The 288,358-nt window shown below is 41.3% G+C and overlaps 1 pseudogene; it reads right to left on the reverse strand.

Moving 5' to 3' along the window:
- Positions 1–193,666: 193,666 nt before the first annotated feature.
- Positions 193,667–193,784, reverse strand: LOC126482578 (5S ribosomal RNA; annotated as a pseudogene).
- Positions 193,785–288,358: the final 94,574 nt, after the last annotated feature.

Consider the following 288,358-nt stretch of genomic DNA (forward strand, 5'->3'; position numbering starts at 1 on the left):
CAGAAATGACTTCCTGACACTTAAATCTATACTCGATGTTAAAAATTTTCTCTTATTCAGAAACGCTTTCCTTGCCATTGCCAGTTTACATTTTAAATCCTCTCTGCTTCGACCATCATCAGTTATTTTGCTCCCCAAATAGCAAAACTCCTTGACTACTTTAAGTGTCTCATTTCCTAATCTAATTTCCTCAGCATCACCCGACTTAATTCGACTACATTCCATTATCCTCGTTTTGCTTTTGTTGATGTTCATCTTAAACCCTCCTTTCAAGACACGGTCCATTCCGTTCAACTGCTCTTCCAAGTCCTTTGCTGTCTCTGACAGAATTACAATGTCATCGGCGAAACTCAAAGTTTTTATTTCTTCTCCATGGATTTTAATACCTACTCCGAACTTTTCTTTGTTTCCTTTACTGCTTGCTCAATATACAGATTGAATAACAACGGGGACGGGCTACAACCCTGTCTCACTCCCTTCCCAACCGCTGCTTCCCTTTTATGCCCCTCGACTCTTATAACTGCCATCTGGTTTCTGTACAAATTGCAAATAGCCTTTCGCTCCCTATATTTTACCCCTGCCACCTTTAGAATTTGAAAGAGAGTATTCCAGTCAACATTGTCAAAATCTTTCTCTAAGCCTACAAATGCTAGAAGTGTAGGTTTGCCTTTCCTTAATCTATTTACGTATGTTTTACGTATGAAACTATAAACCTGAGACTTTTCCGCAATGTATCATCCACACATGGACAGGCGTCGGCAGCTGTGCAGCACGCGCCTTGTTGTTGTGTCAAGTTAATATAATGAGGCACCATTTAAATTATTTTTGTGTTTTATTAACTATTGTAAAGTGTTATAGTAAAATTTTGCTTATGTAAAATTCAATCAAAGTTTAGCCAAGTTACTAGAATCTGTTTAATGTCTATACAGAGTTAGTTCAAAGAATAATAGCTTTTGAATGTAAATTCCAGAAATAAACAGCTTTTCTTGAAGTGAAATGTTCAGTATAAAAAGTGTGTGCTTTATTATATAAGTATTTCAGCATTTGAGTTTGTTAATTATGGAAAGTGCTTTTCTATAGGCTCCTCCTGTCCAAAGTTTTTTAGCTTCCTTGAAGTTATCTACTGGGCTTTTTCTCTTTTAAAAACGCAATGTATAAGGGTGTAGTCCAATATTGTTTAAGTGGAGTAATAATTATTTGAAGAACCAGATTAAACAGTAGCAAGAAAATAGTCTAAAATCATACTTCTGCTTTTCCAGTACTTCACTGTTTCATTGCCTGCATAGGCTGGCAACCGTTAGTACATATTTTGAAACACTAAATGAGCTTCGAACTGAGTTGTCCTACCTTCAATGTAATACTTATCATACTGTTTTTCTTTATAACTGCTGGGTAAGATGTTAGGAAAAGAATTGAATAGTCTGTTTTACTTTTCCATTAGACACAGCACACTGTCAAATCCTGTAAAAAGGGTAACTCTATTGATTAGCTTTTCCCATTAACAGGACTATCCTCCCATAGGGTACTTTATTTGGAAACTAAAACTAAATTTTATTGAGAAGGTTATAGTGGCTTTTCCCGTGATGACTATTGGTTCTGTTGGGGTATAGTATACGGGGCAACAAAGAGACAGGGTTTTATATTATTTAGGTACAAGCATACTAAATTACAATAGTAGTGGTAGGGTTATACGTGCCGCCTGGTGGCGGGATCTTTTACAGCAGTTAAGAATCCATAAGTAGTTAAGCACAGTTATACATTTTACAGATAGGTAGGATTCTTTTGGAAAAAGTATAAACGTATAAGGTGCACGAACTTGTAAAGCAGTATAAATTGTTATATATGTAGTTTAAGCAATTATTAAAAATAGGTACAGATAAGTATATGCACTATAGAGAACTAAAGCAGGAGGATAAGGGTGATGACACATCTGTAAACAGTGATCAGGAGCAGGACAAAGAGTAATCGATTTTATTGATGGAAAAGCAGGTAGAAAATATTGATTTGGGGAATGAGATTTCTATGCTGTTAAGCCCATCTCAGATTAAGAAAGAAGTGATTCAGAGGAGGAAGACAAGGGGTTAGACAATATTCAACAATGTGAACAACAACGGATTGATTTTTATGTATTAGTACAAAATATGCATACACAGCTGATAGCACAAAACAAGGACACTTCAATTCTAAGCAAATAAATGCTACAACAAAACAAGAACTTGCAGGCTCAAAATGAAAAACTTGAAAGTCAGAATAAAATTAGTGAGGAACAGGCTAAGGTTACTAAAAGTGTATCTGAAAAAATGGAAACACAGTCTAAAAACACTGTCAGTATAAACGAAAAACTTAAGAAACAGAGTGAACAGATGGAAAGGAATAACCAAAAGACAGAAAAAGTTAATAATAAAATAGATTTTCTGACTGAGGAACTTATTAACATCGTGGTCCTCTGGTTTGGAGCCGAGTGGAAGGCTTAAACCAGAGGCTCAGACGATTCTGCGGAGATCTGGGGTGCAAATTTCTCGACCTCCGCTATCGGGTGGAGAAATGTAGGGCCCCCCTGAATAGGTCAGGCGTGCACTACACGCAGGGAGCAGCTACAAGGGTAGCGTAGTACGTGTGGAGTGCACATGTGGGTTTTTTAGGTTAGAGAATTCCGTCCCTAGGCCCGACAAGACGCCTCCTGAGACGCGACAAGGTAGAAGTAGGCAAAATGCAACAGGGAATAACAATATGAATCTGCTAATAGTAAACTGCAGGAGCGTCTTTAGAAAGGTCCCAGAACTGCTCTCATTAATAAACGGTCACAACGCCCATATACGTAGTACTAGGGACTGAAAGTTGGCTGAAACCAGACGTAAACAGTAACGAAATCCTAAACTCAGATTGGAATGTATACCGCAGAGACAGGCTGGACAGTGAAGGGGGAGGCGTGTTTATAGCGATAAGAAGTGCAATAGTATCGAAGGAAATTGACGGAGATCCGAAATGTGAAATAATTTGGGTGAAGGTCACGGTTAAAGCAGGCTCAGACATGGTAATTGGATGTCTCTATAGGCCCCCTGGCTCAGCAGCTGTTGTGGCTGAACACCTGAAGGATAATTTGGAAAATATTTCGAGTAGATTTCCCCACCATGTTATAGTTCTGGGAGGAGATTTTAATTTGCCGGATATAGACTGGGAGACTCAAACATTCATAACGGGTGGCAGGGACAAAGAATCCAGTGAAATTTTTTTAAGTGCTTTATCTGAAAACTACCTTGAGCAGTTAAACAGAGAACCGACTCGTGGCGATAACATATTAGACCTTCTGGTGACAAACAGACTCGAACTATTTGAAACAGTTAACGCAGAACAGGGAATCAGCGATCATAAAGCGGTTACTGCATCGATGATTTAAGCCGTAAGTTGAAATATTAAAAAAAGTAGGAAGATTTTTCTGTTTAGCAAAAGTGACAAAAAGCAGATTTCAGAGTACCTGATGACTCAACACAAAAGTTTTGTCTCAAGTACAGATACTGTTGAGGATCAGTGGACAAAGTTCAAAACCATCGGACAATATGTGTTGGATGAGTATGTGCCAAGCAAGATCGTAAGAAGTGGAAAAGAGCCACCGTGGTACAACAACCGAGTTAGAAAACTGCTGCGGAAGCAAAGGGAACTTCACAGCAAACATAAACATAGCCAAAGCCTTGCAGACAACCAAAAATTACGCGAAGCGAAATGTAGTGTGAGAAGGGCTATGCGAGAGGCGTTCAATGAATTCGAAAGTAAAGTTCTATGTACTGACTTGGCAGAAAATCCTAAGAAATTTTGGTCTTATGTCAAAGCGGTAGGTGGATCAAAACAAAATGTCCAGACACTCTGTGACCAAAATGGTACTGAAACAGAGGATGACAGACTGAAGGCCGAAATACTAAATGCCATTTTCCAAAGCTGTTTCACGGAGGAAGACTGCACTGTAGTTCCTTCTCTAGATTGTCGTACAGATGACAAAATGGTAGATATCGAAATAGACGACAGAGGGATAGAGAAACAATCAAAATCGCTCAAAAGAGGAAAGGCTGCTGGACCTGATGGAATACCAGTTCGATTTTACACAGAGTACGCGAAGAAACTTGCCCCCCTTCTTGCAGCGGTGTACCGTAGGTCACTAGAAGAGCGTAGCGTTCCAAAGGATTGGAAAAGGGCACAGGTCATCCCCGTTTTCAAGAAGGGACGTCGAACGGATGTGCAGAATATCTAATGTCTATCAGTTGTTGAATCTGGAACACGTATAATGTTCGAGTATAATGACTTTTCTGGAGACTAGAAATCTACTCAGTAGGAATCAGCATGGGTTTCGAAAAAGACGATCGTATGAAACCCAGCTTTCGCTATTCGTCCACGAGACTCAGAGGGCCATAGACACGGGTTCGCAGGTAGATGCCATGGTTCTTGACTTCCGCAAGGCGTTCGATACAGTTCCCCAGAGTCGTTTAACGAGCAAAGTAAGAGCATGTAGGCTATCAGACCAATTGTGTGATTGGATTGAAGAGTTCCTAGATAACAGAAGGCATCATGTCATTCTCAATGGAGAGAAGTCTTCCGAAGTAAGAGTGATTTCAGGTGTGCCGCAGGGGAGTGTCGTAGGACCGTTGCTATTCACAACATACATAAATGACCTTGTGGATGACATCGGAAGTTCACTGAGGCTTTTTGCGGATGATGCTGTGGCATATCAAGAGGTTGTAACAATGGAAAATTGTACTGAAATGCAGGAGCATCTGCAGCGAATTGACGCATGGTGCAGGGAATGGCAATTGAATCTCAATGTAGACAAGTGTAATGTGCTGCGAATACTTAGAAAGAAAGATCCCGTATCATTTAGCTACAATATAGCAGATCAGCAACTGGAAGTAGTTAATTCCATAAATTATCTGGGAGTACGCATTAGGAGTGATTTAAAATGGAATGATCATATAAAGTTGATCGTCGATAAAGCAGATGCCAGACTGAGATTCATTGGAAGAATCCTAAGGAAATGCAATCCGAAAACAAAGGAAGTAGGTTACAGTACGCTTGTTCGCCCACTGCTTGAATACTGCTCAGCAGTGTGGGATCCGTACCAGATAGGGTTTATAGATGAGATAGAGAAGATTCAACGGAGAGCAGCGCGCTTCGTTACAAGATCATTTAGTAATCGCGAAAGCGTTACGGAGATGATAGATAAAACTCCAGTGGAAGACTCTGCAGGAGAGACGCTCAGTAGCTCGAAACGGGCTTTTGTTGAAGTTTCGAGAACATACCTTCACCGAAGAGTCAAGCAGTATATTGATCCCTCCTACGTATATCTCGTGAAGAGACCATGAGAATAAAATCAGAGCGATTAGAGCCCACACAGAGGCATACCGACAATCCTTATTTCCACGAACAATACTAGACTGGAATAGAAGGGAGAACCGATAGAGGTACTCAATGTACCCTCCGCCACACACCGACAGGTGGCTTGCGGAGTATGTATGCAGATGTAGATGTAGAAGGAAAATGTGAAAGATTTAGGTGAAACTACTAGTAATATACAGGCAGAAATTGTGGACATTAATGACAGGTTTGAAACCAAAGTAGAGAAAATACAGGAACAGGTAGAACCTATGGTGGAGTCAAAGGTTGAGGAAAAGTGTACCGATGTTAAGAGAGCAACAACGAAAGCGAGCAAAGAACAGGTTTCTCAACTGAGAATGACTGTTCAAAATACTGAGAAACACCTAGAAAGGAAAGTAGAGCATTGCGAAGAAAAGTGTTGCAATAACACTTCCAGTATACAAGAAAAAGTTAGTAACCTAGAAAGAAAGATTATGTGTAATGGCCCTTATGTGGTAAACAGAACACCAATTTATATGGTAATAGAGGGCGAAGAAAAATTCGACCCTTACTGAAAACACAGTGGATTATCTCCTGTGGATCTTGTTAAGAATTGCGAAAGGCTATTTCCTGAAAATATCAAAGATCAGGAAAAAACAAATATCGTAATTAGTGGTTTAGCAGGAGATGCTATACGATGGGGAATTAACTTATGTACTGAAGCAATGACATTCAGTGAATTTAGACCGAAATTCTTGGACGAGTATTGGTCCGAGCAGATACAAAATAGCCTCTGGCGTGAGTTTATAATAGTGAGAATACCTGAACGTAAAGGCTGAATGAACATGAAAGAATTTTGTGAGTCATGGTATAGGAGATTGGCTCACTTAAGGAATCAAAGGAGTGATTCCGTGATCATATGGGAACTCTGGAAGAAATTACCAGAAGATTCCAAAAGATATGTAGGCAGTAACCATCGTACTTTTTTTTTTGCGTATTTAGAAAAAGTGATTGAAGAAGACCACTGGCGAGAAAACAACTTCCGTCAGAATAATAACCACCAGAAAGGAGGAAACGATAGGAATAACTGCATTGATAAGCAGAACGATAACCAGTTTCATGTTAATACTGTTCAGAGAGGAAGATCACGGAAGAGGACATAGGCCGTGAAATAACTCCCATAGAGAGGAGTTAAACTAAGTAAAGCGAACGTTGAGGGTTGGAGGACACGGGAATAAGATCCAGGAGGCCCAAACGCAAGAAATATTCTCGACATAGACAGAGAAGTTTCGATACGCTGCAGTATGTTGCAGATGAGAGGCCGGGCACTATAGCCTGCTGCGACAGATGGTACTGCAGGTCAATCACAGTTGGCTAGCAACGAACGCATTTCGTGCGCTAACTAACCACTTCTGCGGACCATCGTAGCGAGAATTAATTCTATAGCAGTGCAGACGGAGAGTGACGTCACAGTGCAATCAGCTGAAGCTGTGAGTAAGCCAGTAGGGGCATCGCCCGCTGTAACCAATTCAGAGGCTACGGATAGACAATGTGCAATAACTGAGATGGAGGAGAGTTGGAATTGATAGTTGACTTATACAGATGAGTAATCTGTGATGGTATAAAGCAGTGTAACGAAAAGGAAGATAGCGTTACTACGACAGGAAAAGAGGTAAAGGAGAAAGGTTTATTATCTGGAGCTGCACAGAGTACGTGAGCTGTCAATACAATTAAATCAAAAAGCTCCGAGCACAGGACGCGTGTCACTAATGTTAGGGAAAATGAAGCGGTCGTTAAGTAGACGCGAAGTAGGAGATGCAGATTTACACTTTGCGGAAGAATCATTCCGTGACAACGAATCTGCGGATAATGTTTCTGTCATATATAAGCCTGATCTGAAGCAAACGAATTTGCGCGATTGACAGAAATCCACAAAGATTGTAATGTTTATGAAGTGCAAGCTGATGATGTCAAGGAAGATAAGGAAGGCGGTTCTGATGAAGACGAATTACCAACTGAGGAAAACAATCTGCCTGCTACAAAAGACACACAAGAGGAACTCGTTACTATAGAACAAATCCAGAAATGCATGAATTACGAGACTAGTGACGATCTAGAGTTCTCATAGAAATTGAGAAGGATGTTCGTGTTGGAAGATGATAGTGATAGCGAAGATGCCAACTTAAATGAAAATGAAGAAATATCCTGGAGGAGCACTTTGGAGACCGCATTCTGGTTCTGGGGTTGCCAGAGGCCATTGGCATGGACCTCTAGTGGTTCAGAATCCGTGGAGACAATGCATACTGAAAAACTCTGTCTGATAGAAATGAGAATACCAGAGAATGAGGATATTTCGTGTGAAAAGTTGCCGAAACTGGACAGTAAACAGGAAAAATAAGTTAGTCAAGAGGAAAAAAATCTGTAGGTGACGAGACTTGTGAAGAAGCAGTAATGTCACAACAGGATCAGGAAGATAAACGAATCCTAAGGAAAAGGAACCACCACACGAAATGATTGGTAAACAGCAACAACGAAGGATCGTGAAGGATTTTGCGATCGAAAAGAAGAAAGAACCACCTGACTTAGAATGTAAAGAGACGAATGCCATTTCATGGGAAGACGTAACGGTAGACAAAGACTTATTGCGGGAGAAACAAAACAATGAGGATGGAACTTTTAAAATATTATACTGGTAGTAAAAGAATAGCCAATATATGTAAAAATATTAGAAGATTCCAAAACGAAGATAAGTGTGGAAATCAGTGAAGGTCAAATTTGACAGTAATAATTGTCCTCAGATACCAAAATTTTACAAATTATTTAAAGGGAATTGTTTATTAGAAAAGGGAAAAACAGTTAAGGATGGCAAGTCTGTTGGCCATCACAGTTTGAAATAGAATTAATTGATTACTTTCATTTGGCGTATGGACATTGTGGGGCAGAAAAGTGCCTTGAGAAAATTGCAAGTGTTGTCAAAATTGGAAGTAATGCTTTAAAAGAGGCTACAGAACGTTTAAAGTCATGTGATGTTTGTCAAAGGGCTAAAGTGGCCAACAGTACTAATAGAGATGCTATGCAGAGTCTCAGACCATTAGATAACTTAGAGTTACTGGTGTTTGATTAATCCGTGTATGCTGTTTTACAGAAGTGTCAAGTTAATATAAAGAGGCACCATTTAAATTGTTTTTGTGTTTTCTTAACTATTGCAAAGTATTGTAGTAAAAATTTGCTTACGTAAAATTCAATCAGAGTGTAGTCAAGTTACTAAAATCTGTTAAATGTCTATACATAGTTAGCTCAAAGAATAATAGCTTTTGAAAGTAAATTCCAGTAAGAAAGAGGTTTTCTCGAAGTGAAATGTTCAGTATAAAAAGTGTGTGCTCCAGTACATAAGTATTTTAGTATTTAAGTTTGAAGTTTGTTGATTATGGAAAGTGCTTTTCTAAAGATTCCCTCCTCCTCCCCCCCGTCCAATTTTATTAGCTTCCTTGATTCCCGGCGGGGTCAGGGATTTTCTCTGCCTCGTGATGGCTGGGTGTTGTGTGCTGTCCTTAGGTTAGTTAGGTTTAAGTAGTTCTAAGTTCTAGGGGACTGATGACCATAGATGTTAAGTCCCATAGTGCTCAGAGCCATTTGAACCATTTAGCTTCCTTGAAGTTATGTACTGGGCTTTTTCTCTTTTAAAAACCTACTGTATAAGGGTGCAGTCGAATATTGTTTAAGCGGAGTAATATTTACTTGAAGAACCAAATTAAACAGTAACAAGAAAATAGGCGATATTCCCACCTCTGCTTTTCCAAAACTTCATTGTTTCATTGCCTGGATACGCTGACAAACGTTAGTACATATTTTAAACCACTAAATGAACTTCGAACTGAGTTGTCCTAGCTTCAGTATAATACTATTCAAGCTGCGTTTCTTTCTAACCGCTGGGTAAGATATTGGGAAAAGAATTGAATAGCCTGATTTACTTTTCCATTAGAAACAACACACAGTCAAATCCTTTAAAAAGGGTAACGCTGTTGATTAGATTTTCCTATTAACAGAACTATCCTCCCATGGGGTACTTTATTTGGAAACTGAACTAAATTTTAGTGAGAGGGTTATACGTGGCTTTTCCCTTGACAGGACTATTTGTTCTGTTGGGGTATAGTATCCCAGGCAACATAGAGACAGGGTTTTCTGTTATTTAGGTAAAAGCATACTAAATTACAATAGTAGAGGTAGCGTTATAAGGAGAGTGTTTGATGTCCTGGAGGAGCACTTTGGGGACCGCATTCTGGTTCTGGGGTTGCCAGAGGCCATTGGCATGGACCTCTATTGGCCGCCAAACTTTCCGGTTCAAAAAAATGGTTCAAATGGCTCTGAGCACTATGGGACTCAACTGCTGAGGTCATTAGTCCCCTAGAACTTATAACTAGTTAAACCTAACTAACCTAAGGACATCACACACATCCATGCCCGAGGCAGGATTCGAACCTGCGACCGTAGCGGTCTCGCGGCTCCAGACTGCAGCGCCAGAACCGCGCGGCCACTTCGGCCGGCAAACTTTCCGGATCCGAACAGATGCGACTCCTTTTCTGTGGGTCTTCATTAAGGAAAGGGTGTACAGCAATAACCCCAAAACTATTCCTGAGCTGAAAACAGCCATTCAGAGGTTATCGACAGCATCAGTGTTCCGACACTTCAGCAGGTCATGCAGAATTTCGCCATTCGTCTGTGCCGCATCATCGCCAATGATGGCAGGAATATCAAACGTGTCATAACCTAAATCCGAATATCTGTAGTGACGTATACATGTTGAATAAAATGTATGCAAGCCGTAGTTTGTAACTAATTTACGTTTTTTCGTATAGTTCAATAATTGACACCCTGTATGTATTACTTTTGGCGACAAGACGATCACTAAAAGTGGAGTATCTGGACAGTATAGTACATCTTTCCAACTACTGTCATTACGTGAGTGGGCAACATGGAATGTGAGCATCAAGGACAGAGCTGGACGATGTGATTTCTGTAGGTGGAGGGTGTAAACGCTGCAGAAATTTGCAGGTAATTGGTGGCGGTTAGTGAAGAGAGTGTACCGTCACGAAAAGTGCTCCTGCAGCAAAAAGGTAGTCCCCTTAAAAGTCGGGAAAGCAAGGTTGACACCTTGGAAATAAGGTTGTTGATACTGCCACACCCATCTTATTCTCCTGGTCCTTTTAACTTGTGTAGACCGTCCGCGAACCGCTTTTCTGAGCCCAGCTTAACTTCCCTACCCGAAGGAAAGATCACTAGGTTCACACGAAAGCATGAGGCACTGCGAAAAATTTTGGATCTAACCCAGGATATTGATGCAATGCCTGGTAATCAGGAACTTAATTCCACTCTTTCTGGCCAAATATTGACGGTGAATTTTTTTCCACCTGCAGCACTTTCTTCCTTAATGCTCTTGCCTCACCAGTTTCTCCTTCGTTGCTATAATCATAAACAAACGAAATGGAAGCTTTCCTCTAAAAAGTACATTTCATAAATTAGTATATTTCTTGACTTGTGATTTACTCCTTTGGCAAACAAAATTTTCTTCTAAAATAGATATATCAGAAGATTAGGTATTCTAGCTGAACTTTACCTTAATCAAAAATGGGCGTGTAACGTGCTCTAAAAACAGATTTTCATTAGTTAAAATTTTCTCAAAGTAATAATTTAAGTAAAAAAATACAGCAAAAATATAACCTATTTAAGCGTTAATTTTTTGTGTTCAAAATTAAAATTCTTCTTTTAAGCTTTTCTTTTCCCTACCTCGTTTCAGTCCTCCTACAAGTTATCCTATCCCAAGTTCTTCAAATTTTATTCCCAACATGTTTCCGAATATTTGTTTTAATGTATCGAACATTTTTATTTTCCATCGTCTCAATTCCAAGTAGCTAATGAAATTGGTAGCGTTATCATTCCCTCTAATATTAATTATACTACAGTGCCATTTTTAGTGGTAGGCTACAGTTTGGTGTCGGGCGTAAATAGGATTTCTGTGGTGTAGTTTGTTTCGGACCTCCTCGTCAGCAGTGCAAGGAACGGTGAAGTAGGGCATCAATTAATCCAAATGACGGCTTTTATCACTGTTACTAAGTACTGTCCTGTGAAGCTTTTCGTTTGTTGGAATTGTATTCTTAACGACCCTGTACGGCGCTGATGTAGCGTCAGACACGTACAGTATGTTAAGGATTATGTTTGTCCTCAGTCTCCCAGACGGCGGTCTGTTGCTCGCGTTCTATATTGTTGGCTTTTTCCGTGCTCCGTAGGACCGCTTTAGCTCTTTGAGAGGCAAGTAAATGTCAAAGACTTACCCTAGAGGGACGTGAACAATAATTTACAAAAAAATGGTTCAAATGGCTCTGAGCACTATGGGACTTAACTTCTGAGGTCATCAGTCCCCTAGAACTTAGAACTACTTAAACCTAAGTAACCTAAGGACATCACACACATCCATGCCCGAGGCAGGATTCGAACCTGCGACCGTAGCGGTCGCGCGGTTCCAGACTGTAGCGCCTAGAACCGCTCGGCCACGCCGGCCGGCAATAATTTACATATTTCAAATTTGATCCACTTGTAAGACTGCAGTTTTATTATTTGTTTTCTACAGTAGGTTTTTAAAAATCCACCTTAACAACAACAAAATATTAACACTAAATACGGTCACCACAGCTAACCATCAACCAATTACAATACTCAAGTTCAATAGTTGGTGGTTCAACTTTGGTATAGCCTTCTTTTAATTTTCTTGCTATCTCTTGAAACAGTTCTTGCCTACTCTCAGTCACAAACGTACTTTGCACGTTGAACACATCCAACGGTTTGGACCGGAGCTTTCCTTCAACTGTAAATTGCACATCTAGATGATGAGTGAATGGGCTTATGTTAACTGCTTTCGTGGCGAATACTTTCATCTACGCATGGTTTGTGTGCCTTGATCTGAGATGATAAATTATTTTTGTATACAGAGGATGAAGCAACAGCCACTGAAACTATTTTTGGAGCCAACGAACTTTTATACACCTCTCCACGAAAGCCTCCACTGGGTAGTTGCTCCATTTCAATCTCCTTGTGCATAATGAATGCATTGTTACACAGCAGTTTACAGAGTGAAAGAAGAATCTCATCCACCATTTCTTGCCTCTTCTGTCTGTAGCATACTCTGACTTCAGTCGATCAAAATCATCCACGTAGTTAATGCTGGAATTGTAATCTTTCAGCACAAGAGGGCAAGTGGTATTGATTCCGTCTTCCTTCCTTCGACTTACCATGCACACATCTGGTGGTGCATGACCTGTAAAAGTCATCTTGACTGCCTTATTATCCTCTATGAAGGTGACTATTCAGTCATTGCTTATTCTATAACCGAATATCCCTCTCTCAAGTTCCTTTTCTTCCTTGAGTTCGGGCATGTTTTTCCTTCCGGAATTTATTGTTCCAAAAGCTTACAGACTGTTGGACTTTATACTTATATGGATATGGTATCTGTTCTTTCGGACAAGTCCGAAAGAACTGACACCATATTCACATAAGTATATAGTTCTGGCAATACCGCCCATGACCTTTTACTTCTGTGCGGATGCACACATATTACCCGAACTCTTACGGGACTTGGTAAGAATGTCTTCCACGAGTAATGAGTGTGTTGGGTAGGGACACTACGAATGTAGTGTGTGGAAATAGGAGGAGAGAATATGGGTCTCGCGGGAGGCGTGCGCGAGATAGTCTCTGCAGTCGCACTATCCTCTATGGTCTATGCCCTCGGTAGCTGAGATGGACAGAGCGTCTTCCATGTAATCAGGAGATCCCGGGTTCGAGTCCCGATCGGGCCACACATTTTCACTCGTCCCCGTTGATATATATCAACGCTCGTCAGCAGCTGAAGGTATTCATATATAATTCTAATTTTGTTGGACTTTAGGTCCGTGAACATATCATATGACGTAAAACAATTGCCCATAAAAATAATGACTCTTTCTATGGAGGTCATTGGTTAAATTTAGAACCACTTTCGTTCCTAACGCTACTACTTCAGACTGTGAAACTTTTCCTGTATAAATATCAACTTTCGAGCTGTATGACGATACATCACATAACATCCACACTTTGTACCCTTCCTTTATAGGTTTATCTCTCAAGTACTGTTTGAGAGATGATCTGGCCTCGAATTTAACGATTGTTACATCAACAGCGAGATTCTGATGTGATGTATAGCAGTCTTAGAATTTCCTGATCAAACGATCTAGCAATGCACATAGTCTGTAAAGTTTGTTATAATTCTGGCTGTTTCTGTCAGGTGCCACAGAATTATAGTGGTGCAAGTTACTCAGTAACCAACTGAATTTTCTTATTGGCATTAGCATCGATATATAACTTTCACTAAGGTCTGAATCAGTGCTCCAGTAATCTCTGTAGTTAGGTTTTTTAATGATTCTTATGCAAATATTTACTCCGATAAAAGTTTTTATTTCATGTTCGTTGGTGGGGACAAACGATTTTCCTGTCTGTGTCGCATACAAATTGATTTGAAACACTAGGTGGCTTGTAAGTGTTTCAACAAAAAACCTCGCAAAATAAGTCAACTAGCTTTAGGTTCAATTTGTTCTTTATTTCTGCATCCACATCACTTTGTATAACAAATAATGGCACTTGGCGAATACTTGTTTCTTGGCTTCAGTTTATCGTGACGTGTTGATGGAACAACGAGCGGCACCGTATTGTTTTCACTTGTCTCATCACTTTCACTGTTTTCCTCAACATCACTACTGCTCGACACACGACGGTAGACTAGAACTTGCACACTCTGTAGTGAATATCGGGTCATTGTCATCACTTTCAACAGTGTTGTCACTAGAAGGAATTTCATCAAATAATATTCCGAAACATTCTTCCTCTATTATCCTGTTTTGGTGAGACATATCGGATGGAGAAGAAAATATAGTGGACGGAAGAGAAGGGCGCCGGTTAGCGCCACTAACCACACAGAAATCCGTCTGTGAAATACGGAAAATTCTATTCGAATAAAAAGTAATATTATTTGTGGATTTATGGATGGTCAATACGTAAACAGTTATTTAAAAAGTAGCCATATAAAAAAGAGCAAAGCACGACAATTCCAATGCATGAAATATCAGCTTCTGTTATAAATACGTGGCAAAAGGACTGCACTGTGATTCTCCTGCAGTCTAGTGAAATTTTAGTCAATAGTTGGTTGGTAGTTCTCACAAAACTACCGCCCCTGAGCGGTAAACTGAGAAATATATGTGGTCAGCCTCAGTGACCAGCGCCCTGTCAAAGCGTCTATATTTGTGGTAGTTTACAATGATGCCCGCCCTTCAGAGAGTTGAGGCCCAAACGATACAAAACCCCCACCTAGTGCGCCAAGCTTGGAGCGGCACCAGAGGTGGACAGTTGCAAGATTTGTAAATATTGCGTATCACAATGACACGGAGGAAAAGGCACGAGGGAAAAGGGGGGAGGATGGGTGCGCACCAAATGCTAAATCGCCTGTATGGAAAAATGTTCTCGAACCGTCCCTGACCTTATGCCAATAACACTGAAAATCTCTTGTTGTGGAGTGATGCCTCCAAAGAGGCTAGTGTCTCTGTAACTGGATCTGGAGACAGATTACTCTAATATGTTTTAACTTCTAGTCATTTGCGTCCTCAGAAACTGTCGCAAGAGGAGGCAAGATTCTAAAATTGCCACTTTCGGTACAGCTGTTTCGCTTATTTTGAAAACGTGTCGTCCCTCAAGAACTATATTTGAGAAGAATTGCATAAAACTTATTATACGAGGGGCGTTCAATAAATAATGGAACACATTTTTTTCCTGAAAGCAGGATGGTTTTATTCAGTATTCCAATATACCATTATTCCTCACTGTTTAGCCACAAAACCCTATTTTGCAATATAATCTCCGTTCAATCGGACGGCCTTACACCACCTTACTGAGAGAGTCTGTATGCCCGCAAGGTACCACCCTACTGGTGGGCGTCGGAGCCAAAGTGTTGCTGCATCAAAAATTGTCAAGATCAGCCTCGTAACGTGAAGCCAGCTCCACACAGATGGTACTTTATTGCTCTTTATAGTCTTTTGTTAGATGGCTGGGGACGCAGCGGACACATCTCTGAGTATCCCTACTGCTGGGCGAGTCTGTCAGCACTACCAACAGAGACGTCCAGTTTCGCGCCGAGGTGTTTGATTGTGATCCGTCGATTTCCTCAAATGAGTGTCCGCACATTACAACACCGCATGAGTCACAGCTGTGTGCAGCCGGCCGTCACGCGGGAGATCGGACAGACCTTGTTGCGATGATGTCAGACGCTTCGCCCAATGACTCACCGTGCTTTTGTTCACTGCCAAATCTCCGCAGAGATCCTGCAAGCGCCTAAGAACATCTACGACGCTCTGGTTTTCCGCCAAGAGAAACTACATGACAGCTCCCCGTTACGGACGGTATTCTGAGGGCTACGTATAGCGCCACCACCTATTAGAACTTCTTGAAACTACAGGAGATGAACCGGGAATATTCCCCGATGTCCCACGACGAATTTCGCATGTTTCAACCGAAATGGGCCGAAAAAAATATGTTGCGTTACTTACTGGACGCCCCTCGTATCTCAAGCGACTGATAGATATCTCTTAGTATCGTCTGTTAAGAATTTTCGCGTCAAGCTGCTGGACCGGTCTTTGTGCGAGAGAGTGACTGAGGACGCTATTTCTCTGGACGGATCTGCAAAAGTTCGCAACCATTTTGTCTACAGAAGAGAGCCGAAATCGCCGTCATACCGAGGAATCGGCAGAACGCCCGGGCGAAAAGACTGAGGACGCTATTTCTCTGGACGGATCTGCAAAAGTTCGCAACCATTTTGACTACAGAAGAGAGCCAAAATCGTCGTCATATCGAGTAATCGCGGAGTACCCCGTGGTCAGCCGGCCGGTGTGGCCGTGCGGTTCTAGGCGCTTCTGTTTGGAACCGCGTGACCGCTACGGTCGCAGGTTCGAATCCTGCCTCGGGCATGGATGTGTGTGATGTCCTTTGTTTAGTTACGTTTAAGTAGTTCTAAGTTCTAGGGGACTAATGACCACAGACGTTAAGTCCCATAGTGCTCAGAGGCATTTGAACCATTTTTGAACCCCGTGGTCAACGTGACAGCAAAACGCCCAAGACACACAGTGTGTTTCCGTAGGAGCGTTCAAAAAATTAGCAGGACATAGAGGATGCTCCACTGAACAACTTGAGTTAGGAAACCTGGGGTCGGAGAAGCTAGCTTAAGGTGATAATAGGAATAAAGTCACATTACTGTGTACTTTTTTATTTACATTAGCTAACTGCAAATACCATCACTGACACGATCAACTTATCATTTGTACTGCAATTCACACAATGTGCTGAAAGTGACAGCCATCAACCTCAATGCAAGCATGACATCGGCCAACAAGATTCTGTGGTGTGTTTCGAATCACATCACAGGCAGCTACAATTCTGGCAATTTAATTCCATCTCCGTATCCACTGGGGTCTCATACTTAAGTGGCTTTAGATAACCCCATAGGTAATAATAAAGGGGATTCCGGTCAGGTGACCTCGCAGGCCATGGAATAGGACCTCCCCTTCCAGTCCAGCGACCAGGAAATACTGTACCGGTACTGCTCCATCGTATTGTACTGTACGTCTCTGAATATCACTGACAAGGGGAGGCCACAACGCTGGGATTACAGATGTACTTCAAATTTTGTACACCTTAAGTAGGCAATTAAAACAACATAATGTGCAAGTAGTAAGGTGCACTACTAGGGCAATTCCGAGAAAATTGCAAGAGAAGTTTTAAGCGTATATTGTGTAACGGACGTATCGGTGCGTAGGTGCCTTATGTAACAAGTTCATGATCGTCAAGTGGTTAGCGTTCGGGCTAGGTAGGATTAACGTGTATTGGGCGACGTTTCGACCTCAGCTCAAAGTTTACTTTTGATCTATACTGTTTTCATCGCTTGTCTTATTATTTAATTTATATGGCATTTGAGAGGTAATATAATTAAAGAAAACCATGTGTATTTACACGAAGTTTTAGTGATTTTCATGTTATTTGAATACTTACTATTTTTAATTAAATTTAATTATTAGCACAAACATACTTACAACTATCGACAAGTAAATGAAAGCACGCATAGAATTTTCCTGAAAATGTATGCCTGTCGTGAGTTGTGAAATCCCTTACACAAGCGAACTAGTAAGGTACCCGGAACTACTTTCAACCTCGACGTTTCGAGCTGTAGACACAGAGGCAGGCCCCATTTGGCAGCCAACCTGCGTAGCGGTGAGACGTAGCTAACGTAGCAAGAACGAACAGTATAGATGCAATTTTTTTGAATGTCACTGAGTATACACTTGTACCGGGTGATCAAAAAGTCAGTACAAATTTGAAAACTTAATAAACCACGAAATAATGTAGATAGAGAGGTAAAAATTGACACACGTGCTTGGAATGACATGGGGTTTTATTAGAACAAAAAAAACAACAAATATTGTTAGACGCGTAAAAGATCTCTTGTGCGTGTCGTTTGGTGATGATCGTGTGCTCAGCCGCCACTTTCGACATGCTTGGCCTCCCAGGTCCCCAGACCTCAGTCCGTGCGATTATTGGCTTTGGGGTTACCTGAAGTCGCAAGTGTATCGTGATCGACCGACACCTCTAGGGATGCTGAAAGACAACATCCGACGCCAATGCCTCACCATAACTCCGGACATGCTTTACAGTGCTGTTCACAACATTATTCCTCGACTACAGCTATTGTTGAGAAATGATGGTGGACATATTGAGCATCTCCTGTAAAGAACATCATCTTTGCTTTGTCTTACTTTGTTATGCTAATTATTGCTATTCTGATCAGATGAAGCGCCATCTGTCGGATATTTTTTGAACATTCGTATTTTTTTGGTTCTAATAAAACCCCATGTCATTCCAAGCATGTGTGACAATTTGTACCTCTCTATCTACATTATTCCGTGATTTATTCAGTTTTCAAATTTATACTGACTTTTTGATCACCCGGTACTACAAAAATGACGGTTGGAGCGTCATATACCCTTGTCTCACGAAGCTCAAATGCTAACCCCTTTTTTTATCTCATTTTGTTCATTATTGTTCGTTTTATTTGTTCGGGGCGGACGTCAAGTTCATCGTTGATCCATTAAATCAGCTTCTTTAAAAAAAAAAAAAAAAAAAAAACAGAGGGCAGCTAACTCTCTAACCCACCACACTGTGCTACCGTGCAGACGCCACTTGACCTTCCGTTACTCTAACGTCCAGCAGCTACGCACAGATATAGCCGTTACGTAATAGACGCGTAAAACTTCTCTTGCGATTTTCTCGGAATTGCCCAATTAGTCCAGCGTACTACTTTCACAATATGTTGTTTTAATGGGCTACTAAAGGTGTACAAAATTTGAAGTAAATCCATTATCCCAACGTCTTGGTTTCACCTTATAAGTAATGAATGAGTCTGTCGTTGATTCACTGCACGTTTTGTCATGGGACAATGTAAATACGATACAACAGAGCCATCTTATGGACACGTAAAGCAAACAAAACCTGCATGATGACTTCCTGGTAATCACGCTCGTCCTCCTTGTTTTCTTGCAGGAAATAAAGAACGTACATGTAAGTAAACAGCACAGAACATGTAAACTTGTACGCACGTTAGTCGTAAATAAGCTGGAAACAGTAATGCTACACAACGCGGTAGACAAGTTTACTTCCATATCTCCTAAAGCTGGCTTTTTCGACCCCAGATTCCTTACCTCAAACTGTTCAGTGGGGTGTTCTCTATGTCCTGTTACATTTTTGCACTCTCTTACGGAAACACGCTGCATAGCGATTGCTAAAACCACTGATTTCCGTCGTTATCGGCAGTGTTAAATCTGTAGTTCAGTATAGTCCCAGACAATCATTCTTATAAACTGATGAGCACCCTGTAATGAACCCAAAACCTGTGGCCAGATTCCAGAAGCGGACAAGTGACAAGTGATTGCAGTTAATTTTTCTTACATCCGTCGGCGGTTGCATAATTGCTGGGGTGCACGGTTAGGAAAAGCTTCGTCGTGCTACTATGTGGATTTCCATTCAGCAGTGTTATTGTCCTCTCGTGGAACAATGCCGTTGGTTTTCTGTTGACGCGAACAAGTTCGAGCCCACCAGAATCCTTCGATTTCGCTAGCGTATCATGTGAAAGCTTGAATACGCTTGTAACGTTACCCTTCCTAATCAGCCTGCTGGAGTGCGATATAATTGACCGCGTATGCTAATGAAAGTTCACAGTGAGTAAGGCTATCGTTACCGAAGGAAAATAATACCGGAAAGTGGGAGGAAAGTGTACATCACACCCCTCTGAAGGAAGAGTCTATTCTAAACCTAATCTAAATACTGATAATAATTTTGAAATGGGCGGAATGCGATGCAATCACTCACGAACTACTCAGGGAGAAAAAGGGTACCACGTAATATTTAATACAAAAAATACTGAGCAAAAAAGAATAACTAAACTTTCGCCAGCACAGTACGGCAATGAATATCCAAAATCCTAAGAAAGGTAATGGCAAAGAAAAATTAGCAAATAACCACTGGCGTGGCAACACAAGGTTGTCACACTTTCCCACAACACAACACAACAGTTCACGAGAAAATAAATTAACCAGAAAGCACTCAGTTTGCAGTCACTTAATCTGAAATACTAAATTTTGGGAGTAAAGTTAAATGAAGTTGCTGCTTAAATAAATGACTGACTGTAACTCAAAACTTTGTTACGTAAAAAACCACTTTCAGTAACCTAAGCATAACGAAAAAATGGCTCTGAGCACTATGGGACTCAACATCTGAGGTCATCAGTCCCCTAGACTTAGAACTACTTAAACCTAACTAACCTAAAGACAGCACAGATATCCATGCCCGAGGCAGGATTCGAACCTGCGACCGTAGCAGCAGCGCGGTTCCGGACTGAAGCGCCTAGAACCGCTCGGCCACATGGTCGGCAAGCATAACGAAATGCAAAATTTGGAAAAAGGCAAGCACTTCATTACTAATTATCGAAAGATTGACTTGAATTTACTTTAAGCAAACGAGCAACTGATTTACTTTTAACATAAGAACAATAAAACACAGACCAAGTCAGAAGAAGTCGCTCGCTAAGGTAAATACAGAATAAATGAAATTGCACACTCTTAATTTGTACTGTATCTTTAGTTATAAGTTTTGTTAGTGCAATTTTACGTTACCTTAAGTGAATTAAGTTAATACTCAAAACTGCAAATCCGTTACACCTCTGTTATGCAACACAAGAATGAACAGTTCCTGACGCAGCAAAATTTAGACTGAAACTGGTCATTAGCAAACATATCAATTTTCATACGTCCGCCCCCGGGAGCTGAGTGATTGCCGGCACGGTAGCTCAGCGTGTTCGGTCAGAAAGCCGGTTGACCTCTGTAATAAAAAACTGAGTGGAAGGATCAACCAACGAACTTGAATGGATGTTTTGTGACGTCCGCAACGACCAAACTCAACGATTTAAAAAAAAAAAAAAAAAAGTGGTTAGCGCAACAGAATGTCAATCCTAAGGGCCCGGGTTCGATTCCCGTCTGGGGCGGAGATTTTCTCCGTTCAGGGACTGGGTGTTGTGTTGTCCTAATCATCATCATTTCATCCCCATCGACGCGCAAGTCGCCGAAGTGGCGTCAAATCGAAAGACTTGCACCCGGCGAACGGCCTACCCGACGGGAGGCCCTAGTCACTCGACACTTATTTCTTTAATTTTCATATTTTTACGACACTCGCTGATTGCTTGGAAAGAAAAGGCGCTCTACTTGGTAATAATGTATGAGGACAATGACAACACGAATCCCTTACAAGTTTCAATTATTGCAGATCATTATTCAAGAAAGTTTTGTCAAAGTTCGTGAAAGAGATGCCACTGGATAATGCCTGTACAATATTAGTTATACTCTTGTCGTTAACAGTCTTACTATGTTGTAGCTGTGCGGATGACGAAGAATGTAGCCGATGACAATACTGATCAGCTGCCGTTTTGCTGCTGGTTGAGAACCACGAGTCGTCTCCAGAGCCACTGATAATTATGCAACAGGCAATAGTTATAATTGCAGCTTCCTCCGCCTGTTCACTCTCAATACTAGCGGGTTAACGAAGTAGATGCGCCCCCACTGGCTCGATTATAGCTGAGCACCGCGCCTGCAGGAGCGCCCAAGCAACACTTCCACACTCTTTCATGACTCCGGCTGCTCTGCTTCTTCTCTGCTCGCAGCGCGACAGAGAATCTCCATGCACAAAGATAAACAATGGCACAGCTACTGCCATTTCGTCGTTGCTATCGATACATTTAAATAAAGTTCCCTTGGCTATTGTCCAGCAATTTACAATATTTACATTATAATTACAATGAATTATATACATTCAGAAATAAATACACTATTACATCCATTACATATTAAATATAGTTTCAGTAATAAAGCTTATAGATTCAGAATTAGCAATACAGTACAAGTTATCAAAGGATATTAAACGGCGAAATTACATGCTTCCCTTCCAGATGTGTCTGCTAATTACCTACGTTATTCTGTTGCCTCGTATTTTTGGAACTGGAAACAATTCAAATTTTTTCACTTTGGTTGACGGAGCGCTAGTTATTTTCCACAACTGTCCCTTCCATTTTGTTTGTTACTGATTCCCAGTTTTTTACTGTCATCTTTAGGCAGACATCTGTCTAGAATGATGCCTAGCGTTTTGTGATTGTCGACATCTCATGCCTACGGTACATCTAGGTTGTCGAATCCTCTGATCTTTCGGATTTTACTGTCTCCGTCACTGAGCTGCGACACCGACATAGCACTATATTTGTCAGTGTTTTCGTTTCATGGGTACTATCTCGTCTTCGCGTCTTATTAGAAAAGCGATTGTATCAGCATTTGCTCTTACAACTAGCGGTTGATTAAACGTTGCAATACCTTATTGTGCTTCGTTAAAATACGGCAGCAACAACTCCAGCGACAGCAGATAGAGAAGATTAGAGATCGGACTATCCTGTGGCATACCAGGCTGGATTTGGAAGGATTTCATTAACTGTTCATCCACTTCTATCATAGCGGAAATGCCAGTGATCATATGCCGAACGACTTTCATTACGCTCTCTTCCTCCATTATTCTCATTATGTAGTGATGGCTGAAATGATCGAATTCTTCATGGGAATCAGCCAAATAAAAGGGAGTATTTTATGTTGGTCACAGCAGATATTGAAATGACGTCTCTAATTTCAGAAGCAGCTGACATAATAGTCCTTCCGAGGATACAAATCTGATTGTTTTGACTATCTTTTCAAGCAACGGAGTCATCCTGCTCGAGTTGCTTTTTAAGGGTAGTTATAACGAAAAAAAATGTTTTCGTACTTTTAATCTCATTATAAAATTTGTAATTTTCCGAATAAAAAGATTTTATATACAGGGTGATTCAAAAAGAATGCCACAACTTTAGGAATTTAAAACTCTGCAACGACAAAAGGAAGAGCTAAGCACTATCTGTCGGCGAATTAAGGGAGCTATAAAGTTTCATTTAGTTGTACATTTGTTCGCCATTTCAGGCAATAAAGTTTTTGGCACCTTTTTCTTCGAAGGTGCTACTGTAACTGGACTACAGTATCTGGAGATGTTAGAGAATTGGCTGTTCCCTCAGCTCGAACAAGAAGCTCAACAATTCTTATTTCAGCAGGATGGAGCGCCACCACATTGGCACTTATCTGTCCGTAACTACCTGAACGTCAACTACCCGAGGCGATGGATCGGCCACCAGGCAGCCCGTGACAGAGCACTTCATCACTGGCCTCCAAGAAGCCCTGATCTTGCCCCCTGCGATTTTTTCTTATGGGGTTATGTTAAGGATATGGTGTTTCGGCCACCTCTCCCAGCCACCATTGATGATTTGAAACGAGAAATAACAGCAGCTATCCAAACTGTTACGCCTGACATGCTACAGAGAGTGTGGAACGAGTTGGAGTATCGGGTTGATATTGCTCGTGTGTCTGGAGGGGGCCATATTGAACATCTCTGAACTTGTTTTTGAGTGAAAAAAAACCTTTTTAAATACTCTTCGTAATGATGTATAACAGAAGGTTATATTATGTTTCTTTCATTAAATACACATTTTTAAAGTTGTGGTATTCTTTTTGAATCACCCTGTATATATATATATATATATATATATATATATATATATATATATATATATATATATATATATATATATATATATAATTCACATGGGAAGTATTTTATTTTATTTCTTTAAATATAATCTACACCAGTTGAAAATGTTAAAATGTTTACGTACAATACTTCAAGATCTAATGAAATCGGTAATTTTTTGTATAGAAAACTGTGGATTCCTCTGTTATAAAGGTCATGTCCAGAAGAGGATGGGCGCCAGGTTGAGGAAGTTGAAACAAAGTTTGAGAGACAAGAAACTTTCTGATAGTAAAACCATAAGAGGCAGGCTGACAGACAAAATGATTGATGAACTACAGCAGTATTATGGGATGGCCATTAGAAATAATACTGGAGATTTGTTGAAAACGAAGCAGGCAGTATGGGGTACCTCCTTCCACAGACTGTCAACTGACGAAAAACCAGTAAACCACCTTCGTCCTCCTGGACCCGATTCTTGGTGCAATAATGCAATGCCCAGTACTCAACAGTTCACACAGCCATAAACATTCCATCCCAGCAGCAGTCATGGATATCATAAAACCTATTTACAGAGACCTGACAAATCCTGAATTACCGAAGAAGTGTCTGCATGTTCAGTCTTAAAATCCTTAAAATCCCAATGAGTCGTTCAATAATCTTATATCGACTCGCTTACCAAAAAATGTTTTTGTTGGAATGATGACACTAAAGTGGGGGGTCAGTGATGCTGTTATTGTTTTTAATGATGGAAACATTGGTAGGTTGAAAGTGCTACAGCATATGGGAATTAATCCTGGTGCAAACTGCATCAGAGAACTCGAACGGATGGACAAGGTTCGCATTGATAAACCAGAGTATGCAGCACAGTTAGCTACTAAGGAGTCCAGAAAGAAGAAAAGAAGAAAAAACTGGGAAAAAGAGGAAGAGGATGATACACAGCATGGTGCAGGGTGTTTCTTAGTGACTAAAAATTTAAAAAAATTTAGCATTTATTGAGTGAGTTACAGTCTCTTGAAACTTTAGAAGCCGTTCCTAAAAATTTACATTTTCTGTTGCATTTCCCCCTAAATCTCAGAAACCACTTCGAGTAGAGTATTCAAATTTTCAGGGAATAATAACATACATATCCTAAGTCTACTGAACTAAAAGAAGAACATAATGTTATGTATAATTAAAATTATTTAGGATAACGTACAAAAAAGTACACAAAATTTTAACCGTGTAATTAAAAAAATGTATTTCCGAAAGCAGTGGCTGAAATACAATTATTGTAGTTCAGTAGACTCAGAACATACAGTTTAATTTCCTGTAAAAGTTTCGTGTCAATGGCTACAGTGGCTCCTGAAACACAGGGAAGCCAAGTCACTAATTTAACATTGTCGGAATACGGCGTTCCACCTCCCCTTAAACAACTGTCAATTGTTCCCTTCTTGCATTCGTCGTCTCTTATTAGCTGTCACCGAGGCAATGATTATAGGGATCGAGTGTTCTACGTCGGATTTGCTTACTAAAGGCTGAAATTATTCGTTGTGTAATGCGAAAATTTTTTTCGCAATTCCGGATGAACTTGGCTGAATTTCGTCGGAAGCTTGATTTTCGGTTACGATCTCTGTTAAAGTTAATTTCTACCATTGCTGCGAAGCTTCTTTTAAAAAAATGAAAACCCGTTTATGGCAGTTTTGACAAAGGTGAGTGCTTTATTAAAGTATAAAGCGCGTAAAAACTTGGCCTCAGTATGAAACCTGCACCTTGTATCCTGTAACCATGATATGTGTAACTATGAGAACACAGGCTTTTATCTGCATTTCTACCGACTGCATGCCACTAAGATTTGCAACTTATATGGATTGGACCAGCGTTCATTTTTAATTCTTTTAACTTCACCAGACGTTGTTGATAGGTCGTATTTTCTTTAGATAGCAATTTTCTACTTCAGGCTGGAGGTTAAAGACAGAAACACCTATACAAGCAACGTTTGCGTGGGAAACGGAACTCCGTCCCGTGACGAAATTCAGTTCCACGTCCATGCTTCATTTGTAACCAGTTCAATAACATGGAATTCAGTAGTTTTATAAAAAACCTGTACTGTTTCATATCATAACAAGCTGTGCGAACATGGTCTGTCGTGATTCTACTACATCCACAATCCCATTACATACTTCCACTGAACTTGGTTGCGCAGCACAGCACGTGTAGACTTGTCGAGTTCAAATTACGGGATATTCTTCCTTTGAAACAGGACACAGTAGCCCAAAAGGTTACTAACTAGCTAGTGAACACCCAATAACACACAATGCAGACAGAACCAAGGGTGCCCATACCCATGGGCAAAGGGGGCAGCGCAAATCCCTCAAAAAAAAAAAAAAAAAAAAAAAAAAAAAAGGCTCTTAAGGAAAGACAAAAATAGTCAGGTTCCATTAAGTTTCGGGTGTGCAGCCGCAAGAAATCTCCTTCTTCTTCTTCTAATATTTCGGCTGTATAACGTTCAGCCATCTTCAGAGTGAGCCGCAAGACTGCCGCTCCAGTTTTTTTTTTTTTCTTTATTGATTTTCAATTCCCGCCGAAGGGGGCAGGCTGGCAGCAGCTTACTACGCTGCTCTACAGCCTACAGACTTTTTTTAAAAAAAGGGAAGAAGAAAGAAACAAGAAAAAACAGGTGATAAAATGGTGATTTAAAGTGGAAAATGGCGTAAAAATGTGGAAAGTTAAAACAGAAAGCAAAAGGGGACGGCAATGTTGATAAAAGACACAGGAATCAGACAAGTAACACAGTAGACACACAATTAAAAAACATGGCGACAGTCTGGTTTCTGTTCGCAAGTGATAAAAAGCACACCCAGCGACAGTATGATGGCTGTTCGCTACACGCTACACTTCCCAAAAGACACAACACGGAGCATGCACTGGGAAAACACACTGTAAAACACTGCACGAAAAAGGCGGCACAAAGATGGCACTCCCGACCCAAGGCAGATGGGGGGGGGGGGGGGGGGGACCTGGAGTAGGGGGAAAAACAAGGAGGGAGGAGAGGAAAAAACGAAAAGGGGGGGACCAAGGAGGGAGAGGACTAATAAAGGGGGAGAAGGGCAGACGCAAGACGGAATGAGAGGAGGCAGAGGAGGGAAATGTAAAAGGACTCGGGGGAGAGAAGGGGGCAAAGAGAGGGAAGGTGTGGAAGAACGAGGATGGAAGGGGGGGAGAGGGAGCCCGGGAAAAGGACAGAGGAAAGGAGGGGGAGTGAGGATCAGAGTTGATATGAGGGATAAATGGAGGGAGAGAGGGCATCATCCGGGAGGGGGAGCCGCTCCAGTGCTCACTTTGTCCCTTTATACTCGTGTATCATGCGCCTGCTCATGCGGCCACAGATGCAAATGCGCCAGAGACGTTGGTCGGCGGCAGAGACGTGCATAATGCGCGAGTTGTATCTATGACTCCGCAGTTGATCTGTGTTGGGATATCGATATATCATTATGAGCTGCACTGTGACGACGTCTTTGTGAGTTTATTACAGCAAGTGCCGGATTCCATGATTTATCAAGATTGAATCCACTGTCTCTATTAATTAAATTCGTTGTCAAGCGAATTTCAATCACCTCCTTCACTATCGAGTCCCAAAAGCATGATGTAGTTGCCAAAATTTCGACGTTGTCATACAACATACTGTGACCATTATCAATACAGTGCTCTGCCACTGCCGACTTATTAGGTTGTAAAAGTCGTGTGTACCTCCGGTGTTCTGTACATCTTTCTTGGACAGTACAAGTTGTTTGTCCGATGTAAGAAAGGCCACATTCGCATGGAATTTTGTAAACTCCAGATTTTCGGAGCAGCAAATCATCTTTCACAGAGCCCAAGAGTGCAGCTGTCTTGGGTGGAGGACGAAAAAATCACTTTTACTTTGTGTCTGCCAAGGATGCGTCCTATTTTTGATGAGAGGCTACCCACATACGGCAGGAAGGCCATCGATTTAAAGGTTTCTTCATCTTCTTCTGCTTTCTTTGTGGCCTCTTTCGGTTTCATTTTTAGTGCCCTCTGTATTTGTTGTGGAGAGTACCCATTGTCTTCAAACACTCTTTGTAAGTGGGAAAGTTCATCTTGCAGACTGCTTTCGTCAGAAATAAGATGAGCTCTGTCGGTCAAAGTTCGAAGAACACTCGTTGTCTAGGCAGGATGGTGGCAGCTATTTGCACGTAAATACAGATTGGTGTGCGTCGGCTTCCTATATACTTCATGTCCCAAAGTGCCATCCTCTCTGCGCTGAACCAAAACATCCAAGAATGGAAGGCATCCCTCCTTTTCAATTTCCATTGTGAACTTTATTTGATCGTGGATGGAGTTCAGATGTCTTAAGAAGTCTTGCAAGTTGTCTTCACCATGGGGTCAAACTACAACTCGCGCATTATGCACGTCTCTGACGCCGACCAACGTCTCTGGCGCATTTGCATCTGTGGCCGCATGCGCAGTCGCGCGGTACACGAGTATAAAGGGATGAAGCGAGCACTGGAGCGGTCCCCCCCCCCCCCCCCCCGAGTCCTTTTGTACTCCCCTCCTCTGCCTTCCCCACTCCCTGGCACGTCTGCTCAGCACCCCCCACCCCTCTTATGGATCCTCATCTTCCATTGGCTCCTTTCCCCCCCTCCCCCTTCACTTTTCCTCGCCTTCCCCCCTTTTTTTCCCGTCATCTGACCAGTTTCCCCCCACCCGCTCTCGGGTGTGGTATGTCATATTTGTGCCAACTTTTTAGTGCAGTGTTTAAGTGAGTGTTCAGTGTTGTGCGTCTTTCCACAGTGTTGCGAACAGAAATCATGCTGTCGCTGGGTGTGCATTTTATATCTCTTGCAAACAGAACCCGGACTGTCTCCGTGTTTTTTAATTGTCTGTCTATTATTTTTCTGCTTCCTTTGTATTTTATTAGCATCATCAACCCTGTGTTTTATGTTTTAAGCTCCAGAATTTTCTGCCATTTTACCTTTAAGTCACCGATTTTACCGCCAACTGTTATTATTTTTTTATTATCTTCATCTTTTTAAAACAAGTTCTGTAGGCTGAAGAACGGCGTTATAAGCTCCTGCCAGCCCGCCCCCTGTTTAGGGGGAATCGAAACTCAATAAAGGAAAAAAAAAAGGACTGGAGCGGCAGTCTTGTGGCTCGCTCTGAAGATGGGTGAACGTTATACAGCCGAAATATTAGAAGAAGAAGGAGATTTCTTGTGGCTGCACACCCGAAACTTAATGGAACAGTCTTTGGGCCGCCAAAACCTGAAGATGCACAAAAATAGTCAGGTGTTTTTCTTTCAAGAAAATGATTAAAAAGTGGGTATTAAGTAGGTATGTAACAGGGTCGCAAATGGAGCTTTTAATGGCTACTTAATAGCTGCCATTCATCTTCCAAAATATTAAAAATACGCCATATCCCATGTCTAGCTATCCTCCCCCCCCCCCCCCCCCCCCATAAACTGTCCTATTGGCGCTAATTGTAAGCTCATCTTACACACACAGGCGAACGTAAACACAGATAAAATATGAACCTCGCCGACAACGCTACAAACCCAGTGTACACAGCAAGTCCTCACACCAGCGCGTGCAGACAGTGCAGAGAGGTTTGAAACTTAATCCAGGACAATGGTGCAAAGCGTGGTAATCAGGAATTTAATGTCATTCTTGCTGGCCAAATTCTGGCAGTGAATTTTTTTTCCACCAACAGGATTCAAACCAGCTACCACTCCATCGAACAAAGTGTGTTAGTGACCTCGGCTACAGAGATGCACCGTAACATGCAATGTAAGTGCTGTGTTCAATAGAGCACAAATTAAATGACAAATTTTTCCTTGTGTGTCATTTCGGGCGTTGTGAACAGAAGAGTACATCTCCATTTATGACACTCTATTAGCACATTCCTCAAGACGTCAAAGTCGATTGTTCTCACACTCATACACTTACATTCTCGAATGTTTCATGACGCATGCTTTACGAGACATGTATCGAGAATTCTCGAGTTTCTCGAAACATGAGCTCTCATTTCCCATCTGTAATTAATGTTTAAATACGTATCTTGGCGAGGAAGTAATTCTAAATGGTATGGCATTACCATTGTTGTGCAAAGCAGATCTTTTGGTTCAAATGGCTCTGAGCACTATGGGACTTAACATCTGAGGTCATAATTCCCCTAGAACTTAGAACTACTTAAACCTAACTAACCTAAGCACATCACACGCATCCATGCCCAAGGCAGGATTCGAATCTGCAACCGTAGCAGTCGCGCGGTTCTGGACTGAAGTGCCTAGAGCCGCTTGGCCACCACGGCTGGCGCAGATCTTTTGCTTTGTGGTCTGCTATCTGTTCTTACAATCAAAGCATCCCCATCCACATGTTACTGGGAATGGCTGCACAACCGGTTGGCGACAGTTTCACTCGAACTAGAGTATCACGCTATATCGTTGACATCACAGTCTGTGGAAAATATCTGTGCCTGGAGCTACATATGCACTTGTGTCTGTCGAATTACTAAGAAGTCTGTGCCAAAGAGAACATTAGCTGTTATCCACAGCTATACTTGCATATCAGTAGTTTTGTTATGCTGTGTTATGGTGAGTAAGTAAGCTACTGTACGTGCAATAATGTCAGCTGCCCTCACGTGTCTGCCTAATCAGATAATCACAGCTCATGATGTGCACTGCTCCGCCCCCACCCCTCCTCCAATACTGTTGCCTTAACACGGATTGCTGCTGAGTGGTGCTTGCGGAGGGTGACTATGCATTATACGGCATGTACATAATGCAACAAAGCTAATGATTTTTTTACATGGTTTATGTTCGCTGATGCAAAAAAAAAGATATTCCATTCCCCACTTCAACCTCTTGGTGGTCGATTTCCGACCTTTAAAAAAAACTACAGCCTATGTTCCTCCTCATGGTACAAGCTATCTGCACACCAGATTTCATCGAAATCGGTTCAGCGGCTTTGTCGTGAAAACGTAACAGACAGAGTTATTTTCACATTTATAATATGAGGGGCGTTAAATGAGTAATGCAACACATCTTTTGTCTCAGCCAATTTCGGTTGAAAAAAATGTGGAAATTGTGGGACGTCATGGAAAATTCTCACTTTAGCCCCTACAGTTTCTTGAAGTTCCGATAGGTGGCAGCATTGTACATAGCCTCGAAAATGGCGTCAACAGAACCGCATTGGGAGCACAGAGCTATCATTGAGATTCTTTTGGCAGAAAACCAGAGTATTGCAAATATTCATAGGCCCTTGCAGAATGTCAATCGAGGTGTGTGTCATCATCACAACAAGGTTATGCAGAACTGTCCAGTCTCCCAGACGCTGGCAGGCCACAAACAGCTACGACTCCTCCAATGTTAGAATGTGCGGACACTCTCACCTCACCGCACAATTGGATGTTTCCGTTGACAGTGCTGACACACTCGTCCACTAGTTGGGGTACTCAAAGGTGTGTGCCCGATGGATTCTTCAGCTTCTGACTTCCATCTGCTTGGTCCAATGAAGGATGCACTCTGCAGGAAGCAATACATGGATGATGGATAGGTTATTGATGCAGCAAGGCATTGGCTCAAACGACGACCAGTAAAGTGGTACCATGCTAGCATAAAGGCCCTCCCAGTAACGTGGTTTAAGGACATCGCATTGAAAGGAGATTATATCGAAAACTAAGGTTTTGTGGCCAAAAGATTGGGGAATAATATGGTACACTGGAAGCCTGAATAAAACCAACATGCTTTCAGGAAAAAATGTGTTTGCTGCATTACTTACTGAACGTCTCTCGTATTAGTGTGGACTATGGATAATTGGATATATGTCCAAAAATGCTGGCTGTTAAAACTGCAGTTCAAGAAAGGATAGAAAACAAAGAAATTTTGCTTATTGCGAGAATGCACTGTAGTAGGAAGAATACACGAATAAGTTTGAAGGTGATATGGGCATATATTGGATGCAAAATATACTGCACTGAGCTGCCACCTGTGGCAGCAGCAACGACTAAGTAGGCTGGGCTTCGACTCGAACTGATCTTGGATAACAGATACAGATACGTCATTGTATGCTGGTTCAGCTCTGTGCCAGAGTTCATCAGGCATAGTGGGTGGCAAGTGGTGTCACGCCAGTCTTTCGGCAACTCATTACCATATTATGTCATTCAGTGGGATATGTCAAGAACGTACTGACCTTGGAAATTTTCGAACACCTTCTATATGGAGTTAAGTCAGAACAGCGCGGGCAACATGCATTCCTCACATTATCTTGTCAAAGGACAATGTCACAGAGAACTCGAAACAATGGCGCAGTCAGAAATGTAACAGCTGCTGACCACTTTACTCTCTAGTCGAGCCAGATGTGATTGTATTGTATAACGAAATGGTACCTCATACTATCACACTCGACGCTGCGCCCGTATGACGATAACGAGTGCAAACTTCGTTCTCCTTGGAATCGTCACACACAGATAGGTCCTTCGTGATGCTGTACGCACATCACGGACTTGTCTGAAAAGATGATGTGGTGCGACTGTGTTGTTGAGTAAGAAATGGTCGCCATGCTAACGGTCCATGGTGCTTGAACATCATCCCACAATCTGCGTGCATACTTATCTTGCCACTAACAAGACTATTTCCTGACTCAAAAAATGCAGCATGGCTGTCCGAGTCAGCACAGTTCAGAAAACAGTATGTCCATTCTCTTGGGCGGCAGTCACGTCAACCATAGAGAAATGCATCGTACTGAATATGGCCCTCTTGGGCGCATCGATTCCATATTCGCAAGGCAGTCGTGAGAACCCAACCAACGCAAGTAGCAATGTCACGGAACGGTGAACTGCAGTCTCGACAGGCCATGATTCTGCGGCTGTCTGTCGATTCACGACACGTGCTGGTGGCCGTTTCTTCTACTTGCAGGAGGCATTATACGTCATTCAATCACTGATATGCTTGTTGTGTTACCTGTCCTTATATGCAGAACTTAGAAAGCGCTACTCATGCCTACCTTGTGCGGTTAGGATGAAACGTTAATCATTTAAATCAGGGGCGTATTCACCACGAATCTACATCTACATGGATACTCTGCAAATCACATTTAAGTGCCTGGCAGAGGGTTCATCGAACCACCTTCACAATTCTCTATTATTCCAATCTCGTATAGCGCGCGGAAAGAATGAACACCTATTTATTCCCGTACGAGCTCTGATTTCCCTTATACGAGGGCTATCCACAAAGTACATTACGTTTTGGAATTAAAAATAAATAAAGTATTGGAAATTTTTTTTATTATGTACAGATGAAAGCCACACTTAAATACTACTTTTCTACATAGTTGCCACTTAAATTAAGGCACATATCGTAGCGATGGACGAGCTTGGAAATTCCTTCGTCGTAAAATTCGGCCGCCTGCGCCTTCAACCACGTGGTTACCTCTTCTTGAAGCTGTGCGTCGTCATCAAAACACTGCATAGCCAACCACTTCTACACTGCTGGGAGTAAGTGGAAGTCGCTCGGTGCCAGGTCGGAACTGTATGGCAGATGAGGAAACAACTCCCACTTAAAAGATTCGAGAACTTCACGAGTGGCATTTGCCGTGTGGGCCCGGGCGTTGTCGTGAATCAGCAAAATCTTTGAGCCCAACTTTCCCCTGCGCTTGTTTTGTATTGCTCTTCTGAGGTTGTGCAGAGTTTGGCAATACCTTTGAGAGTTTATTGTAGTACCTCTTTCCAGGAAATCCACAAAAATCACACCTTTTCTGTCCAAAAAGACAGTCGCCATCACCTTCCTTGATGACATTGTCTGTATGCATTTCTTGGGCTTTTGGGGGGAATTTGTGTGCCCCCACTGCATTGACTGCAATTTTGTCTCGCAGTTCACATGCTTAACCCATGTTTCGTCACCAGTAACGATGCAATCGAGTAATGAGTCGCCATCTTTCTCGTAAGCGTCCAAAAACGTTAACGCTGCAGCCATTCGCTGATTTTTGTGAATCTCTGTCAAGATTTTTGGTATCCATCTTGCACAAAACTCGTGGTAACCAAGCTTTTCGGTAATGATTTCGTGCAACAAACTTCGTGAAATTTGTGGAAAACTCATAGAGAGTTCCGTTATTGTGAAATTACGGTTTTCACAGACCGCGGCATCGACTTTTTCGACAAGTTCGGCAGTCACTATGCTGGGTCTTCCACTTCGCTCTTTGTTGTGAACGTTAGTTCGGCCATTTTTAAATTTTATGACCCATTGACGCACTCCACCTTCAGTGATTATGTTGTCCCCATACACTTCACAAAGCTGCCAATAGATTTCTATCGGTGTACAGTTTTTTGCAGTCAGAAACCTTATTACAGCACGCACTTCACACTTCGTGGCATTTTCAATTAATGCTGACATTTCAAACTGTCACAGTAACTCAACGGAGTACAGCACGAACCTCTCACTAGCACGGCAGGATGCCGACTGAGTGGAGGAATGCCATGACACCAAGATGGCCGCGCTAGCCCCGCCCCTAAGGGACACAATCGAAAACGTAATGTACTTTGTGGATAGCCCTCGTATTATCGTGGTGATCGTTCCTCCCTATGAAGGTCGGTGTCAACAAAATATTTTCGCATTCGGAGGAGAAAGATGGTGATTGGAATTTCGTGAGGAGATTCCGTCTCAACGAAAAACGCCTTTCTTTTAATGGTTTCCAGCCCAAATCCTGTATCATTTCTGTGACACTCTCTCCCATATTTCGCGATAATACAAAACGTGCTGTCTTTCTTTGAACTTTTTCGATTTACTCCATCAGTCCTATCTGGTAAGGATCCCACACTGCACAGCAGTATTCTAAAAGAGGACAGACAAGGGTAGTGTAGGCAGTCTCCTTAGTAGGTCTGTTACATTTTCTAAGTGTCGTGCCAATAAAATGCAGTCTTTGGTTAGCTTTCCCCACAACATTTTCTGTGTTCCTTCCAATTTAAGTTGCTCGTAATTGTAATACCTAGGTATTTAGCTGAATTTATGGCTTTTAGATTAGACTGATTCATCGTGTAGCCGAAGTTAACGAGTTCCTTTTAGCAGTCATGTGGGAGACCTCACACTTTCCGTTATTCAGGGTCAACTGCCACTTTTCGCACCTTTCAGATATTTTTTCTAAATCGTTTTGCAGTTTGTTTTGATCTTCTGATGACTTTATTAGTCGATAAACGACAGCGTCATCTGCAAACAACCAAAGATGGCTGCTCAGATTGTCTCCCAAATCGTTTATATAGATAAGGAACAGCAAAGGGCCTGTAATACTACACTCCTGGAAATGGAAAAAAGAACACATTGACACCGGTGTGTCAGACTCACCATACTTGCTCCGGACACTGCGAGAGGGCTGTACAAGCAATGATCACACGCACGGCACAGCGGACACACCAGGAACCGCGGTGTTGGCCGTCGAATGGCGCTAGCTGCGCAGCATTTGTGCACCGCCGCCGTCAGTGTCAGCCAGTTTGCCGTGGCATACGGAGCTCCATCGCAGTCTTTAACACTGGTAGCATGCCGCGACAGCGTCGACGTGAACCGTATGTGCAGTTGACGGACTTTGAGCGAGGTCGTATAGTGGGCATGCGGGAGGCTGGGTGGACGTACCGCCGAATTGCTCAACACGTGGGGCGTGAGGTCTCCACAGTACATCGATGTTGTCGCCAGTGGTCGGCGGAAGGTGCACGTGCCCGTCAACCTGGGACCGGACCGCAGCGACGCACGGATGCACGCCAAGACCGTAGGATCCTACGCAGTGCCGTAGGGGACCGCACTGCCACTTCCCAGCAAATTAGGGACACTGTTGCTCCTGGGGTATCGGCGAGGACCATTCGCAACCGTCTCCATGAAGCTGGGCTACGGTCCCGCACACCGTTAGGCCGTCTTCCGCTCACGCCCCAACATCGTGCAGCCCGCCTCCAGTGGTGTCGCGACAGGCGTGAATGGAGGGACGAATGGAGACGTGTCGTCTTCAGCGATGAGAGTCGCTTCTGCGCTGGTGCCAATGATGGTCGTATGCGTGTTTGGCGCCGTGCAGGTGAGCGCCACAATCAGGACTGCATACGACCGAGGCACACAGGGCCAACACCCGGCATCATGGTGTGGGGAGCGATCTCCTACACTGGCCGTACACCACTGGTGATCGTCGAGGGGACACTGAATAGTGCACGGTACATCCAAACCGTCATCGAACCCATCGTTCTACCATTCCTAGACCGGCAAGGGAACTTGCTGTTCCAACAGGACAATGCACGTCCGCATGTATCCCGTGCCACCCAACGTGCTCTAGAAGGTGTAAGTCAACTACCCTGGCCAGCAAGATCTCCGGATCTGTCCCCCATTGAGCATGTTTGGGACTGGATGAAGCGTCGTCTCACGCGGTCTGCGCGTCCAGCACGAACGCTGGTCCAACTGAGGCGCCAGGTGGAAATGGCATGGCAAGCCGTTCCACAGGACTACATCCAGCATCTCTACGATCGTCTCCATGGGAGAATAGCAGCCTGCATTGCTGCGAAAGGTGGATATACACTGTACTAGTGCCGACATTGTGCATGCTCTGTTGCCTGTGTCTATGTGCCTGTGGTTCTGTCAGTGTGATCATGTGATGTATCTGACCCCAGGAATGTGTCAATAAAGTTTCCCCTTCCTGGGACAATGAATTCACGGTGTTCTTATTTCAATTTCCAGGAGTGTATCTTGGGGAACGCCAGAAATCACTTCTGTTTTAGTCGATGACTTTCTGTCAATTACTACGAACTGTGACCTCTATGACAGGAAATCACAAATGCAGTCACATAACTGAGACGATATTCAATAAGCACGCAATTTCACTACGAGCCCCTTGTGTAGTACAGTGTCAAAAGCCTTCCGGAAATCCAGGAATATGGAATCGATCTGAAATCCCTTGTCAATAGCACTCAAAACTTCATGTGAATAAAGAGCTAGTTATGATTCACAGGAACGGTATTTTCTAAACCCATGTTGACTGTCTGTCAGTAGACCATTTTCTTCGAGGGAATTCATAATGTTCGACACAATACATGTTCTAAAATCCTGCTGCGTATCGACGTTAACGACATGGGCCTGTAATTTAGTGGATTACTCCTATTACCTTTCTTGAATATTGGTGTGACCTGGGCAACTTTCCAGTCTTTGGGTACGGATCTTTCGTTGAGCGAACGGTTGTATATGATTTTTAAGTATGGAGCTAATGCATCAGCATACTCCGAAAGGAACCTAATTGGTATACAGTCTGGACCAGAAGACTTGCTTTTATTAAGTGATTTAAGTTGCTTCACTACTCCGAGGATATTAACTTCTACGTTATTCATGTTGGCAGTTGTTCTCGATTCGAATTCTGGAATAATTACTTAGTCTTCTTTTGTGAAGGCATTTCGGAAGGCTGTGTTTAGTAACACTCCTTTAGCAACACTGTCTTCGATAGTATCTCCATTGCTACCGCCCAGAGAAGTCATTGATTGTTTCTTGCCGCTAACATACTTCACATATGGCCAAGAATCTCTTTGGATTTTCTGCCAGGTTTCGAGACAAAGTTTCGTTGTGGTAACTGTTTAGGCATCTCGCATTGAAGTCCGCGCTAAATTTCGAGCTTCTGTAAAAGATCGCCAATCTTGGGGATTTTGCGTCTGTTTAAATTTGGCATGTTCGTTTCGTTGTTTCTGCAACAGTGTTCTAACCCGTTTTGTGAACCGAGAAGGATCAGCTCCGTCGCTTGTTAATTTATTTGGTATAAATCTCTCAATTGCTGCCGATACTATTTCTTTGAATTTAAACAACATCTGGTCTACACTTATACTATTAATTTGGAATGAGTGGAGATTGGCTCTCAGGAAGGCGTCAAGTGAATTTTTATCTGCTTTTTTGAATAGGTATACTTTTCGCTTATTTTTTGACGATTTGGGGATTACAGTATTCAATGTCGCTACGACAACCCTGTGTTCACTAATCCCTGAATCGGTTTGATGCTCGTTATTAACTCAGGATTATTTGTTGCTAAAAGGTCAAGTGCGTTTTCACAATCGTTTACTATTCGCGTGGGCTTCTGAACTAACTGCTCGAAATAATTTTCAGAGAATGCGTTTAGCACGATTTCGGATGATATTTTATGCGTTCCTCCGAAATTAAACATGTATTTTCGCCAACATATAGAGGATAAATTAAAGTCACCACCAACTATTATCGTATGAGTCGGGTATGTGTTTGAAATCAAAGTCAAGTTTTCTTTGAACCTTTCAGCAACTGACTTCGGAGGTCGGTAACAGGATCCAATTATTATTTTATTCCGGTTGCCAACAATTACCTCTTCCCATACTAACTCACGGGAAGTATCGACTTTAATTTCGCGACAAGTTAAACTGCTTCTGACAGCAACAAACACGCCACCGCCAACCGCGTTCAGCCTATCCTTTCGGAACAGTTATGTTCTACGCAAAACTTTCGGCTGAGCTTACATCCGGCTTTAGCCAGCTTTCAGTGCCTATAACGATTTGAGCATCATTGCTTTCTACAAGCGCTTGTAGCTCTGGTAGTTTCCCAACACAGCTACGACAATTTACAACTGTTATACCTATGGTTCCTGTATCTATGTTCTTCCTGTGTTCAGCGTGCACCCTTTGTGACTGAAGCCCTTCTTTGGTTTTCCCGAGACCCTCTAACCCAAAAAACCGCCCAGTCCACTCCACACAGCCCCTGCTACCCATGTAGCCGCCTCCTGCGTATAGTTGACACCTGACCTACGCAGCCGAACCCGAAACCCAACCACCCTTTAGCGCAAGTCGAGGAATCTGCTGTCTACACGGTCGCAGAACCGTCTGAGCCTCTGATTCAGACCCACCACTCGGCTCTGTACCAGAGGTCCGCAATCGGTCCTGTCGACTATGCTGCCATTAGTCAGCTCTGTTTTCATCTTGCAAGCAAGACTGGCAGCCTTTACCACTTCTGTTAGCCGCTCGAAACCAGAGAGAATCTCTTCTGATCCAAAGTGACACACATCATTGGTACCGACGTGAGCAACCACCTGGAGTTGGCTGCACCCTGTGCTCTTCATGTCATCCGGGAGGACCCTTTCCACATCTGGAATGACTCCACCCGGTATGCACACGGAGTAAACATTGGTTTTCTTACCCTTCTTGTCAGCCAAGTCCCTAAGTGGCCCCATAACGCGCCTAACATTGGAGCTCCCAACTACCAATAATCCCACCCTCTGCGATTGCCTTGATCTTGCAGGCAGACTGGTTTCCTCTGAAACAGGACAGGTGACATCATCAGCCACAGACAGCACCTGGAACTTGTTTGTCAGACAAACCGGGGAGGCCTTACATGCAGCCGCCTGGGAAGGCTTTCGCCGCCTGCTTCGCTCCGGAGCGACCTCCCACTCGACCACAGGTGAGGGGTCAGCCTCAGTGCGAGCAGTAACTGGGTTGGCCACCAGTGAGGACCTATCGGAGGACTCTGACGTGCTGGACGTCCGTTGGATCCCCACGGCCGGCCTACAACAGTGGTGCCCATCCACTGCAGCCTCATGCTGTGTAACCGAAGCCATCACAGCCTTAAGCTGAGAGTAAAGTGTCACCAACTCGGCTTGCAACCGCACACAACAATTGCAGTCTCTGTCCATACTAAAGACCGCGGAGAACTAAACTATGCAGATAAACGGACTATCGACACGTGCTGCGCAACTCTACTGTAGACCCTGACAAAAACGCAGAAACTGTGTCTAGTATTACGCAGATATTCAAAAAGCTAACTACCAAAGCACTCAGGTGAAACTAAATAATTCGTACCTGATTTGGAACTTGTAAATGTCACAAAATGTGGGGCATGCAATTCATGCTCTATTAAGTATATGAGTCGTTAGGTCACAATATTCGTTATAAATCAATTAGCAATAATTATAATATAATACCTGCTTCACAGTCTGTATTTTCTTTCCTTTGATTCGATAGCTAGTTTCAGTGCTGCACAATAGATGGTCCGCCTGTATGGACGCTTCGTTGTAATAATTCTTGAAACGTGTATGCAAGGCGCTGTGGTAGTCTCGACTCCTGATTCACGTATGGGACGTCACGCCAAGCTCGCATGTGACATAGGTAGATGCACGCAATAGGAAAATTGCATTCAGCACGTTTCCTCTTCTGCTACCTTGAATTCAGCGAGCGTTAGTGAGCTTAGTGACGGACGAATGCATCGTGTTTAATGTGCCTGAATAATATTTTAGCCAGCAGTTTCACTAAATGAGTGATTGTAATAGTGGGAATGGTGTGGTTATAGAAAGTGTTTGTAATAAATCTGTCCACTCAAGCCCTAAGAGATACGATGCCTTTGAGAAAATATGGTACAAGACTGAAAGCGTATGTGATACTCCAAGGGAGAGAAGAAAAGAAAACTGCACAGAAACATCTGTAAAGTATGGCTACAGGAGGATGTATGATGAGATATTGGATAGGCTACACAGCTAAACGTCAGCTTTGATTCGCTGTCTAACTTAAAGCTTATTGAAACTTTGACTCAAACAAGTTCTCAAGCTTTGCAGACGTTTCCTGAGGAGGCACTTGAAAACTTAAGGGCATTATTTGGGATGAGTTTTTGGTATCGTTGGGTTAAAGTCTGAAGTGAGTGCTATGTTTATATCAGCACATCTTAAAGCCAAGCCTGTGAAAGAAATACAAAGTTTCCTGTATCAAAATGAACTTCACACTGGACATTCAAAACTCTATAAACTATGTGAACTGATTTTAACCTTGCCAGTGACATCGTCATCAGTAGAACAATCGTTTTCTGAGATGAAAATAACACAGACCTTTATGGAGAATGCACAGGAACAAAATCGTCTGCCCTCATTCTTCATCACGTCAATAGCAAAGCAGATGTGAGTTCGAAACACATCTTTCGCGGCGTTACTGAGATGTTTCTCAAGGAGTACGCCAGTGTGGAGTTTCATTAGAGATAAAATCATGCTAAGTAAGCAATGTCAGATAGACATACAACTGATAAACTGCATGTTGCATGTCTTACCAACAGCTCCAGGATACACTACTGATATGAACATCCAAGCATGCAATACATTCCATGCCAGTTTGAAGTTTGTTGCATGCCAGCTTCATGATGTTACAGTGTTAATGATCAACTGCGTATCAAGATTTCTCCCTGTCCCATTCAAGGATGAAGCATGATAAGAATGACTACTTTTACGCTTCTGTACAAGTTGTTACTACGATTACAGCTTCACAATCTGAGCAGGATCAATATGTGAGAAACTATGTAACATTCACAGTTTCTGCCCAGAAAGCCTGTTCTTGTAGTTTTCTAAGCATGACCTTATAAGGCATATGGCATCTGTAGAGTTTTGATAGGTATTGAGTCCCATAAACCAACTTCTTACAGCACAATAACGATTTATTCGGATAACGTTCACAGTACAAGAGTAAACACTCGACTCTTTCCAACTCTCTAGGCGAAGCAGACCCAAAGATCGTAAATATAGCAAAGACACATACATAGGTATGCACGGAAGTACAGGTTATTACTGTAAGATCGCTACACATCTTTCATCAACTGGCTGCCTATTATGATTTTTCAACATTTTGTGCTTCTCAAATAAGCATGTGTCCATTCACACTACCCTTCTTTGTCTACTATCCATACCCCTTATCGCTCTGACCACAATACACCCCATACACTCCATAGATGCACCTGTGTTCTAGGGCTAGTGTCTTTGATAACCAATCAAAAAGCTCTCGGTCCCAGGTTCGATACCTGTGACTGCTTAAATTTTGATTAATAATCAGCATTGGCAGCCGAAGATCTCCGGCATAAGAAGTCGCCTTAATTCTGTCGGTGGCCTTGTCAAAGAGGGTGGAAGAGCGGGCAGAGGTTCAGGACACTCTTGTCCTTGGAGTGGGGAACTGCCCCTAAAGGCGGAAGAATCAGCAATTATCAGTGGCATGAGGATGCAAAAGGCAATGGGAACTATTACATTAAAAGCACATGACATGTATCCACAGGCATGTGGCCTGTAATTGAAAAAGTGTCATGAAAATCTCTCCAATGGCAAAAGATTTGGATCTCGGGGAGGGGACTACCAAGGAGGAGGTGACCATGAGAAAAAGATAATGTTCTACAAGTTGGGGCATAAATGTCAGAAGCATGAATGTGGTAGGGAAGCTAGAAAATCTGAAAAGGGAAATGCAAAGGTTCAATCTAGACGTCGCAGGGGTCAGTGAAGAGAACTGGAAAGAAGGCAAGGATTTCTGGTCATATGAGTATAGGGTAATATCAACAGCTACAGAAAATGGTGTAACGAGAGTAGGGTTCATTATGAGTAGAAAGGTAGGGCAGATAGTGTGTTACTGGGAACAGTTCAGTGATAGGGTTATTCTTATCAGAATTGACAGCAAAACCAACACCAATAACTGCAGTCCAGGTATACAAGTCAATGTCGCAAGCTGAAGATGAAGAGACAGAGAAAGTACATGAGGATATTGAAAGGGTAATACAGCATGTAAAGGGAAATGAAAATCTAATAGTCTTGGGGGACTGGAATGCAGTTGTATGGGAATGAGTAGAAGAAAAGGTTACATGAGAATATGAGCTTGGGATAAGGAATGACAAGGGAAAGGCTAACTGAGTTCTGTAATATATTTCAGCTAGTACTACCAAATACTCTGTTCACTAATCGCAAGAGGAGGAAGTACAATTGGAAAAGACTGGGTGATATGGGAATTTTCAATTAGATTACATCATGGTCAGGCAGAGATTCTGGAATCAGATACTGTACTGTAGGGACAGTAGGGCATACCCAGGAGCAGATATCGACTTACATCACAATGCAGTGTGATGGAAAGTAGGTTGAAGTATGCAAAGAAGTGGGTTATGGAAGTACTAAGGAATGACGAGATACACTTTAATTTCTCTAAAGCTATAGATGCGGCAATAAGGAATAGCTTAGTAGGTAGTACAGTTGAAGAGAAATGGACATCTCTAGAAAGGGCAATCACAAAAGTGGGAAAGAAAAATGTAGGTACAAAGAAGGTAACTGCAAAGAAACCATGGGTAACAAAAGAAATACTTCAGTTGATCAATGAAAGAAGGAAGTACAAAAATGTTCAGGAAAACTCAGGAATACAGAAACACAAGTCACTGAGGTATGAAATAAATAGGAAGTGCATGAAACCTAAGACGAAATGGCTGCATGAAAAATGTCAAAAAATCAAAAGAGAAATGATTGTCAGAAGAACTGATTCAGCATGTAAGAAAATCAAAACAATCTTCAGTGAAATTAAAAGCAAGGGTGGTAACATGAAGAGTGCAACAGCAATTCCACTGCTAAATTCAGAGGAAAGAGGGAGAGAGAGAGAGAGAGAGAGAGAGAGAGAGAGAGAGAGAGTGAGGGCAGATAGGTGGAAGGAATACACTCAAGGCCTCTATGAGGGGGAAGACTCATTTGATGATGTGATAGAAGAAAAAACAGGAAAGGTAAAGGCACCAGAGAGGCAATTGTGATGTTGCAGTTGATAATGGAAGCCAAAACTAAAGAAAAATCAAGACACATTCATAGGATTTGTCAACCTGGAAAAAGCTTTACACAATGTAAAATGGTGCAACATGTTCGGAATTCTCAGAAAAGTAGGGATAAGCTACAAGAAAAGATGAGTTATATATGATACGTACAAGAAGCAAGAGAGAATAATAAGAGTGGGAGACAAATAATGAAGTGCTTAGATTAAAAAGGATGTAAGACAGGGATGTAGTCCTTCGCCCCCACTGTTCAATCTGTACATCAAAGATGCAAGGAAGGAAATAAAAGAAAGCTTCAGGAGTGGAATTAAAATTCAAGATGAAAAGATAAAATTATATGATACGCTGATGACATTGCTATACTGAGTGAAAGTGAAGAAGAATTACATGATCTGCTGAATGAGATGAACAATCTAATGAGTACAGAATTCGGTCTGAGAGCAAATTGAAGAAAGACGAAAGTAATGAGAAGTGACAGAAATGAGAACAGTGAGAAACTCAATGTGAGGGTTCGTGATCACAAAGTAGATGAAGTTAAGAGATTCTGCCGTCTAGGCAGCAAAATAACCTATGATGGACAGAACAAAGAGGACAACAAAAGCAGACCAGCACTGGAAAAATGGGCATTCCTGCCCAAGAGAAGTCTACTAGCATCAAAAGTAGACCTTAATTTGAGGAAGAAATTTCTGAGAGTGTACGTTTGGTAGTGAAACATGGACTGTGGGAAAGCTGGAACAGAAGAGAATCAAAGCATTTGATATGTGGTGCTACAGACGAACGTTGAAAATTAGGTGGACTGATAAGGTAAGGATTGAGGAAGTTCTGTGCAGAATCAGAGAGGAAAGGAATATGTGGAAAATGCTTACAAGGAGAAGGGACAGGATGATAGCATACCTGTTAAGACATCAGGGAATGATTTCCATGGTACTAGAGGGAGATGTAGAGAGCAAAAACTGTAGTTGAAGACAGAGAGTGGAATACATCCAGCAAATAATTGAGGACTTAAGACTTAGGTTGCAAGTACTATTCTGAGATGAAAAGGTTGGCACAGGAGAGAAATTCATGACGGACCACATCAAACCAGTCAGGAGACTGAGAAAAAAAACACTTTAGTAGGAGTCAAGTATTGGCATTACAAGTGTTAAGTCTGTAGTTTCTTTTTCAGATAAACTGTAATGTCCCAGAATCCTTCGTATGGACTTGTTTTACCTACAACTTCATACACAGTGTTAATACCACGTTGCTTTGTGAGAGGACTGTATCTTGACAAATTAAACTGTGTGCTGGTCCAAGACTTTCACTCAGGACATTTGCCTTTTGCAGTTAACTGCTCTACCACCTGAGTTAACCAAGCAGGACTCACAATTCATCCTCACATTTTCATCAAGTGTACAACTCTACATTTCTCTAAATTAAAAGCCAGTTGCCAATCTTCACACTAATTTGATATTTTTCCAGGACCTAACAGAATACAACCAAAAATTTTATTAAACGAAAATACTACAAGTATATGAGCAGAATGATCATATTACACTTCTCTGACATACACCATATATTAATTCCAAGTCTCCAGATCACTCTTTATTCAAGATAATGTGTATTACTATGCCTGTGAAGACAGGTCTGAGACCTACCTCAACATTACCTATGAATATATATCCTCTAAAAGGCATCAATGTGATACTGAAAATCTAGAAATGCCAAATCATCCTGCTTACTTCCATCCATGGCACTGATCATGCCTCTGACTATTAGGTTTTGTATGATCAGTGCTGTAAATAAATATGAGTAATGTAAAACAATAGTTACGGAACACTTCTCCTTTCTTTTTGTAAATGTGATCTACACCCTTAGACACTCACAGAGAACATTTCTCTGCTACTGTAACCTGCAGTGAGTTATGCTCAAAACTGTACCTACTCCACTTGAAAATTCTGCATAGACATTTAGAAGTTCTCCATTGGGCCCTCATAGAGTTTTGAGTTTTAGTGGTTCTTTTCCACAGCACTTGCACTTGTTAGTGTGTCACTCATCTTTGCAGATGGTACAGCTATTGAATGATGTCAACTGCATCGTAATCCTTCATGGAAGAACATTTGAAGAACGAACTCAGCATCCCGGTTTTTGATTTTGCTGTTTTCTCTTCCAATCCCTTCTTGTCCATAAGTCCATGGACAGTGGTTTTTGTGACATGGGAGCCTTAAATGTGACAAAAATTTCTTAGTATGTCAGGTCCTGCGATAATATTGGGTATGGTAGTTACTGAATGCTTCTCGCATATCCCTTCTGGTAGTTGTGCACTTTTCAGTCAACAACTCTTTATCTTTGGGTTTAAAAATGCATATCTTCAATTATTCTTATGTATTTATTTTTTTGATTACTAGATCTGCTTTCCATTTTAACTAGAGCTGCAGTTCCTTTGTGTGTTTACTATCTCAATCATACAATTCTACCACCCATTTGAAAAATGAAGTAACATCCTCCATCACTTGACAGTTGGTAAAAGATTTAATAATGAATCATGTCAAAATATTCTGTTGCTCAAGGTGGCAACAGCCACACCTCTCTAACACAGCAGTTACCACTAATTCAATCACTCATCAATAAAAATTGAAAGCTTTAGCTGGCTCATGACTACAACAGGGCCAACTAATATAGAAAATCCAGGGTATAGTACCTCTAATAACTAGTTAGAAGATCAGTTTGACTGTTGATTGAGGTGCAACATCAGGAATAAATAACTTATTTGGTTATTATTGCCAAATGACACAACACGAGTAATAAATATCTTATTTGGTTATTATTGCCAAATGACACAACACGAGTAATAAATATCTTATTTGGTCATTATTGCCAAATATCAACTATAAGATATTGTTGACAACAAACTAAGCTAATAATTGGGGAAAAATCTATGTAATGGGAACACAGTGACTGTCATTGAGAGTTTACAACAAGTACGAATGGGTCTGCCAAAATCTCACAATAGACAAGGAATATAAATCTGTTCTAATTACTTTCCATATTTGTGTAACTCCACATCTCAACACAGAACAAAACAGTCTACAACAAATGGATAAAAAGGAATGATTCACAATTAGGACAAAAAATAACTTGTAATTAATCGATAACTGTAGCTAGATTATTAACAGAACTGTAAAACACGTGGAGGAGTTGGAAAATAAGTTTCCCCTGTCGACTGTGGTCAGAGTTGTGTGTGAAAGAAAAATTTCCAAGTACATTGAGACATTTGTCATACCGCTTTATAAGCTTCAAAAAGCCTTCCAGGAAAAAATCAGGGTGTTGCATACGGAAGAAGCGTTGAACGGCTTGTTTGACGTCAGCATTGCTGCCAAAGAGCCTTCCGCCGAGAGTCTTCTTCAAAGCAGGAAACAATGGAAGTCACTTGGTGTGAGATCCAGATTGTAAGGAGGATGGTGTAGGCACTGCAAACCAAGAATTGCAATTTGGTTCTGTGTTGCTGTCGCCGTGTGTGGTCTTGCATTGTCATCCAACGGCAGAACGCCAGATCTGAGAAGGCCCGGCTGCTTTTTCCTGATCACCTCTTTCAATTTTGACAGAGTAGCACAGTACCGTACAGCATTGATGGCTGCATCCTCCAGAAAGTCCAGCAGCAGATCTCCTTTGGCATCCCAGAAAATGGTGAGTAGCACTTTACCTGCAGACCTTCTTTTGGACAGGTGATCACAGATGTTTCCACTCCATGGATGCGGCCTTCGATTTGGGCATGTAATGGTGGACCCACGTTTCATCCCCTATCACAATATGAAACAGAAGGTCATTGCCAGATTCATGGTAATGCACGAGCTGTTCCAGGCTGAATGCCATGCATTGTTCCATCTGTGCTGGGGTCAGTTGGTGGGGCAACCATTGTGCTGACATCTTCCAGTATCGAAGAATGTCGTGGATGATTTTGTGAGCTCACTCATGTCCAATTCCAAGTTCTGCTGCTACTCCATCGATGGTGATACGCCAGTCCGCTTTAATCATGTCATCCACCTTCCTAACATTTGCATCTGTAGTGGTCGTGTGCATCCATCCAGGACTCGGTATGTCCTGCACGTGCTGTCACCCATCACTGAATTGCTGGCACCATCTCCGCACCATTTGCCTCAACATCACACCTGACCCATACACCTTAACAAGGCAGTTATGAATTTCTGTGCCTGATACTCCACATGCCCATTCATAGCAGATAACAGCTCTCACTTCCGCCTTTGACTGTGACTCCAAAACGCACCTTCTCTCCATAGCTCCGGGAAAAGACTGAGCGGCTGGCCTCTGCTTTGCGCAGGCACTGTGACAGTGCCATCTGCTTGATTGCAGTCGATCTCTACCCAATGGTTTATCGGTGTCTTGCACGTGCGCATTCACCTGCTGTGTTGTCTTTCACCCATATCACACAGCTCTGCCCACAGTCGAGAGGGGAAACTTATTTTCCAATGCCCCCTCATACTAACGTCTGTCAAAGCAAGTAGTATACACTTTTCCAAAATAAATCAAATACACAGAGTGAATGAAAGGAACTTTAACGATAAAACAGAAGTTACCTTAAGCATTGTTCAACATCAAACCAATCTAAACGGTATCACATAACAGATTCACTTTTCTGACTCTAGTAGTCAGACAGGTAGAAACAAATTGAAATAATTGATTACTAAATGCAGTGGATTCTGGCTAGAAGTGTCAGTAAGCTAGGAACTTACCTAGGACATCTGCCACACATTTTCTCAAAACAAGTATCACTAGAGTAGCCCACATACGACGACACAGACACTGAAGAGACTATGGAACCTATTAGATCAGTAGAATGTCATTATTTCCACCAGAAAAGTGAATGTGTTAAAATAATAAAGGTGTTAATAATTTGATAGACTTGTATGTTAACTTTACAGTCCATTAATATTAAAACCTTATAAAATGCATGTTTGACAATCAGCTCCTTTTACTTTAAACCCAAATATCAACCAGTTTCATTCATGGACCATCTTCATGGATAATTGTAACGATGGTTTAAGCAACACATTTGTCATTACTTAAAGAATGTGTAGAGAATGTCATGACTATCAGTATATGACACAGGACTTTTAGAAGCTAACATATTAATACTAGGTGTACACAGAGCTAAGATCTCAAACTGGTTCATATTTGGGTTTAAAATAGAAACAGATAATGGCCAAACATGCATTTTATACATTACTTAATAGCTGTTGGTGGTCACCTTCCAAAAATGTTTGATTTGATAACCTTGTAGCGATGTTTTTAGTTATGCGTCACTTTATGAGGCTAATAAATTAGTGATGGTTTTATATTACAGTTCACATCTGATTTCAAATGAAACAACAAACGTATTGTTACCTGCAACTATTTATTTATCTTCACAATGTACTTTCGAGGTATGGTGATTATCTACCACAAAAATGTCATCTTTTAGTTTTACTGATAGACTCTTTGATTAGGAACTCTGATGTGTTTGTCTTTGTTTCTGGTTCTTCTCTCAAATGTTCACCCTTTGTGCACATGTGTTACAGTTATTTTATTAGTGTTATTCAATGTACATTGTGTTGGTGACTGTTATTCCTTTGCCATACAACTAAAGAAGAGAACTGCCACATTGGTGATCCCAGTCTTGTTTTCACCTTTTTGCCTGTTATTTCAGTGACTATGTGCTGTGTGCACACTACACACAATGAGCCATATGTCGTACAATGCAGTGAACCCTGTGATCTCTCATCTCATTTCACCTGTGGACTGCAGTACCCACCTCACATTACCATTAAATTTGAACAAGAACATTTCCTTCCTCATGCAACATGAGTGGGCCACCTAACCAATGGAAGTTCACAATAGCATCATCTGCAGTGTTTCCACAAGGTCACATCGAACTTGGTACACCATGATTCACAAACTACTGAATGCAGTTGTTTCAGAATGAATATTCTGGCCCACTGCATAGATAATATGCTGCATACAATGGTGTTGGCACCCAGCTCCGAGGCCTACCATGCATCTGCACCTCCACGTTGCATGATCTTGCCCTGCCCTTCTGGAGGCTTCGAACGATGCACCACATCATGCTCTCCATTGTACAAAAGTCCTCCACAGATGCATTTGATGACCACAGTTGTCCCTGTCACATTGACCAACTGTGCTCATGTGTCTACCACATCGTGAAACCCAAGAGGTCACCTTCTTGACCCCCCACAAAGGCATCAGGTGATTCTGGTCTTGGACACCACTCATCGCTCAGTCGAGATTTCTCTCTCAGTGCATCTCCCTCGAATCCTCAGAGTGCACCAATTCAGTATTCTCTGACACAAAATGTTCTCTGACACAAAATGTTCTCTGACACAAAATGTTCTCACCATCAGGTTCCCTAACCAACACACACCCCTCCCCACACTGAAAGACAGCCTTCAGACTTGGTTCACCCTGGTTGACAACCTTTTTGACCTGCACAGCATCACAGGTGAGAACCCATACATTATCTGCCCGGTGACCTATCTGTTACATGACAACACAGACCTTATCAGTGACCTCGTTCTCTACTCTCTGAAAATAGACAGCTGCCAAAGCATCAATAACTTTAGCATCAATCATGCCCTCTGGCCAAAGTTATTCACCACATTTTCAATGAAGAAAGGTAGGGTTTGTGGAATCCATCCCAACTCTGGCAATGGTTACTGGTACTGCTCAATGTGCAGTTCATGCTTAACATCATGTTATGGACCTTGAGGTTCGTGAAGTTATCATACAACCTGCAACTTCAGCTTCCTTCTCTTACTTCAGATTCTTTGGAGTAATTTATGCTTGCAGACCAGGCTTACAGCACCCTTCATCACAGTGTAATGGAACCTATTAAAGGCTTTACTTTACCGAAGTATGTGATACCCTCCAAATTCAACCAGTTTAACGAGTATTTATGATTATAGAAAAGTTATTGTGTATGTTAACAATGATTGCATAACATGTCTCCATAAACAGTCAACCCATTAAATTATACTGAATAACTGACCCACACAAAAGTTAATATCACTTGATCACTGATCTTAAATAATTAATATGAAGTACAAAAAATAGTGGCCAACTTACGTATTTTGGATCTCCTTAAATAAAAATCACCCAGTGAAACATATTTGTTCACTAGGAGCGTTTTCACTCAGTATTCACGTAATCAATCCTATTTTAGACGAAAACCAATGTAATTCTTAATAATTCATGTTACTTATTTACGTAAATTAGAGACGTCAATTGACAAACTTCTAAAAAACGGCCTTTTTGTAACAAAGAATTATTCTGTCAAGTCAACAAATCTGTCTGTCATTTTAATAACATGTTAAATTACGTCACTCAATGCAAATTAATAACTTATCTGCACAAATTATGATAACAGATGTACATGTGACTTATAAACTATATCTCTTTTTAGTAGTTCTTTGACAATGTTATAAATACAAGCAGCAAGAAGGGTCGGGGGCACAGTCAGAATGTCACTTTGGTAAAGTGTGTTTGTGTGTTATTGTCTGAGATGGATAAACAATGCAAAGAACATGTAAAGGAAGTACTTCTTTGTGTTGTGTCATGGTCTTTGGTGGACAGTGCAATTAAGATGGCCACCAGAGTAATAAATATTTGAAGTTTACATATTTGTTGGTTTCGCTCGTTCTTTATCATCAGAAGCACATAAAAAACATGGGACCTCATGTTTTTAACCCTAGACAACCAGATTTAGAGCCAGCATCAGCATCGAGACACAGCAGCGATCCAGCAAGCAGCAGCGATTACCACAATGCATTTTAATGGCGCCAACCTAACATCAAGTGCTAACAAGCTCCGTAAATGGGAGTGAAATAGTGCGATTATAGCAATTAGCAATATCTATGACAACGCGACCATTACAACAGGCACCTACTTGCCAGCTCCATAAGGCATGTTGAGGGCACAGTTGTTACTACTGACAACCTCCTCCGCACCCTCCATCCCGACCAGCTGTCAAAAAATGTGCAAGAGCAGGCATGGCACTTCAAGAGTGCACTAGCCACCTGACAAGAACATTCACACATTACCTGCACCTATCACCCAACAGTTCCCAAGCATGGCTAAGGTCTCTTCCAAGCACTCAGCTGACTCATCATGGAATCCAAAATATGTAATGCAGGCAGCACGTGGTATCCTCCACACCATCTATCCTCTGCTGGTGCCACATTACCTTCGGCAATGTGAACAGAATGGCTGACTTCCCTGTGCATTCCCAAACTCTGCTCACAGATTGGTTTAGCCACCCTGTTCCACACTCTCTCCACAGTGCACTTTATGAAACGACAATCAGTGAATGCTACCTCCCCTACTGGCAGCCATCTCTATGTGGTGGACCAATCATTGGGCATAAGATTTCTTAACAATACAGGTTAGGAGGCTACCATCATTCCTATCACACTAGCCCCCGCTTGCAAATCACCAACCAAGCTAACCTTACTGTTGTTGTGGTGGTGGTCTTCAGTCCAGCGACTGGTTTGATGCTACTCTACCCTGTGCAAGCCTCTTAATCTCCAAATAACTACTGCACCCTACATCCTTCTGAACTTAGTGCATTCATCTCTTGGTCTCCCTCTACAATTTTTACCCTCCATGCTTCCCTCTAATACTAAATTGGTGATCCCTTGATGCCTCAGAATGTGTGCTGACAACTGATCACTCCTTCTAGTCAAGCTGTGCCATGAACTCCTCTTCTCCCCAATTCTATTCAGTACCTCCTCATTAGTTACATGATCTACCCATCTAAACTTCAGCATTTTTCTGTAGCACCACATTTCAAAAGCTCCTATTCTCCTCTTTTTTAAACTAGTTATCATCCATATTTCACTTCCATACATGGCTACACTCCACACAAATACTTTCAGAAAAGACTTCCTGATACTTAGATCTATACTCGATGTTAACAAATTTCTCTTCTTCAGAAACGCTTTCCTTGCCATATCCAGTATACATTTTATATCCTCCCTGCTTCAACCATCATCAGTTATTTTGCTTCCCAAATAGCAAAACTCATTTACTACTTTAAGTGTCTCATTTCCTAATCTATTTCCCACAGAATCACCTGATTTAATTCAACTATATTCCATTATCCTTGTTTTGCTTTTGTTGATGTTTCAAGACACTGTCCATTCCATTCAGCTGCTTTTCCAAGTCCTTTGCTGTCTCTGACAGAATTACAATGTCATTGGTAAAACTCAAAGGTTTTATTTCTTCTCCATGCATTTTAATTCCTATTCCAAATTTTTCTTTTGTTTCCTTTACAGCTGGCTCAATATACAGATTGAATAACATTGGGGATAGGCTACAACCCTGTCTCACCCCTTCTCAACCAATTCTTGCCTTTCATCCCCCTCGACTCTTGTAAGTGCCATCTGGTTTCCATACAAATTGTAACTAGCCTTTTGCTCCCTGTATTTTACCCATGCCACCTTCAGAATTTGAAAGAGAGTATTCCAGTCATCACTGTGAAAAGCTTTCTCTAAGTCTACAAATTCTAGAAACATAGATTTGCCTTTCCTTAACCTATGTTCTAAGATAAGTCGTACAGTCAATATTGCCTCGCATGTTCCAGCATTTCTACAGAATCCAAACTGATCTTCCCCGAGGTTGGCTTCTACCAGCTTTTCCATTCATCTGCAAAGAACTCATGTTAGTATTTTGCAACCATGGCTTATTAAACTGATTTTCACACCTGTAAGCACCTGCTTCCTTTGGGATAGGAATTATTATATTCTTCTTGAAGTCTGAGGGTATTTCACCTGTCACATATATCTTGCTCATCAGATGGAAGAGTTGTGTCATGGCTGGCTCTCCCAAGGCCATCAGTAGTACTAATGGAATGTTGTCAACTCCTGGGGCCTCGTTTTGAGTTAGGTCATTCAGCACTCGGTCAAATTCTTCACACGGTATCATCTCTCCCATTTCATCTTCATCTATGTCCTCTTCCATTTCCAGAATATTGCCCTCAAGTACATTGCCCTTGTATAGACCCTCTATATACTCCTTCCACCTTCCTCCTTCCCCTTCTTTGCTTAGGACTGGTTTTCCATCTGAGCTCTTGATATTCATACAGTTGGTTCTCTTTTCTCCAAAGGTCTCTTTAATTTTCCTGTAGGCAGTATCTATCTTACCCCTAGTGATACATGCTTCTACATCCTTACATTTGTCCTCTAGCCATTCCTGTTCAGCCATTTTACATTCCTGTTGATCTCATTTTTGACAGGTTGTATTCCTTTTCACCGGCTTCTTTTACTGTATTATTAAATTTTCTCATTTCATCAATGAAATTCAATATCTCTTCTGTTACCCATGGATTTCTACTAGCCCTCGTCTTTTTACCTACTTAATCCTCTGCTGCCTTCACTATTTCATCTCTCAAAGTTACCCATTCTTCTTCTTTCCCCTGTATTTGTCAATCATTCCCTAATGCTCTCTCTGAAACTCTCTACAGCCTCTGGTTCTTTCAGTTTATCCAGGTCCCATGTCCTTAAATTCCCACCTTTTTGCATTTTCTTCAGTTTTAGTCTACAGTTCAAAACCAATAAATTGTGGTCAGAGTCCACAAATGCCCCTCTAAGTGTCTTACAATTTAAAATCTGGTTCCTAAAGCTCTGTCTTACCATTACATAATCTATCTTAAACCTTCCAGTGTCTCCAGGGTTCTTCCACATATACAACCTTCTTTCATGATTCTTAAACCAAGTTGTGGTGTCACAAGGCTTAGGCCTGTTCCATCCCTCATTAAATCGACCAAGACTTATACGAATAATTGTAAGAACAGTTATTATTATTATGTTCTTTATGTTTGTTTTTGGGTTTTCAGAAATACTGTGGGGAGAAAGTTTATTTATGTTGCAGATAACATGGAAGACGTTGCCCAATGATCACCATGAAAGTTCGATGCAATGGCAAGTGGGCAAGGAATAAAACGAATGCTGCAAACTACCGTGAGCCATGGACGAGCCTGGGTCACGAGGGCATTGAGCTTCCTAGGTCATTGTTGGACAACATCAAAGGAAGAGATATTCTGCTTTCTCTTTGTAAACAGGTCGATCGAGTCTTGAAAGGTTCATGTAAAATGTATAGGCGGGTGACACATTAGGTGGGACCCGATGCCTGTAATATTTCCACAGTTATTACAAAAAGTTGTTAAATGGCAAAACCAGTAGTTCATCATTTATATAGATAAAAAATAGTAAAGATATAGGAAAGGAAGAATTGCGGCATCAGAACGAAAAGTGATACATCGCTCAGCAACGAAGGACGTAAACAGTGGGTGTTATGTGGTGAAAACAAATCAACTGATAAAATAGTAAGTCTGTAATTAAGCATAAAGCCACGTAACACTGCAAAGTGTTAGCTATAATTAAGTTGTGCTCTGTGCAGAATTCTGCCAGGCGGCTTCCTCTTTCATTCCTTAACCCGGTCCAAATTCACATTTTCCTTCTCTTCCTTTTCCTACTATCGAATTCCAGTTCCCCATGACTATTAAATTTTCGTCTCCCTTAACTATGTGAATAATTTCTTTTATCACATTATACATTTCTTCATCATCTTAGGAGCTAGTTGGCATATAAACTTGCCCTACTGTGGTAGGCATTGGCTTAGTGTCTATCTTGGATGCAATAAAGCGATCACGACGCTGTTTGTAGTAGCTTATCCATGTTCTTATTTTTTTATTCGTTATTAAATGTACTCCTGCAGAAGCTAACCTTATGGGCAGATGATAACTCTAGTGTCACTGCCCTTGGCACTGCAGAGCTTCAGGTCCTAATCTCCATTTTCCATGGACTTCCCACATCACAAATGTGGATGAATCCACACTGGGTACAGACTTCCTTAAAGATTTTAGGATATCACCTAATATCCAGTCAACCTCATTGCTCCCTAGTCCTATGCATGTTTGGCACCACTCCCTTTATCCCCTCTAAGGATCCACTCCTTAGCTCTCTCTCCAAGTTTTCCAAGCTAATGGCTAAACTCACCACATCAATGGTCTAGCTTATGCTTGAACGCTCTACTTCTGATGCTCTACAAGTGCACAGTGCCTTACTCTGCCAGCTGATCGATGCAGCACCTGAACAACTGGTACATACTCATCAGACACTATGTCAGTTCTCCATCAAGCATTCATCACATCCCAACAACACTTCGGCAACCATGCCGACACTTACTCTGGCACCACCTCCTGCACAGGACTCCAAGGTCAGTGACACTTTGTTCCCCAGTGATTCCTCCCAGTGTGCCCTCCCAACTGGGCCTACGGTGATGTTAATCTCCTATTTCACATGATGCACATTGTAACGGAACCTATTAAATGCTTTACTTTACCGAAGTATGCGATACCCTCCAAATTCAACCAGTTTAACGAGTATTTATGATTATAGAAAAGTTATTGTGTATGTTAACAGTGATTGCATAACATGCCTCCATAAACAGTCAACCCATTAAATTATACTGAATAACTGGCCCACAAAAAAGTTAATATCACTTGATCACTGATGCAGCAAATGTCATCATGCAAAAACATGAAGTTCGTCTTAAATAATTATTATGAAGTACAAAAAATAAAGGCCAACTTACATATTTTGGATCTCCTTAAATAAAAATCACCCAGAGAAACCTATTTGTTCACTAGGACTGTTTTCACTCAGTATTCATGTAAACACTCCTATTCTAGACGAAAACCAATGTAATTCTTAATAATTCATGTTATTTGCTTATTTATGCAAATTAGAGAAGTCAATTGACAAACTTCTAAAAAACGGCTTTTGTAACAAAGAATTATTCTGTCAAGTCAACAAATCTGTCTGTCATTTTAATAACCTGTTACATTATGTCACTTGATATAAATTAATAACTTTTCTGCACAAATTACAATAACAGATGTACATGTGACTTATAAACTATATCTCTTTTTAGTAGTTCTTTGACAAAGTTCTAAATACAAGCAGCAAGAAGGGTCGGGAGCGCAGTTGGAATGTCACTTTGGTAAAGTGTGTATGTGTGTTATTGTTCGAGGTGGATAAACAATGCAAAGAACATGTAAAGGAAGTACTACTTTGTGTTGTGTCATTGTCTTTGGTGGTCAGTGGAATTAAGATGGCCACCAGAGTAACAAATATTTGAAGTTTAAATATTTGTTGGTTTCACTCATTATTTATCATCAATAGCACATCAAAAACACAGGGCCTCATCTTTTTACCCCTAGACAACCAGATTTAGAGCCAGCATCAACATCGAGACGCAGCAGCAATCCAGCAAGCAGCAGCGATTACCACAATGCATTTTAATGGTGCCAACCTAACATCAAGTGCTAACGATCTCCGTAAATGGGAGTGAAATAGTGCGATTATAGCAATATCTATGACTAAGCAACCATTACAACATGTAAGTGCAATTTCTAATGGTTTGTGTCACAGAATCAGTACTACAGAGGGACCCACCATACAACATAAGGTTCACCACCTCAATTCCACAAAACTGCACCATGTTAAATCAGCTACTGGTGAATAACTTGATGCAAGTGTCATATTTCCATCAGATAGCTACTTGTCTTCTCCCATGCACCTTGTCCAGAAGAAAAACAGTTTGTTTTGTCTGTTGGGGGACTATAGGGTTCTGAACTGTCACACAATTATAGATAATTATCCGAATCCATTCATTCAGGACTTTACCCAACTGCTCAATGGTGCGTGTGTGTTCAGTGTACTTGATTGCCACAATGCTTACCACCAAATCCCCATGCTAAAGGAAGACAGCCCCAAGATTGCTCTAATTATCTCTTTTGGACTATTGGGTTCTGTTTCACGCCTATGGTCTCAAAAATATGGCTCAGACTTGGCAGAAATTTATTGATACTTCACTGTTCAACCTCCCATTCACATATGCCTATTTAGGTGACATCTTGATTTTTTCCTCCAACCCTGAGGAACACAAACAGCATTTGTTACAAGTACAGGACACACACCTGAACAATGGTATTGAAATTAGCTGCAAGAAGTCTCAAATATCTTGTGAAAGTGCAACTTTTCTTTGCTATATGGTATTGCCAGAGGAAATCAGACCAACATCCAATTGCATCAAGTTTATCCATAACCTCCCTCTATGAATGGGCTACCCATGAATTGTGAAGATTCATAGGCACTATAAACTTTTACTGTCATTGCCTTCCTCATACTGCATCCATCAAGACTTCACTCTCCAACACACTGATCAGTAAAAACACTTCAACACTTCAGGTATGAAGAAATCACTGTGAACTGATGACACAATCGAAGTGTTTGAGTACCTCAAGTATGGCTTCACCCAAGCCATCACAGAAGCACACTCCAATACTTGATGCCCACATCTCTGTCACTGGCAACACAAGCAATCTGTCAGCCATCCACAATCTGAGTAAGAATGCATCCCCTGCCACACCCCCCCCCCCCCCTCCCCCCACTCCCCCCAGATGCCTGCTGCACACAGACCTAACCAACTTATATTCAGAAGACTTGTGCCACTTACACGGTTCTGGCATTTTGTCACTGATTATCTATTCTGAGTGAACATTACTATGCCCCCATTGACATGGATGAGTTGGCCAGCCTGCAAAGTGATGACATCAAGTTGGCAGGCATGCTAAAAGACACAAAACTCATACCGGCTCTTGAGCCATGCCAACTATATGGTTCAGCCACCGCCACCATGTGCGACTCTTTGATGGATAATTTTCGACCAGTGGTATCTTCCTCTCACTGACCAGTGATTTTCAACTCCCTGTACTCTCTCATTCAACCGCACACCAAGGCCACTACTAATCTGGTTACTGAAGGATTCATCTGGTTGGGATTAATAATGATTGTTGTGACTGGACACAGACTTATGTACCTTACCAGAGAATTAAAGTCGAATAAGATGCACAGCCCCCTCTAGGACATTCTAGTATCCCCGAACGACACTTACATTGTGTACACTCAGACATTATTGGCCCTTTATTCCTCCCAGGGCTTTTGATATATACTCTCAATCATCAACCAGGTCAAGAGATGGGTCAAAGCCATTCCTCTATCAGATCTTATTGCTGATTCAGATGTCCATGTCTTTGTTGACTCCTGGTTTTCTGATTTTGGTTGACCTTCATCTGTAACTGCCAATGAGGGCTACCAGTTCCACACCATCGCCTATCACCCACAGACCAACATTATTGTGGGCCTTGGTATTGCACCCTTAAGCTGCCACTCTAGTCATGGTGTTTCCTGGTCAGAATCACTAACATGAATTCTCTTGGCAAAACACTCCACCTGCAAAGAGGACTTACAAGCTTCACTTGTCAGCATCCTCCATCAAACACTCCCACCTCCTGAACAAGGACAAGCTTCCTGTTTGAGTACATGAACATATTTCATGCATCCATACTCCTCTGCTGAAACTCATTCCCTACCATGAGTTTTCATCCATAAAGAAATTGCATCCTGAAATCATGTTACACTTCACATCTCTCCAGCCCCTCTACTATGGCCCTCACAAACTTCTTGATGGGAGGCAGAACACACTGGACATTCGGCTAAACAGCAAACACCAAACAGTCCCTATAAACAGGGTAAAGCCAGCTGGGTGGTTAACAGATGAACTACAGCTCCCTGCTCCCATAGCTTCATTGGCTACAGTCGATAATACACCTCTCCATGTGACACAACACTCTTGAGTGTGCGATGACTTCCCCTCCCAATGTGTCACCACCCTCTCAACTTCACACCCTCTCAATACAGTGTTTACTGGCAATATCATTTATGTCAACCCAGACAACCTCTCCTTTGAGATTTGAGACTGCATTGTCTTCATTTTTGCCATCCTTCCACTGACGCAACGTGATGCCTCAACAACTCACTTACCACAACTGAAATCCTTTGAGCTCACACCAGATGCTGAACAGAGCCTCATAGGGGCCAAAATCTTGGATGATGAATCTTCCCTATTATCATGCCACTTTGCCTGCAACTCACAGACCTCTCTCTCCACTCAATGAACCTCCCTGCTTCCAGTGAGAAGACATCTTCACCCAACTACATGGTTTCAAGATTTTATTGTGGATGGCATTTCCATTCCTCCTCCTTGTTCTGCACTGTGCAGGGTGGTGCTCTGTGGTGACTATTGAGCACAAGAAACATTATCATCGAGTTTCACTTGAAGACTTTTTGAGGGAGGATCTTTGATATGTTTGTCTTTGCTTGGTTCTTCTCTTGAATGTTCATGCTTTGTGTATATGTGCAACAGCCAATGTGTTGGTGATTCTTATTCCTTCACCTTATGGCTAAAGGAGTAGAACTGCCACAGTTATTTAAACCCCTGTCATCAGGTGGAATTATGAGGATCAATATGGCATGCATGTGATGTGTTACAAATCTGGGGTAACTTGTGGCAAAGTTGTAACAAAACATACACATACCATATTAATCTATGTAAATCCACTTGATGATGAGAGTTTGAACATCAAAAACTCACTGTGGAAACAAATAAATAGTGACAGCTAATGGTAAACTTGTTGTTTCATTCGATATCAACAACACTTGCAGTAAAATCTAACAAAAAATTATCATATTTAGAGTTCATGTTTGAAATTAAGTAAAGTGAACAACACTTATAAATTATATGATGTTATCAGATGAGCATGTCATGTGAAATTTTCCATTAACTAAAGGGATTAGAAGTATTAGCTATGAACATATAAACAGAGTACATTACAATAAATTACTAGCATAAATATTCTGTTTTGGGCCACAATAAGTCAATTTCAGTTACCCTTTACAAAACAATTATAAAACAATTTTCCACTATTATTATTAAGATTAGGAAACACTAATGCATATGTTGTGTTACTGAAAATCTCTCAGTGTCACTTTTCTTTGACTTTACTTTTGCTTACTCTGTGGCAGTAGGACAGACATGCTTACGTGCATGTCATTACTAGGCAATTATCTGTCTCTTGGAGGAAAATTGTCACGCAATATTCATACTGTGCCTTGGAGAAGCATAGCTACTGCAAGAAATAGCAACCAAGTTTTGCAGTGGTGGTCAGATTGGGTGGAACAAGTGCCAGCCAGCTGTGATTCTTATTAGTGCTCCCCTCTTAGGCACACAACCAAAGTCTTGTGGAATCTCAGAAGACACTAAAGTGTCTCACATCAGGCATAGCAATTGATATATAACAGATCAGTTTAGGAAGAGCACTGTACTGGTCAGTACCATGTCTCTTAGTTCTTTAAGGGTAAGTGATCACCCAGATTCCAATTAATAAGATAATTGTAATGTCAGTAACAGTAATCTCTACCTTGTGAATTATATAAAATATAAATGACTGCAAAATATCAGACCTATAGGACTCAGTCAAATGGTAGAAACATCTGAAATTATCGCATTCTGTGCTAATTACCATATAATGCATTCATGTAATGCAGTGCTATTCATTTTTGTCTGTTAGCCAAAACACCTAAAACAGAGTTTGAAATGACATGTGAACTGCTATCATCCATCTGTATAACAACTCTATGTAACAAAAGATACTGATTTTCAAAGTAATAATGCAGTTAGTGGAATTATGCAACCAAAAACATGAGAACAGATCATCAAAAGATACTTGTGTAAAAGACAGAACTACTGCTAATGCTAATGAAATGTGCTATTCAAATACATACTGAAAACATAGGAAAACTGTGCTTAATTTTGTCTCCATATAGTTAAGAAAACTATAAAATTTATTGTTTGTGGTGTATGTTTAATGCAAACTTGTGTGATAACATTGTTTTTGGCTGAATTTTGTGTCTGAAACTGATAAGAATGTTTGAAACAATTCTGTCTGTATGTCAAATTCACTTGCTGTGACAATTCTTAATTGCAATATCTATAAATTGTACTGTTTACAGTTGGGCAATTGTTCAAAAGTCTATAAAAGGGTGGAAGTTGGCTCGCTACAGAGCACTATTGATCAGAGGTTTTCTGTTGGATTTCCTGTGTCACCTTGAGCAATAAAAATGCAATAACAAGTATAAAGACATATCTGTTACTCAATCTGTGTAGCACACTGAATGGACTTTAGATCTGAACCCTGTTCTTGGAAAGAACTCCAGGACAAAAAGAAGAAAACAAGATGAGTAGCTTAGTTGAATCACTCATATCAAGTTCACATATTGTCAAGTTTAAGACTGCAGCAAGAGAATATCATTTTTAATGTAAAGAATGAAAATACATTTAATTGAGAATAAGAAGAGGTCACATCGCAATGTGGTGGAATGAGTTGGGATGTGAGGTAATATGGATAAACTGCTCATGCTGCTTTAAGTTTCAAGTACATTGACCATACAAAATTGAGAAAATGTAATTAATATGGAAATCTATAAATATGGACCAAGATTGAAGAGAAAAATGCTGAAGCCAAATTAAGTGGACAGAAATCAAATTTTGGAACCAGAATTGGACCTGTGATGACCATCAGCATGGACATCATGACAGCCAGGGTAAGTACTGAAAAAATCATAGTCTATCATCTACTTTTGTGCATTTAGGTCATGTGAAGAACTTTTTGTGTAGGTTTCATTGTTACTAACTTATTTTTTTTAAAAAATGAGTGATCTTGGTAAACTTGTTGATCAGGAACAGGAGGTAGATGAGATTGTAGGTTCAGATCAGGACATTAATGACGGGCAATCTTTAGTGAACAATGACAATTCACATGATGAAAGCTGTGAAGAGGGAGCTGTAGGTGGAGACTTAAGTAGTGAACAGTCTCCTGCTCGTGGATTAGACCACAGGGAACCATTTGGCAGCAACTGCAACTTGTTGGACAAACAGGTCCAGGACATAACAGGAAATTTTGAAAAATAGAATAATATTCTTGGAGGGATAAGGAAGGATATAAATGAAGTATAAAACCAATTAACCAATACAATCAAGCAAGTTGATAAGTTGGAGGAGGAATTAAACAATTTTATGTTTTCTGTGGAATCCTAGCATTAGGTGATTGACACATGTATTAGCTTAGGGGAGAATAAAGTGAGTAAGGTAGCTAATGATTTATTAAATTACATGTAGATGAATGATAAAGGACTTAAAACAAAGCACAACACCATTAAAACTGAGAGGGAAATATTTGTGTAAGAATTAAATGAAAGCAAAGAATCCATTGATAGGAAGTTGGCAGATGTAGTCAATAGATCAGGAGGATAAATTAACAAAATTCACCACAAAGTCATAGATGTAAGCAATAATGTCGACACATGTAAAAGTGGTTTATCAGAGGTTTGTAATAAGTTATTTGAATTACAATTTTGTTACTAAGAGTTTTGGTGGCACTTGTGACAATATTTGTGGAAATGTAAAAATGAAGAATTTTCCAGGATACAATAAGTCACACCCAGCTGACTTCATCTGTCAATGTAAAGACATTTTTATATCTGGAATGTCTAAAGCTTTCAAAATTAAATTTGTAAGAAAGTTTTTGGATGGGGAAGCATTATCTTGGGCCAATCAAAATATTAGCACATGTGGCTTTCAGTGAGTTTAAAAAATGTTTCCAAAATGAGTTTTGGTCAGAGCTACAATAAAAAGTGTACTCCTAAATGGCCCTAATTTTAGGAAAGGTAGTAGTTGAATGAAAGAGTTCTGTGAGAAAGAGTTGAAAACAACTAGTACATTTAGATAAACCACTTGATGAACTCATTCAAATAGCTGCCTTAAAGAGGTTGTTACCAAACAAATCAAATGGTGACTGGTGTTTGGACCTGATGATTCTACTGAACAGTTTCTAACAAGGAACCCGTTGAGTGCAAGGTCATAAGGTCAGTCTTTAGTAAGACTCATCCAAACGTGTTGAGTTAACAATTATGACAGGAAAAATACTGGTTGCTAATGACTCACCATAAGCATCAGAAGGACAACAGAAAATGAGTGTCTGGAGGTGCAGAGATCAATCTTCTAGAGGATGTATGTATTACACTTCACAAAATGAGCATTGTCTGCAGTCAAGAAATATTCACTGCACTGTGAACACCGAATGAAAAATGGCATGCCAGTGATCACACATTCACACCATCGAGATCAAAGGTGAACTCCTTGGGAGCTACAAACCATGGCTCAACTAGGTATCTACTCTTAAACAATGCATTTAGAATCATATTGGTGTAACTATGTGGTGAGAATTGATGGACAGTGATGGCATGCAACCAAATGTGAAACAGTCTACCGTGGAGCTTATCATGAAACTTGCTATTCTTTAAGGCATAGCTGCATATAAAGTGATAATATGTTTTATAGGCACAGGAAAAACAAACATCCAGAGGCTGAATTTTTCCATTGGCTCCAGGTAGTATGAACTGCAATGTCACTCACTTTCCAGGAGTGATAGTTTGCTCTAAAGGAGTATAATTTTATATCCAACCCAGGAATCAAGCAAAAACATATTATTTTGATCAGCTATTGGCCAAAAGCAGTGCTCACACCATAGCTGTAGTTCTCTTGCCCCCATTTACACACTCTTGCTTGCTGTGATGTAAATATTCCTTACTGCCCTTGCAAGTTCACACACATGAGAAAGATTTGTACAGAGCAGGCAACTCAAACTTCTTGCAGCACAATAAATAACTTTCCAGCCAATTTACCATCCAGATTAACAGTCAGTATAGTTGTATACAAATGATTCTACATCAGCATGATAACCACCAAGTTATCAGTTATGATGAATGGGCATAGGCAGAGGGTGTATACTGGCAACACACAATATCCTGTTGCAGACCTTGCTCTACGACATGACAGTCATGACCTCGGCACCTGTTTGACCACACATGCCATCTGATTCTTCCCCCAGATGACAGTTTCTCAGATCTCTCCAAGAAGGAACTGGTGCTACAGCATGTCCTTGGTTCTCGCCACCCACTTGGCCATAATTTACATTAATTTCTTTTGTCTCAGTATTTCTTCACAGTAACTATTCCTTTCTTAAATCCCTTTTAGTTTTCTACATCTTTCATTTTCTGACCTGCATTTTCCACCATTACCTTCCCACCTCTATCACATTAAATTCACTCACATTTCCACTCTTATTAACTCATGCACAGTGTTTTAGCAGTAATCTCTGTCTTGCATACACCCTCTCTTCTACCTGTAAGCTAGACCTTGTTCGGATTACCGATTTGTTCATATTAGCTGGAATTATGGTGACAAGTTTCTAGAATGAAGTATACCAAGCAGATAAGTAGGTACACCATGGTAACAAATGGGAACAACGGCTCACTCTCACCCCTGCCCTTGTTCTTGTGCATTGTTGAGACCCTTGTAGTGTCTGAGGTCAATGCACTGCCAGTTGGCTCGCAAAGCGTTTGGTTATATGAGTTATCGATCGCTGGCACGTATAACAGTTGTACTGTATTCGTTCAGGTGAATTGGTGTACTTATTTTCGTCATGAGTAAACGAAAACATGCAACATTAAATCTCAAAGAAAAACTGAATGCTTTGAATTGGATAGACAATGATGAGAATGTATCTAAACTGGCAATGGAACTGGGTGTTGGTAAAGCAACCATTTGTGATTGGAAGAAGAACCAAGTGAAGCTTGAACAGTCCTGTGCAACGTCTTCAGGCAAAACACTCCAAATTCGGCAGACTTAGAAACAGTCCCAGTAAGATAAAGTGGATAAAGCTATTTTCCTTTGAGTAGAGCACTGGTTCAGGAGAAGGATGTTTACCAGAACAAGTTAATGAATGGTGATGAGTCTTTTAGTGCGAGTACGGGTTGGTTGGAAGGTTCAAAAAACGTCATGGAATCCATCAACTAACAATTACTGGAGAGAAGCTTTCTTCTTACCGTGATGCAGCAAAGGAATACTTGGGTGAGTTTGAAAAAATGATAAGAGAGGGAAAGTATTCTCCCCAACAAATTTATAATGCTGACAAGACTGGCCTTAATTTTAGGACATTGCCAACAAAAAGTCTGGCATCAAAAGCAGAAGACCATGGGACCTTTGCCTTTCGCGGGCAAGTGCTCTACCAATTGAGCTACCAAAGCACGACTCACGGCCGGTACTCACAGCTTTACTTCTGCCAGTACCTCGTCTCCTACCTTCCAAACTTTACAGAAGCTCTCCTGCGAACCTTGCAGGACTAGCACTCCTGAAAGAAAGGATACTGCAGAGACATGGCTTGGCCACAGCCTGGGGGAGGTTTCCAGAATGAGGCAAAGGTCCCGAGTTCGAGTCTCGGTTGGGCACACAGTTTTAATCTGCCAGGAAGTTTCATATCAGCGCACACTCCGCTGCAGAGTGAAAATCTCATTCTGGAAACCTCCCCCAGGCTGTGGCAAAGCCATGTCTCCACAGTATCCTTTCTTTCAGGATTGCTAGTCCTGCAAGGTTCACAGGAGAGCTTCTGTAAAGTTTGGAAGGTAGGAGACGAGGTACTGGCAGAAGTAAAGCTGTGAGTACCGGCCGTGAGTCGTGCTTCGGTAGCTCAGTTGGTAGAGCACTTGCCCGCGAAAGGCAAAGGTCCCGAGTTCGAGTCTCGGTCGGGCACACAGTTTTAATCTGCCAGGAAGTTTCAGAAATGTGGGAAGACCATACAAAGTGATGGAGTACCACAACTGACATTTTGGCTAATACATGAAGTGAACAAGAAGCTGAAGAAGACCTTACCGTACATAACTATAGTTGATACTGAAACTTTCATTTTATCTCTGTGTATTTCATTATGTGTTCTCTACTTGATGTTTCTCATTGTGTTGTCAATCATCCATAAAAAATATGTTGTTCTATGTAAGTGCTCTTGTTGACAGAGAAGAGTAATTTGATTTGCGTGTGATTTTTCCAGGACTAAATTACTCACAGTTTGGTAAAGGTGAAAAAAAGAAAAAAAGGCACAGTGTGAAGAAAATACTCTTGGCCTGTTACTGGTATGTAACAGACCACTTTATGGAGCACAGTATATTATACTGATCTATACCATAACTTTTAGTTCTTTATGGACAAGTGATTGCCCAAATTCTAATTAACAAGACAATTATAATGTTAGCAGCAGTATTCTCTACATTGTGGATTATATAAAATGTAAATGATTATGGAACATCAAACCTATAGAACTTGGTAAGTTAGTGGGAACATGTGAGATTATTGCATTCTGTTCTTATTTACATATACTGAAATCACATAGTGCAATGCTACTCATTTTTGTGTGTTAACCGAAATACTTAAAACACAATTTTAAATTATGTGTGAACTGCTACAATCCATCGGTACAGCAAATGTATGTATATAAAGTCACCAACTTTCAAAGTAATAAGACAATTTGCAGAATTACACAACTGAAAAAATGAGAACAGATCATCAAAGATACTTTCTGTGTGAAAGATGGAACTACTGTTAACTGTAACAAAAAGATCAATTTAAATATGCTGGGTGGCCCATCTGAAGTTTCAGATGAGATTCTCTCGAAAACTATACATTGGGTAAAAATCCCCTGCCCCCTTGGGTGGAGCGGGGGGCGGGGGGGAGGGGGGGGTTAACTTTTAAATCTTAATTGGAAACACCCATTTTTACTGCAGATTCGGATTCTCCATAAAAAAGTAATCAAGTTTTGTCTGAAACATTTTGTAAACCATTGACAGATGGCGCTCAAATCAAGAAAAAAGTAAATTTGGGGAAGAACTCAGATTTATTTAGAATTATCCAAGAAAGACGCATCAAATTGATAAAAAAATGTTCTTTTGTTACACCAAATTAAGCTATTTTTGTACAAAATGTACTGTATCCTACTTTTAGCCTTACCCAGGAACAACGACATGGATGTAGTAGAATGATGTTCCCATGGGATGCTTCATTAGTGTGAAGCCCCTTGCCTCTCACATGTTGGGGTGCTTCACTGACTTTTATACTGAGCCATAGTTCACAGTTTGGCCAATTTAGCGCCACATTCAGATGAGTAATGCGAAGAGTTCCCTAACGAAATTTTAATACCATTCTGCCTCCCTCCATCAAAAACTGTGGTGCGTAGGATACATTTTGTAAAAAAAAAGCTTAATTTGGCATAATGAAAGAATTGGTGCACATTTTGTATTGATTTGATTTGTCTTTCTCTGATCATTCTAAATAAATCAGAATTCTTCCCCAATCTTAATTTTTCTCGATTTCAGCGCCATCTGTCAATGGTTTAATAAAATGTTTCAGACAAAACTTGATTACCATTTTATGAAGAATCTGAATCTGCAATAAAAAATGTGAGTTTCCATTTAAGATTTAAAAGTTGCCCCCCGCCCCACCCAAGGGGGTGGGGGCTGGGGGTCACGTATAGTATCATTTGATATCACCCTTTGAGCTTACAAACTTGTCTTACCCACTATTTTTACCCGATGTATAGTTTTCAAGATAATCTCATCCGAAACTTCAGATGGCCCACCCTGTGTATCGAAAACATGGTAATAAAGCTGTGTATAACTTTATCTTCAAGTAGTTAAGGAAACCATAAAATTCTTAGTTTGTTCTGCATTTTTAATGTAAACTTGTGCAATAACTAGAGGCTGGATTACATGCATCATAAAAACCTTAAAATATGCTTGGATATAATAGAGGGAAACATTCCACGTGGGAAAAATATATCTAAAAACAAAGATGATGTGACTTACCAAACGAAAGCGCTGCATGTCGATAGACACACAAACATACACACAAAATTCAAGCTTTCGCAACCCACAGTTGCTTCGTCAGGAAAGAGGGAAGGAGAGGGAAAGATGAAAGGATGTGGGTTTTAAGGGAGAGGGTAAGGAGTCATTCCAATCCTGGGAGTGGAAAGACTTACCCTAGGGGGAAAAAAGGGCAGGTATACACTCGCGCACACATCCATATCCAACCGCACATACACAGACACAAGCAGACATTTGTAAAGGCAAAGAGTTTCGGCAGAGATGTCAGACAAGGCAGAAGTAAATTGGGAAAGATGTTGTTGAAAGACAGGTGAGGTATGAGCGGCAGCAACTTGAAATTAGCAGAGGTTGAGGCCTGGCGGATAACGAGAAGAGACTTCCTCAAATCCTCAAATCCTGCCCTGAAATGAGATCCATCCTTCATGAAATCCTCCCCACTCCACCAAGAGTGTCTTTCCTCCGTCCACCTAACCATCGTAACCTCTTAGTTCATCCCTATGAAATCCCCAAACCACCTTCCCTACCCTCTGGCTCCTACCCTTGTAACTGCCCCCGGTGTAAAACCTGTCCCATGCACCCTCCCACCACCACCTACTCCAGTCCTGTAACCCGGAAGGTGTACACGATCAAAGGCAGAGCCACGTGTGAAAGCACCCACGTGATTTACCAACTGACCTGCCTATACTGTGAAGCTTTCTGGGTGGCAATGACCAGCAACAAACTGTCCATTTGCATGAATGGACACAGGCAGACAGTGTTTGTTGGTAATGAGGATCACCCTGTGGCTAAACATGCCTTGGTGCACGGACAGCACATCTTGGCACAGTGTTACACCGTCCAGGTTATCTGGATACTTCCCACTAATACCAACCTGTCAGAACTCCAGAGATGGTAACTTGCCCTTCAGTATATCCTCTCTTCTCGTTATCCTCCAGGCCTCAACCTCCACTAATTTCAAGTTGCCGTCACTCATACCTCACCTGTCTTTCAACAACACCTCTGCCACTTTACTTCTGCCTCGACTCTTTGCCTTTACAAATGTCTGCTTGTGTCTGTGTATGTGCGGTTGGATATGGGTGTGTGTGCGAGTGTATACCTGTCCTTTTTTCCCCCTTAGGTAAGTCTTTCCACTCCCGGGATTGGAATGACTCCTTACCCTCTCCCTTAAAACCCACATCCTTTCATCTTTCCCTCTCCTTCCCTCTTTCCTGACGAAGCAACTGTGGGCTGCGAAAGCTTGAATTTTGTGTGTACGTTTGTGTTTGTTTGTGTGTCTATCGACCTGCCAGCGCTTTCGTTTGGTACGTCACATCATCTTTGTTTTTAGATATATTAAAATATGCTTGCAAATATGCATGAAAAATGCCTAAAAATGCATGAAAAGTGTTGAAATATGCAAAATCAGATAATAAAAAAACATGATAGTTACTGCATGCATTATATCTCAAAGTTGAAACTGTGCATATCCACTATGATGAAGAGTGCCGATCACGCGAAGCATCAGTACGTTTAGAATGCTGATATAATTTTCTGGTAGAGGTTAGGAGGGGGCCTTTCTGGGATTATTTTCTAAAAATTTGCAAAATGGGGATGCATACCATGTTTCAAGAATTCTTCCTTCTTTGCTATTGTTGTTGGTAAGAAGCAGATGTGGTGCGAGAGAGTCGCAGTGAAACAATCGATTTGTACAGGACCAACTTCAAGATATATCACACACAGAGAGGCACACTCAAAAACTCCATAATATTTTATTTAAAAATCAACATACAATCATGAATCTTTTTGAACAGCATTAACTTTTAATTAATACTATTGGACTAAAGCATCATTTACAATTTATTTTACATTTTTCTACTATTGTGAATATAAACAAACAAGTACTGTTCCAAATGTCCTGTACTAAGATTGTATCTTTGATCACTCAAAATATTTTTATAAGTAAAAAAAGATTATTCTTCATCAACTGAGGTAACTGGGCAGTATTTGAATTTGGGTGCTATGTTGGCACTTATTTTTTCTGGTAAAAGTTCACCCATCCCATTAGTAAAACTATCAATTTGGCACAAGGGTAAAGAGCGTGGGTTATTGTTTAAAATGTTTTCTTGGTAATACGTCTGACAACGAGGAATTCACTAGAATAATTTTATTCATTAATTTAATAGATTCATTCACCACTAGACCTGGAGTTTCAAGCTTTTTAATACTTGCAGGTATATGGGAAAAATGAGTGTTAATCACAGCAGTTCTTTTTTATTACCAGAATCAATAAAAGCTTCCTTGCACTGGAAAACTGCCAAGATCTCTGCACTATTGAAGTCATTTACTACCCCTCTAATGGCCTCGAAATGTTCACTGTAAAACAACCCAGCTTCGATCTACGCACCCCAATGAGTTACCACTGGTTCGGGAGGTAAAGGAACACTTCATAGCTTTTCGATGTAGTCATGATGTGAGCAGTAGCCTTTAGAAATGTTTTTTTGTGGATGAAATTAGTTTATTTACATTCACAAATGTGGAACATACTTCTTCAGCAAGGCAATGTACTCCATGCGCAAAGCAGTCTCATGAATCAAATTGGGATAAAATACTCAGGGGACTTTTCCTTCTTTGATCATAGAGGGAACAGCATCTGAAATAAACACAAACACCCTTTCATCTGCAGAAGATTCTGGAAACATTTTTCTAATACCCTCATTCACAGATCTGGCAATCATAGAATAATTTACTTTTTCAAGTTCTTTGCAGGCCACTAAATAGGAAGAAGAAGGTTCTTCTTTTAAAGCACCAACAATTAAATTTGCTATGTAACAGCTGCAAGTGCCTTTAGTTTTGTCAACTGAAATTCAGATAATGCTGTCCTTAAGCAATATTTGTGCAGGAACCCTTTGAGGATAGGGTTTGTAAGCTTGGGAACATGAATACTGCTTGCAATGAATGCTTCACAAAGATCCATGTTAAACTGACTTTTTGGGTTACTTTTGGACAAATCCTTACTTCTGTAACTTGCTGTTACCTGAAGTTGTTGATGAGGGCCTTTCTTCTGCATTCCTGCAATATGAAGATTTGTCTTGACATGCTGGTCTCCGTGAAATGACATTTCTTTTTTCGTGTGGCATGGCACACAACACATTACACACTACACGTCATAAACACATTCAACTGTGTACAAGTAAATAGAAAGATAAACTGAAACGCTGAACATGCAGCTAAAAGCTTGCATAGATTAATTTAATTGTTGCCAATGCATACAGTATGACAGCAGAGGGCATTAAACAGGTGTTCCTCTTCTGTAATGATTTCGATAGGCAGTGGCCTTTCGGTTAGCGATTGCATTCAGTTCTATGTCACGGTCAATCTGTGAGACATCAAAACTACATCAAGCTAGAGACTGCCCATCAAAATTTTTAAAATATTGTGAAGACAGAGCAAAAATATGCATTGTCACCACTAGTTTTCAGTTAAAATATGCAATAACCTGTGAAAAGGAGCCAAATATGGAAATGCATATGCAACATGGAAATGCATATAATCAGGTCTCTACTAATAACATTGTTTTTAGCTTAATTGTATGTCTGAAACTGATAAGAGTATTTGAAACAATTTGGTTCATATATCAAATTAACTTGATGTGGTAATTTCAACTGTACTATCTCCTATGAATCATCCAGTTGTCAATAAAATTTTTCTGGATTTGTGACTGCATTGTCAATATGTAAAACTGCCGACGTTTTGGTCACTGCTGCAAGTGACACTCTTCAGGGTGTTTTTTTACTGCTGAATGAGAAAACTTTGTTTCATGTATACCTGAAGATGTGGCTGTTATCTAATTCTGATAGGCTGTTAAGGATGAAAGGGAGGGATGTTAGAAGTTCTTTATTGGTGTTTCTATTATTTCTTTTCATTGCTGGAAACCTGATGTTTTCATTGGTGTTTGCATTACTGCTTGTGATTGGTGAAAATCAGTGAATGGAAAACCAGTCTGCAGTTGTGACGTGGCATTGTTTTGCTGCTTTCTAGTGCCAGCTGAGGTGTGCCAGTACTCTATGTACCTGCGACTGCACCTGAAAGTAAGAGGCTGTTTCACTAGTATGCGAGCTTCATCAAGATCAATCTGTTTGCCGCAGTCATCCTGGTGTCTTGCCACCGCTGACTTGGTGTGTTGTCATAGTCGGATATACCTTTCATGTTCAGATATCCATGTGCTGAAGGGTCATCCTGTCCAGCCTACAAACACTAATCACCATTCACACCTGATTTTGTATATTCCAGCAGCATGTAGCTTTTCAACTGCATCTTTTGCCGTGTGAAGAACAAATTTTATTTTGTTGCTGCTTCAGAAAATCAGCTTGATACCTGCTTGGTGGAGAAATTTGATCAGCTGTTCAGTGACACCGTGAACATATGGTAACAGAGTGATGTTTTGTGCTCCTATTATTTTCATCCGCTAACCATTGGCACCAAAAATGGACTTGATGTTTTGTAGTTCACCCTCTAGATGTTCCTTATCACAGATCCTGTGAGCCCTCTTGGTTAAAGTGTGCATGGCTGATTTCTTCTGTATAGGGTGATGATAAGGGGAGGCATGTAGATATCTGTCAGTACTGATTGGCTTCTTATATACTTTATCATCAAGCCAGAAGGTCCATTGCAATGGTGACCAAAACATCGGTAGTTTTACATATTGACATTGTGGTCACAAACCCAGAAAAATTTTACTGACTGTCACAATGGCCATGGAAGCATAGGTTTACAATCCAGCAATTGTTCAAAAGCCTGTATAAGAGTGCTCACTAGAGAGCACAGTTGATCAGAGACTTTGTGACGAACTACATGTGTCACTCTGAGCAATAAAAAAATGTAATAAAAAGTATAAAGGCATATCTGTTACTCGATCCACATAGCACATTGTAGGGACTTTACATCCAAATTCTGTTCCTGGGAATAATTCCAGAACAGTGAGCAAGTAACTGAGTTACAGCACCCATATGAAATGAACCACAGCATCTGAGCCATCATGGTAGCCAGTCTGCAGGGCAACATTTTCAATGTATTTGTAGCATCAATGTAAATGAAAAATCTGGGTGAAGTTTCATAACCTTTATTTGAAAACAGTTACAAAAAGTGCTCAAAATTATGCCCTCCTGCTTGAATGCATGCCGTGTAATGACACTGAAGTGACTCTCACACTCTTTCAAAGACTCCTCACAAAATGGGAATAGCATCAGAGACTACCATAACGTGCACTATCAGCTGTTCATCAGTCTCAATGGGTGTTTCACATACAACAGATATCAGGTGGCCCCAGAAGAAAAAAACCAATGGGTGTCAAGTCAGCAGAATGTGGAGGCCATGCCAATGGTCCACTGTGCCCTATCCAGTTCTCATCTAAGGTTTCATCCAAATGCAGTGCAGAGTGCACAGGTGCACCATTGTGTTGGTAACACATTTGCTGTCACACATTGAGTGGAATGCCTTCCAGCAACTCTCACATAGTTTCTCATAAAAAGATTAAGTATCTGTTTGCATTCAGTCACCGGTGGAACATGTATGGTCTGACCAGATTATCATCTACCAAACTGTTCCAAAAGTTGACAGTGAATCAATCTTGGTAAGCATGCAAAACGATGGCATACAAATTTTCCTGTCCCCACACATGTTGATTGTGACTGTTGAGTATACCCTCTCACATAAAGGATGCCTCATCCATAAAAAGTCCAGTTGAATGGCACATATTTTCAAAAACCACTGGGAGAATTCAGTTCAATGTGGAAAATCATCTTGGTTAAGGGAATGAACCTGCTGAAGGTGACAGAGCTGCAAATCATCTTCACGCCACAAATGCCAAATTGTGGAATTGCTTACACCCATTTCTCTGTGCAACACACTGTGAGCTTGTTGGTGGTGCGTTTTCCAGCAGTTCTGATCCCTCCTCTTTGAGTCATGGCATATGCACTGTGCATCGACTATCACATCTGCAAGGCCTTTGCACTTGTAACACAAAATGAAAACAACAGGTTTCAAAGTAGGTCTTAAATTCTCACGTGCCATTATGAGAATGTGCTACTGGAAAATGTACATCAAGGGACCTGTGGATGGCAGTAAATGTGGATGGATCTGGCACTCGACGATCCAGAAACTGCTGAACGTACGAGTACAAACATTGAGCAGCGTGAGCATGTCCATCCACCACTCTGTAAGCACAGTGCATGTCTGCCCTTTCCTCCCTAGAATAGTGCTCCATTTCCTGTCCACTCCACAAAATAACAAACATGAGAGTGTCCCGGTTTGATGACAAGCTGACGCAGGGTCAACTGCAGAGCACACAGGGTGCTGCCCTCTGGGCAACACCTATCAAACAGGCATCTTCACAGCCAAAGGCAATACATTCACATCCCAGTAAGAGGCAGAAAACCCACTGAATTGTCCCACCCGGAATATCTGCAACTATGTCGACTACAGCATTTGCAAATGGTAAAGGTCATAAAACTTCAACCCAAGTCTCTTTTACCATTATGTCACAACCACATTGTTGCCCTGCAGACCTGCTACCAAGATGGCTCAGATGGCTTGTTGGGTGCCTACCCTCTTGGTGGTGCACAATGCTGTTCAATGACACCTAGTGCCATATGCTAAGGGGTGTGGACATGGGTTGCCATGTGAAATACGCTTGTTATGACCTACTCTGCAAACCCTCTCATTTTGTACATTCATTTCAGATACGTCTAAAAAATATATATATATATATATATATATATATATATATATATATATATATATATATATATATATATATATATATATATATATATATATATATATATATATATATATATCACGGTTCACTCTCTCTTGGAAACAAATCAACTTCTATATGAATATGTACAACATATTCTATTTTCCTGGCATGTTCCACATCACCCATGGTCTTCTCGTTAAGGATCAATCAACAATAATATTCTGAAAGTAAATGACTCAGTTAACATACGCAGTTAAATATGCATCTTCGAAACAAAATTACTACCAGTAAACTATCACACACAGTTTAATGAGCAGTTGAATTAGAAACAGCTGCTGCACTGGAACGAATGAGTTCTACTGTTATCACAGTGAATGAAATAAATTGCTCAAAACTAGTTTCTCACTAATTGCATAGTAAAAGAGAGTGGAAATTGGGAAGAATTAGTCTTATAAAATTTAAAACATTAACTTTATTGTAAAACAATAACCAAAATAAAGACAGCCTGCTCGAAAGTGGACATCTGTAGAATCAAAATCTGCTGCTGGGTAACATTCAATACCATGTTGCTCCAGCCCTTTGCATGCTGACATTTTTGGTTCTACCTGCACTTGTGGCTGTCCCTTTCTTCTTCAATGGTGATTCTGAGGCCAACCAGTGTGTGAGGAGGGTTCCTGCACCACAGCTTTCAACTGGTCTGAAGAACGACCTATAGAGTTCATGTCAGCAAATACCACAGACCAGTCTACCTGATGACTCTTGCTATTGTGCTCTTGAGGTGGCCTTACTGCCTCAAAAGATGAACTCATCATCAAAATTTTGAGTGAAGGGCTGAATAATAAATTGCAGAAAATTATGACAATACTGCTCAGTCCTCAATTTATCCTCAATACCCGTAAAAAGTTACAGACTCAAAATGTGACTGATTCACCTTCCAAGTGAATCTATGGGATGCCATTCCTGAGGACTTATAATGGTACCTGGCCACTTTTCTGTGATGATTATCAGGCATTAGACAAATCCTGCACTTGTCAGTAAAGAGAAAACAGTGCCATTGATTCAGATTCCATTCTATATGTTCCCTTACACACAGTTTGCAGTGTTGTTCATAATGGATGCCTAGATGCCAAATTGATTATGTGGAGGCAGTTACGTACCTTCTCAGTGAGTACAGCCCTCCCTGTTTACAACTCTGTTGTATTCTCCTAGAGATGCCTGCAAGCTATAATTTGTAAGCAATGATCATCAGTTGGAGTTCTTGATCACAGGCAACCACTACAAGACAGATTTTCAATGTTATTTGTCTCACAATAGCAGCTGAATGTTTGAATGCTGTTGCTGTGATGTATGCCACTTCAGTGGGCAACAACCAATGTTGACAATCATTCTTTCCATGACATAACAATTTGTGCAATGTCTGAGAACAGTATGCCCTTGCAAGTCATTTTGACAGACTGAACAATGTACAGAAGCTGCGTTGCCTCATTCACAATTAGGTACACAGTGTGCTCCATTGAACTACACTGAGAGTGCAGGTTTATTTTTACCTACATTATACAGGTGACTATAAATAGCAATTTTCTGTGGTCAAAGGCATATTGAGGAAAATGTTATTGATCAATAAACCATAACCTATCCTAGTCATGAGGGTGGTGCAAAATTGTTTTGAACAGTTTATATGGGCTTCTCATATGGCTTGAATATTGCCAGACTTTGTACTGACTGTCGCTATGATGGGAAAATGCAGGATGGGGAATGCAAGTGCATTTTATTACGGCAAGGCCATGGGTGCTAACAGCAAGGGACACAGTATCTCCAAGGTCTTGTAGGCACTTGCTCTTACACCAACTATTGTGACAAGAGTGTAAATACAGGAAAGACCACTGCCATAAGAATCATATGCTGTGGGCAACAGTTCATTGATCAAAGGGATTATGTTTGACTATTGCTGATTGTAGGAATGGACAGAAAGACCACAGTGCAGAATTTTTTTTTTTTTTTTTTTTTTTTTTTTTACACACACACCTAGGGACCTTTTATAGCTACTGCTTTTATCCCTTAAGTTATTGTGATAATTTAGGGGTGCCAAAGCAGAACATTGTTTTAGCAACATTTAACCACAGCTACCTTTTATTTATACTCTGCTGTAACCTTCTTACATTTTTTCAGAGCATATCTACACTATTAAGCCTTGGGTTATTTAATTAATATAACTGACATCTCCTATGTTGTTCTATTGCCAAGTCTTACTACTCATCTAGACTGGTGTTTTAATGATGTAAATGCTCCTTTTAATTGTGTTTCTCCTTCTCTTTCTTATATTTCTGCATCATTCATTATCCTGACTGATTATTGTCACTATTTTAATGTTATTGCTATGTATCAGGGTCCCCCTGGTGAAGAGAAGCCTTCTAATGATTAATAGAATTCTTATAATTATGGATTACACTTTTAGATTCTGCTGTCCTGAAGTTTCATTGGTAAACCTAGTCATTATACTATCACATCTATTAGTTCATACCTGCAGACAGGCAACCCAATTACCAGATTCGCAAAGAGGGCTACATTTGCATCTTCCCAAACACATCACATCAGTGACTTGCACCCAAGAATTGATGCTTGTCACAAATATTGAGCACCTGTAGTGTGAGTTATAGACTTGGAGAGATGCTCTGTCAACAGATGTGTGTCTTTTCAATATGTATTTTAGTTTTTGCTCTGTCATCTTCTGAAACCCTGGAAGTAATTATGAATAATGCTGTATATCCAAGCTACAGTCCCCACAATCCTCTTGGAAAATGAAACGGTGGGAAATATTCTTTTCAAATTGCACCCATGGTCTAGTGTTAGCACATTTGATTACTAATCATAATGTCCTCGGTCCTGTATTTCAACCCCACCACTGCTTAAATTATGAATGAAAATCATCATCAATGGTGGCTGAAGAATTCTGGGATAAGAAGTTGCCCTCATTCTGCCAACACATTGCCAAGAGGGTGGAGTAGCAGACAGAGCTTCAGGGCACTCTCTTGATCTTGGGGAGGGAAACTGCCCGTAAAGATGGAGGACTCAGCGATAATCAACAGCATGAGGATGCAGAAGACAATGGAAACCATTGCATTAAAGATACATACTGTGTATCAACAGGCCATGAGGCCTCTAAAGAAAAAGTGTCATGATGAGCTCTCCATTGGCAAAAGATTGTGGAACAGTCCTTCATTTGGATCTCTGGGAGGGGCTACCAAGGGGGAGGTGACCATAAGAAAACGATCAAATAACCAATGAAATTGTAATGTTCTATGAGTCAGGACATGGAATGTCAGAAGTTTGAATGTAGGAGCAAAACTAGAAAATCTGAAAATGGAAACGCTAAGGCTCAATCTAGATATGGTGGGGGTCAATGAAGTGAAATGGAAAGAAGACAAGGATTTCTGGTGAGGTGAGTATAGGGTAATATCAACAGCAGCGGAAATGGTATAATGGGAGTAGTATTCGTTACAAATAGGAATATAGGGCAGAGAGTGAGCTATTGCGAACAGTTCAGTGATAGGGTTTCTCATCAGAATCAACAGCAAACCAACACTGACAATAATAGTTCAGCTATACATGCCAATGTCGCAAGTCAAAGATGAAGAGATAGACAAAATATATGAGAATATTGAACTGGTAATTCAGTGTGTACAGGGAGATGAAAACCTAATAGTCATGGGGAACTGGAATCTGATTGTAGGGAAAGGAATAGAAGAAAGGGTTATGGGAGAATATGGGCTTAGTGCTAGGAATAAAAGAGGAGAAATACTAATTGACTTCTAGTAATAGTGAATACTCTATTCAAGAATCACAAAAGGAGGAGGTATACATGGAAAAGGCCAGAAGGTACAGGAAGATTTCAGTTAAATTACATCATGATTAGGTAGAGATTCCAATACCCAGGAGCAGATATAGACTCATATCACAATTAAGTAGTGATGAACAGTAGGTTGAAGTTAATTAGATTAGTCAGGAAAAATTAATGCACAAATAAGTGGAATATGGATGTACTAAGGAATGAGGAGATACACTTCAAGTTCTCTGAGGCTATAGATACTGCAATATGGAATAGCTCAGTAAGCTGTTCAGTTGAAAAGGAATGGACATCTCCGTAAAGGGCAATCACAAAGTGGGAAAGAAAAAGTATATGTACAAAAAAGGTAACTGCAAAGAAACCATGGGTAACAGAAGAAATACTTCAGCTGATCAATGAAAAAAGGAAGTACAAACATGTTCAGGGAAATTCAGGAATACTGGAATACAAGTCATTGAGGAATGAAATAAATAGAAAGTGCAGGAAAGCTACGTTAAAATGGCTGCAGAAAAAATGTGACGAAATCGAAAATGATGTGATGGTCAGAAAGACTGACTCAGCATATAGAAGACTCAAAAGAACATTTGGTGAAATTAAAAGCAAGAGTGGTAACATTAAAAGTGCCATGGGAATTCCTCTGTTAAATTCAGAGGAGAAAGCAGATAGGTGGAAGGAGTACACTGAAGGCCTTTATGAGGGGGAAGACTTGTCTGATGACATGATAGGAGAAGAAACAGGGGTCAATATAGAAGAGATAGGAGGTCCAGTATTAGATTTTAAAAAAGCTTTGGAAGACTTAAAACTGAGTAAGGCAGACAGGATACACAACAGTCCTTCAGAATTTCTCAAATTATTGTGGCAAATGACAACAAAACAACTATTCGCTTCAGTGTGCAGAAAGTATGAGTCTGGATATATATTGACTGAAGTGTGAGAATTATCGCACAATCAGCTTAAAAGGTCTTGCATCCAAGTTGCTGACCAGAATAATGTACAGAAGAATGGAAAAGAAAACTGAGGATGTGTTACATGACGATCAGTTTGGCTTTAGGAAAGGTAAAGGCCCCAGAGAGGCAATTGTGATATTGTGGTTAATAATGGAAGCAAGACTAAAGAAAAATCAAGACACATTCATAGGATTTGTTGACTTGGAAAAAGCTTTCGATAATGTAAAATGGTGCAAGATGTTCAGAATTCTCAGAAAAGTAGGGGTTAGGCTATAGTGAAAGACGGATTATGTACAATATGTACAAGAAGCAAGATGGAATAATAACAGTGGGAGATAAATAATGAAGTGCTTGGTTTAAAAAGGATGTAAGACAGGGATCTTGTCTTTCACCCCCATTGTTCAATCTATACATCGAAAAAGCAATGACAGAAACAGAAGAATGTTTTATGAATGGAATTAAAATTCAAGCTGAAAGGATATTAATGAAAAAATTCACTGATGACATCATTCTCCTCAGTGGAAGTGAAGGAGACTTACAGGATCTGCCTAATGGAATGAACAGTCTAATGAGTACAGAAAATGGGTTGAGAGTAAGTCCAAGAAAGATGAAAGTAACGAGAAGTAGCAGAAATGAGAACAGTGAGAAACTTAAGGTGAGGGCTGGTGATCACAAAATAGATGAAGTTAATGGATTCTGCTACCTAGGTAGAAAAATAACCCATGATGATCGGAGGAAGGACATTAAAGGGAGACTATCGCTGGCAAAAAGAGCGTACCTGGCCAAGAGAAGTCTATTAGTATCAAATACAGGCCTTAATTTGAGATAGAAATTTCTGAGAAAAATTTTTGAGCACAGCATTGTATGGTAGTGAAACATGGACTGCACAAAAACCAGAAAAGAAGAGAACTGAAGAATTTATGATGCAGTGTTACAGAAGAATGTTGAAAATTAAGTGGACTGATAAGGTAAGGAATGATGAGGTTCTCCAGAGAATCGGTGAGGAAAGGAATATATGGATAACACAAAGAAGAAGAAGAAGAAGAAGAAGAAGAAGAAGAAGAAGAAGAAGAGACAGGATGGCTGGACATGTGTAAAGATAATTTCCCTGGTACTGGAGGAAACTGTAGAAGATAAAAACTGTAGAGAAAAACAGACACTGAAATACACCTTGTGAGAGACCCAGGTTTGATTCCTAGTACTGTCAGGAATTTTTCCTTGGCGAGAGGATTGTACTGGGGTACACTCAACCTTATGATGCCAACTGAGAAGCTACCTGATTGAGAAGTAGCAGCTCCAAGGTTGGAACACTGGAAATGGCTGGGAGTGCTGTGTGCTGACTCTGTGCCCCTCCATACCACATACAATGACAAACAGCTGAGGATAACACAGTGGTTGGTTGACTATCACATTGTCTTCAGGGATTGATTGTGGGGTTACCCTTTATAATTTATTTCGAGGAAACTGTGGAGCAAGTTAGAAATCATTAGGATTACAGTAATAGATTATGAGATTAATGGAAGGAACAGACCATAGTCCATTATGCAGACAACTACCTAGGACAGATAATTAACCACTTCCTTGTATTTACCTACTAGAAAATGCAGTTACAATAATGGAAAAATTAAACAGTGACAGTCTGTGCATCACCTGTAATGAATCCGTACACAGCCATCACACAAAACAAATAAGTGATATACATGCACAACAGACAAATTCAGCTCTGTTACAGAAAGACATAGTCCATCTCAGCATCAAACTGTAATACATTACCCAAACCCACAAAATAATGGACAGAAACAATTTCAAATCAACTGTGAAGGACTACTTGGTCAAGTGCTGCTTCTATACAGTACCTTCTGGAAATCCCTGACACACAATGATTTCTTAATCTGAGGACTGTGTGCCATTTCAGGGCAATACACCATGGTGAAGCAAAATCTGATAGTCCAAAGAAGCAGCATATGTGACTGTGTTGTATAGACTGATCTGGAGCATTGCTGTGGAGAAAAACAACCCCTTGGACAACTTCTTCTGGCACTTTAGATTTGGTAGTATTTTCCTGCAAAGATTTGTCTTTCATAAGCATGAAATGTTATCACCATGGCACTCCTATAAAACAGCCAGAATCATGTTGTCTGATGATGACTGGGTTTTCACTTTTTTTGACAGTCTCAAACCCACACGTTTCCACTGCTTGCTTGATTCATTATCTCTTGTTTATAGCAACACACCCATCAAGTCTGGCCTGACACTGATATAACATTTCTAGTGCACCTAGCTTTGAAGGCCTCTTTGAATGGGAATAAGCAGTCACAAGACCCATCAGACTACAACCTCTGTCATGTTCAAAATATTATGCAAGTTATCAAAAACTGTTACTTGATTGATTTTCACTTTTTCCACCATCACATCAAATGTGATATGCTAGGGGTCTTCGAGTGCCAGAGCCTTCACTGCTCTTGTAATTCCCCATTATTTACAGAGACATAACCTATCACTTCATTCTTCACAATTCAGAATTGTCTGAGAACACTGGTAACATCTGTCCCATCCAGCCACTGTGTCATAAGATGGTGCAAAGTTGTCAAACAGTTCCACCTTCTATGATGGATTTTTGCAGCATTGATCCCCTTAAAATGCAGAAAACAAATTACCAAACAATATTCCACTTTATCAGTGGGTTGCACCACTCTGGTTTGGCTCCTCTAGCAGTGTGCTATCATACTGTGATATGCGGATATCAGTGAGTACCAGGATTGCAGACATGTTCCTGCAGATAAAAAATAATTAATTATTTATTTTCTTTCAAGGTGATAATTAAAATATTATGACTTCCCCTCATATTTCAGCAGTGACATGAACACACTAGGATCAGCAACTAGTTAAAATAGTAAACAGTTCTGAGAACACAAAAAGACAAGTAACTGAAGCATTGGAACAGCATTGTGTACTTGAGCTTGAGATATTGCAATTAATAATTATTTGTGTCTACAGGGCATCGGATGAAAATATGACTCTCTTCAGAAGAAATTTGAGTATGTGAGTAAAGACAAAAAACGTGTTACATGTGGGGATATAAATCTGAATTTTTCAGCTGTCACATATGAATATTATGACCTGAGAAACCTACTGACTATGTTCCGCAAGAAAAACATAATAAATATTCAAATGTGTGTGAAGTCTTATGGGACCTAACTGCTAAGGTCAACAGTCCCTAAGCTTATACACTACTTAACCTAAATTATCCTAAGGGCAAACACACACACCCATGCCCGGGGGAGGACTCAAACCTCCGCCAGGACCATCCCATAATAAATGAGCAGGCAAGAGTCATTTCTACCTCCAGTAGCAGAACTGATGCAATACATGTTAATCTTTGCTCTACTCCAGTACATAATTTATAAAATGGATTATGAGACCATCGGTGGCTCATACTAAAACTACAACTGCCTCTAATCCACCACACAAAATCTCCATCAGAAATAACAGGTTGCAGCAGATGCATTAAAGATCAAAGCAGTCTTCATTCATTTAAACAATTAAGAGAAAATGGATCTGACATAATATTTACGAGATGGAGGAGACATGTTGCAAAACCAAAAATTTTGTAAAAACTCTGTGCCTCTACCTCAACATAACATTCCCTCTCATCCGGCAATGGATAAATCCCTAAGTAGCTCTCAGCATAAGGGTGGGATAACCAAGGGTATAATCACCTCCTGTGTAGCTGAGAAAAGCCTCTGTGTAGAAAGTAAGACAAATGTCAAACTTACTTTCCACAGATATCTCAAAATGTACAAAAAAGGTCTAAACAAAGTTGTTACCAGAGCTAAGAAACTTCCAGCAGTCAATATAGTCTAAATTCTGATAACTTAAGTAAAGCAGTCTAGAATGTGGTCAGAAATTTTACTGGAGCAACCCAAAACAAGGACCTCCAGAATATTTTCAACAAAATCAAATTAAAATATCAGAGCCTAAATAGATAAGCAAAGTGTTTAACAAACATTTCTTAAATGATGTCAGTGGAGACTTTTGAAACAGTGCCACCTAATTCCAGCAACAGAAAAGGAATTAATGAATTTTACCAGAAAAACCAAATCCTCACATACTTATGATTCTGAGTGTATGTCTGACAATCCAATCAAAAATATTGCTGAGGAGTAACCTTGGCATGGTCTTATTAAGAGTTCAATAAGAAAAGTGCACTTACTTAAAGCATTTAAAATTTCAAAGGTTATCCCAGTATATAAAAATGGAGGAACGTGTGATGTTAATAACTGCCACCCCATACCAATCCTCCCAGTTTTATTGTAGGTAAGTTCAGGTAGAATGTAAATACTTTATTCTTAAAGAAGACCACTCACCAAAAAGTAGAAGCACTGAGTTATAAGTTATATATATTCTCATTGCAAAAAAAAAATTATAAAAATCATTAACGATTTATCTCCATATACATCAATCAGAGCAGTTTTCAAAGAACTAAACATGATGCCAGTCCCCTGTATTTATATCAAGGAAATCATCTGCACCTCTTTGAAACATATAAGGAAATCCATAAACATGACACAAGAATAAATAGGAACACTCATGCACCATGTCAAAGACTGAGCAGATGCTTCACTGGAGGAAGAAACATGAGAAGCTTGATCTACAAAAACTTACCTTCTACCACAGGAATGCACAAACACACATTTAGGAAAAATGTCAAAGAATCAATTCCCAAAAATATTTTCTACTGTGTTGCTGTGTACGTGACGGGAAACGTATGCTAGTCAATGACACCTCTCTCATTGTAATAAGGACAAAAAGTGGCCAGAACGGGGTTGAGTGAGAGGATAAAAAGTTTGTATCCATGTGGTCCTCTTTGGGGGGGGGGGGGGGCACTGACTTTTTTGTAGCACTGACCATGTGGGTGGAGAGGCTTGCATGTTCGCATGAAGCTACGGGCTATGCTGGCTGTAGAGCAGCTGCTGGTAGGGCATGCCAGACAGGTCTCAGTGGATAAACCAGATATAGCATGTCCCACAACGCCCCTCTCTCTTCACATCCATTTCCATAGCCCTTCCCCCATTCCATGGATGCCCAGCCCCAGGAGTGATGTAATCTATGCTGAGGAGTGCATAGCACAAGGAAGATGTGTCATGAATGGAGCCTCAGGGATACTGAGCTCCTCTCTGAGCCAGTAGTATTATATGGCGATCTGTGGTGTCGACCTGATATATCCCCAAATCTCGTAGGACCAAAATGGAAAACACAGAAAATAAAACAAAAACAAGGGACTTGATGTGAAACTTCCTGGCAGATTAAAACTGTGTGCCCGACCGAGACTCGAACTCGGGACCTTTGCCTTTTGCGGGCAAACCTCAAATACCTAAACACTGGGGTTTGGACATATGGAAGCTGTTTCTGCAACTGGATCAGGTGACAGAGCAGTCCAAGAAGCAGAAATCAAGACCAGGTCAAGATCAAATCCTTGTCTGGCTATTAGGTGAGAAAACTTCTCAGAAAACAAAAAAAGGAAGACAAAGAATGGCTTCCTAAACATACATGGAGGGAATTAAAAGGCCTTAAAACTAGAACTTCCATAAAAAAAAACACTATCTCACAGTGAAATGGGTATAAAACCCCCTTCCACCACCAAGAAGAGAGGAAGGAAGGAGCCTAATGTTGTCATTCCTCAGGATAATGGCATCCACAAAAAATCATTTCTTTCTTTGAGAAGGTTTGGGGGGGGGGGGGGGGGGGGGACAAGTCCAGGCCCCAAAATCATGAGGGTCTATCTGGACATAGGTGCTTTAATCTTTTTCTGTAAGGGGATGGGAACAGTAGATTGGCTTAAGGGCATGGTGCCCAACATATCTCTGTGGGAGGAGGAAAAGCTGATCAAGCCAGCAGTTGAACTCTTCAAGATCACAAAGATATCAATTTGGGTACTGAAACTTCCTAAGGGTGCTCCTACAAAGATTTAGCCTGAAAAAGTGTTGGTGCAGAACCAGGTCTCAACAGAGGAATGGAGAGTAATCAACCAAAAGGTTGCATCTGATGACCAAACACTTGTGATGAAGGTTGGTGAAGAATCCCTGAGGACAATGCAAGAACTGGGCCTGAAAATGTATTCAGTTTCTCACAAGGTATAATCAGGATAATTAAAGACATAAGAAGTGACCATGATGGCAAGTTGGAGGCTATTCCATGAGGTTTCAGGATTGCAGCCAGATCATGATGGTTGACTACCACAACATTTTGGCTGGCAACTGCACAGCCATATTCAGGTGAGTGTCCACCCCTGGAGACTGCTAGTTCACAGTGTTGGCTTTATAGTAAAAGCTGAAACAAAGACACATGCACAAGCGGCCATTGCAGGAGTGTCATCTATCGAAATCTGTGGCCTCTGCAAATACTGTTCCATCTGTGGCCACAGGTGCATATGTAAAGGTGAAACTACATGTCCCCCTGTCAGAACATGTGCTCACAGGACAAAAATCAAATGTCAGATGTCACCAGACATGTCATTATGAATAAAATGTTTTCCCTCAAAAGAAATTACAGAGATCACTGGGTCCAAAGCCTTATCCAGTTGAAAACTGCCATCCCAATTTATAAGATCTTATGCTAGACATATTTTCATAGATTCTTTAGTTATTGATTCCCAAAAGTATCTTGCTGGGGCCAAGACATGGTTATCCATAGAGTGACCTACGATAATATGATGCGTGACTACAGCCAAATTGTTAGGCTGTAAAAGAGGAATGTGGTGCTCAGTTCAACACACCTTTCACATAATGTGTGAATTGTCTGGTCTATATAAGCTTTGCCACACTGGCAAGGAATTTTGTAAATTCCAGACTTCCACAGTCCCAGATCATTCTTTACCAAACTGAGAAGAGCACTAATCTTTTCTGGAGGCCACAAAATTACTTTAACTTGATGTTTCCTAAGAACCCTACCTACTTTAGATGAAAGGTTACCTACATGTAAAAGAAATGCCCTGGACTTGAACAGCTCCTTATCTTCTTGATGTTGTGGGTGGTCATGCTTCTTCCTCCTTAGTGTTGTACTAATCTGACATGGAGAGTAATCATTATCTTTGAACACTGACTATAAATGTTCTAGCGCATTTGGAAGGCTGCCTCCATTAGAAAGAATATGTGCTTGGGGCACCAACATTATAAGGATGCTGGCAATTTGTGAGAGGTGATGGCAGCTTAAACTTGCAGATAGAGGTTCGTATGTGTGGGCTTACGGTAAATGGAATCTACATTGATTGAGACAGCCAAGCAGCTCTGAGTCCCTATCAGGCTCTTCAACAAAATCAAAGATTATTGCAGAATGCCACGAAGCCCTTGTAGGGCTGGGGGAAACCAACAGGTAAACCTACTGAGGGTCCCTGGTCTCTCAGGAATTAGTGACAATGAACAAGTTGATAGGCTGGCCAGGACAGCTGCAACTACTCCATTCATTGTACCAAAATCTGTCCTTACCATTATTAGTGTGATGGTAAAATCCATACTACGTAGCTGGAACAGGAGACAGTACACAGGTTATTGGACTAAAATCCGAAACAAAAATATGGCATGCTAATGATGCCAAAGCCATGTTTCAAGAGAAGTTCTGTAATCCTGTGCTTGAACAGAAGACATATTAAACTCATTGTAGGACAAATGACTGTCCAAGAGAGCTTTAAGAAACATCTACTCACTAACGGTATAGAAGAAGTAGTCCTTAAATGTAGACCAGGATTTCCAAACTGAGTTCTGCAAAACACTGATGTTCTGTGGGAAGTAAATAAATGCTCATTGAAGAACTGTTCATAACATGGAAGTATTTTTTTTTAATTTTGACAATATTATTTTTTTAATCTTATTATGATTTCTGTGTTATTAGTTACAATTTCAAATTGAAGTAATTTTTTTTAATTTTAATAACCTTAAAAATAAACAAGGTGTTTCATCAAAGTATCAGGATCAGCAAAGTGTTCCACCAGAGGGAAAGTCTGAGAATCCCTGGGTAGACAGTGTGTTGAGGGGATGAAACCACACCACATTTAATCTTCAATCAGTCAATCAGATCCATGTACTCATATGAATACTACCTTATAATTTTGTTTTGGCCAGTGGACCTATATTACACAATAATATAATGTTTCCCTTTCCAACAATGGAAAGTCCAGGTTGGAATATCAATAATATTATGGAAAGGATAAACTACAACTCATCATAAAGATGACATGTTGAGTAGCAGACAGGCACAACAAAAACACTGTACATGTTGAACCTTCAGCCGAAGCCTCCTTCAGAAGGGAAACACACACACCCATTTGCACAAGCAACCACAGCTCATAAATGTATGACTGCTATCTCTGACCACTTTGACTGGAATGCAGCTGCATCAAATAGAAACAGCAATCCAAAGAGTGCAGGGAACGGGTGGGGGGATAGCAGGATACAGGTGGGGAGACATGAAGTGAGCACTGCCTGACAGAGCATGCAGGAACTACATGGTGGAAGACAAGGCTGCCAGGTACTGCATCAGGAGGCTGTGAGGGAGGAAAGGGGATGGTGGTGGTGGTGGGGGGGGGGGGGGGGGGAGAATTGGCAACTGAAAAGGAGCAAAGATGTGAAAGAGACTGATGGCTGCATTGGCAGAGAGCCGTGCACAGTGAATTGGGAGGAGGACATGAATTTGGGAGAGGTGATAGTACAGACGGAATGAAAACTGTTGGGTGGAAGGTATAGGGACAGTAGGTTACCCTAGGTTTATGCAGAGATGAATTCAGAAGTAAAGAATGTGGTGTAAGGAAAACTCCCACCTGTGCAGTTCAGAAAAGTTGGTAATGAAAAGGAGGATCAAAATGGCCCAAGCTGTGAAGCAGCCCTTGAGATCAAGCTTGTTATGTTCAGTTGCCAAACTGTGGCCAAGAGCAGTGTGAACCATCCTGTGGTACATTTAGTTGAACTTAACATACTTGATTTTGATGGCTGCTTCACAACCAAGGCCATAAGGATCCTCCCCTACACCACCAGCTTTTCTGTACTGCATATGGAAGTTACCCTTACAACACATTCTCCACTCCTGAAATCATCCCAGCCTCAACCTACAGTAACCTACTTTGCCCACAACCTCCAACCAGCAGTTTCTGTCTCCTCTGTCATGTCACTTCCTCCCAGTTCACGTCCTCTCACTCTCATTGTGTGCTGCTCTCAGCCATTGCACCTTCTGATGTTTTCCCTTTCTCTGCTCCTCTCCTTTTCCACTCCCCATTTCCCCTCTCCCTACCCAACAGCCTCCCAATGCTGCACCTGGCAGCCTTGTCTTGCCAACATATAGTCTCTGCACATTTCGCCAAGCAGTGCTAACTTCTCTCTCTCCACCCACACCTTGCTATTTCTCCCCCTTCAGCCCACTCCAGGTTGCTGCTTCTGTTAGATGCAGTTGCATTCTGGCTGGAGCAGCTGGAGGAATCAATCATGTGTGCTTGATTGTGTGAATGTGTTTGCATTTCCTTTCTGAAGAAGACTGGCTGAAAGCCCTATGTGTAACAGTCTTTTCATTGTGCCTGCCTCCAACTCAAAGTGTCATCTTTACAGTAGGTAGTTATTTGCCTTTTCATAATATTGTTGAAGTTTCCCACAAATAAACATCAAAGAACTTTAAGTGTAATGCCACTTAATAGTATTTTGCAGTTTTACAGCCAGAGACTTTTCTTTATTTGTGCTATTAAGACTTCAGTCATTTGACTAACTAATAAAAATCTCTTTCTTGATCTTAATGTGACTACAAATTATTTGAGAAAGACCAAAACATTTTATGTGTTTATTTTCTCTAAGGTATCCTGTATATGCGTTTACATGACATTGTACTGTATGTCCCATATTTTGTACATCAAAATACATGTGGGGCCAAACAACAATAAATAAATAAATGTCTTTGCATAACTTAAAGTTAACTAAAGTTAATATTAATTATGGATACCTGCATGATATAACTGAAATTCTGCTGAAAACAAATGAAATTATTTGTGTCCACATATATTTACTTTGTCTAGAAATTAAGTTTAAAAATTGTACCACCTAGCTTCTATAACTGCTGTATTGAACCATTATCACATATACCACTCACCCACACTTCACCACACTGACATATCTCATGTTATATGTACAAGCATTGTATGATCATGCAAGCTCTGCTTGCTTTGCATTATGCATAATTAGCAGTGTGTGTAGTAGAGAGTGTAGCAGAACTGTCTACTTTGTTACATCCATTCTGCTATCACCTATGTCCTAACCCTTGGGGGTCATAATAAGGCAAACATGAAAACCATCTTCACCTTACAAAAACGAGCTGTTAGAATAATTTCAAACAGTACAAAGCTAACAGCTATTTCAACACCTACATATTCTACCCTTACCATGCCTCTATATAAAAAAAAGTGTTGTTAATATAAAAATGCACATTGATAACTATAAAATCAACTCAGATCTTCATTCCTACAATACAAGAATGTGCAATGATATCCACATAAAAAGAGTAAACAAGGCTTTAACACAAAAACAAACCAACATTCAGGGTACTATTTTGTACAACAAATGTCCAACTCAGCTAAAAGAAATAAAAACATTATCTACATTCAAGGAAGCAATATTTAAATTCTTAATGACCAACTGCTATTACAGTATAAATGAATATATGCAGTAACCTTGTAGCAAGTAACTACATTCATTTACTATAAGTAATAGTACCATAAATCAAATGCTTGCCACAGCCTCAATGTTAATTTTTCTGAACAAAAGTGTTAAATCAATTATTTACTTGTAATGTATTTCATGTAAAAGATCCTTCTCATACTTTTATGTTATTACAGTAATCAAAGTTTTATTGCCAAAAAATATTGTGATGGGTACAATACACCATTGTATCATGTGGGAAACTGTACACCCTTGTCTTATTTTGGTTATACTACGCTCTTTAACGAAATCCATACAGTGTACATTGTTGCTGGATGAATAAACTACTATAATAGACAAATAGAATATGACAGAAGGAGTAATTGCCATGTATGTGCAAAATAAGTATGAACTTATCACCATAGGAACAGTTAGTTACTGCATAGAGAACACCCTGAAGCAGGTTCATGTGCAGTCAACCCACATAACAGCACACTTCTAATCCCCAGCAAGAAATTTTTGGTTTTTAGAAACTCTTGAAAAACTGTCAGAAGAAGAAGGCAAATAAAAAAATCTGTATTTCATTATTGATTTCTTTGAAGGAGCCTGATGAAAAAAAGATATAATGCTTAACACTTGTAACTTTAGTTGTTGGCTTTTCCAACAGAAGTCAACAAAAGTACATTAGTAGTTAAATTTTGATGTGAACAGTCAATTGTGTTAACATTTCAACATTTGCAAATATACTCTAAGGCCATCATCATGAATTAACCATAATACATAACATTACCACTCAAAGTAAAGTGTGAATCAGGCAAACAAAATAGTTAATTATATCACAGGAGACAGTATTAGGAGTAGTTTACAGAGTATCAGCTGAAAAGAGAGGTATATCAGGGAGGAAAGTGGATGTTAAATTTAGTTCCTTTATAAAAAAAAACTTACTCCACTTATAACACAAATTTCCCAGTTAAATTAAGAAATACAGCACAAATGATCTACGAAATTACCCTCACAAACAAAAGGCCTTTGAATACCATGTCACCGAGTGAGGTGGCACAGTGGTTAGACACTGGACTCGCATTCGGGAGGACGACGGTTCAATCCCGCGTCCAGCCATCCTGATTTAGGTTTTCCGTGATTTCCCTAAATCGCTCCAGGCAAATGCTGGGATGGTTGCTTTCAAAGGGCACGGCCGACTTCCTTCCCCATCATTCCCTAAACCAATGAGACCGATGACCTTGCTGTCTGGTCTCCTTACTCAAATCAACCAACCAATACCATGTCATAGGAAGAGCAATCTTTACAAAATGGTCAGGATAAGCAGAAATGTGCAATTTCTAATGAAACTTGCACAGCTTGCAAAATATATTAAGAATGAGTAATTCTGGAAATTAAATTATATAAATAAGGAACAGTTAGGGGCCTAACGCACTACCTGCAGTACACCTATTTTGATTTTCATTGCAACAGATTCTAATTTGATTTTATGATTACAATGAGCTTATGCGATTTACACAACGTGTGATCTATTATGCAAATATGATTGCAACGACTTGTTTTCAATTCCATTGCTTCCAACAATGTCAAAAGCTTTAGGAATATCTAAACTAACTCCTGCAACACCACTCTTTTTATCCAAGTTTCTAACTATTTCATTTGTGTAATCTGTTACCACTGTTTCTGTACTTCTACCTGTTTGAAAGTCAAGTTGATTATTATTCAGTAGACTGTGGACTCTGAAATACTCAGTACCAATACCTAAAGACTGGAAAGTTGTACAGCTCACACCCATACTCAAGAAAGGAAACAGGAACTATCAGTTACCTCAGAGAAAATGATTTATTGACACTGAGTTTGCATGGATTCAGAAAAGACTGTTCCTGTGAAACACAACTAGCTCTTTATTCATATGAAGTAATGAGTGCTGTTGACAAGGAATCTCAAATTGATACCATACTTCTAGATTTCCAAAAGGCTTTTGACACCATTCCTCACAAGTGACTTCTAATCAAACTGCATGCCTATGGAGAATCATCTCAGATTTGTGTCTGGATTCATGGTTTCCTATCAGAAGGTCACAGTATGCAGTAACTGATGGAAAGTCGTAAAGTAAAACAGGACTGATATCTGGCTTTCCCCGAGGACAGGTTATAGGCCCTCTGCTATTCCTAATCTATATAAATGAGTTAGAAAACAGTCTGAGCAGCTCCCTTACATTGTTTGCAGATAATATTGTCATTTACAGTCCAGTGAAGTCATCATAAGCTCAAAACCAATTGCAAAATGATTCAGACATAGTGTGGAAAGTGGTAAATTGACTCTAAACAATGAAAACTGTGAGGTTATCCACATAAGCACTAAAACATGTCTGTTACATTTCCATTAAATGGTAAATCACACATATCTAAAGGCTGTCAATGCAAATAAATAACTAGGATTTACAACTAGGAATAATTTAAATTGGAACGATCACATAAATAATATTGTGGGTAAGCTAAACAAAAGAGTGCATTTTATTGGCAAAACTCTTAGAAGATATAAGAGGTCTGATAAAGATTGGTGGACATCGAAAAAACTCAGAGAAGAGTAGCTCATTTTGTAATCATGTGAAATAGAGGAGAGAGTTCCAGGGATATGGTACATGAGTTGGGATGGCTGTCATTAAAACGAAGACATTTTTTCATTGTGATGATATCTTTTCTTGAAATATCGAATGTGAAAATATTTTGTTGACATCCACATACATAGGGAGAAATGACCAGTCTAATAAACTAATAGAAATCAGAGCTTGCACAGAAAGATTTAAGGGTTTGTTTTTCCCATGTGCTGCTCCAGAGTGAACGTTAGAGAAATAAAAGCATGATTATAATTAAAGTTAAACTTTCAAAATGCTGTAGAAATAACACCACTGGTCAGAATGATGTCAAACTGCAATGGAATATTATCGAAGGGGGAAAACATATGGCAGAATAAAAAAAATTGTGTGAAAATTAATCAATAGATGGTGCTCTGTGTGTCATGCACACAACCCACTGAAGATGGTATAAACATGCCAGGTACAAGGCTTTTCCTCCTTTTGCATTTGCAACATTCACCATGACAGTCTCAAAGCAGGATCACACTCTGCTTGTAAAGCTGTATTACAAGAATCATGACTGTGCACATGTTGCTCTGCAGAAGTTCTGGACACTGATGGGTTTGAAAAAAGGTGTTGGTCCGATGGTGCCGTGGGTCTGGGGAAAATGATTCAGAAATTTGAAAAGACGGTTCTTTTGGTGTGAAACTTGGTAGAGGGAGGAAATGAATTGATTCAATGTCAGTGGAAGCAGTGGCCACAGTAATGCAGGAGGAGATGAGTGGTGGTGTGCATACATGTAGTGCATGGAAAATTGTCCAAACATTGGACATACCCATGAGCACGGTCATAAAATCCTACGAAACATCCTTCTTTGCCATTCATTCTAATTTACCCATGAGCCCGAGTTGCTTCCTGTTGACCTGCCAGCAAGAGAGACATTTGCTTTAGAATTTCTTGCTCACATGGAAATGGACAATGATTTGCCATGGAAGATTTGTGGACAGACGAAGCCCACTTCCACCTGACAGGATATGTCAAGACATAGAGTTGCCAGATATGGGCAATGGAAAACCCACACACAAATCAACCAGTACCACTTCATTCTGAAGAGGTCACTGTGTAGTGCGGGTTTATGGCATCATTTACCATAGGGCCATATTTTTTCAAAGAGAAAGATGCTTCCGATCCTGTTACCTGTGCCGCCACTGGTAAGTGCTATGAGTGTCTTCTGCACAACCACATCATTCCAACTCTCCAACAGTGTGGATGTATGGATGGGATCATTTGTATGCAAGATGGCACACCTCTGCACATTGCAAATCCAGTTAAGCATTTCCCTATAGCCTAGCCATCCCGATCACCTAATCTTAATCTGCGTGACTTCTGGCTGTGGGGTTATCTGAAAGGTGTTGTGTTCAGTGTTCCAATTGCAAACATAGGTGCACTGAAGGCACGTATTGCGCAACACTTTGATCAGTTGTGGAACTTACTGTTTCTCGATTTCAACTTGTTGCAGAAAACGGTGGACAGCATATTGAACATGTTTTGCGCCAGATTTTGATTGATGCTTTTTATTCAGTTTTTGGCCTCAAGATAAATAAAAACTGATTTTTCCAATCTGATCTGATACGACCTTGCCGTGGTGGATGGGCTTACATAACTAACAGTAGCACACCTGTATACCCATGCACAATGAGTAGTAGCGTTTGTTTAATATCAAACGTACCCCTTAGGCAATGTTGTATGATTCATTTATCATTTGTAGTCAACCACTATTAAATTATGATGCTTATAGTGCCATCTATTGCTACATTTTGTAATTATTTATTTTTCTTCTGCCATACGTTTTCCCCTCCTCCAATAATATTCCATTGCGATTTGACGTCATTCTGACCAGTGGTGTTACTTCTACAGCAGTTTGAAAGTTTAACTTTAATTATAATCGCCCTGTAGTTTGAAAGTGGTTCAATGAAACCTCTGTCAGGCACCTGAGTGTGAATTGCAGAGTAGTTCTGTAGATGTAGATACAGATGAAGCTCCTACAAATTACTGTTCAGAGAAATACATAATTTGAAATGCATTTGTACAAACATTTGAGAATTACATCTCTCATGCAGCTGTTTTAAGAACCATAGAAGCAACAAATTCTCACTACTTCAACAATAATTTACATGACAAAAAAACTGAAGTGGACACTGGCAGTTACCAGTATTCATTTACCACCCTGACCGTGAATACAATTTGAATTGAATTGAATTGAATTGAATTTTATTTGATCCTGTAAGATTACATCATGTACAGTAAATGTACGTGTAATATAGGACATGTCAAAGTATTAAAATTCTTTATCAATTATTTTTCTACACCTTTAGCTTACATTTTTACATCACTGATAATGAGTAACAATATATACAAATTTAATGGCATAAGTATTCTGCAACACTGTAAAACTCTTTTTCAATGAGATAGTCTTTAAGTTTCTTTGTAAATTCATTGTGAAGTACACTATCTTGCAGGGTTTTGGGCAGACTTCTTAGTAGTCTGATACCAGAGTACTGGGGTCCTTTTTCTAGCATTGCCAGTCGGTGGGGTATGCTCCGTACTTCATTCTTCTTTCTTGTATTGTGGGTGTGTACACTAGCATTTGTAATCCAGTCCTCGCTACCTTTTGTGATGTACATTATTGTTTTGTATATATATAATGATGAAAAAGTTAAGATACCTAAATTCTTGAAACAGTTTCTGCATGTTTCAGAGGTCTTTCTTCTTAAAATGGTCCTAATTGCTTTTTTTTGTAATGTGAACACTCGTTTTGTCTCTTGTTTGTTTGAGTTTCCCCACACCGTCACTCCATACTGTAAGTATGGTTCGAAAAGTCCATGATACACTGTACACAGAAGGTTCTTGTCTGAATACTGTGATAGCTGCATCATTAAGAATATGACAGAGCTCAGTTTCTTACAGACATTATTAATATGTTTTTTCCATTTCAGTTCATTATCCACAAGAATACCTAAGAATCTAGCAGATTCTACTTCTTCCAGCCTTGTTCCGTCAACCTCTAAATCCATGTCTACAGCCTTTTCCTTGTTTTTAAACACTGCATACATAGTCTTTTTTAGATTTATAACCAGTTCATTTTCCAACAGCCATTGAGCTGTGACATTTGCAGATATGTATGCTCTTCTCTCAAGCTGTTCCATATTTTGGTCACTATTTAGTATTGTCATGTCATCAGCATACAATATTTTCTTTTCTTCCTCCTCAACACCTATATCATTAACAAATACATTAAATAACAATGGCCCCATTACTGAACCCTGCGGCACTCCATATTTGATGGATTTGGTTTCTGATTGGTATGAGTTTCCTAATGATACATACTGCTTGCGGTTGCACAAGTATGATTTTATCCATTCACCTGGTTGCCCCCGAATGCCATAGTTGCTTAATTTTTGTATCAGCATTTCATGGTCAATGGTGTCAAATGCCTTTGAAAGATCCAGAAACATTGCAGAGACAATCTAAGGACTGTAAAATGTATTCTGTTAGACTGACAATTGCTGATTCTGTAGATTTACCCTTTCTGAAACCATGTTGTGAGGTCATGAGAATGTTATGTTTGTCCAGATAGTTAACTAATCTGGTATACATAAGCATTTCTAGGATTTTTGAGAAACCTGATATCAGTGAAACTGGTCTGTAGTTGTTGGGATCATCCTTACACCCTTTCTTGTACACTGGCACTACCTTCGTTATCTTCAGTTTTTCTGGAAAAATTGCATCTCTGAAAGAACAGTTTGCTATGTTCAGCAGTGGTGTTATTATCTCCTCACATACCAGCTTTATTACATGACTTGTTATTTCATCATCACCAGCTGATTTCTTGGACTTCAGTTTCTGTATAGTTTTCCGCAATTCATCTTCCGTGACTGGTCTTAAGAACATAGTACTGCATGATCTTTTTGGTACCTTAATACCCTTCTGTTTTTGACTATTTCTTTCCAATTTTAGGTTTTCTACTACACTGATATAGTTATTATTCAGTATGCCTATGTGAGTGTGTAAATGGGAGAATTCTATTGCCTACATTTAGCAAAGTTACTGTTTCTGTTATTCATTTTTGTGGACATGTTTTCCCCTTCTGTCTTGGCTCACTCAGCTTTCTGCCATTTGATGGTTTTGCTCTGTGGGCTCATGAAGTGTTTGGAAGTTTTTGTATGCAGCCCATGTGGTAAACTTGTGGATGGGCACCTTTATTTGGCTAGAATATTCTCTGCTGTCCTTCAGGTCACAAGAGCATCCATTTGAGCTAGTAACTGAAAAATATCATGTGTCCAACTCAGCTTGTAATTCTATAGAATCCCTGCCAATTTAGAGACCCAAAATTTTGATTCTACTTTATTTTCTGAAAGTTGTCTGGAATATTTAGAAATGGACATGTGTAATATAAATTCGTTGTATGTATAGTAAGCCAAAGTGCTGCTGCTCAAATACTTTTGTTTAAGCTTTCCTTTTCTGGTGCTACTTTTTATTAAACTTTCTTTTTTTAGTGCTATAAGTCTATTTCAGCTCCCTGTCCATTATCAAGCTGTCTGCAAACATATGGAGTTGTTAGTGCATATATCTATGTCTATTTGTAACTAATAATAGTTCTGTCATAGTACCTACTTCCATAACACATTGTTAATGCTGTCGTTGTCTAATACCTTGTATAGCTGCTTATCATAATGTAGCACAGACAGAATTGTTCTTCAGTAGATATGTAATGTCTCGACAGTGGAATTTGTTGCTGAGCAATATTTGGTAGGACCTATTCAATGTTAGTCGGATGTTTGACAGCTCAATTGACAGCTTAGTCAATTATGTTATATCACTGCATTGTTGGCTTATTCATCTTTGGAGGTGTGTGTGAGAGAAGTAAATTCTTTGCTAATATTCACAGCTGTTGTCTTTGCCTGCAAATTTGTTTTATCCATTATCATGCTTTAAAATTTCAATAAATTTTTCAATATAATTTTTATGTTTAAGGTGGTTTTTCATTAATAATTTTGTCTGGATATTTGTGTGTGTGTGTGTGTGTGTGTGTGTGTGTGTGTGTGTGTGTGTGTGTGTGTGTGTTCATCATTTATGGTATGTTCTTGGTATCTGATTTTTGAAATGTAGGTAAACACACGCAAATGTGTATACAATATTCTCAACAAACAAACCAACTTAAAACAACTTATACAGACAACTTTATTGAAATTTCAGAATACAATAATGAATAAAACAAATTTACAGACAAAGACAAGAACTGTGAATATTAGCAAAGATTTGACTACCACCAGACAAAACTCCATAGATGAATAAGCCAAAAATGTAATGATATAACATCATTGACTTAGTTGTCAAGTGAGCTGTCAAATTTATGACTAACATTAAATAAGTTCAAGCAAAAATTGCTCAGCATATAATTCCACTGCTGAGACATTACATATCTAGAGAAGAAAAGTTTCATCTGTGCTACACCTGTGACACAGAGCTATACAAGGTATAAGACAGTGACAGTGTTAATGATGTGTTATGGAAATAGGTACTATGACAGACATACACAGAACTGTTATTAGTTACATACAGATATAGATACACACAAACAACTCCATATGTTTGTAGATAGTTTAATAATGGCCATGAAGACATACAAGCTTAAGACACTAGAAAAGAAAATCTTAATAAAAAGTCTTTGAACAGCAGTGTTTTGGCTTACCATATATATAATGTCCTTACAAGACATCTATAATGCTGCATGCCCAGAAGGATTAAAAAAATAATACAAATCCTTTTAGTAAAAAGTTGTTTGTGGGTGTTCATGACCCTCCATAACTCCCCCCTCCCCACTCCCACCACCCTACTGACCCCATCCCTTGGACCTGCACCTGACAAGAGTCTCTCGATCTTTGCTTAACTACTGTAGCCAACATAATTTGAAACAGCTTGTTATATTTCAGCCTTGGTCATCTTTCACATTTTTTACACCTGCACATTCCACCATTAATAAATCAACTATTCCATGACCTTAGGATGTGTCCTGTCAAGCAATCCCCTCTTTCAGTGCCATCAGCACTTTTCTTCTCAACTTTATTCTGTACCTCATAGGTGGTTACCTCATCGAATCATTTAATCTTTGGCATTCCTATGTAATGCCACATTTCAAAAACTTCTGCTCTCTTCTTGTTTGTAATGCTTACCGTCATCTCATTTCCATATTAAGCTACATTCCAGACAAATACTTTCAGAAAAGATTTCCTAACATTTAATTTTATATTTGATGTTAACATGTGACTCTTTGAGAGAAACGTTTCTTGCTAACATGAGTGCGTATTTTATATCTTCTTTACTTCTGTCATCTTCAGTTAATTTGCTTCCCAAACAGCAAAACATAATTATTAATTAAGCATCTCATTTCTTAGTCCAATTTCTTGGAATTGCCTGACTTATTCAGCTGCAGTCCATCACCCTTGATTATTTTAATGATGCACAAATTATAACATCTTTTAAAGACAACATCCAACCTGTTCAAATGATCTTCCAAGTTCTTTGCTGTCTGTGACAGAATATCACCCACAAGCCTTAAAGTTTTTATTATTTCTCTCTGAACTTTCTTCCTTTAAATTTCTTGTTAGTTTCCTTTAATGCTTGCTCTTTATATAAACTGAATAAAATAGAGGTAGGCTACAACCTTATACTCCTTTCTCAATGATTGGCTCTATTTCATGTCCTTTGACTTGTATAACTGCAGTCTTGTTTCTTCACAAATTACAGATATTGTTTCTTTTCCTGTATTTCATCCTCTGTAACTTCAAAATTACAAAGAATATATTTTGGTTAACAGTGTCAAGATCCTTTTTTATATCTATGAATGGCATAAATGTGGGCTTACCTCCTTTCCCCATACATTCTAAGCTAAGTTGTAAGATTAGTATTGCTTTGAGTGTTCCTAAATTTCTTCTGAAATGAAACTGTTCTTTCTACAGGATGGTTTCTACCACTCATTCTATTCTTTTGTCAATAACAAATAATGGATATTCCTGCAACAGGGAGGATTACATGCCTCAGTGTAATAGATAACTGAAACAAAAGTGCAACCACATTGGTATGGAATCTGTGCAGAAGCTAGACTAACATATGTTTCTTGAAGAGGGCCTACAACCTTTTCAATAGTTAGGCTAATAGTCTGCATATTTTACAGATCTGGCCTTGTAAAATTAGCTGGCATAGTTGTGCTGTGATGACCCTGCAACATGGCTGACATAAGGGGAAACCACAGCTATTTTATTTCTTGAGAAACTACAACATAATTTGATGATAATGACATCCTCTCGAATAAAATATTCCCGATCTAAAACAGTCCCCCATTTTCATTTCAAGTCAGGGACTAGTTAAAGGAATGTTGCCAGCAGAAAAAAAGAAAAAATCCAAACATTCTCAGGGGATCTATAGTTTGAGTATGGAATGTCATTAGATCTCTATATTGTCTTTGATAGATTAGAAAGCTATAAAAGAGGAATGGATTAGTTGAAGTTAGGTATAATAAGAGCTGATGAAGTACAATAGACAGAAGAACAGGATTTTGGTCAAATGAGTATGCTGTTACCAACACAAAGTCATACAGGAGTAATGCAGGAGTTGGTCTAACAATGAACAAGAAGACATGGATCCAGGTGAACTACTATTAACAACATAATCAATAGATTACCATAGGCAATATGGACACAAAGCTAAGACCCACAATAGTACAGGTATATGTGTGTACTAGCTCTGTAGAAGACATTATATAAATATGTGATGAGATAAAATAAATGATTCATCACATTAAAAGAGAAGACACTGGACTTGAATTCAGCAGGCTGATGGTTCAAACCCGCGTCCTGCTATCCAGATTTATGATTTCCTTAATTCACTCCAGGTAAATGCCAGGATGGTTCCTTTGAAAGCGCACAACTGATTTCCTTCTCCATGCTTGACACAGTCTGAGCTTGTGCTCTGTATCTAATGGCATAGATGTCGAGGGAACATTAAACCTAATCTTCCTTCATTTCTTTTTAAAAGAAACAAAGATTTAACTGATAGGGGACTGGAAACTGAAACTGGGAAAAGAAGAAGGAAAAATACTAAGAGAATACGGGCTGGAAGGAAAGAAATGAATGGGGAAGCTGCTTGGTAACATTCTGCACTGTGTTCAACTTAATGTTTATGAATGCTTCGTTTAAGACTCATGAAAATATGTTGTGTGTATGGACGAGACTTTGAGACACTGGCGGCTTTCAGATTGATATTATAATGATAAGCCAGAGGTTTAGGAACTAGGTTTTTAAACTGAAATACATTTACACATTTGCAGTATCACATGTGAACCTTGATGATCATTTCATAAATAATAAATTAAGAGAAAATCTGAAGCAGTTGTGAAAATATGGGAAATTAATGAGTTTGGAGCTGGATAAGTTGGCTCAACCAAAAACTGTTGAGATTTTAAAAGGGTATTAGGTAACAACCAACTTAAACAAGGGAAAAGAATCCATTAGCACATGCGTAGGTAACTTTGACAGATGAAATAGTGAAGTCAGCAGAGGAAAAACAAGGCAAAAAGATAAGCCCACGTTGAAAATAGTGAATAATAGATGGGATATTAAATTTGATTGCTAAATAGATAGTACTTTATGAAAGGTAAACTGAGAAATACTTAATAAATCAAAGTTAGAAAAAAATGTTTAATAGTAAAGCGATTTCTTGTTGCAGTTTTATTCCAGAATGGAAAGACTGAAATAGTTCAGTAATTGGAGGTGATTTCCTATCTCCATTTTTATATATGAGTGTTACCATTACACATACAATTATTCAGAAACCATTAATTGAGTCATTGACTGATTGCAAATGTAGCTTCATGGCTTTATTTAAGCTTCAGTATTCCACCTTCTGTTTCAACTATAATCATAAGGCATGTTCAGAAAGTGACACACATAAATGCATCTTTTTCATGAAACATACATTGCATATTATGCAGGGTTGTCATTTTCCATGTAACAGTCATTGTGTTCCAAACAGCACACATCCTTGCCATCAGTTTCACTGACCATTACATAGCATCCCTCATTCCTACACTGTTAAATATAATTTTCCACCCATGCACCCCTTCCTAGAAGGATGATGGTACTAGAATTGGACTACAGGCAGAATGTATCAACATATCCAATTGAAAACTTATAAGGAGTTCAAGCATTTTATGTGTCATGGGGGTTGGACCGTTATCAGGCAACAAACGCAACCCTATCAGCTATTGTCATCTCATTTTGTTTTTAATTACCTTACAAATCTTCTTTAGAGTTTCACAGTATCTGCTGGCATTTATGGACTGACCTGCACTCATCAAGTTGGCCAACACATTCTTTTCAACTTCCATATGCAATGGAACACCTATTTTTATTTTCTGTCATTTTAGAGCTGAGGGACTTACACCTTTCTACCAGAGACAAGTAGAAAAATCCTAAGCAGACTAAATGTGAGAACTTTTGGGCTCACTAGTTAATGTTTTCAGCATTTACTGAGTGCAGAATTTTCAGAAAATCAATTGGCTGATTATTGACTCATAAAACACAGACCTGCTAACTTCTACACACGTTTCATGTTGTTTGTATACAGCTGAATAGCAGTTTTCATGACTCAGCTGTTTGCATTGGTCCACAAACGCATTCATCACAATCAATATTCTTTTGGACTTCTTTTCTCCATGGATGTTTGTTCAACCCTCTTTAAACTCTGTACACTACTTTTTCCACTTGATCATGTGATATCAGTTCACCGAAGGTGTGATGGGTGGGACATTTGGGTGTCTATATGGATGGTTGTTAGACTATGTACTTATACTAGGGTGACTGGTCAGAAACTAGTCATCTTTCTGTGCTATTACATGTTTCTATGCAACATGTAGCAATCAGCTGCATATGGATGGTAGTCTTTCCTTATTTTGTTTACTTACTTACTTACTCCTTATTTTTTTATAATTAACATCTTGAATTTAAGTATAATTAATTACAGTCTGCTGTTTTAATTCCTAAAATAGATTAGCTACATATATTTTAAGTTTATTTAATACAGATATCAATAAACATTTTAACTGTCAGAGAATATGTTCATCATAAAAACTACTTTAATTGTATCTTCAGCATTAATGAATACTTGGAATTCTGCTCTAACCTGTATGCCTGCTCTATAACTCCCTAAACAAAAATTCATAATTAGCAAACCATTTCTACATAAAACTAAACTTCGTTTATCCATGTATGTATCTAATTATGCACCTAACTTTTGTGCCATGTGTTACTATGCCTATTTAACTAAAGTACTGGTATTTAATAGTTTTAGTAGAATCAACAAAGGTGTTTTGTTAGATTTTATTTTATATGTATGTATATAATTTTATAATCTAATTAAGCAGAATAATGTTTGTCCTATAAAGATTTGTTGATACGAATGAAAAGATTTTGTACATGATGCAGATATGTAACATTTTATACTGTTTTGTACTTTGACAAATCCATTATCATGATGTGGTAAAACAGGTGCTAAATAAATAAATATGTGTGTCCTTCATATGAGAACTACAATGACACAAACTTGGTATTGCATATAACAAACATTGTGAAAAGGAGAACACAGGGCTAAACAATGCACTCAGAATGTATACCCTAATGAGCGCACATAACATCTACAAAGGAAGTGCAAATTGCAATATGTAGAGAATGGTAGGTGTAAAAATCCTGCATTATTTCTTTGTTGAGGATACTCAAAGTGACTTTTGGTGAAAAAATAAGGATAGAAAGGAAGGAAGATTAAGCTTTAATATTGCATCAACACTGAGGTATAACTGAGCTAACCATTCCTTTTTTCATTTCACCCTGTGGCATTCTCAAGACAATGCACCACCCTGCTACACTTGATACCTTAGTACATCTTACAGCCTATTCATTGACCACTATGTTTATATCTACTTGGGAACTGTGATCACAGGTTCTAGCACTTTACAAAGTACAGCAACATGCAGGGCTATTATTGCTTTGTTGGTAGTCTGTTCTGTTATGCACAAAAAACCGCACCATCCACTTACTTAAGGGGGCTTGTATGTCATATGAATACTTTACAGAACTCATGTGAGGATTGTCAATGTTCACAATTTGATACCTGGTCAGTTCTAGAGTACTTTTTTCTAGAAATTATTTTGGCTTACACCTGACCCAATGCTTTGTTTATATGGCTAAAATAATCTGTGCCATTATTTGTATTTCATAGTAAACAGTGTGTCTTACTACAGGTGTTCACATGAGACAATATATGTGAGATTGGAGGAAAAAGCTGTATACCATATCTGACATAACCACACTTTGTAAGGCACATTTATGTTCAAGTCAGCTCCTTAAAAATGCATATTATTACACCTTCTACTGGAGTAATTGTCTGCAGTCAGTGGATAGGTATCTTGTTCCCACTCTTAATCAACTTTCCCAATAGCCTAAAAACAGCTAAAGTAACTCCACTGTTCAAAAAAGGGGACTCTGAATATGTAAATAATTATCATCCAGTATCCCAACTCAGTGTTTTCTCCAAAATATTTGAGAAAAATTTCTGCAATAGACTACTAAGCTACATTACAAAAAATTCATTACTCTCAGCAAATCAACATGGATTCAGTAAATCAAAGTCTACAACAACAGCAATGTATGAGTACATAGAAGCTGTGCTTAAAGCACTGGATGACAGAAAAGATTCTACTGGTATCTTTCTGGACATTTCAAAAGCTTTCAGCGTAATTGACCATGACTTCCTCATTCACAAATTAGATCAAAAAGGTGTCCGAGGAATCCCAAATCAGTGGATAAGATCTTACCTAGAAAACAGGCAGCAAGTGGTGGTTTTAAGGCATGATGACATTTGAGTACAAGGAAATATTATCACAACAACACATGTCTCCAGTAAATCAACAATAAAGTACGGAGTGCCACAAGGTTCTGTTTATTAAATTGGGAAAACTAATCTTATTGGCTGATGACACCAGCATATTAATAACAGCTGCTGACAAAATCTCATTGGAAGTAGCAATAGATACTGTAATGTCCCAAATTACTAGCTGGTTTCAAAAAAATAAAATAATGATAAATGAAAAAACTAAAGAAAAAACTGTGTTTATGAATTTCCACTCTTCTCCACATGTGCAAAACTTTGTTACAGTACCATACCTTGAAAATACGTTACTGAACTCGGTTACTGACACTAAGGTTCTAGGCCTATGGGTACAAGATAATTTAAAATGGGACTGCCATATAAAAGAACTTGAGAAAAAACTTTCAAAAGCTTGTTATGCTCTGCGTGTGTTAAATAAAAGTGCAAGCAAGTCAACAGTTATTCAGGCGTATTATGCATACTTCCATGCACTACTTTGATATGGGCAAATCTTCTGGGGAAATTCAGCCACGAGCATAAAGATCTTTAGGATGCAGAAAAGAGCAATCAGGACTATCTGCAACCTAAGAAAATTGGAAACATGTAGACCACATTTCATCCAGATGAAAATAATGAGCCTACCGAGCCTTTACATATATGAGCATATCCTGTTCGCAAATGAGTATCTTTTAAACCAAACTGGACATCTTCAACAAAATAAGCATATACACAGTCACAACACAAGAAACACAAATTATATCCACATGCCACAGTGTAGAACAGCACTGTACCAAAAAAGTGTAGCACAGATAACAGTTCAGCTATATAACAGCCTACCCAGTGATTTAAAATCGCAGCAACATAAAAAGTTTTTTAAACATAATCTTAAGTCATTTCTAGTGGAAAAATGTTTTTATTCTGTAAAAGAATTTTTAAATTAAATAGCCTTGTAAACAATGATTATGTAGTAATGGTTAAACTAAAATTTCTATATTTGTCACTTGTAATTTATGATTGTTATCTGGAACTAATTTTGTCATGCTCTCTCTCTCTCTCTCTCTCTCTCTCTCTCTCTCTCTCTCTCTCTCTGTGTGTGTGTGTGTGTGTGTGTGTGTGTGTGTGTGTGTGTGTTTCTGCTCCTTTCGCAATTTTGACTTGTCCTACATTCAATGTACTGTTTAAGTATGTAATGAATCAAATGGACCAATAAATGAATGAATGAATGAACATGCTAGATTAGCTGATAACTCCAGTCAATAACACACCATCAGATACAAAGTGAAAATTTACGACAAAATAGGATCCAGGATTCAGAGTGAAAGAATATCAGTGAGAGATCTGATGACATCGTAATCCTTGGTGAAAATGAGGATGAATTACAGGATATAAATGGTATTAACAGTCTACTGAGCACATCATATGGATTGAGAGTAAATCAAAGGTAAATGAACATAATGAGATTACTGATAATATCCACATAAAGATTGGAGACCACAAATTAGACGAAGTGGAGGAATTCTGCTACTTAGAAGCAAAATAATATATCATGGATGAAGCAAGGAGTACAGGCAAAGAAGGTATTCCTGGCCAAAATAAGTCTGTTGCAACAGTGGCATTAATTTGATGAGAAAATTTCTGAGAATGTACGTCTGGAGCACAGCACTGTATGGGAGCGAATCATGGAGAGACAAGGTTGAGGAGGAGTGGTGTATTGAAGAAGAAGAGAATCAAAGTGACTGAGATATGATGCTACAGCAGAATGCTGAAAATTGTGTGGACTACAGCATCAGAAGGTGACACTATAGGAGGGTGCACACTTTCCATGAGATCAAACACTGCAGTTACCTGGGAAGTTGAGTGAAAGGGATAGTAGCCTTGGACTCACCTCCAGGATCACCCATGAAATGTTAGATCACCTAGACATTTTGTCAATTTCCCTGTGCATATTGGTAGCCCAAAAATGAGAAAGAAACACCAAGAACAACAAAGTAGAGAAAGAAATTACAAGAATTTTGCAAGAGTCCTGATGAGTGATGGAGACATTATTGTGAAGTAACATTATTCATCGTTCCAGAAAAGAGAGTTAAAGGACCTTGAGCTATCGTAAGCTTCCGCATTTCAGTAGGAAGATCTGGTTTCTATCTCTGAATCATCTTATTGCTGTGCTCTTGATGAACTATTTGTGACCACTGTGCTCCCTAGATCTGAATCAACAGAAGTTGGAAGACATGAGGCTGCTTGTATTTTATGTTTGACCATTGCTACCCTTATAGAGTAACTGTAACAAAACTGTCAGTCACAATGATGTCACTAACATGCAGTGAATGTATTGTTTACTATCCATTCATTTGTTTTGAAATGTGTGATAAAGCAATTCTACGAATATCACAGGTGCTACCTTCTTCACAAAACCTTTAAACAGTCATTACATCCTTATGTTACTTTAATGCTGGACACACACATAAGACAATTGTGAAGCACCACCATTGTGTGAGAAAAACTTTTTTCCCCCACACACAAATCCTTTGCAAGCTGTTTTCGGGGTAGCATCTGGTTTCAACCACACTCCATACTCTCATCTGCTAGTGATCAAGAAATATTCGACAAATAGCATGGAGACCTTAACTGTGAGTCAAATATCTGGATTCCAATAACCACAATGCCCTTTGGAGAATTAACATTACAGAACAGTCTGAGACTAGTGTTGTTAGTGAATTTCAGCACAGTGAAATTGCTCTCTGGATCTGAGTGGTCAGATCAGTGAGATAAGCTATCATGCATTATTTCAAATAGTGACTGTATTTCTGAAGCCTTACGTAAATGATAAGTGCAAAAATGAATTACTATGGCACGCTTGGAAAGTTTTTGTTACGAGTAGCGAGTCTGGCACTAAACCACTGAAATATTATTTTTGTACTCACTATACCAATATTTGTTATGACATAGATGTTACGCTGGTGATGTGTACACTACTATAATGGTTACACTATGAAAAGTCTGCCATAGGAGGGGCGAGGAGTACCATGAGAGAGAAGTGAGTGTCCTGTGCACACGTGCAAACATCAGCTGTCTCATTCATGGTAGGTGTGCCAATGTTAGCGGATGTGGTCCCAAGATATGGCACTGTAGCAGGGAGAAAAGGGGGGCGCAGTCAATAACACTCACCCCCCTTCTGCATAATGTATTACTAAAAGAGTTCACATTTTTCCAAATTTCTCAATTAAAACCCAGAAAAACTGAGAGTCTGGACAACTTCAAGGAATTCTAGAACATTGTAAGATAGGTTTAACGCAGAATACTTTTCAGTTCCTAGTCTGAGGGCTATCCCACATGGATGTGCTTACATCCTGCAAAAGGCGGGCAGTCACAGATTAACTAACCTGCTGCCAACAACGAATCCGGCACACTTCATACACCCGCAGGTACTGTGTACACAAACCAAGTTGACATTCAGTGTGGTGGCTGATGGTAGCAACCATAAATGGGATATGCCTTTATGGTTTCTCTCACTGTGCTTAATATTGACCTGATTTGCACAGGCAGTGGAACCAGGAAAATACAGGAAGCAGAGTAAAACAAAACAGAATGGGAAAGAACGCCCAAAGTAAACAGAAAAACAGAAAGAGTTTCTCGAACAAACTGTAGTGGAATGCCTGAAAAAAGAGCATATCCCCACACCATTTTCTCATTAACAATCAGCAGTGTGTGCAGACCCATGATCACAATCGCGTTGCTAAGTGAAATGATGGTAGTGATAATGATGAGTTGATGCTTCAAGTTTATGTCGTATGAAATAATGATATTGCTGAAGTTGTCAGAGTTCATTTCTATTATAGATCTTAAAACAGTTGTATGACAGATGAACTTCTCAAATTTTCACAGGCGATTTTAAAATGACATATTTTTCTGATTAGTAATTTCTTGCGTATTACACCACAGCATTAATATTGTCATTATCTTTATTATTAGTACTATTGTCATTATTATTATTAGTGATAGCAGTATTAGTATTATCATCATCATTATCTTATAACACCCCTTCTCTTTCCAATTATCAACAAATTTAATCATGTTAACTGAAAGCTGTTGCGTCTGCCTGTGAAGAAATTTTTCTTGATCACCTTCTATGCTTGTACTGCAAAGTAACAACATGCACTACTATATGCGCAAACTGGCTGATGGGAGCAACTGCAAAGGCATTTCCCATTTGCAGCCCTCCTATCAGCCACCAAGCTGAGTGTCAACTTAGTTTGCACGAATATTACATACTTTATGGATTGTATCCAGTCCCACGACCAAGTTTGTTCCTGCTATGGGTAGACTTACATTTCTAGCATTTGTAGACTTAGAGAAAGCTTTCGACAATGTTGACTGGAATACTCTCTTTCAAATTCTAAAGATGGCTGGCGTAAAATACAGGGAGCGAGAGGCTATTTACCATTTGTACAGAAACCAGATGGCAGTTACAAGAGTCAAGGGTCATGAAAGGGAAGCAGTGGTTGGGAAGGGAGTGAGACAGGGTTGTAGCCTCTCCCCGATGTTGTGCAATCTGAATATAGAGCAAGCAGTAAAGGAAACAAAAGAAAAATTCACAGTAGGTATTAAAATCCATGGAGAAGAAATAAAAATGTTGAGGTTGCCAATGACATTGTAATTCTGTCAGAGACAGCAAAGGACTTGGAAGAGCAGTTGAACGGAATGGACAGTGTCTTGAAAGGAGGATATAAGATGAACATCAACAAAAGCAAAACGAGGATAATGGAATGTAGTCGAATTAAGTCAGGTGATGCTGAGGGAATTAGATTAGGAAATGAGACACTTAAAGTAGTAAAGGAGTTTTGCTATTTGGGGAGCAAAATAACTGATGATGGTCGAAGTAGAGAGGATATAAAATGTAGACTGGCAATGGCAAGGAAAGTGTTTCTGAAGAAGACAAATTTGTTAACATCGAGTATAGATTTACGTGTCAGGAAGTCGTTTCCGAAAGTATTTGTATGGAGTGTAGCCATGTATGCAAGTGAAACTTGGACGATAAATAGTTTGGACAAGAAGAGAATAGAAGCTTTCGAAATGTGGTGCTGAAGATTAAATGGGTAGATCACGTAACTAATGAGGAGGTATTGAATAGAATTGGGAAGAAGAGGAGTTTGTTTCACAACTTGACAAGAAGAAGGGATCGGTTGGTAGGACATGTTCTGAGGCATCAAGGGATCACAAATTTAGCATTGGAGGGCAGTGTGGACGGTAAAAATCGTAGAGGGAGACCGAGAGATGAATACACTAAGCAGTAAGTACTGGGAGATGAAGAAGCTTGCACAGGATAGAGTAGCATGGAGAGCTGCATCTAACCAGTCTCAGGACTGAAGACAACAACAACAACAACAACAACAACAACAACATGGGTAGACTGTCAAATAATACATACAATTCCTGAGAAAAAAAGGTGAAGCACACAGAAGATATGGTTGGATATCAACACAGCTCCATATCCGTATACTTTACCAGTGGGTTCGCAAATGAACAGAGCACAATTATCTGTAACAGATGGAACAGCCACCTGAGTGCATTATTGTTGTTCATGTTTAGGTTTGTTACCAGGCCTGGTATGGTATATAAAAGGCTTGAACAGAGCCAGACATTGCGTAATGATTGTGAAGGACTTGGAAACACCACTTACTCATATGAGAAAGTGTTATCAGCACCTGACAATGGTTTGGACAGGGGTCTCATTGTGGGTCTCCACTTGGCCAGCTGGCTGAATCATGCAACATTTGTGGGGCATTCAGATTATATGACAGTGGCTCGATGATTGACTGCAAGGGAAAGGGAGAACTGGCATATTTGTCATCAAAGTTATGACTGATCCCATCTGACCACCACAACAGAGAGTCGTATTATTTTGGACAAAACCCTTCACATTAGCATCTGTGTCTGAGAGCAAGTAACAGACAACCACAAGAGAGAGTCACAGTATTTTGGACAAAACACATTATAACCCCTTCACATTAGCACCTGTCATCCTAGAACAAGTAAAAGAGTCCCTGCTACAGTCTAGGTCATTCCATATCATCGCTCAGAGACTAAAAACAGCCAGATTAGGCAATTACTGTCCCACATGTAGGCTGCCTTTGACACCACAATGCAAACGGCTGCTTTTGGAGTAGGAAGAAGCATTGACTCCATGCGTCATGAAGTTGAAACTTTCAGCTATGACTTCATGACACTGCTGGTAGTGTTTGAGGGAATTCTGATGACACAAAGGAAAGTCACAGATATCCCACATCCTCAGGTGTTACTTCTCGTGCAGCAGCACCACACTGCCATTTTTCAACGGGACAGTCCTCATCCACACATGCCACCTGTTTCTACGAATTGTCTGTGTGATGTTGAACTACTAGCGTGGCCAGCAAGATCCACAGATTTGTTCTGGATAGAACATGTAACATGTGTGGAACTAGCTCAGACGTCAACTCTGTACTAATGCCAATGTCGAAGGAATCATGGACCATTTACAATAGTTGTGGGCCACCTTGCCTCAGGAAATGGCGCAGGAACTTTATCAGTGCATGAATCCAGGCTAGAGTGGGTGCAATGTCATACTGATAAATGGGTTCATACCGCCAAGTCCTTTGTAAATTTGACTCGATTTTTAATGAGAGGTAATGTCGCATATCATCTCAACCAGTTAAGTTCCATTTTGTTTCCTCTAACACTCTGGCAGTTTCGCTTCTTTTTTTTCGGGAAGTGCAGTTCACTGTTATTATTACCAAAACCCATGACATAAATACGTTAAAAGTAATGAGCACAGCAAAGTTCATTTCGGAGGGAGAAGGGTAGTAAGAAGTAAAGATGTTGTGAGTCCCCCAGTAGCCAATTATGGATCTGCATCTGAATGTTCGTGTTTCACGCTGTAGCTTCGGCGCCAACTGAGATGCCTACAAGCTACTGTCCACCATTGAACTGGGAGGCACTCTCACAGTCAACCAAAACTACAGGATTTGCTTTGGCTGCATTCTGGGATATCATCTGGATATTACCATTCACAATCCGATCGTGTTTTTAAGATTTTATTCTGTGAGAAGTTTTGAATACTTCGGCTATAATAAATGAAGCAATATTGGATTAGCTTCAAGAAATGAAGAGATGAACAGTCCCTCAGACAGCTCGAAGAATTTCACAAAAATGCGTATAAAGCGAGAGCATGCGAAGTTAGCCGTCCCCCGCGCCCAACCCTAGGACATAATTGCAAACAGATTCGCACACTGCCTCGTCGAAACGAGGCAGATATTTTAATTCAGTATGCTTTTTTCGTGAAACCTCATAACTAGCCTATTTCGTCATTCACGGCGAAACTACCCCCCTCCCCCCCCCCCCCCCCCCCCCACGCTTTCGTAAAAGGCATAACGTGACTCAGATCCTGCATACCCTCTTGTCCCACAATCAGTTAAATGCGTCTGTCTCTAAATCTAGTGTATTAGGCCATCACTGCTTAGTTTACCAACGGCTAAGTGCTTTGTTGCGTAAGCACGATACGTTTTGTCTTTGATATCTAAATTCTATATAGCACATGGAATCAGTAGTCTGCATCAAGCGACGCTGCATTACACTCTTTTCGGATAAGCTAATCTAAATTTTTTGTTGGATCTTCTCAGAACTAACAGCCGTTAAACATGCCCGGGTAAGAAAACATTTTACCAAACTGTACCGTAGCTTATTTTTGTTGTTTAGCTAATTTGAGCTCCATTAATTTCTCTGTATTCGAATCATGCTTTTCAGTAACTAGGTTCATTTATGTGTGACTAATATGAAGTGCAGTGACATTCTACCCTCTCTCTTCTCATGTTTTCGGTCAAAGGATCGGAAGACGTCCGCAACCGATCACAAGACATGAATATGTATGGTACTGAAATGTAGACAAGTTATTATCTACAATCATAATTCATAGAACTTGCTGTATTGTGGGCTAAAAATAATTTTTTGGGAAAAATATGCGAAATACGGGATAGCAGTTGGCAACGGTAATATTATACAACACGGCAGAACCAATTTTGCGTTATAGAGGTCACCATGGCGCTACCTCGGCGGCAAATTCGAAAATAACATCGTATACATCGAATTGTGTAAGTAAATTAAAAAAACTAGCCTACCCACCGCCTCGGAAGTTTCAACATATTCCAATAGAAGCAGCAAAAGTGTGTGATAATGATGATTGGAAATCATTGCTGCTCGTTTTCATTCGCGGCAAAAGTGTTTGAGAATCTTGATTTGCGAAAGTCATTGATGCTGGTTTACTCAACAGCGGTTTTAGCTGTGCTGCTAGGTGCCGACCTATCACCGCTCAAATCGCGACATAACCGGTACGCCATGCGTCAATTAAAGTCACACTGCAAATCACAGATTTTGCATTTTTTCCACAAAATAGTATCAACAGATGCTATCTAATATGTATATTTTGCGAAACAGGTGGCATATCTGTGACGATTCGAGACTAGTTCGCGCATTATCTCGAAGAGGCGCTTGTTTAAAGTTGCCACTTTTCGTAACGTTTGGACGATACGGACTAAAAGGTTCCACACGAGGGCGACTGTTGACTTAGGATATCGCCATCGATAACGCCTGCAAAAGTTCGCTCTCTTCGAGCCCGCCACGCACGAAGGATATACAAAGCAATTCCAACCAGCACTGCGAAAGCCACTGTGTCGAGAAGTTCTGGTATAGAAATTGAACTCCTATGTTTGGCAGCAGTGGCAGTTTATCTCCGTACGTCCATTAATACTTCAAAAAATCAATAAAGAAATAGGAATAGCAGTTTATTAAACTTTAGTTCACACGCTTTTCTTGGGAAGTGTAACCTAATTTACAGAATACACTAATTTTTCATTGAAGCAAAGATAGTTGTGTGACTCTTTCTAGAATGCTAATACAACTAGGTTTTCATTCATTAGTATTCAGTTCCTTGTCATTCATTGGTCTTATAGTTTCTCGTTTTGATTCATCAGTCTTATAGTTTCCCGATGTGTATACAAAATTGTTATCATTGACAACGCCACCTATTTCCGTCACTTATTGTACTGATTGCTTGAGGGAGAGTAAGACTATATGAAATAACAAGGGACTTCAATATAGCTTTATTAAGACTATATGAAATAACAGGGGACTTCAATATAGCTGTATAATGGGTTTGCACTAAACTCTTCAATTAAACTGATGACTTAATGTTAATGCTAGGTCATTCTGTTTAGAAGTTGAAAACTTTAATAATGTGTGTAGCTGCTTCATAAGTAACTCAAAATCACCAGATCGACCCAGTAGTAGGGATGGCGGTTATCGCTAAACAATCTGTATCGGATTTTTCCCAAGCCATTTTAATCTGATTCTTAAAACCCTTCAAAATAACAGGTTTCTGAAATAATCGATTTTCGGTTTCTTATTCGTATTGTTTCTTGTGATAAACGTAGAAATCGAACAAAGATTGAAAAATTTAGGCAGTTTCAAGATACATAGTCAAAATATTAAATTAAATAAGCAAATAAAAGAAAACTTAGTCCGTCAACCGTTCGCTACTGTTGTCGAAAAGTGTTAAGTAGCTAAATGTTACAAAAAATCACCAGTGTTTTTCTACTGAGTCTAATTTTTCGAACCTCTGCTCAAAAACCATGTTGTAATCGAGGATAACACTACTATTTGAGCATTACGACTAGTCAGTGCTGAAGGGTGAGAACAGAGGCTGAAGATCCTATTTTTCGTGTTAATTTGTCCGTTTTCAAAGGCTACAAACAGATAAGGGCACATTATGTAGTCACAGGCGGCAGATCAGCTATTTTCTATTTTTATTGTATACATGAATAACTTAAAAAGTTTTTAATTTGTTACTGTTGTCACAATTTCCTTCCTCTTCTCAACAGAAGGGCACAAACTGCAAACAAATCTTTAATATTTTAAAGCAAATAAAGCATTGTATTTCATATACATCTACATGACTACTCTGCAATTCACATTTGAGTGCTTGGCAAAGGGTTCATCGAACCACAATCATACTACTACAATCACTCTCCCATTCCACTCCCGAACAGCGCGCGGGAAAAGCGAACATCTAAAACTTTCTGTTCGAGCTCTGATTTCTCTTATTTTATTTTGATGATCATTCCTACCTATGTAGGTTGGGCTCAGCAAAATATTTTCGCATTCGGAAGAGAAAGTTGGTGACTGAATTTTCGTAAATAGATCTCGCCGCGACGAAAAACGTCTTTGCTGTAATGACTTCCATCCCAACTCGCGTATCATATCTGCCACACTCTCTCCCCTATTACGTGATAATACAAAACGAGCTGCCCTTTTTTGCACCCTTTCGATGTCCTCCGTCAATCCCACCTGGTAAGGATCCCACACCGCGCAGCAATATTCTAACAGCGGACGAACGAGTGTAGTGTAAGCTGTCTCTTCAGTGGACTTGTTGCATCTTCTAAGTGTCCTGCCAATGAAACGCAACCTTTGGCTCGCCTTCCCCACAATATTATCTATGTGGTCTTTCCAACTGAAGTTGTTCGTACTTTTAACACCCAGGTACTTAGTTGAATTGACAGCCTTGAGAAATGTACTGTTTATCGAGTAATCGAATTCCAACAGATTTCTTTTCGAACTCATGTGGATCACCTCACGCTTTTCGTTATTAGCGTCAACTGCCACCTGCCACACCATACAGCAATCTCTTCTAAATCGCTTTGCAACTGATACTGGTATTCGGATGACCTTACTAGACGGTAAATTACAGCATCATCTGCGAACAACCTAAGAGAACTGCTCAGATTGTCACCCAGGTCATTTATGTAGATCAGGAACAGTAGAGGTCCCAGGACGCTTCCCTGGGGAACACCTAATATCACTTCAGTTTTACTCGATGATTTGCCGTCTATTACTACGAACTGCGACCTTCCTGACAGGAAATCACGAATCCAGTCGCACAACTGAGACGATACCCCATAGGCCCGCAGCTTGACTAGAAGTAGTTTGTGAGGAACGGTGTCAAAAGCTTTCCGGAAATCTCGAAATACGGAATCAACCTGAGATCCCCTGTCGATAGCGGCCATTACTTCGTGCGAATGAAGAGCTGCGTTGCACAAGAACGATGTTTTCTGAAACCATGCTGACTCATTGCTTAGTTGCTTCGTAAAATATTTTCAGACTACAGTTGATGCCGTTCTGCAATACAACGACGTCCAACGACAGCCAGAAACTGCCGCATAGACCACGTGTCGGCTGGTCTTGCACCATGCACGCATATGCGTACCTTAAGCCACGACACGTGGCAACAGGAACATTACGTATTGTCTCAACAGTGCTGTACCAATTCAGTGTCATGTGTTTGTGGCTCGTTTCTGTCAGCATTATTATTAAAACAGCTTTTCCCATTTTCTATAATAACACAGTATTTCAAACTAATGCAGCTTTTATCGAATAAAAATTATTTAAAAACGAAAAATTTTAGTAGTGCCCCATGGCTAATTGATACTTAGGTTTTTTACTCTGTTATTAGTAAATAATAAAGAAACACCTGTTATCACAGAGCCCAAACAAATACCGAAAAATACCGGTTATTCAGAATTAAAATACCGGAATCGCAATCGCTTTTAACCTGTCGGTTTTTCCCATCCCTACTCGGTACCCGTGATTATTAGTGTGAACTTCCCATGAATTCTGCTTTACATCAGAAGCTTCAGCTTGCTGCTCATTGCAACTTTGACAGTGTCAATGATTTTTAATCCTTATATAAATGCCAAATCGGGTCTCAACTTCACTTCTCAGAGTGGTTCGTGGTCCCTGAACAATTATAAATTCTATTATGAAGTTCTTCATTGGTAATGCGAAACGAAACAAAACTTCATATGCACGTTTACTAACTAGACTAACGAATCACAGCCAGGTATCGATAGTGTCACACGTCGCATACGATTCTCAAGACTGCGCCGTGGAAAAAAAAAAAAAAAGGTCGTATGGCATTGATGGCCAGAAATCCTCATCCAGGTAAGTTCGCACGCCGAGGTACACATTTTCAACTTACGCCACATTGTTTTTGCAAGTCGATGATAATGAAATGATGACGACAACACAACTCCCAGTCACCGAGTGGAGAAAATCTCCGACCAGCCCGGGGATCGAACCCGGGTCCGTTGCATGGCAGTCAGACGCACTAACTTTTTTTATGATCTCATTTTTTTTGTTCGTTTTTGTTCGACGCATTTGTTCGGGGCGGACGTTCCATAAAGCCCGCCTAAGTTCATTGTTGATCCACTCACTCAGTTGTTTTTACCCAGGGCAGCTAACCCTCTGACCGAACACGATGCCGGCGATCATTCAGATAGAGGGCCGGATACACTATCTGCTAATTCCGAGCGACCAGCGACCGATCGCTGCGATGAATATGACTGTGATCTGCGAACAGATTGCTCGACCAGGCGACAGATCGTATGAAGGGCCCTTTATTATAGTTTAAGTCTGACAGTGAGTGGCAGTTTTATGAGAGGAATTACCTTATGCTTTACGGTCTGAAGTAAAATAGCAGAGCACTGCACTGCTTACTGAGAATCATTATAACTTAACAGTTTGGTTTTATGAATAGCTAGTCTCGGAATTTTCTAAGTAACTGAATAAAAATGTAACCTCCGACGCTCCTTTGTGGCTTAACTTAGATCTTTAATAGAATCGTCAACATCAAGGGTTGACTATGAACTGTATTTTCGTCAATATTCGTTTTGGATACTGCAAAGTTAGTTGGTAGTACAATTCTGCCTATACGTATAGCTGCAACGGTATTTTGAATATGTGCTTAACAATATGATTCCAATGCTTCTACTGCTGCTAATATCGTTTACTCTGTGGGGAAAAAATTGAATAACGAGCAAAACAGCCAACGACAGCGAGCGCGATCGTTGCTCTTAACATTTTGGCAAAATGATCTAAATTATTTGTGAACTGACCTCAGTTTTCAAACAAAATGCCGTCAAAATTCCACGACGAGGCTCTGCGCCAGACGGCAGCCTACAGGAGAGCTGACATAAGGGCGGAGTTTGGAGGTATGGTGCCCTGGTAAGCTGACCATCTCACATACAATGAAACTGTAATTCAAAGTTTTCTATATAGTTGTTGGCCGGTCACAAGTTATTCGCCGCAGAATGTACAAGAAAGCAATAAATGCCTATAGCATTTGATGGTCTGTTCACGTTAGAAATGTATTCCATGAGTGAATGAAGAGAACTGTTGGGGATTTATTGACGTCTATTGTAAAATTTCTATTTGGTTTATCACTAAAGCGAACGAACGATCACAAGTGAGTCGTGATGTGGCTAGCCATTGTGCGCCAAGTCTGTAGAGGACTCAGAAGTAAGGCCTGATATGTCATAATCACCCTAGCTATACGAACGCATTTTTCATAACGCGCCTTACCAAGCCGGGGGGAGGGGGGGGGGGGGTGCCAACCCTAAAAGAATTTAAAAAACAAAAAACCAGGTTAGTTAATTGTTATTGGCTTATATTAACAACATATTTGTAAAAGAGTTAGTGAAGTGTAAGCAGGCTCCAGAACTTGAAAATATCTTGTAGCACGCTCTGGGCAATATCAACGTGTTTTCAACAGTGTGTACTACCAAGCAGCGTGTAATTTATTACAAACAAAAATTTTTTTTAAAAAAATGCGGGTTTAGTCAACTGTTATTGAAAATTGTCTACAGCGTAATTTCTAAAGAGACAGTGATTTGTAAGTAAGGTCTTGAACCTGAAAATATGCGGAAAGTGTTACCTACTACTGAGACTTATATTTTTGGCTTGAAAAAAGCGTATTTGTGCCATCAGCTGTACAACTGTATATTTATTCTCTATAGGTTTCGATTATTACAGTCACCTTCAAAGGAGAAAAACCGTGTACATCGATCGATCAAATATACATTTTCGTCGTAGATGAGCCTCCAAATGTAGAACATATATAATTGTCGTAACAGACTCTTCAGACTGGGTGATCCAGCTGCACTACTGTAATGGTACCAAGGCACAGCACGTTTATATGGACTCTATGAAGGCAGATTATTATGACAGTGATAAGTGTTCTATATTCGGTTGGTTCATATATGACGAAATTGTATGTTTTGCTCCTGTGAAGATGACTGTTAATAATCGAAACCGGCAGAGACTAAACATACAGCTGTACAGCTGAAGGCACGAATATGCTTTTCTCAAACTACCTAACAACTGTAGACAGTCACCTTCGATAAACTCTATTACATTTCTGGGTTACGTTTCACTGAAAAATTGCAACATTTATAGAACCTGGTAGAAAAACTGATTAAAAACAATAAATATTTTTTTCAAAATTTTGTAAAACAAAGTAATTGTGCATACAGTACTTCCCTCTCCCCTCTGGTATTGCAAGGGTTAGTGGCGAAAACTGACACGGGTGAAAGTATATACCATTAGAGAAACAAAAACGTTCTAAAATGCAGGTCCGCAAATAGGATTGCCCGGACAAATATATGTAACTCCGGCCTGTCACGCATTTGTTGGGCTTTTTAGCGATGAAGTAATGCTCCGCAAAATGATTACTAAGAAAAATAGCTTTGTTGATAAAGTGGGTTCAGATCAGAAATATTTAATACTAGAGATTGTCGTTGCTTTCTAAGTCTAATTGATATCACGAAAGTTTTTGAATATCTCTACGTTTTCCGATCCAGAGAAATAGATAACCGTTTATTTTGTTTAACGAAGAATTTTTGGTTTGTTACGACGTAAGATCATTTTAGGAAGAAGACAGCAATTAAAAAGACTGAACATTTAGTTGCTGTGATACACAGGGTCATTTTTTCCACTGTGCACAATGTCTAGGGCCTGATCGAAGAGAGGATACGGAACAAAAAAGGTCTAATGAACTTATGTCCGGAAATGAATGGCTAAATGGTTCATATGGCTCTGAGCACTATGGGACTCAACATCTTAGGTCATAAGTCCCCTAGAACTTAGAACTACTTAAACCTAACTAACCTAAAGACATCACACACACCCATGCCCGAGGCAGGATTCGAACCTGCGACCGTAGCAGTCCCGCGGTTCCGGACTGCAGCGCCAGAACCGCTAGACCACCGCGGCCGGCGGAAATGCATGGATTCCGTGCTAGATACCATTTATTCAATCAGAGGCTGCGGTCTAATACGTGCCGTTCGGAGCAGCCACAGTTAACAGTATGCATGGTTTCCTCCTAGAGGGTGGTACTGTTCCTCATTCGACATGCCCTAGCGCCCTCTCCTGCCATAGTAATTGGTAATGTTGTCCGATTCACTTCTCTTGCTGACTCATCTTGTAGTGGATGCGATACAGCGTTGTACACAATGGTTCCGTATTCGAATCGAGAGCTTACCGACATGGTGTTTATTTACGGAAAGGCAAATGACAACGGGCAGCGCGCAGGAGACATATCCCCGCCGGTAACAAATGGTTCAAATGGCTCTGAGCACTATGGGACTCAACTGCTGTGTTCATTAGTCCCCTAGGACTTAGAACTACTTAAACCTAACTAACCTAAGGACATCACACACACCCATGCCCGAGGCAGGATTCGAACCTGCGACCGTAGCAGCAGCGCGGCTCCGGACTGGAGCGCCTAGAACCGCACGGCCACCGCGGCCGGCCCGCCGGTAACAACCACAGCGATCAATGTCTGCAACAGTGTTTCGCCATTTCTATGAGACAGTCGTTTCAGGAAGTAGGAAATCATGAAGGACGTACCCGAAATGTTCGAACACCAGGCTTGGAGAAAAATGTGATAAACACTGTGGAAGGTAACTACAGTGTCAGTACCAGGCAGTTGGCCTGCCAGTACAGGGTACGCCAAACGACCGTGTGGAAAATTCTCCATGGTAATTGTTACTACCCTTACCACTTACAGCTGTGCAGGGCTTACTAGCGAGAGGCTTTCCCCATCGGGAGCAGTTTTGTGACTACTTTCTTCACCAGTCAACCACGATTCCGGTATTTACGTCATCCATCCTATTCAGAGATGAGGCCACCATTACGCGGAGTGGTATCTTCAACTTTCATAACAGTTACCTGTGGGACAGAACCCCCATCATCAGCGTCGAAGCAGCCGGAATGTTTGGGCCGGTATAATTGGCGACCGTATTTTGTGTCCAGTCTTTCTTCAACGTCGTCTAACAGGCAGGAACTATCGGCGTTTCATGTCAGTGACTTTGCCTCCCATGCTGGAAGAAGTGCCATTGATGATTCGAAGGGTTATGTGGCTGCTACATGATGGTGCTCCATCCCACTTCAGCGTTGACGTCCGGACGCATCTCAATCGGGGTGTCCTTGGTCGGTGGATCGGACGAGGGGGTCCAGTTACATGGCCTGCTCGTTCACCAGACCTTAACCCGTGCGATTTCTGGTTATGGGGCCATCTCAGAAGTATTGTGTATGCAGAGCCCATTCCAGATGTGGACACACTGGAGCAGCGTATTCATGCTGCCTTTGACACTGTCCGGATACAGGCTGGAGGATGTGAACGTGTGAGGCAAATATGCTACGGCGCGTATCCGCATGCGTTGAGGCACATGGACACCATTTTCAACACATACTGTAACTGTGGCTGCATGGTATAGCACGCATTAGACCGCAGTCTCTGTAACAGTGTATGACTGAATAAATGGCCTAATGTTATCAAAAGGAAAGTTGCTATTCACCGTACAGCAGAGATGCTGAGTCGCACATAGGCACAACAAAAAGACTTCCACAAATAAGCTTTCGGCCAACGAGGCCACAGAGTGGCTTCGTTGCCAGAGACTGCAGTGCTGTGTGTGTGTGTGTGTGTGTGTGTGTGTGTGTATCTGTCATCTATTGCTGACGAAGGCCTCGCTGGCCGAAAGCTTATTTGTGACAGTCTTTTTGTTGTGCCTATCTGAGACTCAGCTATATGGTGAGTAGCAACTTTACTTTTCATAATATTGTTACATTCCATCCTGGATGGTCTAGCATGGAAACCAGGCTTTTCCGGGCATAAGTTCATTAACCTTTTTTGTTCCATACTCTCTCATAGCTAATCCCTCGACTTTAGACACGGTGGAAAAAAATCACCCAGAACATCTCAGTATAAGGTTGTTTACTTATTTATTTTAGCTTAAGCAGGTTTAAGGTTGATCTCGAAAAAAGTGACTAGGCCCTATAGATTATTAATAAACGATTATAAATACCCAACCGACTACCGACTATTTTTATTTAAAATGAGTCCGGAAATTTTGGGAATTTGTGACAAGTTCTATGGGACCAAACTGCTGAGGTCATTGGTCCCTAGGCTTACACACTAATTAACTTAAACTAACTTATGCTAAGGACAACACACACACCCATGCCCGAGGGAGGACTTGAACCTACATCAACACCTAGAACTACATGGATACTCTGCAAATCACATTCAAGTGCCTGGCATAGGGTTCATCGAACCACCTTCACAATTCTCTATTATTCCAATTTCGTATAGAGCGTGGAAAGAATGAACACCTATATCTTTCTGTACGAGCTCTGATTTCCCTTATTTTATCGTGGTGATCGTTCCTCCCTATGTACGTCGGTGGTCAACAAAATATTTTCGCATTCGGAGGAGAAAGATGGTGATTGGAATTTCGTGAGAAGATTCCGTCTAAACGAAAAACGTCTTTCTTTTAATGATTTCCAGCCCAAATCCTGTATCATTTCTGTGACACTCTCTCCCATATTTCGCGATAATACAAAACGTGCTGCCTTTCTTTGAACTTATTCGATGTACTCCATCAGTCCTACCTGGTAAGAATCCCACACTGCGCAACAGTATTCTAAAAGAGGACGGACAAGCGTAGTGTAGGCATTCTCCTTAGTAGGTGTGTTACATTTTCTAAGTGTCCTGCCAATAAAACGGTCTTTGGTTAGCCTTTCCCACAACATTTTCTATGTGTTCCTTCCAATTTAAGTTGTTCGTAATTGTAATACCTAGGTATTTAGTTGAATATACGGCTTTCAGATTAGACTGATTTATCGTGTAACCGAAATTTAACGAATTCCTTTTAGCACTCATGTGAATGATCTTACACTTTTCGTTATTTAGGGTCAATTGTCACTTTTAACACCATTCAGATATATTTTCTAAATCGTTTTGCAGTTTCTTTTGATCTCCTGATGATTTTATTAGTCGATAAACGACAGCGTCATCTGCAAACAACCCAAGACGGCTGCTCAGATTCTCTCCAAAATCGTTTATATAGATAAGGAACAGCAAAGGGCCTATAACAACATGTTGGGGAACGCGAGAAATCACTTCTGTTTTACTCGATGACTTTCCGTCAATTACTGTGACCTCTCTGACAGGAAATCACAAATCCAGTCACATAACTGAGACGATATTCCATAAGCACGCAATTTCACTACGAGCCGATTGTATGGTACAGTGTCAAAAGCCTTCCGGAAATCCAGAAATACGGGATCGATCTGGAATCCCTTGTCAATAGCACTCAACACTTCATGTTAATAAAGAGTCAGTTGTGTTTCACAGGAACGATGCTTTCTAAACCCATGTTGACTGTGTGTCAATAGACCGTTTTCTTCGAGGTAATTCATAATGTTCGAACACATATGTTCTAGAATCCTGCTGCATATCGACGTTAACGATATGGGCCTGTAATTTAGTGAATTTCTCCTACTACCTTTCTTGAATATTGGTGTGACCTGTGCAACTTTCCTGTCTTTGGGTACGGATATTTCGGCGAGCGAACGGTTGTATATGATTAAGTACGGGTCTACTCCATCAGCATACTCCGAAAGGAACCTAATTGGTATACAGTCTGGACCAGAAGACTTGCTTTTATTAAATGATTTAAGTTGCTTCACTACTCTGAGGATATTTACTTCTACGTCACTCATGTTGGCAGCTGTTCTCGATTCGAGTTCTGGAATACTTACTTCGTCTTCTTTTGTGAAGGCATTTCGGAAGGCTGTGTTTAGTAACTCTGCTTTGGCAGCACTGTCTTCGATAGTATCTCCATTGCTATCGCGCAGAGAGCCATTGATTGTTTCTTGCCGCTAACATACCGGATGATTCCCCATTAATCGGAACGCACGGCAAGGCCCTTTGCAACAATATTGAGATATTGAGTCATTCTTTTCTTTAATGTACAGAAAATACACCTTTACGTCTCGACCGCAATTCCATTATTTTTTTTTTTTTTTTTTTTTTTTTTTTTTTTTTTTTTCAGCCTATGTTGAAGATTCATATGAATTAGTGATGTATCCAAACTGCTGCGTCATATAATTGTTTCAGGAACCATTTTCTTCGGATACAGTTTTTATTTTTGTCGAAATACATTGCAAAAAAGATAATATGGGTCAACGTCGCACATTTCTTGGAACATAGTATGAAGCGGTCAATTACTCCGTAGTGTAGACTACACCTTTGATGCCATTATAAAACATAAATAGCTTCTATTTGTCTCTTGTGTCAGCATGTACTGGAATATTTTCATGCACGGTTGATGCCCGGATCACAATTTTCCCTTTTTTTAGTAACATAGAAAACTAGAGTACGACCTTACTTGAAGACAAAAAGTGAATTGTGGACCGATGCTTATTTTCCTTTCCTCACGGAAGAAAGATTTTTCTTCCTCACTCTTCCATGAAGCCAGTGCTGGTAAACCGGTAGTCTACTGTAACACATCGATCTGACTGATAAACAGTTTCACACAGTCACGGAACAATATACGAAGATTTGTTGCTTACGTGGTATAATCCTTCTTGGTTTTAATCCAGCCTATATTTCCAAGCCACGCACATAAAACACCTGGGAATCTACAGGAGCTGCTAAATTTGTTTGGTCTGCAGAGCAGCCACTGGCGATAACTACACCTTCCACGGAATCCTGCCAGTTGCTAATCTAATACAAATTTTCTCCGACAGCATATAACTTCTGACAGTTCCGTACAAATATACATATATTTCCCGTATCGCTGTTGTCTAATTGTCTCTTTTTGTCACTGATCACACGATCGAATCTAAGGCACGGTTCTCTCACGCTTGTACTTATTTGTAACTGAACTATAAGGGCAAAATTCACCTATGAGGCAATTCCAAAGGCGTTTTCGCTGCAGTTAACTTTCGAATCATATTGTTGGCGCAGAAACGTACTTTGTGATGGTGGAACTTTATTTCATTTTGTCTCGCTGTTCCTTCTGGTAAAGTAATAAACGTTCTAAATAAGTATTTCCTCGTCATCTTCATTGTCGCCCTCCTCTGTTTCTGAATCTTCCAGCCGAACTTTAACTTCGGCACACAATCTGTGTACACTTCGTCTTCAGAAACCTCTGGGCCTTCATTATTATCCTCTTCACGCAACTTGTGGACTACTTCAACTCTTTCTCGTCTTACCGTAGCCCGTCATAATCAAGTATGTCCCACTTAAAATTATACAATTTCTGCAAAAGAATGCAATCGGACGCGGTCTCCCCTTCTAGTCTGTTACGGCCGTTTGAATGTCGAGCGTAAACTGTAATTCTTGGATACGTTGTTCAGTGATCTGCCCGACTTCAATAAAATTAATGCCTTTTTTTACAGTTTCTTCAGCCCATTTAGCCCTCTCTGGTTTTCTTTTATCTTGTTTCCGCCATCTAGAATTAAATACAAGATGTTACTTAAATGTAAACAACTTTTTTATGAAGTTAAGAGCATGGAGAAAATCGACACCCTATCGGCATTGCCGCATATTCGCCTGTCGACGCCCCACTCAACCATTTTGGCGAATACCACACTACATTGACTTCGCTATGCTCGATAAGTTAAAAGACCAATGCTAAAAGACGCCCTACAAGACATTCTACCTACCTACATTGTAGTTATTACAGTTAAAAAAAGTACTGAAACTCTTGCCTTGGATAATCTTTGAGTTTCTCTCACGCTACTGTTTTATCGATTGCCTAACTAACATTTATTTATAAACTTCCCAAGTTTGAACATTTGGGGTATATATTATATTACATTTTCTCATATTTTATCTGCGTCCTTACTCCCGTTAACTCATTGAAATTTGCCTGTGAATATCGAGCATTAATACCGTACTATACTCAGTAACAAAGGCGCCCATAGGATAGTTTTTAGGGGTGGCCTAGACCTGGGGATATGGAGTATTTTTAATATTTTGGAAGACAAATGACGACTTGTAAGTAGCCATAAAAAAGTTCGTTCCTATCCTGTTAAGACTGCATAATGTTGACTTTCAGCCAGCCGAGGTGGCCGAGCGGTTCTAGGCGCTACAGTCTGGAACCGCGCGACCGCTACGGTCGCAGGTTCGAATCCTGCCTCGGACATTGATTTGAGCGGTGTCCTTAGGTTAGTTAGGTTTAAGTAGGTCAAAGTTCTAGGGGACTGATGACCTTAGAAATTAAGCCCCATAGTGCTCAGAGCCATTTGTTGACTTTTAAATATTTTTCTTGAAAGGAAAACACCTGACTACACTATTTTTTTCTTTCCCGCTCCGTAATCTTTCGTCTTGTGATAACTGATTTCTCAAGCAACTGTGATATGACTCACTCTGTGAAGGTCAGAATCAAATTCAACGTCGTCTCTTGTTACACCTCTTTCTACATAATGACTGCTGATGTCATTTTTCTAACTACGCCACAGTATAGACATAATAGTTACCATGTCGATAGCGACGATTGTCAACTACTGTAGCATAAAAATAATTTTACGTGCAGGCTTTACCTGAGGGTAGACTATATAGTTCATAACAGTTCATCTACTTCGGCTCGCAAGAGCTACTTAACGTTGACATTAAAAGAATATAACACAAAAAGCAAGATTGCTCTCAATTGTTTTATAATTACGATTTCTTTTATATAACCTTACTTGTTGTTTTGTTTTAAATACGGACACTATGTACAGAAGGTTAGGTTAGTGTGTTGTTTTAACGTCCCGTCGACAACGAGGTCATTAGAGACGGAGTGCAAGCTCGGTTTAGGGAAGGATGGGGAAGGAAATCGGCCGTGCCCTTTCAAAGGAACCATCCCGGCATTTGCCTGAAACGATTTAGGGAAATCACGGAAAACCTAAATCAGGATGGCTGGAGACGGGATTGAACCGTCGTCCTCCCGAATGCGAGTCCAGTGTGCTAACCACTGCGCCACCTCGCTCGGTGTACAGAAGGGTTGTGATCCTTAGGGTGTGGTAGATAATGCCTTAAGGATTTAAGAGTTAAGTGGAAATTTGTGGTACGGTCTTATGGGACCAAACTGCTGAGGTCATCGGTCCCTAAGCTTACACACTACTTAATCTAACTTACGCTAAGAACAACACACACACACACCAATGCCCGAGGGAGGACTCGAACCTCCGACGGGGGGAGGCGCGCGGACAGTGACAATGCGCCTCAAACCGTGCGGCTAAGAGTCAGGTGACTTCGTAGCTTATTGTCTTACTTTTCTTGTACAATGTCATTAAAAACAAGTATAATTTTTATCAATTTAATGCAAAAAATCAAATACCACTTACATCACTTAAACGGCTGTTTAATTTATGGATTTCAGAAATAAATACGAGGTTCATTTAATAAGTCGTGGCAAATATGGTATATCGCGCGAAGTTGTGGCATCACCGTAATCGCCGTAAATATGAGGTTCATTCAAATGAAACCTGGTCAGTGCGTCTCCTGGGGGGGGGGGGGGGGGGGTTGGGTTGTTTACGGAAGGAGACCAGACAGCGAGGTCATCGGTCTCATCGGATTACGGAAGGATGGGGAAGGAAGTCGGCCGTGCCCTTTCAAAGGAACCATCCCGGCATTTGCCTGGAGCGATTTAGGGAAATCACGGAAAACCTAAATCAGGCTGGCCGGACGCGGGATTGAACCGTCGTCCTCCCGAATACGAGTCCAGTGTCTAACCACTGCGCCACCTCGCTCGGTAGTGCGTCTGCCTTTGCCTTACACGTAAGGTGGCACCATGTAATTGCGGATATGGTGGCGCTATCTATTGGTAGAGAGACTGACGCGTGCGCACCATTTGATGTTGCATAGCGCCAGTGTCGTTTCACGCCGAAGAGAAGGTGGGCACACAACTTATCGTCCACTACCGAACATGCAGGCGAGTAAGCAAGAACGAGGAGTGATTCGATTTTTGGAGGCCGTGAAATGTATCGACGAATGAAGGCTGTGCACGGTGAGTACAGTCTGAATCGCTCAAGTGTTGCAGAACGGCGCTAACGATTCCTTGAGGGGCGCGAGTCACTGGACCCACTGGTTGCCGAGTTCCCGGAGCGGGGAACCACCATCAATGCCCAGCGTTATCAAGCTGCTTTGCAGAACCTTAGACGAGCCATCAAGTCGAAACGCTGAGGCGTATTGTCCAATGACGTTATCCTCTTGCACAATAATGCCCGCCCACACACGGAAAATGCGGTGAAGACGGCATTGCAGCAGTTTCGGTGGGAAACGGTGGAGCATCCACCGTACCGTACCGACATTTCATCTTGTGACTTTCATGTGTTTGGACCTTTAAAACAAGCTATTCGCTGACATCGCTTCGCAACTGGGTCCAGGCCTGGATCCAACAGAGCCTACAAGTTTCAAGGATGGAATCGACCGGCTAGTGCTCGCAATAGGATAAATGTGCCAACAGTTTTGGCGACTATTTTTGAATATGTGTACTGTGTATAACTACATTTTTGAGTTAATAAAATCATTACCGTTACTTTACACTAATGACCGGGATTCATTTGAATGCCCCTTATACATTCGAAAGGCCACGGAAAACATTACCGAGATCAGCTGACAGATAGAGAACGCATAGGAGGATAGTTTGGTACCAGGGCCTGGAACATTCAGTGTGAGGCTGGCCTTGCTACCAAATGAATCGCCCCCCCCCCCCCTCATGCCTACTGACCAGACTTCGATCTTTGCGGCTTCGACCTCATTCCACCACTGAGAAAACAATTGCCTGGGAGGTGCTTTGCAAAGAGGGCGAATGTCGTCACAGCATTTCGGCAACAGGTGGCCCCTTCGTTGGAAATGCTGTGTGTATGCACTAGGGACTATTTTTAAGCACAGTAGTTGATTTTGACTCATTTTTGTTCCGTTTGCACGTGTACACAATAAATTTACACAGAGTTGCAATGTGTGTGGCTCATTTCAATCTTTACAGTGACCTCATGGGCTAGAACCATAGTTTATGTAGGCATTGAGTTACACACTGCCGTACCGGTTCAGTGCACATCGTGGAAATCACGTTGCACGTTATCGCAAGATACACCATAGTTGCCGTGACTTACAGAATGACTCTCCTATTTATTTTCGATTTAAAATGTCAGAAAGAAGTGCCAAACTCCATACAAAGAGTTAATTAATCATTATTTCCTGGGAACAGCGTTCACCTGGTGTGAAAAGAAAACATTTCGTTATAAAATGACGTAGCATAATGTTCATCAGTTATTTCTAATTTACTTAAAATCTGATTCATACCATCTGACAATTCCTGCTTAGAGCTTCTGCCGAATGGCTCCTCATCATACGCCAGAGATGATCATTTTTTGGTTTGTTTTCATACTGTATACTCACAATTGTCAAATAGTTCAGAATAATATTTGCTTACACTTGTCAAGTAGTTCAGAGGAGGATCCACACCATACCTACTATGAAAGTCACGCTGAACAGTTATTACTGACGCGCTCTGCACAAAACATAGAACACAAAATGCCTGTGTTCTCCCAGCACCTGTTATACTAGAACTGAAGTGGGCACACACTGCTGCTACCTTGCGGGAACCATGTAAAACTCGAGAGTTTGCTCTTTCTAATAGTGCGTTGTTCACACACATATCTCAAATAACATAGTACTTATGATTTTAATTGGATGATTCTTTTTGATACACCCTGTATTTTGTGGGATTCTCAAAAGTTTTTGTATGCGGGTTTTCGGATAAAAATGCAATTTTTTACATTTTTAGAAATAAATATTTACATAATACAGATGGCTGGATCAGAGGAGATACTGCTTATAATTACATCAGTAGTATCTGATAATAGGACAGAAAGGATAGCATTCTGTGACTTTCCAAAATATAAAAAAAAAAAAAAAAAAAAAAAAAAAAAAAAATTTAAGTGGAAAAATTAACTTAAATTTGGTATTTTTGTCTTAAATTTGTAAGTTAATGGAAGGCCATAAGTGTGCGGGTGTCAACTAAATTTCAACACACTAAGACGGAGCTTTAATGCAAAACATCTGCCAGGTCTCCAGTACTTTTGTTTATTAGTTGTATATTTTTTGTTCTCTACTGTTTTAAGAGTTATTTACAAAATATACATTTTTCAAAGAGGTATGCAATTTACAAAAATTAAGATAAAATGAAAATACTTTATTTCTTAACACTTATGATACAGATGTTTAATATACACTCATCAAAGAAAGTTTTTCATCACCTCAGTTCCGAGAGTTCTGGAACCTGTATAGAAAAATGGAATAGAGAGCATTATAAATATCATTTCCGCCCTTTTTATTGCTCATGAAAACCAGTCATTGCATGTTGCACCACCATACAGTGAGACCTTCAGAGTCGGTGGTCCAGATTTCTGTACACACTGGTACCTCTAATACCGAGTAGCACATCCTCTTGCATTGATACATGCCTGTATTCGTCGTGGCATACTATCCACAAGTTCATCAAGACAGTGTTGGTCCAGATTGACCCACTCCTCAATGGTGATAAGGTGTAGATCCCTCAGAGTGGTTGGTGGGTCACATCATCCATAAACAGCCCTTTTCAGTATATCCCAGGCATGTTTGACAGGGTTCATGTCTGAAGAACATGCTGGCCTCTCTAGTCAAGCGATGTCGTTATCCTGAAGGAAGTCATTCACAAGATGTGTACGATGGGGGCACAAATTGTCATCTATGAAGACGAATGCCTCGCCAATATGCTGCAGATATTGTTGCTCAATCGGTCGGAGGATGGCATTCAGGTATCGTACAGGTGTTACGGCATCTTCCATGACCACCAGCAGCATACGTCGGCCCTACTTAATGCCACCCCAAAACAGCAGGGAACCTCCACCTAGCTGCACTCACAGGACAGTGTGTAGAAGTCGTTCAGCCTGACCGTGTTGCCTCCAAACACATCTCTGACGATTGTCTGATTGAAGGCATATGCGACACTCAATGGTGAAGAGAATGTGATGCCAGTCCTGAGTGGTCCATTTGGCATGTTTTTGGGCTCATCTGTACCATGCTCCATGGTGTCGTGGACCTCACAAGCGAAGTTTCACATCATGCAGCCTATTGCGCACAGTTTGAGTCATAACATGACGTCCTGTGGCTGCATGAAAAGCATTATTCAACGTGGTGGCTTTCCTGTCAGGGTTCCTCCGAGCCACAATGCATAGGTAGCGGTCATCCACTGCAATAGTAGCTTTTGGGTGGCCTGAGCGAGGCATGTCATCAACAGTTGCTGTCTCTCTCTATCTCTTCCATGTCCGAACAACACCCCTTTGGTTCACTCCAAGGCGCCTGGACACTTCCCTTGTTGAGAGCCCTGCCTGGCACATGCGATCTAACCATGGTATTGACCGTCTAGGCATGGTTGAACTACAGACAACATGAGCCGTGTACCTCCTTCCTGGTGGAATGACTGGAACTTATCAGCCATCGGACCCCCTCTATCTAACAGACACTGCTCATGCATGGTTGTTTACATCTTTGGACCGGTTTAGTGACATCTCTGAACAGTCAAAGGGACTGTGTCTGTGATACAATATCTACAGTCAACGTCTATCTTCAGGTGCTCTGGGAACTGGGGTTATACAAAACTTTTTTTATGTGTGTATATTTTTCAGAGAAATTCATGACCACAAGTTGACATGACCTGTATAATTTGAGACACCCAAGACTAATTGTTGAAGACTAGACACCATAATCCGCACATTATGTACTAACAAGGAAACCTCATCAACTTGACTTCATCCACAGTCCACTCACATTAACGTGCCCACTGTCTTATGTTCGACGACAGTGTGCAGTAATCTGCCTCAGAGTAGGTGGTGGCAGTAGCAGTGTAAGCTATGTAAGTGTGTTGGGGGGGAATTTCAGTGTAGATTTTATAAAGGATTCTGACAGGGAAAATGATCTGGAAACCTTATTTAAATCCTACAATTTGCTCTCAGTAGCTAACTTTCCAACATGGTGTATAAAGACAGCAGGTCCCTAATTAATAATTTTTTCTTTGATGAGGCACAAGGCAAGAAAATAACTCTTACCCAGTAACAAATGCTCTCTCTGATCATGATGCACAGTTAGGATAAATGACTTAGTGCCTTACAGCGTGGATACACCACAGTGAAAGTCAGTCAGAATCATTAATGACGACAGAGCAAATGTTTTTAAGAGTAGTTTACAAGAAAGAACGTGGGATGAAATTTATAAAGAATCAATTGCCAATATAAAAGTTAATCTATTCCATGATAAATTCATATCAGTATTTGAAAATAGCTTTCCTCATAATCTATTAAGAATGGACATTAAACAGCCATCTAAAAAACCATGGATCACTGAGAAGATTAAAGTATCTTTTGAAAGGAAAAGGGAAATGTATCCTTTGGAAAGAGCAAGTAGAGACCCTGCAGTAGTTGTGCACTACAAAAATTACTAAGTAAGGTTATTAAAAAATCAAGAAACATGCACATAATATCAGAAATCAGTACATCAAGTATGAATATTTCTGGTATCTCAACTGCAGATTTTTCAGTGCTCATTTAACTTTAGGAGTCTGTATCTCAGAACATCTGTATCTGTGAACATAAATGGACTTTAACCACTATTGAAATAAGCCCTTCAATTGATCCCAAGTGAAAATTTGAGCCATAATTCTGGCAGTACACAATTATGACCTTCTGAAGGTAGTCTACATCTTTTAAAACTTCACATGTACCAGATGTTTGTCATTTGTTCCACTCCATTGTCCAAGCACAAAACATTATACAATGGAATGAATAAAGAGTTTGTGAAATAACTGCTTTGAATTGGAAACATGATTCGTTCACTGCGTCAAAGTGCACTGTTTCTAACCCTGTAGCAAGTGCTATAGATCTCCTTGCTTTGAAAAATGTTATGTTGTGATTCACAAATGCAGTCTAAATGAATGAAATAAATTAGTGTTATTCATGTAGAACCATTTAATTATTAACATCACTGTTATGTATCATTTTATTTGAATTTTAAAGCTAGCACTGTTAAAGTGAAGTACATTTGTAAGAGATGCTCTATTCTTCAACATGGTTGCCATGATTAAATTGCAGATCAAAACTCATTAACTGCATTTAATATCAATTCTTCACTTGCTTAAGGTTTATTGATTTTCATTTTGAGACATCTATACAGCTGCAGGATATCATTACAAGAATGTTGTTAAAATAATAATGGGTGATGCTGACGAAGTACACACTCATATTACTTGCTATTGTTCACATAAAATAGCTTGTTCTTGAATAAGATTTCAAAACACGTTGGGCAGATGTGTCCACTACCTGCCTCATCTTCCCTCACCAACATTCATCGAATAGGAGAACTCTGCTTGTCGCTCCTCTGTACAGTGCTTTGCCCTCCAGCATAGGCAACAACATTGAGGCAGAGTCACCGACAAATAACTGGTGCACATGAAAGTTTAAAAGCTGTACTCTCAGGAGGCCATAACTGTGTACTATCAAAACTGTATTCCAAACATTCCCACAATATCGATTGCTGGAGTTAATATCTTTCAAGTGTGCTTTCTTCTCCTTAAAATATGGGGTCAAGTTGTTTCCTTCTAAGTTGAGAGGTCTATAAAAAAATTAATATTGGTTATCACATGCCACAAGGGCCACGCCAAGCTATTGAATGTCATCAAAATGCTCTTTCCTTCCATTCTGCTCTAAAAAGTAAGTTCGAAGGTCTATAATTAAATAAGTATCTATTGCCATCACATTCCACTAGGAGCATCTATATTTAAAGTTTCTCAACTGTTGTGGTCCTATTGTTACAGTAGATGTTATTTGTTCTGCAAGAAAGCACCAAATAAGAATATCAATGTAATAATGCTGTTAAAGTAATAATAGATGAGGCTGGCATGTTATGTACTCATATTACTTACTATTGATTTATGTAGAATAACATGTTTTTGAACAAGAGTTCAAAACATGTTGGGCAGTATAATAAGTAGGATTCAACTGCCTATATTAACTAATCAGCTCAATAACATGTGTTCACTATTTCACATGCAGCTGAATGGTATGTGAATGATTTTATTAGAACCTTTATTTGACCAAGATTGCAAAGCAGAAAACTGTAATCACTAGTTTCAAGTGCTTAAATGGTCATCTTCATCTCCAGAAATTTTTTTAAAAGGACATAAGTCAGAAATATTTCAGAATACAATAGCATTAACAGAATAATTGCACAAAACCTGTTAGGAGTACATACCAGGATACAGACATGCCATGTCTAAATCACTCCGTCATTGCAGTGTTAACAGCCTTAAGGAAATGTCAACTGTAGAGCAACAAAGAACAAAATAACACATGATCTAAAGCCAACGGCATGAAGCAAAGTACAACAAAATTCCTGAGAAAATGCACCTTACAGTTGTATTTAGATAAGTAAAACATATTGTACAAACATTGTTGCAGTAGTTTGGATATGACATAAGTCATCCTGTCCAGTCACAGTGTCAGTTAAAGTTATTACACAAATTATAATAATTTTATAGTTCTAACTATTGGTTATACTATATTTTTTTTAAATTACTGTTTCAGTATCCCCCATCAAATTACTGTATTACATTATATTCCACTCCATCACACTGTACTGCCACCTGATGGCATCTTCACTGACCTGTGACAGGCCATCTGTTTGCTATCTTGATCTAGTTAACTTTGACTGACACTATGACCGGACAGGATGACTTGTCATACTCAGATTACAACAATATCTGTATAAAATATTTTATGTAATTATATTGTAAATATGGCTGTAAGGTATATTTTCACTGGAATTTTATTGCACATAGCTGAGACCTATCCCCCCATCTTAGCTGACAAAGGCAACTGTGTAACAAGCATTTCAAAATTAAAGTGTTAAGCCTCCTACCAAAAGTATTAAGGAGAGGGTAGCAATGACTTCTGAAAGCATGGCTTTGCTTTCATGTATAGTTTTAGCCAGCTGTCCACAGAACAGGCAGTGTGGAATTAAGGTGTTTTACCAAATGACTGGAAGATTTTAATACATACAAACTATATATTTATGTGTCAGTATAGCCAGACATTTGAAGAATCATCACAGCAGTTTCACTTGCAGCAATAGACATTGATCAGTTTGTGAGAGATGTATGTTGTCACAGCAGTTTCACTTACAGGAATAGACATTGTTCAGTTTGTGAGAGATGTTTGTTGATAATCAGTAAGGTTGCTAATGGCCTTGCTGTTCAGCACCCTAAAACCATCTTCATTTCAGATCTCTTTGAGACTGGAAATTTTGCCCCAGGAACATTTATTCAAGTATGAAAGGTACAGCTGTGGCAGGGGAAGCATTTTTTCTGGCAAACTGCTAGAATACTGAAAAAGGTTTTACCAGCTGAATTAGTATTCTGCGTGATTTACTACTCTTTCCATGTATCTCTATATCATTAGATGCAAGGTAGTGATGTCAAACCTGTGAAGTGCTGTCAACATGTTTTTAGCAAAGAAGTTATTTTGCTGTGGAGATCATAGTGTAAATGAATTTCTGGATGTCTGATGACAGACTGGATTCATGCAGATGCACTCCATACCATCCAAGGGCCATTCACATCTGACCAAGTAATGTTATCTCAGTAATGCGTATTTTGTTTGATGCTAGTGTAAACAAACATGCCAGGTACAGTATCATTCAATTTGACAAAAAAACCTGAGAAAACTTGCAGTTTGTAATACATTTTTACTTGTAATTTTATGTAATACCTACAAAACAGTCCTATTGCTAAATTTTTCTCAACAAAAATTTCTAATATTGGAGTCAGAGTTGTCAGGTGGGACATCTCTGGTGTTTCTAAAGATACAATCAATTTTGTTTTTGCCTTCTGAAGACAGGGAAGATCGTGTTCTGTGATGTTAAGATGGGGGCAGTCCCAACTAGGGTGTTTCACCATTTTGTGTCAACTACACACATCAAAAAAAGTTTTGCATTACCCCGGTTCCAGAACTCCTGAAGATAGACGTTGATTGGATATTGTATCATAGACACAGTCCCTCTGACTGTTCAGAGATGTCACTAAACCCACACAAAGATGTAAACTACCACGCATAAGTAGCGCTTATTAGACGGAGAGGGGTCTGACAGCCGATCAGTTCATCATTCCATCACGAAGAAGGTACATGGCTCGTTTGTCTGTAGTTCAACCATGCCTAGACGGTCAATAATGCACTTCAATTACATCTGCATTGTTACTTTGTATGAGGAAGGGCTCTCAACAAGGAAAGTGTCCAAGTATCTCGGAGTGAACCAAAGGGATGTTGTTCGGGCATGGAGGGGATACAGAGAGAGACAGGAACTGTCAATGAGATGCCTCGCTCTGGCTGCCCAAGGGCTACTATTGCAGTGGATGACTGCTATCTATGGATTATGGCTCAAGAGGAACCCTGACAGCTATGCAATCATGTTGAATGATGCTTTTTGTGCAGCCACAGGACGTCATGTTACGACTCAAACTGTGCGCAATAGGCTGCATGATGCACAACTTCAATCCTGACGTCCATGGCAAGGTCCATCTTTGTAACCATGACACCATGCAGCGCAGTACAGATGGGCCCATCAATATGCCAAATGGACTGCTCAGGATTGGCATCATGTTCTCTTCACCAATGAGTGTCACATATGCCTTCAACCAGACAATCGTGAGAGACGTGTTTGGAGTCAGACTGAACGCCTTAGACACACTGTCCAGTAAGTGCAGCAAGGTGGAGATTCCCTGCCTGTTTTGGGCTGGCATTATGTGGGGTCAACATATGCAGCTGGTGATCATGGAAGACGCTGTAACACCTGTACGATACCTGAATGCCACCCTCAAACCAATAGTGCAACCGTATTGGCAGTGTATTGGCGAGGTATTCATCTTAATGGATGACAATTCATGCCCCTATCGTGCACATCTTGTGAATGACTTCCTTCAGAATAACTACATCACTCAACTAGAGTGACCAGCATGTTCTCCAAACGTGAACCATATCAAACATGCCTGGGACAGATTGAAAAGGGCTGTTTATGGACGACGTGACCCACCAACTACTCTGAGGGTTCTATGCCGAATCGCCAGCAGAATGATGTTTATGTTGATCCCTAGTCCAATTTTCTGTACAGGTTTCAGGACTCTTGGAACGGAGGTGATGCAAAACTTTTTGTTGTGTGTAGATAAATAATTTTCATTCTCTCTGTAAACAAATTGCTATTGACTTAGTAATTTCATGTACCCATTCAATAGAGTGGGCTACTAGCTGTTGTGTTATTTACTGATTTGATGATCATACATATTAGTGTTTCAAGCAGAGTATTGCTGTCAAGTAAATTCTGCACTGTATTCCTAGCCTCCTGCACACTAGTCTGATGGGGCTGTGAATACAACACATCATGGCTCAAGTCTAACTTTGAGTCAGCAGCTGCTGGGAACACTAACTATTTTTTATATCTTGTTACAAGTTAGTAAATACACTCCTGGAAATGGAAAAAAGAACACATTGACACCGGTGTGTCAGACCCACCATACTTGCTCCGGACACTGCGAGAGGGCTGTATAAGCAATGATCACACGCACGGCACAGCGGACACACCAGGAACCGCGGTGTTGGCCGTCGAATGGCGCTAGCTGCGCAGCATTTGTGCACCGCCGCCGTCAGTGTCAGCCAGTTTGCCGTGGCATATGGAGCTCCATCGCAGTCTTTAACACTGGTAGCATGCCGCGACAGCGTGGACGTGAACCGTATGTGCAGTTGACGGACTTTGAGCGAGGGCGTATAGTGGGCATGCAGGAGGCCGGGTGGACGTACCGCCGAATTGCTCAACACGTGGGGCGTGAGGTCTCAACAGTACATCGATGTTGTCGCCAGTGGTCGGCGGAAGGTGCACATGCCCGTCGACCTGGGACCGGACCGCAACGACGCACGGATGCATGCCAAGACCGTAGGATCCCACGCAATGCCGTAGGGGACCGCACCGCCACTTCCCAGCAAATTAGGGACACTGTTGCTCCTGGGGTATCGGCGAGGACCATTCGCAACCGTCTCCATGAAGCTGGGCTACGGTTCCGCACACCGTTAGGCCGTCTTCCGCTCACGCCCCAACATCGTGCAGCCCGCCTCCAGTGGTGTCGCGACAAGCGTGAATGGAGGGACGAATGGAGACGTGTCGTCTTCAGCGATGAGAGTCGCTTCTGCCTTGGTGCCAATGATGGTCGTATGCGTGTTTGGCGCCGTGCAGGTGAGCGCCACAATCAGGACTGCAGACGACCGAGGCACACAGGGCCAACACCCGGCATCATGGTGTGGGGAGCGATCTCCTACACTGGCCGTACACCACTGGTGATTGTCGAGGGGACACTGAATAGTGCACGGTACATCCAAACCGTCATCGAACCCATCGTTCTACCATTCCTAGACCGGCAAGGGAACTTCCTGTTCCAACAGGACAATGCACGTCCGCATGTATCCCGTGCCACCCAACGTGCTCTAGAAGGTGTAAGTCAACTACCCTGGCCAGCAAGATCTCCGGATCTGTCCCCCATTGAGCATGTTTGGGACTGGATGAAGCGTCGTCTCACGCGGTCTGCACGTCCAGCACGAACGCTGGTCCAACTGAGGTGCCAGGTGGAAATGGCATGGCAAGCCATTCCACAGGACTATATCCAGCATCTCTACGACCATCTCCATGGGAGAATAGCAGCCTGCATTGCTGCGAAAGGTGGATATACACTGTACTAGTGCCGACATTGTGCATGCTCTGTTGCCTGTGTCTATGTGCCTGTGGTTCTGTCAGTGTGATCATGTGATGTATCTGACCCCAGGAATGTGTCAATAAAGTTTCCCCTTCCTGGGACAATGAATTCACGGTGTTCTTATTTCAATTTCCAGGAGTGTATACAGGGTGTCCCACTCAAGCCTCCCTGATGTCAGAGACCCAGGAAAAAAAAGAAAGAAAACACAGTAGATATGACAATGAAAAATGCACCACATTGTAGAGCATCTCAGAGAATTTATTTATCATCAATACAGCTCTACATGTCAATCATTTGTAGCATGAAGAATATCGAGTCGATATTCAATTTCCTGCCAAGTTCTTTGTAACAGTTTCTTTATTATTGTTGCAATCACATTAGTGATACATTGTCACAACATTGGAATATCGTCCACTTTGGTTGCATATACGCGGTCCTTCACAAATCCCCACAAGGGGAAATCAAGTGGCGTAAAGTTGGGTTCACGTGGTGCCAGGCAATGGGTCCGATTCAACGACTGGAAAATTTCATACCCAGGAACTTGTGAACAGCCGTTGACCAATGAGGTGGAGCTCCATCTTGTTGAAAAATGATGTTGGGTTGCAAGACTTGTATCTGAAGGTACACAAACTGCTCCAACAGTCCAGATACACTGACCCATTCAATGTTTCTTCTGCAAAAGAAGAACAGTCCAACAATCCTGTCGTGCATTAGCCTGCACCAGTTGTTTAGTTTAGGGGTATCACGAACACGTTCAATGATAACCTGCGGATTTTGTGAACCCCAAATCCAAACATTATGCCTATTAACCCTTCCTGATAGATGAAAGGTTGCCTCATCTGAGAATAAACATCTTTCCAGGAAGCTGGCATCCATATCAATACGCTGCAGCATATCCACAGCAAATTGTTATCGGCATGGTTTGTCATTCGGCATCAGATGTTGCAGAATTTGCACTTTGTAAGCACACATACGAAGACGCTGGTGAACTACACGATGTAATGTTGATTGAGTTACATCAAGTTGCCTATGTGCTTGACAAATTGACTTACACGGGCTTCTGAGAAACGTTTGTCTGATGTCCTCCACTGTCTCAGTGGATCATACTCATACACATGATGATAATTTCTTTGCACAGTAATTAGCAATTTTGTTTCTGCAAACAACTCTACTGCTTGCGCGCACTGCTGTGGAGGCACCATTTTCACTTCATGCGACCAGGCCGCACTCTGGCAACGATACTTGGCACTTCTGACGTGGGAGTATAAATTCTTTGATATGCTCTACAGTGTGGTGCATTTTTCGTTGTCATATGTACTGTGGTTTTTCTCTCCTGTGTCCTTGAAACCAGGGAGTTTTGAGTGGGACACCACCCTGTACATCAGCTGAATATCACACAAGACTAATTGTAGATTGCTATATTAGTTCGACAAACAGCATTATAGTTTGAACAATGCTTTATTTTTAATCCTTCCCCTCTTTCCCTGTTCCTTCTTTTATCATTTGCAATTCCTCATTACTGCCAGCTTTCATGTGAGGGCATGTCTTTCAGGTGTTTGAATGGGGACTTGCTCCAGGTTCAAGCACAGCCTTACCTGTACTTCCCTTCTCTATTTCCTGCTCCTGCTTCTTCCCTTCCTTTTCCATTTGCAGCACACATGAAATAGCATGTATAGTGTTCTGTCTATCTCCCTACATGTTCTGTCTATGCTAACAAGGAGAGGTCCGCAGCAGTAGGATTACTTTTTGAAACTGTCTATATGGTGATGTAGGTTAAGGTCCTAAAAAAAATGGAATTTCAAATGGTGTTCCGCAATTATAAAAAAGGAGAATTATTCAAATTGGATTTGTATCGTAATGGTTAAGTACATCCCTTATACACAGGAGGTTGTGGGTTCAAATCTTATCAGTTGCTTTAAATTTTTAAAATTATTTTTCAGTCTTTATCAAAATGGTTTTGATAAATAATTTTATTCAGTTAATTGGCTTAAATGTATATTTTTATTTCTATTCCTTTGTCACATCATTTTATTGATCATATTAACTTTGCTATTACTCTGCTTTCTTCTTCCTGTAATTCTTTTTCCAGTTTGAATCTTTGTGGGTGTGATTTTAATTATTTTCATGTATTGATATTGATTTAATTTCTTCCATTTCACCATCCTATATTTTCATCCATGTTACTGCATTCATTATTTCTATTCATCATTTTGCTTAAATTTTGTTTTACTTGTAATCCCTCCTTTCTTGTAAAACTTCATAAGTGTTATTTTATCCACAGTGCAATAAAATTTGTTTTAAATGTTTAGATGGATGTTGCCATCCAATAAAATGTACATCTTGTAATGACAACTACATTTTTGATACAACTGCACAGTCAATAAAAACAGATTATTTCATCTTTTGTTTTTTAATTGAGAAATCAGCATTTTCAAAAGTTTAAGTATTATTACAGATAAATAAAAAATAATTGAACTCACATGCACTAAGATTCCATGTGGATAAGAGCTCTGGAAGGAAAAAATGAGAGCAGTTGAAGTCAATACAGTGTTTAAGATAATGTGATAAAGGAATATAAATAAACAATTACATTTTAACCAATTAACAATAAAAATCACGATCAAAATTATTTGATAAAGATTATAAAAACTAAAAAAGAATTTGAAGCATTCAGTGATTCCAACCCACAGTCTCTTGCATAGGAGGCTTGTATATAAGTATGCTACAAACCCAACTTACAATGTGCTTGCTAGGCAAAGCTGCAAAATTCAGAATTTTTTTATTGATTATTCACAAATAAGGGCTCACCAAGATAGTCTACAGGATGTGATACCTGTGGTGTCATGTCTGTGCTGCTACCTGTGCCTCCCACCCCTGGCATGTGTGTGGCAACTTTCCCCCTCCCCCACCCATGGATGACAACAACGACAACAACAAAACATTGGTGCCCATCCTCAGCCACTAACTTCTATATTATCTACTGTTACAGGTGCTGCCCCCCTTCCTGCGGACCTTGCTGCTCCCCATCCTGTGGACCATGTTGTGGACCATCCTGTGGGCCCTGCTGCAAACCAAGATGTGGGCCCTGCTGTGGTCCATGCAACCCATGCTGTATGCCATACTGCCGCCCCGCGTGCTCCCCCTGCTGTCATCCGTGCTGCCCACCAAAGCCCTGCTAGCTAGGTTTGTTTCTACATTGTCTGTTTTAAAGGATATTATTTATTAGATTACTATTTTACAAATGTCTTCTGCTTGGGAGTTGGGCTGTAGGGTGGGGTGATAAGTTCCTCTTGTTGCAGAGGAGGCTCAAAGGATTCTCTCAGACTTGGGCCCATGTGCTGGCCCAATTTTGTCTCTCTCCTGTAATTGACTTTAACTCTCAACATTGTCTGTCTTCCTAATATCTCTTCCTCATTTTCCCCTTTGTGCATTTAGATGGGTATTGTAGGACCATTGTTTTATGCACATCTCTCGCCAGCTGAGATCAGTAATGGGAAAAGGCAGGAGTTGAGCCTCCCATCACAGTGTTCCCTGAGGAGCTCCTGACCCCTACCTGATTTTGAACCTCTTTATACATTTTGTGGAATTGCTTTTAATTCTTATCATTATTATGAACATCCGTGCCCTTCTATCTTCCAACATTGGAAAATCATGGATGGTATAATGACTATATTGTGGAAAGGGTAGATTGCTACTCACCATACAGTGGAGATGTTGAGTCTCAGACAGGCACAACAAAGTGACAACTGAACACAGAAAGCCTTCTTCTGAACTAGACAATGTACACATACACTTTCACGTAAATGACTGTTGTCTCTGGCTGCCCAGGCCAGACTGCAAGCAGCTGCGCATGTTGGGAGAAGCAGTCTGAATGGTGTGGGTAAGGAGGAGGCAGGGATAGGGATGGGGGGAGAGAGCAGAATATGGGTGGGGACAGTAATGTGCTGTTTGTGGGAGCATGCAGTGCTGAGGTGGAGAGAGGGTAGAGTAGCTAGGTGCAGCTGGGAAGTTAGATGGAGGGCGGGAGAGCGAAGAAAGAGTGAAGTAAATAGACTGTGGATGCGCTTGTGGAATAGAAGGATGTGGAGTGGCAGCAGGGAAGGGGACAGGTGGGTGAAGGACTATGCTAATGAAGGTTGAGGCCAGGAGGTTTACGGGATTGTAGGATATATTGCAGAGAGAGTTTCCACTTGCGCAGTTCATGAAAGCTGGTATTGGTAGGAAGGATCCAGATGGCACAGGCCGTGAAGCAGTCATTTGCTGAGCACAATGTCCAACACAACATTCTTCATTTCACAGCCTATGCCATCTGGCTCCTTCCTACTGGCACCAGCTTTTCTGAATTGCACAGGAGTTAACTCTCCCAGAGCAATATATCCTACAATAAAAGTTAAAATAAAACAATTTATCTCTATCTCTTCTCCCACGACACATTTCAAGAGTTTATAGTCTCATCTTTAGCTGGAAAACCATGATATGTTGTTACATGTGTACTTGTTGGCTGCAGCTAGTTGTTTGTTTTGATTCCATTTTGCTACAAGAATGCTACAAGAAATATGACAGGCACTTGTTACCATCATATGGCACTAAGATTATACATTTTCAATGTTGATGGAGATACTTACAATCTGTTCCAGTGTACAGAACCTTGCATTTCGTTGTAAAAGAACATTTTTGACTTAAGTTTTTCACACAAAAACACAAACCACTAGTATAAATGCACCAAAGATTGTAGAAATGTAAAGATATCATACTTTGCCTTAGATATCATTTATAGATGGTTTACATTGTGGGCCAGATATACATATAGCAATTATAAAATTATTTCTTCCTTTACACCTTGTTAAAAGTATTGCATTGCAAAATATATGCCAGTAACATAAAATAATATAAATGAATACGTACATTTGCAGACTTACATGAACATTCCATTTCTCTACAGTACTCTTGGATTTAAAAAAAAAAAATTAAGTTGATTTATAACTGACTAAGGAAGCAGAAGGTAGAAAGTCATTCTGTGTCATCTTGTATACCTGCAAATCTGTTAAAGAAGTTCATTGCCAGTGTCTCAGCTTTTTCATTTAATGTGTTCTGTCCATGTTTTCTGTTGAGAACGAAAATTTCCAACTCTCCCATAAACATTGAGTTTGTGGTCTTTGTTCATCTTGTGGAGTATTAGTGTCCCCTGTGCTATTAAAGAAATGTACTGTGTCCTGAATGTGTGTAGCTGTGGTGGAGTTATTGTTTGTGTTGTATCTAAACATTAATATGTCCTTTGAATCTAGTTCAAAAGCTTTGTTGGGTCTGACCTATATATTGTACAGAGCATTGATTGCATTTTATCTTGTGTACATCTGAGTTGGAGATTTTACCTCTATTGGTTTTTGTATTGTGTGGCACTCTATTAACCAATTTTTTATTTGTGGAGAAAGCAACTCTTATATTGTATGGTCTTAATACATTAGCAATTCTTTTGTGAAACAGTACCAAAGTAGGGAAGACATAATGTCATCGTGTCTGTCTGTTTGTTGTTCTTATTTATGTTTCTGTCTATTCTTTCTTAACTTTCTTAGATATTTTCTCTATGAGTATAGATCAAAAATCATTTGCGGCTGCTACCTGTTTGATATCAATTTCATTTTGGAGCATTTTCTTGTTTAATGGCATTTTGTGTGCTCTTGTGCAACATGGACCCATAGGCTGCTACTAGTGTGTGTGTGTGTGTGTGTGTGTGTGTGTGTGTGTGTGTGTGTGTGTGTATTTCAGAAGAAGGCCTTCTGGCCAAGAGCTTATGTGTTTAGTACTCTTTTTGTTGTGCCTATATGTGGCTCAACATCTCTGCTATATGGTGAGTAGCAATATGTCCTTTCATAATTTTTTTCTACTATTTTCCATTTGAGATGTGAAAGCAGACAGGTTCCAGTGTTATTTAGTAATGCTATTCCCCATGGACTAATTTTACAAATGAGGTACTGATGATTTTTTGATTTTTCTAAGTTCCTCTTGTTGGCTTTTATTTTTTAATGGTTGAGACCCTATTCCCAGGCACATAGACATGAAACCAAATAATAAGGATTATTCAAAAGTTAATGCTAGAAGTGGAAAATTCCTTCTTTGTGATGTTCATTTAGGTCCTCACCCATACTGACCTATTCTTGTTAACCAAATGCAACCAAGTCTCAGTTTTTGAGCTGTCCATCCTACTCTACCATGATCTCCGGTATTGAGACAAATTAGAATGAGCAGGATAGTAGCATACTAAAGGTACCATCTATTAACCAACATTAATATGTGCTATGTCCATAGTCCACAAACCACTGTGAAGTGCTTTGCAGAGGGTACTTCCAAATGTACTTGTTATTATAGTTTGTACTGTACAACAGACATATGTAGCATGTGATTGTTAAAACAACTCTGTTCCTGCTGTAATTGGTCTGATCTTCTTGGCTATTCAGCCAGATGGCATTGTACAAAAGGTGTGATATTTCGGTAAGGTGACTTCTTGCCATCTTCAGGTGTTCCTGGAGTCTGATTGATCTCTTATGGATGTCGAGCCTATATAGTCTTCACCCCCTTCCTGCAGCCTCTGTCTTGGCACCTCCATGCGGTCTAATCTTGTTCTTGCAATTCCTACAGGAGTGATAGGAAGGGGGCTGCAGTACATGTCAAGGTTTGTCATTTAAAGCTGTTTCTTGAAACTTTGTAAGTAGGTTTTCTTGGATAGTTTACATCTGTCTTGAAGCATCTGTCAGTTTAGTTTCTTCTGCATCACTGTGACTCTCCCATGGATCAAACAAACTTGTGACCACTCTTGCTGCCCTTCTGATATACATTCAATATTCCCACTTAGTACTATATGGTATAGGACCCACATACTTGAGAAATATTCTAGGATAAGTTGCACAAGTGTTTTACAAGCAGTCACATTTGTTGACTGATTGCAGTTCCCTATTATTAGACCAATGAACCAAGGTTTGGCACTTAACTTTACCTATTACTGAGCCTTTGTGATCATTCCATTTCATATGCCTTCAAACATTCAAGTATTTGTGTGAATTGACTGGCTCCATATGTGACTCATTGATACTGTAGGCATAAGATGATACATTTTTCATTTTGTGAAGTGTACGATTTTACATTTCTGAATATTTAAAGCAGGTTGCCAATTTTGCTCAACTTTGATAGCTCTGTCAAATCCAACAATATTTGTGCCCTTTTTCTATCAGTACTTCATTATAAATCATAATGTAATATAAATAATTTATGAAACAGCAAAAAGTCTAAGATTACTATTAGTAGTGTCTGCAAGATCATTAATATATTACATGAGGCGCTAAAGTCCCCACATGTTTCCCCTGGGGCACACGGAAGTTACTTCTGTATTTGTCTATGACTCCATCCAAGATAACATACTGTGCCCTGCCAAGAAATTCTCTGTCCCGTCAGCAAATTTTTCTTGATACTGCAACAGACAATATTTTCAATAATACACGTTGGTCTGGTACTGAGCCAAAAGTGTTTCAGAAATCAAGGAATACTGCATCTTTATGACTGCCTTTGTCCATGGCTTCTAGAATGTCATTTGATAATGAGTTGCATTTCACATGGTAGATATTTTCAGAATCAATGCTGGTTGGTGTGCAGGAGATCATTCTGTTTGAGATACACTTGGCCCAGAATATGTTACAAGACTCTACGACAAAGTGATATCAAGCATATTGGACAGCGATGTTGTGGAGCACTTCTGCTACCATTCTTGTAGACGGATATGACCTTTCTTCTAACTACTGGGCACTGTTTTTTGTTTAATGTTCAGTATAGAATCTGATATGGATTCCATCAGGGCCTGGAGCTTTGTTCAATTTTAGCAATTTCAGCTGTTCTCAACGCTACTGATGCTAATGTCCATATCATTCATCTTTGCAGTGGTGCAAGAATTAAACTGGGGCAGTGCTTCTGAATTTTCCTTTGTATGTACAGATTATTTGAAAACTTAGTTCAGCATTTCTGCTTATGTTTTGCTAACCTCTGTATCACTTCCTGTCTTGTCCATGAAAGTCTGTACACCAAGGTTGACACCACTAACGGCCTTTACACATGTCCAGAATTTCTGTGGGTTTTGTGGGAGCTCTTTTGATATCATTGCAGACGAGTAGTCATTGAGTCTTCATGAATTGCCCTCTTGACAGCCAAAATATCCCTTTGACAGCCAAACCCACTTTATGGCCCCATGATTTGTTTTACAATGGCTATGCAGTAGTCTCTGTTTCTTTAGAAGTTTCTTTTCCGTGACTGTATATGATATAGGATACTTCCTATCATCAACTGTTTTACTATGCATGTATCAGTGAAGTGCATGGTCAGCTACTCCTTTGAACGTTGAGCCACAGTTCTTCGACATGCTCCTCTCCAGAGCTAAATGTTTCAAGTTCCTTATTGAGATATGATGCTATCTAGTTAGCTGAGCATATCAATCCTTTTATTTGTTTTAGTTGTCCTTTGCACTCTGGTAATCATTGTTGCTACAACTGCCCTACAGTCATTGATACCTGTTTCAGTATGGACATCCTCAAAGATGTCATATCTATATGTTGCAATTATATCCATTAAATTTCCATCATGAGTTCACTTCTGAATTATACATTCTAGTTAGTTTTTAGAGAACATACCTTCACTGAGGAGTCAAGCAGTATATTGCTCCCTCCTACATATACCTCGCGAAGAGACCAAGAGGATAAAATCAGAGAGATTAGAGCCCACACTGAGGCATACCAACAATCTTTCTTTCCACAAACAATACAAGACTGCAATAGAAGGGAGAACCAATAGAGGTACTCAAAGTACCCTCCGCCACACACCGTCAGATGGCTTGCGGAGTATGGATGTAGATGTAGATGTAGAGATGTTATTTTGCAATGTTTGGCAGGACATCCTGTGATGCCCATCACAAAGAAAGTTACCACTGTGCCCCATCATGAGCAATATGGGTGCAGCCACCTACCCGAAAGCTACTTTCCTTAAGAAGAAGTTAGTACCATATGTGGAAAAGTGTGTCCACCACATCTGCAATTTATCAAACTTCGTGAAACATATCAGAAACTTACATACCTCAGATGCAGACATCATGGTCAGTTTTGGCATGATGTCCCTGTTTGCAAGGGTACTACTCCAGGACACACTCAATTTGATTGGTGAGAGGTTTGGCGGAGCTTTGCTGGATCTCTTCAAGCATATTTTAATATTGACTTCCTTTTCAGAGACCAGTTCTGTGAGCAGACTGAAGGAGTGGTGATTCATAGTCCCTTGTCTCCAATAATGGCCAGTCTGTTAATGGAGAAGTTTGAGGATGAGGCCCTTATAACCAATGTGTACATCTTTCGATGTGTGTTTGACATGTTCATCACCTGGTCCCACAGCCAGGAAAAACTGGACTCATGACATCCCAACATAAAGTTCATCATGAAGAAAGAGAAAGGTGATCAGTTTATGTTCCTGGATGTCCTGGTGAAGAGGAAGGCAGATGGCACCTTTGGCCACAATCTGTATTGAAAACCAACACACACTGACTTATATCTACAGGCCAACAGCTATCATGCAGCACAGAAGACCAGGGCATGACAACAGAATCAGAGTGTTCATTGACCAGAGACATTGACAAAGTGTTATATCTTCCAGACAACCTGAACACCAGAAGAGAAACAAGAAGAGACTAATATGGTAGCTTTTATATTGTATGCAGGGACTATCTCTGCCAAGATCAGCAGAACCCTGAAGAACAGTGAAATCAAATATGTGCTCTACCTGCCCAGTGAAATCAGGGTTCATCTTGGAACGGTCAGGATATGAGGTTAAGAAAACTCAGTATTTACCACATACCTTGTGAATACGGTCTGTCTTATATCAGTTAAACTACCAGAACAGTTGAGACATAAGCTGTAAGGAATATCAAAGACATACATCATGATTGTAATTAAAATCAACCTTTCAAAACGCTGTAGAAATAACACCACTGGTCAAAATGACATCAAATTGCAACGAAATATTATTGGAGCAGGGGGCAAACGTATCCGAAAAGAAAAAAAATAGTGTGAAAATTGATCAATAGATGGCACTGCATGTGTAAGAATACATAAATGAAAACACTTGCCATGTGCACGACCCATTGAAGTTGGTATAAACACGCTGGGTACACGACTTTTCCTCCTTTCACATCTGCGACGTTCGCCAAGACTATCTCAATGCAGCATCACGCTCTGCTTGTAAAGCTGTATTACAAGAATGAATGCTGTGCACATGTCACTCTGCAGAAGTTCTGCACACTGAAGGGTTCGAAAAAAGGCATTGGTCCAATGACTGCCATGGGTCTGGAGAAAATTATTCGGAAATTTGAAAAGATGGTTCTTCTGCTGTGCAGCCTAGTAAAGGGAGGAAACAAACTGATTCAACATCAGTGGAGGCAGTGGCCACAGCAGTGCAGGAGGGGATGAGTGGTGGTGTCCAAATGTATAATGCACAGAGAATTGCCCGAACATTGGACATACCCATGAGCACAGTGCGTAAAATCCTACAAAACATCCTTCTTTGCTATTCATTCAAAATTATCCATGTGCACAAGTTGCTTCCTGTTGACCTGCCAGCAAGAGAGACCGTTGCTTTAGAATTTCTTGCTCACATGGGACTGGACAATGATTGACCGTAGAAGATTTGTGGGCAGATGACACCCACTTCCATCTGACAGGATATGTCAATACACAGAATTGTCAAATATGGGCAATGGAAAATCTACACGCAAATCCTGGAAAGGTCACTATGTGGTGCGGGTTTATCGCACCATTTATCATAGGGCCATATTTTTTCGAAGAGACAAGTGCTTCTGGTCCTGTTACCTGCACTGTCACTGGAAGCGCGGAGTGTCTTTTGCAGAACCATATTATTCCAGCTCTCCAACAGTGTGGATGTGTAAATGGGATCATTTTTTGCAAGATGGCACACCTCTGCACATATAAAATCCAGTTAAGCAGCTGCTGAAGCGCCATTTCGGGAACACTAGAATTATCAGCCACCATTTCCCTACAGCCTGGCTGTCCCGATCACCTGATCCTAATCCGTGTGACGCCTGGCTATGGGGCTATATGAAAGATGTTTTGTTGAGTGTTCCAACTGCGAAACTTAGCTGCATTGAAGGCATGCATTGGACAACACATTCTGAATGTGGTCCTGGAAACACTTCAATCAGTTGTGGAACATGCTGTTTCTCAATTTCAACTTTTGCAGAAAACAATGGACAGCATATTGAACATGTGCCAGTCACATGGAAATTAATAATCCATTTCGATTTTGATTGATACTTTTTATGAGGTTTCTTGCCTCAGGATAATTAAAAACCAATGTGATTGATGCTTTTTATGCAGTTTTTGGCCTCAGGACAATTAAAAACCATTTTTTCCCATCCAATATGATATGACCTTGCTGTGGTGAGTGGGCTTGCGTGACCAACAGTATCACACCTGTACACCCATGCACACTGAGTAGTACAGTTTGTTTATCGGCAAACGTACACCTTAGGCATTGCTGTATGATTCAATTGTTATTTGTAGTTGACCACTATGATGCTTACAGTACCATCTATTGCTACTATTTGTAACTATTTATTTTTCTTCTGCCATACATTTTCCCCCTTTCTCCAATAATATTCCATTGCAATTTGACGTAATTCTGACCAGTGGTTATTTCTACAGCAGTTTGAAAGTTTAACTTTAATTATAATCACCCTGTAGCAGGCTAGGGCAGATCACAAGATCAGCAATGGCACAAAACTGCCTGGAGCTTGAGTGCATGTGTATTGTGATAGCACCAGGATCCTGGCCCAGAGCCCCATATTCTGGGATAGTGTTATCAATGAATAAATTGAGTTCAAGATGGAGGAAAACCTAATCAACTGGGGAGCAGGAAGCCAACACAGCACTGCATGGTACCCGGCATCCAGTAATGAGCCTTGCACAACTGCAGGCTTAAATGATAGGATCAGGCCACGTTTGGAGAACCAGGTGGTGGCCACCATCACAGGAGGTAGCCATAGCAAATGTGGACAAGATATGAACAAACATCAACAACCTGAGACCTCAGAGATCGCACTTTATGGATGGAACCATCGAGGTGGCCCCCACCTCGATAGATGGCCACAGCGAGTGCAGACAAGATATGGACCAACATCAGCAACCCGAGACCTCAGAGATCACTCCTCATGGGAGCAGATCTAATATGGAACAGCGAGAGGTTGCCGCAGTGGACATGTATGTAATAGGGAATTGGAATTCCAGCAGCAGTGCGAGATTGCAGGGATCACATCTCACAGGTGTGGAATGAATATGGAACACCATGATGAGGTGACTGCCATAGGAGACTGCCACACTGGGCTTGGACACAATGGGAAACACCTCCAGCAATGCGGAAGCATACCATGCAGGGTAGACTGAAGATGGAACACCCAGTCTGGAATGGATGGCAGATAGAACTCAAGGTACCACTCAGGCACAAATGTGGGACGCGGTCAGCTAGGCAGCCAGTCTTGGGGGACACCTGATGAAGACATCAAGTTATGCTGTCGAAACATGATGGGAAGACGCTGACCACTGGTGTAACACAGGACTTCAATGAAATGACAATGAATCGTTGGGAAAGCCTATAAGACTACATCAAAAGATTACTCAGCGCCCCTATTCCTCCATTCTTGAAATCAATAGTGTTACCTATAGTTGTCCAATTCTCACTTGTTATGACCCACTTTATCAAATAGTACCTCTCCATACTGGTACTAGTAACAGGGAATGTCCAGCTGTTGCCATCTTCACTGGCACAAAGTACTAATTTTATCACTGTTTTTAAGTATCTAATTTTCCTTTTTTTTAAAATCTTATGTTATGGAGATGACAATTACTATAAATCGTAATCAACATCATTTATCAAACAGTGAATCAATGGTGCCCTCTTAAGTGAAGTATACGAAATTATATACTGAAAAGGGAAAGGTTTTTTAAAAATATAATTTATTAGAAGATTCTAACAATGCTGCTGTAATGGTCAAAGTTTGATAAGCATATATACACTGATGGGGAATAAATCACAATACCAAAAAATACTTAATGAAGAGTAATGAAATTTTGGGAATACATTTGTCAAGGTAGCATAATTGCTCAATTTGAGACAAAGTGATGGTCGAGCAGGCCAAGGCAACACATAGAGCACATTGGATTACAACAGCGGTATGTATGCGAGTGTTATCCTGTTGCCTAACACCCCCTGGTACACTGTTCATGAATGATAACATAACAGGTTGAATCACCAGACTGACATACAAGTTTGCAGTCAGGATGCTTGTGGTAACCACAAGAGGGCTCCTGCTGTCATATGAACTCACACCCTAGACCACAACTCCAGGTGTATGTCTGGTGTGTCTAGCACGCAGAGAGGTTGGTTGCAGGCCCCCATATGGCCTCCCCCTAACCAACATACAATCATCACTGGCACCAAGGCAGAACCAGCTTTCATCAGCAATCACAACAGTCATCCACCTTGCCCTCCAATGGGCTCTCTCTTGACACCAATGAAGTCGCAAATGCCAGTGGTTTGGGGCCAGTGGGACATACGCTACAGAGCATCTGGCTCAGAGCTATCCTCCAAGTAACCGTTTTGTAACAGTTTGTTGGGGCACTGTAGTGCCAACTGCTCCTCAGGTTGCTGCTGCAGATGCAGTACAATGCACCACTGAACCTGATAGTCTTCCCTCCTGGTAGTGCCTCATGGCCATCTAGAGCCCAGTCTCTTGTGATTGTATATTCTCATGATCAGTACTGCCAGCAATAATGTACAGTGGCTACAGTCTTTCTGCAATATTGCAGAAGGAAAAGCCACCTTCTTGTAGCTCTATAATGTGACCTCATTCATACTCATTGAGGTGCTGATAATGGCATGTCTGTTGCCTTAAAGGCATTCTTGGCTAACTTCAATTCACCACAACCAGTCTCAGAGATAACTGCCGTTCATGACCATTACAGCACATATTTAAAGCAAACCTGTTTTGCATCCTAGTAGTGGCGCTACTAGCATGACTCTTTATGTGATTGGTGCAAAATTTCAATAGACATAATATTTCAGATGCCTACCAATCTTTGTTCATGTAACACAAGTCCTTCTTGGTGTTGCAATTTTTTTCTGTCAGTGTATATTACTAAAACTAACTCCATCTGAACAGGCCTCAGAAGGTCCAATGGTACTGATCAACTGCCGTATCACCTTTCACCTATAGTCACGGGATGCAGATATGAAGGGGCACGTGGTCAGCACACTGCTCTCCTGGTTGTAGTCACTTTCATGATCACAGCTGCAACTTGTCAATCGAGTAGCTACTCAATTGGCCTCAGAAAGGCTGTGTGCACCCTGCTTGCCAACTGCACTAGGCAGACCCAGACGGTCACTCATTCAAGTGCTAGCCAGCCCAACAATGCACAACATCAATGATTTGATGGGAACTGGTATTACCACTGCAACAAGGCCATTGACTATATTACTAAAAATCAGTCTTAATGAAAGAGATAAATGTACGACAAATTTCTCTATATTTGGTATCATATATCTTATAATACTAAACCATCACATTCAACTAATACAATGTTTCTTTTCTTTGTTGATAGATTGCAGATTTCTGCTAAACATGATGGGAATGAAACGAAAAACTTTTTGCTGTAGCACCAAGAGATGGAAATAATACTAGAACTTACAGTTAAAGCTAAAATTCTTGATACTAGCTATTTGTTACAGTCTATCATGTGTGAATGAAATTTATCAGTGGTTCCTTCTCCCATAGTTTTTAATGCATTTATTATTAACAAGCTCTTCTGTGATACAAGTACCCAGAGGAACATGTCAAATGAGTGAACTAGTTTTGCAACAGGCATTAGCCTCCTGTTTTGAGAACTACGACTTAAGAGTCTATGCCACTGAGATTATTAGCATCTGTATAATTATTAACTACCTACTGAAAATTAGATGTCATAGCTTATGTAGTTTAAATATCGAATCCTGGAAAAGTACTTCTATTCTAATTCACTTACCTTTTCTAAAATAGTTAAGCATTCTCAAAGATACAACAGTGGAATAGTTATTCCTTTTTAATAGCTTGTCATATCAAAAACTAGATTACTAGTCATTTAAATAGTGTGTCTCTCCTAATTCATGCGCATTTTCTCTGGTGTTTCGAGAGATGTTTGCAATTTTGTTTTTTCAATCCTTAGCTGGAGTCAGCCCAAACAAATACTGATCATCATGCCTTTCATGTGTCGTCCAATGTGGACAGAAAGCGTCAGTTTGTTCCCCCTTAGGAACAATCTTATTTTCAAAGCAGAATTCGATAGAGCAGTTCCAAACTAGTCTACTGCGATATACTTGTTATCGATCTGTATTAACAGGGACACTAAAACATGGAAGAATAACCATTACTCCAGCAGCAACTGAGTATGCAGCATGGCAGCAGCACCGCAACTGCATGGTGGTAGCAGTCAACAAGGGTCAGAGTGGTTTTGTTGCTCTGGAGTACTGGTTATGCTTAATGGTTTACTGTCCCTCTTAACACATACTGATACACAAGTATCACACTAGGCTAATTTGGGACCACTCTATCAAATGGACACATAAAACTTCATTTTAAAAATAATTTTGTTTGTAACAGGAAACAAACTTGACACTTCTGACACCACTGGGAGTTGCATGACAGATGTGATTAGCAGTAATTATTTTGGATGCCCCTAGCTACAAATAACAAAAACAAAATTGCATATAACTGCTGAAACACCACAGAAAAAGTGCCTGACGACTCTTCAGAGAGATACCCTGTATAGTATTGTTTCACATGTTCTCTCGGTATCCTGAAAAATGTATGATTTCATTAATTACATCTTGAAAGAAATCTTGGCCATAATCTGAAAACTGGCATATGTGTGAATACACAGTATACTGGCACACTACTGACTGTGGGAAATTCCTCAAAATAGCATTTTTCACCTTTTTCAGGTAAATTTGGTGGCACCACAACGAATGTTCTCTACGGAGCAAGTAGTGGCTGTAGTATCTCGCAGCAGCACATACTGAAAAGCAAGATGCACCTGTAAATCAAAATAAACTGCTTACCCATTAATATCTGTTTCATTTTCCAATTTTAAAACCACCTGCAAATACCTTGTCTTAGTTGAAGAAATATCATTGTCAATAATAATTTAGTATTTTTCATATTCACTGTACGGGTGATCTGAGAAAACAATCTGAAAATGTAGTAGGAAAAGGCAACAAAAATTTTACTAATTCTCACAGAGTTACATTGTTAACATGAAAATCTGCAATTGTTTGCATATGTTATCACTGTACTGGGGTTGTCAGTAAGACACACACATGGGCAAAGTCTCTGCAGGTACCTTTAATAAAATAAGAAGAAAGGAAGGATTACATGCTTACATCTTATCTATAGTGGTGTCATTAGAGGAAGACTGAATTTTAATGCACTAGGTTAAAGTAATTAACCTGTCAATTTTGCTTTATTGCTGATTATAGCATACAGCACGCCCATCCTAGGTAGGCTATCCTTTTTCTATATACTGTATGGCTGGTACAGGACCTCGGGAGGAGATTTAAATCCACATCTGGTATCCAAATAATTAATTATCTTTATCATGTAAACTGAGCAGAAGGAGTAATTCCACACCAACAAACACAAATGATTCTTGTGCCCTAACTGTTAGCATCAATTGCTATAGCAGACATATCCTGCTGTTGAAGAAACTATAAAATGAAATCATAGAAGTGATCAAATTTCCTCTCGGTATCAGGAATGAAATTGTGTGAGTCTCTTACAGCGGACAGTAGGATCTCTGCGAATTAGCTACAATATATTAAGAACACACACCCTCATGTATGCCACCTACAATCAAGTTGTTCTGGGTACAACAATGTGCCACACTGCCTCACTGTCCTAAAGTAGAGCATTGCAAAACTGTAGAAATGTTGGCTGAATAATTCATTTTACAATATGATGTGGCACTGTAGACGGAAGCAATTTACTCTGCCATAAGTAATGTCCTTGGAGTAATATCTCAAGAAATTGATGGGATGTACACAGCATCACAATTTCCCTACATTTTTCATTAAGAGGATGCTCTTGAACTATATAGCCTGTTACAGAATTACCACCCACAAAATTCGATTTGTTGTAAACATAACATTCCACCACTCACTTTACACTGATACATCACAATATGCCAGCTGTTTAATACATATGTAATTTCATATTTGAAAGGTTTGATAAGTCCATAAACCGGCACAATACAAAAATAAATAAGAATAAATGGAATTCATTCAAGAATAGAGTTGTCAAGAGACCAAGCATGGTATGGAGGTAGCACCAGGAACAAACCAATAAAGACAAGATGGTTTATGGAAACATAGCATGTACTTCATGAATTGCTTTAAAGCCTTCAGCAGAGTTTCATAGCACAGACTAAAATACATTTACGGGACTGTCAGGAAATTTTTGAAAGATGCACAAAAAGGTGTTCATTTTTCTTTAAATTATATGGGAACATGGCAATAACTGGGCTCGAGGACTTGCGAGGGCCCATCCGCACTTTAACCTTGATGAGTGTCAGTAATGCCTGTCAAGTGCTCATAGAAGTTGATAATGTAACAGCAGATTTGTATAGCCAGTGACATGTATTCATTTTGATTGTAGAACAAATATTTAATTATTTAACACGTGCAGTGTCTGGCCTGCTTCTTATAAAGTATAGCCTGTTATACCTTGGAAACTGAATTAGAATCAGGATATAACTCAGTATACATGTTAACAAAATTCATTGAGAAAATAAGTGAGAGAATGCAGCTGAGAAAAATTGTTGAAGGATATGCAAATAATGTATTGTAATATAAATAAATAATAATGTAAATAAATAATGTAATACAAAAACAGCATTCACTCATCACTCTTGGTACCATTAAATTTGAGTCATGAAACCAAATAATAGCTATGGAACAAAAAAATTCCTTAATGTTTGGAAAAGAATTCTATGCAAAATGACAATGTAAAAGGCAGCACACACAATAAGGGCACACAAACTGAAGAATTAGCAGCAAAAGCCACAAAGTAAGAAAATTTTAAGGTCAACAGCAAAGAGCAGGCTGCGAACAGATGACAGTAAATATGCTATTAGTTAACTGTTGAACCAACAAATATCAGTCTAAGTCACTTTGCGTTGATCAAAAGAAGAAACTGAGTATGGAGCTATTGGGGTATGGTGGCTACAGCCGAGATGGCAGAAGAAGATCCCCTGATAGATTGCAGTGCTGTTGTCAGCTTTCAACTGTGAAGCACTAACAGCTGCAGGCGAAGAAAGTTGCTGCCTACTGAACTGTGACAACACTGATGCTTTGCTGTAGAGATGTTAGAAAATCACATTACAATACTGGTTGATGTAGGCCCATGAAGCTGCCACACCCACTTCAACAGTCAGGAATGAACTTAATGCTGATTCAACTGTAGCATGGATCATTAGCTAAAAATGGTATACTGATTTTGTTGTGAAATAAGATACAACTGCATAAAATCTTAAAATCTGTTTGTATGAAAAGTACAAGATAATAAAAAACTGTTGGTTGAAAACTTTTCAATTTGTGGTCGAATGAACCTGACAAAACACATTAAACTTTTGAACTGAGGCTTTCTGTGAGACAGCTCTGGGTGCTTATTCATTAAGTATTGATAGAAATATTAACCTGCCAATTTTCTTTTTTTTACTAAATCTGTTAGGTATATGGCAGTTATGAGGTTTGCGTCCTCAGCTGAGGGCTTCCCTCAGTATTTGTCAGGACTATTGTGGGCAATGGGCAGAAATACACAAACTACAAGTCATTAACGGTCATCACTTTATTTCTATAAGGACATTTTTAATAATGTGCCTGCTACACCGACCCATCATAACTGTCTGAAGTCCAAGCATGAACAAATAAGGATTTCTCAAGGCTCCAATGTGAGCTGAAAAAGACAAATTCCATGTCGAAACCACATGTAGGAAACAGTTCTGCCCGTGCAAGTGGCCTGCAGCATGACGTGACTACTGTATGCGCAGAGATGCTCTGCGGCATATACTAACACCGCAGTTCATCAGCATTCCATTATAATGCCAGCTTGCACTCGTACTCACATGTGGTGGCTGCGTCCAAGCCTGTGACCCTTACATCACACACAACCCCTGAAGAAGATGAGCTACCAAATGTGGCTGAAGACGACCACCTGAGCATCATGAATCTGTTTTGCCAGCTGTGGCATCAGAAGGCACTGCAACATTTACCTCATTTGCAGCAAGTGTAATGATTGGTACTGATGAGTGGGCTTTTAAAATCACAATTTGGTACATGACATATGCTGTAGACACAAGACAATAAAAGTAAGAACAACACAATACTGACAATTAAGTATGGATTAACATTACTTGTAGATTCAAAACACTTAATCCTATTTGCTGTTGGAATGAAATTTAACTCATTGTTATTAAGTCTTTAAATTTTCTTGGATATCCGTAACTAAACGATTATCCTTGGGAAAACTGGACAGGGACAGTTTGCGTATGTTAGTATGTATGATTTGTTATGAGGAACTGAAAACATTCTCTTTAATGGGAGCTTTCCAACTCCATGAAAAGTAGCTGGCAATACAAAAGGCATATCAAACAGACCACATGATAAATCACAGTGGGCAACATTTAAATTCAACCCACTAACAGTTAACTTGAGTGTGAAAGGTCGATCTGGTGTAGTAGAAGCTGTACATTTAAATGTAACATCGAAAGCTCAATTGAAAGAGTAAATTGTCTTCAGAACATAGTTTAAGAAATGGCTGATACAGATGCATTAACCACCTTGGGCAATTATCTCTCGAAGGATTATTCATAAACAATTCTTTCTTGCAGTTATCCACTCCACTATCTAATAATACTGCCAATTCTGGAAAAATCGATTTTTATGACTATGTTCACATGTATATATGCTCATTCAGAGATAGAAAATACCTTCAAATAATCCCTTAGCTGATACATGACATGATGGTGCTTGTTGCAACATGACAGGATACGCATAAATTTTAAACATTTCAAATTTATGCTTTGATGTAGCAATGGATATAAAAACTGACAGTTAAGTCATCTTTAATCATTAAATGGAGTGTCGTAGTTAACTTGTAGTAAGCATAAAAATTTTAAGAATTAAGAGGATAAATCATTGCAGATGTTACATCTAACTTATTTTCAATTAATAGCAACGTCTTTGAGAATTTGTCTGGATGCAATAGTAAACTGCTTAAGCAATCATTTTAACTGCTTTTTAGAGCTGGTGTTAAATTAAGAGCATCAATTCTAGAATTCAATAGACTGTTAGCAATTCTTAAAAGCAGAGTGTTTAAAGTCATGTGAGCACTCACAGTATTTAATCCTGCAAACAGCTCATGGTTGGTTTCATACATATCACCCCAAATGTTGAAAACAGCGAAAAATTGGTTTACCATTTGTTCAATGAAAACTGTGTGATTAGTAATGGTTCTCTGCATTTTCCTTAAACAATTATTTCATTAGATATGTTAACTGAATTCATACCACACTGTTGTTCAAGGGCCAAAATTTGGTCATTAATGTCCAACCAAATACAGCACGAAGCACACTTCCTCCAAATTCGAACCAGGCACGTTTACGCCTAATCCTGATTTTGTGTGGAAAAAGGTTTAACATACAATTTTTCATAATTAGCAAATGTGGACTTCCAGTTGTTATACCAAGACAGTCTCACTTCCAGAACTGTGTCGTTATCTTTGACTGAACGAATCAAATCGATTTGTTTTTTAACAGAATTGAACTGTTGTCGAATCTCGCTCAAATTGTATTTTAAGTACAAGTACCTATAGCATTATTTGTTGAAACTACCATGTCCGATCGTGGTTCAAACAAAACACCTGTTGTCTGTTGTTACCGGTAGTGGAACACATTGTCATAGTAAAAACTTAGAATTACATTAAACATGGTTAATTAGTTCTAAACACTAGAGTTAAACAATGAATATAATACAAATGCATCTCTTGTGATAACCCGTGGAATAAGATTTAGTTACACTTGCGCACTTCGTAATAGATCCAGTCTATTGCACAACACATTCATAAATGCACGTGGCTGAGAAATAAACACACTTTTTACACTCGCTGACAGTACACACGTCTACGAAGGGGACTGGATCGCACGGTGTTGGCGGCGTCTCGATCTTCAAGTCTGGACTGCAACCTCGCGCTACTCGTGTCCTGGATTTAGGAACAGCTAGTCGGCCCCTCGGTCTGTCCTCGTCGTTGTCTCGCGATGCTACCCTGAAATGGCTTTACACGATTGATATGAACGACAATCGAACGAAAAGGCAGTTGGAGGTCATGAGTGATTGGCGACAACACCTCCAAGATCGAATACAGTCCTTTCCAAAACTTTTTTATCTGACTCTTCTTTAACATTACGTTGTTCAGGAAGACAAGATCTACGACTCGATATTGTGGCGCAATTGCTTGGCGTTCGTGTTGTTTCGCTTGTTGCAGAAAAGATTGATGATTCCGCCGTTTCGCTCCCTTCCATGTCTCATTTAGTTTGCGCGCTAATTCCTTTTTGTTTTCATTGCTGATCCCAGTAGTCGATCGTGCAAAGTCCAAGGGTGAATGCATCCTTCTTCCGTATTCAATTTCATATGGATTTAGGTTAGTTGACGTGTGCATTGTTGCATTGTAAGCGCTCACTACATGTGGAAGACACTGAATTGTGCCGGAGTTGCTGCCTGCGAGTGTCCAAGTAAACGTTCTGGCATCACCTCAACCCAGTACAAGAGCAAAACTAGAAAAAAACAGATGCAATAAATTGCTAATAATTCATGGAGAGACGCAATAGATCTCAATCTAATCTGTCAGAAGATAACAGGTTCTTTCAGTTCTGAAAAAAGTCACCACTCGTGAACCTAATCGAACTGGTAAATAAGCTTCCCATCACTATAATATTAGTACGAGCCCAAGGATCTTTTTGAGTTAAGCTCATAAATAATTATAGAGATCATTAACACATCACAAACGAGTGTACTGTACAAATTACTATAAATGAAAATTATGCTTGACAACTGTACTCTATTAAGTACCACATAATGTTGACACCTCTTAACTCTTTCTTTACTGAGATAGTAACAACGCTGCGCTTGGAATTAAATTATTTCTGTTAATCCCAATTCTTAATTACAGCATTCTGCATTTAATTATTTTCATAAAGCAGTTGACATCTCAGGCCAAAGATGTATTTGTTACTATGGAAATCATGATGGAAATCAATAGTTATACTCTCTGATTAGTGATACCTCTGCTAATAAAATTTAAATACAGACTTTTGTACGAAATCAGAATTCTTTCGTAATTAAACATTTGCATATTGGTTTATAATTGTCAACTAAAATATTTTTTACTGTAACTTCAATATTACGTCCCCAGAAATTACGTAATAATAAACTTTGCGTCGTTAAACTTTGATAAAATCACTTCTCTGCCTTCTTCTTAAACATAGACCATATACAGCGAAGCGCCAAAGAAGCTGCTTTAGGCATGCATACTCGAATACGGAGATACGTAAACAGGCAGAATACGGCGCTGCGATCGGCAAAGCTTGTATAAGACAAGTGTCTGGCGCAGTTGTTAGATCGGTTACTGCTGCTACAATGGAAGGTTATCAAGATTTGAGTGAGTTCTAATGTCGTGTCATAGTCGATGCACGAGCGATGGAACACAGCATCTCCGAGGTAGCGATGAAGTGGGGATTTTCCGTACGACTATTTCACGAATGTACCGCGCATGTCAAGAATCCGGTAAAACATAAAATCACCGACATCGCTGCCGCAGGGAAACGATCCAGCAAGAACGGGACCAAAGACGACTGAAGAAAATCGTTCAGAGTGACAGAAGGGCAACCCTTCCTCAAATTGCCGTAGGTTTCAACACTGGGCCATCAACAAGTTTCAGCGTACAAACCATTCAAATAAACATTACCGCATCATCGATATGAGCTTTCGGAGACGATGGCTCACCCTTGTGCACGACACAAAGCTTTACACCTCGCCTGGGACCGTCAACACCGACATTGGACTGTTGACGACTGGAAACATATTGCCTGGTTGGACGAGTCTCGTTTCAAACTGTATCGAGCGGATTTGCATGTACAGGTACGGAGACAACCTCATGAATCCATGGACCCTGCATGTCTGCAGGAGACTGTTCAAGCTGATGGTTGCTCTGTAATGGTGCGCTGCGTGTGCAGTTGGAGTGATATGGGACCCCGGATACGTTGATGGACTCTGACGGGTGACACATACGTAAGCATCCTTTCTGATCACCTGCGCCATTCACGTCCATTGTGCATTCCGTCAGACTTGGGCAATTCCAGCAGGACAATGCGACACCCCACACGTCCAGAATTGTTACAAAAAAATGGTTCAAATGGCTCTAAGCACTATGGGACTTAACATCTGAGGTCATCAGTCCCCTAGACTTAGAACTACTTAAACCTAACTAACCTAAGGATATCACACACACCCATGCCCAAGGCAGGATTCGAACCTGCGACCGAAGCAGCAGCGTGGTTCCGGACTGAAACGCCTAGAACCGCTCGGCCACAATGCCCGGCAGAATTGCTACAGATGGCTTCAGGAACACCCTTCGGAGTTTAAACACCTCCGCTGGCCACCGAACTCCCCAGACATGAGCATTATTGAGCATATCTGGGATGCCTTACAACGTGCTGTTCAGAAGAGATCTCAACCCCGTGGAACTCTTACGGATTTATGGACAGCCCTGTGGGATTCATGTTGTCAACTCCCTTCAGCGGTCCATCCCACGTCGTGTTGTGGCACTTCTGCGTGCTCGTGGGGGCCCTACACGATAATAGGCAGGTGTACTAGTTTCTTTGGCTCTTCAGTGTATACATAGACCGGTCCATAGACCGCGCATGTCCCCGTCACACTTGTCGGAACGTCAGCGTCGCGTAACCGTCACGTTTTTGAACGTCGACGGTCAGAGGAATTCCTGAGCATTCACATTACACGACATGTCAACGTCGAAAGAACGTCATGACGTTACAGCTGGTTCATGAAATACTCACCAGAGGCGCTCTTTCTCAGTTCACGGTACATCGTCATAAAATACCGACATTTAATTTAGTTTGCAATGATTGCCGTTGCACTTGATGATGAGGAACAGAGAGCAAAAATAGTCTGGGTTAGAAAAATGTTAAAAAGTCGAGATTGAAGAAGAGTTCCACACTCTTTACAAGGAGTTGGAAGAGGATTATTCATCGTTCTATAAATATTTCAGAATGTCTAAACAACAGTTTTGTTTTTACCTGTTAAGCAAGATACAAATAAAAATTACGAAGAGAAATTCAAGATTTAGGCGTCCAGTATCATCTCGACAGTAGCAGACAGTTTGCCTATGGTATCTCTAGGTGGGTCGCTCTGTATATTTCAGCTATGTTTACATATGTTTCTGCTACCTGTTATTCGTAGTTAATTTATTACAAATCGTACTTTAAACTTTTGGATGCCGCATCAGCTTTTCCCTCAGTTTTTCTTTTCGCTATTCCACTGGAAGAATCGTGTGTAAAGCATGTTGGACACGTTATGTACCATTTATTTTGCAATGTGTTTCTTCAGTGTATAAAATAAAACACTCAGTATTGTCTTACAGAACATATTAAGCATTCGGTGGGGACTGCTTTCGGATTATTTCACACTGCGTTCTTAATGTAGCAGTTGCTCTCCAAGTAGACTACAATATGGCCCGTCGAAACATTCTTTCCGAGAAACCCTGACGCGACGCTGACGTGACGTGACGTGTCGATGACGTTCCGTTGACGGCGTGTGTGAATGCCACAATTTGAACTACAAAGGAGAATCTTTTCACGTGACGGTGGCGTTCCGTCAAATGTGAATCTGCCCTCGAGCGGGCGCGCTGTTGTAAAAATTACAGCAGCAGCGGTATTTATGCCTCATCGGTACCTAATCGATGAGGTATTGCGCCACCGCTTCCAAGTATTCCACTGCTGATGTTTTCTCGACGCGGCTCCTGTTTCTTTGATTAGCTTTCTCAGTTTGTTTTCTGAATTGTAAGCAACGAGTTGTCGAATGTTGTAAAAAGTACAAGGCGCGCATGCTGGTGTGACAGTTGCAGGCTTTGTTCAAATGGGTCAAATGGCTCTGAGCACTATGGGACTTAACTTCTGAGGTCATCAGTCCCCTAGAACTACTTAAACCTAGCTAACCTAAGGACATCACATACATCCATGCCCGAGGCAGGATTCGAACCTGCGACCGTAGCGGTCGCGCGGTTCCAGACTGTAGCGCCTAGAACCGCTCGGCCACCACGGACGGCTGCAAGCTTTGTTCCAGCAGTCAGTATGCAGAGGTAAGTGTAATAAATAATTTGGTTATACTGACATCTGAATTTATTTATTCATTTCATTTCTTTTGATGTTTTCAAACGAGAAAATTCGCAAACTACTTGAAGAAACTGATGATGAAGTCTAGCCAGACTTTTCACACCTGGAGGATAGAGAAGTTAATTTGAATGATGAAAACATTGAATATGAGGACTAAGGCAATGAATATGAACATGAAGATGGTAATGATATTGAAGAGACAGTTAATCTGCGGGTGGTCGTTGTTGCAAAAGACAAAGCTACGCGTTAATGTAAAAGCGGGTGTGCCGAATGTCAAAAACCAGGAGAAAAACATTGTGCAAATTCTACCACGTCAAAAGCGAAATGTGATGGATAAAGCTCATGAAGTTAGTACTTCCCTGAAAATAACTGTGCTTTCCTGAAAATAGCTGACCTTGACATTATTGATGAAATCGTAAACTATACGAAATCGTAAATAGACAGCGAGAAACACATCAATTCTCAAGCAAAAGAGGTAATAAAGTGACATCAAAACACAAAATAATGTCTGCATTTGAGATTCTTTTTTAGACTGGAACATGAAAAGTCCATCATCCCAATGTACTGGAACTCTGGCCGTCAATGGAACAGGAATGTAACAGCTACGAGGTGCAATGAATTACAAAATGTTTCTGTTTCTCCTACGCTGTAAGCGCTTTAATGACGTGGAAACTACGAACGACAGGAGGAAAACTGGGAAGTTGGCTGCAGTGCGTACAGTATTGCACGCTTTTGTTGCTAACTGTCAAAGCACTAACAGCCTGAATGAATTCACCAACAGATGAAATGATTCATCCTCTCAGAAGCCACTATGGCAGGATTCAGTACGTACCCAGCAAACCAGCTAAATATGAGATAACAATGTTTGCACTATGTGATGCAAAAACATTTTGCAGTAATCTGGAGGTTTACTGAAGCGTGCAACCGGAAGGGCAATATCGGGTATCTAATACTTCTGAGGATATAGTGAAGAGACATGTGGTGCTTATAGAAAACTCTATCAGGAACTTCATAAATGACAATTGTTACACAAGCTACCTCCTTTCTCAATACTTCTCAATACTTTCTGCAGAAAGAAATGACTTGCATTTGCACAATGAGGAAGAACAGACATGAAAATCCTTCAGAAATTTTCCCAAACAAGGCAAGAGAAACTGGATGTGCGGTGTTTGGATTTTAGCGTAGGAAGGCCATACGTTCCTCGTAAAATCCGTGCTGTCATACGTTGATCTAGTATGCATAACACAGCGACAGTTGAAGAAACATACAAACCTGAAATCATAGCTGACTACAATGTGAAAAAAGGTGGGCCTGACGTAGATAAAATGTATGCCTGTTACACAGTTTCAAGAATTAAAAGGTGATGGCCATTGGCAACATTTCTCTCTTTTTTTTTTTTTGGCATTGCTGGAATTAATTCACAAATATTGTTTTTCTTCACAAACCGGGAAATCACTTTGCGATGACTTATTTACCTCAAGAGATCTTACGAAAGAACAACTCTTAGAGCTCAGCTGAAATCATTGCCAGCCGATCTCACCGTATTTCTTATGCAGTTACGTGCAGAAGGAGCGACAACCGAAGGTCAGCACCCAGAGTCTCCAGCGAAAAAACGCTGGGCGTGTATCCTTTGTGGACGTCATCAATTAAGCATGATAGATTAACAACTTTGCTTGTAAGCAGCACACTAGGAAGCAAGTTGTCTGTGAAAGATGTTATGAAAGTGAACATACACTACTGGCCATTAAAATTGCTACGCCACGAAGATGACGTGCTACAGACGCGAAGTTTAACCGAAAGGAAGAAAATGCTGGGATATGCAAATGGTTACCTTTTAAGAGCATTCACAAAAGGTTGGCGCCGGTGACGACACCTACAACGTGCCGACATGAGGAAAGTTTCCAACCGATTTCTCATACGCAAACAGCAGTTGACCGGCGTTTCCTGGTGAAACGAGATTGTGATGCCTCGTGTAAGGAGGGGAAATGCGTACCATCACGTTTCCGACTTTGATAAAGGTCAGATTGCAGCCTATCGCGATTGCGGTTTATCGTAACGCGACATTGCTGCTCGCGTTGGTCGAGATCCAATGACTGTTAGCAGAATATGGAATCGGTGGGTTCAGGAGGGTAATACGGAACGCCGTGCTGGATCCCAACGGTTTCGTATCACTAGCAGTCGAGATGACAGGCATCTTATCCGCATGGCTGTAACGGATCGTGCAGCCACGTCTCGATCCCTGAGTCTGCAGATGGGGACGTTTGCAAGACAACAACCATCTGCACGAACAGTTCGACGACGTTTGCAACAGCATGGACTATCAGCTCGGAGACCACGGTTGCGGTTACCCTTGACGCTGCATCACAGACAGAAGTGCCTGCGATGGTGTACTCAACGACAAACCTGGGTGCACGAATGGCAAAACGTCATTTTTTCGGATGAATCCAGGTTCTGTTTACAGCATCATGATGGTCGCATCTGTGTTTGGCGACATGGCGGTGAACGCACATTGGAAGTGTGTATTCGTCATCGCCATACTGGCGTATCACCCGGCGTGATGGTATGGGGTGCCATTGGTTACACGTCTCGGTCACCTCTTGTTCGCATTCACGGTACTTTTAAAAGTGGACGTTACATTTCAGATGTGTTACGACTCGTGGCTCTACCCTTCATTCGATCCCTGCGAAACCGTACAATTCAGCAGGATAATGCACGACCGCATGTTGCAGGTCCTGTACGGGCCTTTCTGGATACAGAAAATGTTAAACTGCTGCCCTGGCAGCACATTCTCCAGATCTCTCACCAATTGAAAACGTCTGGTCAATGGTGGCCGAGCAACTGGCTCGTCACAATACATCAGTCACTACTCTTGATTAACTGTGGTATCGTGTTGTATCTGCATGGGCAGGTGTACCAGTACACGCCATCCAAGCTGTTTGACTCAATGCCCAGGCGTATCAAGGCCGTTATTACAGCCAGAGGTGGTTGTTCTGGGTACTGATTTTACAAGATCTATGCACCCAATTTGCGTGAAAATGTAATCACATGTCAGTTCTAGTATAATATATTTGTCCAATGAATACCCGTTTATCATCTGCATTTCTTCTTGGTGTAGCAATTTTAATGGCCAGTAGTGTATTATATTTTGTTAAGCACATGCTTGTTTTTATTGACAATTGTAGATGTAAATTTTACAACGTGCGTTTGCTCGTGTGACAAGAATAGGCGCGCCTGCCGGAAGATTTTTTTAAAACGGCCTGGCCACACAGCGGTGTGTCCGCGCGGCCTGTGACTTTGAGACGCGGCCGACGAGCCGTGTCGTTGAAATGCGTGTTGGTTAGGAGCGCGGTCTCGCTGCAGCGGCAAACGCAAAAAACAGATCGCCGCATAGGCTGTGAACGCCTACAGCCGCCATGTTTTTGCCATGTTCTCACACCGACGGGTACGGCTGAGCCAGCAACGTCGGCAGGCAGGCCTTTCGTATCGGTGAGCGTGCGGTGCGATCTGTGGAAATCACGCAAACTGGAAAACATATATAATAGGTGAGGAAGTACAACTTTACAATTTCTTGTACGGTACAGGCGAAGCAGATTATAAGAACATTTTGAAGAAGGCCGAAGCATGGAGGAATATAGCTGATAAAGAGATTCTAAATGGTAAATGTTTTTGCTAAAAGTTTAATTTTCATACATGGAGCAAGTTACATAAAATGAAGTACAGTGCAGTGTTAAGCACTGGAAAACATTTAGTGTATATTACACTACTGGCCATTAAAATTGCTACACCAAGAAGAAATGCAGATGATAAACGGGTATTCATTGGACAAATATATTATACTAGAACTGACATGTGATTACAATTCCACGCAGTTTGGGTGCATAGATCTTGAGAAATCAGTACCCAGAACAACAACCTCTGGCCGTAATAACGGCCTTGATACGCCTGGGCATTGAGTCAAACAGAGCTTGGATGGCGTGCACAGGTGCAGTTGCCCATGCAGATTCAACACGATACCACAGTTCATCAAAAGTAATGACTGGCGTATTGTGACGAGCCAGTTGCTCGGCCACCATTGACCAGACGTTTTCAGTTGGTGAGAGATCTGGAGAATGTGCTGGCCAGGGCAGCAGACGAACATTTTCTGTATCCAGATAGACCCGTACAGGACCTGCAACATACGATCGTGCATTATCCTGCTGAAATGTAGGGTTTCGCAGGGATCGAATGAAGGGTAGAGCCACGAGTCGTAACACATCTGAAATGTAACGTCCACTGTTCAAAGTGCCGTCAATACGAACAAGAGGCGACCGAGACGTGTAACTAATGGCACCCCATACCATCATGCCGGGTGATACGCCAGTATGGCGATGACGAATACACGCTTCCAATGTGCGTTCACCGCGATGTCGCCAAACACGGATGCGACTATCATGATTCTGCAAACACAAACTGGATTCATCCGAAAAAATGACGTTTTGCCATTCGTGCACCCAGGTTCGTCGTTGAGTACACCATCGCAGGCACTCCTGTCTGTGATGCAGCGTCAAGGGTAACCGCAGCCATGGTCTCCGAGATGATAGTCCATGCCGCTGCAAACGTCGTCGAACTGCTCGTGCAGATGGTTGTTGTCTTGAAAACGTCCACATCTGTTGACACATTTAAAAATTGTTCCGCTAACAAAAATTAACCAAACCCGTAAATCGGGAGCAGATAAAATTAGCAGTGAATTACGAAAATATGTTTCTTTTACAGCAATCCTGAGACTGACGGAATTTATTACTGGTTTCACATTTGTGCATTCATAGGCGGATAGTTAACATTGAAGTTTAACAATCTGTTGGTTCTTTCAATTTCTAAAGCAAATAACTTAAACGTATAGTGAAGTGTGTTTTATCAATGATAATTAAACGTTCAGGTCGGCTTGGCAATATTTAACCATTTTCTGCTAACAGAGACAGTATTGTGTTCCATAGCTAACGCCGGGAAAGAATTCAGTAAATATTTAAAAAAAACCACGGCATTTATAAAATGTGTGCCAAGGCCGAAATACGTAAAAAAATTTAATTTATACAATTTTCAAGTAAATGTTCTTAATCAGTTAATACGAATTTATCAGCATGAGAGGGTTGACTAAGTTCACGTAATTTTAAATGTGCTTAATTCTGTCTAAATGAATTTTTATTACCACACGTAAATAAGGGGTTCTACAACAAAATTCGTACTGAAAGAGCGAATAACAAAAACAATTCAAAGTAATATTTGCATCCCCCAACATAATCAAATCAATTCACATTTCATTTTATTTTTATATTTATTTTTTTATTAGTTTCATTAAATAGTCCATGCCGCTGCAAACGTCGTCGAACTGCTCGTGCAGATGGTTGTTGTCTTGCAAACGTCCACATCTTTTGACACAGGGATCGAGACGTGGCTGTACGATCCGTTACAGCAATGCGGATAAGATGCCTGTCATCTCGACTGCTAGTGATACGAGGCCGTTGGGATCCAGCACGGCGTTCCGTATTACCCTTCTGAACCCACCGATTCCATATTCTGCTAACAGTCATTCGATCTCGACCAACGCGAGCAGCAGTCTCGCTATACGATAAACCGCAATCGCGATAGGCTACAATCCGACCTTTGTCACAGTCGGAAACGTGATGGTACGCATTTCTCCTTCTTACACGAGGCATCACAACAACGTTTCACCAGGCAACGCCGGTCAACTGCTGTTTGTGTATGAGAAATCGGTTGGAAACTTTCCTCATGTCAGCACGTTGTAGGTGTCGCCACCGGCGCCAACCATGTGTGAATACTCTGAAAAGCTAATCATTTGCATATCCCAGCATCTTCTTCCTGTCGATTAAATTTCGCGTCTGTAGCACGTCATCTTTGTGGTGTAGTAATTTTAATGGCCAGTAGTGAACATCTTAAAGCATCTGAAAGATATCACAGCAAGTATGTAAGCAACCATGTGGTCAAAAAGGAAAGCAACATATAGAAAATCGAACTTCATTTGTCAAATTCAAACGAAAATTTACTGTCTGGCCTCACATGGTATATCTGATGTCAAAACGAATTATTTCCATGCTTGTTTCTAAAACTAACAACCGAATATTTTATTCCGTACACGTGTTTAATATTAAAATTTAAAGCATTGCCTCCTATCCTACGAGAAATTGTATGCTTAACATTTGCAATCATTAAAGAGTTATCTACTCGTTAAAACTGAACAAATCCCAGGGCTCGATGGAACCCCTATCAGATTTTCTATTGCGGCTGAGTTAACCCCAACTGTTAACTGTAATCTGTCGTTGATCCCTCTAATAAAAACCCGTGCTCAGTAATTGGAAGGAAGCATAGGTCACATCCATCTACAAGAAGGGTAGCGGAAGTTATCTACAAAATTACCGTCTAACATCCTTGACATAAATTTATAGTATCTCAGAACACATTCTGAGATCAAACATAAAGACGTATTTCGAAGAGAATGAACTTCTCCAAGTCCGCCTACTTAGCTGAGTGGTTCCGTGTTTGCCTTCCACGTAGTGGGCCCGGGTTCGATGCCCGAGCGGGTTGGAGATTTCCTCCGCTCATGGACGGGTTGTTGTGTTGTTCTCATCGTTATTTCATCCTCATCACCGGCACGTAATTCGCCCAATGTGGCGTCCACTGAAATAAGACTTGCACTCAGGTGCCGAACTTCCCCGGATAGGGCCTCTCGGCCAACAATGCCAAACGCTCATTGCCATTTTACCTTCTCCATGCCAACCAGCAGGGATTCCGAAAACATCGATCATGTGAAACCTAACTCACACTCTTCTCACACGACAAACTGAAAGCTAAATATATAGGTAGTCAGGTAGATGTAATATTTCTCGAGTCCCGAAAAGCATTGGTCTCAGTACCACAGCTATGCTTATTATCAACAGTATGATCATGTGGGGTATCAAGTTGAAATTTGTAACTGGATTAAGGAGCTTTTGTTAGCGAAGATGCAGCAAGCTGTCTTGGATGCAGAGTCATCAAATGATGACTAAATTCGTGTGTATCCCAGGAAATGTGTTGATACCCTTACTGTTCGTGTCTGTGTTTATTGCCTTACGAACAATATTAATATTAATCTCACATTTTTGCAGATGATGCAGTTATCTACAATGAAGTACTGTCTGAAAGAAGCTGCCTAAATATTCACTAAGGTGTTGCTAAAATTTCAATGTGGTGCACACATTGGTAACTTGCATTAATTGTTCAGAAACGTAAAATTGTGCCCTTCACAAAACGAAAAAAAACGAGTTATCTTATGACTACAATATCAACGAGTTACAGTTGGAATGAGCCAAATACCTGGTTGTAATACTTTGCAGGGATATGAAATGGGACGATCACATAGACCCAGTCACGAGTAGGGCAGGTCAGGTTTCAGACTTCGGTTTATTAGTAGAATACTGGAGAAATGCAGTCTACGAAGACGATTGCTTACAAACCACTCATCAGACTCATCCTAGAATGTTGTACAAGTGTGCAGAACCCATACCAAACAGGACTAACAGGAAATATCGAAGGTATACAGAGAAGGGCAGCACGAATGGTCACAGGTTTGTTTGACCTGCGGGGAGTATCACTGAGATGTGGAAAGAACTGAACTGGTGGATACTTGAGGATGCACGTAAACTAGCCCGAGAAAGCCTGCTTATTAAGTTTCAAAAACCGGCTTTAAATGACGATTTTAGGAATGCATTACAATCCTGTACACAAAGCTCCCATGTGGATCGTGTGGACAAGGTTAGACTAAGAACAGCAAGGGCAGAGGCATTTAAACAGTCATTTTTTCCGTGTTCCATACGTGAACAGAACCGCAAAAAGCCCTCACAATTGGTACAATAGGGCATATCCACTGCGATGCACTTCACAGCGGTTTGCAGAGGATAGATATAGATGCAGAAATTTCTCTGGATACACAAAAATAGAAATTAGATCTTGGATACAGTTTGGCACAGGTGTCGCTTGGTTCTCTTTCCTTTACAAGAATTCACTTAGTGAAATGTAGTACTGCAGTAGTCTACGAAAATTCAAAATGCGACATGCAATTAACTGCGTTGTGAGATGTGGCTACGACAGGCTTAGCTTGACGAGCGATGACTCAGTTCAAATAATCTGTTATGTAGTTGTGCAAAATGTGCCATATTTTTATTCAAACCTGCTTTACTGTCTTGAAAACGGTAGAATTTTATCCCTGAAGCGAAACTGCGTCTCTTCTATATTTGTTCGTATTTTCCAGGTATATGGAAGAACACGATTTACAACAGAACAAATGATTAATAAACTGCTGTAGTGTTCGAAGTATTTTGACTTCTCTCGTTTTAGTGTTACGCCTAATTTCGCGTCAAGTGTTATTGTACACAAATATCTATGTGATGAATTCTTCCCGAAAGCTTCGTTGACGAGATCTCGGAAATACTTAAACTGAGAAATATTTAACGTGAAGAACTCTCAGATTTTTGCCTTCGTTTAATAAATGACGATTGATAAGTGTCGTAAATGAAATTTTTATTAAGCCTCATCTTAGCAATCGGACATGTTTCAACGTTTCCATTATGCAACTGTTGGAATAGAATGTTTTCATCATCATTTACTTCCAATAGTAAGAACAATAATACACACACCAAAAAAAGTTTTTCATCACTTCGGTTTCGAGTGTTCCAGAACCTCTACAGAAAATTGTAATATAGATGAACATAAACATCATTTCCGCCATTTTTATTGCTCATGAAAACCACCTTACATGTTGTACCACCATACAGCGACACTTTCAGAGATTGTCACCGAAATTGCTGTACACACTGGTACCTCTAATACCCACTAGTACGTCCTCTTGCAATGATGCATGCCTGTATTCGTCGTGGCATATTGTCCACAAGTTCATCAAGGCACTGTTGGTCCAGATTGTCCCACTCCTCAACGGCGATTCGGCGTAGATCCCTCAGAGCGGTTGGTGGGTCACATCGTCCATAAACAGCCCTTTTCAATCTACACCCAGGAATGTTCGATATGGGTCATCTCTGGAGAACATGCTGGCCACTCTAGTCGAGCGATTTCGTTACCCTGAAGGAAGTCATTCACAAAATGTGCACGATGGGGGCGCGAGTTGTCCATGAAGACGAATGCCTCGCCAATATGCTGCCGATATGGCTGCACTATCGGTCAGAGTATGGCATTCACGTATCGTACAGCCGGTATGGCGCCTTCCATGACCACCAGCGGTGTACGTCGGCCCCACATAATGCCACCTCAAAACAGCAGGGAACCTCCACCTGGCTGCACTCGCTGGACTGTGTGCCTAAGACGTTCAGCCTGACCGGGTTGCCTCCAAACACGTCTCTCACGATTTTCTGCTTGAAGGCATATGTGACACTCGTCGGTGAAGAGAACGTGATGCCAATCCCGAGCGGTCCATTCGGCATGTTATTGGGCGTGTCTGTATTGCGCTGCATGGTGCAAAGATGGACCTCGCCATGGACATCAGGAGTGAAGTTGCGCACCATCCAGCCTACTACGCACAGTTTGAGTCGTAACACGACGCCCAGTGGCTGCACAAATAGCATTGTTCAGCATGGTGGCTTAGCTGTCTGGGTTCCTTGGAGCCATAGTCCGTAGGTAGCAGTCATGCATTGCAGTAGTAGCCGTCGGGCGATCTGAGCGAGGCGTGTCATCGACAGTTCCTGTGTCTCTGTATCTCCTCCATGTCCTAACAACATCGCTTTGGTTCACTCCGAGACGCCTGGATATTTCCCTTGTTGAGAGCCCTTCCTGGCACAAAGTAACAACGCGGAGGCGATCGAACCGCGGTATTTACCGTCTATTGTTCGCGTCATGTAAGAAGGCGGTCCAATTTTCAGCCGTTTTGCGCATCCCCCTAGCCACTGGCAAACAATAATACTCATTCTCTTTCCGAGCGGCTAGCAGAGAGTTACAGCTAGAGAGAGAGAAAGAGTCTCGCTCCTACATGCTCCACTGTTGCCGTCCTTCGCGACAAACGAATTATTCATTCAACTATCAATTTTTTTCCCTTTTTTTCTTTTGCAGCAGTATAGCTGTGAATGTGTATCTTGTAAATGTTTAAATACGATTAAAAAAAGTCAGGTGACGGCAATAAACGTGAAGTGCTTCACGAGCAGGCGAGGCGGATTATTTACCACATTTATAACTTTTTCAAAACTGAATTTAAAAGCAGGCCTCCTATTGTTGACATTGGAAAACTCAAGAACAGACTTCGGAACCACGAGGTGTCGGCAAGAAAACTGTAAAGAGAATTGCAAAGGAAAGTATCAGAGCTGCAGGAACCGTAGAAAAATGGCTCTGAGCATTGTGGGACATAACATCTCAGGTCATCAGTCTCCTAGAACCTAGAACTACACTACTGGCCATTAAAATTGCTACACCACGAAGATTACGTGCTACAGACGCGAAATTTAACCGACAGGAAGAAGATGTTGTGATATGCTCGCGTTGGTCGAGATCCAATGACTGTTAGCAGAATATGGAATCGGTGGGTTCAGGAGGGTAATACGGAACGCCGTGCTGCTCGCGTTGGTCGAGATCCAATGACTGTTAGCAGAATATGGAATCGGTGGGTTCAGGAGGGTAATACGGAATGCCGTGCTGGATCCCAACGGCCTCGTATGACTAGCAGTCGAGATGACAGGCATCTTATCCGCATGGCTGTAACGGATCGTGCAGCCACGTCTCGATCCCTGAGTCAACAGATGGGGACGTTTGCAAGACAACAACCAGCTGCACGAACAGTTCAACGATGTTTGAAGCAGCATGGACTATCAGCTCGAAGACCATGGTTGCGGTTACCCTAGACGCTGCATCACAGACAGGAGCGCCTGTTTGGTGTACTCAACGACGAACCTGGGTGCACGAATGGCAAAACGTCATTTTTCCGGATGAATCCAGATTCTGTTTACAGCATCATGATGGTCGCATCTGTGGTTGGCAACATCGCGGTGAACGCACATTGAAAGCGTGTATTCGTCATCGCCATACTGGCATATCACCCGGCGTGATGGTATGGGGTGCCATTGGTTACACGTCTCGGTCACCTCTTGTTCGCACTGACGGCACTTTGAACAGTGGACGTTACATTTCAGATGTGTTACGACCCGTGGCACTACCCTTCATTCGATCCCCGCGAAACCCTACATTTCAGCAGGATAATGCACGACCGTATATTGCAGGTCCTGTATGGCCCTTTCTGGATCCAGAAATCACAAGGAACCGGTAACACAAATGGATAGTTTTAACAACGATGTTTTAAAGTGCTCCATGTGAATGATGAATACCCGACACAAAACTACTTTATAGTTATGCAGGCTTCAATGGTAAGCGCTTCATTAAGGTAAAGAATTTTAAAAGACTTGGTTTCAGATATGTTAATAAGAGAGTTTTTAGTTCAAAGAAGTGACATAGGTGCAGCATGAACTACAGCCCATATAAGGATTCACGATACAAGACAAAGAGGTAGTTCAACAGTGTATTACCTTGCTTAAACATAGGTCAGTTACAATCATTCCAAGAAGATCTGGAAAATGAGTAATGGTACTGGCAGTTTTAAAGTTCTCATAGGGATATGCTCTCGGATAATTATTCTGCATGCTGACTCTTCTTCTGGTTTTATTTCTGAGAATAAACTTGTATTTACGTGCAAGAAAATAGCAGTGATTAGTATTCGGCAATGAACACTGTCTGTTTCATGAAGTGATTCACAATTCTTGTCATACCTTGCTTCGAAATCGGACATTGCCAGTTATAATTCAACCGTTATAGAGAAAACATCAAGTTCAAACACCAGAAAAGCTGATATTTTTCCCCAGCTTAAAAATAAAAATGTTGAGGACCCTATAAACCAGACTCGTGTCGATCTCTTGCAGATGACAGAACGTACAAACTTGACTTCCCTGCACATGAATGGGATAATAAAGTTTTGCGTTTACCCATGTGTCACTGTCATTGTAGCCCCATGGAATTAATTTGGGCGAAGGGTTTTGAGGCTATATGGGAGAAAAAAACAAATCATTCAAGATAACATACAGTGAATCGCTTGTGCATGAGGCAAGACAATGAGGCAACAGACAACATCCCACTTCTACCGTGGGCACAGTCTGTGTGTCATGCTGAAAAGCTTCAGAAAGAAGAATTTGACAGGGAAGTGATGATGGATATAAGCCTTGAACCTATTATCGTAAATTTAAAATCAAATTGTTCAGAAACAGATTCAAATAGTTGTGATGGTGGTACTGCGATGTAGACTTTGGAACAAAGTAATAATATTCTCAGTTTTAGAGATTCGTGGTTTAAAAAATGTGTTTGTCAACATAACAGTTGCATACATTATAATTGGAACTTCCTAGCCTTTTTGATTAAGACCTTGTATCCTTTTAATTATGCAGACTATAATGTTCAACATATTGCCCAAGGAGAAGTTAAGCTTCCCCCACCATGTTGCAAACCTCTGTCATTTTCGAGACACGAACTGGATAGGGCTCTAAAATGACAGTAACTGTTACTTGTGGAGATATCTGTGGTTTTCGATGTTATCAGTCAAATTCCCTCGAGTTAGTCGCAGATAACGGTTGTTTGTTTAATGGATTATAAAAGCGGTCTCTCACTGTAAAATCGAACGTGTTGGTTTACACTCATAATGCCCGTTAACAACGAAAAAGATGATAACTTACTGACCATTTTTATGATAGTCTTTTATATTAATCTTTGCTACCACTAATTGTTTTTTACACGGAGAGATTACAATTAACTATCGTCAAACACACACACAAGCACACACACCTTACACATTTTTAAAAATTCTATTGAGCAGAAGCAGTTGTCAAGCAAATATAATGATATCGGTTTGTGCTTGAAGTTAATTTTGTTGTGTATTAAATCGCAATAAATGGTCATTATTGCAAGCAATTTCAATGTCGTTTTGAGAAAATTGTACTTCACCTCTTCACAAAACTGTGTGAGCTGTTCTCACCTCCCAACGTCACGCAGAGTACATGTGTGGAGCAGTGGACGTGAATTAATATTTCTTTCACGACGACTGATCGAAACTGTTTTTAACATTTATTATTCCCCTCATAGATTTGAACGTATAATAAAATGTACCGTAGGCAACCGCAGCAATGCAGTTCAGCAACGTGGACTTCGCTTTCCCACTATCTGCTGCGCATGTGAAGTTCTCATCCCCGCCGCCGCCCTCCCCCCCCCCCCCCCCCCCCCCCGCTTCCTTTCCGCTATGTGCGGAAGCGCCGTCCTAGGTGACGCGGGCTATAGGCATGGTTGAACCAGACAACACGAACCGTGTACCGCCTTCCTGCCTTCCTGGTGGAATGATTGGAAGTCATCGGCTGTCGGACTCCCTCCTTCTAATAGGTGCTATTCATGCACGGTTTTTACTACTTTGGAACGGTTTAGTGACATCTCTGAATAGTCAAAGGTTGTTGTTGTGGTCTTCAGTCCTGAGACTGGTTTGATGCAGCTCTTCATGCTACTCTATCCTGTGCAAGCTTCTTCATCTCCCAGTACCTACTGCAGCCTACATCCGTCTGAATCTGCTTAGTGTATTCATCTCTTGGTCTCCCTCTACGATTTTTACCCTCCACGCTGCCCTCCAGTACTAAATTGGTGATCCCTTGATGTCTCAGAACACGTCCTACCAACCGATCCCTTCTTCTAGTCAAGTTGTGCCACAAACTCTTCTTCTCCCCAATTCTATTCAATAACTCCTCATTAGTTATGTGATCTACCCATCTAATTTTCAGCATTCTTCTGCAGCACCACATTTCGAAAGCTTCTATTCTCTTCTTGTCCAAACCATTTTCTTTCCCCCATTCCTGTCAATTGTTCCCTTATGCTCTCCCTGAAACTCTGTACAACCTCTGGTTCTTTCAGTTTATCCAGGTCCCATCTCCTTATATTCCCACCTTTTTGCAGTTTCTTCAGTTTTAATCTACAGTTCATAACCAATAAATTGTGGTCAGAGTCCACATCTGCCCCTGGAAATGTCTTACAATTTAAAACCTGGTTCCTAAATCTCTGTCTTATATAATCTATCTGATACCTTTTAGTATCTCCAGGGTTCTTCCATGTATACAATCTTCTTACATGATTCTTGAACCAAGTGTTAGCTATGATTAAGTTATGCTCTGCGCAAAATTCTACCAGGCGGCTTCCTCTTTCATTTCTTAGCCCCAATCCATATTCACCTACTATGTTTCCTTCTCTCCCTTTTCCTACTCTTTTATTCCAGTCACCCATGACTATTAACTTTTCGTCTCCCTTCACTACCTGGATAATTTCTTTTATCTCTTCATACATTTCATCAATTTCTTCGTCATCTGCAGAGCTAGTCGGCATATAGACTTGTACTGCTGTATTAGGCGTGGGCTTCGTGTCTATCTTGGCCACAATAATGTGTTCACTGTGCTGTTTGTAGTAGCTTACCCGTACTCCTATTTTTTATTCATTATTAAACCTACTCCTGCTTTACCCATATTTGATTTTGTATTTATAACCCTGTATTCACCTGACAAAAAGTCTTGTTTCTCCTGCCACCGAACTTCGCTAATTCCCACTATATCTAACTTTAACCTATCCATTTCCCTTTTTAAATTTTCTAACCTACCTGCCCGATCAAGGGATCTGATATTCCACGTTCCGATCCGTAGAACGCCAGTTTTCTTTCTCCTGATAATGACGTCCTCTTGAGTAGTCTCCACCCGGAGATCCGAATGGGGGACTATTTTACCTCCAGTATATTTTACCCAAGAGGACGCCATCATCATTTAACGATACAGTAAAGCTGCATGCCCTCGGGAAAAATTACGGCTATAGTTTCCCCTTGCTTTCAGCCGTTCGCAGTACCAGAACAGCAAGGCCATCTTGGTTAGTGTTACAAGGCCAGATCAGTCAATCATCCAGACCGTTGCCCCTGCAACTACTGAAAAGGCTGCTGCCCCTCTTCAGGAGCCACTCGTTTGTCTGGCCTCTCAACAGATACCCCTCCGTTGTGGTTGCACCTACTGTACGGCTATCTGTATCGTTGAGGCACGCAAGGCTCCCCACCAACGGCAAGGTCCATGGTTAATTGGGAAGGTATGTATGCGTACGCCGTAATTACCCTACCATGCAAACATTTGGGGTTATACTCGTTTGGTATGAGACGTTCCTGAGGGGGGGGGGGGGGGGGGGGGTCCACTTGGGACCGAACAGCACAGTAACCCTGAATTCGGTGTGGGGTGAGTGGACTGCTGTAGCCTGTTGTGGCGTTATATAGCTCTGAGGGCTATGGCGGGGACGAAGCCTCCACGTCGTTTCTAGGTCCACGGTTCAGTACACATAGACACTCTCACACACACACACACACACACACATACACACACACTACTGTTACACATTAGTAGTGCAGTGAACCTAGTTTTCCGAAATTCCTGATAATAAAGCAATGGTTATCGTTTTTACTTGCGGTTAAGTTGATTACTTTTTTTCACAATGAGTTCTTGTAGTTGACTGCTGCCACAGGACTGGAAGACAAAATAACAATTTCGCATTTATTTGTTTTCCAACGACTCCACAAGAATGTATGTGAAATGTTTTAGTATGCTTTTGTAAGAAAGAAAAATCATTTGTGTGCCTAGTGTCGGTTATTTACACACAAGAACATTTTTTTTTTTTGCTTTTCTTTCTTAAGTAAACATTTGCATACTGGTTTATACGAAAACAATATCAAGATAGGTAGCGTATTATGTCGTCTCCAGACCTTGGTCATTTATCAAGTTTTACATCCAAGAACCAACATCCATCCTAACTATGAACTCATGGAAACATTTTGAAATAGTTTCCTTTCACAATTGAGATTTTCATCGGTTTGTGAAGTGTATAGTCTCAAAAGAAGACTTATTTTGGCATGTATGAAGATCATTTATTATGCTGCTAATACAAAGCATAAAATTTGATCTGTAACAAAATTACATGGTTCATTGGAAACTCTCAGGAATGTGGAATTAGCCAAGATCTACAATAACCACAAGGAAATTGTACACAATCCGTATTATCATTAATGGACCTATCTCTATACTGCATAGTTATTTTCATACCTACAGCAGCTAATTAATTAAGGTAAAATGAAAGTTGCTACTTTGAAAAAAGCTGTTACATCCATTGTTATACTAAATACTTGCTGTTTACCTCCCACTGGTAACGTAATACTAACTTGATTACTTGAATTTTTCAAACAAAACAGTTACTCATATCTGCAAAAACTGAACATTGCTTGCAGTGGATTACTATTTAATATATAGCCTTATAGCACACATTTGTACCTGCCAAGTAACCAAAGGCACTTATAAATTAGTGAAACTAGATCTTCAAGAAGCAAAAAGAGTGGCTGATTTAAGTATAGTTTTCTTTTGAATTAGAAGAAATTCCCAATTTCTTGCTTTGTGTAAGATGGGAGCTTGCCAAATACCATACCTTTGCAGCAGAATCCATTACTCATCTCAGAACATTGAGCAAGAATGCACAATGCACATGAAAATGATTTTGATTGTCTTGTATGGTGTTAAGTACAACACAGTTCAGCTGAAACTTGTTTTTGTCGTCAGTAGGAAAAACCATGAAGGAGAACAGATATTGGGGAGTAAGAATTCCAAGAGCCTAAAAAGCATTCTGCACAATGTGTGGTTAGCTGCTTTACACAGTGATCTTGCTGCTCACTTCTGGTGAATAGACACTACCTACTAAAACCTATCATCATGGACAGCAAAGTACAGCCCAAACGCTTTATACAGTCTTTAATCAAGCTTAATACCACTGTGTTTCTCTATACATTATTGTATATTTCATACAGATGAATTGCTCTCTCAGAAGAGTAAGGTGAACAGCCTTTTTAACAGGAGCATTATCAGTTTCATAACTTCTTTAGGATCTGCCGTAGGCTGTATTATGTGTATTAATGCTGCAGCTTTTTCGGGTAAAATGTCAGGGGGAAGTACATTTTTGATGACAAAATTTTCAATTCCTGACCTTGTACCAGAAAGGTGAACAGCATTCTAAAAATCAGCAATTAACACAAAAAAGTGAAAGTACTGATGATAATAATATAAGTACTTAATTTATCACAGACAAATAGCACTTATTCAAAACTTATACCCTTATACTGTGGACATTTTGTATTATTAAACCACTAAGACAAATCTTTTAGAATCAACTTTATTTATTTCAATTCTTTGACACTCTGGAATACATCGTATGTGGGTGAAAATGGACAAATAATTAAGTCAGCTTAAAAATTGATTTATATCACACGAAAACACAAACTAAAGTTTAGGAGTCAAATTTCTGTCAATACTAGCACATACATCTAGTCTGAAAACACACAATCACTGGTTCTTAATATGACTATTATAGCGTAGAAACTCCTGGTCTGAGAATCATATATTCTCTCCCCACAGAGTCTTGCTTCATGGTGTAGTCTTATTTTAAAATACTCAGTCAGTACAGCTTTATTTAACTGGCGAATGTGATTGTCAAGGGGTGAACAATTAGTGACATGTTCATTCAACTGAGGGGAAACATCTTTCCTTAAGTCCTGCAAAGCTGCAGTGACCAATTTCTTCAAGGGGCTTTTCACATTTAAAATTGATGCTTGCTTTAATACCCTCTTGCCCATTTTACAGAGCTAAATAACATCATTCGATGCAAGAGACAAGCCACCTCTGTCCTTTCTGTTCATGACCCCTGAGCATGAAACATTGGAACGTAATGCCAACTGGCATATATTGCACCTAACTTTTTTGACGAGTTTGCTGGAGACAAATCCAGCAATGTATTCGACAACATCATTCATATATATAGTGAGGGAAGATGGATGCGGTGTTATGATTTATTAATGCCATCCCTGGAACAGGAGGCAAGTCATAGCATTCAACCTCCTCATTTTGATGATTAGTTGATGTTACAGTGGTAGCATCAGTGGCAGAACAATTTGCACCTCTTGGTGTTCCAATCTGTATGTGCACCAGAAGTCTCTTGAAAGCAGCTTCAAATTGCTGAGCTAGGGGATTATTATTCTGCCCCCACGACTCCCCACAGTACTGAAATATACTTCAAAGTGGTCTTGACTGCTTTTGTGAGCCAATAAAAATGTAATTCCTGGTGCAAATCTATTTGTAATATCCTCATGCACAATTGAGGATGAATACAGACTAATGACCATGCCTGTGGCATCAATTTTTCTTGAGGAGTGCGCCAGTGATGTTCCCTCAACAGCCGGCCGTTGTGGCCGAACGGTTCCACGCGCTTTAGTCTGGAACCGCGAGACCGCTACGGTGGCAGGTTCGAATCCTGCCTCGGGCATGGATATGTGTGATGTCCTTAAGTTAGTTAGGTTTAAATAGTTCTAAGTTCTAGGGGACTGACGACCTCACATGTTAAGTCCCATAGTGCTCAGAGCCATTTGGACCATTTGTTCCCCCAACAAATTATTTTAATGTAAACAGTCAACTTTTCGCTTCCATTACATATTTGCACACATCACTTTAAGTAGTAGGGGCAAGGGTCTTTTGAATCCTTTGCAAAATAGGTTCCCGCTGTTTAATATTCCTATTGTTCAATGTGTCAAATACATTATTTATGAACCTGACAAATCTATGTTTTACTTCACAGCCCTGAAGCTGGGACGGACCCAAATTTTAATCACAGTTTCTTTGTGCCAATTAATACGGCGTTTCGTCAGTTTTATCCCCAAACGCAATTCGTCTTGCGCCTGTAATTTTTGTAGTTTCAAAAAGAACTCCATTTAAGTACGCCATATTTATTGAAAATAGCCCTCTTTACGGCAAGACAATTTCTTACCAGTTTTATCATGTGGCAAGCATTTAACAAAATACATTCTTTTAAACCTGTTGATGGATTTATAAACCATGGTTTCATACCATCTGCACTAAGTTCAGCCCTGAGACAACGAGCCATCGCCATATCATCAGCTGCACCGTCAAATGTTAGAAGAGCACACTGATATCTACCTGATTCAGGAAATCAAGACAAGTCAGAACTAAATTGGCCCTTTCATTTCCACTCAAACCACCTGTCAGAAAATATCCCACTGGAATTTTCCAGTTATTCAGTACATCAACCATTAAGACCAAGTATCTTTTGCCTCAGGTAAATTATCACATGTAACTTCAGCACCAGCATATCCAACAAACCGCTGACCATGACATTGTATGCGTTTCTTGATGGACATTTCATCTACCTTGGCTGCCGTATGGCGTGATTTCAAGATCAGTGCAGTTTTTAGTTCTGCATTGAACCGTGGTTTCCCACTTATTCTTTGGTAACATTTTGGTAGAGTACTAGGGTGTGGTAAAGACTGTCAAAAATCTCTCTAACATAGTCACAGGTACAGCTTGAAAAAAAGTTGAGAGTAAGTGCGAATTTACGTAGCTCTTCAGGGCACTCCTTCTCATGTTCTCCTTTCAAGTTTCTCCATAGATGGATAATAACTGGTGGGAGAAGGTCCTACAAACATAAAAGGAAGAACTTTTACTAACAAATGAATAATATATTTACACAAAAATAGAAAAATGGACAACTTGATTTGTAGTAATATTTGCATTTACAGTAATTCTAATAAGAGTATGGTAGGTGTATATTACTGCCCTTAAGCTGAAAACTTGTGTTTGAAAGATTAAATGTACACCACACAAAACAGTTATCACTGTTGACACTACTATTTTAGTCTTTAGGCTTCTTAACTTTGCAGCACTATGTAGGTAATAAGACTAAGACTTTAGTCTTAGATTACCTCCAACACATCAGCTGTACTTTCAGTAATCATCCGCTTCTGTTTTAATTGTGTCAGCAGCGCTTCAGCAGTATCGATTTTGTTTGTTAAACGAAGGCATTTCCGTCTCTCTAAACATAACTTATCTTCGTCATTTTAATTCTACTTTTAGCTACTTCCACATAATTAGTTGCTTTACTGGGAGACAAAGTTACTGCCACCATGGTGTAATCCCCTGAGTATGATTTTAGGATTGTTCTTGCAAGGCTACAAGGTGAAAGAATTGTTTATCTACAGGGGTGACGTGGAAATATTTGGCTATATAACTGTAGGTGTTAGCAGTTAAATGTTAAATTTATGTTCAAATTCAGTACAGAAAATTTTGTCAATATGCTGCTTTTTTTTAGTCCTCTCACAGATAACCATCAATATTTAATAGATGGTCATCTGTGAGAGGACTAAAAAAAGCAGCATGTTGACAAAAATTTCTGTACCGGATTTCGAACATAAAGCCGACAGCGGCTCCGCCTCGCCAGTATTGTTGCGCCCGCCTGTGCGGCACGCTTAATCTCACTCGCCTGTGTAGCGGTATTTCCAGAACGTCCGTTTCACTGAATTCTTTCGGAAAAACTCACTCCCGAGTAATCTCAAGGAGTCCATTGACACTATCACAGCGGATAACTCAAAACTGTCCATCATCATACGCATGTACTAGCCTGAAACTTAAAACAGCGTCTAAGTTCATCGGCAATGACTAATAAATCACATATTCATGAAATCTTACAGCTAGTTACAAAATCATATTTACATTCATTAATCTACTGTGACTCAGCTGAAAACTTAAACTAGCAGCTTGGATTATTGATTAATAATCAGTTACTCTTAAATCATTTAGTCAAAATTAATTACTTATTAATTACAACTTCTTTAATGTCCTCTTGGTCAGGCAAAAGCATGACAATCTAGCAAATCGTTAAATATTACACTCTATATTTACATACTGTACAAATTACCCATTCTGTGGTATTAATCAATCCTAGGTTGGTACAATTTCAAGTCTACAATGTTCCGTATACCCAATAGTTTTCCAGAGCTTGGATACTCTAAGCAATAAGCATTTGTGTGAGGTACACCAATGACTTTATATGGTCCATTATAAACAAACTTAAATTCAGAGATTTCATTGTCTATCTCGCTCGATTTCTCATGAGCTTTTACAAGCACTAAGTCTCCAATTGCAAACTTAGCAAAACGCGCTTTAGCGTTATGACGACGTATCCGAGCATCGGCTTTTAGCCTCATTATTTCTCGCAAACGATCTTTTTTCACACCAATACTAATGTCAATCCGTGGAGGGAATCTGATTATCTCTTCCACTAAACTTTTACTTCTGTCATCTAACAGGATTTCCTCTGGAGAAAATCCCGTACACTCATGTCTCAAGGTGTTCATAAGTCTCTCAAATTCTGCTACATATTTGCCCCATGCCCTATAGTTGTGGTGGCAATAGGTACGGCAAGGTCGGCCTAGCTCGCGCATATACCTCTCAGCGGGATTTCCAGCCGGACAGTAAGCTGAAATATGGATCACTTCGACCCCATTACTTGCCATGCCTTCATTCCACAACTTAGAAGTAAATTGTCCCCATTGTCTGATAGAATCGCCTTGGGCTTACCAATATGAACAAAATAATCGTTCACAAGCTTGCTATAGACCGCTTTGTCTGTAGCTTTCCTAATCGGGTATAGTTTGATGAACTTGGAAAAAGCTTCTAGCACTACTAAAATGTAGGCAAAGTTTCCTGATGACTTGGGCAAAGGTCTGTACAAGTTCATGCACAGTAATTCAAAGGTGTCGTTAAGCTTTATACACTCCTGGAAATGGAAAAAAGAACACATTGACACCGGTGTGTCAGACCCACCATACTTGCTCCGGACACTGCGAGAGGGCTGTACAAGCAATGATCACACGCACGGCACAGCGGACACACCAGGAACCGCGGTGTTGGCCGTCGAATGGCGCTAGCTGCGCAGCATTTGTGCACCGCCGCCGTCAGTGTCAGCCAGTTTGCCGTGGCATACGGAGCTCCATCGCAGTCTTTAACACTGGTAGCATGCCGCGACAGCGTGGACGTGAACCGTATGTGCAGTGGACGGACTTTGAGCGAGGGCGTATAGTGGGCATGCGGGAGGCCGGGTGGACGTACCGCCGAATTGCTCAACACGTGGGGCGTGAGGTCTCCACAGTACATCGATGTTGTCGCCAGTGGTCGGCGGAAGGTGCACGTGCCCGTCGACCTGGGACCGGACCGCAGCGACGCACAGATGCACGCCAAGACCGTAGGATCCTACGCATTGCCGTAGGGGACCGCACCGCCACTTCCCAGCAAATTAGGGACACTGTTGCTCCTGGGGTATCGGCGAAGACCATTCGCAACCGTCTCCATGAAGCTGGGCTACGGTCCCGCACACCGTTAGGCCGTCTTCCGCTCACGCCCCAACATCGTGCAGCCCGCCTCCAGTGGTGTCGCGACAGGCGTGAATGGAGGGACGAATGGAGACGTGTCGTCTTCAGCGATGAGAGTCGCGTCTGCCTTGGTGCCAATGATGGTCGTATGCGTGTTTGGCGCCGTGCAGGTTAGCGCCACAATCAGGACTGCACACGACCGAGGCACACAGGGCCAACACCCGGCATCATGGTGTGGGGAGCGATCTCCTACACTGGCCGTACACCACTGGTGATCGTCGAGGGGACACTGAATAGTGCACGGTACATCCAAACCGTCATCGATCCCATCGTTCTACCATTCCTAGACCGGCAAGGGAACTTGCTGTTCCAACAGGACAATGCACGTCCGCATGTATCCCGTGCCACCCAACGTGCTCTAGAAGGTGTAAGTCAACTACCCTGGCCAGCAAGATCTCCGGATCTGTCCCCCATTGAGCATGTTTGGGACTGGATGAAGCGTCGTCTCACGCGGTCTGCACGTCCAGCACGAACGCTGGTCCAACTGAGGCGCCAGGTGGAAATGGCATGGCAAGCCGTTCCACAGGACTACATCCAGCATCTCTACGATCGTCTCCATGGGAGAATAGCAGCCTGCATTGCTGCGAAAGGTGGATATACTCTGTACTAGTGCCGACATTGTGCATGCTCTGTTGCCTGTGTCTATGTGCCTGTGGTTCTGTCAGTGTGATCATGTGATGTATCTGACCCCAGGAATGTGTCAATAAAGTTTCCCCTTCCTGGGACAATGAATTCACGGTGTTCTTATTTCAATTTCCAGGAGTGTACTTTGCATAGGACCACGACTCGTACAGTTGGTAACCTTCACCTTCTGACATAAATCGCAAGTTTTCACTCTGTCAGTAACTCGTTTTAACATGTTGTTAAAATGCACTACTGCACTCAGCTTTTCCGTACATTTCTTTGGTCCACAGTGACCATACGCCAAATGGTAGTAGTATATTATTTCCGTGACGTATTTGGTGGGCCAGCATACCCGTCAAATATTACTATCTTCGCCCTTACGTATGTACAAGATATGATCGTATATCTTGTAATACTTCCTTAATTTCTCTCCTTCTGGACTCCTTTCGTCATATCGGGTTTTCACCATATTTAAAAAACCGCCCTCGTTCTGATGACGACTTAGATTCTTACAGATGTTCACTATTAATTTAAGTCCCTCAACTTCTTTAAAATAGTATAATTTGGCCACTGCATCTGGCTCATCTTTCAATACATCTTGATTGGACTCGGGCAACCGCGACAGCGCATCCGCTACGCAATTGTCGGTCCCTTTTACGTAACAGATGTCATAGTTAAATTGCTGTAAATACAGCGACCACCTAGTCAGTCTTTCGTGAAGTAGTGTACAATCCTTTAGATAAGTGAGCGCCTTATGGTCCGTATGAACAATCACCTTACGATCCCATAGATAACCCTTGAACTTCTTGAATCCCCACACGATAGCAAGACACTCCTTCTCAGAAATCGTGTAGTTTCGCTCACTTTTTGATAAAGTTCGACTCGCGAACGCTATCGTCCGGTGTTCCTTATCCTGTCCTTTACCAACATCTTGGAACAGTTCTACCCCCACCCCGTAATTCGACGAATCCGTTCCCAGATGGAAGGGTAGCGATAAATCAGGATGAAATAGTATGTTAGATCTTAACAACTCGTCTTTTAATCTCTCGAAAGCGGCTTGACATCCGTCAGTCCACACAAACGGAACATTTTTTCGTTAGAGGTTATTCAAATTTTCATCATTAAACACCTGTCCTCTTACAAATTTACGGTAAAATCCTGTGAGCCCTAGAAAACTTCTTAACTGTTTCCTAGACTTGGGTGGAGGACAATTCCTTATTGCCTCTAGTTTCTCTGTGTCTTTCGTAATACCAGCAGTGGTAATTACATGTCCTCAAAACTTCAGTTCCTGCTTCACAAATTCGCATTTCTTTAGTTTTAGTCATTCCTCCACGGCGCAATGCTCTAAAAACTCCATCTAACAGGTCACAATGGTCATGCCAAGTGGCATTGGCCAACAATAGGCCGTCAACGTATACAGTTAATCTCGATCTCAAAGCCGGCCCTAGCACTTTATCTAGGGCCCTGATGAATACGGACACAGATATATTAAGTCCAAACGGCAGTACTCTATACTGATAACACCTGCCCGCAAACAAAAAGGCGGCGTATGGCCTAGATTCTTCTTCAAGTTCTGTTTGCCAGTAACTAGCCGTCAGATCGAGGCTAGTCATGAACTTAACGTCATGAAAACGTTGCAAAATCTCCTCCATACTCTCTGGTCTGTCCGTCTCGCGTTAAACGACCCTATTCAACGTGCGTGCGTCAATCACAATACGCACACTACCATCCCGTTTTGCTACAATGACCAAACCGTTATTGTATGGATTCGTACTTCTTTCAATCACTCCCCTTTCAATCATCTTATCTATCTCCCGTTGCACTGCTTCCTTTTTCGACAGCGGTATAGCATACGGTCTCACGAAGAATGGTTCATGCGGAATTACACGCAACTTGCATTTATATCCTTCCACAAGTCCCGGTTTGTCTGAAAACACACTATTATTCCTCATTATTACTTCATACAGGCCTCGTCTTTGTTCGTGTGTTACGTTTGACACACCGTCTACAATACTTTCCAATTCACTTTCTACGTTATTGTCAATGCCGAGATTCCTCACGTTACAGTAGTTCAAACTCATTCCTACGTCAATGGCATCCGGCCAGTTAACAATGTGTATAGGCTGGTGTTGCCTATGCACACCATCTCCTGCCTCGTCAAAACTGATTACTATTGTTTTATCTTGTGATGTACATGTCAAAGTTTTGCTTTCGCAATTAATCACTGCATGGTACTTTAATAGCCAATCTAACCCGATAGTTACTTCCATAGTTAAGTCTGGCACGGCGACAAACTCTTGTTCAAATCGTGCCCCACATATCTCGAAGTTGACAAAAATCTGTTTTGTGACCGGTTTACTGGCCTTCCCAGTAGCACCGATAATTTTCACCCCTGTTACTGGCATAACTACGATACCAGGTCTGTCTTTCAGTAACTGAAATATTTTCCCAGATACAGCACTCAATTCTGCACCGGTGTCAATCAACAAGTTTAGTTGTAGGTCGTGCATATTAACAGACACTACTATCTGTCTAGACTTGTCCTCAACTGTTTCTTTATTTTCCCACAATAAATCCTCGTCTATATCCAGGTCATTCCAGAAAAACCATCCGGCTTTGATCCTAAATCCGGCTTATCTGGCCTGTAGGTGTTACAGCTGCCACTTTATAATCGATTTCCGGGACACTACTTAAATTGTTCTCACTGACAGTGGATGTATTTTCTACTGCCGTGTCTACAGCTGATCTACTACTTGTGGGCGCAGTCCTTTCTCTTAACACTGGCACACTCTCCCGCCGTTGATTATTCCATACGGAATATTCATAAACGACGACACCTGGGTTCTCTCCTGTTATTGGGCCGCCAAAATTTCTCCACGCCCGGTCGGCCCCTCACCGGCGCGGCTAATGGTTTCCCTGTCCCGTCCCAGCAGATCTTCTCCCCGGATGCTGCTGAGGCGGCTTATCACACCCTCTGGCGTTATTACTATTCTGTGAAGCCCGTATCACGTTAGTACGATACTGGTTTCCGTCATTCCTGTTATTATTTGCATTGTACCGATTGTTATTACGGCCCGAACCATTATTATTATTACTGCCATGGTTGCAGTATGCATTATTCCCATGGTTATCGATGTTGTGGTTGTTGTGGTACCCGTTGTTGTTACCACGGCCTCTACCACTGTCGCGATCATTGCGCCAATTGCCCTCGTCCTCAACTCTTTCCAGGAAATCATTGATTGTCTTGTAATGGCTTCCTACGTAGCGTTTTGTATCATCTGGAAGCTTCTTGTAGAGTTCCCAGACTATTTCGGATTCCGTGCGGCGATCACGCAAATATTCTAACTTGCGGATCCAACCCTCACAAAACTCCTTCATGGAGCCACGCGAATTCCCATCGAAAGGCCTCAATACGACAAATTCGCGCCAGACACTTTGTTGTTTTCGCTCTGACCAGTATTCAGCCAGAAAGAAATTTTTAAACTCGTCGAAAGTCAGGTTCGTGGTGTTGAGGTTTACGCCCCAACGCTTGGCATTACCAGCCAACACGTCAATAACCGCATTCATTTTTCTCTCATTAGTCCATGATCTGGGTAAAACTCTTTCACAATTTTTAATGAAATCCGTCGCGTTTATACCGCCTTTTTTCAAGGGGTCGAACCGCTCCTCTTTCGTCAACAACATGGATTGTGATAACATTGCATTGATGGCTGTAACACATGAACTTCATGTAATGCTGCAAAACCTTCAACTGGTAGAGTTTCATAGCACAGAGTAAAATTGATTTATAGAACAGTTAGAATTTTTTTAAAGATACAACAAACAACAAGATGCATAAAAAGTTATGCAATAGGTAGAAGATATATTACAGTTCATTGCCTCTATAAATTGTTTGTGGAATATATAGTTGGTCTCCCAGGACTTAGAGGGTATGTGATAAAAAATGGGAGTATTTGAATTTCTTTGTTGTAAAATTATTCAACCCATTTATTTGTTGGTTTTATTTCTGTGAGGGGTCTATGTGGGATCTCAATTGCTCTCATTACGCATCACATTTACTTGCGACAGTAATATTTTCTTACCGCATGACTGATATTCCATAACCAGTGTATAGTATGACAATTGCCAAGACTACAGCAGGAGAACATACAAGTGAATGACTGGATGGAGAGTTCATGATTTTTTGAACAAAAACAAAAAGACACGAGGCAGATATGAACATGGATATCCTACTTTGCAGTCCAACATCATGACCACGGAGCCACAAGAGCAGTGGTGTTCCAGTACAGTCGATTTTACATATCTTGAACTTGGAACATGTTCTGTCTCTATTTTGCTTCTTTTTTTCACAATTCCATACACCTTCTTACTGTTTTCCTGCTTAATCCATGTTCAGTTTTTGATGGGCTGTTCACTGGGCCATTAATCTGCCCACTAAATCTGAGGGGATTGCAATGGGGAGCTACCTTTGTCAGTATCCACAGTAACAAAATTCAGTCCATGAGAAGAGGAATGAGTATTAGAACACAGTTGGGAAAAACTGTAGAAACAAATTTTCTTTAGAAATGATTATAAAAACAGTATTCGTTCATCATTACAGTACATCTAAGTAGGCTAAATTTGAGTCATGAAAGTAAATAAAAGCTATGGTACCAAAAATACCAGTTAAGTTGTGGAAAAGAAAATTTTAAGCAAAATGGGAAGATAGCACTTAGCACACACATGTAGGGCAAACAAATAGATGAATTATCAGTGAAACCATAAAGTAAAAATACAAGGTTAACTGAAAAATGCAGGCTGTGGCTAGTTGGCATTAAAAATGCTATTAATTATTTGTTGAACCAATGAATATTTCACTGTCTAATGTGATACAGAAGGATATAAACTGTGCAAACAGGAGTCCAGAATTCTTCAGTAGGTAATATCAATAAAATCAATTATGACCAGGTTGTCAACCATGACACAGATAGCTGAATTAGTCATAGCTTTTGGGCACATAGGAGCAACCTGAAGAAAAACTTTGGGTACAAGACTATTTAATGTAAGTAATTAACAACAGTATTATGAAAAGGATAGACTGCTGCTCACCAGAAAGATTACATGGTGAGCTGCAGATAGGCACGACGAAAAGACTGCTACGTATAAGATTTTGGCCAAAGTCTTCTTCAGAAAAGAGATAAGCACACACATTCAGACAGGGAAGCAAACCTCGCACACATATGACCGTCACCTCTGGCCACTCCAACCAGATCAGCTGCTGCAGGTGTTCCAATGATAACATTCACGCAGTGATTCTCGAATGGCTTGATTGATGACCACGGAGTGGAATTCTATCACTGAGGAACTGAACAGTTGGTAGAAGGTTGCAACTGTTGATTGTAGAAGCTTTGTACATGGCTGGATTTAGGGGAGGGCTACAGCCGTGGTGCCTTCACAAGAGAGGTCCACCACATCCCACAAGTTTTCTAACAATACCAAATAATGTGAAAAACTCTTATTTGGAAAAAATCTTAGTTGATTTGGTCTACACTACTAAATTAAAACTAAAGCTACTTTTTTTATTATTATATTACTATGAAATTCGTTTTAAGAACTTTTTCATTTTATAGTGTATAGATCAGGTGAAAACAAAACAATTTAACCACAGTTCTCTAACTACTCTCTTCTATAAACCTTTAGTATGCCATCAGCTCTGATAAGCAGGTCTCAGTTTCCACTGACATTTTCATAAGCCTGTGTGTTATGAATTGGGACAGTACTGAACTTCTGATTCAAAGGTAGTGTTGACAGCAATAAAAAATCTGTTTTGTATATGTAGTTAGGTACTCAAATAATTTTTGAAATAATTGAAGTGAAACAGTTATTCACATACATTCTTGCATAAAAGAAATGTGGTATAAATAAATAATTTCTTTAATAATCAGAGAATATCAGTTGATTGAATATTATTGTTTTGTGTTAAAAATTTAGTAGTGAGAAAAAAAATCACAACAGTGAATCTAACACTGAGGCCCGTCTGCCTGTCTATATCCATTTTTCCCTGTACGATCGGTCATGGCATTAACAGTTTTCTGCCTCATGTTGTACTTGGGGCAGGGAATTCCCAGAATCTGAGGTGTCCCCACAAGCATGAGTGTACAGTGATACATAAACATTCCATGTAACTGCAATGCCAGTTTATCATCCTAGTTACCCTTTGACTTGAGATTTCTAGATTATTCCGTCTTCTCAGCACCAACTAAAACTAAACTCCTCCCGAACTGGCCATGAAAGCCCAACAGTACCGACCGTAGTGACCGGCCGCCGTGTCATCCTCAGCCCACAGGTGTCACTGGATGCGGATATGGAGGGGCATGTGATCAGCACACCGGTCTCCCAGCCGTATGTCAGTTTCCGGGACCGGAGCCATTAATTCTGAATCAAGTAGCTCCTCAGTTTGCCTCACAAGGGCTGAGTGCACCCCGCTTGCCAACAGTGCTCGGCAGACCGGATGGTCACCCATCCAAGTGCTAGCCCAGTCCGACAGCACTTAACTTCGGTGATCTGATGGGAACCGGTGTTACCACTGTGGCAAGGCCGTTGGCCCCTTCTCAGCACCACGATTCTTACATTCTCATACTTCTGAGCTGCTGTGTATAGCTTGTATGTGGAAATAAATGTTTGGTTCTATCTGATGTCCAGATATTTGGTGACCCTGACTTGATTGCACCATAGCATGACTGTGCTGGTTTCAGCATTCCACGTCACATAGCATTATGGACGTTGGTCACTTCTGCACTAGCCGAGCCACACCCATTCTAATACGATAATTGGCACGAAACTTCCTAGCAGATTAAAACTGTGTGCCGAACCGAGATTCGAACTCGGTCTGGCACACAGTTTTAATCTGCCAGGAAGTTTCATAACAATGCACTCTCCGCTGCAGAGTGAAAATCTCATTCACGATAATTGGCAGTTCACCAGCCACCACAGAACAAGCTGCGAGCAGCCACCACCATTCTGGTAACACAACCCTGTGTTGTGGTTTGGGTAGCTTGAAAGCTAGTTCGTCCTTGCACAGACATCAGAGACAAGATGAGATATAGTTATGTGGTCGTAATGCTTAGAGAAGACTCAGTGGCAGAAGTACAGGATATTCTAGCTGCCGTGCTGGACAACAAATGGTATGCGTCAATCAGGAATGTGCTGGTGACGAGCATTCTGACAGTGAAGCGACTAGAGGAGCTTTTTCGAACTGAGGAGCTCGGCAATCGCACCCTGTCACAACTTTTACGTCATTTACGCACAGTGGCAAGCAACGCGGATGGCGATGACGTGCTGTGCAATATTTGACTTTCCTGATTACCCTCACACGCCCAAAAATTCTGACAGTAGGCGCAGGTGATGTAAACGTTCTAGTGCAGACAGCAGACATGCATCAACACTGACACCACGATAAGACGATGTGCCTGCAGTCCACTAGCCTCACTGAAGTGGAAATTAGCGGAACTTACCTCGCAGGTAACTGCATTACAAATGACACACACACATCGGTGACAGTACTGCCAATCGTAATGAAGTCGAAAATTCCAGTACTGCTGTGCCCAGTGATTCCACTCTATTGTTGCCAATCCCACGTAACCTATGCCGTGGCAGCCCAGTCTCCTCTTTCGCACGAGGTCCAGGCTAATAACGGAAACATTCGTACCCGTGTCCACCAAAAATCTCTGTTTCCTACCAGCCACTAAGCCCAGTAAGCAACATTATGTCTGTGCACTAACTTGTACCGTGTTACGGTCTGTCGAGGCTGCCTTCCGACGGTTGAAGCAATCCCATTTCCATTTAACGGCTGCGTCCCTTGCTGGTGCTTTCCACCCTTCCTACCTCTACACTCAAATGCCCGGTGACCCACAATGTCACATGCATAGCACTCTTGTTACTTACATTGCTTCCTTACATGCCCCTCCCGACCACATCTAAATCACTTGACTTCAGAAGCAAACACGCGATGGTCCATTCTCTGCTTTGTAGCCATGCCCACTTCCTCTATAAGTGCTGCTACCCTAAGAGCTGATTCTAAGTCATCTGGGTTTTCCATCCGTACCTTCCGTGACGTTTCATCGGGTATAGCACGCAAAAAACCATCCAGCACTCTATTTTCTGCCCTCTGCAACAGTACCCTACTCACTTCTGCGTTCTGGGTCTGTACATATGTCTTTCATTTAGCTTATGGATTCAGTCCGTGAACGCTTCCACAGATTCGTTACATTGCATCGATAACGTACTTAATTTCTCCCGAAAAAATCGCGCACTGTTCTGCTTTTGGTATCGCTGGCACAATCGCACGGCCCACTCCTGGAGCCGGCCAGAGTGGCCGAGCGGTTCTAGGCGCTACAGTCTGGAACCGCGCGACCGCTACTGTCGCAGGTTCGAATCCAGCCACGGACATGGATGTGTGTGATGTCTTTAGGTTAGTTAGGTTTAAGTAGTTCTAAGTTCTAGGGGACTGATGACCTCAGAAGTTAAGTCCCATAGTGCTCAGAGCCATTTGAACCATTTGAACACACTCCTGGAACATAGGTACTTACTCAATGTCTCGTGGTAGGCAACATATGCTTTGGCGCCCCTGCCAAACTCATATTAACAACATATACGGTCACTTCATCTGACCACCCAAGTGCTCCTGCAGCGTCCCTAACATCCTTAACGAAAATTGTCACGTCCTCCGTTGCCTTGCCCAAGAAGGGATTAATCAGTGCGACCACTGCCGGGTCATATGGCACAGAAGGTACTCTCAATCCAGACTTACTTTCCCGAGATCTATTGCGACTGATCATGCCTCTCCTTACGATCCTCTGTCTCACGTTTAAGTTCGAGATTTTTGTCCTTCATGCTCTCAAACTACTCTATTAACGCTTGCATTTTAAAGCAGCAACTGCAACTGAGGTAGTAGCACGTGTTTTCACCATTTTGTGTTCCCTACTTCCACCTTAATACAATAATTTTTTAAGTGAGACAAAACAGTAACTCCCATTCAACTCGTGCCCAAATTACGAAATGGACACCTCACATGGCACTAAATTATCAAATTATCCCCTGCACCATTACCTCTAAACAAAGATAACTCAACAGGTTCCTGTAGCTAAACATCTTGTACTCTAGATCACACCACTAACCAGGACAACAAGGGCAAACATCAAAAATGTCAACAAAACTTAGTCTCACTGCTCCATATTGTGCTGGGCTGGTACTTATGTCGAGTACCACTGCCTGATTCACCACTCACCAAAGCCAACTCTCTCACCAAAATGTAGTGCTGGACGTGGACGGAAACTTTCTGACGCAAAGTATTGTGTTGGAAAGCGGACACCAAATTGTTACAATCCTCCGAGCTCAGGGGTTGTAATACGTCAGACCGAGAGATATGGTTTGGTAGAGAGGGGTGACTCACGCTGAAGCGTGCAGAAAAACACAGGCAAGTGTGTCATTGACTTTATTACACCGAAGATAAACAGCAGGCCTTCTGCTGAACTCGGCGATGGCGCTGCACACCATGCCAATGCCGGAATCTACTGTGTTGGCACCCAGTTGCCCAGCCTTGCAGACATAGTGCTTCTAGTCACACCATGGTTAAGTGGCTGCCGCGTGCGTTAGCTGTGCACGATACCTCGGAACACCGCTGACTGCTCCCTCGAGTGTGACTCGTAGAGCGCCGAAGAGAAGCAGCCGTTCGCCGACATCATAGTGACCATTAACAGCTCCGGCCGTCCGTGCAGGGCAGCATGTTCAGATCCCGCACACAGCTCTGCACCCGGGAGGCTACGAGTTCGCGCCCTGGCCCCGCCCCTGTGGACAGCAGCTTGCAGTCTGCTGGACGATGCCACCCAGAAATCGGAGGCTAGCAGCCCTCTCGGCTCTCGCCTCACTGTAACTCCAAGGTGTGATGCGCCCCGCCACAGCAATGACGGATCCGTGCAGCAGAGGTCGGAGGTAGCTTCGGCAGGCTGGTCTGCCGCAAATATCTATCACAGAAAGGTTGGCGTTGTTGGCCTGCAATGTAAACAATCATCATTCTCACTGCTTCTAGATGCAGACAGAATGGCAACACGACTGCTCCCTTTGAGCAACATTCCGGTTAAATAAACTGAACATGGACATCTGTCCCAAAAACATGTTAATAACAATCCGAATAAAAAAAATAAAAAATATAAATATACACTGCTGGAAATTGAAATAAGAACACCGTGAATTCATTGTCCCAGGAAGGGCAAACTTTATTGACACATTCCTGGGGTCAAATACATCACATGATCACACTGACAGAACCACAGGCACATAGACACAGGCAACAGAGCATGCACAATGTCGGCACTAGTACAGTGTATATCCACCTTTCGCAGCAATGCAGGCTGCTATTCTCCCATGGAGACGATCGTAGAGATGCTGGATGTAGTCCTGTGGAACGGCTTACCATGCCATTTCCACCCGGCGCCTCAGTTGGACCAGCGTTCGTGCTGGACGTGCAGACCGCGTGAGACGACGCTTCATCCAGTCCCAAACATGCTCAATGGGGGACAGATCCGGAGATCTTGCTGGCCAGGGTAGTTGACTTACACCTTCTAGAGCACGTTGGGTGGCACGGGATACATGCGGACGTGCATTGTCCTGTTGGAACAGCAAGTTCCCTTGCCGGTCTAGGAATGATAGAACGATGGGTTCGATGACGGTTTGGATGTACCGTGCACTATTCAGTGTCCCCTCGACGATCACCAGTGGTGTACGGCCAGTGTAGGACATCGCTCCCCACACCATGATGCCGGGTGTTGGCCCTGTGTGCCTCGGTCGTTTGCAGTCCTGATTGTGGCGCTCACCTGCACGGCGCCAAACACGCATACGACCATCATTGGCACCAAGGCAGAAGCGACTCTCATCGCTGAAGACGACACGTCTCCATTCGTCCCTCCATTCACGCCTGTCGCGACACCACTGGAGGCGGGCTGCACGATGTTGGGGCGTGAGCGGAAGACGGCCTAACGGTGTGCGGGACCGTAGCCCAGCTTCATGGAGACGGTTGCGAATGGTCCTCGCCGATACCCCAGGAGCAACAGTGTCCCTAATTTGCTGGGAAGTGGCGGTGCGGTCCCCTACGGCACTGCGTAGGATCCTACGGTCTTGGCGTGCATCCGTGCGTCGCTGCGGTCCGGTCCCAGGTCGACGGGCACGTGCACCTCCCGCCGACCACTGGCGACAACATCGATGTACTATGGAGACCTCACGCACCACGTGTTGAGCAATTCGGCGGTACGTCCACCCGGCCTCCCGCATGCCCACTATACGCCCTCGCTCAAAGTCCGTCAACTGCACATACGGTTCACGTCCACGCTGTCGCGGCATGCTACCAGTGTTAAAGACTGCGATGGAGCTCCGTATGCCATGGCAAACTGACTGACACTGACGGCGGCGGTGCACAAATGCTGCGCAGCCAGCGCCATTCGGCGGCCAACACCGCGGTTCCTGGTGTGTCCGCTGTGCCGTGCGTGTGATCATTGCTTGTACAGCCCTCTCGCAGTGTCCGGAGCAAGTATGGTGGGTCTGACACACCGGTGTCAAAGTGTTCTTTTTTCCATTTCCAGGAGTGTATGTATCTGTAATAAAAATGGAAATGTACTGTTATCTGGACAGTTCAGTAATGATCTCATGGTCAAGATAATGTAGCAGATTCTGAAAGTTTTATATTGTCTCATGTTTATGTGACAGTGTAAAATTTTAAATTTTGTTATTCAGTCATGGTAATTTGAACTTATGTGCAAGTGTACCAGACCTCATTTCTTGAAAAGTTTCATTTGCATATAGATTGTCTGTTAAGTACTGTGGAAAACTACTGACAGCAATCAGAACAGTGAAACGTGTTTCGCAGGAACTAGTGGACGCGTGAAGAACTGTGATTTACATTGTGAATAATGATGAACAGTGATAAAAACTGTGATCACGTAACCTTATGAACGTTCTTGGAGTGTCAAAGTTAGCAGCAACGCTATGAACGTTGAGTACTGTTGACTGTATTAATAATTAATTTGAACTGATGACCTTTAGTAGTTTGATACGAAGCGTCTCCGCGTGCCAAATTTAATGTGACAGACTGTACAGTCAGCCGCGCGGCAAAACAATAATGCAACGTTGGCTACGCAGCGCGTCGCGAAAATATTTACATTCCGTTTAAGTAAACGAAGCACACTACGGACACTTGTATGATTAACGGTGCAGGGTTCAAAACGTGCATATTGTGATAAACTTACATGTGAATCACTACATTGTGTTGAACAGTGTCAAAATACAGAACATACTCCAAAACCGAGCGAGGTGCCGCAGTGGTTAGCACACTGGACTCGCATTCGGGAGGACGACGGTTCAATCCCGTCTCCAGCCATCCTGATTTAGGTTTTCCGTGATTTCCCTAAATCGTTTTAGGTAAATGCCGGGATGGTTCCTTTGAAAGGGCACGGCCGATTTCCTTCCCAATCCTTCCCTAACCCGAGCTTGCGCTCCGTCTCTAATGACCTCGTTGTCGACGGGACGTTAAACACTAACCACCACCACCATACTCCAAAAACAGTCTAATTCCATCCGTGTGAATGCAAGTGAAATGGACACTAATAAACTTTTCCACAGGATGAGAGTAGTAATTATCTTGTCACTGATGCTTATATTTTGACATTTCATGTACCATCTTAAACTGAGGGACGTGGGAAAGGAGAAACAAGGCCTGCTGCAGCGCGACTTCTAGCCAGCAGCAGATCCAAACCACGATGCAGCCGACGGCAACCGACGCCCCACCGACTCGGCCAGGGGCGGTCCAGCGGCAGCCACTACCTGTCTGCAGTCCCACGGCTCGACACCGGGCGGTCTTACGACGTCAGCGGCAAATTGTTATGAGACTCGATGAATGAGTGACTTTGGAAATTTTATGATATACCAGCATGAAAAAAAACATTCATTATCTCAAATGCTTACATCAGAGTCATAAATTTGCATTTTCCAGCATATTTTATTACAATCATGTCAAGCCTGACTGTTAAAAGTAGGTGTCTATATTTTCTTGAAGCCCCTTGGACGGTTTTATTCCCGGTTTTCCGAGTCCAGTGAACCCAAATGGGGGGGGGGGGGGGGGGATAAGTTTATCCGGGAAGTATCCGCAGCAATTTCCGAGATAATACAGTCACTAAAGTCATTTAAAGTACTCGATTCAACTATAATTTTATCATGTCTAAAACAACATTGAAACTAAACATTTGCATCTTGAGAGTAGCAAATCTACGTGGATTGCGTGGACTGATAAAAAAAATACAATAGATAAACTAATTTTTTTTCTCAGCCCAAGGGACGTTGTAACATCCACGAGATACAGCGCGACGAGAGGAAATTATGCCTGTAACAGTTATAAACATTATCTATTCGACGTATGAAAAAAACATTGAAAACTTATAAATATTAATTATTTATATAATATTCTATGACGTAATTGGACATATCGATGTGTATCATACAAAGACAATGATAATTGTAAATTCCTTTTATGATCTGCGTTTGTCTTCCTTTGTTTTTATCTTTTGTTGGATGGCTTTTGTAGGTTGCGGACGCATATCAAACTGAGGTTTGTTAAGAAATTGTAATTATTTGTTAATTATTACTTGAAAATAGAGTTCATTATTATTATAAATATGAGTGCATAATTATTTTAACTTTAATTCCTCTCTCAGTAAGCGTTATCTGTGTTAATTATTTCTTTCCGCTGCAAGCAGCGCAGCCATTGGTGATAGCGATTTTTATCGCGTTTTGTCTGTGTTTTCCTTAGAAACAAATCAAATGTTTGCTTGGTGAAGTCTAAATAGCGCACAATACGAAAGCAGTTTTTATAGAGTTTAATACGCATTTCAAATATTTACTTATTTGCTCTAACAATAGAAAGTCTCTATCAATTGTCTGCCACCATCTGAACAATTATCTCTGCGGCAAATTCAAATTACGCAACTCTGCAGACATAAATGCCGAACGTAATAAAAATGTGTAAAAATTAATGTGCTCCGGTGGTCCCGAACTCATTTTAATGAAAACGATTCGAATCAGATTGGTTCTTTAAAAACAGTGCTCATGGCACAATCCTCATAAGAAACTTTTCTAGCTGATGTATGGAGCCGAAATTAATTACGCACGAGTTGCGAAGAATATTGTTTCAGATAACATACGTCGGTGTTGTGCGCGGCTGATATTCGGTGGTTTTAATGATCATTTTGCTGAAGATAACTGCTTCCATCATAATCCATAGTTGTATAGAATCTGTTGTATGAACTGTGATTTAGTGACACTTACACAACTTACAGACAACACTTTAACACGACGTTAACTTGGAGTTCTTTAGCAACTTGACCAAATCTTTAGTCGGGACAAAAATTATTCAGTAATTACTCAATGTAATAAAATAATATTATCATTTTCATTTACAAATTAGTTAAATACGAAACCACTGAATAACACAGTGAACGCCAGATGGGGCAAACCTATTGTTCTCCTTTAATTGACAAGTACTTAACCTATTGTTCTCCTTTGATTGACAGGTCCTTGCCCTATTGTTCTGTTAAGTGGTTTTCCATGTTACCACACTTAACCTGTTTTTCCCCCACCCCCTCCCATTCCCCACACCCCACTAAGGGGTCACTGGATACAGTCGAGTACAGTGATATATTACGCCTCCCGATCAGTGCATTTGGGCTAGGTGTCGGCAGCTGTGCTACATTTACAAGCAATTTTAGAACATAGAACGAGAGGTTATGTCATGATCGCATGGAAAGATCTCACATAAAATCGATAGAACTGAGAAAAATGATGAGTCAATAGGTATAAATTGACCAAATATACACCTAAATGCAGGAAAATTGGGGAAGTACTTGCATGTCTTCTGGTTCGCACTGAACAATTAGTACATGGGAACAAGTGTGCAGCAACAAGAAGAATCTGAGAAAATGTCGAGATCGAAATGAAGGGAATCAGGGAAGCAGTCAATTTTTTTCCATTGGGGCAGCATTATATTGTATGTCTATTGAGGTACCAGTGATACAAGCAAGTTAACTACTGTATTTGATGCTTTTCAGGAGGACAGAGAACCATTCACCTCTAAACTTACTTACATCTGCGTTAAGGGATAACAGAGAGTGGACGGGGTGATCGATTGAGATGGAGCTGTAACGAGGTACAATTTAATGGTTGACTGATGCAGTCTAGAGAAGGAGAAGTTGCTGCAGGTCAATTTTTCCAGTGTTCTCTCTGGATGCATCAGTCGCATGACATAGCCTGCATTCTAGTCGTATAGAGCCACGTGTTCTGTATGTGGTTTAAAGTACTGTCACTTGCGATCGTTAATGGTAAACCTTTCGGTCATCAAAGGACTTCCGTCTCATGTGTGATGAAACTTGACACATTCCTCTAAATGAACTTTGATTTATGCGATGTACTCTATCCCCCCTGTCGCATCTTGGGTGTAAAATCGATACTTTAGTGTCATAACTAACATAAGGTTCTTGTGAGGTCCTGTGATCCCTGTGCACACATTTGCCCGACAGATGTGCTGTTTACAGAGTTAGTGACAGAATGACTTGTAATTTTCACAGGTCAGACGCTGCTGCTATGCGTTTATCTGTTTCCTTGTGGGACGTCTCTGCCACTACTAACGATCATTTTATATTGGCCTGATGCAGTCATTGTATAATTTCTGAATCGTGATCAGATGTGAACAGTGGACACTATACGTTTCTGGAAAGCTGTATTGTGTTTGTATCATGTAGAGCAAGTGTACATTATAGCCCTTTTTAAGTGCACAACATTGTAGCCTTAGGAGTGCATGTGTTTATGTTCTCTCGTGCCAATAACTTCCAGGTACCGATCCTAGACTCTAGAACAATACTCAAGACTTGATAGCTTGGTTGATTTACATAAAGATGCGTCGAACTCCTTTCATATGGATCTCCATCACGCATAAAAATCATTTGTTTCTTGTTCTTCTTAACTGTCTGCTATTACATCACGGCACTTTAAAATCTGTTACTATTCATCGATAAGGAGTGCTAAGCTACTCGACATGGGCGCATCTCGAGATGGGTGAGGACTGGGATGGACGTACTACTGCACAGTCATCTATCCATGTTCACAATGATACTCGCAGAGTGGAGAAGGGGTGGTTTAGCTATGATACTGAAATTGGGGAAACATGCTCTCACAACATTGGCCTCTGTTGAAGTTACTGTAAAATTGCTAAAACTGTTCGTGCTATCAACTGTGATGCTTATTATTAGAGTACATCTATAGTGTCTTTTCCATCCCATCTGTGCACTGGCACGTTGTTGGTTATCACATAATGATTGACTGATATCGCTTGTTTGAGTTGAGGAAAGAATTTTGCTGGATGGACAGCACCTTTTGGTGTGGATAGCACTGAAACACTGATCACGTACATGAGTGCAATATGAGAAATCAGTCGAAAGGGAATGCAAAGCCATCAGCTATTCCGTCAGTGTGAGAGACGAGTCTAAATGCTGAGCTCATGAATCACCTTTGGACTGTTGTTTGGAAACCTATACCAACACTGTAAAACTCTTCCGGTTTCCTTATGTTGTAACTACCTTTTATTTAATATCAGACAATGTGTGGCATGTTACGCTATCCGCCATAAGAACATGATTTACACCATGCAACGTCTAGTTTCCTGCAAAATGGTGCGTATCAGAACTTCTTAATGTCAGTTTAGAGCCAGGAACAGGCCTCAAAGTCGTGGCAGGAAAAGGAAATGTTTGGCATTGTAAAAGCATGTTAGAAAACAGTATTTCAAACAACTAAACAGGACCAGAGGGAGCATCTGATGCGGTTTAGTATAGTGTGTGGGATAAAATCATTCGCCTATAATTGATCAAACTTTAAAGAGTCTTTCGGTATTTGATGATATGTATTGCACTTTGTGAGGTTTAGTTGGCGGTGCAATATGGTGATCAGTGTAAAATAGTTTATTGCCGCTGAATGTCACATCTGCAGAAAGAAAGAAGAGGCTGACGGTGCTTCCCTAGGGCTGAGCAGCATCGTGACATATAGCTAGTGTGATTGTAGGCATACGATAATTTTTTTGGGTGCTGTACAGATATAAAAGATGTTGTGTAAAATGTGTACATGTTGCATTGTAAAGTTACTGTGCTTTATGTTCTGGCATGATTAGAGAGGATGACTGTGTGGCCTATCGTGAGGGATGTATAGATACAGCACATCAATAACCGTGAGAGATTTTCTACATGGAAAATTGTTTGCACTATAGATACTGAGATTCGCACCAGAAGCACAACCACCAAAATCAGGAATTATATGTACATCGATCGGTGTCAGACTGTTGTGGCAATCGTAATAATATTTAATTGTAGTTAGACTGGTAAATATGTTACTGGCTTCCAATATTCTTGTGAGTCTCGTACGTATTTGATGATGTGTAGACAATTTTGTGGGTTTAACTGTGAGTGCAATTCAGCGATCTCTGCAAAATAATTTTACTGCTGAAACTCCCATCTGCAGAAAGAAAGAAAAGGTAGATGGCGCTTTGATACCGGTGGCTTCAGTAATTCAGTGGGTAAATTCGATAAGAGCCAATCATAATGCTCGATTTATTCACATCCTAAGCGCTGGGATATAGGAGCCTCTATATAGCAGAGGGTCCGTTTGTGTGTGTTGAAAGCACGAAGGGTAATATGTGATGGAGTGGGTACCACGTTATGTCCACAAGGAAGACTGCATTCGATGCTATACTGCGTTAACTTCGTAAACAGGTTGTGTTAGGACAAGAATTTTCGTACATACAAGCTGAGACATCAAGAAAGTGAGCGTTAACTATTTCAGGGAACTATACAATTTCCTCGAGGTCGAGTCAGTTCTTATTTTTTACATAGTCATGTGACATGAGTATAAGATTGAGAACGTTTGCGAAGGTTTGTAGCTACTCTGTCATCAACGGTAATGACACATGCTGCCCGGAGGTGACTCGCATATGGGGTCTGCATGAGCGCGCATTGGAGTTCTGTGACGTCAGTATAACAGTGACTGTATACTCGAAAATAGAGGCAACTTTCACCTGCATCCGGCGGCGGCTCACAGCTGTGACGGTGCGTGCGTCTGGTCACGTCAGCACATATATTTCGCAAGGAATCCCTCAGGTGTCATGTGTGCGGGACCTTAACGGGTGTCTGTGTGTGGTCTGACAGCTGACGACCGCGTCACTTAGCGGGGGCTGCCATTAACCTCCTTTGTGCTCTAATGGACAGGGGGTGGCAGAGGCTGCTTGTGCACGTTGATGGCGTGTGTTGCATTATTTTGCGAGCATATCTTTAGGCTGTGCTACGCGTTATTTGGACAGTTTACGATTTTATGTCTGCACACCACTGTGCTGCATTATTTAGGAGGAGTTTGCCAGTCTGTACTGAAAATATATCGGTTTAGTAGTTTACATGTGTGTAGGCTTCAATTAGCAAGTGTGCCTGTTGCATTGTTTACGAGTAGTTTGCATGCCTGGAGACTGTGCATTGTGACCCCAAGCACATCAGGGTAAGTGTTTTGTGTCAGTGTGATCAATATACTACATCTCGAAATAAATTGTTCCAAAATAAATAAAGCTCACTCCCTCCTCTCTCCAATAGCGCAGCGCAGGCTGAGTTATTTTCCAACCTATCCTTAGGAATAGTTGTCAGTTGGGCGACTTAGGTTAGTGGAGCTGAACTTTGTTTCCCGCAATTTTCCTAGGTTGGTAAAGAATCCCCAGGTGGCCTTTCTTCATCACAAAAATTCAAACTTGGCGCCAGTTCCTAGGAAGAGGTGGCGGTCTGGTGACTTAGGTTATTAGTTATAACCGTGGTGTGATGCATTATCGTGTTGAAATTTGAACTTCCTGCCATTTTGGGGGGGGGGGGGGCGGGGGGTAGGGGAGGAGGGTTATGTTAGTGGATTAACCCAATTAACATACATTCTGCCAAAATTCAAACTTCCAGCCAGGAGGGTGTGGCACTTGCGTCATCAACTGACGTCACTGCCGCCATCTTGGATGACGTCATGTGCTGAGCACATTAGTGCACGTTACTAGACATTGGTACACGTTAGTGCATGTTAGTACACTTTAGTGCACATTAGTGTACATTAGCCTGACAACGTGGGTTGGTAAGGGGATGTGGCCATCAGTTGAGGATCGTGGGGTTGAGACTATTTCCTTCCAAGTCCAGGTGAGTGTGGCACTCACAAAATTTGTATTTCCTGCCTGGGAGGTGTGGCAGGGGGGTGTGGCACTTTCCCACCAGAGAGGTTAACTATTTAATTAAATAGTCAATCAAATTGGTAAGAGTGAGAGGGGGCCTATTACAATAACTGAAAGTGTACCTATAGCAGCGAGTGGGAGGGGGTTCGGGGAGGGGGTCGTGGGAACAATAAGTGATGTGCCTGTCAATCAAAAGGAAATGGGGATGACATGGAAAAGCACTTAACAGAACAATAGGTTAAGTACCAGTCAGTCAAAGGAGCATTATAGGTTTACCTCCTGAGTGCATACCTGTCCCTGATGTAGGAAACCTGCACTAACAAAATGGCCCATTACACCCTTTCTGAGGGGTGAGAGGAGTTGGAGGGGGTGGGGGAACAGTAGGTTAAGTGCGGTGACATGGAAAACCACTTAATGGAACAATAGTCTAAGAGCCTGTCAATCAAAGGAGAACAATAGGTTAAATACCTGTCAATCAAAGGAGAACAATATGTTTGCCACCGGCCAGGTTGGCTGATCGGTTCTAGGCCCTACAGTCCGGAACCGCGCGACCGCTACTGTCTCAGGTTCGAATCCTGCCTCGGCCATGGATGTGTGCAATGTCCTTAGGTTAGGTAGGTTTAAGTAGTTCTAAGTCTAGGGGACTGATGACCTCAGATGTTATGTCCCATAGTGCTTAGAGCCATTTCAACCAGTTGAACTATAAACTGTCACAAGTGCGCCGAGTTTCTGAAAATGCTTCTGGACTTTTGTGTCAGGTATTTTGGGTGTTCTACGAAAATGTGGCTCTACAACCTGAGCTTTTTATGAACTTGGCCATGATGCGAGTTTACCACAAAACAATACTCCGTTGCCTCGAACAGGGGTATTGTACCAAGCTGAAGGGTTTCAGGTATGAGATAAAGGGTTTCAGATATGCGATACACTCTGGAATTACTTCCGTGACACTGCAAACCAATGATTACAACCGGGAAAGGAACTAAAGCTCAAATAAAGGAATTAACTTATTGTTACTGCTGATAGTCGCTATTGTTGTGTTTGTTTGGCTTTTGAAAGAACGGAGGTATTGTTCTAGCTTCTGTGCGTAAAATTACTAGCCCACAGCAGGAAAAAATTAAATAAACATGTCTTTGCAAAAAGAGTTACCCTTTTTTCTCATTGCTTCTCCTATCTTCTTCCACTCCTTACCCTTTGCCACCACACTTGTGAACTCTTTATGCTTATGATCATACAAAATAAAGTATCTGCTCACATAATTCACTAACTGGTCGTCATCCTCAGCGTGAAAACGTTTCTTCGACATTGTGCCTCGTTGCTTACTACAGTTGTCACAGACCCAGCAGTCGCCACCCAGCTGCCGGAATGCTTCTGCAACGGCCGAGACGCGGCAGTCGCAATGACGTCACGACCATTGACTGCGGAGCATTTACAGCGGTATCTGGTCCATTGCTTTACCTAAGAATAGTAATCAGCTGCCCGTAGTCACTGCCGGCCGCTGCGGTAAAATAGTACCTTTAGCTAGAAAACAATAAATTGCACAGTAGCATTCTAGTAGGCATAGTGAATGCAGTATAGATTGCAAGAATGAAAAAAAAACACAGTATCTGTATAGCACCATCCCCATCACGCCGTGTAAGCTCAAACAAGGCGACCAATGAAAAGTCCCAAATGCCAGCACAAACGAAAAGCTCTATATTACACCTGCGTGCAGGTTTATATTCGTTTTCTTACAATTGTTTCTTTTAGGGCATCGAAGATTTATTACGAACACGTCATCTTCGGTAGGATTTCTTGTACTTAAATATCAGTTAATGGCGCATCGGCGGTAAAAGCCTTCAGGCGGTCATAAAATAAATAATACTACCATGTTGAAGTGGCCGTGTGGTCAAAGCGCCGGCACAGTAGCTCAGCGCGTCCGGTCAGAGCTGGCTGTCCTCTGTAATACATATCCAACGATGGACTTGACGGATGTCATGTGACATCCACCCAGACCAGATGCCCAGAACAATGACGAATAAAATGAAAATGAGATACAAAGTCGTTGCATAACGGAGTTGAAGGATACAGCTTTGCGTCCTGCTGTATGAAAGTATTTCTTTTTTTTTTCTTTTCACCTTTGTGTTTGTAACCGATTCTGAGACCAGCAGTGACATTTGTATTCTTACCTGACACAAATATTTGGCAGTTTTTCACGACTGTTTTGCGATTTTCCACAGGTATGGTTAGTCTAGGACCTAAGAGTACAGCTCAAATTGCTACCAGAGAAACGAGCATCATTGGCATTTAGAAACGAAAGTGCCCTAAAGCAGACCCCCATTTTCTTCTTGATTTAAAAAAAAAATAGTAGAAGTTATGTATTAAAAGCGTGTAATATTTACTAGATAATATTATGCGCCATATACATTTTACTCTTAGAAAATATAACGAGAAGACATTACAAAAATAAAATTATTTTCAGACGTTTTGCACTTTGAGTGTGTAAAAATAATCAAAATAACACTAAAATCAATCAGAAAAATGTATTAAATCAGTATATTGTAATTTGAGAGTAGGTATAATTATCATCTCTCGGAAGGTTATATAGTTTCTCCACGTTTTCTCTGCTGAACACAGGGCTCTGCTGTAGGATGTTACAGTAGGGTTTGTTCCTGACAGTTTGGTTTCGTGGCGTTTAGTACAAAGACTAAGCCACATCTTCCCAGAAATTCCGTCTCTGAATGGGTGTTCAGTATTATTTCCCACTGCCAGTTACACAGCGGTTCTCCACAAGTCATTGCTCGTAAGCATGAAGAAAGAGGCTTCCATAGCAAGACAAAATTATACGAGCACTTCTCCAAGATCTTTACCTAACATTGTAGTTCTGCCACCTTTTGTTTTTACTGTTTCCTCAGGCGCACCGTACGGTTCTTCTTGTTGGACACCCTCTTAACAGTTCTTTTTGGAACATTAAACTATTTACTGGCCTTCTTCCATCTCACTTTTATTTCCTGAATTGCATCAATATCTTTAGTCACTTTAAAGAGGCTCCACTTTCTTTGATCAATCTTCCATATTATCCTCTTGGAATCAGCAAGAGTATTACAGGAGAATAACAGTGTTTACTAATACAGGCAGCCATTAAACATGAAAAAGTGAAGGGTTTAGTTCTCTAGTTAAGCAAATTCATGTGACTAAAGCCTACATTTTGCTAACGGAACAAATTTTCAATCAAACATCTAAATGAAACAGTTTAATCATAAACGTTAAACTTAAATTCAGGAAATGCCAAGCCAACAGACCATGGGGTTCGCTTAAAGGAGGTGGGTGAACAGAGTGGGGGCACTTTCCTCACTTGGCAAAATATTTGCTGCTTATTTCCGAATAAGTTGCGATTTCCGAGGTTGCAGTTAGGCAGGAACCCAAGAGTACACTTTAAATTGCTACGAATTAATTGAGTAGCAATGACATTTACACTACTGGCCATTAAAATAGCTACACCAAGAAGAAATGCAGATGATAAACGGGTATTCATTGGACAAATATATTATACTAGAACTGACATGTGATTACATTTTCATGCAATTTGGGTGCATAGATCCTGAGAAATCAGTACCCAGAACAACCACCTCTGGCCGTAATAACGGCCTTGATACGCCTGGGCATTGAGTCAAACAGAGCTTGGATGGCGTGCACAGGTACAGCTGCCCATGCAGCTTCAACACGATACCACAGTTCCTCAAGGGTAGTGACTGGCGTATTGTGACGAGCCAGTTGCTCGGCCACCATTGACCAGACGTTTTCAATTGGTGAGAGATCTGAAGAATGTGCTGGCCAGGGCAGCAGTCGAACATTTTCTGTATCCAGAAAGGCCCATACAGGACCTACAACATGCGATCGTGCATTATCCTGCTGAAATGTAGGGTTTGCGGGGATCGAATGAAGGGCAGAACCGCGGGTCGTAACACATCTGAAGTGTAACGTCCACTGTTCAAAGTGCCGTCAGTGCGAACAAGAGGTGACCGAGACGTGTAACCAATGGCACCCCATACCATCACGCCGGGTGATACGCCAGTATGGCGATGACGAATACACGCTTCCAATGTGCGTTCACCGCGATGTCACCAAACACGGATGCGACCATCATGATGCCGTAAACAGAACCCGGATTCATCCGAAAAAATGACGTTTTGCCATTTGTGCACCCAGGATCGTCGCTGAGTACACCATCGCAGGCGTTCCTGTCTGTAATGCAGCAACAAGGGTAACAGCAGCCATGGTCTCCGAGCTGATAGTTCATGCTGCTGCAAACGTCGTCGAACTGTTCGTGCAGGTGGTTGTTGTTTTGCAAACGTCCCCATCTGTTGATTCAGGGATCGAGACGTGGCTGAACGATCTGTAACAGCCACACGGATAAGATGCCTGTCATCTCGACTGCTAGTGATACGAGGCCGTTGGGATCCAGCACGGCGTTCCGTATTACCCTCCTGAACCCATCGATTCCATATTGTGCTAACAGTCATTTGACCTCGACCAACGCGAGCAGCAATGTCGCGATACGATAAACTGCAATCGCGATAGGCTACAATCCGACCTTTATCAAAGTTGGAAACGTGATGGTACACATTTCTCCCCCTTATACGAGGCATCACAACAACGTTTCACCAGGCAACACCGGTGAACTGCTGTTTGTGTTTGAGAAATCGGTTGGAAACTTTCGTCATGTCAGCACGTTGTAGTGTCGCCACCGGTGCCAACCTTGTGTGAATGCTCTGAAAAGCTAATCATTTGCATATCACAGCATCTTCTTCCTGTCGGCTAAATTTCGCGTCTGTAGCACGTCATTTTCGTGGTGTAGCATTGTTAATGGCCAGTAGTTTATATTCTCAAGTGTCACAAATATTTACCTTTTTTCTGCGAATATGTTGCGATTTCCGTGGGTCCACTTAATCAGGCTGTTTCATTCTTTTGTTCGTTCACAGCGTTATCACTTAAACTAATCATACTGAATTTTCTGACTGCTGCAAAGACGAAAAAACAAAGCGAGAATACAAAGCACATGTAACTCTTTTTAAAATAGAAACCCATACGCGCTTTTCTATTGGCCTTCCACTTCTGACTTTTGATTAGTCGGTTGGTTGGAGCTCAGATGGCGTGGTGGGGTTATTGCTAGACCGCATGTTACTTCTATTCTGTAGATTCCAGCGTGATGCATGACCTACGAGGAGGCTGTGCTTGTTCCTCTAACCCCTGCTTCCCACACAGCAGCCAATGTGCGACCCCGTGCTTAAGCCCCAACATACCCCATGAAAGATATCTATATGTACTTTACATAAAGGTGAGAGTATAATGTGTGTAAGGGTGCGTTTACACCTGGGCAACATTCTGCGTCCGCTAGGTGCTTGCACCCATTGTACGAAGAGGCAAGGGGCGCATGCAGTTGTGCAAAGTCACACATGCCTCTGATGTGTGTAGAAGGAGCCACCATGCAAATGGAGGAGATCCTCCCATCCCAGTCGCACATTTGTCTACAGTATTGTTTGTTTGATTACTGTTAAAAGATTAAGTTTTCGCACTTATTCAAATTTGTCTTTAGCCAAGCGGTCTAAGGAGAAACACATAGAATTTGAAGAGCCCTTAAGTGCATTTCCTGCTGTAGGTCAGTTCATTGGATTACCAAGACCGCGCGAAACGAAATGACTGTTATAAAATCAAAAGGCATCTCAGGCCATCACTCCTGGTTGTCGGGCCATATGGTGGTCAACTGTCAGGTTGGTAAACCACTACTGTCAGAGGCGTCTCCAGACACATCTTTGCTGGTCGTGGGGCCCGGTTCAAAGCGGGACTCATCACTGAAGACAGTTCTGCTCCATTCAATGAGATTCCAGGCCGAAGACGTGCCTGGAGGTACCTTGGACAGCAGTGAGATTCCAACCTGACTGTCGCCTGCTTTACGGCCCGACATCCAGAAGTGATGGTCTGGGGTGCCACTTCATTTCATAACAGGACCCCTGTGATTGTCATCCACGGCAGCCTTATAGCACAGTGCGATGTCGACGATATTCTACGCCCCATTTTGTTGCCCTTCATGGCAAGTCATCCTGGGCTTACGTTTCAGCAAAATATTGCCTGACTGCACACAGTGAGAGATTCTACCGCATGTCTTCGTGCTTGACAAATATATTATACTAGAACTGACATGTGATTACATTTTCACGCAATTTGGATGCATAGATCCTGAGAAATCAGTACCCAGAACAACCACCTCTGGCCGTAATAACGGCCTTGATACGCCTGGGCATTGACTGAAACAGAGCTTGGATGGCGTGTACAGGTAGAGCTGCCCATGCAGCTTCAACACGATACCACAGTACATCAAGAGCAGTGACTGGCGTATTGTGATGAGCCAGTTGCTCGGCCACCATTGACCAGACGTTTTCAATTGGTGAGAGATCTGAAGAATGTGCTGGCCAGGGCAGTAGTCGAACATTTTCTGTATCCAGAAAGGCCCGTACAGGACCTGTAACATGCGGTCGTGCATTATCCTGCTGAAATGTAGGGTGTAGCAGGGATCAAATGAAGGGTAGAGCCACTGGTCGTAACACATCTGAAATGTAACGTCCACTGTTCAAAGTGTCGTCAATGCGAACAAGATGTGACCAAGTCGTGTAACCAATGGCACCCCATACCATCACGCCGGGTTATACGCCAGTATGGCGATGATGAATACACGCTTCCACTGTGCGTTCACCGCGAAGTCGCCAAACACGGATGCGACCATCATGATGCTGTAAACAGACCCTGGATTCATCCGAAAAAATGACGTTTTACCATTCGTGCACCCAGGTTCATCATTAAGTACACCTTGGCAGGCACTCCTGTCTGTGATGCAGCGTCAAGGGTAACCGCAGCCATGGTCTCCAAGCTGATAGTCCATGCTGCTGCAAACGTCGTTGAACTGTTCGTGCAGGTGGTTGTTGTTTTGCAAACGTCCCCATCTGTTGACTCAGGGATCGAGACGTGGCTGCACAATCCGTTACAGCCATGCGGATAAGATGCCTATCATCTCGACTGCTAGTGATACAAGGCTGTTGGGATCCAGCACGGCGTTCCATATTACCCTCCTGAACCCACCGATTCCATATTCTGCTAACAGTCATTGAATCTCGACCAACGCGAGCAGCAATGTCGCGATACGATAAACCGCAATCACGATAGGCTACAATCCGACCTTTATCAAAGTCGGAAACGTGATGGTACGCATTTCTCCTCCTTGCACGAGGCATCACAACAACATTTCACCAGGCAACGCCGCTCAACTGCTGTTTGTGTATGAGAAAACGGTTGGAAAATTTTCTCATGTCAGCACATTGTTGGTTTCGCCACCGGCGCCAACCTTGTGTGAATGATCTAAAAAGCTAATCATATGCATATCACAGCATCTTCTTCCTGTCGGTTAAATTTCGCGTCTGTAGCACGTCATCTTCGTGATGTAGCATTTTTAATGGCCAGTAGCAGTAGTGCCACATTGGGCGAACTGCGCACCGGATGGGGATGAAATTATGATGAAGACAGCACAACACCCAGTCGCTGAATGGAGAAAATCCCCGACCCAGCAGGGAATCGAACCTGGGAACGTAGGACGGCAGTCCGTCACGCTGACCACTCAGCTATCGGCGCAGATCTCTCCCCAAATGAGAATGCTGGAGCATTATGGACAAGGCCCTCCAACCAGCTGGTGATTCTGACTATCTAACGCTCCAATTGGACAGAATCTGTCCCAATATTCCTCACGAAGACATCCAACAACTCTATCAATCAATGCCAAGCCGAATAACTGCTTGCAAAAGGGCCAGATGTGGACCAACACGTTATTGAGTTACTCAGTTTGTAAAGCTCTTCAATAAATTGCCCAATTTTTTTGAAATTGTAGTCATTTGTTTGCCAATACATGCACATTACATGCACCGATTTCCGTTCCATTCGGATGACTTCTTCGTGGTGTGTTTTTTTAAGAGTGATGTGTGGAAGCAGCCACCATGCTGCGGGCCTGCAAAGCGAGTCGGCGGCAGTAGGCTGTGACGTGACCGGCCGCTGGACCAGCAGGTGGCACTGACGCATCCGACGGCCGTCACGTGAGGCGACCACTCGCATGCCGGTGGCGCGCGGTCCGGTGCGGGTCGGTAGTGGCTATATGAACTAATTCAGTTGGACTGGGGACCTCGTGGCGGCTGAACTGCGACCTCTAGAATGTGTACTAACTTTGTTGGGGAACAAGTGATGACGGTACTGTTTGAAATAAAGACTTTAGTCCTTTTCCCACGAATTCACAGGAGGTGACTTACGTTAGTAAACGTGCACTTTATTATTATTTGACGAGCTTAGGAGTGAAACAATAAGTGACAGCGAAAAATTCAAACTTCGTAGGATGAGGTGGACTTAGGTTAGTGCATATGGCCCAATTGGTTTCTTTTTTTACGTTGGTGTGACATATTATCGTGTTTGAATTTGATTTTGTGACAAATTTTTTGTTATGGATGTAAGGGAATTAGCTTTCTTTCCACAAAAATCGACCATCTTGAATAAATAATAAGAAATAATAATAAATGATAATAAATGCTAATAAATAATAGTAAATGATAATAATAATAAATAGAAGTACGGTTTTCCAGAGATTATGGCGTGTGAATTTGAACATGGCGGGATTTTCTATGTTAGTGGAGGTAGGCCATTAATAATAAATAATAATAAATGATAATAAATAATAATAAATAATAAGTGATAATAATTAATAATAAATGATGAATGCTAATGAATAATAATAAAGACAAGTATGGTTTTGCAGCCATTATCGTTTTGGGGTTTGAATTTGGAGGTAATTTTCTAGTGGAGGCAGGCCAATAAAAATAATAAATAATAAGAAATGATAATAAATGATAATGAATGGTAATGAATGTTAATAAATGATAATCAATAATAATGAATAATAATGATAATGAACATAAATAATAATAAATGATAATAAATAATAATGAGAAGCCCGCCATTATCCTGTTGGGAATTCAAACTTCCCACTTATTTTTTCTGGAGGCTTAGGTTAGTTGACGTAGCCCAATTGGTCTATTTTCCCACCAAAATTCAAAATTCCCGCCATTTTTTCTGGAGGCTTAGATTAGTGGACATAGCACAATTGTCCTATTTTCCCGCCAAAATCCGCCATCCTGGATGACGTCATGCACTGTTGCCAAGTCTAAATGGCGTCATCTTGAATGACGTCATCGCCGCCATCTTGAATAAATTTGGCAACAATGCAGAGTGAGCTGACACGAAGCTTGCCCTACTACTTCCAGCCCCCTCCCCTCTTCCATCCCTCTCCCTCCCCCTCTCCTCCCTCACGTATCCTACTGGCCAGGATTTCGAAGTTTGGTGGGAAATTCGAATTTTGTCGGGAATTTCGAAGTTTTGCGGGAATTCCTCTGCCACAGGGCTGTGCTGACAATCCACCCCACCAAGGAATTGGCGCGAAATTAAATTTGGCGACGCCTCTTCGGGACTCGAACCCTGGTCCTTCTGGAAGGAAAGCCCAAGTGCACACTCCTTTACACAATTATACCACCAAAGGCACTTGGAATTGATGGGAAATTAAAAATTTGTGTGCCCTTTCTGGGACTCGAAACCTGGTTCTACTGAATGGAAAGCCCAAGTCCATCCCCCCACCCCCACCCAACACATGGAAACTTAAGTCATCATCATCATCATCATTTAAGACTGATTATGCCTTTCAGCGTTCAGTCTGGAGCGTAGCCCCCCTTATACAGTTCCTCCATGATCCCCTATTCAGTGCTAACATTGGTGCCTCTTCTGATGTTAAACCTATTACTTCAAAATCATTCTTAACCGAATCCAGGTACCTTCTCCTCGGTCTGCCCCGACTCCTCCTACCCTCTACTGCTGAATCCATGAGTCTCTTGGGTAACCTTGCTTCTCTCATGCGTGTAACATGACCCCACCATCTAAGCCTGTTCGCCCTGACTGCTACATCTATAGAGTTCATTCCCAGTTTTTCTTTGATTTCCTCATTGTGGACACCCTCCTGCCATTGTTCCCATCTACTAGTACCTGCAATCATCCTAGCTACTTTCATATCCGTAACCTCAACCTTACTGATAAGGTAACCTGAATCCACACAGCTTTCGCTCCCATACAACAAAGTTGGTCAAAAGATTGAACGGTGCACAGATAACTTAATCTTGGTACTGACTTCCTTCTTGCAGAAGAGAGTAGATCGTAGCTGAGCGCTCACTGCATTAGCTTTGCTACACCTCGCTTCACTATGTTGCCATCCTGTGAGAATATGCATCCTAAGTACTTGAAACTGTCCACCTGTTCTTTGTTCCTCCTATTTGGCACTCAATCCGTTTATATTTCTTTCCCACTGACATTACTTTCGTTTTGGAGATGCTAATCTTCGTACCATAGTCCTTACATTTCTGATCTAGCTCTGAAATATTACTTTGCAAACTTTCAATCGAATCTGCCATCACAACTAAGTCATCCGCATATGCAAGACTGCTTATTTTGTGTTCACATATCTTAACTTAAGTTAGTGTACTTTATTTATTTCGGTCGGGAAAATGAAGCAAAGATAGTTCCTAATTACGTAATTAATCATAAAGATTGGGCCTAATTACACAACTATATGTATAGCATTACACAAGAACGGCCTAAAATATCGCAATACAGCTCAAAAACTGACGATAACATACAACTGGTGTTATCCTACCGGGAAAAAATTTCTCAATACCACTCGAAACTATTGACAAACACACACACACACACACACAGATATATATATATATATATATATATATATATATATATATATATATATATATATGCTGGAAATATGTTCACCTGACGAGATGCTGGTGTATTTTGTAAGCATACACCTGAGGACAGTATACATCGTTGTTTGACGTTAGAGTTCGCTACACACACCTGCTTAAAAACCACCCTGCAGCCGAGGTAACTGAAGCCAATACATGCTACCACAAATAATGGAAAAAAATGCGTCACAGTTCTAATTACACTTCAAAATTGTCATGAAAAAACCAAGACTCATAATGAACGGGCCATAATGCAACACATGTACTGGGGAAAATTGTCATTCCAGAAGACTGCAACGTACATTCTCCTCGAGAGGTGCCCACAAACTGCCGAAAATCGAGACCCTCTTACTTCCGCTCATCCTTGCCCTCCCTACCTCCCTCCATCCATCCACCTACGGTGAGGACACAGGCTTTTTCAAACGGCCCGCTGCTCCACCTTGCTTTGCACTCTACCGCCCTTCTGCCTTTGCAGTGAACATATTTCAAATGGTTCAAATGGCTCTAAGCGCTATGGGACTTAATATCTGAGGTCATCCGTCCCCTCTACTGAAGCGCCTAGAACCGCTCGGCCACAGCGGCCGGCGAACATATTTCTCGGAAAGACTAAACCCCTCTGGAACAACAACAAAATTCCAGTGAATGCCCCAGATCGCTTTTTCAAACGGCTAACTGCTCCACCAAGCGCTTTTTCTGCGGCCCACTGCCACGTGCCCTTAGCGCTAGGATTTCACCCGGAACAAGTCCCGCCCATTCACCCTCCACGCCTATCCATAGTGTAAGGCCCTCCCCTAAACAGCCGCCAGTTCGACAAACTGGAAGCTACATCAAAGTTGTTATCGCCACAGTCCAACACATGTTATACTGTGATGAGATTCAGTAATGATAAGAAATTTAACTTTTTCTGGACAGTAATATTATATGAATGTGCATTATTCAGGAAATAAAACTATCTATAGAGAATTGAAATCATCGCCAACAATAGAAAACAAAAAAATAACGTGATGTTATTTAAGGGCAATAAGGACAAATTTACATTAACTAATTCACTTATTATAACACGTTTATTTAAGGGAAACAGCAGAGCAAACATACAATGCGAAAACAATGGTCTTGAATCTGTCATGTCGGTAGTAAAGCCGCGGATTCAGTCGAACAACTCTGTTGTCTAAAATCAACGTTGTATAGAAATAAGTCAAAGTAGTTTTGTTTATGTAGGCCCTCACAGTAGCTCATGAAAATTGAAGAATATAATTATGCCATAAAGTATAAATGCCTAATGAAAGCAGTAAGATATCTGTTTATATAACATATTTCGTTAGTATTTGCATGGGTAATGGGTGAATTTTAACTTGTAAATTCTTCCAATGCCATACCTGCGCACTGCAAACGAGGTTATAAAGAATTGTAGCTGCGATTAGTGTCCTATATGCTGTTGCAAACGTCCCAGGAAAATAATCTGTCGTTATTCTTTGTCCTGTCTATTTTTAACCAAAAGATTTATTAATTTCGTAAATGTCATTCAAACCATTTTAAAAAAATGGTAATGATGTGTATGTTCGTCACAGAGCAGTTGTGGAGGAAATAAATGCTGCAGTGTTTCACGGCTGTATAGCATCCTTCATGCTGTGCTCCTCTTGTTCCACCCCTAAAACTCTTCAGCAAAACTATTCAGTGAATAACACGTAAAAACAGCTTGGCTCGATCTAGCAAGAACAACGTAATTTTGATGTCCTGTGGAAGTATAGAGAACATTGGTGCTTGTTTCACATAGACTGTCTGAGTTCTGAAACTTAAGTGTCAAGTATACTGTGGTTTCTCTTTCTCCAAGCAAATTATTCTTTGAGCGTAGGTTTTTCCTGTTGTAGCTGTGGGTGCTTTTTCTCACATAGAATTATGTTTCTTCATAAGCTATTCATCAGAGTACTGAGTTCTGGTATTTAAAGAATTCAGTACTAAATTGTTTTTCTCTTATGTTTGCTGTGGAAGTACCTGACACAGCTGAGGCCAATTGTGCGCGTTTTTTTTGTAACGTGTCTTTAAACTATCTGGCAAAATTTAAGACCTAGCAAGATATTAATTTCCAAGTGCAGCCGAACGCGGTAAACCACGTGGGTCAACTGAAACGACGCCCAGGCGCCGAACAAAGACCGGGAAAACTGGGAGTGAGTGGGCGGGACTTGTTCCGGGTGAAATCCTAGCGCTAAAGATTCCTCCCACTGCCACCCCTCTGCAGTCACTGGTCTCAGCAGGCGTTCCGCTATCCTCCGCGGTCGCTCGTGTCTTGAGGCGACGACCCTTTGACGACACAAAAGGGAAATTTAGCAGCACCGCCACGCTCCTCGTCGAAGCGCAGCTGTGTCTGGTGACCACCATCGGCACACTCACCCCCCCCCCCCCCCCCCCCCGGCCCCACGCGCCCGCCGTTCTGTGATGGAGAACAATTGTAGTTGACGTCAATGCACCTCCTATAATCAAGTATCTATTAAAAAGCAAAACACAATTGCGTCGCCAGTAAATGTCCTCTTTACACGAAAATAGGCGCAGTCCATTTTGTTTTAGTTTTATGGGTAAAATCGGTATAGCTTTTACATTCAACTACAGGATGCAATTCACATCTCATTATTTTGAGGCGACATCCGGCCAAGTGTACCGTCGCCGATTAAAGATGCGTAAAATCAGGAAAAAAACTTTGACTATTTTGCTGCAAAAACTACCGATCACCGCAGAACGTCTCCGTTATTTCGAAAGTGTCAGCGGAGTAAAGAAAAACCGAGAATTTAAACTCCGGAGAAAAAACATGTTTTAAGCAATTTCCTTAACCCATTAAGTCCCAAATTAATTTTTTTTAAATTGAATTTTTTATTCCTGAATTATAATGTACATAGTGTATGAACCACAATAAGTACAAAAATAGCCAAAGAATATTTGTACATTCTGACAGAATGGCCGTCCTCAAAATAGGGCACTGGGATCTAACAGTATCATATAGCATACTAAACTGTATTCAAGTCTTAACTACTTATTTCTGTAGAAATGTTACACAACACTTCACACACAGTGTTACACGGCATTTAACACAATATGTTTCTGGTTTCCCGTTGCATTTAGCTCTTACACATCATCTTTGCATGCTTCTTTTGTCAATCATATGGCCAAATCCGTCAAACCTGATATCTGGTATCACTCTCAACTGACTTGATGGGTATTCCATTGGACATACAATATTCGGTCTTCCAGTGTCCAATTTCAGGTATGTAACCGTAACAGTACGTCTGAAATCCAGTAAATCCAGTGCATTTTTCCCACGTACTAGTCTGTAAAAGAACCAGACATTACGAGGGACATTCTTCGATTTACTTCTGGAAACTTTGGATCTACTTGGCAGTGAAGTTTTACATACAGTTTCTTCGTTATTCTCTGATGCAACATAATGTAATTCAATAGCCCCTGGCACATCTGAGACTTCCACGGTTCCAGTAACATCGTCTGGACCTTCTTCTTCGTTGGTCATGTAGTCTACTTCAGGAGGACATACGGTGATATCAGTATGGTCCTGATCATCTGACACCACATTATAGAATGCATCACTGTTTATTATTTCTTCGTTAGTGAGGTATCTATTTCATCTGAAGGCCATTGTAATCTATCTAAAATGAAATGAAATAAATTGTGATAAAATAAAGTGAAATGAAAGAATAATACATTATCACAAACTACAGAAAAGGGAATGTGTAAATACCTCTGTCCATCTGGAACTGTATTATTTACTAATGGGTAACGTATTCATAAATATACTTACATAATACACTGTAAATTTCAAAGTAACTTCATATCCTGTAATATATATTTCTAAAAGAGGGGTCGTTACTTACCTCAGCAACAAAATCTGGTGAAATTACCACGTTCTAAAAAGAAAATACATCCGCAGTAGCAGAGTTTCATATTCGAACGTGCAGCAATACAAATAACTGAAATGATAACACCAAGTACCAGTGTCCTATTTCGAGTACACCAAATTTTATAACAATGGAAAACAATGAATATAACTCCAATTGAGCTAACAATGCAAGTAGTTTAAAAGACACATTGTTGACTATAAATAATCACAAAAAGATCTTTGCCACATATTTCAAATATTACTAAATTGTCGATAAAGTAAATACCTGTATTAACGAAAAGTGTGCCGTAGTATTCAATAATCAATTAATGGTAGGATTTATTGCTTTTAATTTCCTGTAAGCATACATTTGTTATAAAAAGCATCAACAAATGACGTAGAACAGTAATAGCTGCAAATTAATAATTTATTGTGTATTTATAAATAAATATGTGCTCCGTCCTCAAAATAGGACACTGGTACTTAATGGGTTAAGCTTGATGGACAAATTACATGACCTGAGAGCATCGCTCGCGTTCAGTATCTGTAAATAAATTGTCATGCACATGTGTATTACAAACATTTCAGAGACATGAAATAACATTGGAGAGTACACTCTTTCATGCCATTAGTTCACCTGTCGGAAAAAACACAGTCATTTTACGTTCGACAACAACAAGCTATAATTCAAGAGGACGTAGCTGTTTTGTACTCTATGGCAGACCCCCTTTTACCAATGTGATGCTATATCGTACTAGCGTTTACAGACCAAATCGTGAGAGCCTGTCGCAACCTGTGTAGGTGGGAGATTAAAATTTCGTTAAAAGATATCGCCGCAACGAAAAAAAAAAAAAAAAAAAACGCCTGTCAAGAATCATTCCGTGTGGCCCTAGCCATCTCTTCCACCCACCAGGTGGCATGTTATTGTTACCAGATTGATAGGCTAATTAATTAAATTGATCACGAGAGTCACTTTGGATAGCGAGTATTTTTTTTCAGCAGTCGGATTACACTCATCAGGTAGGTCAAATGGGAATCCGTGGAAGGAAGACGATGTTCATTTCGAGGAACACTATTGAGAAACATTTGAAGATGACCACAGAGGGATTCTACAGCACAGAACACACATTTCGTGTATGGACAGCGCTATTAAAAACATGATCATAATGACTACGTTACCGTCACCCTGTATAAGAAGCGGTCTTGAGTGTACAGGCACACACGGGTCACTAACAGCGTTACGATTTCTGGCAGAAATGCTGTCCACGATTTGGAATCATAAGTAAGTCCATAGATTGAACCACATACTTGCATTTTATCATGTAGAGACTTCTTTTAACGATTACAGCATGGGTGAATCATATTTGTGCCACTCTCGTATCTTGAAACGAGTCACCTTTTTCTGAACTTATGCGCTAAGGATCCCATACAGCAAACACTCCAGCGCTGTTATTTAGATAGTACTCTGCATCTTGTAACTGCTCCTTTGTCTCCGCCCCGACCTTGCTGCAGCTTCATCCATGTGATCATCCCAATTTAAGTCTGGCCTGAACGGAAGTCGGAGAGCGTTATATCTAAGACCTTCTGCATCCCATGGAGCAGCAGGATGAACTGAGTTAATGCGACAGGACCGCGTTTTGACCCCTTGGTGGAAATGGAAACACGTTGTCGTAGCTCCACCTATCATGTACAGTGCGTAAGGCAAGCACCAAACGAAATATTCCCCTCCAACATTAGTTAGCAGAAAAGATAGTACTACCAGTTACGATGGTGTTTCTTGTTGGGAAAATTAGGAAGACTCCACATGGAAGGATGGAAGAGGGACGAGGATTTTGCTACTGCATTGCGATACATCTCCAAACTACTTACAGGTACTACAGTCTGAAGGAGATCTGCGTCTATCAGGGTGCATTCATCTCTATCACCCAAACATTCTCTCCCATCTCAGTATTTTGTAACAACCAGCAGAGAATACCTACGAGCTATAAAAACTCCACTAACATCATCCATTAGAGAACCCGATGAGATATTACTGTGTCCCTGTCTCCTGGTATATCTGAAACAAGTGCAGTCTGCTTTTTGGCATTGACCTTATGTGGCAGTCCTATTAAACATACAGGTATTGGTTCAATGGAGCAGGTGGCTCGTGATCAAAGTCGCTTCCACAGACCGGTGTAAAGTTTTGTCACCTGTACTGTAGGAGGACCATATCCAACAGACTGTCAATCACACGAGAGAGTTCTGTATTGTTCCTTCATGAGCAGTTTAATACACTGTTTTTTTTTCGGTTGTAACACATCCAGTCAGTGTATACCACCATACACTTTCTTTTTTCTATCATGACTTAGGGGTCTATGTCAGTTTCTGCTAAACCGACGTTAACATGTTTTGATCCTCTGGCTCTCACAGAAAGCTGAACATTGCATGGCGTAAACTATACAACTACCATAACTTAGGTTGGTAGAAATAAAACACAGAGGCGATGTTTCTCGTTGACAAAAATGTGGAAGACAACGCAACATATGGAAACTGGAAGAGTTTGCGATGTTTTAGAGTGCTTCCAACAGCTATTCGAAGGTTTTCTTATCTTTCCCATCGACGGGGTAGCGGATGTCTCGGTGTTTCATTTCGAAAAGCATTGTCCCTTCATTTTGCAGTCATGTACATGATTACTGTTCTGGTGTTGACCATAGCCTGAAGGTGCTGTTTACGACACCCGAGAGGTAGTACAAATAAAAAGAGGTACTGTTATCTTATTGGTGAAAGAAAGCAAAAAAAAAAAAAAAAAATGTGAAGGGCATTGCAGCATTGACGAGTCAGCAGCATTGAGGAACGCTTCCAAACAACTGTATGAAGTAGATGACCTCTACATTTAATCCCATGCTCCACAGTGACAAGTAGCAGATATGCAGTATTGCGACAAGGCTCCCTCCATCTCAACCGAGTGGTGTCAGTCACCTGGGAAAGACACCTTTGATATGGGGCGACGTACAGTAATACACACCACAGTTGATAGCGAGATCAATTTTAGCAGTTTTACCTGTTGTTCTGTAATTTCCACACCAGCCAGTGACATGGTAGAACGCTTCTCAGTTTATGCATCATCGCTAAATCAGCCCTTCACCGCTTCGCACCCACTAGATTGCAAATGCAGCTAGATGACTGTGCAGTACATCCAGTCAACCATATACACCAAAGTATACTATACAGCGTCCAATACCGATGTAAACAGGTTATCTACATATTTCCAGCACATCAACCATAGTGCAGAATTTGTGATAACGACTGCCATCTTTCCCTGTGTGGATGGGCACCGCAGAGTATTGTCGCATTTGCAGGATAAATTCGGGGATTGACAGATTCCTTCCACGTTGTCCATGACCAACTCTTCCTGCAACACTAATCTCACCCACAGCACCTGTCCAAAAGCACAAGATCTCCCCAGATGCATGTCAAGGAGGGTCACACCTCTTGTCTGTGTGTAGTAGAGATGAAAGTGTTGCATTGCTATAACAGATGGTTAAGAGGAAACGTGTGATTTATACATGATGGACGTCCAGACGTATGGAGTTTGAAATATTTCACGTAAATGAACCGTGCAATCAAATCTGAAGCATTATTCCACTGTCCGGAGTCAGTACCAGCAAAGTAATGACTTGAGAGAAATGATCAAAGAGGATAAACGCACACTCCGATGATTACAAGTTTCTGCGCCTAAAAACGCTATACCAGTAAAGCCATACGGCTTCTGAAATATTAGTCGTGTGGAATGCAATGGTCCTAATACTCTAATGGAGGATATATTTGCTGAACATCAGACATACAACTACCCTGCACGTATGTTACCCTATTCACTACAGTGACAAATTTTAAAATGATAAAACTACTTCCTTCTACACTATTCCGGTATCATAGGAAAGCATTAACAGTGTGTATTCACAGCTTGAGCTGCTTCTAAACCAACCAGAACGAGGTCTGGAGACTGTTGTTCTGTCCCTTAGGAAATTAATGGGTTTTATATGGCTTCTTAAGTCAGCTAACACTTGGTTCAAGAATCATTCTGGGATCATAAAAGAAGGTTGTATACATGGAAGAATCCTGGAGGTACTAAAAGGTATCAGATAGATTATATAATGGTAAGACAGAGATTTAGGAACCAGGTTTTAAACTGTAAGACATTTCCAGGGGCAGATGTGGACTCTGGCCACAATCTATTGGTTATGAACTGTAGATTAAAACTGAAGAAACTGCAAATAGGTGGGAAATTAAGGAGATGGGACCTGGATAAACTGACAAAACCAGAGGTTGTACAGAGTTTCAGATAGAGCATAAGGGAACAATTCACAGGCATGGGGAAAGAAATACAGTAGAAGAAGAATGGGTACCTTTGAGGGATGAAGTAGTGAAGGCAGCAGAGGATCAAGTAGGTAAAAAGACGAGGACTAGTAGAAATCCTTGGGTAACAGAAAAAATATTGAATTTAATTGATGAAAAGAGAAAATATAAAAACGCAGTAAATGAAGCAGGCAAAAAGGAATACAAACGTCTCAAAAATGAGATCGACAGGAAGTGCAAAATGGCAAAGCAGGGATGGCTAAGAGGACAAATGTAAGGATGTAGAGGCATATCTCACTAGGGGTAAGATAGACACTGCCTACAGGAAAATTAAAGAGACCTTTGGAGAAAAGAGACCCACTTGTATGAATATCAAGAGCTCAGATGGAAAGCCAGTTCTAAGCAAAGAAGGGAAAGCAGAAAGGTGGAAGGAGTATGTAGAGTGTCTATACAAGGGCGATGTACTTGAGGACAATATTATGGAAATGGAAGAGGATGTAGATGAAGATGAAATGGAAGATACGATACTGCGTGAAGAGTTTGACAGAGCACTGAAAGACCTGAGTCGAAACAAGGCCCTGAGAGTAGACAACATTCCATTGAAACTACAGACGGCCTTGGGAGAGCCAGTCCTGGCAAAACTCTACCATCTGGTGAACAAGATGTATGAGACAGGCGAAATACTCTTAGACTTCAAGAACAATATAATTATTCCAATCCCAAAGAAAGCAGGTGTTGACAGATGTGAAAATTACCGAACTATCAGTTTAATAAGACACAGCTGCAAAACACTAACACGAATTCTTTACAGACGAATGGAAAAACTGGTAGAAGCGGACCTCGGGGAAGATCAGTTTGGATTCCGTAGAAATGTTGGAACACGTGAGGCAATACTGATCCTACGACTTATCTTAGAAGAAAGATTAAGGAAAGCAAACCTACATTTCTAGCATTTGTATACTTAGAGAAAGCTTTTGACAATATTGACTGGAATACTCTCTTTCAAATTCTGAAGGTGTCAGGGGTAAAATACAGGGAGCGAAAGGCTATTTACAATTTGTACAGAAACCAAATGGCAGTTATAAGAGTCGAGGGGCATGAAAGGGAAGCAGTGGTTGGGAAGGGAGTGAGACAGGGTTGTAGCCTCTCCCCGATGTTATTCAATCTGTATACTGAGCAAGCAGTAAAGGAAACAAAAGAAAAATTTGGAGTAGGCATTAAAATCCATGGAGAAGAAATAAAAACTTCGAGGTTCGCCGATGACATTGTAATTCTGTCAGAGACAGCAAAGGACTTGGAAGAGCAGTTGAACGGAATGGACAGTGTCTTGAAAGGAGGATATAAGATGAACATCAACGAAAGCAAAACGAGGACAATGGAATGTTGTCAAATTAAGTCGGGTGATGCTGAGGGGATTAGATTGGGAAATGAGACACTTAAAGTAGTAAAGGAGTTTTGCTATTTGGGGAGCAAAATAACTGACGATGGTCGAAGTAGAGAGGATATAAAATGTAGACTGCAATGGCAAGGAAAGCGTTTCTGAAAAAGAGAAATTTGTTAACACCGAGTATAGATTTAAGTGTCAGGGAGTCGTTTCTGAAAGTATTTGTATGGAGTGTAGCCATGTATGGAGTTGAAACATGGACGATAAATAGTTTGGACAAGAAGAGAATAGAAGCTTTCAAAATGTGGTGCTACAGAAGAATGCTGAAGATTAGATGGGTAGATCACATAACTAATGAGGAGGTATTGAATGGGATTGGGGAGAAGACGAGTTTGTGGCACAACTTGACAAGAAGAAGGGATCGGTTGGTAGGACATGTTCTGAGGCATCAAGTGATCACAAATTTGGCATTGGAGGGCAGCGTGGAGGGTAAAAATCGTAGAGGGAGACCAAGAGATGAACACACTAAGCAGATTCAGAAGGATGTAGGTTGCAGTAAGTACTGGGAGATGAAGAAGCTTGCACAGGATTGAGTAGCATGGAGAGCTGCATCAAGCCAGTCTCAGAACTGAAGACCACAACAACAACAACAACGTACGTATCCAATGACAATTCCCATGTCGTGCATATCTTAATAGTAGTATCAGTTTTGACAGATGCGGCTATGACTCACTAGGAAATAGAGCGACTTTAATAAACGGACTTGAATATTTTTGATAGTTGATACATTGAGGTACCAAACACACACTGCTGCAGGAAAATAACACATGAAGAAGCAGCAACTTCTTACGAGGGAGTAACCACCATGATCAGTAGACAAAGAAGATATAACAGTCTTATTGCTGTTTACAGTAGCATCACCACAGCTCTGATGGTATTCCTCTTGCACAAAGAAGTGCTGGTCTCATGTTAGATAGTTTTGATGTTGTGTAGGATAATGTAGCAATTTCATTCTGACACCACATCTCTCTAGTACATTTACGGGGGGAGGTTTAAAAATGAACGTAGCCAGAGCATAATTTTGAAGCTTGTCTCGGTCTTAAGTGACCAGGTACCCCTCAACTCTCCTCAATTCCCCGCATTTCGCGGTAGTTTTTCTCTAATTTCATGTATTCTGAGTCAGTTTAAGTAATTTTGCAAGTTTTTTCGCAATTTTCCGTATTTCGTCATATTTGCATCAATATTACGTATTTCCCATCGATTTTTCGTAATTGTACCTGGTTTTCGCCGATTTTTATGGATTTTATGTCTTTTTTATGCTTGTTTTTTTAAAGTATGTGACTTTTCATGCTTTCCCAACGGATCTGTTGCAAATACGCTACTCGAGTTTGCCGCCGGATCTTGTGTAACTCGCACAGTATTTCATCGATGCAACTGCTCGACATCATCGGGTGGTGGTAGCCGCTGCTGCACTGCTGCAAGGTGGGACTGATGACATCATCAGTTGCATTGATGAAATATTGTGCGAGTTACACAATACGATCAGGCGGGAAACCCGAGAAGCGTTTTTTCAGATATTTGCGTTGTGGATGGCTGCCATAAACCTCACCCAGTACTCCCGCTGGTGGCTGCACCTTCGGACCCTATCCGGGAGGTATTGCATTGCGGATCTCCCAGCGGGAGGACATGGTCGATTTTATTGGAGCCATCCGCAGCACATGCATAGACATAGGCATGCAGAAAAATAGAACAAATGCATTGCATCTGTAGAATATTTGATTGTGAGTGACTGGGCGCATTTGAGTACAGTATTATACCGTCCGACTAATGTGTCGTTCTGTACCGTACATAACAATAACACCCACGAGGGATTATCGCCCTCCATCCGATGGACATATAGCACACAAAATAGCGGAATGGGGATGATTATGTTCCATCATCATGGATCTTTAAGAGTGTAAAAGTAGGTGTGATAGGTGCAGTAGGATGCCATGGTTTGTTGTTATTACTGGCGAATCTCGACAATATTGTTACGATATATCGGTAATATGACATGTATCAAAGATGTTACGCTCTTAAGCAGAATGTTTAAAAGTGCTTAGCCCCTACCGAATCGCTTTGCGAAGAGTTTTTCTCTATTTGCAGGGGCTGTAGCACTGTCAAAAATAATGTACAAGCCGTTGAAATCGAGACGTCGCGATTGTTAATATACATGCATAGTCTCTATGTGTGTGTGTGTAGTGCTGTCAGCGATGGACGTTGTAGTTCGAATGCATAACTCGCTTATTATTATTATTAGCGTATATATACACTCCTGGAAATGGAAAAAAGAACACATTGACACCGGTGTGTCAGACCCACCATACTTGCTCCGGACACTGCGAGAGGGCTGTACAAGCAATGATCACACGCACGGCACAGCGGACACACCAGGAACCGCGGTGTTGGCCGTCGAATGGCGCTAGCTGCGCAGCATTTGTGCACCGCCGTCGTCAGTGTCAGCCAGTTTGCCGTGGCATACGGAGCTCCATCGCAGTCTTTAACACTGGTAGCATGCCGCGACAGTGTGAACGTGAACCGTATGTGCAGTTGACGGACTTTGAGCGAGGGCGTATAGTGGGCATGCGGGAGGCCGGGTGGACGTACCGCCGAATTGCTCAACACGTGGGGCGTGAGGTCTCCACAGTACATCGATGTTGTCGCCAGTGGTCGGCGGAAGGTGCACGTGCCCGTCGACCTGGGACCGGACCGCAGCGACGCACGGATGCACGCCAAGACCGTAGGATCCTACGCAGTGCCGTAGGGGACCGCACCGCCACTTCCCAGCAAATTAGGGACACTGTTGCTCCTGGGGTATCGGCGAGGACCATTCACAACCATCTCCATGAAGCTGGGCTACGGTCCCGCACACCGTTAGGCCGTCTTCCGCTCACGCCCCAACATCGTGCAGCCCGCCTCCAATGGTGTCGCGACAGGCGTGAATGGAGGGACGAATGGAGACGTATCGTCTTCAGCGATGAGAGTCGCTTCTGCCTTGGTGCCAATGATGGTCGTATGCGTGTTTGGCGCCGTGCAGGTGAGCGCCACAATCAGGACTGCATACGACCGAGGCACACAGGGCCAACACCCGGCATCATGGTGTGGGGAGCGATCTCCTACACTGGCCGTACGCCACTGGTGATCATCGAGGGGACACTGAATAGTGCACGGTACGTCCAAACCGTCATCGAACCCATCGTTCTACCATTCCTAGACCGGCAAGGGAACTTGCTGTTCCAACAGGACAATGCACGTCCGCATGTATCCCGTGCCACCCAACGTGCTCTAGAAGGTGTAAGTCAACTACCCTGGCCAGCAAGATCTCCGGATCTGTCCCCCATTGAGCATGTTTGGGACTGGATGAAGCGTCGTCTCACGTGGTCTGCATGTCCAGCACGAACGCTGGTCCAACTGAGGCGCCAGGTGGAAATGGCATGGCAAGCCGTTCCACAGGACTACATCCAGCATCTCTACGATCGTCTCCATGGGAGAATAGCAGCCTGCATTGCTGCGAAAGGTGGATATACACTGTACTAGTGCCGACATTGTGCATGCTCTGTTGCCTGTGTCTATGTGCCTGTGGTTCTGTCAGTGTGATCATGTGATGCATCTGACCCCAGGAATGTGTCAATAAAGTTTCCCCTTCCTGGGACAATGAATTCACGGAGTTCTTATTTCAATTTCCAGGAGTGTATATATATATATATATATATATATATATATATCTTTGTTTTGATAAATGTGTATTACTGTAATTGATGCATACGCTAATAATAATAATAAGCGAGTTATGCATTCGAACTACAACGTCCACCGCTGACAGCACTACACACACACACATAGAGACTATGCATGTATATTAACAATCGCGACGTCTCGATTTCAACGGCTTGTACATTATATATATATATATATATATATATATATATATATATATATATATATGTGTGTGTGTGTGTGTGTGAAATTATATACAGTACACAATTTTTAAAACGGCTCAGACCACACTCGGCTGTTGATGGACTCGATCCAGCGGAGTGCCTCGTGGGATGCTTGAAGGAGCTTCACAGTGCCACCAGGGAAGCGTCTGATTGGACATTTGGACATTCATTCACAATGTGGCTCATTGTTTGGGTGTCACCACAGTCACACACACTGTCACTTGAAAAGCCCCACTTGTGCATGTTGTATTTACATCTACCCTCTTCAGTCCGATATCTGTTTAACTGCACCCACAGCTCCCTTGGTTGGTGGAAGCCTGGAACTGGAACTGTTGGATAGTCTACAAGTTCGTGGTTTCGGGTTCTTGTAGCTTGCCAGTCACCTTTTCACTCTGCATCCTGGTCGAATCCTGTGGATAGCATATGGACTCCCATTTCATATACTGGTCTTCTAGATTTGAGGCGTTTCCTGGGCCGTGATAGCAAATCGTCATGAAGAGGGATCGAGTTGTTTTCAGAAACTTGCTGACGGAGGTTGTAAAGGGCAGCCTTTGGACAGATGTTTGAAACCACTAGTAGCCAGCAAGTAGGTGTATACCGGACTGTACCACTAATTACTCTCATAACTGAATTCAGTTGGACGTCTACTTTCACTACTTGGGCGCTTTGGCGCCAAACTGGTGCATAGTATTCTGCTGCAGAGTATACCAGTGGAAGGGATGCTCCTCGGAGGACTGATGTGGTTGCTCCCCATGTACTGCCTGCCAACTTTCTCACAAGGTTCACTCGTGTTTGTATCTTCTTGGCCAAGTTGGAAAGGTGTTTTTTGTATGTTGAAGTTCCGTCCAGAGTGACTCCCAGGTATTTTGGGCTTCCGTTGTATCTGACTGTGCCAAGAGGGCCGAACTGTGGACTGATCTTTGCTAATAAAAGGCGATTAGAGAGGTGGAACAGGCTTAACTCGGTTTTAGAAACATTTGGTCGCAGTCGCCATGTCTCAAAATACTCAAATAGTTCAAAAGGCTCTGAGCACTATGAGACTCAACATCTGAGATCATCAGTCCCCTAGAACTTAGAAGTACTTAAAACTAACTAACCTAAGGACATCACACACGTTCATGCCCGAGGCAGGATTCGAACCTGCGACCATAGAGGTCGCGCGGTTCCAAACTGAAGCGCCTAGAACCGCTCGGACACACCAGCTGGCTCAAAATACTCATAATGTTTAGGAAGGCTGTTCATTAGGTGTTCTTCACATTAAGAAAGGTCTTCACTCTGATATGAAATTTCCAGGTCATCTGCATATTGAAATTTTCGGCAGGTCAGCTGTGTAGAGGTTGAATAACACTGGAGCAAGAACAGAGCCCTGAGACAATCCGTCATTGAGTACATGCCATCTGCTTTTCTCTTCTCCTTGATGTACTTTAAACCGCCTATTGCTTAATATGTTACGTCAGAGGTTGCCTAGAGTTTTGCAAGGTATTGCTCTCAAAAATTTCAATAATAGGCCCTCGCACCACACTGTGTCATAAGCTACTGACAGGTCAATGAACACTACTCCAGTTTTAAGTTTCTTGTGGTATCCAGAGTCTATGTGAGTAGTCAAGGAGAGCACTTGTTCACAGCAGCTTCTATAAGGTCTGAATCCAGCTTGTTCAAGTGGTATCATAGCATTAATTTGATCTTGGATTCGATTTAGAATTATTCTTTCCAATTGCTTGTAAGCACAGCTAAGTAGAGATATTGGGCGGAAGTGTTCTGCACCTGTTCCCTCTTTCCCTGGCTTTTTGATAGCAACAATTTTTGCTCTTTTAAATTTTTGGATAATGTCGCTGTATGACGAATTTCGTTAAAAAGGCAAACTAGCCAATTTCGCGTTACCGGTCCACTGTGTACCAAAAATTCAGGCTAAAGCCCATCTGCACCTGCAGCTTTTCTACATTTCGTATGCTTAAGGGCTGCCTCCATTTCAGTGATTGTAAATGGAGAAGAGAATTCCGAGTTATGTTGCAGAGATTTCTTGACTTCCGTAAGCTCTCTCTTTACTTGCCGAAGATTGCTGTATCTATTGGGACCTCGGAAACTCTCATTAAGTGACTGGCGATTGAGTCGCATGAGACTGTTGAGATTTCTTTGTTGTGGGAAGGGTCTTCTCCAAGTTTATGAATCAGCGTCCATGCCTTTCTACTGGAGTGTGTGAAATAGAGGTCCCTTGTTTCTTTGTGCCATTTTTCTCTCCTTTGTTCTCCAATGTTCGTCTGCAAATTACGCTGCCAGGGGTGCGCACTCCGTAGGTACGGGGAAGTGAAACTCTCATGGTGCAGGGTGCTATGTGAAGTCAATACACTGTCGACTTCCGAATAAGTTATTACTAGGATAAAAAATACCTGACACCTACAGTCTGCAGATTTCCTGGCGTGGTTGTGGGGGCCTATCAGAGTTGGGCGATGTAAACAAAAATAGAGAACCTCATATGCTAAGTCATAAGAGCACATACTTATGGGGAAAAAGAATATCAGAGCAGCAACAGAAATCACTTCTGTACACATGTCAACTCCCTGTTACAGATCCCTACACGGTAGAGTCGAAGTCAGACGAACGTGTAGAACTGTGTCAGACTTTGACTTTCCATCAAGTGTGTGGCTACAGGAGTCTGCTGACAAGCTCTCTGATGTGCCGTAGCAGTACACGGATTTGTTTCCAGACAAGAGTTCCCTATCTGCACCGCTGGCTGAGTCTCATATAGATAAGAAAAGGGGGTCGCTACGCTTTCAGGTACCTAGTTTCAACTACTTTTCAAGGTCATCCAACCATCCACTTTCACATGTGAAATACATGCACATAGATCGTTATCCATAGGAAATGTCTTAGGATTTTTGTTAGATTAGCGAATAAGACAGGTAAATATTCTAGTAGAAAATATTTATCAACTTTTGCCTATACATTTACACACAGAAAACAAATCTTTCCTTATTTTTGTTTGGTGTAGTTTTAATAATGTCCAATTTCATTTTTAGCTTATAACTTAAATCCACACCTGAACGATCTATTTCTTTCTCCAACCAGTAATTTCACAAATACAGCCAAGATATATTCTCGAATTCTAATACATAGCCGGCCGGAGTGGCCGAGCATTTCTAGGGGCTACAGTCTGGAACCGCGCGACCGCTACGGTCGCAGGTTCGAATCCTGCCTCGGGTATGGATGTGTCTGATGTCCTTAGTTTAGTTAGGTTTAAGTAGTTCTAAGTTCTAGGGGACTGATGACCTCAGCAGTTAAGTCTCGTAGTGCTCAGAGCCATTTGAACCATTTCTAATACATATCTAATTTTCTTCCTGTAAAATATTTGTTTTATGGCTTTAACTATTAGCTCATTTCCTTCCTGCAGTTCTTGTAGGCGAGAGCATTCGAGGATTTTAATTTTTCCTAGTATCTCCTCCATGACGCTACTGTTAAAGTGTTCCACGTATTCCTGTGTGTATGTCCGCAACTCTTCTGCTCCACATTCTTGCAGGATTTTTGTGTAGAACTTTAAGTTTACAAGTTTTGCAGACGAGTGTCCGTTAAATTTAACTATTCCATCAGATTTAAACTCGGCAAATGGATATTCTGTTGCTAGGTGGACAATATCCAGCCTGCAACACTTAGATAGAATATAACCATCCTTTTTAAGCTGATCCAAATGAGAATAGAGCTTAATAAACACATTTTTGGTATATCCCTCAATATAGTAAACATTCTCGATTCCACTGATTTCGTCAGTAGTCCAACAAGTGACCAAATTTCAATTTTTGTATACTGTAAACGCTAATATTTTGTATTCCCCGCCGTAGTTAGATTTTTCCATACAGTATGCTTAAATCCGCATGTGAATCTGGCCTGCACATCGGCACACCTTCTTCCGTTTCCAATTGCAGCTTATATTCTTCTTTTATGGCAATTGTCTTCTACATATATTCCAGTTTCCTTTTCTTTACTACGAGGTCCTCCAGTTCCAGTTCTCTTTTCCGTACACTTAATACATTAACTGCCTTGCGGCAGTAATTTCTTTAATGGGGAATCGTTTACGTCTGTTTGTTAAATTGGTCTTTATCTTAGGACTTGGGGTATAAAATTATTTGTAGGAACCAGTCACAATTTGGCAATATCTGTATCGGACGGTATTGTGGAGAACAGTGTTCCAGACTGAGAAAAATGTTTTTCTTGTTTCAATGTAACACTTCTGCGTAATACTTATATTGTCTTTGTTGGAGTCATAGTTAAGGATCTCCTCGTAGTTTACACATAGATAATTAAAACTGTATGCAGATAGAGCATAACTTATAAGCTTTTCTCGGTCTTCAGAGATCTCGCAGACTTTCTTGCACACCAGTCAATTTTCGGGTATTCTTATTACCCTAGTAGACAAATTGCAGGACGTAATTTCTTAGACTTTCCCGGCGATTTGATGACATCTCGTGGAAATCGGCTTTTCTGCCGGATATCAGCGTCTTCCAAACACGATATTTCGGCGTCATTACTTGACGTCTTCATCAGGTGTTCCCTGAGACTGGCTACTTGCTGGACCGGGTCGCATATTTATGCCTGCCCGCTGCCTGGTGTTCTGTTTGCCGTTCCCTAGTCGGTCCGCGCCCGCGATTCGCGGTGTAGCAATTTTAGTGGCCAGTAGTGTACTATTGTACGTCACATAGCTCAAGAGATATGTCATAAACACCGAGCGAGGTGGCGCAGTGGTTAGCACACTGGACTCGCATTCGGGAGGACGACAGTTCAATCCCGTCTCCAGCCATCCTGATTTAGGTTTTCCGTGATTTCCCTAAATCGTTTCAGGCAAATGCCGGGATGGTTCCTTTCAAAGGGCACGGCCGATTTCCTTCCCCATCCTTCCCTAACCCGAGCTAGCGTTCCGTCTCTAATGACCTCGTTGTCGACGGGACGTTAAACAACACTAACCTAACCTAACCTATGTCATAAACACTGAGATACGTGAAAAATGCTACATCATGCATTAAGTTTTAATACATTTGTCTTTTATTACTAACAACACGCCTACAGGACAGTGGGTCTCGCATTCGGAAGGACGATGGTTCAAACATGCGTCCGGTCATCCAGATGTAGGATTTTCCGTGATTTACCTAAATCGCTCCAGGCAAATGCCTGGCCACCGGGCGGTTCTAGGCGCTTCAGTCCGGAACCCCGCGACTGCTACGGTCGCAGGTTCGAATCATGTCTCGGGCAAGGATGTGTGTGATGTCCTTAGGTTAGTTAGATTTAAGTAGTTCTAAGTTCTAGGGGACTGATGACCTCAGATGTTAAGTCCCATAGTGCTCAGAGCCGTTTGAACCATTTGAACCAAATGCCAGGATGGTTCCTCAAAAAGGGCACGTCCATGTTCCGTCCTCATCCCTTTCACAATCCGAGCTTGCTTTCCATCTCTAATGACCTCGATGTCGACGGGACGTTAAATTCAGTCTTCTTTCCCTCCTTTCCAACTCAGGGAAATCCTTGACACCTGGCTGCGCTTCCGACAGATTTCAACTGCGAAGCGGAAACGGCTGTACCTGAAAACGAAAACGATAGCCGTCTATGGAGCTACGGAATAGGTACAGGAAAAACCGACCAGTTAAAATAGATATCGGATTTTAGTTCTGATGGATGGGTATTTTTCGGAATTTTTTTGGGTTCGGTTATAGCAAGTGTTTTTTGTTTTCTGCTAATAATCGGTGAAAAGACACAAATACCGATTAGCTATAGTAGCAGTGGTTTTTTTTCTTTTTAACTAAACCTGTTTTTAAAAGAACTAGTAATTTTTATTCGCAATATTTCAATTGCTTTGAATATTGCATTAGTATAGAAAATGGAATAAGTAATCAGTACTATTTGAATAATAATGCCGACAGAAACGAGCAATACGATAAACATACGTGAGATGATGATGATGTTTGGTTTGTGGGACGCTCAAACGCGAGGTCATCAGCGCCCGTACAAAGTCCCAATATTTTTTACACAGTCCAACGCTTAACCCAGTCCAGTCTAGCAACTGTCACGAATGAAGATGATGAAATGACGAGGACACCACAACACCCAGTCCCCAGGCAGAGAAAATCTCCAACCCGGCCCCTAATCGAACCCGGTACTTCTGATCCAGAGGCAGCAACGCTAGCCACTAGACCACGAGCTGCGGACACATATGCGAGACTTGCCCTATCTGGTCTATACGGCTATTTCTCGCTGCTGTCGTCGGTCATTAGTTGTAATACTGAATGACCCCATCCCTAGTCCAGAAGTATTTTGCCAAGTGAGGTATGAATGAACTGCAATGCTCCATTTGCTTTTAAAGATGAATAACGGGAGCCACAACAAACTTTCGACATCGTATAGCTTACAATAAAAACAAAAATTAACTTATCTGTTTCCTACGTTTGCACAATAGGCCCTCACTGCTTGGAGCCCTTGAAAACGGACATATTGACACGAAAAATAGTCTTCTCCAACCTCAGTTTTCACCCTTTATCACTGACTATTCGTAATGCCCAAATAGTTGTATGCACCTCGATTACAACATGATTTTTCAGCAGAGGTTCAAACAAATAGAATCAAAAGGAGAATCCGGTGATTTCTTGTATTATCAGTTTTCGAGGAAAGCGGCGGACGGTGAAAAAAACTAAGGTTTTTTTTTTTTTAATTTGTCTGTTTAAATTAATGTTTTGGTACTGCACACCTTAAAACTGAGGGAGTCAAAATTTTCCAGTCTTTATTAGATTTCTACTTTTACTACGGGAAGTATAAATGAAAAGAGGACAGGCGAGTTAACCGTGTTCCAAAATGTGCTTAGTTGTATAACATGTCGAAAAAACAATAAGTCGTTGAAAACTGTTGAAGTTAGGGCATATGGAAAGGGATCAGTTACTCAGAGACACGTTTAGGCCTATCACGGAATCTCTCGAAAGTTAAAGAAGAGGGAGAAGAGGCAGATGCTATTGATAATTTCATCAAACATTACAGTAGTAAGCGAATAGATGGAACTTGCGGTGTAGCAAGGAAAAAATATGTATGCTGGGTACCCAACTAATAAGTTTAACCAAGAGTGCAGTACAGATCGGTGACAGAGAATTCGAAACACCGCCGACTCTACTGAATCTAATATTATTAGAAACTGCAAAACTAGACAGCTATTCACCGAAAGATATTGAAAATTATGGCCAGTTATTACGTATGACAGGCATACATAAGAAAGTCGATGGAGCAAAGGTGAAATGTATCAACAGCTCGAATTACAAAAACATTAATAAACATACTTTAGCAGACGTACCTGTCAGTGGCATTATCGACATTCAGAATAACAAATTTAACAACAGATCACCCCAGTATAACTATACGACAACTCCAACGAAGCAGTTGAGTGATTACGATTGTTCATAGCATCGTCTGCAGCTGAGAATAAAGCAGATTCGAACGAAACTATTTCTGTAGCTTCCGAGCTTAGAGAAAGACGTATCACTGAATCATAATCATGGAGACACGTGTTCAAGAACTCCATAAACCGGCACGAAGGACTTTCCCACATAGACAGGCTGTAATTCGAGGCTGGGATGACTTACGGTGGGCGGACCTCGTATATATGAGACAATATTCGCGAGAGAATAATGGCTTCAGATACATTTTAATTATCATTGATACTTACTCAAAATTTGCTTGGGCTCTACTTGTGAAGCAAAGATGGGGAAGGCTGTTGCACATCGCTTCTTAAGCTCAACTGATGAACCGCTGTGTGTTTGAAGAACTTTTACAGACAGTAGCCAACCGCAACCCACACAATCTACGAAACAATCACGGTGGTGAGTTCTATAATAGATATTTCAAGACTGTAGAATACATCACTGCCAACCACCTTTTCACAGTGGTAACACCGGTTCCTGTCAGATCCCCGAAGTTAAGCGCTGTCGGGCTGGGCTAGCACTGGGATGGGTGACCATCTGGTCTGCCCAGCGCTGTTGGCAAGCGGTGTGCACTCAGCCCTTGTGAGGCAAACTGAGGAGCTAGTTGATTGAGAAGTAGCGGCTCTGGTTCCGTAAACTGACATACAGCCGCGAGAGCGGTGTGCTGACCATATGCCCCTCCATATCCGCATCCAGTGACGCCTGTGGGATTAGGATGACACGGCTGCCGGTCGGTCCTGTTGGTCCTTCCAAGGCCTGTTCGGACGGAGTTCAGTTCAGAATACATCACTACTTGACATTCTTTCAGATGAAAGCTTGTATTGTGGAGCATTTGAACTGAACAATAAAAGAGAAAATGTGGATGCGTTTTAGCCTTCACGGTTCTTTCGAATAGACTGACACCCTCCCATAAATTATCAACATGTACAACCAGTCTGTCCAGAGGACAGTAAAAACTAAGCCCATTAACGTACGTGATGATGAGCTTCTAAATACCGTTTACATTCGTATTAAAATGGTAGATCCATACAAACAGAAATTTATTGTAGGTGATTTTGTACGTATTTCAAAACAAAAGACAGCATGTGAGAAATCATACCTCCGAAACTGGCCAACGGAGATATTTACAGTTTGCAAACCCTTAATCTACATCTTAAAAGATGGCAGCGGTTGTGACATTGCCGGTAGTTTTCACATAGAAGACGTTTTCCTCGTACAACATTTCATAAGGCGATAGTGGAAAAAGGCTGTTGTTAAGTGGTTAGTACTTCCTTCATTGCATAAAAGTTGGGTGGTTGACATTGATTTGCTACATAACAAGGGGCGCAAGCTCAAATAGCACAGTAGCTTAATATGTACGATAGGAAACATTTCATCAGAGGTAGCGGTGTCTTCGATAAGGTGCCAATTCAGCTTCAAATCCCTGCATATCACTTCTGTGGACCTGGAACTAAGCTTCATAAACGACTCGCGCATGGTGACAAGGGGATCAGTCATTTGGATGAGGCATCCAGACTTCATGACATAGCGCACCAAACAAATAAGCATCTCCCATGATAGAACATTAATTGAAATGTGAATTCCTAAGGAACCAAACTGCTGAGGTCATCGGTCCCTAGACTTACACGCTACTTAAACTAACTTACGCTAAGAGCAACACACACACCCATGCCCGAGGGAGTATTCGAACCTCCGGCGGGAGGATAATATTAATCGACCGAGCGAAGGAAATACGTTCAAGAAGCGATAGCGGTATTGGTCGGCTATCGACGCAAAAGTAGATAAAGCAATGCGCACAAAGCTTAAATTGGGTATGTGGTTAAATTTCAGTCGGATTTTGAACGCCGCTTGACGCCTGCTGGAGAAGAAGAAGAGGGCAGCCATGGTGTTTTGAAAAATGTATTCGGTTATCATTGGCTGCAATTAAAGGAGCGTCAAAAGGAAAGCTGATTAAAATGCCAGAGTCCTACCAGTGCCAGGTACACTAGGCGGAATACCTTACGTTCTTACAGGATATTAATTATTGTACTATATGAAAAAAAAAAAACATAAATGAGTCACAAACTACGGCGTGGACGCATTTTACTCAACATGTAAACGTCACTAAAGGCAGAAACTCGGATTTAGGTTAGGACATGTTCGACATGCCTGTCATCATTGGCGATGATGTGGCGCAGACGAATAGCTAAATTCTGCTTGACCCACTGAAGTGTCGAAACATCGATGCTGCTGTTGACCTCCTGAATGGCTGTTTCAAGCTCAGCAATGGTCTTGGATTTATTGCTGTACACGTCGTCTTTAATACAGCCACCACCCCCCCCCCGCCCCCTCCAAAAGGAGTCGCATGTATTCACTTCCGCAGAATATGGCGGCCAATCGAGACCCATGCCAGTGGCCTCTGGGTACCCCAGACCCATAATCCGGTCCCCAAAGTGCTCCTCCGGACATCAAACATTCTCCCGCTTCGATGGGGTCGAGTTTCGTCTTGCATGAACCACATCTTGTCGAAATCAGGGTCACGTTGGATAATGGGGATGAAATCATCTTCCAAAACCTTCACTTACCGATCCGTAGTCACCACGCCATCAAGGAATACCGCACCCATTATTCCGCGACTGGACATTGCACACCACACCGCCACTCGTTGAGGGTGAAGAGAGTTCTCGATCGCGAAATACGGATTCTCAGTCCCCCAAATGAGCCACTTATGCTTATTGACGAACCCATCCAAATGAAAGTGGTCTCCGTTTGCTAAACCAAACCATCGTGCCCCGCGCCCAACTGTGAATTTTGAAAGTCCTAACGCAAACCGTACAGAAGTTATGATGATGTTATTTCATATGACTGTCACCTTTAATTCTAGACTCGGCCGGGCTATCAGCGGATGGTTCCCTGGCTGGCGGTGCTACAGCTATCGCCATAGCAGTGACAAATTCGGAAAACGCCCAACAGCAACGTGACGAAGCCAAAACGCATAACAGATTTATGGAATCGGTGACTATTGGGAAAGGATTATATTTAAAACGCCACAGTAAAGGGTTAGGATTGTTCATTAGAAAAACTATTAACTATACTGCCCGTCAGATCGCTCGCAAATATCGATCTGCTTAAATTTGTCAGAAAGTTCTCTGTCCCAAGATTTCATGGAGTGTTTATGTGGAATAGACTACCAGAGTATATGTGTAAATCTAATGAATTTGGAATTCCAAATTTAGATGTTTGGGAGGATTTGGGAGTCATTGGGTTGCTTACGTTAGAATATGAACCCAAAATAGAGCTTATTACTTTGACTCATTTGGTGTTATCCAGACCCCAGAAGAATCTCGTCATTACTTTGCCGGTAACCGTATATTTTACAATTTTCAACGTTACCAGAAATTCAGTACATATCTGTGCGGACATCTGTGGCTCATCTTCATCCGGACAGCTACAGAGAAGATATAAGAACGGTAATCACAAACAGCATTTCATCAGTTGAGCTCAAGAGGCGATGTCGTATACTTTGATTTTAAATGGTCGATCGTCAGTTCTAAGCGCAAATCACACTACTGGCCATTAAAATTGCTACACCACGAAGATGACGTGCTTCAGACGCGAAATTTAACCGACAGGAAGAAGATGCTGTGATATGCAAATGATTAGCTTTTCAGAGCATTCACACGACGTTGGCGCCGGTGGCGACACCTACAACGTGCTGGCATGAGGAAAGTTTCCAACCGATTTCTCATACACAAACAGCAGTTGACCGGCGTTTCCTGGTGAAACGAGGTTGTGATGCCTCATGTAAGGAGGAGAAATGCGTACCATCACGTTTCCGACTTTGATAAACGTCCGATTGTAGCCTATCGCGATTGCGGTTTATCGTATCGCGACATTGCTGCTCGCGTTTGTCGAGGTCCAATCACTGTTAGCAGAATATGGAATCGGTGGATTCAGGAGGGTAATAAGGAACACCGTGTTGAATCCCACCGGCCTCGTATCACTAGCAGTCGAGATGACAGGCATCTTATTCGCATGGTTGTAACGGATCGTGCAGCCACGTCTCGATCCCTGAGTCAACAGATGGGGACGTTTGCAAGACAACAACCATCTGCACGAACAGTTCGACGACGTTTGCAGCAGCATAGACTATCAGCTCCGAGACCGGTTACCCTTGACGCTGCATCAGAGACAGGAGCGCCTGCGATAGTGTACTCAACGACGAACCTGGGTGGACGAATGGCATAACGTCATTTTTTCGGATGAATCCAGGTTCTGTTTACAGCATCATGATGGTCGCATCCCTGTTTGACGACATCGCCGTGAACGCACATTGAAAACGTGTATTCGTCTTCGCCATACTGGCGTATCACCCGGCGTGATGGTATGGGATGCCATTGGTTACACGTCTCGGTCACCTCTTGTTCGCACTGACGGCACTTTGAACAGTGGACGTTACATTTCAGATGTGTTACGACCCGTGGCACTACCCTTCATTCGATCCCCGCGAAACCCTACATTTCAGCAGGATAATGCACGACCGCATGTTGCAGGTCCTGTATGGGCCTTTCTGGATACAGAAAATGTTCGTCTGCTGCCCTGGCCAGCACATTCTCCAGATCTCTCACCAATTGAAAACGTCTGGTCAATGGTGGCCGAGCAACTGGCTCGTCACAATACGCCAGTCACTACCCTTGATGAACTGTGGTATCGTGTTGAAGCTGCATGGGCAGCTGTACCTGTGTACGCCATCCAAGCTCTGTTTGACTCAATGCCCAGGCGTATCAAGGCCGCTATTAGGGCCAGAGGTGGTTGTTCTGGGTATTAATTTCTCAGGAGCTATGCACCCAAACTGCGTGAAAATGTAATCACATGTCAGTTCTAGTATAATATATTTGTCCAATGAATACCCGTTTATCATCTGCATTTCTTCTTGGTGTAGCAATTTTGAATGGCCAGTAGTGTATCTCCAACCAATCGGAGTGGGCTAAGGAGGATGGAGTACTGTGCAGATAGGTTTATAAACTTACGACATAATTCTAACCATCAATGTATCAAATTGCGATCTACATCTGCGAAATGATAAAGTACCTCACAACACGTATGACACTGACGACTTACACACATATTTAAAACACGCAATACCAGGCTTAGAGACACGCGTGATCTGCATCATACTTAAAACTGAAATAAGAATGACTGAGCACATGATAGACTTTACAAAGGAAAATTCAATCGGATCATTACCAGGTTTGTCAAAGGATCAAATTATGGAAAAGCATCAGAAAAAATTTACGAGTTAGCTCATTCAGTAGGTATACTGTTGCTTAACACAATTCGAGTCGATATTGCAAGGAATTCCTTTCTCAACAAAAAACTGATTTACAGTATCTATGGGTTTTTCCCTACAGTACGTCTGGGTTATAAAATTGTGAAGTATACCAAGTAACGCTATTTACCTCCCATTAAATGTCCAGACATGAGACTATCTTGAGTTGAGGACTGTGGACTAGACTCGCATTCGGGAGGACGACGTTTCAATCCCGTCTCCGGCCATCCTGATTTAGGTTTTCCGTGATTTCCCTAAATCGCTTCAGGCAAATGCCGGGATGGTTCCTTTGAAAGGGCACGGCCGATTTCCTTCCCCGTCCTTCCCTCACCCGAGTTTGCGCTCTCTAATGACCTCGTTGTCGACGGGACGTTAAACACTAATCTCCTCCTCCTCCTCCTCCACTGTGGACTAGAGTGATCGCCTCCTCGATTTTCGCGGTGAAGAGATCGTAATACGTTTTCATTTGAAGTAGGATCGGGGTATGTTATAAAACAGATATACACAGCCAGCATCACTTCACCTTACAACCGAAACACAACGTATCAACACCGAAGAATTGTCAGTTTCGCAAATTGATGGGCTTGAAACCGTGCAAGAATAATGTGCTCATTCAGCATAACCGCTCCAGTCGAGTGTGATGAACGAATCATTCATCAAGAATACTTATCACGCAAAACTTTTGCATCAGCAACGTGTGAGAGCAATAATGACAGCAGCATCATGATACAATACCAGGATGCTTGGCTGTTCCAAGCAGGAATTTCCTGTGCTTGGAAGGTGAAAATGGATGGAACTCCTATGACAGCATCTCAGCTTACACTTAAAACATTTGCATTCCTTTTTCAGGAGATAAGATAGGACTTGAATTGTATAGAAACTAGCCGCAGTAGGAATGTAGGGATTGTATCTACCTTAAAAACATACATTTCAGCATCAAAATCGGACTTGAACGATTTGGAAGATGCGGGGAGATTTATGGATAAACCACCATCAGTAAATGGGTATAAGCGATTTAGCGCATGTATACCCCTCAAAATGCTTATGGGATAATTTCAGGATACAAAGAAGAGTCTAGTAAATATGAAACAGAATTATATTAGTAAGAAATGGAACAGACGGTAACGTATAAAGCAGTGTGCCAGTAGAGAAGAGACCAAGATTGTGCTCGAGAAATTAGTTTGGAAGGTGCTTCATGTCTCGATGAAGAACGCTTGACACTACAAAGATACTTTGATCTGGGATTCACCTGCCTTTAAATTTCAGATTGTGGGAGCTGCTTGAATATCCTAAACTTCCAAGTTCATCTCGACAGTCAAGCACCATTGAGACATCAATTCAGTTAGAAACACTTCGATTTATCATACCCTCATTTCAGACTGAGAGGAAAGCGAACCTCGAATGTGATTCAAGTGAGATTGACTACTTTAGTGTAACAAACACGCGAGTATACGTAAATGTTGAATTTTAACCCATATGACAACTTATAGCAAGGTTAATCTAATAATGTATACAGTCTGCATTTTGACATGTACTCTAGATTTTGTTCTGTATAGTATGAGAGTGAAGAGAATATTAGCTGTCTGCTCAGTCAGAAGGAGCTAAGGCGCTAGCTCCAGTTGTTGTTATAGAATGCTCCAAACAGAATGAATCAGTTATGGGCGGACCTCTTGAAGTTCATATTGAATTTAAAGCCTCTAAAAAGTTCCCAGAAAAAACAGCAGCATTGGAATTAATACTGCTCATTGGACCATCAACTACAACCCACTTACAGGAATTGTGCAAAGACTTGTACAAGTTAATGGGTGTAGCGTAACGACTGAACCATTTCACGATGCCATCTCAAATTCCAAACATTGTAATCAGTGCTCTAGGCTTTGTTGGATGATATAGACGTGTCGTATACAAAGATGTTGTATTTTCCGCTTTTACGGAGGAGGACCGAGTTACCACAACATTTTCAACAATTGTGACTCAAAGTAAAAATTTCAAAGATATCAGCTGCCACAAAACGCGTAAACGTGTGTCTAGGTTTAACCGATATTATGATGGCATCGACTGGGAACAAGATGGGATGGTTTTTGAAGATCGAGTGACGTTACTCCGAAATTTCGATCATATAGACTCAATTGTATAAGTGAAAAGTGGTGAGAAATCGTTATGGATACGTGCTGCTTTCAAAAACACCTCTGTTAGGGACGTAAAAAGCTATGGAAGTCCTCCACTGCATCGCCTTAGACTGGATAAGAAGAGGAACTGTTATATATGTGCAAGGGATAATGTATTACTACCCTTTTATGTGATTATAAAAAAAATTTAAGCTAACTCTCACGTTATTTCACAAACACAAGCCCTCTATGGGGCTGTGATGGCAAGCATCCAATTCTGGCTAAAGCTACAAACATACAAATCTGATTTTACCACCACCATCTCGCCCACAACCCTCACCACCAACAAGGACTATATAGCAGAGGTGGGCGCAAATCGGCTCAATGAGCAGCGCTCCAGCTCAGGCAGGAAGTTAATCTTGTAGCTACTTGCACATCTTGCCCGAACAACCGGAGATGTAACGCGTATCATTTTTGTGGTGTCTCATGTATCGTTCTATTCAGTACGTTAGAATATGGTGCTAAATATGTTTGATTGTATTCCTTTCATTAGATTATGCAAGGGGAACAAAAGTAACTACAATGGAATCTCGCATAGCGAGCATAATTACTTAAAGCATCTTACTTGTAGTGTGAAACACTCGTTAAGCGAAACAATTTGTTTCATATAAATTAAAGTAAAATATAATAACGCGTTCCATGCGGAAAAAGTACTTAAAGTTTTATCTTATTCATGCCATTTATTCAAAGAAAATTATACATACAGCATTATGTACTTTATAATTCACGATACATAACTAGTTCTTTTCTATTAGGAAGCTACCTATAGTCATTTGTTCCTGCCGGCGCTTCAACACTTGGCGAAAATTCGACACAGCATTATCGTCGCCGGCCGCTGTGACCGAGCGGTTCTACGCGCGTCAGTCCGGAACCGCGCTGCTCCTACGATCACAGGTTCGAATCCTGCCTCGGACATGGCTGTGTGTGATGTCCTTAGGTTAGTTAGGTTTAGGTAGTTCTAAGTGTAGGGGACTGATGACCTCAGATGTTAAGTCCCATAGTGCTTCGAGCCATTTGAACCATTATCGTCAAATAAATGTGTAGCGCATATAATCACAGCTTTATTGGGGTGATGATTTTCAATGTATGATGCAACCGATTCCCACACTTTCAGCATTTCTCTTGTTGCGCAAGAAGATTATTGCTTCGCTGTTACCGCCTACTCCTCCTCCTCCTCCTCTGAAGAATTCCTCTCCACAGCTTCCTGCTGTGAAACACACTGCAACTCCGTAAGCTCCTCGGTGATCATTTCTTGGCTGTTATCTTCCACAAGCTCATCAGTATCTTTATTATCCACTTCAAGCCTTTTAGAGAGGTGATACTGTGTATACTCTACTGTGCTTTGGCAAAAAGAAGTTAATTTTAACATGGAAACCAAAGAAATGTGTAAGTTTTACTCAAAGCTCGCCACTCGTGACGCTTCCCTGAAAGTTACAAATGGTTAACAAGCCAAGCGAAACTAAATCGCTGTATTTTCAGCGGAATTCTTTTTAGACAGTAATCAAAGCACGGTGACACATCTTTTTGAATGGTCACCATGCAAGTGTGGGCGTGGAGGAGCTCCGCTTAATGTTTACAAAAACGTGAGTGTAGGCTTCAGTTTAGAGTGGGACTTCCTCTCCAGCGTTCGGCATTTACCCTACAGCGCCTGCCGCTCTCACCACACGTGCCCTGCCCACTGCGAGTCTACGGGCCACGGCATTTTGCGCGAACTGTACTTTGACAACTGATAGTCATGAAAATACAGTAGGCCAACATACACACATCAAAAAAGTTTTGCATCACCCCAGTTCCCAGCACTCCTCAAGACAGACGTTGACTGTGCATATTGTACCACAGACACAGTCTCTTTAACTGTTCAGAGAAGTCACTAAACTCGCCCAAAGATGTAAACAACCACGTATGAGCAGCGCCTATTAGACAGAGGGGTCCGACAGCCAATCAGTTCCAGTCATTCCACCAGGAAGGAGGTACACGGCTCGTATCGAACGTGCCTGGGATATACCGAAAAGGGCTGTTTAAGGACGACGTGACCCACCAACCACTCTGAGGGATCTACGCTGAATCGCCGTTGAGATGTGGGACAATCTGGACCAACAGTGCCTTGATGAACTTGTGGATAGTATGCCACGACGAATACAGGTATGCATCAAGCAAGAGGTCGTGCTACTGGGTATTAGAGGTACTGGTGTGTACAGCAATCTGGACCACCACCTCTGAAGGTCTCGCTGTATGGTGGGATGCCTAGACAGTCAATACCGCAGTTCGATCGCGTCCGCATTGTTACTTTGTGCGAGGAAGGGCTCTCAACAAAGGAAGTGTCCAGGCGTCTCAGAGTGCAGCAAAGCGATGTTGTTCGGACATGGAGGAGATACAGAGAGGCAGGAACTGTCAACGACATGCCTCGCTGAGGCCGCTCCACTACTGCAATGGATGACCGCTACCAATGGATTATGGCTCGGAGGAACCCTAACAGCAACGCCACCATGTTGAATAATGCTTTTCGTGCAGCCACAGGACGTCGTGTTACGACTCAAACTGTGCGCAATGGGTTGCATGATGCGCAACTTCACTCCCGACGTCCATGGTGAGGTCCATCTTTTGAACCACGACATCATGTAGCGCGGCCCAGATGGGCCCAACAACATGCCGAAGGGGCCGCTCAGGATTGGTATCACGTATTCTTCACCGATGAGTGTCGCAAATGACTTCAATCAGACAATCGTCGGAGACGTGTTTGAAGGCAACCTGGCGAGCCTTGAACGCCTTAGACACACTGTCCAGCGAGTGCATGAAGGTGGAGGTTCCCTGCTGTTTTTGGGTGGCATTATGGTTCAAATGGCTCTGAGCACTATGGGAATTAACTTCTGAGGTCATCAGTCCCCTAGAACTTAGAACTACTTAAGCCTAACTAACCTAAGGTCATCAAACACATCCATGCCCGAGGCAGGACTCGAACCTGCGACCGTAGCGGTCGCGCGGTTCCAAACTGTAGCGCCTAGAACCGCTCGGCTACTCCGGCCGGCGGCATTGTGTTGGGCCGACGTACGCCGCTGATGGTCATGAAAGGCGTCGTAACGGCTGTACGATACGTGAATGCCATCCTTTGACCGACAGTGCACCCATATCGGCAGCATTCTGGCGAGGCACTCGTCTTCATGGACGGCATTTCGCGCCCCTATCGTGCACATCTTGTGAATGACTTTCTTCTGGATAACGCCGTCGCTCGACTAGAGTGGCCAGCATGGTCACTAGCCATGAACCCTATCGAACATGTTGGGATATATTGAAAAGGGCTGTTTAAGGACGACGTGACCCACCAACCACTCTGAGGGATCTACGCCGAAACGCCGTTGAGTAGTGGGACAATCTGGACCAACAGTTCCTTGATGAACTTGTGGATAGTATGCCACGACGAATACAGGTATGCACCAATGCAAGAGGACGTCTCACTGGGATTTAGAGGTACTGGTGCGTACAGTAATCTGGACCACCACCGCTGAAGGTCTCGCTGTATGGTGGTACAACATGCAATGTGTGGTTTCATGACCAATGAAAAGGGCGGAAATGATGTTTATGTCGATCTCTATTCCAATTTTCTGTACAGGTTCCTGTACTCTCGGAACCGAGGTGATGCAAAACTTTTTCTGATGTGTGTAAAAGCTTACTTAGAATACAGCATAACCAATGAGTGACAAGCTAACTCTAGGTTAAGCACAGAAATAAATAAATAAATAAATATATAATTCACCAGAAACAAGACATAGGCTTGTGTGTTCTTATATATCTGAAATGTCATTCAGCAGATGATGTGGACGTGTGTGTCTCTTTTCGCTGAAGAAGACAGGTTATATTTGGTGTGATCGATCTCGCTCTTGCAATTTGCAGAGCTGCAGTGAAAAGTGCGCCAGTAAGAATGACTCTTTGTGGACATTTATTTATCTTGATTAGAGAGAACAGTTTTTACACAGATATGTTGAGCCAAACATTGGTAGCAGGTTCGCAGCCATTTTGTGGAAATTTGGGAAATCTGTTTGCGAAAAATGTTCATAAAAATGCGACAGGCTTTTCGTGATCATATTTAGCCTTCAATTCACTATCACATCGAACTGTGAGCAACTCACACTATAGAAGTGATGCAACGTCATTAATTACTATAGTAGTTGAAGAGGGCGCAGCAAACACTTCCAGATCCATCGACAAATCGTTCAGATCTCTAAATCGGATGGAAAATTCCTTCACAAGACTCGCAAGAGCACCTGAGAATGTTTGAAATTGATCTTGAATTAAAATAAATGTCCACATTGACAATTTGGTAAAATGGGCTAACTCACCTTTCAACATCTACGCTGCCAAAGTTTCAACATTTGCTTTGAAGCAGTAATACTGTCTACAAAATGAGTAATGAGTATTTTGCTTCCCTACAACTTAAGATTAAGTTTATTCATGTGGGATGTGATGTCACTGAGAAATGCTAACTCATTAATCCACTTAGGATCAGTGAATTCATGAATGGGATGCCCCTTCATTTCCATGAATAAAACTATTTCTTTCAACAAATGAAAAAAGCGATTCAACTTATTGCCTCTACTGAGCCAACGAACTTAACAAGCGTATGCAATATCTCCAAATTCACACTCAGTATTCTTCAGCAGAGCTTTAAATTGTCTATGGTTCAGTCCATGACTCTTAATAAAATAACTGTTCCCACTACTGCAGTCATTAAATTTGCCATTGTGACGTTTTTTGCGCATGGGTCTTGTTGATGAATCAAACAGTGCACAGGTTTGAACCTCACTTCATGTCGCAGTAGTTTGTTTCTCAGACGACCTATAAGCCCTGCTCTACATCCGACAATGCAGGGTGGTCCATCAGTGGCATCTGAAACGAGTTTTTCCAACGGCAGACCGAACCTGATAAATTCATCTTCCACGCGCTGTAGTACATCAGCACCCGTCGTGGTGTCTTTCAGAGGACATAAATCAATGAGTTCCTCCCTCACTACTAATATCGTATCAACGTTGCAGCTGGGCTGTGTCCAATTGGTCGGTACTCTTATCTAATGCAATAGAAACCACCAATACGTTCGAAATGACATCCATTACTTGTTCCACAATATCACCTGACAACTGTTCGACACGACGAGTTATAGTGTACCGTGGTAGACTCAAACTTTCGAAAGAACATGATAATTGTGGACACAGCTCGTCTGCTAAGACTTCCAAACTCTGCTTCACGAATTCGCCGTCTATAATGGTCGCGAAGAACGGCCGATCAGCAAAGCTGTTCTTTAACTAACACGAACAGCTGCACTGGAAGAGGAGGTATCAAATTCCTGTGTAAGAAATTAACGGGTTTGTCATATCAAAGGAAAATTTTGTTTGTTAGGCTGCGTAATTAAGTTATATCGTATATGGGTACAACATTATAATACATACCTCTACTTTGGTTCCTTCCTCGTATAGATTATTAAGAAGATTACGCCGTGTTTCACCCCCCTACACTTCTATAATGGTTGAAGTGATGTGTTCTGTAGTGACTTTCTAAATTGTACTTTTTTATGCTTAGTATTTTACCGCATATAAAACATTGTGCTACTCCTTTGCTTTCGGTGAACAAGTAATCACACTCCCAACTAGAGTTGAACTGTAAAATAGAAGGTCGCTTTATCGATTACTTTGTCTAGCAACTACACTACGCACTGCACCACAACATCGTATACTCAGCCAGGCACATTCTGCGGCTATACTTGCAGCTTGACTGCGCATGTCGCTATCTAGTCTTAACAGCAAAAGCTACTAGATACAGGGTGTTTCAAAAATGACCGGTATATTTGAAACGGCAATAAAAACTAAACGAGCAGCGATAGAAATACACCGTTTGTTGCAATATGCTTGGGACAACAGTACATTTTCAGGCGGACAAACTTTCGAAATTACAGTAGTTACAATTTTCAACAACAGATGGCGCTGCAAGTGATGTGAAAGATATAGAAGACAACGCAGTCTGTGAGTGCGCCATTCTGTACGTCGTCTTTCTGCTGTAAGCGTGTGCTGTTCACAACGTGCAAGTGTGCTGTAGACAACATGGTTTATTCCTTAGAACAGAGGATTTTTCTGGTGTTGGAATTCCACCGTCTAGAACACAGTGTTGTTGCAACAAGACGAAGTTTTCAACGGAGGTTTAATGTAACCAAAGGACCGAAAAGCGATACAATAAAGGATCTGTTTGAAAAACTTCAACGGACTGGGAACGTGACGGATGAACGTGCTGGAAAGGTAGGGCAACCGCGTACGGCAACCACAGAGGGCAACGCGCAGCTAGTGCAGCAGGTGATCCAACAGCGGCCTCGGGTTTCCGTTCGCCGTGTTGCAGCTGTGGTCCAAATGACGCCAACGTCCACGTATCGTCTCATGCGCCAGAGTTTACACCTCTATCCATACAAAATTCAAACGCGGCAACCCCTCAGCGCCGCTACCATTGCTGCACGAGAGACATTCGCTAACGATATAGTGCACAGGATTGATGACGGCGATATGCATGTGGGCAGCATTTGGTTTACTGACGAAGCTTATTTTTACCTGGACGGCTTCGTCAATAAACAGAACTGGCGCATATGGGGAACCGAAAAGCCCCATGTTGCAGTCCCATCGTCCCTGCATCCTCAAAAAGTACTGGTCTGGGCCGCCATTTCTTCCAAAGGAATCATTGGCCCATTTTTCAGATCCGAAACGATTACTGCATCACGCTATCTGGACATTCTTCGTGAATTTGTGGCGGTAAAAACTGCCTTAGACGACACTGCGTAAACCTTGTGGTTTATGCAAGATGGTGCCCGGCCACATCGCACGGCCGACGTCTTTAATTTCCTGAATGAATATTTCGATGATCGTGTGATTGCTTTGGGCTATCCGAAACATACAGGAGGCGGCGTGGATTGGCCTCCCTATTCGCCAGACATGAACCCCTGTGACTTCTTTCTGTGGGGACACTTGAAAGACCAGGTGTACCGCCAGAATCCAGAAACAATTGAACAGCTGAAGCAGTACATCTCATCTGCATGTGAAGCCATTCCGCCAGACACGTTGTCAAAGGTTTCGGGTAATTTCATTCAGAGACTACGCCATATTATTGCTACGCATGGTGGATATGTGGAAAATATCGTACTATAGAGTTTCCCAGACCGCAGCGCCATCTGTTGTTGAAAATTGTAACTACTGTAATTTCGAAAGTTTGTCTTCCTGAAAATGTACTGTTGTCCCAAGCATATTGCAACAAACGGTGTATTTCTATCGCTGCTCGTTTAGTTTTTATTGCCGTTTCAAATATACCAGTCATTTTTGAAACACCCTGTAGATGTCAGCTGCTCTCGGCTCTGCCCACCCTCATGCAGGTGGCTCCGGGGGTGTGGTCTCTCATTGCCCACCTGTAGTATATAGGCTGGCTCTAGCGCCACGTCTCTCTCTCTCTCTCTCTCTCTCTCTCTCTCTCTCTCTCTCTCTCTAATAGCAGTAATGAAGAGATCACCCAGCAACAGCAGCATTGCCACCAGCAGCAAGCATCCTCGTTTTGAGGTGGTTTTCAGTGAGGAAGGAGTTCCACAAACCTCTTTGATGATAAGGCGTTTGCTGCTTTAGTGCACTGTGTTGAGGGAGATATGTTGAACACAGATATCATTTCTATATATGTGCATGTTTATGTCCGTCTGTCTGTATTTACAATACTTACAGCTTTTTATGTTGCTGTTTTAGGGCAGATGGATTACACCACTGACCCTGGATAACACCTTAACCCCCCCAGGCGGCTTGCAGCATTTGACAGTTGACAGGCTAACATTACCCTGTGACAATGTGTAGTTGATGATGTCTTTTTTTACTTGTGTGTATGTGTGTGTGTGTGTGTGTGTGTGTGTGTGTGTGTGTGTGTGTGTCTGTGTGTGTATGCGTGTCTGTGCTAATATTTTACTGAGCCAGTTCCTTCTTCCTGCTTCGGAATCAGTTAATATACTGAGCCCTAACACAATTTAGCGTTGTCAGCATCTGAAGGGTGGCAGTTGGACGTTACCCCACATGCTCAGTTGCTGGCCATGATTCCTCAGTAAGATTAGTGCCATACAGTGACACCGTGGTGATAATGATCATGATCATGATCATGATAATGATGATAAAAATGATGATGACAATGATGATAGTGACAATGACTATGATGATGATTGGCGCAAAATTTTTACATCTCGTTTATTTGTGTGTGTGTGTGTGTGTGTGTGTGTTTGTGTGTGTGTGTGTGTGTGTGTGTGTGTGTGTGGCGCGCGCGCGCGTCTGTCTACAACTGCCTTCTGATACTCATGGGTTGCTATATTGTTGCTTCACAGAGATGATCAATGCAGTTGAGGTGCCCCCGCTGGTATTGCCCCTTCCTGCAGCTCCACCAATGAGGCAACCCCCGGTTCCGAGAATGAATAATGATTAGCTCTTGAAGGAACTGAAGGATAGATTCAATCGGGAGCAAGCAGCCATGAGTTGGCTGGGCAAAGCAGAATTCCTAAATAAGTTTCTCTATGTCACTATAAAAAAAATTTCAGAATTTTATGTGTGTAGACTGAAGCAGCGACTGAAAATTTGTACCAAGGCCGGGAATCGAAACCAGGTCTCCTGCTCACTAGGCGGGTGCGTTAGCCACTAAATGACCTTGGTATAAATTTTCACTCGCTGCTTCAGTCTTTATATGTAAAATCATCTCTGTATGAGACCAGTAAAGTCTCTGAAATCGTGTCGTTTCATTTTTGCTTATAGAATTGCTTGACTGTGTAACAGGAATTTTTTTCCTGACACTTATGAACTGTTGTTCTGTGATGTTTCAGAATTGCTCAGTGACCTGGAATTGCCATCCTTGCCTTTGGGATGATGAACGCCTGCATCATCACTGCGCGAGCAGCAGCATTGTGAGCGGTCCCATCTGTGTCAGCGCCTGTACCACAACTGGTAGTGGCAGCCGCACCTCTAGTGGCGGTTGCACCTGCACGAACAGCTAGACCATCACAAGCGTCACCGACTCCTGGACCATTGGAATGACGTCTCTGTAATAATAATGGCGATCAGCTATCAGCAAGCAGCAGCCCCTCCACTCGTTCTGACAGTGAGTATGTGGATGTTCAAGAACGTCACATGGAGGCCAGCCCGGTTAGCCGTGTGGTCTCATGCACTGCTTTCCGGCCGGGGGATTAGTGTCGAGGTCCGGTGCGCCGGCCAGTCTGTGGATGGCTTTTAAGGCGGTTTTCCATCTGCCTCGGCGAATGCGGTCTAGTTCCCCCTATTCCGCCTCAGTTACACTATGTCGGCGACTGCTGTGCATACACTGTTCCGATGTACCCGTACACCATAATTACTCTACCACACAAACATTGGGGTTACACTCGTCTGGTGTGAGACATTCCCGGGGACACTGGGGTCCGAACCGCACAATAACCCTGGGTTCGGTGTGGGGTGTGCTGTACCCTGTTGTGGGGTTGTGTACTACTGCGGGCTACGGCGGGGACAAAGCCTCTCTGTCGTTTCTAGGTTCGCAGTTCAATACAATACAACATGGAGTAATTCTATGTGCTCTTGGAGATAGGATCTTGCTTACTTGGAACGGTAACATGATTGGCTGTCAAGACGCATTTTTTTTGTTTTTTCATGAAATGGTGTGTGCCTATCTGGAAAGGGAACTTTCTAAGATCTTAAACGATCCATAGTACCCCAACAGTAAGTCCTTCTCTATGATACGCTGCAAGTTCACTCTCCCATCTAAGGAGGGTGTGTAGAAGAATTCGAATATTATAAAAAAGTGTATGTAGAAGGATATCGTCACACATAAGTGAGGTAATAGTGGCGAGATAATGCAAGGCATCTCCATTGCTAAATAGTCTGATGATTGCACCCTGAAGCCTACACAGGTCCTGCTCTCTGATTTCCAACACAGAGATTCGGATAAAGTTCTGTATTTGGATATTCAAGTACATGTGTATGGTCAAGTACATGGAGGGTCTTCACATATCCGTCTTCCAAAGGATATTGTTGTTAAAAAGGACATTATTAATGTCGAAGATAAAGACCAGTACCACTTTCTGTGGCCACTTCTGGCTTGTAAAAGGAATCGTAAGAGAAATGCACCTCATCTAGAGCAATACCATGTGTATATTAGTGGATACTATAAACACGATGTATTAAATTTCCAATGAGGCCTCAGGAAATTGATAGATTTGATGGGCTGAATCCCCGTATACCTCCCAAATGTCGAAACATAATGGCAATCGACATTTTTGTCTTTTTAAACGAGTGAGAGCTGACAAAGTGTCTCATAGATTGCTTTGGCCAAGAACCCAGTACATGTTGTAATGCCTACCGAGGATGATAAAATCTCAAAATTTAAGAATTTATTCCAAAAGAAGCTAGCACCCTTTCCCCTATACTCCGACTTTGAATGTCTTCTCGCTCCTGTGGCAGTCTGTGATGGAGGTCCTACTGCATCACATACCACTCTCACAGAATGACACATGCCTTTTGCTGCTGCTTATCAAGTTGTACGATTGTACAGTTTAAGTCTTCATCATTTTTATTCATACAGTGGGGATAAATGTGTGGATTAGTCGCTCTCTGAGCTTGAAAACCTTGCAAGGACAGTTGATGGCATTTATTACAACAGGAAATGCAGGACGGTAAATTACTGCATGAGAATGCTGTTGACTGTTATATTTGTGGGCACCCATTAGATAAAGAAGTGGAATCCCTACACCGACATCATTGCCATCTAACTGGCAAATTCCGCTGTGCTGCACACAGTACATACAACTTGAATCACCAACTCCCAGGACCTATCCCCATTCTCATCCACAATTTAATCAAATATGAAGCTAACTTCCTAGTCGAGCCCTTGGCTGATTATGGAATGGGAAGAAATCGGGTTAGTGTCCTACCTGACATCACTGGGAGGTAAATTTCGTTTTAGAAGAAATCGCTAACAAAGTTGCTCTGAGGTTCCTTGACTCACTGAGATTCATGCAGCACTGCAATACAAATTTATTGAAACAATGCATTATGGGGACTTACAAAGTTTCAGCGAGTAAAAAATAAGAGGGTATCTGTATTCATGGGAGAAATTCAATGAAACCATACTGCCCGACGTAACTGCATTCCCCAGTACACTTGCACATACTGTCACATCGGACTTGGATTATTGGCATACAGTGAGTGTATGGCAGGATTTCGAATTCTTAATTTAAAGAAATATGCAAATCTCTATACTACAATGAGACAGGATTTTCATGGAACACTATGTTGAAAAGGACACATGTCAACATTGAACTCTTGACTGATGTTGACATGCTATTGTTTATTGAACGGGGGTTTCAGGGTGGACTATGCTAATGTGACAATAGGCATACCAAGGCAAACAACCCGCGAATGTGTGAACAGTACAATGTATCTGGTGATTTCAGCTACAACGTGTACTTGGATGTCAATAATTTATATGGGCAAGGCATGCAGCAGCCTCTACCTGTTGAAGGGTTTCTATGGTTGTCCAATAAGAAATGTCAGATTGGGTAATAAAGTCGAACATGTGTGGGTAGATTCTGAAACAGGATAAGTTTTAAAGATAGATGTAATGTACCCTATAAGTTTGTGTGAGAAGCATAATGCTTAACCTCTGTGTTCAGAGCACCTAATTCTGGAAAACCGTTCCCACCTCAAGCTGATGACAGCGCTGGTGGGGAAAACAAGATACATACTACAGATTCGTAATCTCCAGCAATGTCTCAAGTTGGGATTGCAACTAGACAGAGTCCAAGGTTGAAGGAACACTTCGATTTAAACATAAAAAGAGGGCTTTTGCGACATGTACATTTGGGAAAGATTTTTACAAACTTATGAAGTATGCAGTTTTCGGAAAAAGTGTGCGAAATGTTAGAGAACATCGGGAAATTCACTTAGTTACCCACTAGAACAGGCGTTATGGCGCAGCAGATTAAATCGTCAGGCTAAATTTTAAACAGGCTTCAATAAAGTTTTCGTTGGTCTCCACATTTACCAGTTCTATGATGAGTTTGCGAAAACTCACTTTGCAAATCTGAAGTTACTTTATGTGGATAAGGACGGCTTTATCAGTTGGGTGAAAGCATCATGATCCATATGAAGTAATAATGTGCCACTCTGATGCATTCGAGATGTCTCGATATGCAGTCGATAATCCTTATTACGTAACACCTGCCAAAAATAAGGTTATTGGTCCCCACCCCAATGGCCCAGGTGTCAGCGATGTTCATGACGCTCCAGTTATCGCCGTAGGTGGGACCACTGGCAGAGGTGCAGCTGCCACTACGAGTTGTGATCCGGCCACTGATTCAGACAGGACTGATCACAATACTCCAACCACCAGTGCTGCTGCTTATGGCAGTGAAGATGCAGGTGTTGATGGTGCCGGTGGCAGGTACAGAAATTCCAGGTCATCAAGCAATCCTGAAGCATCATAAACAACAGTCGTAATGTATGAGGAAAGAAAATTACACAATCACATAGCCAAGCAATTCTATAAGTGTTTGAAAAAAATTTATACAGAGACATACAGATACTTAGGAACTCTGCCTCGCCTGACCAACTCATGGCTGCATGAACCCCTCAAGATTCTTCACCAGTTCCCTCAAGTGCTCATCATTATTAGTATTCAGAACTGGAGGTTGCCTCATTGGTGGTGTTCCATCTAAGGGTTTCTGTGAAGTAACGATACAGCAATCCATGAACGTCAGAAGACAATTGTAGACACGCACACACATGCACACACACACGCGCACACACACGCACACACACACACACACACACACACACACACACACACACACACACACAGCTGAGAGATATTAAGGAAAAAATTCGGCATTCTCATCATCATAGACACTGTCACTGCCATCATCATCAGTGTCACTGTATGGCGCCAGCCTTACAGGGGGCTTATTAGAGGTCTGGCATTGCATGGCTAGCATCTGAATGTGTTTGTTTAATTTCATCCTCCACCCTCCAGATGCCAAAAATGAGCTAGGGCTCAGAACATTAACCGATTCAGAAACTGCAAGAAATACACTGGTTAAGTAAAATGCAAACACATACACACACACATGCACACACACACACATTAAAAAGACACTTTCGTAGAAGTTCAAGGTCATTATCAAAATCACCCTGTGACAGGGTAGTGTTAGCCTACCAATCTTCAAACACTGGAATCGGCTAGGGCTTGGGGCATTATCTAGGATTGCGCTTAAAGTGGTATTATTCATCAGCTCTAAAAAAACACCACAACAATCCCTAAGAATTGAAAATACAGGAAGACACACACATATGTGCACATATGTAGAAATGATATCTAATTTCAAGATTTTCATGTCGCTCAATAGAGTGCACTTGAAAGGTATATGCTAAGGTGTGGTCAGGGTAGATCCAGAAAATAAAGTCAATAGTTGCCAACTGCAAGGTTGAATGAGTATAATATCTTTGAATAGGAGTATCTTTGATGGTTAAGAGAGACGGGCACACACAGAAAAAAACTTAGTCGTCAGAGCTAGATGCCTGGAGGAAGAAGACATGTGGTGACAGCTTTAAGGTAGGATTTGTGCTATGCAGTTTTCAGGTTGTGCACTGAGCAAACTTTAGCACGTTAATGGTAGAAACCATAAAATGATTTCAAAGTGGTTTTCGTTAGATAATGTTCAGAGTTAGGATTTGTATGTCCAAGTTTTGATGCGGTAAGCATTTTGTAAAATTTTTTTGTAAGAGTGATTCATGCTACAAAAATGTTGAAAATGGTAGTTTTTGTATATGACATAAGTTTTTAACATTGTGTTTCCTGAGGTTTACTGAATGAAATTATATCTTGACTTGAATAATGCCAGTTGTGCAATGGCATAAATTAGTTATTTGAAATAACTTTGCTCTGATAACTGTAGTTATACCAAAACCGATTTCAAACCATGAACTGCACATATATATTGCATAGAGGCCTCATTTTCTTTACGTTCTTTCATTTGGTGTGTAAATTTACGTTAATACTCATTTTCATATTCAATGCAAGCAAAGGATGGTTGCCACCTCATTTGAAAGACAGGATTAGCACTTACATGGACGATATTCTCATTGCCGAACAAAGTTATTTCAAATAACTAATTTTATGCCGTTGCACAGCAGGCATTGTTCAAGTCAAGATATAGTTTCATTAAGTAAACATCAGGGCCAAAAGTTAATTTTTCAGTACCATCGTAATGCCATTGCACAAACGGCATTATTCTCTTCAACTTGATTGCTGAGTGAAATACATGTTTCATTACTGGCAAAATGGAGCACGAAACAAGTTTGCTGACACAGTCAGATGCAGGTTTGTTGAATAATTATTTTGGAACAATTTTATCTTTGACACTTTCACTAATTAAAAAGTAAACAATTTAGGTTAGATACTTTCACTTTTAAAGATAATTTTGGATATAATACTTTCACACTAAGACAGCAAACGCCTCATTATTGAAATGATTCAATGGGACACTATCTTCATCTAAAACCTCCTGAAAATGAGGAAGCTTGTTGCTGCCACTGGCCATGCTGCTGTTCCTGTATGACCTTTCCATTACTGCTATTAGTAAGACACACACACACTCACACACACACACACACACACACACACACACACACACACACACACACCATACTAGAAGTGCACTGAGTGGAAATTACAGCTGCTGAACCACCTTATATAGTCTCAGTTGGTGGAGAGGTGGTAGTGAGTGTGGGTGAGATCGTGGGGTACAATCAGATCAGTATGCTTGTTGCCTTCACCAGGAGTGGATGCATGCCATCACAGCTCCATAGAGGGATGATGTTTTTAAAACAAGAAAACATGGGTGCTAGTTTTAAAAAAATTTATTTATAATCCAATTAAATAATACTTTCACATTAACCAATGCACATATATAACAGTTACTCTTCTTTTTCAGTCTAAGGCGATGCAGTGGAGGACTTCCATAGCGTTGTAGATCTCTAACAGAGGCGTTCTTGAAAATATCACGTATCCATAAAGATTCATACAACTCCCATGCTCTGAAATTCGAAGGCAGTTGAGTCCCATATCCAAGTACTATTAAAAGCTTCAAGTTTTCTTCATCAGTTACAGAGACATGAGACACTTTCCAAGCTAATTTCTCGAGCACAATCTTGGTGTCTTCTCCATTGGCACCCTGGATATATACATTACCATCTGTTCCATTTCTTACTAATCCAAGTCTCTGCTTCACACTAACTAGAATCCTCTTCGTATCCTGAACGTATCCTACAACTATTATGAGGGGTATCCTTGCACTAAATCATTCATACCTAATTGCTGTTGGTGGTTTATCCATTAATCACTCTGCATTTTTTAAACTGTTCAAGTCCGATTTCGAGTCGGAAATGTCCTTTTTTAAACTTTTTGTGATACCTAATTCCTACTGTGGTTAGTTACTATGCCATTCAACTAGTATCTTGTCTCATGAAACAGATGTAAGACGAGATGCTGTCGTGGGAGTAGCATCCTTTTTCATAAATTCATTGTCCAAATACAGGAAACTCCTGCTTCCATTGGTCAAAGCATCCTGGTGTTGTATCACATAGTGGATCTCATCATCATCATCATCATCATCATCAGCCAATTCAATCATTAGATGATGTGGCCTCTTCGAGTCGTGGATTCAGGTAGGCTTTCAGAAGTCTTCTCCAAGTGGGACGGTCTTGGGCAGTTCTCTGCCAGGTGTTACCAGCGATCTTCTTGATGTCTTTGTCCCATCTGTCTGGTGGTCTTCCTCTAGGCCTCCGGTGCTCTCTCGGACTCCACTCCAGTACTAGCTTCGTCCATCTGTTGTCTTTTCTTCTTGCAACGTGGCCAGCCCACTGCCATTTCAAGGAACCTACTCTCTCTAAGATGTCATTAACCTTCGTCACAGACCGTATGTCATCTGCCCTTTTCCTGTCCTTTCTTGTATAGCCCAGCATCGATCTCTCCATGGCTCTCTGTGCTGTCCTAATTTTCCCTTTTGCGAATGAGATCAGTGTCCATGTCTCGCAGCCATACGTCATCACAGGAAGAATGCATTGATCAAATACTGCTTTCTTCAGATTTACTGGCATTCTTGATCTGAATACTTTTGAATTCTTCCCAAATGCTTGCCAGCCAAGCTTGATGCGTCGATAGATTTCTGGCCTTATGTCTCCCTTCATATTTATAATCTGGCCAAGGTAGACATATTCACTGTCCTCTTCTAGTAGACTGTCCTTGACTTTCACATCTCATCATGGCTCTAGAATTCTGATGATGCAAAAGATTTGTGTGAGATGTATTCTTGACGAATGATTCGTTCATCCTACTCGACTGAAGCGGTTATGTTGCTTGATCACATTGTTCTTGTGCGGTTTCAAGCCCAGCAGTTTAAGAAACTGACGCTTCTTCAGTGTTAGCATGTTGTATTTCGGTTGTAAAGTGAAGTGCTTGTGGCTGTGTACGTCTGTTTTACAAGATACTACCATGGTGCTTCAAATGAATGCTTATCACGATCTCTTTACTGCGAAAATCAGAGAGACGGTCTCTCTGCCCCATAATCCTCAATTCAAGACGGTCTAATGTATGAATAGTTACTGGGAGGTAAATCACATTACTTGGTGTCTCCACAATTTTATATCCCAGACCTACTGTAGTGAAAAACCTGTAGCTGCTATGAATCAGTTTGTCATTGAGAAAGGAATTCGTTTCAGTATCACACTCGACTCAAATTGCGCTAACCGGTAATATATCTACCGAATTAGCTAACTTGTAAAAAATTTTCGCGTGTTTTAGCAGAATTTGATTCTCTGAGAAATCTAGTAATGATCCGATTGAATTTTCCATTGTAAAGTCCTCGGTCGTTCTTATTACACTTTTACATAACACAGAGCCTGGTACTACCTGTTTTAGACATTCGATTAAGTCATTAATGTTGTATGCGCTGTGAGGTACGTACACAACTTCACCATTTCCCAGATGTAGTATGCAGTTCGATGCAGTGTCGCTTGGTATGGTGTTGTACGTTTGTAAACCTGTCAGCACTGTACTCCATCCTCTTTTGCCTAGTCCGATTGGTTGGAGGTAATTTGCGCTTAGTACTGCCGATCGACCATTTAAAATCAAAGTGGTTGACATCGCTTCTTAAGCTCAGCTGAAGAAATGCTGTGTGCGATTACCGTTTTTATATCTTGGCTGTAACTGTCAGGATGAACATGAGACATAGGTATCTGCAAAGATATGTACTGAACTTTTGGTAGCATCGAAAACTACAGAATATAAGAATACCAAATGATAACTGCGTATTTCTTCTGATGGCTGCAAATCACCAAGTTAGTCGAAGTAATAAGCACATTTTGGGTTCTCCTTCTAACATAAACTACCCAGTGAATTCCAGGTTCTCCCACAACATTGAAATTTAGAATTCCACATTCGTCAGATTTCCACACATTCTTCTTATTATTCCGCATAATAACTCCGTGAAATCTTGGGATAGAGAACTTTCTGACGAATTGAAACAAATCGATATTTGTGCAGTAAAGCTAATAGATTTTTAGTCAACAATCCTAACTCTTTTCTGTGAAGTTTTAAATATAGTGCTTTTTGATTAGCCACAGATTCCATAAATCTTTATGCCTTGTGGGTTTGTCGAGTTGATATTTTGTGTTTTCCGCATTTTTCAGTGTTACGGCGATAGCTGCCATACTGCCAGCCATGGAGCCAATTGCTGATAGACTGGCCAAGAGCGCAATTAAGTGAGTGGCCTGTCTTCTATTTTCTTGGTTTGTTTAGTTCTTTGTACTGGGAGTCAGATGTTCTCCTGGCTTATTCCTCCTTTCTCGTCGGTCTCTGTCTTGTACTTTTCGATTGAATGGTTTGTTTTGAATGCTGTGTTTGTGCCTTGTCATTGAAATTTCTTCTTTTGTTTTCATGTATTCTTTATGTTTTTCTGTCACTGTGTGTGCTTGGTTTTGTTGTGCTACTGTTTTTGGCTGTGTTTATGGACGTATTATTGTTTAATTTTTATTTATTTCTGTGACTAGATTTCTGTTGTACCCATTGTTCGCTGCTACATGTGTGATGATGTCTAGTTCCTTCTGGCAATTTTCTGTGCTGAGCGATACAATGCTGAGTCTACAAAGCAAGTGTCTGATGCTGATGTTGTATGTGAATGTGGGTGGTTTGAAGTCTGATGTACGATTGTGTCAGTTGTTGTAGGTTAACAGTATATTTCAAAGCTATGCTGATTGTTTTCTGTTTTAATGGTTTTATCTAAGAAGTTTATTTTGTTGTTATGTTTTTTCATTGTTGATCTTATCTTTTTGTGTATTGTGTTTATACCTGCATGCAACTGATCGATTTTTAACAACAAAGGACATCATTCATGTATGACCATGTTGTAATTCTTTTTGATAATTTTTGTAAACAATCATATTTTCTATATAGTTTATGGAAATGTTAGTTGGGTCACCTGACACTGGGGATAGCATTAGTAGTCCATTTTCATCTAAAAAGTATGCATTATAATTTTCATAAACCATGTAGAAAACCTGATTTTTAAAAACATGATCCCAAAGAAGTACAACATACTATATACATATACATAGATGATGTCATATGTTTAATTGAACAACGTCCTGTAAAAACTGACCTGGTGCACACATATAGAAACAAAATAACCAAAAAGATAAGATTCACTGTGGAATAAGAACATGGCAACCAAATAAACTTTTTAGACATAATCGCTAAAAAAGAAAACAATGAGCATAGCTTTGAAATTTGCTGTAAGCTTACAACAACTGATACAATCATATACAGGTGTCCACACTCAATCAGCGCTCAGGCACTTTCTTCGTAGACTCAACAGTGTACCATTCAGCACTGAAACTACCAGAAAAAAACTAGACATACCACACAAATAGCAGCTAACAATGGATATAATAGTAATCTAGTCACAAAACTAAACAAACATTAAACAGCAAAAACTGTCAATAAATACAATAAATAAACAGCCAAAACAGGGTCACAACAAAAACAAGCACACACAGTGACAGAACAACAACACAAAGAATAGTCGGAAACAAGGAAGACGGTTCAAGATGGTACATAATGACATACAAGTACAAACATGCATATAAAATAACGAACATTTTCAAAAGACAAGCCATAAAAATAGCATTAAAACAGACAATTCAACCCAAAAGTACTTTCCAAAAAATAACAAAAACTTAGACATCTAACGGAAAGTAGGAATCTGTCAATCACAACACAATACATGTGATGGGAAGTATGTAGGACAAACCAGCAAAACATTCGACACCTGATAGGAGGAACATATCAGAGAATGGAAATGTGGGACTTTTTGGAGAAAATTTATGAAGAAAATAATCACAAACCTACAGTACTACAAGAGCAAAAGATATAGGAATAGTTAAAATAAATAATGAAAGACATCTGTTAACCATTCAAGAAAAGTGTCACTTACATAAAACAAAGGCTGAAAAGAAGCTACTAAATGAACAAGGGTGTATGACTAACCACTCATTGTTTACACTGATTAATCATATAAAAGACGGAAATCCCAAGTAAGTGATCACAAATCTCATTTTTCTTTTAAGTGTATAAATGAAAACGGAAAGATAATATAAAAAAGAAAAGAATAGTAAAATAAACAATAAAATATAATGTGTACACAAACACACACACACACACACACACACACACACACACACAGACAGAACTTTTCATCAACACATGTATACAGACACAAAACACAATTGAAGGCTAAAACTGAGAAAGTTGGAAACACGAAATGAATCACACCCCAGACAATACACATAGAAAATGGCAGTTACAGTGCTATATTTGGAAAACAGTGACTACAAGGTAAACTAAACTTTCAACCAGTTTTCCACATGAGAGATAGCTGTCTGGCTCACAGATAATGAATTAGACGCTGATCTGTAAGTAGCTTTCCATTTTATTACAAAAAACTTGTATGAACTGTTTTAAATGCGCAAACGGTAACCTACATATGCAAACGAAAAAAAAAAGTTTTATATTTCAGTACACCCACTGAAGATTCATTGTGAATAAGGCAAAACGCGTCTGGGTACACAAGTTCAATAAAAAATGTAATGTGTAGCATGAAAAAGACGTTTTTCTTTTATACTACTGCAATTTATGTACAGCTGCCGCGAAAATGGCTACCTAAAGAAGCTTGTCATGTAGATTGCTTTCTTAATCACAGATTTCCTAGAGTTCAAATGTTCCTAACCTTTTATCTCACAAAACTTGTCTGTATTTTCTTATTTAGGCGATTTGAAGTCGTTAGATGTTGTTTCTGCTTGTACAATGTTTGTATCTGAATTGTATCTTTCTCGACATTTATCTGTTAATCAAGTTCAGAAAAATTGGCTCTAAATTTGTAAAACAGTGAACATGCGTCAGTTCTGGGGCACCCAAAACTGACAGTAGTTGGTGACACAAAGTCAGTTGATTCTGTTCATAAGACACAAGATTTGGAGAACTTTCCTCTGAATATAACACGTGTAAATTTTGAACAGTAGGTTCTTCTGGTAAATATAATCCTTTGATACCCTGAATTTTATAATGAGATTTGCTGCTTCTCTGTGGCTGTATATGTTGACGCACTTTGCATGTGGATTCTCCTTTAAGCTAATAGGGTCTAGTGTTAGGTTTTAGTCTGATCACATCTTCTTTCAGTGTAGTAGGAAAAAGACATTTATTGGTGATTCAATGTAATGCCAAGAAGGCCACTTGACATATCTGAGCATTCTATTTCTCTCAAACTGTATGGCTACAGCCTGAGTGCAGGGTGGCGGGGAGTGGACAGTATACTGGATGAAGTCAGAATGCGATCCAACATTGTGGTGACCCGTCAGCAGTGTGTAGTAGCGTTCTGCAGTACCATTACAACTAGAACGTTGCGTGCACTCCATTAGCTCTGCAGCCTTTCTCACACAATTTACAGAAACTGTTTGTTAAAGAAAAGTAGATTTTTACCTAGTGCATAGCTTTATATGTCAGATTCATGTTGAAGTGCCAATTATCTCGCTAATGGTCATATTTATCGTGATATTCGCATTTAAGTAAGGAGCTGCACGAAACTCGAAAACTTTTGCAAAGGAAAAATATGAATCACTATGATTTTCCGTTTGGTCTTATTATACCACATGTTGCAGTGAACTATAGTTAGCTAAATTATTTAAGTTTCCTTTAGACTTGGCAGGATGCGTCTTTGAGTCTCCAGCCTCGAGAAGATGGAATTTATGTGGCATGCTCACTTCCGACCGCACACGTGCGAGAATGAAATATTCATATCACACCTCATATCTCCTAAGCTGTACGAGATATTTAAACGACATTTTGGCAAATACTAGCACACAACGAGGAGAGTATTTTGCCACATGGTTAACATATTGAACTTTCTCATCTACGTCGATATGGCTAGAGCTACAGTTTATATATTTTTTTTTCAATCCAGTACTACAATTTTTAAAAATTCACTGATAGCTAGTGGAAAGATAATTTGCTAGCATGAAAATAAACGTGAAATATCTTCTCTCATGTTACAGCAAACTGGCACAATGAGGTTTAAGGTATTGACCTCTCTGGTGCCTTTTGCATGATTAACACGACAGTCCGTTTGAGGATTCTGCCACAATAGCTGTCGCAAAGTGAGTTTGTCAATTCATACTCAGTTTTAGCAAAAGAAGCACAAATAAATCAGTCAACAAGAGAAATGTAGCCATAACTCAAAATAAACTATGCTCCTTCAAATGAGAAATGGTTAACAATTCAGGCAAAAATAAATCGTCACCTCTGTTGCGGTTTGGTAGAACACTATAACCCATCGTATTTTTAATAGCGAATGACAGGAACGGAAACTTACCAAAGGAATTTCTCTCTGTTCTTCGTCTGAGCTACATGAAAATAATTCACAGCAAATAAAGTACCATAGTTTTCGTCCTATATCTGTTCAGAGTGAAGGGATGAACTTCTTCACCACATGTAATTACCTTTCAGTGTGTTAAAGGTAGATAATTATCTTTTAGTATGTTAAAGGTAGACTACATACATTTATAATATAACCTTAATAAGTAGTCTCAATTAGTTCATAAGGTAAGGACTATCATGTTGTCATAACGTGGTTATCCACACATATACAGGCATCAAATTTGTTTTTGCTAATAGAACAATGATGCAATTTGCTGCACATTAGAACTGACCCAAAAAAATTCCTTTGTGTGTCTGAAGCTGTGAACACATTGACGACTTGCCAACTAGTCGTCAACATCAATATCACTGACAAATTAAAAGATATTTGTAGTAAGAAGATGCACTCCCTCACTCTTGTAAAGGGACAGGGACAGAATGATGGTACGCTATTTCCTGTACTTTTTCACATATCAAATATAAATTAAGTGTAAATATAAAATCCTCTGGTAAGTTTTAGTCCCAGTTGTTCACTGTCAGTGATACACTGGGTTACAGGTTTTCCATGGAATTGTAACAGAATTGCCGATTTACTTTCATTTGACTTCTTAAACTATCTTTTTATCAGAACTATTATCAGTGACAACTTTTGAGTAACTCATGCGGTATACTCCTCACAATGATACATTAAATTTTACTTCTGTCACCAAACCAAAACAGAAATTGAAGAAAATTAATGAATATAAGTATTGAGACAACAGGGGTATGGCCCCAAAGTACCGTTATCCAAGATGGCAGCGACGACATCATCGAAGATGGTGGCGATGACGTCATCCAAGATGGCAAATTTTGGCGGGAAAATTGAATTTTGGCGGGAAAGTGCCACTGCCCCCTCCTCCAGAAAAAAGGAGGGAAGTTCAAATTCCAACATGATAATGCGACACACCTAGGAAAATGGCAGGAAAAATGGACTTTTCTTTATTATGTAACCAATTTCAAGCATGTGTGTTCGCCACTGGATCTGGACTCCAACTGACTTAGTTCATATCGTCGCACCAGAGAGTGCCACCGTGATGTCAGATCATGACGCAAGTACCGTTATTCAAGGTGGCTGCATCCAGTGTGTTCACCGCGAGCTCCATAGCCTAACTGACTTAATTCATATCGTGCCCACCAGAGGGCGCTACCATGAAGTCTTGTGATACCAAAAGGTCGTCTGCTCTCTCTTGTGCGCTCGCGCTACAACCGGACACGCGCTATGCCACTGATCCGTGGGCGTCCGACCGCTTACGTCACACACCTGCGGCTGCCACCTCCATAGAAGTGCCGGACATAGTCTTCTGTAAATATGCTAACTAAAGCAACACCCACGTCGTGCATCTAACTTATCAGTTATCTAAGTACTTAATCACATTTCAATTTTAATTACATTCAATAAGTCAATTTACAATTTCAATTTTCAATGATCAAATAAGAAGTTCCACATTTTCCCACTATCAGCGCGGTATTCATTCATGACCTAGAATCCCCCCCACCACCAGTAGAATGCTGCACTCCTATTGGCCACGTGATTCCACTTCATATGGGTATGAAAAAGTGTCCACTATACTTTCAACTACCTAGTGTCAACTATTTTTCAAGGTCCAGACCACCGCCTCTTTCTAGGAACCACTGCTGAGTTTGAATTCTGGCAGTAAAGAAAGGTCACTTGCGCTTTCACCACCCACCTAAGAAAATTGTTGCAAACGAAGCTCACTGAAACTAACCTAAGCCTCCAGGTTGCAACGCCTTAGTAGGGGTTGCTGGCAAAGGACTCAGCCCGCACTAGGCTGATGGAGAGAGGAAGGAACGTACTTTATTTATTTGGGAACAATTTATTTGGGGATGGAGTATACATATCACAGAACACATGCTCTGACATGCCCCACAGCATACCTGAAAGCTACTCCTACATGACTCATCTATAATGCTCTACACACACGCTTGCTAATTGTAAACCATCAAAAATAACTCATTGCACAACCTACAGACATGCGAACCACTCGTAAATACTGCAAAGCATTTACTTCCAGATAGCCAAACAACTCATAAATTGTCCAAATAATAATACATCTAAAAGACTCCACTTGCTAATCATCAACTGTCGAAATCATACACCAGCCTTTATTTAAAGAATTACAGGCAGCACTACCACCAAGTGTATTCGCCAATGAGTCCACAGCCCAACTGACTCAGTTCATATCTATGCCACTAGAGGACGCTGTAGTGACGTTAGGTAATGAGGCAAGTACCGTAATCTAAGATGGCGCCACCTAGCGGGTTCACCACGAGCTCCAGACCCCAACTGTCTTAGTACATATCGTCGCCGCCAGAGGACGCCTCTGTGACTCCAGCTGATGATGCAAGTACAATTATCCGAGATGGCGGCAAACTGTGTATTCTGCACGAGGTCTAATACTCAGTACCACCAGCAGAGGACGCTGTCGTCATTTTCATGCAGTAAACCAAGACGGTGACGGAAAATAGTGGGAATACGACTCAGCCTGCTCTGGGCTGCTGGGGAGAGTAAGGATTGACTGCACTCTATTTATTTTGAAACAACTTATTTAACGATAGAGTATATCTATCACACTGATACAAAAGATCCACCCTGATGTGCCTAGGGCCATGTTGAAACAGCCCACAGATACGCAACAAACTCGTAATTTCAGTACACAATAGCAAACTGCTCCTAAATAATTCTTCACACTGATGTGTAGACACGTTCAGTACTCGTCAACCGTCCAAATAGCGCATAGCACGAGCCTACAGGGACCCTCGTGAAATAATGCAATCAACGAGCCCAAGCACAGTCCACCACCGCCTGTCCAGCAGAGTACACAGGAGGTAGCGATAAGTGATGCATCTGTCAGATGTCAAACCGCGCACAGGTCCTGCTCAGCTTCTGCAAATATGAGGTGGCGGCACCCCCATTCATACGTAACACCTGAAAAATTCCTATTTGTTAGACACTAATGATGATGCGATCGCATGTACGGTTGACGTGGCTGTCGGCTGTCAAAGCACTCACAGACCACCCTTTAGGGCAGCGCGCCATAACACCCGCGAAGTGAGGCAGCCGCAGCTCGGGTCCCACGTGACCCGTCACAGTTACCGAGCTGTCGTCGTCGAACACCAGTGAAAGCTGCATGCTTCTACACAGTCACTGTTATACTGTCATAGCATTCCAAAGCCCACGCCAGTCTCGTATTCGAGGCATCTCCAGACACCACTTGTCTTTACCATTGAAGGCAGAATAGCACAGAGCTTGTTGACACACACATTCAGCCACACGTACCCACCCCAGCTTGACTGACACATCGCCATCTAAAACATTCTCAATGTTATTCTTACGTCACATGGCTTGGTGAAAAAAAAATATCAGCCAAGTCCAGCTCTCCGTAATTTTATAGAGCCTCAAAATAGTTAACACTCGCTTTCTTGTTGTCTCAGCTTGTATGCGCCAAAATTCCTGCCCTAACAGAACCTGTTTACCAAAGTATCACACAATCCAGTCTTCCTCCCGGACAAAACGTGATAGCTTTGCTGCTCTCAACATACACAAATGTTCTCACCGCTCCTATATACCACCACAATCAATCGAGTAATTTCTTTCTGGGGCTTTCTGTCGTTATTTTGCAACTATTGCTAAATTGCACCGACAGTTCCCTCAATCTATACACCCCCAACCTGTCCTTTCTTTCTACAGACGCTACACTCAGCGGTAATAAACTATTTTATACTGATCACCATTTCGCAACAACAACTAAACATCACAAAGTTGTCTACATGTCATCAAATAGATGCGATACTCGCAAGAATATTGGATAGTCAAACCGATCTCCAACCAGGGAATATATCACTGAGTACTGTCTCGATCTAGTAAACATACAATTCATATCCTCCACTATACCAAATCATCCCCTTTACATCATCGAACCGAAATCACTTTCTCAGAACTGATGTGCAAAGACAGGCTCGTTTCCTTCCCGACACAAAGGCGTTACTGTTTCCACTTTCTTGCTCCCATTTCTACAGACATCTCCAGACTCGTCGATTAAAAGAACAACCATATTTTCGCTATAATATTATACTATTTTCGCTGTATTTCTCGATATCAAGCACACAGCAGTAGCCTCCCGATCACTAACACGATATAATGCACTAGATATAGACTGTAAATAATTTTTCCACAAACACGAAACTTTGGCGAGGTGCAGCGTGCTGTAAACCATAGACTAACTAGAAACAAATAGAGTACACTGATATTTACACTCTCGAATACCGAAGTCGGTGATGTAACAGATTCCAGATGACCAATATTGTTTACAAACCAAATACGGTCTTTCCTACGTCTAGAGAACAGGCAAACGTGTGTACAACACACCACAATCGATATTCTCTCAACTAAATAATGTCACCAATTGTACATAAGCAGTCGACCGAGCAATTTACATGGGAGAGAATAACACTACACCGCAAATGCACCATCTTCTCAAAGCTACACCTGATCACGAAAACCGCCTAGCACATACTAAGTATTAGTTCGCTATTCGGTCGTCTATGAGATGGTAAAGTTAACTATGATAAATTCCAACACTCCGACAGGCCTCTGCATTCGGAAGACTGCTATCATTAACATGGGAACTCCAATCAATACCGGCACACACTTTGCATACACGAACACATTCTAGAAAACCCGTCACATATATGTTCTATCATTATACTTACAATTAAATTATACGATCGCAGTCTTAACTGAACAGTATTCAGCAATGAGCGAAATATTGGAAATACACTCTGTTGTATGCTGTGGCTCTGGAAATACCTGTACCTTCCTTACCAGTAGACATACTCTTCCGTTCGCTATCACAGTACTCCAAGTCAAATCCACACCCCCGCTACAACAGCACATAGACATTTTCTTTACACAAACAGATATACTTTATAAACCTGATGCTCAAATGCGAACATATCTCACACCCAGCTTTAATACTAAGTATAATATTACCTCCTCAATAACTGAATGCATATGACGCCAAATAATACTGACCGAAAATCAACGATGGGTGTGCATGTCTCTTATGTTCTTCCTCCGAGTCATACCACTGTATCATAGTCGTAATCGAGCACATGTTAAAGAAAAAATCCCGATCCGAACAACATTCCTCTAAACGAATTTTGATTTTATGCAATGCCCCTGTCGTATCTTGTGTGTGTAAAATCGAGACCTACCTAACTTAGGTATCATACCTAACTTAGTGGTAACAGCTTGTGACGCGCTACAATCCCTGTGTACATATTTGGCTGAATGATGTGCTGTTTACAGAGTTAGTGACGGAATGACTTGCAATTTTTACATGCGTTTATCTGTTTCCTTGTAGGATGTATCCCCCGCTACTAACTACCATTTTATATATAGGTCTGATGCAGGCATAGTATAATTTCTGAACCGTGATCGGATGTGAGCAGTGGACAGGGGACAATATACATCTCCGCAAAGCTATATTGTGCTTGTATCATGCAACGCAAATGTTTTACAATTCGGTAAGATAGTCCAGCATAGAGGAACGGGAAGAAGGATGAGTGTCTGATAGGTCGGAAACGTATGCGATCTAACATTACAGCCAGTAAGTGAAGAACGTTGCAGTCCACCGGTGGTGGAGTGTTCGTCGCTGTTAGTAGTAGTTTATCCTGTAGTGAAGTAGAAGTGGATAGTTCCTGTGAATTATTATGGGTGGAGGTTACACTAAACAACCGAACTAGGTTAATAATTGGCTCCTTTTACCGACCTCCCGACTGAGCAGCATTAGTGGCAGAACAACTGAGAGAAAATTTGGAATACATTTCACATAAATTTTCTCAGCATGTTATAGTCTTAGGTGGAGATTTCAATTTACCAGATTTAGACTGGGACACTCAGATGTTTAGGACGGGTGGTAGGGACAGAGCATCGAGTGACATTATACTGAGTGCACTATCCGAAAATTACCTCGAGCAATTAAACAGAGAACCGACTCGTGGAGATAACATCTTGGACCTACTGATAACAAACAGACCCGAACTTTTCGACTCTGTATGTACAGAACAAGGAATCAGTGATCATAAGGCCGTTGCAGCATCCCTGAATATGGAAGTTAATAGGAATATAAAAAAAGCAAGAGTAATAGAAGGCAGATTTCAGACTACCTAACAGATCAAAACGAAAATTTCTGTTCCGACACTGACAATGTTGAGTGTTTATGGAAAAAGTTCAAGGCAATCGTAAAATGCGTTTTAGACAGGTACGTGCCGAGTAAAACTGTGAGGGACGGGAAAAACCCACCGTGGTACAACAACAAAGTTAGGAAACTACTGCGAAAGCAAAGAGAGCTCCACTCCAAGTTTACACGCAGCCAAAACCTCTCAGACAAACAGAAGCTAAACGATGTCAAAGTTAGCGTAAGGAGGGCTATGCGTGAAGCGTTCGTTGAATTCGAAAGTAAAATTCTATGTGCCGACTTGACAGAAAATCCTAGGAAGTTCTGGTCTTACGTTAAATCAGTAAGTGGCTCGAAACAGCATATCCAGACACTACGGGATGATGATGGCATTGAAACAGAGGATGACACGCGTAAAGCTGAAATACTAAACACCTTTTTCCAAAGCTGTTTCACAGAGGAAGACCGCACTGCAGTTCCTTCTCTAAATCCTCGCACAAACGAAAAAATGGCTGACATCGAAATAAGTGTCCAAGGAATAGAAAAGCAACTGGAATCACTCAATAGAGGAAAGTCCACTGGACCTGACGGGATACCAATTCGATTCTACACAGAGTACGCAAAAGAACTTGCCCCCCTTCTAACAGAAGTGTACCGCAAGTCTCTAGAGGAACGGAGGGTTCCAAATAATTGGAAAAGAGCACAGATAGTCCCAGTCTTCAAGAAGGGTCGTCGAGCAGATGCGCAAAACTATAGACCTATATCTCTTACGTCGATCTCTTGTAGAATTTTAGAACATGTTTTTTGCTCGGGTATCATGTCATTTCTGGAAACCCAGAATCTACTATGTAGGAATCAACATGGATTCCGGAAACAGCGACCGTGTGAGACCCAACTCGCCTTATTTGTTCATGAGACCCAGAAAATATTAGATACAGGCTCCCAGGTAGATGCTATTTTTCTTGACTTCCGGAAGGCGTTCGATACAGTTCCGCACTGTCGCCTGATAAACAAAGTAAGAGCCTACGGAATATCAGACCAGCTGTGTGGCTGGATTGAAGAGTTTTTAGCAAACAGAACACAGCATGTTGTTATCAATGGAGAGACGTCTACAGACGTTAAAGTAACCTCTGGCGTGCCACAGGGGAGTGTTATGGGACCATTGCTTTTCACAATATATATAAATGACTTAGTAGATAGTGTCGGAAGTTCCATGTGGCTTTTCGCGGATGATGCTGTAGTATACAGAGAAGTTGCAGCATTTGAAAATTGTAGCGAAATGCAGGAAGATCTGCAGCGGATAGGCACTTGGTGCAGGGAGTGGCAACTGACCCTTAACATAGACAAATGTAATGTATTGCGAATACATAGAAAGAAGGATCCTTTATTGTATGATTATATGATAGCGGAACAAACACTGGTAGCAGTTACTTCTGTAAAATATCTGGGAGTATGCGTGCGGAACGATCTGAAGTGGAATGATCATATAAAATTAATTGTTGGTAAGGCGGGTACCAGGTTGAGATTCATTGGGAGAGTGCTTAGAAAATGTAGTCCATCAACAAAGGAGGTGGCTTACAAAACACTCGTTCGACCTATACTTGAGTATTGCTCATCAGTGTGGGATCCGTACCAGATCGGTCTGACGGAGGAGATAGAGAAGATCCAAAGAAGAGCGGCGCGTTTCGTCACAGGGTTATTTGGTAACCGTGATAGCGTTACGGAGATGTTTAATAAACTCAAGTGGCAGACTCTGCAAGAGAGGCGCTCTGAATCGCGGTGTAGCTTGCTCGCCAGGTTTCGAGAGGGTGCGTTTCTGGATGAGGTATCGAATATATTGCTTCCCCCTACTTATACCTCCCGAGGAGATCACGAATGTAAAATTAGAGAGATTAGAGCGCGCACGGAGGCTTTCAGACAGTCGTTCTTCCCGCGAACCATACGCGACTGGAACAGGAAAGGGAGGTAATGACAGTGGCACGTAAAGTGCCCTCCGCCACACACCGTTGGGTGGCTTGCGGAGTATCAATGTAGATGTAGATGTAGATGTGTGTGTGTTTATGTTCTCTCTCTTAGGATTACCTTCCCGGTGCGGATCCTAGACTCTAGAACAATACTTTAAAAGAGTTGATAGATTGGTTGATTTACGTAAAAATGCGTTGAGCTCCATCAGTCTGGGGCTCCATTGCGTATAAAAATCAATCCTTTGTTGTTCTTCTTAGCTGTTTGCTATTATATGACTGCCCTTCGGAATTTGTTACTAAACATTGATAAGGGATGCTAAGCTCCTCGACATGGTCGCATCTCAAGAAATCTCGTTCACTTGGACGGGTTAGGAATCGGAAAGCTTAATTCATTCACGAGACGTGGAGTGTAGAGGTCTTCTTAGAGTTGGTTACGGATTAATTCGCTAATTGTGCTGCAGGGCTGGTTGGTCAATGACAGTGTGAGGATGGTCTTTTACCCTAAGGGAGCGAGAACGCTCTGTGACTCCCTTACGCTGAGAGATAGATCGTAAATTAAACACTATGCTCGAGGTGATAGAAATATGTAGAGCGCTGTCTCGTATACTTTGATAATTTATGTGTTCGAGAATTAAGAGTTAATGGACGAACTGCTCAGTCATCTATCGATGTTTGCAATGATACTCGCAACTTGGAGAGGGCATGGTTTAGCTATGATACTGAAATTGGGGAAACATGCTGTCACATCATTGGCCGGTGCTGAACTTAGTGTCAAAGTCTTCAAAAAAAAAAAAAAAAAAATGGTTCAAATGGCTCTGAGCGCTATGCGACTTAACTTCTGAGGTCATCAGTCGTCTAGAACTTAGAACTAATTAAACCTAACTAACCTAAGAACATCACACACCTCCATGCCCGAGGCAGGATTCGAACCTGCGACCGTAGCGGTCGCTCGGCTTCAGACTGTAGCGCCTAGAACCGCACAGCCACTCCGGCCGGCTCAAATTCTTCGCGCTGTCTGTTGCTTAACATTACAGTACATCAACGGTGTCTTTTCCATCACATCCGTGCATTGCCTACCATGTACTGATTGAGTTATATCGCTTGTTTGAGTTAGGGAAGAAGTTTTGTGGATGGGTGACAACTTCTGGGCGTTGCTAGCAGCTAAACAGCGATCGCATACACATGAGTGCAAAAAAGTAGAAATAACTCGAAATGGAAGGCGGAGCCATCATCTATTCCGTCACGGAGACATATGAGTTCAAATGTAGAGGTCATGAATCACTTTCAGACGATGGTTTTGGAAACTCTCCACAGCGCTGCCAAACTCTTCTAGTTTCCTTATGTTGTAAATGTGTTTTATTTAAAAATCATCCTGTGTCATGCTACCTGGAGCAAGAATATGATTCACATCGTGTGATGTCTAGTTTTCTGTGAGAGATCGTGGATCAGAGCGTCTTAATGTCAATTTAGAATCTGACACAGACCTCGAAGTCGTGGCAGAAAACTAAATGTTTGGCAATCTATAAAAGCCTGTTAGAAAACAGTGTTTGAAACAGGAGCAGAGGGAGCATTTCATACGATAATTCCCTTAGAGTATAGGTGATGAAAGTTTAAAATAGTCTATGCGGTGTTTGTATATTTAATATGATTGTCTCCACATAGGCAGCTGCGGTTTGAGGTGTCGGACTTGGTGAACCATTAGGAATGCCTGGGTGGCTGCACGCTACGCTATTCTGGGGAAGTATTGTGAAATGTCTTTCTTTGCGCTGGAGGCCCACCATATCTATATGTCATCGCACCTGCATCGACGCCTGAAGTGACTTGTAAATAGGATGAGCTTTTATAGTTCGTAATTTTTCTATGTTGGGGTTTGTATACAATAACGAAGATAGCATGTTGGGTGTCTGTAGTACTTGTATCCAGTTTGGGTACGCAGCACATTGCGCGCATTTCCACCGAATGCTCGAAACACGGTCCTGTTGCAGTAACTCAGCTCGATCTGTTTCTACACGATTTGCAGAGGGTGCTGGATATGTCTTTCTCCGACTTAAATTGGAACTAGCACCTGTGCAAAGCTGTAGAAATGGGAGCGACTGGAGGATGTGTAGGATGTGATTAAAAGGAGATTGTAATTTTACTGTAGCAGACAGATTCGATGAAGGTGACTCGTTTAGAGATATGAGAGTGCGTGAAATATGATTGACTTGTAGGTGTGAGCCTATGCAAGTATGCGTTTGAATGGATGTAATTTCTAATATACAGCGTAAGGCTAGAGATCTGAGACGTTAGTGTATATTTTTATCCTTAGGAACTCAATCAGCACATCATCTAAAACTACTGTCTGTCATCGCCTATAACACAGCGGATATATCGCGGAATGTCTGATATGGCCTTGAGACAGAATGTGTAGCAAAAACTAATGAATTATGCAGTTGCGTGCAGTGTGATGGAGTCGTAAATAGATCTTGCATATGACGTTCCTTAACCGAATGAATTCAAAAAATCATTGCGTTTATCACAAGGTTGCATCATTGGCTCTTAATACACGCATTTCTACAATCACCGTCATGGTATTTGTCTGGAAAACACCACCTCAATCAGAGGTAATGTCACACCTCGATTCGTAAAGCGGTTATAGGTTTTAACATGGATACTTGGGTGCACCTGTAGAACAACAAGCACTTGTGAGAGTAACACGCAGTATTTGTTAGGATCGGGATTTTTTCTTTAACGTTTGCTCGATTACGTCTATGACAGGGTGGTATGGCTCACAGGAAGAACATAAGAGACATGCACACCCATTGATGATTTTCGGCCAGTATTATTTGGTGTCATATGCATTCAGTTATTGAGGAGGTAATATTATACTTAGTATTAGTGTGGGGTGTGTGATATGTTCACATTTGAGCATCAGGTTTATAAAGTATATCTGTTTGTGTAAACAAAATGTCTATGTGCTGTTGTAGTGGGGGTATGGATTTGACTTGGAGTACTGTGATAGAGATGGGAAGAGTATGTCTAGTGTTAAGGAAGGTACAAGTATTTCCAGAGCCACAGCATTCAACAGAGTGTATTTCCAATATTTCGCTCATTGCTGAATACTGTTCAGTTGAGACTGCGATCGTATAATTTAATTGTAAGTATAATGATAGAACATATATATGAGGGGTTTTCTAGAATGTGTTCGTGTATGCAAAGTGTGTGCTGGTATTGATTGGAGTTCCCATGTTAATGATAGCAGTCTTCCGAATGCAGAGGCCTGTCGGAGTGTGGGAATTTATCATAGTTAACTTTACCATCTCATAGACGACCGAATAGCAAACTAATACTTAGTATGTGCTAGGCGGTTTTCGTGATCAGGTGTAGCTTTGAGAAGAAGGTGCATTTGCGGTGTAGTGTTATTCTCTCCCATGTAAATTGCTCGGTCGACTGCTTATGTACAATTGGTGACATTATTTAGTTGAGAGAATATCGATTGTGGTGTGTTGTACACACGTTTGCCTGTTCTCTAGACGTAGGAAAGACCGTATTTGGTTTGTAAACAATATTGATCATCTGGAATCTGTTACATCACAGACTTCGGTATTCGAGAGTGTAAATATCAGTGTACTCTATTTGTTTCTAGTTAGTCTATGGTTTACAGCACGCTGAACCTCGCTAAAGTTTCGTGTTTGTGGAAAAATAATTTACAGTCTATATCTAGTGCATTATATCGTGTTAGTGATCGGGAGGCTACTGCTGTGTGCTTGATATCGAGAAATACAGGGAAAATAGTATAATATTATAGCGAAAATATGGTTGTTCTTTTAATCGACGAGTCTGGAGATGTCTGTAGAAATGGGAGCAAGAAAGTGGAAACAGTAACGCCTTTGTGTCGGGAAGGAAACGAGCCTGTCCTTGCACATCAGTTGTGAGAGAGTGACTTCGGTTCGCTGATGTAAAGGGGATGATTTGGTATGGTGGAGGATATGAATTACATGTTTACTAGATCGAGACAGTACTCAGTGATATATTCCCTGGTTGGAGATCGGTTTGACTATCCAATATTCTTGCGAGTATCGCATCTGTTTGATGACATGTAGACAACTTTGCGATGTTTAGTTGTTGGTGCGAAATGGTGATCAGTATAAAATAGTATATTACCACTGAGTGTAGCGTCTGTAGAAAGAAAGGACAGGTTAAGGGTGTATAGATTGAGGGAACTGTCGGTGCAATTTAGCAATAGTTGCAAAATAACGACAGAAAACCCTGGAAAGAAAATGCTCGATTGGTTGTGGTGGGGTATAGGAGTGGTGAGAACATTTGCGTCTGTTGAGAGCAGGAAGGCTATCACATTGTGTCCGGGAGGAAGACTGAATTGTGCGATATTTTGGTAAACAGGTTCTGTTAGGGCAGGAATTTTGGCACATACAAGCCGAGACAACAGGAAAGCGAACATTAACTATTTTGGGGCACTGTAAAATTACGGAGAGCTGGACTTGGCTGTTTTTTTTTTTCAAAAATCCATGTGACGTAATAACATTGGGAATGTTTTAGATGGCGATGTGTCAGTCAAGCTGGGGCGGGTACGTGTGGCTGAACGTGTGTGTCAACACGCTCTGTGCTATTGTGCCTACAATGGTAAAGACAAGTGGCGCCTGGAGATGCCTCGAATATGAGACTGGCGTGAACGCACTTTGGAATTTTATGACAGTATAACGGTTGTACCCTCCCCACAAAATAAATAATATGAATAATATTCACGTTAAGTGTAACCTCCCCACAAAATTTGTTATTCACATTAACCTCCACACAAAATTCCTTCACATTTAGCCTCCCCACAAAATACTACACGTGTGGCTACACTTGTACTACTTAATTCTTGTGCAACAGATCTAATTTCTTCACTACTGTTCCTAGCACAAGCCTTAATTTCCCCACGTAATTGTTCTTTAGTGCCGGCCGAAGTGGCCGTGCCTCGGGCGTGGATGTTTGTGATGTCCTTAGGTTAGTGAGGTTGAACTAGTTCTAAGTTCTAGGGGACTAATGACCTCAGCAGTTGAGTCCCTTAGTGCTCAGAGCCATTTTGTTCTTTAGTATCATGACGTTGCACGGTAACGGCTGTAATCTGTTCACTAAGTTGTTTGTTCTGTTCATTAAGGTTGCCGTGTTTTTCATTCGACTGTTTGAAACTTTCATTAAATTGTTTGCACGATTCAGTAAGTTGTTTGAAATGGTTGTCGTATTTTTCATTGAGTTATTTGCAATTGTTGTCTAGTTTTTCATTAAGTTGTTTGAAATGGTTGTCTAGTATTTCATTCCGCTGTTTGAGTTCTTCATCAAGTTGTAGCAATACTGCCATAACTTGATCCATGCTAAAAGTAGCGACTCTATTTTCTGTGCTGTGTGATGATGTATCTGTATGTGTCACGTTTTGTATAACCATTTGGTCATTCTGTGATTCTTAAAAAGATTTCCCAATCGGATGTGCACTGTTGGCCACTACATCGGAATCAAATAAATCTGACGTATTCTGACTATATTGTTCATCTTCGTGGGAAAAATTTATCTATTCACTACGTAAATTTTGCAAATCGGGTGCGCCAAGCTGGGCAGCGTTCATTGTAACGGAACGTGCCGCGTCATCAATTGTTACATTTACTCTGGACGTAATTGCATTTGTTTGCTCATCATTAGGATCAAAATCAATACTAGTGATCGGCAGGCACTGATTATCTGTAATTAGGGGATTATCATTATTACACTGAGCGTCGCTAGTATTATCTGTCAAATTATTCGAGTCGGCTATTTCACTCATTGCACATCGCGATGTACTGTTAACAGTTTTTCGCGGCATTTTCTTACAAATCAAAATTAAGCACAAAATGAAACAAAGTCAAAGCAAAAATGGAACAAACACAATTACAACAAAGAGCAATAAATTGCCGATGATTTGTGAAAGAAAGAGTGACAAATTAGTAAATGCGTTGCGCCAGATGCAAACTACATTTAAGTAAATAAGAGCAGATATATGACTACTTTTCAGAAATTCACAAAGAAAATACGATCCTGGCCGGTTGTCGCAAGTGTAACCTCCCCACAAAATAAAAAATATGAATAATATTCACGTTAAGTGTAACCTCCCCACAAAATTTGTTATTCACATTAACCTCCACACAAAATTCGTTCACATTTGGCCTCCCCACAAAATTCATTCACATTTAATCTAAGCTCAAAAACAAAAATTCCTAAACCTCTCAACAGTAAAAAATATAATTATTTCGTTCACATTCAGTGTAACGTCCCAACAAAAAAAAATAAATTCAGTAACCTGGTAATAATACAAAGTAACTAACCTCTCAATTAAATTGTCTCAATTAAATTGACTGTGAATTGAACCCGGTAAATTTTGGACCTCAGCAGTGATGCGTCATGGCCCTGAAAGATCATTCTGAATAAAAAAGAGAAAAAATTCTTACCTCAATGAAGTCGCCGGATAACGCATATATACTTGCTCTTAAAATAATGTTTTCTGGCACAGCCCTGTGCAATGCTGGCCGATAGGTTTGTCATTTATGAAAGGAAGCAACTGATTTTTCTTTTGCAACAATCGGGATGATCATGGATGGGAGAAATTAGTAAATTCTTTAAATTGAAATGAATGGTTGTTAAAAGTTACTTTTTATGAGAAAGATTATTATTACGAGATTTTTAAAACATTTACATGGAAGTTGAGATAACATTACTACATATGCGTGAGGCTGCTTTTTACCTTATACAATAATACTCAGGCTCCGGCATCGCTGCACCGCGACCGGCCCAGCCAACACGATACACCAGACCAGAGCAGACTGCAGACCAGCCACAACTTACTGCTACAGCTACACAGTTCCTACTGCAGTCAACACTGCTCTCTGGTCAGACATTCTCTTATACCTTGCATATCGTAGGCAGCGCATGAGCAATACATCGAAATTACATCTGCTCGGACCTCTTACACGGTGACTGTATTGAGACATGTAACTTTCACCGGTGTTCGACGACACCAGCTTGGGAACTGTGACGGAGCACGTGGGACCCGAAATGCAGCTGCCTCCCTTCGCGTGTGTTGTGGCGCGCGGCCCTAAACGGAGGTCTGTGAATGCTTTGACAGCTGACGGCCACATCGACTGTACATGCGATCGCGTCATCATCGGTGTCTAGGGGAAAGGAATTTTTCAGGTATTTACGTATGAATGGGGGTGCCGCCACTTCATGTTTGCGGAAGCTGAGCAGGGCCTGTGCGTGGTTTGACATCTGACAGATGCGCCACTTATCGCTACCTCCTGTGTACTCTACTGGACAGGGGGTGGTGGACTGTGCTTCGGCTCGTTGACTGCATTATTTCTCGAGCGGCTCTGTAGAGTACAGGGTGCAGCGAACTGCAGGTGGTGGCTCAAGTCAGTACCAATGACGTGTGTCGCTTTGGATCGGAGCAGATTCTGTCTGGTTTCGGTCGGCTTGCGGAAATTGTAAAGACTGCCAGTCTTGCTTCTGAGATTAAGGTGGAGCTCACCATCTGCAGCATCGTCGATAGAACCGACTGTGGTCCTTTGGTGCAGAGCCGAGCGGAGGGCCTGAATCAGAGGTTCAGGCGGTTCTGTGACCATGTAGGCTGCAGATTCCTTGACTTGCGCCATCGGGTGGTGGGTTTCTGGGTTCCGCTTAGTAAGTCAGCAGTCCACTACACACAGGAGATGCTACACGGGTAGCAGGGGCTGTGTTGGAGGGACTGGGCGGTATTTTAGGTTAGAGGGTCTCAGGGAACCACAGAAGGGGCGTCCATCTAAAAGTGGGCAGGTAAAACACACTAAGGTAATTGAAGAAACGAGTGGTATTGTAGTTGTAAATTGTCGTCGCTGTGTTGGGAAAGAACCAGAGCTCCAAGCCCTATTAGAAGCACTGAAGCTCAAGTAGTTGTAGGTACAGAGAGCTGGCTAAAGCCGGAAATAAGTTCAGCCGAAATTTTTTGAAACGATCTAACAGTGTTCAGAAAGGATAAATTGAATACAGTTGGTGGTGGAGTATTTATTACTGTCAGAGGTAGTTTGCCTTGTAGCGAAATTGAAGTAGATAGTTCATGTGAAATAGTATGGGTAGAGGTTATACCTGGCAATCGGACTAAACTGTTAACTGGATCGTTTTAGCGACCCCCTGACTCAGAAGACATAGTTGCTGAACAGTTCAAAGAAAACTTGAGTTTCATTTCAAATAAGTACCCCGCCAACACAATTATAGTCGGTGGTGACTTCAATCTACCCTCGATATGCTGGAAAAATTATACGTTTAAATCCGGCAGCAGGCATAAAACATCATCCGAAATCGTACTGTATGCTTACTCAGAAAATTATTTTGAACAATTAGTTCATGAGCCCACTCGAAACATAAATGGTTGCGAAAGCATACTTGACCTTTTAGCAACAAATAATCCTGGACAAAGAGTGAGTGGTGTGACGAATACAGGGATTAGCGACCACAAGGCAGTTGCTGCTGGGCTAAATAACGTAACACCTACAACCATAAAAAAAAGAAACGCAAAGTATATCTATTAAAAAAAAAAGCTGATAAAAATGCTCTTAACGCCTTTTTAAAAGACAGTCTTCACTCCTTCCGATCTCATCATGTAAGTGTAGGAAAGTTTTGGAATGTTTTCAGAGAGATAGTATCAATAGCAATTGAGAGATATATACCACATAAATTAATAAGTGATAGTACTGAACCCCCACGGCACACAAAACGGGTCAGATCTTTGTTGCAGAAGCAACGAAAAAAGCATGCCAAATTTAAAAGAACGTAAAATGCCAAGATTGGAAAAGTTTTACAGAAGTTCGAAATATAGCACACACTCCAATGTGAGATGCTTTTAATAATTTCCACAACGAAATTCTGTCTCGAAATCTGGCAGAAAACCCAAAGAGATTCTGGTCATACATAAAGCACACCAGTGTCAAGACACAATCAATACCTTCACTGCGCGATAACAACGGTGAAGTCACTGATGACAGCGCCACTAAAGAAGAGTTATTAAACACAGTTTTCCGAAACTCCAAAGAAGAAAAAGTAGATATTCCAGAATTCCAATCAAGAACAACTGCCAAGATGACAAACATAGACGGCCGGGGTGATCGTACGGTTCTAGGCGCTTCAGTCTGGAACCGCGTTACCGCTACTGTCGCAGGTTCGAATCCTGCCTCGGGCATGGATGTGTGTGCTGTCCTTAGGTTAGTTAGAATTAAGAAGTTCTAAGTTCTAGGGGACTGATGACCACAGATGTTAAGTCCCCAGTGTTCAGAGCCCTATTTCTCCTCCGATTGCAAAACCATTCTGTTGGTACCCACCTACATAGGGAGAAATGACCATCACGATAAAATAAGAGAAATCAGGGCTCGCGCAGAAAAATTTAAGTGGTCATTTTTCCCACGTGCCGTTCGAGAGTGGAACGGTAGAGAGACAGCATGAAGGTGGTTCATTGAACCCTCTGCCAGGCACTTTATTGTGAATAGCAGAGTAATCGCGTAGATGTAGATGTAGATGCAGGCCCGTGCTATGCGCTATTTGGATAGTTTTCGAGTACTGAGCGTGTCTACACATCAGTGTGAAGAATTATTTAGCAGCAGTTTGCTATTGTGTACTGAAGTTACGAGTTGGCTGCGTGTCTGTGGGCTGTGCAACATGGCCCTAGGCACGTCAGGGTGGATCTTTTGTATCAGTGTGATAGATATACTCTATCGTTAAATACGTTGTTTCAAAATAAATAGATTGCAGTCAATCCTTACTCTCCCCAGCAGCCCAGAGCAGGCTGAGTCGTTTTCCCACCATTTTCACTCACCATCTCGGTTTACGTCAAGAAAAGGACAACAGCGTCCTCTGCTGGTGGTACTGAGTATTAGACCTTGTGGAGAACACACGGTATGCCGCCATCATGGATAACTGTATTTGTGTCATCAGCTGTTGTCACGGAAGCATCCTCTGACGGGGACGAAATGTATTAAGACAGTTGGGTTCTGGAGCTCGTGGTGAACCCGCTAGGTGGCGCCATCTAAGATTACGGTACTTGCGTCATCACCTAACGTCACTACAGCGTCCTCTAGTGGCATAGATATGAACTGAGTCAGTTGGGCTATGGACTCATTGGCGAATACACTTGGTGGTGCTGCTGCCTCCAATTCTTTAAATAAAGTCTGGTGTATGATTTCGACAGTTGACGATTTGCAAGTGGATGGATTATTATTTTGACAATTTATGAGTTGTTTGGCTATATGGACGTAGATGCTTTGCATTATTTACAGGTGGTTCGCATGTCTGTAGGTTGTGAAATGAGATATTTTTGATGATTTACAATTAGCAAGCGTGTGTGTAGAGCGTTATAGATGAGCTATGTTAGAGTACTTTGCAGGTATGTATACTGTTGGGCACGTCAGAGCGTGTGTCGTGTGATACATATACTCCATCCCTAAATAAATTTCTCCCACATAAATAAAGTACATTCCTGCCTCTCTCCAACAGCCTAGTGCGGGCTGGGTCCTTTTACCAGCAACCCCTATTAAGAGGTTGCAACCTGGAGGCTTAGGTTAGTGGCAGTGAGCTTCGTTTGCAACAATTTTCTTAGGTTGGTGGTGCAAGCGCAATTGACCTTTCTTTACTGCCAGAATTCAAACTCGGCGCGGTTCCTAGGAAGAGGCGGTGGTCTGGACCTTGAAAAGTAGTTGAAACTAGGAAGTTGAAAGTATAGTGAATACCTATTCGTATCTACATGAAGTGGAATCACATGGCCAATAGGAGTGCAGCATTCTAGGGGTGGGGAGGGGAGGTGCGCTAGGTCATGAATGAACACTGCACTGATAGTGGGAAAATGTGGAACTTCTCTTTTGATCATGGAATATTGAAATTGTAAATTGAATTATTGAATATGATTAAAATTGAAATGAGGTTAAGTACTTAGGTAATTGATAGGTTAGATGCACGATGTGGGTGTTGTTTTAGTTAGCATATTTACAGAAGACTATGTCCGGCGCGTGTATGGAGATGGTAGCTGCGGGTGTGTGACATAAGCGGTCGGACGCCCACAGATCAGTGGGCAATGGCATAGCGCGTGTCCGATTGTAGCGCGAACGCACAAGAGAGAGCAGACAATCTTGTGTCATCACGAGACTTCATGGTAGCGCCCTCTGGTGGGCACGATATGAACTAAGTCAGTTAGGCTATGGAGCTCGCGGTGAACACACTGGGTGCAGCCATCTAGAATAACGGTACTTGCGTCTTGATCTCATGTTGCGGTAGCGCTCTCTGGTGGCGACGATATGAACTAAGTCAGTTGGAGTGCAGACCCGGTGGCGAACTCACAAGATTGAAATTGGTTACATAATAAAGAAGTCCATTTTTCCTGCCATTTTCCCAGGTGTGTCGCATTATCATGTTGGAATTTGAACTTCCCGCAATTTTTCTGGGGGGAGGGGGCCGTTGCACTTTCCCGCCAAAATTCAAACTTCCCGGCAAAATCCGCCATTTTGGATTATGTCATCGCCGCCATCTTGGATGACGTCATCGCCACCATCTTCGGTAACGGTACTTCGGGGCCATACCCCTGTTATCCCAATACTATTATAGGCATAAATGGAACGATAGTTCATTATCAAGCTACACAGTGCAGTTACAAATATTTTTTACAAATTGTTTCTTTAAAATTGCAAGAACAATGTTGTGTAGTAGTTCTTATACATGCAAACTAATGAGTCGTATGCATTCTTATCAGGTTTGATACTGGAAGAGCATACATTTGTGAAAGACTATTTATTCATTGTAGGGAAAGGTCCTTGTACTCTACTGAAACAGAGAGAATTGCTTGCATAGTTTAATACAATAGGTGAGAGTTTACGATTAGATCCTGATAAGCTTCAGAAATACAAGAGAATGTCTGTGTCATTTGAATATGGTTTGAAAAAGATCGATACACGCTTGAGAGTACCCTGCACTAATTTCCATTCAACTATATTGCCAGAGGGAAAACTTGTAGTTACCTTGACGTACGTATGAGTCAAGTTTTTTGTTTTAAAATTTCAATTTAAACGAAAACAACATTACGCTATTTAAACAACTGCATCTAACATCACTAGTGGCAAGAAATTTGAGAGACATATTCCCGAATTAATTTTGGCAGAACAGAATGACGCAATAATAACATTTTGTTGCCATCGAGATGATGCCTCATTGCTATTTCACTCCATATCCTCCTTC

This window comes from Schistocerca serialis, chromosome 5, assembly GCF_023864345.2.
Source record: "Schistocerca serialis cubense isolate TAMUIC-IGC-003099 chromosome 5, iqSchSeri2.2, whole genome shotgun sequence".
NCBI lineage: Eukaryota > Metazoa > Arthropoda > Insecta > Orthoptera > Acrididae > Schistocerca > Schistocerca serialis.